The 269,596-nt window shown below is 49.9% G+C and overlaps 1 protein-coding gene across 1 annotated transcript; it reads right to left on the bottom strand.

Annotated features, from left to right (window-relative positions):
• Positions 1–40,082: 40,082 nt before the first annotated feature.
• Positions 40,083–249,544, bottom strand: ASTN1 (astrotactin 1). The gene is made up of 22 exons (XM_065409136.1): positions 249,259–249,544; positions 166,116–166,303; positions 156,671–157,064; positions 155,186–155,332; positions 154,477–154,584; positions 149,297–149,446; positions 148,555–148,722; positions 130,800–130,884; positions 94,404–94,478; positions 89,622–89,759; positions 88,289–88,439; positions 84,490–84,656; positions 83,345–83,539; positions 82,295–82,422; positions 76,640–76,744; positions 76,197–76,385; positions 50,697–50,965; positions 49,897–50,030; positions 49,038–49,189; positions 47,170–47,305; positions 45,285–45,385; positions 40,083–40,270 (listed from the first exon to the last, which is right to left on the bottom strand). Exons 1-22 carry the CDS (start codon positions 249,542–249,544, stop codon positions 40,083–40,085), a joined length of 3,654 nt encoding a protein of 1,217 aa, XP_065265208.1.
• Positions 249,545–269,596: the final 20,052 nt, after the last annotated feature.

The raw sequence follows: 269,596 nt of genomic DNA, 5'->3' as shown, positions 1-269,596 counted from the left end.
AGCCCCCTTTTAATTCATAACAGATTTTTGGAATCACTTTACAGAGGGATGGAGGCAGGTAATTGAAGAGAAATGGAAAACTGGGGTTGAGGGGAGGAGAGAAAGGGGATATAAAGATGGGGAAAGAGGAGTAGGGAGAGAAAATGTGACTGTCTCAGGGTCTCTCTGTTGTTGGGTTAGGGCTGAGGAAAGATCCAGACAGAGTTTTTACTTTGACAGTGGAAAGTTGGAGGAATGGAGCAAGCTGTGAAGCCAGTCTTGACCAGGCCCTTTTCAATGTGGAAACGCTCCTCCAGCTGAGGAACACGTGGAGGGAGAGTGACTCTGTAGGGAGACTAGGGAATTTCAAAGGCCAGCATGCAGTTTCTGTGATTTTGGCTCTTGCCAGTCTGTCAGGCCTGTCAAAAGGGGACCTTACAGGTAAACCCCCCTGCTCTACTCTGTGGGACCCTACATCAAGTCCCATGTCTTGGTCTCTCTCCCTTCCCTGAGCTGGGAAGGGCAGGATACATGCGCAGCTCCAGGGGATAGGTGGCAGGCGAGTCAGTGTGTCACTTCACTCAACAATAGGGCTGCTCAAAATGTTTCTGTTGAAACTGCTTTTTTGATTAAAAATTGTGGTTTTGACCAAGCAGAATGTTTCGCAAAAAGGGTCTGCTTTCTGTGGAAAATTGTGACTGAAGACCTGAAAACCAAAAAGTTTGCAGTTTTCAGCCAAAATCTGAAAAAAATTTATTTGGAAATCCTGTTATGGTGCCTCATGCCCCCATTCTTCTCCATGGCCAGGCCCCCAGCTGGACTACATATCCCATGATGCACTGTGGTGAGGGACTCTTTGGATATACCACAGTGGCTCAGCAAGAGGGCAGATTGTAGTGCATCATAGGAGAAGGAGTTTAGAACATAAGAACGGGCATACTGGGTCAGACCAATGTCCATCTAGCCCAGTATTCTGTCTTATGACAGTGGCCAATGCCAGATACTCCAGAGGGAATGAACAGAACAGGACAATTATTGAGTGATCCATCCCCTGTCGTTCAGTCCCAGTTTCTAGTAGTCAGAGGCTTAGGACACCCACAGCATGGGATTGCATCCCTGACCATCTTGGCTAATAGTCATTGGTGGACCTATCCTCCAGGAATTTATCTAGTTCTTTTTTGAACCCCCTTATACTTTTGGCCTTCACAACATCCCCTGGCAATGACTTCCATAGGTTGACTGCATTGTGTGAAGAAGTACTTCCTTTTGTTTGTTTTAAACATGCAGCCTATTAATTTCATTGGGTAACCACTGGTTCTTGTGTTATGTGAAGGAGTAAATAACACTTAGGTATATCTCCATATATATATATATTTATCTCATAGAACTGGAAGGGACCCCAAAAGGTCATTGAGTCCAGCCCTCTGCCTTCACTAGGCAGGACCAAGTACTGATTTTGCCCCAGATCCCTAAGTGGCCCCCTCAAGGATTGAACTCACAACCCTACGTTTAGCAGGCCAATGCTCAACCCACTGAGCTATCCCTCCCCCTTTTCCATTGTCTCCACACCAGTCATGGTTTTATAGACTTCTATAATATCCCCCCTTAGTTGTCTCTTTTCCAAGCTGAAGAGCCCTGGACTTTTTAATCTGTCCTCATATCAAAGCTGTTCCATCCCCCTAATCATTTTTGTTGCCCTTCTCTGTACCTTTTTCAATTCTAATATATCTTTCTTGAGATGGGGCGACCACAACTGCACGCAGTATTCAAAGTGTGGTCATACCATAGATTTATATAGTCACATTATGATATTTTCTGTTTTATTATCTATGCCTTTCTTAATGGCTTGTAACGTTCTGTTAGCTTTTTTGACTGCCACTGCACATTGAGCGGATGTTTTCAGATAACTATCTACAGTGACTCCAAGATCTCTTTCTTGAATGATAATTTAGAACCCATCATTTTGTATGTATTGTTAGGATTATGTTCTCCAATGTGCATTACTTTGCATTTATCAACATTGAATTTCAACTGCCATTTTGTTGCCCAGTGACCCAGTTTTGTGAGATCCCTTTATAGCTCTTCGCAGTCTGACTGGGACTTAACTATCTTGAGTAGTTTTGTATCATCTGCAAATGTTGCCACCTCACCGTTTATCCCTTTTTCTAGATCTTTTATGAATATGTTGAACAGCACTGGTCCCAGTACAGATCCCAGAAGGACCCCACTGTTTACTTCTCTTCATTCTGAAAACTGATCATTTATTCCTATCCTTTGTTTCCTATCTTTTAACCAGTTATCAATCCATGAGAGGACCTTCCCTCTTGTCCCATGACTGCTTACTTTGCTTATGAGCCTTTGGTGAGGGACTTTGTCAAAGGCTTTCTGAAAGTCCAACTACACTATATCCACTGGATCACCCTTGTCAATATGTTTGTTGACAGCCCCCACCCCACGCCAACCAAAGAATTCTAATAGATTGGTGAGGCATTATTTCCTTTTACAAAAGCCCTGTTGACTCTTCCGCAACAAATCATGTTCATCTGTGTCTGATAATTCTGTTCTTTGCTATAGTTTCAACCAATTTGTTTAGTACTGAAGTTAGACTTACTGGCCTGGAATTGCCAAGTTCGCCTCTGGAGCCATTTTTAAAAATTGGCATCACATTAACTATGCTCCAGTCATCTGGTACAGAAGCTGATTTAAATGATAGGTTACATATCATAGTTAGCAGTTCTGCAATTTCATATTTGAGCTCCTTCAGAACTCTTGGTGAATACCATCTGGTCCTGGTGACTTATTACTGTTTAATTTATCAATTTGTTCCAAAACCTCCTCTACTGACACCTCAATCTGGGATAGTTCCTCAGATTTGTCACCTAAAAAGAATGGCTCAGGTGTGGGAATCTCCCTCACATCCTCTGCCGTGAAGACCAGGAGCTGAGCCCATAGAAGAGTGTGGGGGCATGAGGCTCCTGAACCACAACTCCCATGAGGCACCACAATGGTATTTCTGAATCATAATTTTTCTGGTTTTTGGCCAACAATTTTAGATTTTTGATGGAAAGTTGAAATTTTCCAAGGAAAGAATTTTTTTTTCAAGCAGCCCTACTCAGCCATATAAGAAGTTGTGCTGATGGGCCCATCTAGATGTCTGATGTCTTCAGAATAAGGGGAAGGGGCTGGAAAGTGGGAAATCCTCTGATAGCTTCCTCTTTGACAACTGCTCAATGTTGAGTCCCCTCTTCAAAACAAGCTGCAAGAGGAGAGAGGGGGAGATACAGCCCTGGTGTAGGTGAGCACAACTCCATTGATATCAATGGAATGACTGCTGCTCGCACCAAGGCTGAGTCTGGCCCAGAATGAGAACCCAAGCTCTTCAAGACTGCAGTACACGCATTCTGCACCCTTCTGGTTTGATGGCAGAGCGCCATATGAGGCTGCCTGCATGTTCCCTCAGCGTTTGAGCTGCCACGTCCCTTTGGTTCATGCGTTGTGATTATGCAAGGCCCCAATTCCAGCAGGAAGCACTGCAGGGAGAACAGAAACCAAGTTCAGATCCTTGCAGTGATATGCCAACAAAGAGGGGCTATTGCAGCTAGATTGCTGTAGGCCCAGTTACCGTGACACAATTCCACTTGCTTTAGCAGCACTTGCCCTGGTGTCACTGAGAGCAGAGTTTAGCATGGTGGTGGTGTTCTTTTGAATCAGCACTAATCTGTAGTGATGGATGAATTTCAGCATCACAGGTTTGGATGAACACCCAGAGAAAGGGATGCCTATCATAACCTCTTTGTTCTGCGGCACTGAGCTGGGAATCTCTTGGGAACAGGCTCTGCTGTGAGATTTCCAGGACAGCGAAACCTTGGTTAACTGAACTCACCAGAGGTCAGTAATGTCCCCCAGTTTTGAAGCTGCTAAGCAGCATTCAGGACCTAGTGCTGCCCAAGCAGAGACATAGCTGATAACAGGCTCTGAGGGCAACTGGAGTGGCCCTGTGTGCAGGCTGGGGACTGCAGAAATGCTGCTCAGGCTCAGGATGTGTGGAGTAAGGGTGACACTCAGTGGGGAGATGGGAGAATTTCAAATATCTGCATCCTACCGCCTCTGCCCTTCCCAGCCTGACTTCAATAGGAGCTACAGGTGCCTCTGAAAACCAGGCCACTAATGTAGGTGGGGAATTTTAGTCTCTCGGGTTTGAAAAGCTTTGCCTTATGGGCTAGCCCCGGGTCCCATCGCTGATGGGACTGTTTGTCACATGCATGCTGTGGGCAGATGCTAACATGTTACACGATAGGCACAGAGAAGAGCATTCTGGCAAAAGGGGATGCCATGGGGTGGGAAAGCTGTGCGGAATGCCAAGCTATGGGCCAGGGTGAGAGCAGCTGAGGACAGATCTGATGGGAATTCCAATAGAGAGTTTGCTTCTCGTGAATCAATAGCTTTTATGTAACAAGAATCTCATTCTTCTGTAGCAACACTGAGCGTTTTGTTGCCTTAGGGTTTCATTCACAACTGAGGCTGCTGCTATTTTTGTTTTTTTGTATTTGATAATTATTTTTTATAAAAATCTATGGAAATAAATAATCTTCTCATCTTCTGCCTCTTCCTCCTCCTCATCACTGCATGTAATCTGAAGACTCAGCATTGCCAACTAGGAATGGGGCACCCAGCCTGATGCTGCAGGGACACACTGTCTATGTGTACTCTAAGAGCTGGGGGAAAGGCTCCTGGCTCTGTGTTGTGTAGGTTGGTAGTCGTTTTAATTTCTTATGCCATGGAGCAGAGATGGGCTCAAGCCACAAAATCTGGACCAAGATCCAGGGTTCAACCCTCTCCCCAGGCTCAAGAGGTTTAGTTTGGCTGATTATATAGAAGATCCCAGAGAGACTTCTCAGAAGGCCATTGTGCTTGGTTGCTGTCTGTCTGTCCCCGGCATAGCATTGCTTATAAGTCAGTATCCACAGCGGCACCTGTCTGGCCACCCTTGCATGAGTGGTTTGGACATTATCATCTACCTTATAGATCCTGGGCCTGATTCTTCTTTCGCGTACACTGGTGTGAATCAGGAGTAACACCATTGAAGTCAATGAAATTACAAACTGGTATGAGATCAGAAGAAAATTGGCTGTCTTAGCTCACTTTAATAGCAAAAGGCAGCATATGCACATCAATATATCATGAATGATCCCATGTCTCTCTATGATTCTTTTCTTAATTAGGATTATTATTTAAAAGCACTGCCTCTCACTGCTTTACTCCAGGAACAATGGATGATCATTCAGAGGTTCCAGTGAACGAATCAAAATCTGCTTTCTAAAAAGTACAGATGGCCCCAATCCAAACCTTTCCAAAGTTCCAGCATGGGGAGGGTTTCAGATCCAGAATTCTGGTTCAGACCCGTCCCTACCAAAAGGAGGTGTGACAAGGTTCAGACAGTGGAGCAAACTGGATGACCATTCAGTTTGCTCCATCATCTGAGCATTTTTGAATAATCTATCACAAAGGTGCGGAGAAAGGACCATGATCTTGAACTGTGACTATTTTCAATTATTGCTGTGGTCAGCACTTGGGTTGTTACATCCTTGGAAGAGAATGCATCTGAATCCAGATATGCTGGGAACCAAATTTATGTGGACATATTAGAGTTGCCCACAGACACTAATTTAGAGATGAGTTTGGATGAGCTGCAGAAACCATCTATCTTACATTTCCATTTAGCCCTGAACCTCTTTTCCACTGACTAGAGCTATGGAGTGGCAGTGGATGCTGTTCACAGAGCTAGATAAGTGTTCCTCAAACCCAGCTGAGCCTTAAAGATCTTGCAGCACTTTATGCACTGCATTTTATCACATCCTCAAAATAGAGGTTTTCCTTAGCTATAGGAAAGGTGTTGGAGATCATCAGTACTATCTGTCTTTCTAAATAGTGATGATCCATATTTAGATCATAGCTGCACGTTTACTCCCATTATTAGTTAACTAATTGCTGATCTTTTGCCTCTCTGAAAATGCTGCTTATCTTAATGGGGAGAGCTCCTCAGCTGCTCTATACTGATATATCTGTCTTTGAGTCAATGGAGCTACATTGAGCATCTGGCCCAGGTTTAATAACTAGGGTTCTCCTTTGACTGGGGAAATAAACAATCACCGTTAACTTCTTGTCTAATAATGGCGGCTTCACATAGATGAGCACAGAAATCTAGTTTAACTTCTCCTCTCGTAAGCTGTTCCTAGAGTCCATTCTTTGTAATATGTGAAGGGGTGGTGTTGGCCCTTTGGTAACTAATTGTCCTTTGAGATGGTCACATGTTCATCATGGCCTTGGCTTTGATACTCATATAAACTGGACTCTTGATCTGTGCCTGCAGTATCCACCTTTCATTGCATTTCATTTTGTCACCAGGGGGATTCTAGGAACTGGCTGAGAGTGCTGGCAAACATACGGCAGATACCACTGCACAGCTACTAATGCCACAGGAAACTTCTGTCCTGCTGCTCATTGGTATGGATGAAATGAGTAAAATTGCTGGCAGAGTGGGGTATACATTATAAAAACACTGTTGTCACAACCAGGACTAACTGGTCCCATTGGCCTTTCTTACACTGGCGAATTTTGCCTAAAATCCCCCACCATGGCTACCCTAAGTTCAACTGCCCCAGTGCTATCTATAATGAGCCCACTAGTGTGGACGAGACAACAGCCACAGCATTTGAAGACCCATGTCGTGTAGATCTGTGATGAGCAGAGATAAACAACATGGTGCAGAATGGTACCCTGCAAAGATTTTTGCAGTTTGTTCACTTCTACAGCTTAGGAGACTAATGGTCTATGAAGAGCCACTCCTGCTGGATCTATTTTTGTCTGAAATCTTGTTTTTAAGTTTTTTGGATTTTTTTTAAGATTTAAAAATAGTGGCTCTTCTCCCCCTCCCACCTCAAGGAAGAAAATGAGTGCAAGCGACTAAGCTCTGCCCCTTGCTGACATCACTGCTATCTGCATACCAACCAGATGCAAATAGCATCCCCCTCTCTTTATTTTTATACACTGCTATGCTCCCGTCATCCTGGTTATAGCTGCTACACTTTTTTGGTTACAGCTGTTCCACTGTCGATTAAAGCTGCTACATTGCTGCCTCCCAGCACAGCGAACGGAGGAGGGGGAAAAATCTCACTGACTAGCAGGAGCTTAGATCACAACTCATGGATTAACATGGCCTGGGGTTTGTGATGTCACTATTTAACAAGACAGGACATTACACCAACTATGGAGGCCAAAAGAGTGTGTCCAAAAGGCACATTTTCCGGAGAGGTAAAAGAGAAAAGAAAAGTTCGTTCCTTTAAAGTTATTAGGAGGACTTAAAAACATAACTGCTGATCATATGAAGGCAGACTCGAAGATTTCCAAGCAGCGTTGCAGGTTACCTTTCAAACCCTGGAGTTCACTGCCACTCCGTCTTATATTGCTTCCCTTACTGCTGCCACGGCTAAACTGATGGTGGGAAATTTTAGTAAATAGTCCTAGCGTATACACAGCTTTTGTGGGCAGCCTGAGCAGGGAGGCCAAGGATTGATTGGGCCCTTGATTGACTGAGGCCGTCCATCCAAAAGTGGCTGAGCAGAGGACTTCAGCCTTCAGATCACCCGGCAGCCCAGGGCACAAGCCTTTGGTCAATCTAGCGTGTCACTATCACTACGAGTAACTCAGAAAACATAACAACTGTGCAGCTCAGCTGGCATTGTAGCTCTGTTCAAAATGCCCATCAGCACTAGCACTGTATGACCAGGTTAATCTCTGCGTCTAACATTCTTGTGTTGCTAAAGTACAGAGCAACCAGCACAAAAAAACCCCTTCCCCTTTCACTTGAAATGCAACATGCCTTGCCCTGTAACCAAACTGAAAGGTCAACAGCTGACTGGTATTCGTCATGACTATAATAAAATAAAAGTCCTTGTAGCTTTGGCAGAGCTACCCAGAAAACGGGGCAAAAATTCATGGAAAACATTTCTTTTTCATTCCCAGCAAAATTTGAAATTTTTTTTGAAATTCAGAATATTCTGACCAGCTCTGTTCCTCAGGCTATGCTGATTATTTTTACATTTTGGCTCAGTCACAGTGCTGTCTTTGAGCCGATTCGGGGAATGGATACCTGTGATGGGAGGGGAGACATGGGCCATGACCACAAAAGCCAGATCTGGATTCAGATCCATATTTTCCCAAAGTGAATCAGAAGTGTTTTGAGCCATTACAGAGATAAGTGCCAGGACTGGAGAGAGATTGAATTTCCCTGAAGCTCCGGCACGTTGGGATTCGTATATCAGAGCTGGAATAGACCTGTTAAATCATCTACTCCTCTGTGGGACTGTTGCCTACATGAATTAGTATGCTGTCCAGTCTAGTTTTAAAAGTCCCAAAGCAATGAGTCTGCCACCACTTCCCTTAGCAATTCCGGCCACAGCTGAATACATCGCACTGTCTGGGTGGCTAACCCTGAGATTCAGCCTAAATTCTGGGGTTTGGTTTGGGACCATCTCTTAATTTTTGCTGGAGAGAAAATCCTGGAGGTAAGAGAGTGATGGGGGGAGTGGGGTAGGTTGTTTCTCCTTGTGTCGGAATCCTGCCCAGCTCAAGCTGGTATTTGTAAGAAATAGGCTGCACCTCAACCACAGATTATTGAACTGGCTGCAGGAACCGCGGGGCGAAATCCTATGGCTTGGGCTAGGAAGGAGGTCAGACTGCATGAGCACAGTAGTCCCTTCTGGCCTGTGAGTCTGGGACTCTACATCCCTGGGGCATTTGGGGTGGAGGTTACTCCCTACAGTGGCTGAAAGAAGCAGAGGTAGGGGCAGAGAACTTTATTGGGTAGGGCTCCCTTCTCCCCAGCAAGGACTGAAGGATTATTTCTGGAACAAAGGGCGCCTTGCTTGGTCTTTCCCACAGAGTCACGGTGAATGGGGTTCAGTTTGTACTTGTGTATTTTGAAATGTACATTTGGTTTTTGCTGATATTCTTAGCTCCTCGTTGTCAGCCCAGTTGTGTACCACCACTACTTGTCTCCAGCCACGCCGGTTCCACAGGGGAATGCTGTATGCAGAACTGCAATGGCAGGGGCAGTATATTCACCATATCAGAAGGGGGAGGGAGAGAGGCGGGTGCTCATTTCCTCAGGTCTGCCTGGACTCACAAAGGCCTCTCTGGCTGACTTGTGCTTTCCATGCCAAGTGAGCACCACCCACTTACATGAGAGAATAGACTTGGAATTGGGATGCCACTGCCACAGATTCCAGGGGATCGCCACAAGACCATGCCCAATTCTGTTCAGCTCTGGAGGCAAGTGTGTTATGGAAATATCCTCTAGGCCGGGGGTCCCTTTAGCTGACCTTCAGCTTCATTGTCCTTTACTCCCAGGCCTCCAAGTCCTCTGAATGACCACAAAATGCCTCCTTTCTCCAGTGTTCCCCTGCAAGGAGTCCAGCAGTTTTGCCAGCCTCTGTCTTGGAAATGAATCTCTCTCACACCATCACTACAGTCTCTGGTATAGCATCCAGAGCACATGGGTATGCATGGATGAAGGGCTGACCTACTGCACATGAAACCAAGCCTGCTGCCCACAGTGCGCTCCACCCAGCTGACAATCCTAGCTCCCATGAAAACACCGCTCAAGCTTGTCAGGTCGAACCCCATGGAAACAGCATGGCTGGGGACACCATGACAGGAACTGATCTCCTGGGCTGAGAAACTGCTAAAGCCAGTTATTTTGTAAGTGTGTAATATGTTAATAAAAAACCCCACAAAAAGTGAAAGACCTGCCTGCTCGGGTTCTTCTTCAGCCCAAACTCAGCATTAGTTCCCTTTTCTCCCCTAGGATCGCTCTCTCTTGCACTCCCATTTCTAGTGTCTAATGGGACTAGACCCAGGGCCCTAACACTTTATGTGCCCACTCCTGTGCTCTGTAGGCTTCACCCTTTATTTTTCATGCAGCACTGTCACAAGTGGGGGGGAGGAGGAGGGGGGCTTTAAGGAGACTCAGACTCCGCTTGCTGTGACAACCAGGTACCCTCCCAGCTGTTTCTAATTGGTTGGGGGTGGGGGGGGTCAGGTGGCCTGGGGAAATGATTGGACCCAGCTGAGAGAGTGAGCAGGTTTGCACAAAGGCTGAGAGTGCTCCTCTGTAGAAAGGCCTGTGTTAAGGCTACTTCCCCACTCTGAACTTTAGGGTACAAATGTGGGGGCCTGCATGAAACTTCTAAGCTTAACTACCAGCTTAGATCTGGTCTGCTGCCACCACTCCCAAAGTGCTAATTCCCTTCCCTGGGTAGCCTTGGGAGACTCTTTACCAATTCCCTGGTGAATATAGATCCAAACCCCTTGGATCTTAGAACAAGGAGAAATTAACCATCCCCCCTCCTTTCTCCCACCAACTCCTGGTGGATCCAGATCCAACCCCCTTGGATCTAAAAACAAGGAAAAAATCAATCAGGTATTAAGAAAAAGGCTTTTAATTAAAGAAAAGAAAGGTAAAAGAAAACCCTCTGGGAGAGATTAGCATACCAGCTACTCTCACAGACAACAGATTCCAAACACAGAGGATGTTCCCCTGGGCAAACCCTTAGTTACACAAAAAAATACCCCAAATACCCAATTTGACTATTCCTCTAATTGCACAAGACAGGTTACAAAGAAATAAACATAAACCTATTTATTTCCTTCACTAATACTCACTACTTAATAAGAGGCTGAATTCTGGAGCTTCCCCACTCCAGTCCAAAGTGAAACTCCCCAGACAAAGGGAACTTTCCTCCTTCCCTTTGAACCATCTTGTCCTCCCATTGGTTCCTCTGGTCAGGTGTCAGCTAGGCTAGGTGAACTTCTTAACCCTTTACAGGTAAAAGAGGCATTAACCCTTAACTATCTGTTTATGACAGCCCGGCTGCAGGGTGCTTTTGTTTTGTTTTGTTTTGTTTTGTTTGTTTAGCCCACGAAAGCTTATGCTCTAATAAATTTGTTAGTCTCTAAGGTGCCACAAGTACTCCTGTTCTTTTTGCGGATACAGACTAACACGGCTGCTACTCTGAAACCATTTATTTTGGGACTGTCCTCTATGAGTGCAAGCAGTAGGGGTAAGAGACTCCTTGAACAGCCTAACCCCTGATCATCTGACCTTGGGGGCAGGCTGGAATTGAGGATCCAGCGTAGAGGAAGGCACTCTAGGGCTAGCCTGGGGAGGCAATGCTGTGAAGCATGGGAGAGCAGTCTGCTGAGCCCCAGAGGCGTGGAGTCTGTGGAGCAGCAAGCACTGAAAGGAGCTGTGGGAAAGGCCTAGGACCAAGCTAAGGTAGGCACTGATAGCTGGAGCTTGTTGCTGTCTAGTGGGGCCATGGAGTAGAACTCAGAAGAGAAGGAGGGTCTGAGTTCCCCTACTGGCTACTGAGGGAGGTGGTGTGAACCCCTGAGGCAAGGGGTAAGGCCTAGGGGAAGCCCTGAGATCTGGGGGGTGTAATGACCCCGGGCCTGGTGCCAGAAGGCTGGAGACCTGATGGAAGGATGTTGTACTATTGCTTTCTGTCCCCCTGCAAAGGTGGGGGATGACTATAAGTGACCTGGCCAGAGCACTACAGAACTGGAGTGACTGTTGGTAGGGGGCACTAGATGGGCAGAGCCTGCCATGCCATGCCCAGCCGTGAAGGGGTGCACCAGCAGCGAGGCCACTGCTTTGCAGTCCCTAAACTCAAAGGGCTGCACTGCCCAGTTATTGAGCAGCCACAGCACTGCTTGGCAAAGTGTGAGAACTGCCCAATGCATGCTAGCCTGTCCTCTGGGTCACGCTGTCTCCCTGCCTTCCCTAACTGCTGCTGCTGCTCTCTGTACACACCACCCATAGGGTTGCCCTCTGAAAGGCTCCCCCATCCCAGTCAGTGCCCAAGGCCTCTGGGCCTACAGGTTAATGCAATCCCGCTTGTTCCTCGGTCTCAAAATGTCCACAAGCCCCTTGCTCACAGTCCCTCTGTCAGACAGGGCTATGCCCAGCTCCATAGCAGCTGGCGCAGAGCAATTCCCCTTCTCGCAGCTCAATTTAAATGGCCCCCCTGTCAACCTGCTGTAGTGTCAATTTATTGAAATGCTAAAAGAGTGCTAGTCCTTATGCTCTAGGCACCCTTGACCTAACTGAAAAATACACCACTAGTGTATTGATGTCAATGGGCTTTAGGCACCCAACTACTTTTGAGGATCTGGGCCTTAAGGCCTAGCTCTGCTCTTGCTTGGATGTAAGGCCCTGATTCAGCCAGGCAATAATTAAGCACAGAGGTAACTCAAATGATGACTAGTCCCTTGAAGGCAGCCTATGCTACTTGACTTCAATGCTTGCAAGCTTATCTGAAGGCTTAAAAGCCCGGCTGATCTGGACTCTGAATGAGTCAGAACTCTATTGAAATCACTAGAATCCAGTGTCTCTACATGGAATCCCCACTAGTGTGGTTTTTGTTAGGGGCCTTATCCAAATGACAGTCTTGTGCATGGTTATTACTGTGTCTGCTTGGTGCATTCAAATCTGCTAGTGCTGTCAATCATTCTCCCTTGGCTGTCACTGCTCAGCATTGCTGCTGGTGGTCTCTCCTGGAACAGCACTGGGCTTAACTGGGCCTTTGCAGGGCATCGCTGCCTGATAAAGGTGCAGACGTGTGCTCCTTTCTCAAGGAATGAGGCCAAGGAGGGTTTGCCTGAATGAGGGGGCAGAGTCCATGCTGCTCCTTTGGAGAGGCACCATGTGGAAGGTACAGTCTGAGAGGGAAGCCCCTGGAGTCTGGGCTGCTGGAGGGGCCAAAACAGCCTTTGGTGTAAGCCCTGGAGGTTGCTCTAATTGATGACAATGCCCCCATAGCTGCTTGTTTGACTGAGCTGTAGTCTGCACTCTCTATAGGGCTGAACACATTGGTGACTACTCCGCCCAACCCAGCCTACCCTTCCTGCCCCACATGTACCTTCTATGTGGCAGCTTAGGGTGGCTTTTATTGGTCCTATTCTGTTCTTGCACTGAGGGATTCTCCTAGAGCTCATCATGGCTCTTTATAGTCCCTGCATCGTAGCATATAGGGGCTTGGGTGGGGCGCCCGTGAATTGCAGGATTGGACCCCCCTAGCTGGGAGGGGAGAGCTAGGGAGAAGGAATAAAATGACGCACTGAGAAGATACAGGGCAATGAGAGAGAGAGTCTGTAATATGGGCCTGGACCTCCTGTTCAAGTCAATGGCACCAACAGTACAGGCTGGGCCTGGGAGCCGTGTGCGAGCCCAGATGAGGATAAGGTGCCTGACCTGCCCACGCCTTGGATTCCATTTACCCAGACTCCCCTCGCCCACCCCAACACTCTCTACTGAGAGTGTGGGGGAGGGCACAGCCTTAGGGTAGGCCTCGCTGCTTCCTTTGAGTCCCTTCTAATCCTACCGGCTACCCGCCGTTCCTCTATCCCGCTCTGAGCGGAGCAGACCTGACCCAAACAAGCCTTAGCTGGGCCAGGCAGCCTGCAAGCATTCCCGCTGCCACGGAAGCACATAGTTAAGGCCCAGGACGGGCCTATTCCCTGCATGTTTCCACAGGCTGTGAATGACTGTTGAACTTCCCTTCCTCTGGACGGCTACAGCCAACCAGGGGCTATGGGCCCAGAGGGGAAGGCTGGTCCCTCTTTGGCACACAGGCCTAAGCTTATCAAGGACACCATTGATTTGAGGTGCCGCAACTTCTGAGGGTCTCCGCTGAGCCACCTCAAAGGCTGAGCATCCACTCTGCAAATCAGGCCCCTTTCAGGAGTTTCAAGTTGGGACCTCAAAATCACTGGGAACTTTTCACGATGTAGGTCATTCCTCCTTGTTAGCAACAAGCGGTGGGGCCCTTGGTGGGGTTTTCCTAATCTCTGGCAGTTGGGGGCACTGAGTGAAATGAGATGGGGGGGCGGGGGGAGGGGAAGGGGTCCTAGTTCCATTATTCCTGTGTCACACTTGGTTTGCGCCAAAAGGGTGCTAGGCACTTTGCTAGGCCAAGGGCCCGTTCCATAGTTATTGACCACATTGGGCTATGGGTGGTGGTGAGGAACATTGGGAGGTACCAGCCCAGCCGCTAGTGCACGCAGTTGCAGTCACTTGTCATCTTCCCCAAAGCAAATGGGATTGTTCTGCATGGCCTCCCTGGGAGGTCAGGCCTTGGACTGGGGCCACCACTCCTCCCTAGCTAAAGCCAAGAGAGGTTTAGTTGTGCCAGGCACAGCCCTTAACCACAGACTCAGAATACTGACCAAGCAACCTTCCCATGGACAACACAGCTGTGCCCCCTGGCTTTCCCCTTCCTGGTCTTCTCCTCCTCCCCCCCCTCCCCCTTTCTTCTGCATGTGGGATACCTTTTCTTCAGTGCCTGTTTTTTCCCCTCAGACTCATTTTTAAATGTATTTCACTCTATTTATCCCCCCCCCCTTAAATCCTTCTGTCCCAGGGGTACTGGCCCTTTAAGGGGAGATGGGTCCCAGCCTCACCTGCAGCACAATTTAACTTCCCTCTGGAGGGACCCAGGAATGTCATGGGACAGGCAGGTCATATGGGGGACAGATAGGAGAAGCCAGTGGAGAGCCAGAAATGAAAGTGAAGGGGGGGGGGGGGCGCTGAGTCTATTGCTTGATAGGGAGCAGAAGGGCAGTGGGCACAGCCTCCACAAAGACTTTTCCTGGCTCCAGGGACAGGGCCCGGGTTGGGGGGTGAGAGCCAGTTCCAACCAACCAGGCTGGAGTGCAGGAAAGAAGGTGGCTGGTGGAAGAGCCATAGGCAGTTTTTCCTGTTGAAAGGTATGGGAACAAACCAACCCCTAAGAAGGAGTGTTGCTACTGATCACATGAAAGCCTTTGTGGGTGAATGAAGAGTCCAAGAGGGGAAACTGAGGCAGGAGTGAGCATGAGCCTAGATTGGACAGTTAGCCCTCTCTGCAAATTCTCACCTTTAGTGTTTCTCTTCTCTCCTTGCCCTTTTCTTTCCTTTAGTGTGAAATCCCCTCCCCACTTTACAGGAATTGAGAGCAGAGCTCCTTTACTCTCAGGGCCGGCTTTATGGAAATTGGTGCCATGGGCAAACTTGTATTTTGACCCCCCCACCGCCCCAATCAACCATGGTCCCCACGGGCTCCCTGGCCTTCCCATCATCTCTGGGCCCCACTGCCTCCACAAGTGTTTAATTTGTATTGAAAGAGATGACAGAGCTTAGCCCTGGCACAAATTAAGCACTGGCAGGGCAGCCTGATACTGGCGGGTGCTGGCCGGGTGCCCAGCTCTGAAGGCAATACCACCGCCAGCAGCAGCGCAGAAGTAAGAGTGGCCTGGTATATGGTATATTGCCACCCTCACTTCTGGGCTGCTGCTGTGGCTCATGGTGTCTGGTGCTCGGCATGTGGCTCAAGGCTTCGTGCTGTCACATGGGCTGCATCATGCCAGAGCCCACGGCCCTCCTGCAGCCCTTGGGCCACTCCTGGCTCACCGGGGCGCCATTTCTGATTTTGGGGGATGGGGGAAAACTTTAACCATGATTCTAGGGACTACTTAGGCACCTGAAAATCTAGTGGGTGGTTTTGTTTGTTTGTTTGTTTGTTTTCAGATAATAACTTAGGAATTAGCTGACAGGAGCACTGTATCTAATGGTTCTATAAAGAGAGAAAAAAATTATAGAAATTCCAATTAAAGCCATGTTTAAAGTTTATATGTAAATTTAGAACAATCGGGAGATAATACAGCAAGATATTCCAAATTCCAAGCCTTGAGGTATCAGTTCTGGAGCGCGAACAGATTTCAGAAACATACGTTTGATACTTTGTACACTATCTTTAGTAGAGATAAATAAAATCTGCTTACTTTCTCTAACATGCACTTTCTGTGTTACTGCCATTATCTTCTCTATTTTAATCAATTGTTTTCAGGCCACTAAAAACGTACTTAATTTTAACTTACATGATTAAGGTTTCTTTTCTTTTATTAAGAAAGGGAATTTTTTAAAATTATTTTGGCATTTATGTTTACCGATCACAATCATGTACGTGACTCACTAACATTTGACTCCATCATTGCTATTGGTATAATAGTTGGAACTGCATTTATTTCCATGCCAATTTTGTTACTTTACAGATATAACTAAGAATTAGGGCTGTCAATTAATCGCAGTTAACTCACGCGATTAACTCAAAAAAAATTAATCACAATTAAAAAAAAATAATAATCGTGATTAATCATAGTTTTAATCACACTGCTAAACAATAGAATACCAATTGAAATTTATTCACTATTTTTGGATGTTTTTCTACATTTTCAAATATATTGATTTAAATTACAACACAGAATACAAAGTATACAGTGCTCACTTTATATTTTTATTACAAATATTTGCACTGTAAAAATGATAAAAAAAAGAAATATTTTTCAATTCACCTCATACAAGTACCATAATTCAATCTCTTTATCGTGAAAGTGCAACTTAAAAATGTAGGTTGTTGTTGTTGTTACATAACTGCACTCAAACAAAACAATGTAAAACTTTAGGGCCTACAAGTACACTCAGTCCTACTTCTTATTCAGCCAATCGCGCAGACAAAAAAGTTTGTTTACATTTATGGGAGATAATGCTGCCCACTTTTTGTTTACAATGTCACCTGTAAGTGAGAACAGCCGTTTGCATGTCACTGTTGTATCCGGCGTCGCAAGATATTTACATGCCAGATGCGCTAAAGATTCATATGTCCCTTCATGCTTCAACCACCATTCCAGAAGACATGCTCCTCAAAGAATTAAATTTAAGCAGAGGAGAGAAAGGACAGTTACCTGTTCCGTAACTGGCGTTCTTCGAGATGTGTTGCTCAGGTGTATTCCACTAGAGGTGTGCGTGCTCGCCACGTGCACCAGTGCCAGAAGTTTTTCCCTTAGCAGTACCCGTAGTGGGGGAGCACCACTGCGACCCCTGGAGTGGCGCCGGTATATCACGCCATAAGGGGAGCTACGGGCTCCCCCCACCCTCAGTTCCTTCTTGCCAGACAACTCTGACAGAGAGGAAGGAGGGCGGGACGTGGAATACACCTGAGCAACACATCTCGAAGAATGCCAGTTACGGAACAGGTAATTGTCCTTTCTTTTTCGAGTGATTGCTCATGTGTATTCCACTATAGGTGAGTTCAAGCTATCCCTGATGGAGGTGGGTAGGAGTTTGGGAGACGATCGCATAGTGCGATGAGAAGGTATGGACAGAGGACCATGTAGCAGCCCTGCAGATGCCCTGAATAGGGACATGAGCCACATAGGCAGCCGACGAGGCCTGAGCTCTCGTCGAATGAGCCTTCACTATAGGAGGCGGGGGAACCCCTGCCAGGTCGTAACAAGTGCGTATGCACGTGGTGATCCAGCAGGAGATCCGCTGGGTGGAAACCGGTCGCCCCCTCATGCGCTCGGCCGATGCAATAAACAGCTGGGGGGATTTCCTAAATGGCCTGGTTCTGTCTAGGTAAAAAGCCAGTGCTCTACGCACATCTAACATGTGCAGGCGTCATTCCTCGTTGGAGGAATGAGGCTTAGGACAGAGGACCGGGAGGAAAATGTCCTGATCTATGTGAAAAGCCGAGACAACCTTCAGCAGAAAAGCCGGGTGCGGGCGGAGCTGGACCTAATCCCTATGAAAGACCGTGTAGGGGGGCTCGGAGGTCAGGGCCCTGAGCTCCGAGACCCGGCGGGCTGAGGTGATGGCCACCAGGAACGCCACTTTCCACGACAAGTGGGACCCAGAACACGTGGCCAAGGGCTCGAAGGGCGGCCCTGTGAGGCGGGAGAGCACAAGGTTCAGGTCCCAGAACGGGACCGGGGGTCTAGCATACGGGAAGGTCCGATCCAGCCCTTTTAGGAACCAGGATGTCATGTGGCCGGCTGGTGGATGGGGCATCGCTCCGCACCGAGGACGGGCCCTGGCGCTGGGTCGGGTCGGCACGCCGGTGCCGGGGTCGATGCCGACTCCATAAATAGGGCCCAGAGTCGGATCTCGTGTTCGCATTTAGTCCGGGGTTTAAAGGACTTATGTGAGCCTCGCCCAGACAGCGAAGACACTCGGAGTGTGGATCGCTTCTGGGCATGGAATTGCGACAGGAGTCGCAGGACTTGAAGCTTGGGGCTCGGGGCATGCCCCAGGCCAGGCTACTGACTACAGAACTAGTAACGATCGAGGTACTACCAAGGATAGAATCTACAGCAATTGCTGGAGCAGAAGTTCCGACTACCTTCACTGGTGGCAAGAAGGAACTGAGGGTGGGGGGAGCATGCAGCCCCCTTTATGGCACGATATACAGGCGCCACTCCAGGGGTTGCAGCGGTGCTCCCCCACTACGGATACTGCTAAGGGAAAAACTTCCGGCACCGGTGCACGTGGAGAGCATGCACACCTCTAGTGGAATACACATGAGCAATCACTCGAAGAAGAAATAAAATTATGAAATGGACAGACCAATCAGAAAACTAAAATAACACACTCTATTCCTTAACAATTTTGAAAGAATAAACTTACAGAGAATATATGTGCATTGCAGGAAGTACTAAGAAGTAATAACAATACTACAAGTATGTATTGGGGGTGAGCAGTGTGAAAGAGATACTGTGTGTGTGTTGGAGCCATGTGAGAGAGAAACTGTGTGTGTGCGTGTACCTAAGTGACATTTAGCAATGGTATTTGGCCACAGTGGGCTGAATCCATCTCTGCTGTACACCTAGTAAAGTAAATGGATTCACCCCAGGAGCAAATTAGGCCCCATGATGCTAAGTGCATTAGAAATAGGCTTGTCACAAACCTGAGCTTTCCGGGGCAAGTCCTGTGTTTTATATTATGTCTGTACAGCACCTTGAGCCTTTGGCTGCACCTGCAATACAAATATTAAAAGCCCTGTTTAGCCCCTCCACCCATAAAGCTTAAAAGCAGGAAAATGAGAAGTTAAGAGGAAAGACTTGTGCGTTCCTTTTCACAGTGCCTCCAGCCCTACTCATAATGCCCTCAATGCACCATAAGGCTTTCATGTCCATCTCTACCAGGTACCTAAAAGTACTATGAAACCCAGTTTCGTTAAACTCGCACTATAACAGAAAACCTGAACACTATTCTGTATCAGTGCTATCGACAGCTCAGCACAGCTGCCTGTCACGCATTCAGTGCCTGTGGGCTGGTATTTTGCTGTAACACTGCTGAGGTCATTTAAGGTTTGGCATTTGAGTGTCCGCTGAAGATGGGGTGCATAGGACTTTAAGGTTTCTGTTGGAGATGGCAGTGAAAGCTACTGCTGCACCATAATTAATTAGGCTAGGCCAGGGCAAATGAAACAAAGCTGCCAACACAGGTGATGAGTGTGTGGGATGGTGAGTGGGTGTCAGTGTGAACTTGCAGTTCTGGTTAATAAACCATAAAGATCTAAATAGTTCAAGGGATAGTGCCAAATAACGGATCCCCAGATCCAAAGGGATTTAGATGCCTACCTCAAGTGAAATCATTGGGTGTTAGGTGCCCAAGCATCTCTTAGGATTTGGGCCTTAGACCCAAACTTCAGGCTTTGTATTAAAACAAAAATAAGGGTTTACAAAATGGGCAGAAATGTTTTCATGTACTCTAAAAAAGTGCCAATCAATGAAAATGTCTTTTCAACAATGTTCCCTGCCCCTGCTGAAGCACTCACTGCAAGACGAAAACATCCTGCTGCTGCACAAGAGATGATCTGTTTTGCTAGCTGAGTGTAGCACAAAGTCGAACAGGAAGATAGCAAAAAACAAATGAGATTTTAAAAGCTCTGGCAACACTAATAATCTAGAGGTGTCGGCTGTACCACATGTGCTACATGAGAAAGGTGTGCAAGCTAGTGGGGCTGGGATGCTATTCTCCAGTAGACACACACAACAGGTGTGAATAAATGCGTCCTCACCACAGTTTAAAGGTGTGTGATTTAGGCACTCATTGGTATTGGATAAATGCCTGTTAGTATTAGTTTTATACCAGGATTTAACAAGGACGTCAAAAGGATATGTTGTTTTCACAATCTGCTGAATTTTATATCGGCTAATTTCAGGTTTTTGCAAGCCCAGATTTAGCAAAACAATTCAGAGCATGCTGAGGTGCTTTTCTTGGCCTTCAGCATATGCTTAAGTTGCTGTGCGTTGGTCACAAAGCTAAGTGATTGGGCAACAAAATGGCAAATGAAATTTAATGTGGATAAATGTAAAGTAATGCACATTGGAAAAAATAACCCCAACTATACATACAATATGATGGGGGGGCTAATTTAGCTACAACTAATCAGGAAAGAGATCTTGGAGTCATCGTGGATAGTTCTCTGAAGACGTCCACGCAGTGTGCAGTGGTGGTCAAAAAAGCAAACAGGATGTTAGGAATCGTTAAAGGGATAGAGAATAAGACTGATAATATCTTATTGCCCTTATATAAATCCACAGTACGCCCACATCTTGAATACTGCGTACAGATGTGGTCTCTGCATCTCAAAAAAGATATACTGGCATTAGAAAAGGTTCAGAGGAGGGCAACTACAATGATTAGGGGTTTGGAACGGGTCCCATATGAGGAGAGATTAAAGAGGCTAGGACTTTTCAGCTTGGAAAAGAGGAGACTAAGGGGGGATATGATAGAGATATATAAAATCATGAGTGATGTGGAGAAAGTGAATAAGGAAAAGTTATTTACTTGTTCCCATAATATAAGAACTAGAGGCCACCAAATGAAATAAATGGGCAGCAGGTTTAAAACAAGTTCTTCTTCACACAGTGCACAGTCAACCTGTGGAACTCCTTGCCTGAGGAGGTTGTGAAGGCTAGGACTATAACAGAGTTTAAAAGAGAACTAGATAAATTCATGGAGGTTAAGTCCATCAATGGCTATTAGCCAGGATGGGTAAGGAATGGTGTCCCTACCCTCTGTCAGAGGGTGGAGATAGATGGCAGGAGAGAGATCACTTGATCATTACCTGTTAGGTTCACTCCCTCTGGGCACCTGGCATTGGCCACTGTTGGCAGACAGGATACTGGGCTGGATGGACCTTTGGTCTGACCCAGTATGGCCATTCTTATGTTATGTTCTTACATGCATTGCTGAATGAGGACCCCGGGCACTGCATTCTGAGGAAGTCTGGCTCTAGGGTGGAGTGTGATTGGTGGTGGGTCTGATTGGTCTTGCGTACCCCTAAGATTCACCTCACTTAAAAACTATTTGCTTACAAATTCAAACATAAATATAAAAGTGTCACAGAATGCTGTTACTGAAAAAAAATTGCTTACTTTTAAAGCCCTGTGTGGATTCAAAATGTGTGCCCGCATCCAAGCTGCAGAAATGGTCCATTGATAGTCGCATCCATAGCTGCAGATGTGGGTATCTGCAGATATAAAGCGGGTATCTGCGGCTTTGCAGGGCTCTACTTACGTTATCATTTTTACTATTATAAAATTATAAAAGATCGTTTGGAATATAAATATTGTACTTACATTTCAGTGTATAGTATATAACGTGGTATAAACAAGTCATTGTATGAAATTTTAGTTTGTACTTTGTATAGTGCTTTTTATGTCGCCTGTTGTAAAACTTGGCAAATATCTAGATGACCTGTGGAAGACCTCTGCATACCCCCAGGGGTACACATACCCCTGGTTGAGAACCACTGCTTTAAGAGACAGTTGCACAAGCGCCACATTGCGCAAGCGACTCAGTAAGGCCCACCAGGACGTTCCTGGGCCAGTATCTTTCCAGGGAAAATGGATTGAGAGTATAAAATAGGGGGCAGTGGCATCATGAAATCACCTCTCTCCTCCCCCACTTATGCTGAAGGCAACAAGAATGCTGAGCAGACAAGGCCCTTGAACTGAGGAGATTGGTCCCAGGCTGGGACCGAAATTCAGTCTGTGTATTAAGAACTGTAATCTGCCTACAACATCCATTGTGGTGAGAAACTATTTGATTCAACTCTTTCTTAGACTAAAAGTTTAGGATTTAGAATTTGTTTACTTTTTATTTTCTTAGGTAACTATCACTAACCTTTATACCTACACTTATAAGCTATTGTTCTGTAGTTAATGAACTTATCATAATGTTGTTTCCTTACCAGTGAGTTTGTCTAAACTGCTTGGAGAACCTGCTCAGATTACAAAGGCTGGTGCATGTCCACTTTCCTGTGGTGACGTGTCGAACTAATTAATGAGCTTGGTCAATTAATGAGATGGTCTTGAGCAGTGTAAGACGGTGTGGGGGTGCAAGGCTGGGGCTTGAGGGATATGCTGGTGTTACTATGTATAATTCAGGAGTGGCTTGGAGTGCATTTTTAAGTTAGCTGGGTGTGCCTCTGCATGCTGGTGTCTGAGTGATACCAATGTCTGGAGGGGTTTGCTGCTTGTCCCTGACAAAGTAATGTGAGAGACAACCTAGGCTGCAGAGTTAAGGGGACACAGTGGTCCCACAGTTCCAGGTTATACCCTGGGGATCCTGTCACAGCATCCCAAGCCCCTGCTTCCCCTACACTCACATCATGGCACATGGGCCCCTCTTAGCTGTGGAGGTGCGGGCAAGATTTGCCCCAAGCGAGCTGTTGCCAAGCATGTCTGGGGCTGTGCTAGGAGAAAGGCAGCCCAGTGGTGCCCACCCCCACCCCCACCCTGGCCAAATGGCTGTGGGTGAGTAAAATGAGCGTAGCCATAACTGCTATGACTCAATGGATCTGCTAATAGGACCCTTTGCTGGTATTTCTCTAAGGAAATCTGTCCATGCCCCACTGAAGGAGTAACAAAAGCAGCCTCACCCCTGCTTAGCACTACTGACAAACACACTGCAAATTCCTCCAATAGGCAAATACATTTCATTTACACTGCGGGGGGGCGGGGATGAATGTATACAACTGCCCTTTGCTTTGTGATGTACAGCTGTTAATACATGATTGCTTACTAATTAGTGACAGTGAGTGTCTTGTAATTAGTGACTAGTCTCTGCTCAGGGCAAGTCTACACTACAAAACTAAGGTCTGGTCTACGCTACGATTTTAGGTCGAATTTAGCAGTGTTACCTCAATTTAAGCCTGGACCCGTCCACACGACGAAGCCCTTTTTTTCGACTTAAAGGGCTCTATAAATCAATTTCTTTACTCCACCTCCGACGAGGGGATTAGTGATTGCCGGGTTGAATTTGGGGTAGTGTGGATGGAATTCGACGGTATTGGCCTCCGGGAGCTATCCCAGAGTGCTCCATTGTGACCGCTCTGGACAGCGCTCTCAACTCAGATGCACTGGCCAGGTAGACAGGAAAAGGCCCGCAAACTTTTTGAATCTCATTTCCTGTTTGGCCAGCGTGGCAAGGTACAGGTGAGTGCAGATCTCATCAGCAGAGGTGACCATGATGGAGTTCCAGGATCGCAAAAGAGCTCCAGCATGGACCGAACGGAAGGTACGGGATCTGCTCGCCCTATGGGGAGACGAATCCGTGCTAGCTGAACTCAGTTCCAGTAAACGAAATGCCAAAACATTAGAAAAAGTCTCAAAGGGCATGATGGACAGAGGCCATAACAGGGACGCACAGCAGTGCTGCATAAAAATTAAGGAGCTACAGCAAGCCTACCACAAAACCAGAGAGGCAAATGGAAGGTCCGGGGCAGAGCCGCAGACATGCTGCTTCTACACTGAGCTGCATGCCATGCTAGGGGGTGCAGCCACCACTACCCCAACCCTGTGCTTTGACTCCGTCAATGGAGAATCACGCAACACGGAAGCAGGTTTTGGGAATGAGGAAGATGATAGCTCACAGCAAGGAAGCGGAGAAACCGGTTTCCCCAACAGCCAAGATACGTTTTTCACCCTTGACCTGGAGCCAGTAACCCCCAAACCCACTCAAGGCATGCTCCTGGACCCTGAGGATGGACAAGACACCTCTGGTGAGTGTACCTTTGTAAATATTACACATGGTTTAAAAGCAAGCGTGTTTAATGATTAATTTGCCCTGACATTCGCGGCCAGTACAGCTACTGGAAAAGTCTGTTAACGTGTATGGGGATGGAGCGGAAATCCTCCAGGGACATCTCCATAAAGCTCTCCTGGATGTACTCCCAAAGCCTTTGCAAAAGGTTTCTGGGGAGGGCTGCCTTATTCCGTCCGCCATGGTAGGACACTTTACCACCCCAGGCCAATAGCACGTAGTCTGGAATCACTGCATAACAAAGCATGGCAGCGTATGGTCCCAGTGTTTGCTGGCATTCAAACAACATCCGTTCCTTATCTCTCTGTGTTATCCTCAGGAGAGTGATATCATTCATGGTCACCTGGTTGAAATAGGGTGCTCTTATTAAGGGGACATTCAGAGGTGCCCGTTCCTGCTCGGCTGTTTGGCTGTGGCTGAACAGAAATGTTCCCCGCTGTTAGCCACGCGGTGGGGTGAAGGGATCATCCCAGAGAATTGGGCGTGTGTATGGGGGGGGGGTTATTTGGGTTTGTGCTGCACGCTAACCCACAAACCGCAGCCCCTCCTTTTAAATTGCTAACCCATTTTAAATGGCCAACCCAACGGCCGCTTGGTATGGGAAATGAGGGTGCTGCTGTTTGAAACCATTCCCACACGTTATGAAGGTTAAAGAAGTCAAAAGACTGTGGCTTACCATGGCTGCCTGCAAGCCGAATTCTGTTGCCTGGCACTGCGTGAGTGATCTCTCACACCAAGCCAGCAGGCCCTCAATATAAGAGGCAAAATGCGACCTTGTAACGAAAGCACATGTGCTGTGTAATGTGAACAGCAAGGTGTAACGGGAAAGAGTGATCCTATTGTTCTCTAAAATGTGTCTTTAACTACCAGTCTCCCTTTTCCTCCACCAGCTGCAAATGTTTCTCCTTCGCAGAGGCTAGCGAAGATTAGAAGGTGAAAAAAACGCACTCGGGATGAGATGTTCTCTGAGCTGCTGCTGTCCTCCCACACTGACAGAGGACAGCAGAATGCGTGGAGGCAAACAATGTCAGAGTGCAGGAAAGCATAATGTGAACGCGAGGAGAGGTGGCGGGCTGAAGAGAGTAAGTGGCGGGCTGAAGATGATAGGTGGCGTCAGCTTGCTGACAGAAGGCAAGAGTCGATGCTCCGGCTGCTGAAGCATCAAACTGATGATATGCTCCAGCATATGGTTGAGCTGCAGGAAAGGCAGCAGGAGCATAGACCGCCACTACAGCCCCTGTGTAACCAACAGCCCTCCTCCCCAAGTTCCATAGCCTCCTCACCCAGACGCCCAAGAACGTGGTGTGGGGGCCTCTGGCCACCCAGCCACTCCACGCCAGAGGATTGCCCAAGCAACAGAAGGCTGGCCTTCAATAAGTTTTAAAGTTTTAAAGTGCAGTGTGTCTTTGTCCTTCCCTCCTCCCCCACCCCACCTGGCGCTTCCCTCCTCCCCCACCCCTCCTGGGCTACCTTGGCAGTTATCCCCCTATTTGTGTGATGAATTCATAAAGAATGCATGAATGTGAAGTAACAATGACTTTATTGCCTCTGCAAGCATTGATCGAAGGGGGGAGGGGAGGGTGGCAAGCTTACAGGGAAGTAGAGTGAACCAAGGGGGGAGGGGCTTCATCAAGGAGAAACAAACAGAACTTTCACACTGAGCCTGGCCAGTCATGAAACTGGTTTTCAAAGCTTCTCTGATGTGCACCGCGCCCTGCTGTGCTCTTCTAACCGCCCTGGTGTCTGGCTGCGCGTAATCAGCGGCCAGGCGATTTGCCTCAACCTCCCACCCCGCCATAAATGTCTCCCCCTTACTCTCTCAGATATTGTGGAGCGCACAGCAAGCAGTAATAACAATGGGAATATTGGTTTTGCTGAGGTCTATCCGAGTCAGTAAACTGCGCCAGCGCGCTTTTAAACGTCCAAATGCACATTCTACCACCATTCTGCACTTGCTCAGCCTATAGTTGAACAGCTCCTGACTACTGTCCAGGCTGCCTGTGTATGGCTTCATGAGCCATGGCATTAAGGGGTAGGCTGGGTCCCCAAGGATAACTATAGGCATTTCAACATCCCCAACGGTTATTTTCTGGTCTGGGAAGAAAGTCCCTTCCTGCAGCTTTTGAAACAGACCAAAGTTCCTGAAGACGCGAGCGTCATGTACCTTTCCCGGCCATCCCACGTTGATGTTGGTGAAACGTCCCTTGTGATTCACCAGTGCTTGCAGCACCATTGAAAAGTACCCCTTTCGGTTTATGTACTCGCTGGCTTGGTGCTCCGGTGCCAAGATAGGGATATGGGTTCCATCTATCGCCCCACCACAGTTAGGGAATCCCATTGCAGCAAAGCCATCCACTATGACCTGCACATTTCCCAGAATCACTACCCTTGATATCAGCAGTTCTTTGATTGCGTTGGCTACTTGGATCACAGCAGCCCCCACAGTAGATTTGCCCACTCCAAATTGTTGCCCGACTGATGGGTAGCTGTCTGGCATTGCAAACTTCCACAGGGCTATCGCCACTCGCTTCTCAACTGTGAAGGCTGCTCTCATCTTGGTATTCTGGCGCTTCAGGGCAGGGGAAAGCAAGTCACAAAGTTCCATGAAAGTGCCTTTACGCATGCGAAAGTTTCGCAGCCACTGGAATCGTCCCAGACCTGCAACACTATGCGGTCCCACCAGTCTGTGCTTGTTTCCCGGGCCCAGAATCGACGTTCCACGGCATGAACCTGCCCCATTAACACCATGATGTGCACATTGCCGGGGCCCGTACTTTGTGAGAAGTCTATGTCCATGTCTATTTCCTCATCACTCTCGTCACCGCGCTGCTGTTGCCTCCTCACCTGGTTTTGCTTTGGCAGGTTCTGGTTCTGCATATATGCCAGGATAATGCACATGGTGCTTATAGTGCTCATAATTGCCACGGTGATCTGAGCTGGCTCCATGATCCCAGTGCTATGGCATCTGGGCTGAAAAAAGGCGCGAAACGATTGTCTGCCATTGCTTTCAAGGGAGGGAGGGAGGGAGTGGGGGCCTGAGGACATGCACCCAGAATCACCTGCGACACTGTTTTTGCCCCATCAGGCATTGGGATCTCAACCCAGAATTCCAATGGGCGGCAGAGACTGCGGGAATTGTGGGATAGCTACCCACAGTGCAACGCTCCAGAAGTCGACGCTAGCCTCGGTACTGTGGACGCAGTCCGCCGACTTAATGCACTTAGAGCATTTTGTGTGGGGACACACACAATCGACTGTATAAAAATGATTTCTAAAAAAACGACTTCTATAAATTCAGCCTAATTTCGTCGTGTAGACATACCCTAAATCGCCCTACGTTATGTCAACTTACAGCCACTGCAGTAATTAAACTGCTTCTGCATGTCCACCCTATGCACCTTGTATCAGCAGTGCACGTCCTCAACAGAAATGCTTGCACCAATTTAACTGGCAGTGTGGGGCATTGTGGGATGGCATCTGAAAGGCAGCAACAGTCGAGTAGTGTGGGCCAGGCCTTAGAGAAGCAGTGGATGGCTGGCCATTGGATAGAAATTGCATTGCAGGTTCAATGCAAACTCCTGGCTGACTGGGGTGGTGGAGGCACGGGGCTGAGAAAACCCTCAGCCTTGCAGCTAGCAGAAATGCTCTCCTATAATGCAAGGAATTTTGCATTTTAAGAGTAGGCCATACCTAACGGTGCTACTACTGTATTTAATATACGTATCCTGAAGATGGTATCAAGTATCAGGGGGTAGCTGTTAGTCTGTATCTACAAAAACAACACGGAGTCTGGTGGCACCTTAAAGACTAACAGATTTATTTGGGCATAAGCTTTCGTGGGTAAAAACCTCACTTCTTCAGATGCATAGAGTGAAAGTTACAGATGCAGGCATTATATACTGACACATGGAGAGCAGGGAACTCCCTTCACTCGTCCTTTGGGTGATTTTTCCATCACACGCCCCCAAAAGCTTTGCTCTTTTGAAGGTGGTGTTGGGAGGGAGAGGAGGGAGAAGGTAGGTGAGATGACCTCCTGAGGTCCCTTCCAGTTCTATGGTTGTAAGGTGTCTGGAACTGGTGGTATGGGCCCGCTGTGTGTAAACCTTGCCAAGTGTGGCCCATAGCGGAATAGCATGTGCATGTGCAATCTAGTGCCAGCTGCATGCTTCCCCCCCCCCCATTTCAAGCACACAGACCATCTCTGCTCCTATACGTAGTTGTATGGGCCACCTCTCCCTATGGCTTATTGTGCAACATCCCCGTGGCAGCGACAGTAATCCCTTACGTGGAACATTAGCACAAGGAAGGTACTTTAATGCAATTGAGCACCTGGAAAAAAGGCGGGACAGCCCCATGGGGTATGATCCTGTGATCATTGCAGTTAATGGGCACTTAGACCCCATTTTTAGGCTCCACTAAACTTGCATCTAATCCTGTAAGTGCCTAAACTCATTTGGTGCCTACGTTTTTAGAGTAAAAACTCCCTTGGCGCCTATGTTTCTGCCTCAGAGCATGTGTGCTGCCACCTCGTTCTTGGCATTTGGATGCCTGTCTCCCCTCCAGGTACCTGTTAAGCCCCAGACCAATTCTCAAACCAGGAGGGAGAGAGGCAGCTAAACAGTTACCACGAGTGTGGGGCCCAAGCCAGTAAATGTGCTCAGAGACTGCCTACTGGAGCAGATTCCATTCAAACTCTGGCTGGTGACAGTAGGGCTCCTGCCCACCGCATCACTTTTAGCCCAATGCTATCACGTTCAGCTCGGGCACAGCAGAGCCAGGTTCACTTCTCCCCTCTGCTTAATGGAGAAGGGAGATTTGAACAGGAGTCTCCGGATGATACATAATGAAAGAGTGATTAGAGTAGGGGGACTGGCCCCTGCATCTCCCACCGCCCAAGTGGGTACTTAAACCACCAGGCTACAGCATCATTCTCCTTCGGGCCTGATGACTCCAAGTATTTATCCAAAGGAGCACAACATCAAAAGGAAAGATGGAGGGAGCTCCACTACACAATACCCTATTGCCCATTAGTTAGAGCCCTCTCCTGAGCAGTAGGATTTGAGCAGGGGGCTCCCCTCTCCCTGTGAGGCAGAGGGGTGAGTTGAACCTGGGTCGCCCATGTCTGTGTGCTAAGCACGGGGCTAAAAGTTATAAGGTTGGTGGTACCACCACATCCCACTCCTGCCACCATCTTGTGTGGGGTGAGACAAGTGCCTAACTCATTCTTGCAAGTAACCTTAGGTGCCTAAGCCACCTGAGTCCAGGCAATGGGTTCCTGGTTGTCAATCACTAGCAGAGACGGGCTCGTCCCTGCAGCCCAGACTTGGGCACCAAACTCCATGAGAGGGGCAGGGCTTAGGACACAGCCCACTTGTTGGTGTCTCCCATTGGTTAGTTTAGGCAGCTCCCCACCTTGCCTGCTGGCTTCTGGCATTGTATTCTAAGGCACCCCATTCTCTCCCCATTTGTTTTATAGGGAGATAGGTCCCAAACTCAGGCTTTGTGGATCACAGTGTTGTTCCTGTGATTTTTTTTTCCAGGCACCTGAAAGTTAGGCATTGCAACTCTCAGGGTCTGGTCCCTGAGGCCCTTGGTAAATCCTGGCCCACATGGTTAACACCTTTGTGGTCTAGGTTGGGTACCAGTGGTATGGACTGTGGCTGTGGGATAAGTAGTGTTGGCTATTTCCAGAGGAAGAAAACTGACTTCAGACTTTTAAGGAAGGCTAGGTCAGAAGTAATATTGTTTGAGCACTTGGTCAAAAGCAGAACGCTGGGGCGTAACCCTACGACAGCGATGCAAGGAGGCAAGCTAGACCCAGGAAGTGTTACGTAGGGCTGTTGTAACTCTGCTTAACGGTCTGTGAAGCAAGGATTTAAATGACTTTCCCTGATGTGTAATAAATAGGATGCATTTCCTTGTTATAAACCTGACAGTCACCAATGCTAGTTTACAGTTTTCCAGGATGGGAAATCACACACCCGCCAGAAATATTTGCACACTTGTACCACATGCCCAGGGTCAAATTCACAGCTGATGCAAATTGGCAGTGATGTTGACAGAGCTCTAGTGATTTACACCATCTGAGAGGCTAGTGACCAATTCTTTACCCACACACGTACTGTTCCTTTTTCATGCCATGCCAGGAATTCACCTAGAATTCAACTACTGCAGGGCAAATGGGTAGCTAATATCTGTGTGCGCTGCAGTGACTTTGCCTTGATGGGAGTATTGGTCTTGCTTTGTTTATTGAGTGGTTAAGGAGTTGCTTAATCTGGTGGACAGCTGGGCTCATGGCAACTTATGTGAGGCGGGAATGGAGTTCAAAGGCAAGGAAGTTACAGTCTGAACACTTCATCTTGTGCCAAAAGTGACATCAATGGGACCAAAACTATAAACAAACATTCCAATTTGCCAAACCCACAACTTACTAACAGTCTGTTTAATAGTCACTTAAATTTTCATCTGGATTTTTACAGTGTTACAATTATTTTTTTAAAACCTTTTTAAATAATACTGTAATTCCTTATGGTTTTGCCATGTCTCCCCCCCCACACCCCACTTTCAATCTACAGTAGTAAAACATCACAGAGTTCTAATAGAACATCAAGAAACAAGAATTGTAGTAATTAAAAAAAACAAAACAGCCCAACCATCTTCATGTTAAATAATTGCACGACAAGTAAAAGATATTAATGCTATTACAGCAGTACAGCTACAGCCAAGAAAATAATTCGGAGGTTTGTCTCAAGTGAATCATCCGCCATTAATGCAGGAGGAAAACAAGGAAGGGGGAGAGTGTGGCCACAGACATAGAAAAGCATTCAGTTGGTTGGCAGCATGGTCAAGGCCATCTTTTAAAGGGTTAATACTTTGTTAATGCCATTTGTCATTTTCCGCGCATCTGTCATGGCCATTGACAAAACCCAGTTGCATCTAAGAATTTCCCCCATGAGCAAATGTGGTATGTGACTGTGGCCCAAATTCACAAAGGTATTTAGGCACCTGATGCCCAGCGATTTCAAGGGGAGCTAAGCAACTAAGTACTTTTTGTGAATCTGGAACCTGGACCTTTTGGGGCCAGACTTCCAGCTGGTTTACAGCAATGGCCCAGAAGCCAATGGTCTCCATGGAAATCAATGGGTGATTTGGTCAGCAGGTCACGTGCAATTGCAACGCAGCTGGGCTGCAATGCAGCTGCTTGTGTTTGGTGCCAGGACACTATAATAAACAGCCAGGTCTAGTTTAAAATGTTCCGTGGCTTAAAGCATCTGTTGAACTGTTAATTCAGGATTAGCCGCCATAAAGTACAACCAGGGTCACGATCCCTCCCACCAAGGAAACCAGACCCCATGAGAATAAAGAAACTGGCGTTAAAACCTGTGCGTTAGGGGACCTCGGCAAAAGACAGCACTGAGCAGCAGTCTGTCCTCCTCCTCCAGCTGCTCACGTCAGCTTGTGTTCTCACTTGTGCAGGGCTGGGAAGAGGGGGACTTGTCACTGGGCTCCAAGGCCGCCTCACCTTATCCTGCGCCAGCAAGAGGCACTGTTGCATCCCTTGATGCGTCTCACCTGGAAGGGCCATGCATGGCAATGGTGCTAGAGAAATAATGATAGTAAGCGGGTGACACTCCTGCTTCTGTGCAGCACCACAGGCAGGCAGCAGAGTCTACTGGGTAGGGCCCTGGACTGGGAGTCGAGCGAGCTGGGTTCTAGATGTGGCTCTGCCACTGTCCTACTCTCCGCCGTTGGGCAAGTAAGTCAAGTCCCCTCTCACCCTTTGTCTACTTAGATTGTAAGCGCCTGCTCTGCATGTGTTCAGCACCCAGCAAAACGGGGACTCTGGCTCAGTTGGAGCAGCCAGGTATTAGTGTAATATCAATAAATGTTCCCCATGTGGCCTATCCTGTCATTCAAATAACTAAAACAGCAGCAGGTACTCGTGCTGTCCCAACACCTGGAAGCTGGGCTTACCGTGGTGTTGCAGGGTGGTATGTGATGCTCAGTGAGCAACAATCTCCTGTGAGGTCAACCATAGACCCCAACGCCTCAGTCCTTTTAAAAAGTGACCTAGACAAAGTGCTGGAGCGTACAAGGGACACCAGGGCCAGAGATAATCCTATGTTGGCCAGGGCTTGGACTGGCTAACCAATTAGGGCTTTGCCATGTATAGTCACTGTGATAGGACCAGGGGCTTCTTGGGAAGGCAGGGCTGCCTGGTGGGGGGCTCTGTGATGCAAGTAGTTCAAAATGCGAAGAGCAGAAACAATCTGGAAATGGCTGTGAAGCCCAGTCACAAGTGGGACAAATCAGCTACCCCGGCAGGTGTGAGTGCCCAGTGTCTGGCAGATGCAGGGGTTTCTTGGCAGAATCCCTCTCTCTAGGCTGACAAAGCCTCCTACACTGCTGCACCTGGGAAGTGATAAAAAGGGGATGAGGCTGCTAGAGAGGAAAAGTCTCTCTCTTATAAAAATGCCACGTATGCAGTACTGCTTGGTGAGCAACAAACTCACTTCTGGGCCAAAGCCGTATGTGTTCAAGTGTCCTTCAGAGACGATCTGGCATTTGCTGAAAAGAGTAAGAGGATAAACCCAGGTGTCTTGGCCAAGATTCCGCCTCACTGAACCCAGCTTAAATATCCAGGGCTGTGTATGAATTATGGCTGAGTGCGTCAAGGTTACTGCACTCCTGGCAGCTAGCTTATCATTGCTTTGTACAGTGTCTTGAGATCCCTTGAGTGGGATGCACTGGCCCAGAGAGGCAGGGAGACAAATAACTAAGCATGATTGCGATACGGACCAAGGTTAGTGTAAGGTTTTTATAACACCTGGGACTCTGCAAGTGGTGATGATTTTATAACAGAAACCAGCCCTTGGGTCTGGGGCATAAGCCACCTCGGAGCTGCTAAAATCTCTCTCCCGTTTCCCCAGCAGGGCAAGCGCATCATGGGAGGCATTTAAAGCACCAGTGAGTGTCTACTGCTGGGGGCAGAAGGGTATAAGACCTTTGTGACAGAGCATGAAAAGTGCAATCTGGGATCCGTATGGATTCCATTGCTTTGTTGCATATTGCAGACTTTCTTTTGCAGGGAGACACTCGTTGGCTGCATTTAGTACCTCACTGTTACTCTTCCAGGTAATGGTCTAACTATGGTACTGGCAGCTCTTCTCGACTCACCAGTCTAAGTCAGCTCTCCTGAGGTCAAGTTTGTCCACACAATATGTTATAATGCAGAGGGAGTTTTATCTTGCATCTGCCTGTCTGAAAAAGGTCAGGAGAACTGACATATCTAATGTGCAAAATTCTCAGGGCATGGTGGTTGCTGATATGCAAATACTGTTAGGTAACGCTGTGGGCATTAACTCCACACTAGATACAAAACAAACAGATTTGTGTCCTTGGCACTTAGTGGGAGAAAAGAAGATTGGCAGGAAACCATAATGTGTAGGCTTAGATGGCTTCTGCCAGCATTAAAATATTAAAAGGAGATTCTACTTTGAAAGCTGCTATAAATATTCCATCATGGGCCCCATGTTCATCTCGCAGTTGTTCCAAATCAAAAGTTTTCAGCTGGCAAGGTCAAAGATGTTTCTCTACCTGCCACCTCTGTAGCCTCACCTCACTCTGGGACTGGAGAGTCTTTCTCCCTCTCCGATCATCACTGGTAATAAAGATCCCTTCTGCCAATGAACTGGAATTGAACTAAGCCCCATCTCCCCTAGTGCTAATGGGAGTTTAAAACAGGGAAGCTGTGACTAAGTAGGAGTGAAGATCCTTGCTGCCATGGCATGAATTCTTGTGCAGCAAGGGCTGTACAAACACAGCGCTCCTGTCAGTCCCCTCAGGGGTTAGCTCCTTTTCCTTTTTCCCTGGCAGTGCTCCACCCCTGCCTTGCCCTGAGGCCACACCCCCACTCCATCCCTTCCCCCAAGGCCCCACCTTCACTCTGCCTCTTCCCGCCCCCCAATCACTCTCCACCCTCACCCAAGCCCTTCCCTGAGCTGCCAAGCAGGGGCAGGGAACAGCTGTGGCTGGTGGGTGCTGAGCACCCACAGGGTCGGTGCCGATGCCTCACGCTGCAGTAACCTCAACAAACACGCTTGTGAGCTGTGGCAAGAAAGAGCAATCAAACTAGGGAAGAACAGCCCTATTCTGGGGGTGTGGGTGGGGGGCGCTCTTAAAAGAGCCAGATTCAACCCAGGTGCTCTAATGAAGTCACTTTTCAAATGCTTCACCTTTCATGAAAGAATAAGCCAAAGATCAGGTTTTTAGATGGGATCTCCCAAGGGTTGGAGACTGCATCTCTTCAGTAGGTAGCTAAAGGTCTGTGAAGCTGCTCCTAGGTGTGTGTTCATGGTTCATTCCACACTCCGGGTGGAGTTTCACTTTCTGCTAAGTGGAGAGGGATCTGAAGATAAGGAGACAACCTCTGCTGCAAAGTGGAAACAATCCCACGTTCCTCTCACCCTCCTTTCCCCAAATCCTACTGGTCAAGCTGAGTGGCACCTTTAAAGCTGATAGTGGGCCATGGGCTGAGGTTTGGTACCAGGGTAAATGCTCCCCAAGCATCTACATTTTAGCCAGAGCTCTGCCCAAACTCATCACTGCTTAGCAGCTGTTATTTTGGCAAAAAAGGACACAAATGCGGTGCAGTGAAAAGTACATTGCTACTGCCCTGTTAACCTCAGTGACCACCCCGACATGCCATTTGGAGCTGACTACAACCGGAAGGAACTTGCAGGATCCCAGCACAGAGCCAAGATCAGGGACTCTGGAGAACGAGCAAGGAATGAAGGGGGTGGGGGGAGGGTGCTACAAGCCCTCCCTACCCTGTGATGGTTCGAAGATTATTGCTGCTGCAGTCCAGAGCCTGTGCTTTACAACTGCAGCGATTTTTTTGTTATCAGATCTAATCACAGAGCTGGATCCTTATGGGGAAGAGCTAAATCTGACGCTGATGCCCTCTTTCTGCTTTTCCAGACCTGATGTTAATTGAGAGGCTGGGTTTATTAATTCCAAATAGGAGATTCCTCTCCCTGCCTGGCTTCTGTTGTTCTGCTTTTGTTCTCTTTGAGGGTTACGCTGCATGGGGAATGTGGGTGGGAGTCATGGGCTGGAACCTTTAAAAGTGTAACTTTCATTCTGGAGTATGTGTTCACCTACACAGTCCAAGGAAACTCTTGGTAAAATGAGCAAAACAAACAAAAACTGGGTCTCACGAGACCTCCAACTAGAAAGGCTGTTGGCCGTGTTGAAGAGTCTAATACTGGGTAAGTCCTGCAGAGAGCAGTAGCTTCCCTCCCTGGTTTAAGCTTTGTCTTGGGAGATTTCACTGACCTCCTGCAGATCCATTTATAAAACTCCCACAACTGCTCTTTTCTCCCGCTTGCCTCTTAGGGGCCTAAGAGTGGTTCCTCAACCCCTCAGTTGTCTTTGTCTCCATAGTCATTAGAGAGGACGCTTAGCGCTTGCTCTTCGCATGTCTTCTTGAGGTCCCGGCTCAGCTCTGACCAGTTAAGTCCGTATGGCTTGATCTCGCTGTAGCGGCAGGCGAAATACATGAGCGACGTGCGCTGGAGGTTGATCTTGGGCTCCTGAAGGAGGCTGTTGCACCAGCCGCTGAGGTCCCCAAGCTGGGAGAGAATGAGGCCGGCCTTCCTGCAGACAGGGCAGAGGAGAAGCCAGAGAGGTGGTGGGACAAGAGGTAAGATGGGGGTGGGGAAAGGGAGAGAAGGTGTAAAAAGAGAGAAGCAGGGAAGGTTAAACAGACCATGAAAAGGCCCTGGAGAACAAGGATAACAGTCCTGTGGCAGATAAAGTAACTGGGTCCCCCTAACTCTCCATGCCACCTGAATGCAATGTCTCCCTGCCGAAGGGGGCAGGGCGGACCAGCGTCAATGCTGAGGATGAAAAGCAAAGCTGGCACCAACCCCACACCCAGCTACCATGCTTCTGTCCCCATCTCAGCCCCCTAGTCACTCACAGCTTTTGTTTCTCTGAGGGTGGGGGTTAAGCTCATGTAGGACGAGAGGCCCACCCTGCTCAATCGAGGGAGGGGCCCCAGAGCCCAGAAAACAACTGAGTCTGTAGGACCACACACGATAAGCCGGGAGTGGAGATCAAAAGTTTAGACCGAGGGCTCTGGATGGGGACACTGAGCAGAGAACACAGGACAGCGCCCACAACTCCATGAAGGAGTCCGGGGAGCTGCGGGCACCACCCAAAGGAGGAAAAGTGCAGCCAGAACCTAGGCAGGAGGCTGTGGAGGAACCAGAAGAGGAGCTGCAACCTGGTGCACTGCAGGTAGGTGTGTGCCAGGATCTCCCACTCGCCCGTGGGAGATCCTGGCGGGCAGGGGGTTGGTGAACCAGGCCAGCCCGCTGTCCCCATTCCGGAGCTGCCAACTACTATCCCTGGTGGGCTAAGAGCAAGGTGGAATCAAGGCTGTCCCACCACGGTGCTCTCCCTTGCAAGGTGGCAGAACGTCCCACCACTTGCTCCTTGCAGGCTTAAGATGATTGCTACTGACATGGGTGGTTTTAAGGCAGCTACCTGGAGGTACCAGGCTGCAGAAGCCTGTTCCCAATCCCCGACAGGCCCAGACTAGCAAGGTGATGCCTCCCGGGAGGCGATGAGCACTTGGCTAGCAATGCAGGAGCTCAGCTCTCCCCAGCAGGCTGAGCATCATACAGTATGAGGCCGAGTCACTAAGGCCCAGATCCAAAGCCTACAGAACTTGAGAGACTCCCATTAACTTCAGTGGGCTTTGGACCAGGCACTAAACACCCACTGTTGGTCTGCTGGGAGGCAATCTGTCCCTCCGTGCTGGTTCGTCTCTAGACCAGGTGGCTGGCTAACAGCACTCTGTGCACCTTCACGGGGCGGGAGGGAATGGCCACGGTTCTAACCCAAACCTCTTGCTTACAAACCAGCGTTGCCAAGAAGTGACAAGTGCATTCTGACAAAGCATGCCCAGGAACAGCATAGGAGGATGGAAGGTGCTGACTCCTGACAGCTCACTCAGGAGTCCAAGTGGCCTGGGTTTGTATTCAGGACACCCAAGGAGTACCAGAGAGCAGTCAAATGAACACTCTGTTGGCTAAATGATGTCATCTGCAAATGATTTCTCCTGTCCCCACCAGCCTGCATGCTTCACTCTAGCAGAGGATCAACCAAGAGGTCCGGCTTCTGAGCTCTGTCATCACCAGAGACCTCTGCAGCTGCCTCAGCGTTCCTTTCCAACAGCATGAGCTGCAAACACTTCATCAGAAATTGTCATTTCATGTCAAATATTCAAACATTTCCAGGGGATGACGTTAACCTGTCTGCATTGTCGCCCTCTCCTCTTTGAAATTCAAACCAACCAAAAGATTCAGTGCTGATCACTGCCAGCCCTGGAGACTGAACTTCTCCCATATACTGTGCACCACGCCATGACGGTTTACCTCCACCATGACCGAAAGGGGCTGCCTCTAGGGACGACAGGGGAGTTCCCCTCTCCACGTTCCAGTCAGCCCTTGGCCCCTCTGCCGAGAATGCCCAAGGGGAGGATAATCAGGACCAGTTCTGGTACTGGCTCTGTGACAAGGTCGCCTGTCCGGGGTTAGTCTAGTTCCCAGCAATTGGCTGCCCCCACAGAAGCCACCATTGGAGCGGAATGATGTTTGGTCACTACCTCCTGGTGCTCAGTTTCAAGAAAGGAGACAGAGGAAGAGCAGCATGAAACCTGCAGCGGTCAGTATGTGTATGTCAAATACCAGCCCTCCCCCAGCAGGGCCTATGCCCAAAGATGGCAACGTACATACCTCTTGGAATGCCCACTTCTACAAGAACCTGGACCTTGAAAAGAAGCTGCAACCCCTGCCCAGAACACCTAACCACTCAGCCGCCCCCCCCCCCCCAGGCCTCGGGAACCCCATGCCATACCTTTAAATGTCTTGGGGGGGCCTTCTTAGTAGCTGTCTTCCCCCTCCATACAGCTTTGAGAGAGCTGCCAGGTGGGGAGGGGGGGTGTCTTTGAATCTTTTCTGGTGGGGCCAGAATGGCCCAGACCCCACGCACTTGGCAAGCACAGAGAGGAAACCGCCCCAATGCTCATCCGGGATAAGGAAGGCTTAATAGTCTTTTTAGCACTGGGGAGTTAAGGTGGCCTTGGAGGTTCCCTAGCAACTGTACACAAGAGGAGACACCCACTAATACTTGAATGCAACCATGGAGATTACTGAGTACTGCCTGCCCCTGCGGAGTCTCACAGCTTTTGCAGCAGGACGGAGGCTCTTTCCCAGCTTCTCGATGCTGTGTCTGTCTGGGCTCTGGGTCATTCTGTCCTCACCAGGAGATGTGCTGAGGATACAGGAGGCAGAGGCCCTCCCTGGGAATTTGCTGGAGAGCCACACAAGGACAGAGAGGGACCACTCAGTGCCCCCTGGCAACTGGGGAGGAGGGGATGAGAAAAGCTTCCCAGGCCCAGGGATACCCCGGCTGATATCCTCCAAAGCCCGGCAGATGCAAGCCCCAGTCCCACTTGAAGACACCTGAAGGTAAGATGTGGGGGAGGGTGGAGCTGGAGCTTGGGGTGAGGGAGAAGGTGGCTGTGTGAGTGCTGTGGTTCCCAGGCCCACCTGCCTCTCCTAGACCAGGGCTGGTGGTTGTAGGTTTGTCTGGGACTTAAAGCCACCATGATTTTGGCTGGGTCTGAGCGTTAGTTCACCCATTCCATGGTTGTGCCTGAAGGTGAAAAGCTCGTAATCCCATTGCCTCCTGTCTGAGTTACCCCTTCCCCCTCTTCAAGCTGCCTGCAGACACAGGCTGGGAAATCACTCCGCCAAAGCACACGCTGGAAGACATTGAGCCAGCTTCAGCCCGGGGTGATACTGGCTTCTGCTGCTCTCACCCAGCATACAGGACTCCTCAACAGGTGAATGGTTGCCATGGGACAAGGTGCCCACAAGCAGATTCACAGATGACCAGTGAAAGGGTGAGGGCTGGGCAGTCGGGGGATGCGCTGTGAATACTTGGAGCTACTGTTCAGAGTACCCAGGAGGGGGCACAGAGAAAGGAGGTTAAGAGTCTGTGGAAACAGCAACTAAAGACAGCCTTGCATTCACCTGACCACAGTGTTCTAGTCTCTGATCTCTAGCGCAGTGTTTTTCAACCTTTTTTTGGGCAAAGGCACACTTGTTTCATGAAAAAAATCACGAGGCACACCACCATTAGAAAATGTTAAAAAATTTAACTCTGTGCCTATATTGACTATATATAAAGTAATTCTCTTGAATAGGAATCAAATAAACACAAAGAAAGTATTTTATAATTACTTTATTATGAAATAGTAAGTAAACAGAAATATGAAAAATTATAAAATACTTTATTCAGTGCGCAACCTGGGCCTGTTTGGCTGAACACAAAGCTGATATTCTGAGCTATTTATAGTCCTTAACATCAGTGGTGGGATTCAAAAATTTTAGTAACCAGTTCCGACATTCAAGCATGGTTTAATATTTTTTTCCCACGGCACACCAGGCAACATCTCGCGGCACACTAGTGTGCCGCGGAACAGTGGTTGAAAAACACTGCTCTAGCGGGTGTTCGCTGTGGGATAGAAGGGGTCTGGCCCATCCCTGCACTGTCTCCTTTCTCTGAGAATCATTCACCCAAACGTTATCTCCTGGACTCAGTAGTCTCAAGGATTGGACTCTATGGTACCTGTCAAAGTCCCTCTTCTCGTGGGTTTTTTATTGATCTTCCTTCTCCGGTCTCAGGAAGTCACATCAACAAGGGTTGAGTTGGCCAGAGAGGGCTGGGATAGTGGATCTCACCCTCTGTTTCTGTATCCTCTACAACCACATCCTATGCAGCCCTAGACCCAGTCTGAAGCTCTCCTTCCTGCGGGGGAGGGGGAAGTGCAAATGCCAAGTGCCCTCCCCCACATCCGAGTCCTCCCTGGGGCACAGCAGCAGTGCAGCTTGTAACTGCAGTGAGGCCTGGATCTCATTTTGGGCCTGTATGTGCCACAGTAATACAATCTGCCAAATCTAACCTTCTTAATGGTAATAAGTCTCAGGGGTGTGTTGGTCAGGCAGAGCTGCTACGCTAGCCGGCACAGCTATCAGGCTTACCTGGGTCCTAATTCATCTTCACACCGCCAGGTGAACTCCCCGAAGCTCTCGTAGTGCTGGTTGTAGTGGTAGAGGACCCGGTGCAGGCTGGGCGAGCCCAGGTCCAGCAGAGTGTTGTAAGCTGTCTGCTGCTCCTTGCCGCTGGTGTAGCCATTGAAGAGATTGTAGATCTTGTCTGCTATTTCTGAGTAGGATGGCAGAGAGGGCTGTCAGTGCGTTTGTCAGACAGAAAGGAAATGTAGCCTCAAACCAGGTCAGTTATCAAGTAAAGAGCCCCGGGGCAAAATCCTGAACCAACTGCAGTCCAGAGCAAACTCTTACTGACGTCAATAAGGCCAGGATTCCCCCCGGGTGTCCTGGAATTTACACCGTGTCACCAGGTCATATTCTAGAAGGAGGGACAGTGGAACATACAGGATTTCCCAGACTGGATTAGATCTTTGGTCCCTCTAGTCCAATGGCATGTCTCGGACAGTGGCCAATACCAGCTGCTGTAGAGGAAGGTGCAAGGAACCCTGCAACAGGCACTTATGAGATAACCTGTGCCCAGGTGAAGATCAATACTGGATTTACAATGGCGCCAGTGGCGCCGGGCCCATGGTTGAAAGGGGCCCCAGCGCACTCTTCTCCACCCCGCTCTCTCCTGTGGGGTCAGAGAAGCTTGACGCTGGGAGCTGCTGCGGCTCCGTGGCAGCCTCTGCTGGCAGCCTGGCTCCTGCCCCGCCCCTTTCCCCAACATGCTACGTTCCCTCTCCCCTCCCTGCCGCCGATCAGCTGGATCAGCCTTGCTGGGGGGAGGGGGGAGCCGCAGCACGTCGCTCTGGGGAGGAAGAGGAGAAGAAGAGGCGGGAGCCAGGCCTCTCCCCCGCCTCTTTCCCCAGCGTGCTATGTTCCCTCAGCCCCCTCCCTGCCTGCCGCCGGTCAGCTAGATCAGCTCCTTGCCAGCAGGAGGGGGGAGAGGAGGAGGAGCGAGCCGCAGCATGCCGCTCCGGAGAGGAAGAGGAGAAGAGGCGGAGGTGAGGCCTTGGGGAAGGGGCTGGAATTGGGGCATATACCCCCTCCAGCCCCCTGCGTGAGCACCCCCCCCGACCCCAGCCCACCCCCCAGCCCTCTGCCCACCCTAACCCCTGCACCGCCCCAGCCCCCTGCATCCCCTCACCCCCCCAGTCCCCTGCCCTGACTTCTGCACACCCCCCACACCCACCCCCTGCACTGCCTCACACACATCCAGCCCCGTCCTGACCCCTGCACTCCCCTCACACCTCCTCAGCTCCCTGCTCTGACTCCTGCACCCCCCCACACCTCCCCAGCCCTGACTCCTGCATCCCCCCTCATGCCCCCCAGCCCCCTGCCCTGACTCCTGCACCCCCTCACACCTCCCTGGTCCCCTGCACCCCCTCACACACTCCCAGCCCCCTTCCCTGAACCCTGCACCCCCCACACCTCCCCAGCCCCCTGCCCTGACTCCTGCACCCCTCCACATCCCCACCCCCATCCTGAGAACCAAACAGGAGCTGCCCCAGGTAAGCACTCCACACCCCAACCTCCTGCCCCAACGCTGAGCCTCCTCCCTCGCCCTAGCTCCTGGCCAGACCCCACACCCGAACATTTTTTTATAATATTTGGAAAGATCATTAAGTGGTCTGTCGAGACCCTCCGTGATTTTCAAGTGGTCTGTGGAAAAATAAGTTAGACTACAAGAACAATCAAGGTACCTCACTTTATTTTCATTTACTTGCTATTACTTATGGGAGGAGGATGAAGAAAAAAAGAATGAAAAACGGGGGCAGGGGGAGATAAGAGAGAATGTTCTTTTTCTTGACTGGGTCCCGAGGAGGAGCCCCAAAAATGAAGCTGAGCACAGGGCTGGGGGGCCCCACTAACTCTAAATCCACCACTGGCTGTCACATCACCTGGGCTGGGGATACTGTCAGGGCCGGTGTAACCACTAGGTGAACTAGACAACCGCCTAGGGTGCCAAGATTTGGGGGTGCCAAAAAGCGGTGTCCAAAAATTTTTTTTTACACTACAGTGGAGTCACATCTTACACGGGGGTTAGGTTCTAAAGTCACCGCATAAGAGGAAAATCGCATATAGTGAAAATTACCATAAAGTACAGTATACACTAGAACAGGGGTCCTCAACCTGCAGCACGCATGCCAAAGGTGGCACGCAAGCCGGTTTTTTTTTTTAATGGCAGGCTGCGGGTCCTGGCTGCCGCTGAACCTGCTGCCGACCTGAGGTTCTGTTCACTCAGCTGGCAGTGGGCTGAGCAGGGCCGGCTCCTGCCAGCCGGGGTCCCAGCCGCCAGCCCCACTCAGCCCGCTCAGCCTGCTGGGGTCCCAGCCAGCTCCGCTCAGCCTCCTGCCGGCCTGGCTGAACAGTCTGGGGTTCCGTTCACCCAGGGTTCCGTCCGCTGGCCTGGGGTTCCGTTCACCCAGGGTTCCGTCCGCCGGCCTGGGGTTCCGTTCACCCAGGCCGGCAGGAAGCTGAGCGGAGCTGGCGGCAGGGACCCCAGCTGGTAGCGGGCTGAGGTCCCAGCTGCCGGCCCCGCTCAGCCCGCTGCCAGTCTGGGGTTCTGGCTGCCAGCCCCTTGCCAGTCGGGGTCCCGGCCACCGGCCCCGCTTAGCCTCCTGTTGGCCTGGGGTTCCGTTCACCCAGGCCGCCAGGAGGCTGAGCGGATCCGGCGGCCGGGACCCCGTCTGGCAGCGGGCTGAGGTCCCAGCCACCGGCCCTGCTCAGCCCGCTGACGATCTGGGGTTCCGGCTGCCGGCCCCTTGCCAGCCAGGGTCTCGGCCACCGGCCCTGCTCAGCTTCCTGCTGGCCTGGGTGAACACCAGGAGGGTGAGTGGAGTTGCCGGCTGGGACCCTGGCTGGCAGCTGAGTGAACGGAACCACAGGCCAGCCGCAGGCTCAGTGGTGGCCAGGACCTGCAGCCTGCCATTAAAAAAAAAAAAATCTGCTTGCTTGCCACCTTTGGCATGCGTGCCGTAGGTTGAGGACCCCTGTTCTAGTGTAGACAGTATATACTATGTATACTGTGTGTACTGTACTTTATGGTAATTTTCACTATACGCGATTTTCCTCTTACGCGCTGACCTTAGAACCTAACACCCGCGTAAGATGTGACTCCACTGTATTCATTTTTGAAAATTTATAATAAACAATGGGTGTGTGTGTGTGTGTGTGTGTGTGTGTGTGTGTGTGTGTGTGTGTGTGTGTGTGTGTGTGTGTGTGTGTGTGTGTGTGTGTGCGTGCGCGCGCAGGGTGGATACTGTGTCAGCAGATCCCCACAGTCTCCAACCTACCTGGGCAGTACAGCAGACATGGCCCTGCCCACTAGCTCCTCTCCACTCCCTAGCCCACCCACCACTTGCCCCCCACCCTTAAGGCTTAGCCCTCTTACTTTTAAAAATGATTGCTTGCCCCTCCCCCCCCTCAGGCTTTTCTGGCAGCCCTGTTGCCAGGTATCCAGTTTTAGACTCGAAACTCCAGTAGAAAATGGGACCTGAGTGGTTAGCAGTGCTGACTGGAAACTAAATGTCCGGTTACAGGAGTAACCACATTAGCCTCCGCTCCTCCCACTCCCAACACCCACCCCAGAGGGCTGGAAGAGAACTTCTCCTGCTGCTGTGGGAGGAGGGGCAGCTCAGTGCAGAGAGAGACAAAGAGAATGGGCTAGAACCAGGTAGGTACCCGCTCTATGTGGGCAGAAGTGGGGAGGGGGATCCTGTTTACCCCCTCCCCAGCCCTGCTGCGCTTGCAGTTTACCCTGACCCCTCCCATGCTCCAGAGACCAACCCTAGCTCCTGCCCCACTGTGCTTTTACCCCCGGCCCCTTTTACAATTATTCCCCGGGGGGCCCACAAATGTTTGGCGCCGGGCCCACAAAAAGTTAATCCGGCCCTGGTGAAGATGCCTCCTAACCCCCATCACTAAGGCTGGCTTATGCCCTGAAGCAGGAGGGTTTCTATTCCTGTCGAAGCTCATGGACTCTATTTTTTTGTACTAGCCACAGACATGGCCAACCCTTTGGGGACTTTTCTAACACTTCGCCATCAGCCTGAACAACCAATGGCAAGGCAAGTTTCCATCCACTCACCCTCCCATCAGCCTCGATCCTAACCTGGAGGGACTCCAGCTACAGTTCCTGCAACCATTCACACCCTGGTCTCTCTAGTGAATCAGGCTTCCAATTACTGCTGGCTCTGGGGCTTGGTTTTCGGGCGAGATACCCCACACTGAGAACCGTAAATGGACGATACTGTCTATTGGGGCAGCAAATTATTCCTATAGTAATGGGAACGGGGCCGAGATCTGATGCTTGGGAGAGGCCACCTAACCGACAGCCATCATGTGGGAACCACTTGATTACTGCTGAGTGGGATCTGAACTGGTTTATTCAGAAGAGTAGGGCTGTCTCCCCCATCACCAGTCATCCCATCCCATACTCAGAACAATGCATCCCATTACCTCCCATCCAAGCAGAATGAGATGTTATTTTTAAACAAACACACTCATTCCACCTGCACAATCTAGATGTATTGACCTGATTCCCACTGCCTCTAACAACGTTCTGTCCCGGCATGAACAACAGAGAAGCAGCCGTGCATCCTCAGGCAATAATTACATCAAGAGCCTCCAAAGTCCCCATAACCTTTGAGATCAGATGCATGGAGCCCCAAGAGGGTGCTTCGTTCTCATCACGCTTTATCGTCATTATTTACTAATGCAGTGCTGTAGGTAGGCATAGACAAAGATGACGACAGAGGCCCAGAACCTCAGAGATGTTTAGGTGCCTAGTTCCCATTGAGGATCTGGGCCAAAGTTCCTACCCCAAGGGTCTTGCAGTCTGAACCAGACAGATAACTAGGGACAGGCTGGATCTGAGAAGCTTCGATCCGGATCCAAACACCACCAGTGTTTATAGGGGTGTTCAATTCTGGAGTTTCAGGTACGGCCATTACAGAGACGCCAAAACCAACCAGGATCTGGATTCCACCCAACTTCAGGGCCGTTCATACCCATGGTTTGGCTTGGGCATATCTCTTCAACTAGCCCAACAAAAGAAGAGTGGGGGTTCGCCTGCTCTGTGTTCTGCTTAACCATGCTCTGACAATCCACTGCAGTGAAGTCCAGCATGTCAGACCAGGGCTTTGCCGGGGGGAGGGCACCCCCTTAAGCACCCCCACTGTTACCTTGAGCCTTCACATCATCTACCACTGGGCATGGGGTCTTGACCGTCACATCACTTGACCTGGAGCGTCTCCCCGTGTTATCAACTCCCCAAAGCGTGAACCTGGGGGAGAGGGGAGATGTTATCACAGCACGGAGATGACGGACAGACTGGGGAATCTGGAGCTCACACATGCAAGTGCACACAGCAGACCCCCATCAGGAGGAATGTATGCAACTAATTGCCTAGGAGATAAGGGGCTGTCCTACCATGCACATCACTTTGCTCTGCTTGACACAGGTGCCCCAAACTGGCCTGTGCTGCTTTTCCATGCAGACCCAGTGGGAGGTGAGAACTCAATACAAGAGGCTTGGCATCCCCTTTGCAGCACAGTGACCTCAGGCTAGTGCAGGCAGCTCTCTGCTGGGGCTGGTACTCGGGGCACTGACAGCCCTGCCAATTCACAGAGCCCTGGCGCATGATGCAGAGCAGAGCCCCGGCCAGCAGCAGGGAAGAGCCTGCTGTCTCCATCCTGATGCCATCGGAGGTGCTCACTGTGCGTAAACTCCACCCTGGGCCCAGCCTTGGAGCAGGTGACAAGGAAAGAACAGAATTATAGCAGCCTTGGTGCGACCGCATCATGAGCCTCCTCCATTGCAGCCAGGGGAGTGGGGCTGTAGGTAAGTCAGGCATCAGTCCAGGCGCTCAGTGAGAGTCTACATCCCATGTGGACTGGAGTCATACTGTGGGCCTGGCAGAAGGTGAGGCTGGACAATACCATCAAGCAGGTGTAAGAAGGGCAGGAGGTAAGGATCTTTCCAACACTGCCACGCGTGCTCTGCGTGGCTGCTGCTGGGCTTCACATCTCTGAATCTACAGATCCATGGAGCACGGCGTTGCCATCAGCAGCTGGGTCATGACTGCAAATGCAAAATAACCCTCCAGTGCAGGTGAGGGGGATACCCACATGCTGCTGTGCCCGGATTCCCCTCTCCACTGACACCCCCAGGGGATGCACCCTTCGCAGCCTATGTAGGCCCAGCTCCTGGCGTACACCAGGGGCTCCTTGCCCCTCACAACCTCTCTGTGTGCCACACTCCACCCCAATCTATTTCAGAGACTCCTTCATCCATGGGGCTCTGGGTGCCCCTCATTACCTCCTCCCATACCAGGGTTCCCCATTCTTCCTCTGCCCATGCCAGCTGCTCTGTATGCCCCACATCCCTAATCACGCCAATCTCCCCCACCCCGTTTGCCAGAGGCTTTGTCTGCCCCTTCCCCCATGTGAGGGGCTCTGTTCCCTCCCACTCCCCTTCCTCCACCGTTATTCCTTCTGTCTGGGAGAAGAATCATTCAGGGTGTAAGCATGTTAAACCCTAGTGGGAGGTAGGCACAGATGAGATGGGGTATCGTTAGGCTGGAAGACATTAACAGGTGCCATCAAACAGTTCTTTGGTCTTCAGACAACTGCAGAGGTGCATGAAGCTGTGGCTGTGCTGAACAGCTGATGGGGCTCCATCCATTTGTCCCCATTTTGGTTTCCCCATTTTCCCCAAAATCAATAGAGTTCTGGCCCTTGAAGTCTCGAACTTTTTCCGGACTCGATCAAATGCGGCATTCAAGAATTATCATGTCACCGACAGGGAAATGCTGTCCAGCTGAGTGGACAGCCCTGGCAAGCTTAGCCAACACGGTGGTGATGATAATTTAATATTTGTGCATAGTTCCAGGAGCACATCCAGCATCAACCAATAGGGGGGTGCTTGCCACGCAAGAGAATGGAGAATGAATGCTCCCTTTCTCCATGCCCCCCAAAAAGATGAGGAGAAAGCTTGGGAGTAGCCAATCAGAAGCGGCAGTGTTACTCACGAGGTCGGGCGTAGCCAATTAGAGGCAGCGTCACTCACGTGTAGGTGGTGTCAGGCTCCAGGCAGCGAATGATCAAGGAGATGGTGGTGGACAGCTTGTCGGGTACTTGTGCCGGCATCGCGCAGGGGGATTTGGCTCCGGAGATGATGTCATCCACCAAACTCAGCACCGTCTCTAGGGAAAGAGGGGAAAAGGAGATTTTAGGCAATTATCTTCCCATGCCCCAGAACCTAAGCAGGGGATGATGGGTGAGGAGAGGCTACAATGGGTCACAAGACAGGCCAACTGAGCCCAATACCTAGTGACGGATCAGACATTTCCTGGAGGGTCAGGAGCAACGAGGAAAGGACCTTGTAACAGGCTGACTATTGGTGATTTGGAGTGATGCATCGTGCACTGCCTCCCGTGTGAGATTAGCCAATTGGGAGCTATGGAAGGGGAGAAAATGCATTGGTGGGAAGGGTAGGAAAAATGTTTATGTTGCTCTTGTGTCCTGCCTTGACCCTGAGCTGCAGCACACGATCAAGGTTCTTAGGCCGGTGACCTCTCTGCTAGGGGGCAAGTGGAAGTTCTATGGAGCTTTTTCAGGTGAGGAAAAGCCTTAGTGTCCCCGTTGCAGACACAGAAATACAAATAGCGTCACAATCACTGAGTCTCCAGCCTAAGAAGTGAGGATGGAGACTGGTGTGATTGTGAATGAAGGTTACTTGCCTGCAACCGGCTGTTCTTTGAGATGCGTGGTGGTCCCTGTCTGTATTCCACACGTGGGTGGGGATGCATGCCTTGTGCCCAAGGCTGGAAATGCTAACAAGTGGTGTCCATTGGCCCACACAGTTCTCCTCGTCCACCAGACTGAGGGAATAAGAGCCAGAGCGGGTTGACGCCTCTCCGGTTCCTGTTCTTACCACGAATCCAGTAGGATCGGAAGCAGAGGGGAAGGAGGGCGGGCAGTGGAATATAGACAGGGACCACACATTTCAAAGAACCTCCAGTTACGGCTAAGTAATCTCCACTTCTTCTTCGAGCGCTGGTTCCTGTGTGTATCCCATGCGTGGGCGGTGGGCAAGTGTATTCTGTCAGGAGGAGGGTGCGAAGATGCTGGTAAGACAGATGTGTTGAAGCACTGCAGTTCCCACGGCTGCATCCGCAGCCGAGGCCCAAACTGGTGTGTTCGGTTTTGGGAATGTGTGACTGGAACTCCAGTCTGCCGCTCTGCATGTGTCCAGTAATGGTACTTCCTGGAAGGATGCTGGAGAGGCAGCGTGTGCTCTGGTGGAGTGATATGTGCTAATTGGGAGCACACCATGATGCACCCAGGAATCCATTTAGAGATTTCCTGAGAGGATATAGCTCGTCCCAGTGACCTTTGCACTATGGCAAGAAATAGCCTAGGTGATTTTCTGATAGATTTGGTTCTCTGCAGGTAGAACGTTAAGGAACATCTGAGGTCGAGGGAATGAAGTCTCCTCTCCTGAGCAGAGGCACAGGGTTTCGGAATGAAAACAGATACATGGAGTTCAGAAATAACCTTGGGGAGGAATTTAGGGTGCAGGCTTTCAGACCAAGAAGAGACGGATTTCGGAATGCTGCAAGTAAGTGAAAATAGGCAGCTATGACCCCAATCCAGCAAAGTATTTAAGCATGGGCTTAAAGTTCAGCCTGGGCTTAAGTACTTTGCTGGATGGAGGCCCACCCCTCACCATTGAAAGCATTCTGCTCTTGATTTCATCCTTTGCTACCAAGCCAATGCTGCAAAAGGCAGAGCTGTGATGAGTGTGTTCCTCATCCAGCCAGGAATGAACATTATTGGCTGCCAGTGCCACCCCGCCCCCAGAGCAAAGGAGGAGCCCGAGCCGAGCCCAGTTCTGGCTGCTGCAGGAGCAGCACCCTCCGTCACTGCCCTCACCGGTCTCCACTTTGGAATGATCCATTCGGTCGGTGATCTTCTCCTGACGGATGAGGTAATCGACGATCTGCACTCCGATTGGCGGCTCTGAGTGCTCCCATTCCAACACCACCAAGGTGCTGCTCGGCTCGTGCACCGTGGAGAGCCGCAGCCTGAGGAAGAGGGAAAACTAAGGAGGGTCAGACCCTGTGAATAGGCAGCTCCTGCCCACCCCTAACAGTGCCGTTCCTTTCTTCCCAACCCTCTTCAGTGTGGGGCTGGCTCCACCCATTGCTCCCTCTGAGCTACTGGAGACTCACTGTCCTCACGGGCTGGGTTATGCCCTGTGCCTCCCAGGAAGCAGGGCTGTGAAGACATGATCCGTAGGGTGTGGGGCAAAGGTGACCGGTGGGAGCCTTGCATGGCTGCCTGCAGCCCAGAATAGCCAGTGCACAGAGGTCAGGGCCAGCTGCTTCCCCTCCTCATCCAGCCCATCCTGTGCCTAAGTTGCTCCTGCACTGGGGAGGAAAGCTGCAGCACCAGTCAAGCCTGGTGTAGTTTTCATTTGTGCAGACGTCCCACTGATTTCTGAGACCGCCCAGCCCTGCCTGGGGAAGGCAGCTGGTTTCAAGCGAGTGCTGCTGAAACCTTTATGCCACACTCAACTCCCCCGCATGCCAGAAGGTCGTCACTCGGGGTCAGGGATCAAGGCCTTCTACAGGGTGGAGCGGGGGAAGCTCGAGCTGCTGCCACCACCCCGGCTTCCAGCTACACGCTGGTTCTGGGCCTCTGGCTCCGGCACCCTGCACCAGCACCGAAGTCCCCTTCAAGAGGAATAATCTCTGCGGAGGGGGGCGAAATCAGCGTGGGAGAGACGTACACCGGGTGTGGGAGGGGTGCGCAGGTTGGGAGCCCGTCGGCGCCAAAAGCACTCGAGTCGCACCGGCACCAGTCTTCAATGACATCCCCACTCCCGGAACACCACAGGGTGCTCATGGTGGCCTCCTGCAACAGCTGAGATAGAGAAGGAGGGTTAGGGCCAGGCAAGCAGGAACGGCACCCCACCCTCATCACCCGCTGTGCCGCTGGCATCTGAAACCCTGTAACTTTCTGTGCATGCCGCTCCCCACACAGCCCTGAGCGCACTGCCAGCAGCTGGGAGCTCTGAGACCTCCTGGCAAAGAGGGGACACAGAGAGAAGTCAAAAGGGATGGGGGCCATTAATGGGGTGGGGCAGAGGCGTTCAGCCTTCACCCATCTGCAGCTGGTTTCAAGTGGCAATTGCTGAGCCAGGCCTGGGTCTGTTTACTCCCACGCATGCTGAATGGTGGCTGGTGCTCTGACCTGATAAGCTGGATGGCAGCGTGCCAAGTGCCTGGTCACTATGGTGACCTCACACAGCCCCGCCAAGGCAGATGCCTGTCTCTGGGACGCTCTCTGGCAGTTCCTCACCACGTGCTACACCCCTTTAAGCTGTACCTACGTGCTCCACGTGGCAAACACCAGGCTGGCTCAATAAGGAGAGGTGGAAAGGCAAGCAGCAATGCTGCCAGCCGGCCACGCCACACAAGGGCTGTCTGTCATTCCAGGCCTGCCAGAGCCATTCGCTGCTAATAACCTCAGCTCAGCCAATCACAACCCTGCCACATTCTACCCCTCTCTCAGCAACCGGCTCCTCACCCTCTGGGTTTGGTTGTTGGTGACCAGCTCATAAATGGGCGCTGCTTTGGTGACCTCCAGCAGAATTGGCTCGGCTGGCGTGTCTGGGCTCGAAGTCACATGGCAAAGCGGGCATGAGGAGGGGCAGCGGCCTCTGCTCTGGCAATCCATGCGGACTCCAGCTGCCATCCGCTTGGTGCCCGACTCCGACAGACTGGCGATGTATTCGGGGAAGGTGAGAACCTTGGGGTCCCGCTCTCGCTCCTCGGACTCGTCAGAGGGGGAATTGCCTGTGAAATGAGAGAAAGAGGGGGGATGGGAAATCAGGCCAACCCATAATGCCCTCACCTGTTCTCCCTCTACAGCCCATGGCTCTTCCAGTACCATAGATGGCCACACTTCACTTCATAGTCACGAAATACTGACTGGTGATTAAACCAGGGACCAGGCATCATGACCTCTGAGTTCCTTTCCCTGCTCTGTCACTGGCAAGTGACCTAAACGTCTCTGTGCTTCCATTTCCCCACATCCTGGCCTCCGGCTGGGGGTTTGCTTCTCCGGCTGCCCCTCCATGCCGCTCACGCGCAGAGCCCGAGTCCCCAGGCTATTTGCAAGAGGACTGAATTCCATCTGCAGTGACTGAAATCTCCACTGGAGGGAGCCTCTCTCCTGCAGATGGGGCAGGGGGGCATAGTGAGAGTAAAGGTTTATTCTGGCTTCCACTTGGACCTGCTTTCACATCTGGAGAACTTCCTTAAAAATCCTCCTTTTGGGGTGAAACGTTCCATGCTTGGTCTCAAGCCCAGGAGTAATTCTTGTTAAGTTTAAGGGAAATCCTTTTAGCCCTTTGTGGGTAAGAGCAGAGTGAAAAGAATAGATGTTTTTCAATTTAAAACATTACAATTTTTTTTGGAGGGGGGGAGCATTATAAATTCAAAGCAAGCATTTCATCAGCTCTCATTCCACCCACTAGAGGGCAGTGTAGCACAGAGTCTCCACATCATGCATTTCACTTTAGGCTTTTATGTAAGACAACTAGGAAGACCTGATCCAAAGCCCACTGAATTTAAAGAAAAGGAACTTTGGATCAGGCCCCTCCTTTGGAAATTCTTGCATGAACCTCTCTGTACCTCAGTTCCCCCATCTGTAAAATGGGGGATAATGACGCTGACCAACCTTTGTAAAGCACTTTGGAATCTAGGAGTGGAAAACATCACAAAGCATTATTATTATTAATAGGCTTGGCAGGATTCATAGTTTCAAAGATGCTACAGCCAGAGGGGACCGCTGTGATCCTACAGGAGGTCAGAGTAAATAACACAGACTTCCCAGAATTCATTCATGTTTGAACCAGAGCATGTCTTTTGGGAGAAGGAGGGGTGGGGGGAATCCAACCTTGATTGAAAAATTGCCAGTGATGGACAAATCCACCACAACCCTTGGTAAGCTGTTCTAGTGGCTAATTACCCTAATTGTAAAAAACGGGCACCGACTTTTCAGCCTGAATTCTTCTAGCTTGAACTTCCAGCCATTGGATCTCATTATACCTTTGTCTTCTAGCCTGAAGAGCCCATGATCAATTTTTTACATGTTTATCTATTTCAGTTTTCACAGTTGTGCAAAATTATGAGTTTTAAGCATTTTTTCTATTTGTATTAATTTAAATGTTCACAGTTGCAAGCAATTATGGGGGGGTTAGATAATATTTATTTAATGACAGACGTTGCGATTCAAAAAGTTACAGCTTTACAACTGTTAAAAAACACAAATTGTCAACATCAAATGTCAAAATATACAAAGTAACTATCCTTCAAACAAACTCTAGTAAGTACTTACGTTGCCTATTTGTAAATTTCTATCATCATTGATGGAGATGTTTTTTCATCCGGTTGTGTTTATATGGTGAAATCAACATTTACTGAAAAAATCTAATCCTGCCGAGCCTAATTATTAAGTAGTTAACATTGTATGCAAGTCCCGTTTTTATTAATAGACAAAAAGGAGCACTGCAATAGTTATAAGAACCATTTTATTTTCCTCCCCAAAAGCCTCTCTCCTTGTTCTCTCTCGGAAATCTAGTTTTGACACTTGTTGGAAAGGTGGATAAAAATCACTTATTCAAAATAAATAAATATATAAATAAAAATCAGATTTTTTTATTTTAAATTTAAAAAATGATTTAAAGTTAAGATTATTTAATTTAAATATTTTTTTAAAAAATAAACCTATTTAAAACTAAATTTGAAATTGACAATCTATTTTAAGGCTTAAACTTGCTATAATGTATTAAAACCATTCAAATTAACAAATAATATTAAGCAATCTGTATTTGCTACCGAAGTTTAAAGAAAGTCAAATCACTGAACTGGTAGCTGTCACTGGCTAAGCACCTGGAACCAGCTTGCTGAAGGGCTAAACCAGCTTTTGATAGCAGTAGCCTCTTCTGCAGCGAGAATATTTTCTTCATTTCAACTTATTCAACTGGTTCAGTTCAATGACTAATTCAGTCAAAGTTGAGAAACTGACTGGCAGTTGAAAAATCAGGAAAGCTTGTTTTCTATATCCAAGCAATAACTAAAAACAAAGTACAAGAAGATGAGATTTACTCATTCTAAAATCTTGCAGACCATTCCTTCTCAATCATTAGTTCAATCATGATCTGAAGCAGAAGGGAAAGCGGGAGGGTAGTGGAATACAGACAGACCACACATCTTGAAGAGCATCTAATTATAGGTAAGTAACCTCCTCTTCTTCTTTGTGAGCTGGTCCCTATGTGTACTCCAAATGTGGGTGACTGGTAAGCAGTCGTCAGGGGGGTGCAAGGATGCAGGCGATATAGATTACTGTAATGCTGCCGTTCCAAAGGCTGCATTTTCAGAAGTGGCTTGGACTTTGTGAAGGGATGGATGCAACTCCAAGTTGGCACCTTACAAATGTACACTAGGCAGCCACCAAAGGTTTGGGAAATAGATGAGGATGGTGTCAATGATGGCTGGCAACTCTTGAACGTCCTGTCAAAAGTGACCTTTAGCCGGTGGATGAGATTGGGTGGCGGACGTTGAGGTGGATGGAGCTGCATACCTTGGTCTTTGCAGTGTCTGATAATTACGTGGTGGATCATATGGTCGTTAGTGGTAGAAAGGTTGTAGAAGAGGCATTGATATATACACCTGTTTATGATGTTTCTTCTTTGGGGCCAGAGTATAAATGCCTATGGAGTGGAGGGTTGACCTGGAGTCATAACTAGTGCAAAGAATTGACTGTCTTTTCAATAAAGAGATTAGCTGGGTCAAAGGGTAAATGCTTGATGTTGTTCTGAACCTTGAACCCTGAAGAGAGAAGCCATGATTCACTCCACAATACTACTGTGGTTGCTCTAGATGTGGTATCGGCCACGTCAACCGCAGCGTGGAGTCAAGTTGTTGCCATGAGTCTACCCTTGTCAACAAAGGTTTGGGAATTGGGCCCTTTCCTCCTGAAGACGTGTATCTTTAAACTCCAAGAATATGAAGTAGTTCATAAAATCATACTTAGCTAGTAGGGCCTGGAAGTTAATGATTCTAAACTGGACGCTGGTGGATATGACCGCTTTTCTCCCCAGAAGTTCAAGGTGTTTAGTGCCCTTGTCCGCAGATGTGGTCTTGGAGTGTGGTTGCCCAGATCTTTCTACAACTGCTTGTGCTACTAGGAAGTTGGGGGCAGGATGGGTGAACAAAAATTCTGCCCCTTTTCAGGGACAAAGTATCATCTCTCAGCTACTTTGGGGATACAGATGCATGACGCAAGCATGTGCCATACCACCCTGGCTGGTTCCATGAAAGCCTGGCAGAGCTACCTGATTGGGTCCACTGGGCTGTAGGATGTCCAAGAGTGTATGCTGCATGCCATTAACTTCCTCAAATGGGATCTGAGGTTCAGATGTCACCATCTGCAAGAGTTCTTGTATTGTCTCTGGTCATCAGGTGGGGATGGCAAAGATGGGGCAATTGCCCATTGGGTGAGGATGATGATACACACGAGTAACGCTGGTACCAGTGGATCTGGCTCTCGACATCTTTCTCCTCTGTATACTCCGGCAGAGCCTGTTGCTGTTGTCTGGGGGAAGAGGGCTTGTGAGACTCTCACACAGATCCAGGGTGCCATGCATATCCCATGGACCCCAACAGGGCCAGTATATTTTGAAGGCTGGCTGGGGGGACCCCAAGGCATCAGGTACCAATAGTCTCTGGGAGGGTAGTTTTGTCTGGTTGGAGGATGAGTCCAGAAAAGTCTAGAAGCCCTGTCCAGGCTAACCTTTGTTTATGGAGGCGATGGTTCATCCTGAACATTAGATTGAGGAAAAGATAGAATCTAGTTCCATGGCAGTACTGTCGCTGCTTGCTTGTGGATGGAGTAGGGAAGCAGCTCTCTCTCCCTGAGGTGGAGTCCACTTCTGGTGTTGAAACATTCCTCAGAAGGACTGGACCTGAAAGCAGAGGAGATTGTGGGTACAGAAGAGTGAAGATATCCTCCAGGAAGGTATAAGTCTCAATCTACCCTGGTCCTGGTAATCGGTATTGTTGGATCTGATGTATCCATGGGCTTAGTGGTTAGCAGGTACTTACAGGATCGGGCTCGTACCGTTTAAGGGAGAAGAGTTCTGCCTGGAGCTCTTTGTCGGTGCTGGCAGATACTGATTCTTCAGTTTACTAACTGGTACCGGAGTTGATACCTTTGGTTTCTTGCTCCGGAGTGCCTTACCCTCGTGATTGGGTGGCTTGCGTGGGCCTAGGTCTTTAGGACTGGAGTATGAGGACTCACCTGATTTGGAAGGAGTCGGGGAGGGACCCTTTCTCTTGGGAGCAAATCCGGAAGGGGATCTGTTCTTGTGTCTGTGAGAGCATCCCCATCTCTCATGAGAACCCAAGACAACGGGTCTTTGGCTTTATTAGATCTGGCCTCTGCCCTGAAGCTAGTGCTCGGAGGAGCGCTGCTCAAGGGCCTGGATACGACTGGGGTCTCCTAGCTTTGTCCATCAGGTACTTCCTCAGATAGAGCTGTTGTCCCTCTCAGGTCCAGGGAGGGAAGCAGAAGCAGATATTTCACTTGGAGGAGATACGAGCCTCCTCAGAGCAGTAAAGATAGTGCTGGTGGTCACTGCTGACCGAGATGGAGGGAGGACAGGAGACAGTTCTTAAATCCAGAACTCTGGGCACAGTCCCCCCGAGGGGGGAAACAGAGAGAGTCTCAGGGCAGGGAAAAACTAGTCTACACTAACTATAGAGAGATTACTAAAAACACTAAGAACTATTTACAATTATGTTTACAGATAAGAGAGACAATGCAAAGATAGCTACAGACACAGAGGATTCTGAATCAAGTCATGTGGTGATAAGAAAAAACTGGGGAGACAGTCAGCTCACACCTCTCCTTATCCCCTCCTCAGTGCTGACCACGAGGAGCTCCAGGGCAGAGGCGTGGACTAACGGACATTACTTGCATGATTTTCCAGTCTCAGGTGCATGGGGTGGATGCGTGCCCACGGGTGGAATACACATAGGGACTAGCACTCAGACAGAACCACATCAATTCAATTCACTAACTACCGATAATACTTCCTTCCTAATACTTCACTTGGTTTTAAATACAAAATATATTTTGATAATTACTTTTCTCTTATGTATCCAGCACACTTTAAGGTAGGTTTATTTAACCAATAACAAACTAATTTTAAATGCTGTTTTTGTGCATTTTTAATTGAAATCCAATTTCCAGCCAAATGAGTCTTGACACAAATATAAAGTAAAAAATTAAGTAAATAAGCAATGTGTCATTCACCATTTTCCAACATAAAAAAATAGGTAAAAAAAACAAGAATCCGAATGAATAAATGTGTATAGATATAGTGTATTCTCCTGGTTAGCAAAGACCCCATTTGATGAAAAGGCTGTATTTCATTGTGACTAAACATCTTTTAATGGTTACCAACTAAAAAGTATAAATGCAAAACAAGATTAAAATTGCTGATTTAAATCAAGGGTTCCTGCTTGTTGATTTAAATCATGATTAAAATTGCTGACTGACATCACTTTGATTTGTATGAGACCGCTTTGGTGAGGGGAGCAGAATTGCTTCTTAACGCAGTGTTTTGCAGAGTCCCTATGATATCAAAGTAGCTCGAGATACTCTGAATGGTCTCTGCTTGCTATTAACCAGGTACACCTATACCTACAGTGTTGCAATATATTCAACAGCTAAAACAACCTACAGCAAAGAGACCACTAGGTGGTGCGGTGACGCCATGAATTGTTCCAGGCCTGGGAATAGCATATGACAGCAATGATTTAAAAGACCTATTTAAAATCAATTCCACTCCTGCAGCAATGTGCAGTATAGTTCCTCCAAAAGCTCCTGGATCAAACAGCAGAAATGAGCTGCAGGCTGATATGAGGCAATGGGCTCATGTCCTCGGAAGCTGGACAATCTCCACTAACGAGTGAATTAAGTGAAGTGTCTTTCTTTTCAAGGAAAGTTTCTATCGAATAACACTGCATGGGGCGAAACAGCCCAATATACCCAGGGGGAAATCTTCAAATGAAACTTCTCGATTGAAAAGAAAGGCAGCATTTTCTTGCTGCTGCTGCGCTCTGAAAATATGAGGCCAGATTGTCAAAAGACCTCCCCACCCAGCAGCTCCTGCTGTCTGTGTGCGCGTGTTCTCTATGCAAGCTGCTGGGTGCTGAGACGCCTGAAAATCCTACCTGGAAGGGAGATCCGTATTAGATGCTGAGCAGACATAGTAAGTGTCCTTCAAGATCAGGTGTAGAAAGTCCTAATCTGGAACAGGGAACTGAGAAGAGCGTGGGCTCCATCAAAGAGGTACCCAGACACCAGACAGCTCTCCCTATCACCCCGAAGAGCAAGAATGTGCTGAACTAATGTACCTTCTCCAGCACCCGATCGGGCCCTCCTTCAACTCCTACTGACTTCACGGGTGGGGGTGCGCTTGGATCTGAGGAGACGACTAGGCCCCGATGCCTATTAACTCCTGTTCTTCCTGGCTTTCCCTCACCTCTGCCTCTCCTTTGTGCTGGAGCTGGGAGCGAGCTGCAAAAGGATCTAGGCAGGCTTGAGAATGGTCTAGAGCATTGCAAGGGCAGGTGGCTGCTGTTCTGGGCAATTGCAGGCACTACTGAGCCCACTGTCCTGGTTCACCACACATACATGGGGGTGGGTGGGTGGATGAGAGAGAGAGAGAGAGAGAGGAGAAGAGCCACGACACACGAGAAGGAGAGGAAGAAAGGCTCTCCAGCCTCCTTGGCTTCTACCCAGCAAAGACAGCAGCTGTGCCCAGCTTCCTGCAAAGCCAAACAAATCCTGGCAGTGTGTTCATAGCAGTGTGCTTCGGGATTGGCAGAGCGCACCTGGCTTCTACCTGCCGAGTGAGAACAAGACACGGAGAGAGGTGGAACTAAGTATCCCAGCGGGATTCAAGATGCTCTAATCTCTGTTAGCAGTGGGGGAGAGAGTAGTGCGTGCGAAGGGCTGGCTGGGGAGCAGCTATCTGCTTGTTCTGGGACTGGATCCAGATTTTGTGTACATATATGACTCTGAACAACATCATCAGTGTAAAGAGGGTAGAGACAAGCCAGGTTTGCAACGCCCAGAGCGGCATAGGACAAGAGAGGGTTGGGACCTGACTGCTTCTGCCTACATCTGGAGGCAGCGTGTGAATTTAGCACTGAAATCCAGCAAGGTCACTGGCAACAGGAGCTGGGGCTTTTTGGCAGATGTGGGACATAATGGAGGGCACATAAAAGTCTAGAGGAAGAGCCCATCTCCTTCTTTTCCCACCAGTTGGGCTTAGCAGTTGGATCCCACAATACCTTTGCCTTACAAACATTCTTCTAGCTCTGTCTAAAAGCTGTTCATCCTGCTGCTGTGCTGGGCAATGTCTGTAATCTATAAACGATGCTCTCTAAAGGCATCTCACCTCTAGTTCCTTGAGCTCTTGGCCTTCCCTTCACTTCAAACAGCCACATCGCTTCTCTCAATCCTGTCCCTTTGGGATTTTGAATAACTCACCGAGTTGCCCTTTTGCATCTCTTCCTTTCCAAAGGACATAACATCCTAGTCAATACCCAAGACCCTGGAGTCCTTGACACATTCTCTTTGCCCTTTGCAGTAGCTTCTCAATTTCTACGATGACCTTCTCCTAATACAATGACCACAGTGGAGCACAGTATTCCACCCACAATCGGGCAGTCAGCGGTCCGGATTCACATAGGACTGTCCTGATTTTGAGCAGGCCATCCAGTAACTTTGCTAGCAGGACATCAAAAGTGTCCCTGAAACATCTCTGAGGATCTTGTGTTACAGCATGGCATTGCAAGGTGACGATGCTGGCTTGCGAGATGGAGATATTTTGTAAACTGATGGCCCCGATGCAATAGTAACAGAGTCACAACAGTGGAGCAGGGTGAATTTGCCCTTGGGGATGATCATGTTATTATTTATTTCCATTTAAAATAATGCAAAAGTTCCCATGCACAGGCTCTGAGCTCCCAGCCCATAACTTACAAACACCAGCTATGCAGGTCAGGAAAGTCTTCTGTTCTACCAGGGAACAAGACCATCATCAACTAGTAACTAAATAAGTGGCAACACAAGATGTTGTAAGAGTCATTTCCTTCAATCTGTCAGGTATGATTTTAGGTATTTCCACCATCAAAACCAACACCAGCCTATCTAGCAGAACTGGAACATAAAGGGGTTGGGGATATGGAGCGTTTGACTCCTAAGCTGATGGTCAGAAACCACCTCAGGTCTGCAGTGCCCAGAAGTTGTTCCCCTCCGATAGCCATTTGACAGCCTGTGTAAAAGGAATGGTGGTTCCCATCTTTGCAAGCTGAGATGGGGCCAGCCCCAGTTACCTGAGGGACAGCCTCGCCCTCCATGACTGTCACCTGTCATGACAGTCGCATCACACTGGAACAGCAGAGCTTGAGAGCGACTCACCTGTGTGCAGGAGCAGGGGCTTTCACAATGACGACCCCACAGATATGGGGCTCATTCCTGGGAAAGGTCAAGACGGCTGGATGGCTGAGAGTCTTGTTGCCTTCAGAGAAAAAGGCAAGGCCCAGCATTTTGAGACAGCCTTCTCTCAACCTTCCCATCAACAGGAGACAGCCTTCCCATCAACGGGAGACAAGAGAGCTTGTCACCTCACAGGACGGAGCAGAATTTTCAAAAGAACTCAGCTCCTCTTTGGGCCTCAAAATAAGTGGTTAGATCTTCAAAAGAGCTCATGCCGTTGGATGCTGGGAGCTTCTGAAAACCCACCCGCCAATGGCACAGCGGGAGCTGCCAACTGCTGGGCGCTTTGGATAAGCTCACTCTTATTACGGCCTAAACGAGAGCTGAGCTCATGAAAACCTGGCTCTGCGCACTGTGGACAGGCCCTGAATTCACACAGAGAGAGAAGAAAAAAATGGGGAACAACAGAAGACAGACTCTCCAGTTCAAGCTGGAAGAGCCGCGGAGGGTTAGCAGATGTCTCATTCCAGCCTCCTGCTGGTTGGTTTGGGAATTAGCTCTTTCAGCGGTGCGCCGTCGCTAGTGGTGTGTCGCCAACCGTTACACTCTCGGTCTCCATCGTCCTCACAGTCGGACCCACGTCACTCCCGGACCACGGCATCTGCTTCTGGACACTGCCCTCCGGCTGTGCCTGCTCCGCTGGCTCTCCCCCCACTTCCGGGGGACCGGCAGCTTCTGGCTCTATCACTCGCCTCAATGGCTCACTGCAGTCCTCAGTCTAGCCTCTTCCTCCAAGGGCAAACTGCAGTCCGGCTTAGCCACTCTCATCACTGGCAAATGGGGGGGGGAGAGAGGGAGGGCCCAGGCCTGCCCGCTACTCTGGGCCCCAACCCAGGGACCCTCTAGCAGCAGCCACTTACTGCCCTCCTCAAACTCTCCCTTACTGCCTACTTCCCTGGGCCACTTCCCTGTAGTCCCAGCACCTTCTCTGCGCCGTTGTGTCAGGGCCCCAGTCTGGCAGTCGTCAGCCTAGAGCTCTCCCAGCCTCTGCTGACCCAGCCCAACACTGCTCTGTCTTAGGTACTTCTCTAAGACAGGGGTGGGCAAACTATGGCCTGGGAGCCACATCCGTCCCTTCAGACATTTTAATCTGGTCCTCGAGCTCCTGCTAGGGACCAGGGTCCAGGGCTTTCCCTGCTCCGGCGCTCCAGCCGGGGAGTGGGGTCAGGGGCTTGTCCCACGCCGCGTGTGCTGTGGTTTCACACAACTCCTGGAAGCAGCGGCATGTCCACCCTCTGGCTCCTACACACAGGGGCAGCCAGGGGGCTCCGCATGCTGCCCCCGCCCCAAGCATTGCCTTTGCAGCTCCAATTGGCTGGGAACCGCTGCCTGGCCGCGCCTCTGCATAGGAGCTGGAAGGGGGACATGCTGCTACTTCCGGGAGCTGCTTGAGGTAAGCACCACCTGGAGCCTGTACCCCTGACCCCCTGACCCAGACCTGATCCCCCTCCCGCCCTCCAAATCCCTTGGTCCCAGCCCAGAGCACCCTCCTTCAACCCCAACCCCTCATCCCCAGCCCCCACCCAGAGCCCACACCCCCAGCTGGAGCCACACGCCCCGTGCACCCCAACCTCCTGCCCCAGCCTCCTCCTGCACCCTGAACTCCTCATTTCTGGCCCCACCCCCAAGCCCACACCCCCAACTGGAGCCCTCACCCCCTCCCACACCCCAACCCCCAATTTCATGAGCATTCATGGCCCACCATACAATTTTCATACCCAGATGTGGCCCTCGGGTCAAAAAGTTTCCCCACCCTTACTCTAAGAGCCAGTTGTTCTCCCTTTGCCCTCCAGGGAGAGACTGCCTTCCTCTCTGCCCTACAGCCGTCTTATAAGGCCCAGCCTGGCCCTGATAGGCTGCTTTCAAGCCTCCACTTGATTGGCTCCCAATAAGCCCTTCCATGATTGGCTGGGGCTCTGCACAGCCTCTTTGGCTTGCTTTAACCCTTTCCATACCAGAGTGGGGCAACTGCCCCACTACAAGCCCATACTCTTGGGGGGTCTGACTAGGATGGGGGGCTTGGTCAGCCTCAGGAGGAGACAAGTCTTGCGTTGCTCAACGGTGATGGTTTTAGAAGCTGCCCTGATTATCTGGCTGCTGTCCCAGCCCCCTGAGTTAAAGCACCGCTTCCTCCCCATACGCTCAGTGCGCTGGGGGTCCAAAGCAGAGGGACATGGGGAGAGGGCAGGTGATTAATGGAAGCTATTATGGACGATGCCTCTTTGTACAGGCTGGAGGGGCATGGAGAAGGCAACGTGAGCAGTGGCTAGAGCCTCCCAGTCTGGAGAAGGTGGCATCCTTCCCCCTTCTTTCACTTGGCCCAGGAAACTCTTAGGCCCCTCTCCAGCCTGTATTCATCTCACTCTGCAGCAAAGGCCCGTGCAAGCCCCTATGGCCTAGAGGTGAAATCCTTTCCACAGGACACCACATTTCCGCTCAACAATCCCTAGGTGGAGCTGAGCCCTAACTGCGCCCCTAAGGCTCTTCCTGGCACCTTTGTGCCTCTGATCCTGGAGCATCTGGGACAACGACCACGAATTAAACAACGATTACGAGGCGCAATCGGGAGATCCGCGGCCTAGGAGCTGCCCGGTGGGGAAGCAGCCAGGAGGGTGGGTGGGAAATGGGAATGGTAATGAGGCTCTGACTTCACACGCAAAGTGTTGAGGCTGCTATGCGCCATCCCCAGCTCCAACAGCGGCAGCAGCCTCCGCCACCGGCACGAACACTTGGTATTACATTTATAACAGAAACTAATTAAAAGATAACAAGAGAACATATGCTCTGGATCGCAAGAATTTAAGTGTTTAAAAAACCCACGATCTCCGGCTATCACAGGGGAAGTGTCAGTATTGTTTCGAAAGGCCCACAGACTATTTCAAAACGTGTCTCTCCAGCCATTAGGGACTAGCTGTCGTAGGCCAGGTGATCGGTACAAATGGGGAGGGTGGGATGCATGCGATGACCCAGGAATGCTCCATCTCTAGGTGGGTTGGGACAGGATCTCAAATGAGTATTTTGCTGCATGTGAAGTATGTTTTCTCAGTCCCTGCAAACATCAGCAGGTGGCTTGCAGGCCTATGGATCTTTAGAATGATACCATGCTTTCTTTTCCAGACTAGGCCAGAACTATTTTGCAGCAGGCCTCGCAAGGTCTCTTACTACTTAGCAGTCACTGCAAATGGACGGCATATGTACATGGATCCAATCAGCTCTTTGCAAACAGCCTCTCAGCTCTCATGAACTTTGCAATGAACAATCTGTGCAAATAAAAAGGGACATGAGACAAACCAAGGCAGAGTCGAGTAAGTCTGCAGTAGTGTAAAAACTTTCAGCCAGGTTGTGCATAGCTCTGCGGGAAGGGTGTGAGGACTCCTAATCCACCTACCATCACCCTGCATTGGCAAGAAGTGCAATCTGGATCCTTGCATGCCCGGCCCAAAAGAACCAGGGACTCTAGTGTAATTGCTCAAGCATTTGCACATGCACTCAGCAGGTTCTGCAGTAGGAGAGCGTGGGTCTTTGTCCCCCTCTAGTGCTTGGTCCACATAAGAGGTTAATAGATCAGCTATAACTTCTAGCTAGAAGACTTAAGCCCAGCTCCTCAAAAGTATCTAGGTACCTAATTCCCATTGATTTCAATGAGAGCTGAGAAACAGCTGAGACATGTTTATCTTGGAATGCAAATCACCAATGCAAAGTTCTAATTGCTGCAGGTTAACTGCATGTTTTGCATTTTGCCACGAGTCTCCGGGATCCAGGCGGAGAGAGAAACATTTCCCTGGCCAGTGTAACCCACTGGTGAGTGTTACTGGTCTCCATCTGTATCAGTCCACAAAGGACACAAGTTGTTTACAGGCCCCGCTAGGGAGACTTGGTTCTGTAGCTCAAGCTATAGCAGCTCACATATTTTGCTCTGAAAGTCTCCAGGTCAGTCCCTGGTGTGCTGGCCAAGACAGCGGCTGTCACACCAGCATGGCCAGGAGTGGCTATGCAGCCACGTGTTCAGGATTTAGTAAAGCTGGTGATATTCAAATCCCCAGGCATCTCTCCTGACCATTCGGTTTGCCAGAGCCGGATGGACTGACATGGCAGTGGCTCTCTCTGTGAAACTCCAGCGCACCCAGCAGGAAAAGGGGAATAGGTGGGTAGTTCTTGAACTTCCAGGGCTTCTCCTGGCATCTACTGAGGTGTCCCTTTTTTCTCCCACATGGACAGTATGGATTTTCCCTGATTCTTTCATGTAACTGGCAGAGGACGTGGGAGGTGCTTCCGATGAAAGAGGGACCCATTAAAAACCCACCTGGCTGGCATGAGAAAGGGAACTTTGATCTGCCGGCCTGTCTCGTTGTCATTTGCTTTGAACAGAGAGGCTGACAGATCCTTCCCACTTCAAAGGAAAGCGCATTGATGTCACTTAGCTGGAGCTACCGGAATGCCCACTCCACAGGAAGCACTCGGCATGGGACAGTCATTTTCTCGGACATGAAAAGGTAGGATTCACGTGTCATTTCTCTGCCCTCCAGCTGGCAACCACCCGACACTGGAAAATGACGCTGTGGCCAAACTGTGCGCTGGGCCACACCAGCACCAAGCCTGAGTAAGGCTCCTGAAGTCAACGGAGAGCAGAACGTGGCCCTACGAGACATAAGGATTAAACCGATCCCCCCATCTTAAATTGGAGGAGATGCTCCTGCCTCCTTCAGCTTCAGCCGGCGAGGACGTCACGGCAAGAGATGTTGCAGTGCTGTGGCACTGAGCTGCCAGGGGTTGATATTACATGGCAGCATCCCGGGGGCACTGAGGACGAGGTCAGCAGGAGGTCAGATCCTCTGCTGGGGTAAATTAGCACAGCTCCACTGATGTCAGTGGGGTCGTGCTCATTTGCACTAGCCCCTGGGGTTTAGCATGGAATCATGCCTCATCGACGACTCCGGATGCAGGAGTTCCTATAGGACAACCACGTAGGGTGGGAGGGGATCTTTAGCTCACCAATAGTAGTTAGGCGAAGGATGTTCATTGTTCAGGGCTTTGTTTTTGCTGTAGCTGGAGATCATATGAAAGCAGTTCTAGTTACAGTAGAACCCCTATTTTACAAACTAACCTGGGATTGAGGAGTTCATAAAACTGAAAAGATCATAATAATGAGCATCTCAAAAGGACGGGAGGTCCAGTGCCTAAGTTGCAGAACAGTGCACTGCATCGCTATCTTCATGTCCTTCACACCACTGCAAAGTGACTTCCAATGCACTGAAGGCACTGGAATGTGAAGAGATGGAGACTTGTTCTTCATCTCGTGTGATTTGTTTTCCCCCGGCCAAGAAAAAATGGTTTGTATAACTGGTCGTTCGTAAGATTGATGCTCATGAAATCGAGGTTCTACTGTGTTGCTACTATTACTTGTCCCTAGGGATTATGTACTTAATTTCTCTCTCGGACCTCTACAGTACTGCTGATCTGGGCAGGAAGCAGCATGAGAGAAGGAAGAGGAAGTAGGAAGAGTTACTCAGGACTGAGTTGTTCAAAGTCAGCGTTTGCTCTAGGCACAGAGCCGAGGGCTAAGTCTGATGAGGAATCTTTGGACTCCATCAGCACAGACTGCACATTCACCCCAGAGGCCACTTCCCTGGAACTTCAGCCCACAGTGTGATGCGTGCAATTGACAATCATTACAAGGGGGGTCAGAGAAGAACCAGCACCTCAGTTAATAAGTCAGTTTGTCTCCATCTTCTACGCTCAATAGAACTTACTGTTTAAACATTTTGCCGAGAAATAGGACAGTGCTAACCTCACTCAGAAACCCCTGCAAACAAAACAAGCCTGTTAAACCAAAAAGGAGAAAGGGCACTTCTTAGCTTCCCCATTGTGCTGGAAATGGACCACTTTGGGTCAGCTTTGCAGGCGCAGGAGGAAAGCAGCAGCCACAGAGAATGGTTTGTCTCTTGCAATTTTTCAATCAATATCTGGACATTCACCAACTAAAAGCTAAGAGGAGAAAGTGGCAGGTGTTGGAACAGGAGGGAAGCTGAAAGGAGATACTGTACAGGAAGGAAGGAAGAAGACTGCGAGACCTGCAGAAAGGAAGAGACCACGGTGAAACGGCCCAGACTGGAGGGAAAAAAAGGAGGAAATAGAGAAAAGAAAAGTCGCTGTGCTCAGAGAGATCCTGCCGCTGAACTACAGTGGACTTAATACTAAAGAGGGTGGTGTGATGTTCCCCTCTGGTGTTATCTGGACCAGTGATCTGCTAGGTCACTCCAATCCTTGACTCTGGGAGCCAGCCTTACCCTGCCCTGCTGTGAGGACCACCCCCCCCCCCCCCCCCCCGGGCTGTTCACACACAGCCTCTGGCATGTAAGCTGCGTCCAGCTACTTGCAAGTGAATGACACTAGCCAATATCTCCAGTCCCAGACACAACCCTGGGAACCTCCATCTTGCAGTGTCCAGTTATGCCCGCTGGATGCTGCAAGCTTATATAAGGCCTGGTCTACACTACGAGTTTAGGTCGACTTTAGCTGCGTTAAGTCGACTTAAGCCTGGACACGTTTACACGACGAAGCCCTTTCTTTCGACTTAAAGGGCCCTTTAAACCGGTTTCTTTACACCACCTCGACGAGGGGATTAGCGATAAAATCGGCCTTATGGGGGTCGGAATTGGGTAGTGAGGACGGAATTCGACATTAGTGGCCTCCGGGAGCTATCCCACAGTGCTTCATTGTGACCGCTCTGGACAGCACTCTCATCTCAGATGCACTGGCCAGGTAGACAGGAAAAGCCCCGCGAACGTTTGAATTTCATTTCCTGTTTGCTCAGCGTGGAGAGCACAGGTGAACATGCAGAGCTCATCAGCACAGGTAACCGTGATGGAGTCCCAGTCCCAGTCTCAGGATCGCAAAAGAGCTCCAGCCTGGACCGAACGGGAGGTACGGGATCTGATCGCCATCTGGGGAGATGAAGCAGTGCTGGCCGAACTCCGAAACAGTAAAAGAAATGGCAAAACATTAGAAAAGATCTCCAAGGCCATGAAGGACAGAGGCCATAACAGGGACGCACAGCAGTGCCGCATGAAAATTAAGGAGCTAAGGCAAGCCTACCACAAAGCCAGAGACGCAAACGGAAGGTCCGGGGCTGAGCCGCAAACATGCCGCTACTACGAGGAGCTGCATGCCATTCTAGGGGGTGCAGCCACCAGTAGCCCAAGCGTGTGCTATCAGTCCCTCTCTGGAGACAGGGAAGCGGGTTCGGCGGACGAGGAAGATGAGGATGGAGAGAACATCATAGATAGCTCACAGCAGCAAGGAAGCGGAGAAACCGGTTTCCCCAACAGCCAGGATATGTTTGTCACCCTGGACCTGGAACCAGTAACCCCCGAACTCACCCAAGACCCTGTGGGCACACAGGGGACCTCTGGTGAGTGTACCTTTGTAAATATTACACATGGTTTAAAAACAAGCGTGTTTAATGATTAATAATTAATTTTCCCTGGCAATCGCGGCCAGTACAGCTACTGGAAAAGTCTGTTAACGTGTATGGGGATGGAGCGGAAATCCTCCAGGGACATCTCCAGAAAGCTCTCCTTCATGTACTCCCAAAGCCTTTGCAAAAGGTTTCTGGGGAGGGCTGCCTTATCCCGTCCGCCATGGTAGGACACTTTACCACGCCAGGCCAGTAGCACATAGTCTGGAATCATTGCATAACAAAGCATGGCAGCGTATGGTCCCGGTGTTTGCTGGCATGCAGACAACATCCATTCCTTATCGCTCTTTGTTATCCTCAGGAGAGTGATATCATTCACGGTCACCTGGTTGAAATGGGGCGATTTTATTAAGGGGACATTCAGAGGTGCCCCTTCCTGCTCTGCTGAACAGAAATATTCCCCGCTGTTAACCACGCGGTGGGGGGGAGGGGTGAAGTGACCAACCCAGAGAATTGGGTGTGTGGGGGAGGGGAGTTAGTTGGGTTTGTGCTGCATGTTAAACCTTAAACCTCAGCCCCTCCTTTTACATTGCAAACCCATTTTAAATGGCCAACCCAACGGGTGCTTGGTATGGTTAATGAGAGCAGTACTGTTTTAAACCATCCCCACTTGTTAACAAGGTTAAAAAAGCCCAAAGACTGTGTCTTACCATGGCTGCCTGCAAGCTGAAATCTGTGGCCTGGCACTGCGTGAGTGATCTCTCACACCAAACCGGCAGTCCCTCAATATAAGAGGAAAAATGCGACCTTGTAACGAAAGCACATGTGCTGTGTGATGTGAACAGCAAAATCTAACGTGAAAGAGTGTACCCATTGTTCTCAAAAATGTATCTTTTTTAAACAACTCTCCCTTCTCCTCCACCAGCTGCAAATGTTTCACCTTCACAGAGGCTAGTGAATATTCGAAGAAGGAAGCGAAGGACACGTGACGAAATGTTCACTGAACTACAGACTGCCTCCCACGCTGACAGAGCACAGCAGAATGCGTGGAGGCAGTCAATGACTGATTTTAAAAAAGCCCAATATGAGCGAGAGGAGAGGTGGCGGGCTGAAGAGCAGAGTTTGCGTGCTGAAACGCGGGCTGAAGAGGAGAAGTGGCATCAGCTTGTACTCAGAAAGCAAGAGTCGATGCTCCGGCTGCTGGAGCATCAAAGTGATATGCTCCTGCGTATGGTTGAGCTGCAGGAAAGGCAGCAGGAGCAGAGACCGCCGCTACAGCCCCTCTGTAACCAACAGCAGGAGCAGAGACCGCCGCTACAGCCCCTCTGTAACCAACAGCAGGAGCAGAGACCGCCGCTACAGCCCCTCTGTAACCAACAGCAGGAGCAGAGACCGCCGCTACAGCCCCTCTGTAACCACCAGCCCTCCTCCCCAAGTCCCATTGCCTCCTCACCCAGACGCCCAAGAACACGGTGGGGGGGCCTCCGGCCACCCAATCACTCCACCCTAGATGATTTCCACAGCAATAAGTTTTAAAGTTTTAAAGTGCAGTGTGTCCTTTTCCTTCCCTCCTCCCCCACCCATCCCGGGCTACCTTTGCAATTATCCCCCTAGTTGTGTGCTCAATTAATAAAGAATGCATGAATGTGAAGTAACAATGACTTTATTGCCTCTGCAAGTGGTGCTTGAAGAGGGGAGGGTAGGGGAGGTTGGGGTGCTTGGTTTACAGGGTAGTAGAGTTAACCGGGTGCGTGGGGGGGGCTGCGATTTCATCAAGGAGAAACAAACAGAAGTTTCACACCAAATCCTGCCCAGTCACAAAACTAGTTTTCAAAGCCTCTCTGATGCGCACCGCGCCCTGCTGTGCTGCTCTAACCGACCTGGTGTCTGGCTGCGCGTAATCAGCGGCCAGGCGATTTGCCTCTACCTCCCACCCCGCCATAAATGTCTCCCCCTTACTCTCACAGATATTGTGGAGTGCACAGCAAGTAGCAATAACAATGGGGATATTCTTTTCGCTGAGGTCACAGCGAGTCAGTAAGCTGCGCCAGCGCGCTTTTAAACGCCCAAATGCACATTCCACCACCATTCGGCACTTGCTCAGCCTGTAGTTGAACAGGTCCTGACTCCTGTCCAGGCTGCCTGTGTATGGCTTCATGAGCCATGGCATTAAGGGGTAGGCTGGGTCCCCAAGGATCACGATAGGCATTTCAACATCCCCAATGGTTATTTTCTGGTCCGGGAAGAAAGTCCCTTCCTCCAGCTTTCGAAACAGAAGAGAGTGCCTGAAGACGCGAGCATCATGTACCCTTCCCGGCCAGCCCACGTTGATGTCGGTGAAACGTCCCTTGTGATCCACCAGGGCTTGCAGCAGCATTGAAAAGTACCCCTTGCGGTTTATGTACTCGGTGGCTTGGTGCGCCGGTGCCAAGATAGGGATATGGGTTCCGTCTATCGCCCCACCACAGTTTGGGAATCCCATTGCAGCAAAGACATCCACTATGTCCTGCACGTTTCCCAGAGTCACTACCCTTGATATCACCAGGCCTCTCATTGCCCTGGCAACTTGGATCACAGCAGCCCCCACAGTAGATTTGCCCACTCCAAATTGATTCCCGACTGACCGGTAGCTGTCTGGCGTTGCAAGCTTCCACAGGGCTATTGCCACTCGCTTCTCAACTGTGAGGGCTGCTCTCATCTTGGTATTCTGGCGCTTCAGGGCAGGGGAAAGCAAGTCACAAAGTTCCATGAAAGTGCCCTTACGCATGCGAAAGTTTCGCAGCCACTGGGAATCATCCCAGACCTGCAACACGATGCGGTCCCACCAGTCTGTGCTTGTTTCCCGGGCCCAGAATCGGCGTTCCATGGCATGAACCTGCCCCAGTAACACCATGATTTCCACATTGCTGGGGCCTGTGCCTTGTGAGAGGTCCATGTCAATTTCCTCATCACTATCGTCGCCGCGCTGCAATCGCCTCCTCCTCCTCAGCTGGTCCTCCTGGTTTTGCTTTGGCATGTCCAGGCTCTGCATATACTCCAGGACAATGCGCGTGGTGTTCATAGTGCTCATAATTACCGCGGTGATCTGAGCGGGCTCCATGATCCCAGTGCTAGCTATGGCGTCTGGTCTGAAAAAAGGCGCGAAACTAGTATCTAAAGACCAGGGGAAGAAGGGAGGGAGGGAGGGAGGGAGGGGCGGGCGACTGACGACATGGCGTACAGGTACAGGGAATTAAAATCAAGAAAGGTGGCTGTGCATCAGGGAGAAATACAAACAACTGTCACACAGAATGCCCCCCCCCCCCCAGAGATTGAACTCCTAAGCCTGGGTTTAGCGGGCCGTTGATTTGACGGAGGGAGGGGGGAAGGAAATGAATAAAACACAAATCTATTTTTTACATCTTAAGACGACAGTGCAGCATGACTGATACCCCTCGGCATTTTCTGGGTGCTTGGCAGCCAATACTTGGCAGCAAATAGTATACTACGACTGGTAACCATCATTGTCCAACAAGGACGGTTAAAGGCAAGGGGTTGCTGCTGTGTAGCAATGTAGCCCCACGTGTGCCAGCCACATGTCTGCCAGCACCCAGATTGCCCTCGGCCTTTTCTGGGTGCTTAGCAGACAATACTTGGCAGCAAATAGTATACTACGACTGGTAACCATCATTGTCCAACGAGGACGGTTAAAGGCAAGGGGTTGCGGCTGTACAGTAGCCAGAAGGATCGGTAAAGGCGCTCAGGCTACAATAATCTATGAGCATTTCAGGCAACCTCTAAATTTACTTGCTTTCAGACCTGAGGAAAGCTCTTCTTTCAGATCTGCTGAGCACCCAGATTGCCCTCGGCCTCTTCTGGATGCTCAGCAGACAATACTGACAGGACGGTTACCAGTCGTAATAAACCATCTACTGCCAAAAGGCAAGGGGCTGGTGCAATGCAACCCTACGGCTGCCAGCCCCACAGCTACCAGCATCCCGAGTGCCGATGAAGGCTACTACTCATGCTGCACCGTCTACCGCCAAAAGGCAGTAATCTGCTGCTGCTGTTTAGCAATGCAGTCCCACGTTTGCCGGCACCCGGAAGACATATGGTGACGGTGAGCTGAGCTGAGCGGGCTCCATGCTTGGCGTGGTATGTTGTCTGCACAGGTAACCCAGGTAAAAAGGCGCGAATCTATTGTCTGCCGTTGCTGTGACGGCGGGGGAGGTGCGTGACGCAATGTACCCAGAACCCCCCGCGGCACTGCTTTGCATCATTCGGGCATTGCGATCTCAACCCATAATTCCAATGGGCGCCGGAGACTCCGGGAACTGTGGGATAGGTACCCATAGGCACCCATAGTGCTATGCGCCGGAAGTCGACGCTAGCCTCGGTACTGTGGACGCGGTCCGCCGACTTCATGCACTTAGAGCATTTTATGTGGGGACACACACAGTCGGCTGCATAAAACCGGTTTCTATAAAACCGGCTTCTATAAATCCGACCTAATTTTGTAGTGTAGACAAGCCCTCAGTTCGTCAATTTAACAAAGAAATTGATATGTACCAGGCTTGTTCTCCCAAGGGGATTCTCTGAAAACACTGCAAACCAAATGCACTGCTTCAGGTAGAATAAACAAACAGATTTATTAACTATAAAGGTAGATTTAAGTGATTATAAGTCAAAGTATAACAAGTCAGATTTGGTTAAATGAAATAAAAGCAAAACGCATTCTAAGCTGATCTTAACACTTTCAATGTCTTTAAAAACTTCGATGCTTCTGACCACAGGCTGGCTTTTCAGTCAGGCGCTCCCCTTTGATCAGCGTTTCAGTCGCTTGGTGGTAGTGGTGTCTGTAGATGTAGGTGGGAGAGAGAGCATGGCAAAATGTCTCTCTCCCTTTTATCATGTCCTTTCTTTCCTCTTGGCTTTGCCCTCCCCCTCCCCCCCCCCCCCCCCCCGAGTCAGGTGAGCATTACCTCATTGCAGTCCCAAACTGCCCAAAGGAAGGGGGTGACTCCCTCGAGGGTCTAATAGATTCTTTTGTTGCTGCCTAAGCCAGTGTCCTTTGTTCCTGTGAGGCTGGGCTGGGTTTGTCCCATCCATGTCCGGACGAGGTGTGAACTGCCTCTCTGTTCTTGGAGAGTTTTTGCATGGGCTTGCTTTAAGTCATGAGGATACATTTTCAGCCTCATAACTATCTACCTGAAAATATAACCTATAACCTTACTGTAACAATTACTATAACATCACTATAACAACCATGCTCAGTGCATTATGAGCCTTCCGAAGACACCCAACATGACAAACTTTGCATTGGATACCATACAATCATTTTATAAAGATGAACACGGGGGTGTAGGGTGTCCCCCGAGGTACAGAGTGTCACAGGTGGCTTTGGGCAAACCCCTGCTTCAATAGCCGTACGAATGCAAGTGATCCATCCAGAGTCAGAGAAAGGTGAATTTCCTAAATCAGACCCATGCATAGAAGCCGAGTTTCCATCATGCCAGGACGGAGCAAGTCCCATTATTTATTTTAGAGCCAGGAGTTTGAATCTCCAAACTTAGAGATGAAAACAATCTATTAGATTGTCTAGTTCACTTCTTGCAAGTGCATTGTTGTTCCTTACAGTACAGGTCAGGCAGATTCCTGCTGGCTGTAAATAGCACTCCCATAACCTGTAACATTCACCTGAATGGGACATAAGAACAGCCATACTGGGTCAGACCAATGGTCCATCTAGCCTGGTATCCTGTCTTCTGACAGTGGCCAGTGCCAGGTGCTTCAGAGGGAATGAACAGAACAGGCAATCATCAAGTGATCCATCCCATGTTGTCCACTCCCAGCTTCTGGCAAAGAGAGGGTAGGGATACCATACTGGCTAATAGCCATTGATGGACCTATCCTCCATGAATGTATCTAGTTCTTTTTTCAACCCTGTTATACCTTTGGCCTTCAAAACATCCCCTGACAAAAAGTTCCACAGGTTGACTGTGCGTTGTGTGAAGTAGTACTTCCTTTTGTTTGTTTTAAACCCGCTGCCTATTAATTTCATTGGGTGACTCCTAGATTTTGTGTTAGGTGGAGGAGTAAATAACATTCCTATACACCTTCTCCACACCAGTCAACCTTTCATAGACTTCTATCATATTCCCCCCCATTAGTCATCTCTTTTCCAAGCTGAAAAGTCCAGTCCTTTTCATCTCTACTCATATGGAAGCTATGGCCTTCTCTGTACCTTTTCCAGTTCCAATATATCTTTTTTTGAGATGGGGCATCCAGACCTGCACACAGTATTCAAGATGTGGGCGTACCAGAGATTTATATAGAGGCAATATGATATTTTCTGTCTTGTTATTTATTCCTTTCCTAATGGTTCCTAACATTCTGTTCATTTTTTTTGACTGCTGCTGCACATTGAGCAGATGTTTTCAGAGAACTATCCACAATGACTCCAAGATCTCTTTCTTGGGTGGTAAGAGCTAATTTAGACCCCATCATTTTGTATGTATAATTGGAATTATGTTTTCCAATGTCCATTACTTTGCGTTTATCAACACTGAATTTTGTCTGCCATTTTGTAGCCCAGTCACCCAGCTTTGAGAGATCCCTTTATAACTCTTCACGGTCTTTGAACTTAACTATCTTGAGTAATTTTGTATCATCTGAAAAATTTGCCACCTCACTATTTACCCCTTTTTCAAGATCATTTATGAACATGTCGAACAGCACTGGTCCCAATACAGACCCCTGGGACACTACTATTTACCTCTCTCCATTCTGAAAACTGACCATATATTCCTACCCTTTGTTTCCTGTCTTTTCATCAGTTATTGATCCATGAGAGACCTTCCCTCTTATCCCATGTCTGCTTACTTTGCTTAAGAGCCTTTGGTGCGGGACCTTGTCAAAGGCTTTCTGAAAGTCTAAGTACACTATATCCACTGGATCACCCTTGTCCATGTGTTTATTGACCCCCTCCAAGAATTCTAACAGATTGGTGAGGCATGATTTCCCTTTATAAAAACCATATTGACTCTTTTCCAACATATCGTGTTCATCTGTGTGTCTGATAATTCTGTTCTTTAGTACAGTTTCAACCAATTTCCCTGGTACTGAAATTAGGCTTACTGGCCTGTAATCCCTGGGATCGCCTCTGGAGCCTTTTTTAAGAACTAGTTTCACATTAGCTATCCTCCAGTCATCTGGTACAAAGTTGATTTAAATGCAAGGTTACATACCACAGTTGTTAGTTCTGCAATTTCATATTTGAGCTCCTTCGGGAATCTTGTGAGAATACCATCTGGTCCTGGTGACTTAATATTGTTTAATTATCAATTTGTTCCAAAACATCTTCTAATGACACCTCAATCTGGGACAGTTCCTCAGATTTGTCACCTTAAAGGAATGGCTCAGGTTTGGGAATCTCCCTCAGCAAAAAATATAGTTTCTCCGCAGTGGCCTTATCATCCTTGAGTGCTCCTTTAGCACCTCAATCATCCAGTGGTCCCAATTGATTGTCTGGTAGGCTTCCTGCTTCTGATGTACTTGAAATTTTTTTTTGCTGTTAGCTTGAGAGTCTTTGGCTAGTTGCTCTTCAAATTCTTTTTTGGCTTTCCTAATTATACACTTGACTTGCCAGAGTTTATGCTCCTTTTTACTTTCCTCAATAGGATTTAACTTCCAATTTTTAAAGGATGCCTTTTTGTTTCTAACTGCTTCTTTTACTTCGTTGTTTAGCCACGGTGGCACTTTTTTGGTCCTCTTACTAGGTTTTTTTAATTTGGACAAAATTCCTTCCTACTGCACCTTTGAAAACATCAAGGCAAATCAAAGAAATCACTTGTATTTTGACCTTAATCACCAGCAGCCACAGCATTCAGTAGAAAACATCAGCATGGACGTGTTTTCCGAAAAGTAAGATTTGATCCACAGAGTACCAAGTGATCAGTACTGTATGAGGAGTGACTGCTAAAAGTAAATGCCATGCAGAACTGGAATAAAGCTACCAGAGCTTTGGGGGGGTGTGGAGAATCTTGCACAATGTCACAGCTGGTTTTGCTCCCACAGTATTACACTGTTCACTGTGAAACAGCATGTCTGAGGGAGGCAGTTAATGAGAGCAAAAGAAAAATAGACACGTAGGTGCCCAATTCCCATTGACTTTCAGTGGCAGGTGGGTGCTGAAGTACGCTTTGCACCACTGGAAATCTTGCCCCCACATGGCATGCATACACATGTGCAGGGAGACCCTGTACTTACACACAGCACAGTGGCGTGTGCAGTTACCCTTTCCGCCTCCGTGGTGTGTGCCTGGAATTTCCTGTTCGCACAGATTCACATTTTATTTCACAGGTTGAAAGCACCTAGATTCTCTGTCTCCACATCAAGCTTCTCTAACCAAGCTGACTAGCTTCACCCAGGAAGAACATGCCTCCCTCAATTGTCTGATTCCTGATGACTCCTATACAGAGACCAATTCACAATTGGGTATAGAAGTAAAAGAAAGCTAAGGTTCGGGGGGGGGGAGGGGAAAAACACTGGAGAGAAGGAAACTCCAGACTCAAGACCCAGGTAGAAGAGTGCCGATGTGGAAGAGACAAAGATTAAAGACGTATATGAGCTAAGAGTAGAATCAGGCAGGAAGGCTTGGTGGCATGAATGCATTAGCCTTTCATCTCTCTGGGCGCTTGGCTTTTTATCGTCCCTAATGACCTCATCCAATCCCTACTGAAGCCAGCAGGAGTCTTTCCATTGACTTCAATGGGTGCTGGATCAGGGCTAAACAACAAACAAAATGAGTTGGCGTCTTAGCTTGAGCAGTTTGTCCATATCACAACACCAGCACATGACTGGCTGTAGGAGTCCACATTGGGGGGATAGAGAACAGCCGGTATAAAGATGGGAACACACTCCTTCGGTGCAGTCAGGCACACCTGGCCTGGAAAAGGGCTCCCTTACCTTGACTCCACACAGCTGGGATCTGCCGATATGCTCTCTGGAAGGATGTGTGTGTGTTCTTGATCACTGGCTAGGCCTCTTACCTTTGCTTATGTCTTCGTACTCCAGCCAGAGCTGCCGCTGGACCTGCTTATTGGGATACCAGATGGAGCAGGATTCCTCAAAGCCATAGACTGCCTCCTGGATGTAGTGGTTGCCAAACTGGTCTAGCAGGGCCACGAAATCGCCTCGGGAGGTGGCTCCATCGAGAGAGTGGAGGGCATTGCTGAAAGCTGCAGAGGAACGGACACAGCAAGCAATGAGAAGTAGAAGGCACGAGTGAACATGAGAAGGGGTGGTGCCAGAGCGCCCAACAAACCCCACCCCAGCAGGGCCTTACTCCCTCTTATGGCCCTGCATGGCCGAGAAAGGGCTGTGACAATCCAGCCTTTGGTTTTCAAGGAGAATAGGGTCAAAACCTCACTCAACCCAAAGGCTATTCTACCACCATCCTCCTCATCCCGGCTTGCAGCCCGGCGGTACTTACACTGGGAGATGGTCAGCTGGTTGAGCCGGACGTGGTACATGACGGAACGCACCTTCCAGTGCTGCAGCAATGGGTATCCAGACACCTCGCTGAAATTCACCATCCCTGAGGAAGACGGGAGAGAAACCCCCTCAGCGCTGGGGAGCGGCGAGCTGCCCAATGGGCAGTCTGCCCCACACCGGGAGTGTGGTTCAGGGACGGGAGGGTGTGCGAGACCATCTCCAGCGTACACAGAGGGGAAATAGGGGTGCTGTGTCTTAGGGAGGGAGGCTGGGATGTCCAGAAGAGTTCCGCATGGGCCGAACTCTGCTTTCGCTGAAGTCAGTGGGGCTTTTACCACTGCCGTCAACGCGAGCAGAATTAGACCAACACTGAGGCCTTCTGAAAACCCCACTTAAATACTAAACCTCCTCATCCAAGGCTCTTAGCTCACACTTCAGCCACCAATCTCGAAGTGCTTTCCAAAGGCAGGGCAATCCATTCTCCTCACTTTACAGGTGGGGAAGCTGAGCCACAGGGAGGGGACAGGACTTGCCAAAGGCCACCTACAAGGCAGTAGCAGAGCCAGGAATAGAACCTGAGTCCCAATCCAGTGCTCTATCCTCTAGGCCACACTGCTTCCCTTAGCACAAGCCAAGCAATACATTTCCCTTATGAGCAGGTTACGCCGTATTTGTATCCTCTCAGGTTGATTGCGCCTTCCTCTGAAGCATCTGGTGCTAGCTGCTATTGGAGGTGGGATACTGGGCTGAACGGATCACAGGTCTGATGCAGTGCGGCTGTTGCTATGATCTCTTGCACTTTAAAATGGAGGGGCTCACATCCCTGCATTCTGATTCAAAGAGCAGGCACCAAAGCTCCAAGATGCTGTGACAAGTCGTGACAAATGAATGTGTGTAATGGTCTCAGCCTCCAGTACAGACTGCTTAGCTGACTGCAACAAAAGGACAGGGTGGATTTTCTTCTGAAGGCTTTGATACAGGCTAAAGTATCCAGCTGCAAATGAACTCTCATTTTTCTTACAGGGTATAACAAGCAAGGCCGTGGTTGGGAGTTCAGATCCCAGGGTTTGGCCCAGAGTTTGGAAAGTGGTCTGGAATCCTTTTGGATGGAAGATACTTGATTAGTATTTATGTTATAGTAGGACCTAGCGCCCCCAACTGAGATCAGAGCCTCATTGACTTAGGTGTTCCATAGATATGTTGTAAGAGACATTGCCTGCCCTGAGGAGTTCACAGGGAAAGGACTATGGTCTCTATTTTACAGATTTGGAGCGGAGGTAGAGGGAGGCTGAATGAAGTGATAGCATCAGGAATTGAATCCAGCTCTCCCAACTCCCCATTTTAACCATAAGACACCGTCCCTGTTTTCTAGTCACCTATAAGCTTTGTAACTGCAAGTCATTATCATTATCAGTGTTTCCTGTGAGGGGGTACTCACTTCCTGGGCTTCGCAAACCCGGCTCGAAGCTAATGCCCTAGGTAGCGTCTGGCTTCTGCTGCCTGATCTGCTGTAAAGGGACAGTTCTGCCCAATTAAATCTTGCCTTGGGTGGCAGAATGAGCTGGGACTGCACTGGAGGAAACAACTGGGTGGGGTAAGAGTCTAATTATGCTAAAAGATGGTTTGCGGGTCAGCGACTCTCCAGCAATTAAAAATACAACTTTAAAGGAATGTGTTTGGGTTTGTTTCCTCGCTCCATCCCCAGCTCGGCTTCTGAAGATAACAAGGCCTTTTGTGGGTTTTTCCTGGAAGGCCGGTCCCAAAGGCATGTCCCGGTGTGTTCATTACTCCACTAATTAGACTTTTTTTTAATGAGCCATCTCTGAATGCAGCACGCTGGGCATTGCCGTATGCGCTGCCTTTAATGCACCTCGCGGCGTGATTGCCGCCGTATTCCATGCCAGGAGGAATGGACACGGACGATAAGAAAGCCAGTGGGACCCCTTAGGCTGGCAAGTACCGGGTGCGGGGAAAAAGAGGAGTGAGGCACTGGTGGGGGGGTGTGGGGGGTGGGCAGTGAACCCTTCTTTTAACTTGCTGAAGTGCTGAACCCCAGAGGCTACTAGGAAAGGCAATGGCATTTGGGGGTGCCAGCACCTCAGAAAATCAAGCCTCACACCTCTGCTAGATTAAATTTTCCACACAGAGGATAAATATCACCTGGACATTACCCGCCTGTCTCTCCTCTACTTTACCCCGTGACCCCTCCACATCCAAACCGGTGCATAGCGGGCAGGGAAAGCTCACGGCAACCCTTTTACATGAGGGGTGAGTTTATAAAACGTTCAGTTCCTATGTATTATTAATGGAGGTGGCTGCACTTCTCACTTGAGAAGGCGAGCGGTAAAACACGGGAAAGGAAAACGGCTGGGCTTTTTAACTCCCGGCTCGGCTGGCAACAGCAAAACTCACTCGGAGTTTCCTGACTGTGTTTCATAATGCCCAGTGCTAGGAACAGGGCAGCAGCGGTGAAATCAATTCAGCAGGAAGCACAGCCGCGGGATGATCAGCGCCCCAGCCAGAGACCGCAGGGAATAACAGGATCGTGGGGGCTAAGGAAGGGGGTGCCATTTACGCCATAAAAAATACAATTTCCTGGGGGCAACAGAGTCAACTACCGTGGCTAGCCTTAAAAAAAAGAAAAAGAAAAAGAAAAAGGAGCTGGAGAATGTTAGAACCAACAGTAACATCTGCAATTACGCATGGTCTCTAATGAGGGTCGCTGACTCTAGCTGTCCAAGGTGAGCAGCTGTCTGAGTGGACCAAGAAGGAACTTTTTTCCCTAATGGTGAAGATCTCCAGCTTTCAGCTGGTGCTGCCAAGCACAGCCCCTGCTGCTGGGATGCAGACTCTTTGGTACCGCCAAGAGACTCCATTTTCGAGCCGTATGCTCAGGAACACTCATCCACCATTCCTGCTGCCTGCCTCTACAGTCTCATTTAATAGGCGCCAGTAAACAATGTCAAAACATGAACAAAGCCTTCATATAAACTCTCACCCATTTCAATCAAGTTAAAAGATGTTCTGCCTTCCAACTGGCTCTTTCTGATCTGCGGCTGGGCTGGGCTTCTCAAAGGAAACGCAGGCACCCAAACCCAAATGAGGCAGCTGACTTCCTTAGGTGCCCTGGAAAACTCCAGCCATAGCTCTTACCTCCCAGAGTTACAGTGAGATTCCTAACTCTGGATTTCAATCCACCAGCTCCTTCCAAATTCCTTGGAGTGCTCCTGGTGGGACTCATGCATGTTCCTTCAGAGCGTGGGCGACATGTTCAATAGTGCCCCATCCAAAACTGGAGAAGAGCTAATTACCAGGGTGAGTGGTGACAGGGAACAAATGCACAATTACCTCTGGATTTGAGGTGCTGCTGCCGGGATATGTTTGGTGGGCCTCTGGCTAGCACCTAATGGATGTCTGCACCCACTCAAATGAATATATTAAAACCATATGACCACGCGACATATCTAGCAGGGTTGACTCATTAGACAGCACAAACTGGGATAACGTGGGGTATGGAAGGTCAGAACTGAGGGGAGGCAGCAGAGCTGGGGAGGGAGCCCAGAACTGGAAAAACAAAAGGTTCTTCTGGCCAAGGTTTAGGTGGCGTGGCAGGGCTGTGTATGCAGTTCAGGGCTGGAATAGCAGGTAGTTCAGTGGGGCAGGAGCAGGGCCGGCTCCAGCGTTTTTGCCACCCCAAGCGGCGGGAAAAAAAAACAAAACGCCGCGATCAGCGGCACTTTGGCGGCAGCTCTACCGCCGCCGCTTCATTCTTTGGCAGCAATTCGGCGGCAGGTCCTTCCCTCCGAGAGGGACCGAGGGACCCGCCGCCGAATTGCCACCGAAGAGCCGGACGTGCCGCCCCTTTCCGTTGCCCGCCCCAAGCACCTGCTTGCTGCGCTGGTGCCTGGAGCCGGCCCTGGGCAGGAGTGAGAAAGCACCCACCGGCTGAGCAGCGGCTATGGATTTCTTATAAATGTCGTGCTTCCTGAACACCCTTTCTTGGCATGTTGCATTTTCTGGTAGTTTCAAAACAGTCATAGTTAGCTTTAAATCTCCAGCAACATATGGGTCACATGACAGTAGGCAGCACTTCATCTAACCGTCACTTCTGGTGACTAACGTCATAAATCCAGGGCTGCCAATTTTACACACAAGACTGGTCATTAGTTAAGCACCATGTGCCTGGGGCAAGACATTCTGCTCCAAAAAGACAGGCCTCCACCCTTCCAACTAAAGAAGAACTGCCCTTAGCTATCAGGACTTATTCTTTATAGGCTGAGGACAGTAGTGGGCGATATAGTCACCCTACATTCCATGGGTCCAACCAGCGTAGGGGACTGATGACAGATGGACCAGTCAATCCATTACACTACCCAAAAAGGATACACTATGTCCTAACACCCACTTGGTTAGCAACCTTGCTCCGTTTATTGCTTATGAAATATGAGATAATAGCACCGAGAGGGTGGTGAACAAGCAAACCAAGGAACAAACTATCCCATGTCAAGGGTTCTTCCAAGGCTCTAAACAGCTGTATTGTGCAAGGAGAGTAAAGCCGCATTTTCCAAGCGCTAATAAATGGAAAGGGAGACATTCCTGGGCCTTGAAATTCCTCTTACTTCAGTGCTCGCTGTTACTGACAACTTGAATGTGTGGTTCTCCTCTGAAAAGTGGTTATGCAAAACTGGTCCCTTCTTACTCAGCACCTCTGTCCCCCCGTGTGTATTCAGAATGATGCTGGGATCTGCTGACTTCAGTGAAAAATACAAGGTTTTACTGCTTTTTACCACTGTCAGCTGTGAAGCGCCAGCCCAGCTCTGGAGAATGAATTGGATTATTTTCCAGCTTGTGCCTCATCAACAGAATTGTTAACTAAGTTCCAATTACAAAACTGCTTGTGTAATGGCGTGGCCTTGGTTACACCTGTGTAACCACCCCGGAGCCAGCAGGGCTGAAAAGGGAAGCGCAGTTTGAGGTCAGTAGTGTAAGTGAGGGCAGCATTTGACCTGAGGGGGTCTTTATTACTGTGTGGATATACAGGTCAGACAGAATGAGGCTTGACTCAGTGTTGGAGATCTATGGGACTCCCCTTGGGGAAGTGGACTAGAACTCAAAAGACCTGGGTTCTAGTCCTGGTTTGGCCACTGAGCTCTTGGGCAGCCTGAGGAAAATCACTTTACCTCTTTGTGCCGTAGCTTCCCCAGTGTCTATTTACACTGTAAGCTCTTTGGGGCAATGTGTTTGTTGGGGGCCCTGATCCTGACTAGGACAGTAGGTGACACTTCAATGTGAACAATGGCTAACAATGAGTGCCTCCTAGCACTCAGGGAGCTATCCTGCCATGCCAGGCAGCTGGATGGGACCTTTGGCTAGTCAGCCAGTGATCATGTGGTGATCCCCCAGAAGGTAGCTGAGGTAAAGGGCATGTGGCAAGGGCGCCCACAGGTCAGTAGGAGCAGCCAAGGTATCTAAGGCCTCCCAGGCTTGGGCCTTGTCTGACTTTTGATGGGCCGGGGAGGCCTTTCTTTGCTGAAGCCAGGCAGTGAAAGGTTCCCTCCTTCTGCCCTGTTTTCCAGGCGCTAAGAACTCTCTCCAGGCTTCCACAAACAGAGTCTGGGAGAAGAGGAGCCAAAGCATGGCTGGAATCACTCACCAGTCAGAAAGCCTGGATCGGGCGTGGGCTCAGAGATCTGCTCCTGGCACTGGTTCTCCAGCGGGACAGTGGCCACCACCAGGCCATCTGGAAGCTGCTGCTCCAAGCCCCGGGCGAAGTTGTTCTGCCTGCAAATTGCAGAGAGTTAACACTTGTGTGCGTGTCTGTAATTAAAGTGGCCGGATCAGCAGCCCTGGAGAACGAGGTCTAGCAATACAGGCACAGGTTTTAAGGCCGGGGGGACGTTTGTGCTCATCTAGCCTGCTCTCCCACACAGCACAGACCACAGCGTTTCAGTGATCCCCACATCAAACCCCGAACTTCTGGCATGGTTAGAGCTTCTCTTTTATCAAGACACGCAATTTTGATTAAAGACCTGAAGTGACAGAAATCCACCACCTCCAGTAGTTAAAAACATGCACCTTATCCACCCTGAATTTGTCTAGCTGCAGGTTCCAGCCACTGGCTCTCATTATGCCTTTGTCTGCTGCATTAAAGGGCCCTCTGCCATCAGAAAGAGAACAAGCGTTGCACGATCAGTGGAAGCTCAACCTCCCCACCACACACTGCATTGTCAATGCACCTCCGCTTAACCTACTGTCCAGTCTCCTGTGTCTATTTAAACCCTAGCTTCCTGCAAAACACTGGCTGGTGGGTTTGTGATCTTGGCCTCAAAAGGTATTAGCTGTTAGGTGCCTAAAGACCTCTGAGGACCTGGGACTTGGCCATTAAGAACTGGATTGTGGCCAACAACTCACTGCAAAACAGAAGAGCCATCAGATAGGATGGGCTTTCAACCACACCCAACCCGGGTTGCGTTTAAAGCAGCAACTGTAAACAGCAAAGATGAACAGCAAAGCAAACCCATGAGCCCTCAGTTAGCTCCTTTTCCTGTATCCCCCATTTCCTTGAAAAAACCCTTTCCTGTACAGAAACAAGCAGCTATGGACCTGGGACTGTTACAGATCGTGACTTCCTAGGGGCGTGGCAGGTTCCAGACAAGCACAGTGATAGTGCCTGCCTGATGAAAGGCGAGGACACGGTATTCACCTGAAGGTCCCTTTCAGCACTTGTCCAGCTGCAACCTCCCTGGAGTGGTTGTTGTACCCGTAGAATATTTCCCCAAACAGAGTCTGATTCATGGGCAGCTCCCGGCTCTCCCCGCAGTCACCTCCCTTTGGACAGGACTCCGAGATCAGCTGGCATGACCGCCCATCCACTCCAAGTTTGTAATCCTCAATGCACCTGCCATGGGGGGGAAACCCAGCACAAGCCATTACACCTGGGGACTGAGCCAATACATCCAGTGGTGGAGGAGGGGAGGGACCTCAACGCAAGGAAAGAAGGCCCCTCTCTACAGCCAACTGGAACAACCCCAGTGGAGCATAGGAGCCATTGAGTTATAACCACTAGTGGTGGACGGCTCCCAAAACAGATAGACTCGCCTGATCATCTTCAAGGCATGAATGGAAGACTGTTCGCTCCAGTGCCTTGTTCGGTCCGGTTCTAAATGTCTCAGGTGATAGCACTTCCACTGTTCTCATTGACAGACCATTCCATGACCCGACAGCTCAGACTGTCAGGAAAGTATTCCCAGTACCCAGCCTGTGCTCCATTTCCTCCCAAGTACTGGGCGGATCTGTCTCCTTAGCAAACACAGAGCCGTTCCGTTTGCTTACCAAGAGGTTACAGCACAGACAATCCCAAAGGGAAATACTGCTCTGATTTCATAGCTGGTGGCGTACACTCAAACTCGCACCTGGCTGCCCTCCTGACAAAGGAATATCCAGTGCCCTGAGGAAGGGGGGGGGGGGCGGTTTCTCTCGCTAACATACATGCCCATCTGGGAAGGAGGAGGCAGGGCGCTCTGGTGCATCTCCACAATGCGGGATCTCTTCCTCGTGTTGTGCAGCTGTCTGTGTAAGAGGTAAGACCCGCCCCCGCCCAACCTGCATGTGCATGCACACACATACACGCGTGCACACACGTACACACATGCACACACATGCAGTTGGGCAACACTAGAAAAGCTGGGTGCCCAAGGGGCTGCATTGCATGGCTATCCCTGACCCAGCTCAAGACACCACGCAGTACATTCCTTTCCTGCCCTGGGTGCTAATATGGACATGTAAGGTTCCCCCATATCCCTGCCCAACTGTCTCCTAGATGAGGTTGGAATGGGCCGGGTCACTCACCCACAGAACATGAGGATATTGTACAGAGAGGGATCTTCCAGCAGAGGCACCATCTGCTGGAGACACAGCTGCTCGCAGCCACCATTGAACCCATCCGAACAGTCCACCCCAACGTGGCGGTCATAGCAGCCGGTGCCATCCTTCATAGGGCTGAGACCTGCTGGGCACTGGCATGACAGAATGACAGAGATTAACCAGGTTCTAAATACAGGGACCAAAACGAGCTTTTGCTCAGTTGTTAGCATATAGTCAGGAAACGGCATCTGAACTCTATGCCTGATGTTCTCACTTCCACTGGCTGTATTGTAAGAAGGCAGCATTAAGCTTACAATAACAAACCTGTTTGCAGCTCCCATCTGTGCATCACTTGCTGCCAATTTTCATCAAAAGACTCAGTTGGACGCCACACATTTGGACTGGAACCGTGGGGAGGGGGCGGCAGGCCAGGACCGAGCTGCATTGGCAGAGCTGTGTAGAGCTCCAGGATTAGAATAGCAGGGGGGCTGCAGGCCAGGACCGAGCTGCATTGGCAGAGCTGTGTAGAGCTCCAGGATTAGAATACCAGGGGGGCGGCAGGCCAGGGCCGAGCTGCATTGGCAGAGCTGTGTAGAGGTAGGTCCAGGATTGGAAGCGCAGGAGGGGCCGTGAGTCAAGGCTGAGGTGCATTGACAGAGCCGCGTAGGGGCCCAGGACTGGAATAGCGGGGGTGGGGGGCAGCAGGCTGCATTGGCAGAGCTGTGTAGAGCTCCAGGATTAGAATAGCAGGGAAGCTGCAGACTGGGATTGAGGTGAATTGGCCAAGTTATGTAGCAGTCCAGCACCGGGGATGCAGCAGGACAGGACTTGGGGGAAGAGCAGATCCACGTGGGGGAAGAATGAAGGGAGTGGCGAGGGGCGCTGCCTATCATGCGTGAGGTGCACAAAACGAACTGGACGACTTGTGGGCTGAGCCATCCCAGGGGTTTGCAGTCTGTGCACTGCAGCACTTGGGCTAACGTAACTTCAAGAAGGAGAAAGGGCTTCACCCAACGGAGAGCGCACCTGAAAGTTCTCCCCAAGCGTGGAAGCCCCTTAAAGACTCCTTGAAGCAAAGAACGAAGTGCTAGAGGCCTCTCCACCAGCACACCCCCCCCCCCCACACACACACACTTTTCTCCCCTCCCCCTCGCCGGGATTCTGCCAGCAAGGCACAGCAGCCACAGGGCAATGAGCTCACAGCAGGCTGCCACTTCTACATGTTTTTCCCTTCCTCTGACCCTGACTGAAGATCACACAACAGGATGCACATTGTTCGCTGACACTCACGCTGCAATTTCCAAAACAAATGGCACCCTGCAGGCTTGCTAGACTTCCCTCCTGGCCCAATCCCGCCTCCCCTCTGCACCAGCTGGAGCGCTGGGACGTGAGGGCACTTCAGGCAGTTTTATGAAGCCATGTCTCGCTGTGCGAACCCAGCTGTTCAGGATGACGGCAAACAGGCAAATGGCACAACTGGGGATCCAGCCCAGCACCCATCCTCCCCTGCTCTCTGGCTCTGCAGCTGTTCAGCCAGATGTGCTCTCTAGTGGTGTGGGGAACTGGATGCTCCTGATTGATTTGACTCCTTGGTAACCAGCAAGGCCTGATAGAAGCAGGTTAGAGAGGGAAGAGTTTTTACTGGTTTTAATTCACTTCGGTCAGGCTTTGAATCAACTCGTTCTGAAGCTGGTCCAATACAATGAAGACGCCTGTTCCTATTTCACACGGCGCAACATTCTGAAAGCGCCTCTTGGTTACAAGCGCCTCTTGCCCCATAGAAACTATTTCCTGTCACCAGAAATTCAGCATTACGAGGCTCTCTACAGCTCCCTGAGCGGATCACCAGAATGTGGGGCAGAGGGGAACAGTCGCCTGGGTGGCCACTAGGTGACCTCACCAGGTCTCTTCCCAGAGCAAAGTGCACTTGTCTTCTGTGCAGTCGCTATCCTGCTCACTAGCATGCGTCCTGCCTCTTCAGGGTGAAGGATTAAAGCTGAGAATCAGGAGACTCCTTCACTCAAGGAATGAGGTAAACAAATGTGTCTGCAGTGTCTCCCGCTTCTCTCTCACACCTCTCGCTCGCTCTCTGCCCTGCAGGGGTTATGCTGCTGCTGTCAGAAGTTTACACGGTCTTGGGGTGAGAAGCGTTCCACCTCCAGAGCCCATTAGCACACCCGTCTCCCAGTGGGGTAGCCAGGTTCAAGTGCAGGGGGAGCAAACATAAAAAAGGCGCCCCCCCTTGGCTCCTCCTCCAGCTGCTCCGCACCCCCCCCCCCCGGCTGGCTCCTCCAGACGCGCCACGCTGCGCTCCCCCCCCCCCTTGGCTCCTCCAGCCACGCTGCGGCCATGCTGCGCCCCCCCTCGGAGGGCCTCGGTCCGGGGGGCATTGGGCGCGGGGAAGGGGTGGCGGGCAGGCACTGCTCGCTTCTCCCGGGGGCTAAGGGGAGCAGAGCAGTGGGGCGGGCAGCAGCTGGCGAGATCCCCTCTCCCCGGCAGCTTCCTGCTTCCCTCGGCCTGGGCAGCCCGCAGCTTCCTGCTTCCCTCGGCCCGGGCAGCCCAGCATTAGCAATAATGCTGGGCTGCCCGGACCAAGGGAAGCAGGAAGCTGCCGGGGAGAGGGGATCTTGCCAGCTGCGGAGCGCTCGGCTGCCAAGCCCTGAGCCGCCGCAGGAGGCGGCCGCAGCGATGTTGGGGCCGCGCTGAGCGTGGGGCGCGATGGCCGAGGAGCCGGCCCCTTCGCTCCTCCGGCCACACCCGCCGCCCCCCCTAATGGCTCCTCCGGAGTCCGGCCGTGCTCCCCGCCCCCCCCTTGCTTGCAGGAGCCCAGCGCCGGCCCGGCAGGCGCCGCTTTTGAAAAATGTGCTGAGGGGAAGCGGCTGCTTCCCTTGAACCCCCCTAGCTACGCTCCTGCCGTCTCCGGCACAGAGCGTCTCCTGGAGCACTGCAGGTGCGGCACGACTGGGGAAGAGTGTGAATGATGAGACATGCTCAGCAGCTTCACAGCTGGCCTCTGGAGCGGGCGGATGGCTCGCTGGGAGCACACGTACTCCCTGAATCCCTATGGTCTTGTGTCCCATCCCTGGACTAATCTTCCCCCACCCCAGCAATGGAGCCTGCTCTCTTGGTTGGGAAACACTGACCTAAATGATCTGAATCATTGCAACACGTGCAGCAATTGGGACCAACCGCTTTTCGCTAAGCCAGGCCTGCAGATGACATCTCCCGACAGCCATGCCCCAAGAACGCCAGAACGGCAATACGTGGCAAGGGACAATCTGCAGCAGCTGGTACAATGGTGCCAACCAGCAGCTCCTCTTAGCTGAGACCCGGGTTAAGGAAGAGAATGACCAAGTTCCAGGACTCAGAAACAAGCCAACACACCTGAGTCTATGGGACTCTGAGGCTTCTATAGGGGAAGGAGGGGCGGGAACATCTGCGTATAGAGAGGGCTGATGCTCCCTAGGTGACTTTTATCCTTGTTAATTTGGTGGTGTTAGCAAAACTCATGGCTCAGAGCCCCCTCGGGGCTGCCTCATTGTCTTCGGCTGCAGAAATGTGGGTAGGTAGAAGCTGGGAGAAGCTATCGATGAATAAGTTAGATGCTGTTGGGAGAGCTACAGTAAAGCTGTAGAGAACCTCCTGAAAAGCAGGACCTTGTTAAGTGACGTGTTTGATTCCTCCCAAGGCATTATGGGACGCTCTTAGCTGCTCTCTCACACATTTCTTATCACATACAACAGACAAGACAAGTTTTGGGCTCTGACCCCCAGGACGCACGCACCACACAACCGGAGGAGTCCAATTTGCGGTCCGAGATGCAGCGGAAATTCTTGCTGCAGCCCCCGTTGTCCTTGGAGCAGTCCCGAACCGGTCCAAAGGAGTCTAAGAGAACCTCCAGGCTATCAAAGGAGGAGGAAGTCATCAGTTCTTCCCTGCAAGGAGGAGGGGAAAGGGACAATACGAAATTCAGCTCCTAGAGCATAAATATATATTTAACTCCATTTCAATCTAAAGTGCTAGTGAGTACAGTCATATTCACACATCCACCAATACACATTTGCACCTACAGTGGTACCCAGTTGAGTGGCCATATTTTTGTACAAAACTGTACTGATCCCAAGTGCATATTAGACTAAACACACACACTGGTTGGCTGGACACCTCACTATCCATTTGTACATGGACAGTGCATGCTGTGCGCACAGTGGTAATAACTTTATGTGCAAATGCTGGCAGAGGCCCACCTGCTATTGTGGAAATGTGACTCAGAGGATCCCCACCACTCAGTAGTGAGGACTCTAAGTCTGGATGTAGCTGGTTAGCTTTAGTCCTGTGAGCTGACACTGGTAAGACCCAACAGGTACTCTCTGAATGACTTAATCTACTGGGAACAGCTGAGATGTTTTTGAAGGCATGGCTCTAAGCAGGCTGAGGACCATGGCACGCAGAAGGCACAAGGTGAATGTTGTACTAAACTCTGCCCAGGAAATGTGCACCTGAAGGGTCGCCCAGTGTACACAGTGAGATTTTCATGCAAAGCCCATTGGAGTCAGAGGAGAAACTCTCATGGGACTTCACTGGGCAGTGGGTCAGGCTCTATATCAGGGGTCGGCAACCTTTCAGAAGTGGTGTGCCGAGTCTTCATTTATTCACTCTAATTTAAGGTTTTGCGTGCCAGTAATATATTTTAACGTTTTTAGAAGGTCTCTTTCTATAAGTCTATCATATATAACTAAACTATTGTTGTATGTAAAGTAAATAAGGTTTTTAAAATGTTTAAGAAGCTTCATTTAAAATTAAATTAAAATGCAGAGCCCCCCGGACCCAGGCAGTGTGAGTGCCACTGAAAATCTGCTCACGTGCCGAAGGCGGCACGCGTGCCATAGGTTGCCTACCCCTGCTCTATATCCTGATGTCCCATCTACATCTGAATGAACATCCACCAGAAAGACACCAAATGCCACAGCACTGAAGGACCGTAACAATACACAAGCTGGGGTTAGCTCTATGGTTCCTCCAACTTCAGAGCCTGCCTTGTGAGTGCGATCCTCCTCCCCCAATACTGGAGTGGCCCTCTGGACTTCCCGTGCCTCCAGCTCCACGAACACACTCACCTGACCTCCACCGCATCCTCCATCACCGTCATATCCGTTTTGCACTTGGCTGAGGGGTTGATGGCCAGTTCGGCCGGCGGGATCACAAAGCTCTTACTCAGTGGCAGCCACATCCCTTCCCCCAGGGTGTAGGTGAACCTGCCGGACAGGATTAGAACCGTTCACTAGGGAAGGAAAACAGCGCCCACCTGAGTGCGAGCCACACAGGGGACAAGGGGAGGGGCACATGTAGGAAGCGAGGTCTGACTGCCACAGCAACTGGATAGGGAGGATGGCACAGGGCCCGTGCCTCCCCCACCCCTTGGAAGAGAATGGTGGATAAGTGTCCCGTGAAGAGCCCCTCCATGCCCATGCCCAGGTCATTATACAACCAAAGCACAGAGAGCTCCTGAGCCAGCACATGGGAGGGAAGGAGATGCTGAGGTACTCAGATGGCTTTGGGTGTCTATTCACGGCCCCCATTCCTATAGAATCCAGCCCCTCACAATCCTTCATGTATTTGTCCTCAGACCCCCCTCAGGAGATAGGGAAGTGCTACCATCTCCACTTGATGGGTGGGAAACTCAGGCACAAGGTTGATTAAGTACTTGCCCCAGGTCGCCTAGGAAGTCTGTGGTTGATTCAGGAATCGAACCCAGGTCTTTGGAGCACCTGTCATATGCCCTACTCAATCATCCTTCCTAGCCCCCAAGCCAGCCTAGATGCCTTCAGTAAAGTTTTGCTACGGAGTCTGACTGTAGCACCTGCAAAGTGCAGGGGGCAGCATGGCTATAGAGGGAGAAAGGTTCCATGGGGCAGGGAATGGGAGAAGGAGTAGAAGACAAATGGGGCCGTGGGTAAGGGAGGAAGACTGGCCTTGCAGTTTGGGCAATGCATGGGGACACGGAGGATGTGGGACCATTTCCTGGCTCTGCCAGATTTCTTGGGTGACTCTGGTTGAACCACTAAGGCTGGGAGTTAGAGGACACCACTTTCCGCTGAAGCTGGGAGACTGGCTCCTTTGAAAACCCCAGCTTTACTCTCTGTGTGTCCCAACTCCCCATTGGTACAATGGGGCTTCTTTTAACTGGCTAGGTGGTAAGTCATGTTTTCGGGGGCTGGAACGGCTGTGTTTGCACAGCACCAGGCATGCGGGGGGCCTGGCCTCCACACACTGCTGAAATGTAGAGAGCGTAGTGGGGGACTGCAAATCGCCCCCAGTGCGAGCATGGGGAAGGGACAGGCAGCCTGGCACAGCCCCCCTCAGAGCAGGAACACAGCAGCTGCAGCGCTCCCTGGAGGAGAGGCGCCCCCTGTCACTGGGAGTGGGAAGCACACTCAAAGCTACCGCCCTGCCTCCCAGCATAGCAGCCGCGGCTCCTAGGCAGATGAGTCCCTCTTCCTGACAACTACCGCAGTCAAGGTAGTCAGGGCACAGGCAGGGAGCTGAGCGATGCAGCGAGAGGTTATTCATTTATTCATTCACTCGTTTGCAAGCTCTGCGTTTGTCTGGGTGGGTGTCAGAGCAGGGCCTTCCAGCAGGCTCCCCACTCAGAGGCAGTAGAAATGGGCAGGCATGAACAAGGAATATGAACACTGGCCCCACGTGAGCAACATGCTAGTCACTGCGGTGCAAAGGGGAAGAGGTCTCTTTCCTCTCTCCCCCTCCCTGCCAGCACTCAGATGCTGCTTTCATTCACTACAGACATACCAGCCTTCTCCAAAGGAGGCGCTCTCTGTCTCTGGGCTAGAACCTCCGATCCCAGGGCCTAGGCCAAACTCCAACTGATGGGATAAGCTGCCCCAGGATGCCCATCACTGCCCGCTGTAGGATTCGGCCTGTGACAAAGTTGGTGCTGGCCCTGTCAGAGTGGCATCCTGAGTGGCAATTTGTATGTTTCCCCAGGAGGAGGCAGTGGGACTGTGCGCAGCCAATCAGGGGCCTTCATCAGGAGCCACTGAGCTAGTCGCGGCTCCAGCCGCCACAGAGAAATAGCCTCGTCGCTTTCTTTCTTTCCCCATTGACTGATGTTAAAGGTGCTGCATTACCAGGCCTGGAAGCTGACATCCTCTGCTCTTCCCAGGACAAGTGGAGCCCTGGCAGTGCGCCCCACCCCCATCCCACGAACATGACTCCAATCTGCCCCGGCTAGATCACCTCTAGGCTGAGCAGCAGGTTCAGCCTGCACAGCCCATTCTGCCCATAGCCTCTCTACTGCACTGCCCGCAAGTGGCTGGGTGGAGTTAGTAGCACCTGGAAAATCAGAGGGCGGTTAACTCACCCACAAGTGGGAGATGATGGGGGAGAGCATCCGAGCTTGCCAGGTAACCAGAATTCAGGGAAGCTGCAGACCCACTGAGAATAAAAGCCAGACTCCAGCAGGCAGGAGAATCCCACTAGCCAAGAGCAGCCCGCGTGCACCGGCAGAGCACAGAGAATGCTGTAACCCTGTTTCCAGCCCCACACAGGGTGACGCAGGGTGGGGAGAGGCGGGGACGCAGCACTGTGAGCAGGAACTGGAGCTCGGTGTGTATACCATGCCTCCCCGATGCCCATGGTGGAAACAAACCGCCGCACTCCATGCCTGCTCCCAGTAGCAAGCCAGCAATGCAACAGCACAGGGAGTTGCCGAGAGCACCGTAGCCCGGATCGATGAATATTCAGGGAGTTCGGAGGCATCATGCTGGGTCCTTGGGGACCTAAGTGCTCAACTAATGAGGTCCCAGTAGTCTCAGGCACCTCTGATTCTGCCAGAGTGCACGCACACGATATAATTGCCTTGCACCATCGCTGCTGCTCCAAGCACACCAGCCTACAGGCTGGCTCATCAGTACACACTAGCTCAGAGTTTATAAACCTCTCTCCCCCTCTGAAGAGACGCATGAGAAAGAAAGGGGTGGGGAGAGGAGGAGCAGAAAAGGAGAAATTGAGCCAATGGGTTTTTTTTTAATTCCAGGTGCTTTACAAATTTCTGTATTATTATTCCCTTCTCGCCAATGGGGAAACTGAGGCACACTGCAGATAAGTGATTTGCCAGCAGTCATAGAGTGATTCTGTAGCTGAGTTGGAAATAGAACCTAAGTCTCCTGACACCCAGTCATCAGAAATGCTGCCACTTCCAAGTGCTCAGGACCTTGGTTTTCCACTTCACCCAATACAGGAAGCTAGGCATTCCCCACCTTCTTTGCCTCTTCCCCCTTCCTGTCTTCCCTCTCCCATCCCCGGAAGCACTCACTGATTCATTAACTCATTGATGCCTCCAGAAAGGGTTGGAGGGGGCGGGGAAGAGAAATGAGGCTCTCTTTGAGACCATGCAGAACCTAGGGGCCTGGTCTGTAGTAGGACACAAGCTGAGGTCTTCACTCAGTCCTCAGCCCAAATCCTGAGGCATTAGCAGAGGTGAAAGTAAGCCGGTACAGCGTACCGGCAAGAGCCAATACACCGTGCCGGACCGCACCGGCTTCCGCGGCGGGCATTTAAAGAGCTCTGGGCTCCCCGCCGCAGCAGGGAGCCCAGAGCCCTTTAAATCCCGCCCGCAACTCCGGCGGCCGGGCTGGGGCTGGGATTTAAAGGGCTCAGAGCTCCCACGGCTGCGGGCAGCCCAGAGCCCTTTAAATCCCGCCCGCAGCTCCGGCGGCTGGGCTGGGGCTGGGATTTAAAGGGCTCAGAGCTCCCGGCTGCGGGGAGCCCAGAGCCCTTTGAATCCCGCCCGCAGCTCCAGCGGCTGGGCTGGGGACGGATTTAAAGGGCTCAGAGCTCCCCGCAGCGGCAGGAGCTCCGGACCCTTTAAATCCCGGCCCCAGCCCGGCAAGGCTCGGGGTTCCCCGCAGCCGCGGGAGCTCCGGGCCCTTTAATTTGCTCCGGAGCCCCAGGGGCTCCCAGCCACCTCTGAGCTGGGAGCCCCAGGTTGATTTAAAGGCCCTGGGGTTCCCAGCCACAGCCGGTGCCCCAGGACCTTTAAATCCGGAGAGGCCCCGCCTCTTCCGGTTGATGCCACGCCTCTTCCGGATGAGGCCAAGCCCCCTCTCAGGACTCCGGCAGTACTGGTTAGTCCTGTAAATTACTTTCACCCCGGGCATTAGTGAGGCTCTACTCAACTTCTGTTAGAGCTTTGCCTGAGTAAAATCTAAACCAGGTAACAGCCTCGAGGTCTGGCCCTTACTCCGCTGTAAATGGAGAGTGGAAATGACTCGTTCCCATCGAGAGCGCCATGTCACACCTCCAGTGGGCAGAGAGGGGAAACCGGGCTAAGGGCGGGGAAAATGGGAAGGTGGGAGATCGTGGGGACAGGAGAATCAACACCGGTGCAAACACACAGTGGGGAAGCAGGAGGAAGAATGCACCAGAGCCGCCACCAGGCAAAGGGGGGCATGGAAAGGACAGCAAATGTGGCCGGGAATAGCACAGGAGCAGCCATGCAGCTTTGCGCGCGCGCACACACACACACACACACACACACACACTCTCTCTCTCTCAAAGCCCAGCTGCCTTCACAGCCAGCGGATATGTGCAGGTAGCCCGGTAATAACTCGCTTCTTCCATTGCGTTAGTGCTTGTACTGAAGGAGACCCATCAACCGGTTACCCCAGGTCACCGCTCAACCCAGATGTGGCCGATCAGATCCCTCTGTTCGACACCCACACAAGATGTCCCGTGACCCACGGGAACTGGGGAATGTATTTCTTGACGGCCGATTGAGGCCCATTGTTCTGTTTGTGCCCAGGGGGCACGGGGTGGGGCTGGCTGGCTGGCGGCAGGGGGCTAAGGTAACCGGGGAGGCTGGCAGGGCAGCCAAGCCTTACCTAAAGATCTTATCAGAAGGCTGCTCTCCCAGCACCAAGTCAAATCCACGCTGGAATATTGTATATGGCCACGGCCTGGAAGGAAAAAAGAAAATGATGTTTGTATTGCACCACACGTACCAGATTTGGGGCCTGGGTCTGATCTCACATACACCCGTGAATATCAGAAGTGACCCCACTGGAGAGTCACACCGGGATTATGCTGGTGTGAGACCAGAGTTACACTCTCTATACATCCAGGGATTACTTCGGTGGTCAGTGGAATGCAGTCGTTTCTAGAGTTGCTGTTTAGCAGTGCAAAGTAACACTAGGCAACAATTTAGGACAGGAAGCAGGGCCAGTGTTAGACTTGCTGCAGGGCAGAAACTAAGGAGTGGGCCCCACCCTGCTGAAGCTGAAGCCAGAGCCGCCTGGCATCCCTGTGTTCCCCACCCCGAACGTTCCTCTGTGCTCCTTAGGGGGGCATGCCCCACAGATTGAAAACCTCTGCTTTCGTGTGATTTATTTCCACTTTTAGCGATTAAATGACTAATATTCGCATTACAGTTACCCACAGTGACTCTACAGAGATGATGTAACTTAGCTTTGTGGGGGGGCCCGTGGCGTGGGGCCCTGCGCAATTGCCCTGCTTGCCACCACCCAACACCAGCCCTGACAGGAAGTGAAGAAGACTAGCTCAGTTCATTGAATCTGAAGGAGGAATTCAGTGAGGCAGGAGGTAATGACCTAAACAGGGCATGGGCCAGGACAATGGAGCAAACACTCCCACTTCCGAAGGGCATCCGGAGATTTCTCGAATCCCTGCCCTCTGTCGCACTGCCCCCTACCACCGTCCTGGGGCATTGGTTTGGCACCAACACTCAGGGAGGGTCCCACCTACTGCATCAGCAACACGGTGTCCTGCGGGATTCTAGGTTTCCTTTGGCTGTATCCCATCCCAGTACTGACCAGTGCGGATCCTGTTCTGATTTTGCAAGCAGCGCTGAGCAGACAAACCCCTGCCCCTGCCTGGAGCCCTGCTGACTTTGTTTAATTACCTTAGCTGCCCTCTTCTTCTTGAATTTAGCAAGCACATATGTAAGCTTTAGCACCATGTAGCAAACTCCTGAAGAAACTAACCTCATCATATCCCCTCATAGTGTCTCCTCTGATGTAACACATGGTCGCCTCCCAGAGGAGAGAAAGCATGTAAGCAATGGAGGAAGGTGCTCCAGTTACAGCGTAAGTGGCTTTAATTGAATCTCCTGCTCAGTTTGTCAGACATGTCCGCCAACTGCACTGTGCAGCTTGTTTTCCCAGAGGCTGCAGACGTCTAGGAAAGCTTTGGGGAAAATGGAGCTGTATTCCGCCGCCTGTTTTTAGAGAGGCTGGAGGAGTGAACGTTTTCCCCATGAACACTGTCTATGCAACTATGCAAGAAAGCCAGGTCTGAATCTGGCCACAGGACTCAAATGCTGGGTCTGTCAAACTCTGGATAAGCCATAAAAGCAACATAAAAATCAGACAGTTCAGTAAAGAATGATTACTTACCCTACAGTAAGTGTGGTCCTTCCCAATGCTGTAGACAGCTGAGATCCCTTTGTAGGCACACATATGCCTCATGCACGTAAAATCGGAATTATTTGACTAGCACATGTCCTGCATCTCCTCCTGCTCCCACATAAGGGCATAAAAGGCAGAGTGGCCCTGCCTCAGTACCCTTGCAATTCAAACCCCTGGCGGGAGAGGACTCCGAAAGCAGTGACGGAGGGCAGGTCGTGGTAGCCACGCTGAATACACATCTCAAAGAACCACAGTTACTGTAGGATAAGGAACCATTCTTCTTCCATTATGTGTCAGTGGGGATCCTGCTGCGGACGACAGGCGAGCAGCATCCCACCTGGATGGGGGGGACTGAGGAGTACCAGCTGCATTGGTCAAACAGTGATGGAGATACTGGTCTCCCAAACCTGACCTCTGACATAGTTGCTAACTCCAAGGTACAGCACTGGACAAAAGTCAATGGGTTACTCTATGTCGCCACCCTGCAGATTTCTGACATCAGCACATTCCCGAAGCAGAAGACTGATACTAGAGCTCTGGTGGAGTGAGACTTGGTGTTCAGTGGGAGAGCCACATCAGTCAGCTGGTAACACAATGAGATGCAATGGACAACACAGTTTAATATCCTCGGTGAATGGATGGCCTGATCTCTAGAATACCTGGCTATGGCTACACATAGATGGGGAGATAGCTTGAACAGTTTGGTCATGTCAATGTAATAAAGCAAAGCCCTGGACACACCCAGCGTGTATAGTTTCTTTTCTCCTAGAACCAGCTGTGGTTTCAGGAAAAAGACAGGCCAGCTTATCAACTGGTTCAGATGAAATTCTGCATTTACCTTAAGAATGGACTTCAGGTGAGGTCACTGTATCATCTTGCTCGTATGGAATGTCATAGGGGACATTCAGCTCATAAGAATGGCCAGTGACCAGTGCCAGATGCTTCAAAGGAAAAGAACAGAACAGGGCAATTTTGAGTGATCCATCTCCTGTTGTTCAGTGCCAGCTTTTGACAGGTGGAGATTTAGGGACTCCCAGGGCATGGAGTTGCATCCATGACCATCCTGGCTAATAGCCATTGATGGACCTGTCCTCCTTGAACTTATCTAATTCTTTTTTTAATCCAGTTATAGTCTTGGCTTTCACAACATCCCCTGGCACCAAGTTCCACAGGCTGACTCAGCGTTGTGTGAATAAGTGTTTCCTTTTGTTTGTTGTAAACCTGCAGCCTATTAATTTCATTGGGTGACCCCTGGTTCTTGTGTTATGTGAAGAGGTAAATAACACTTCCCTATTCACTTTCTTCACACCGTTCATGATTTTACAGACCTCGACCATATCCCCCCCTTAGTTGTCTCTTTTCCAAGCTGAACAGTCCCAGTCTTGGACAGCTTAGTGGATTTTAACACAGCTGAACACAAAGCCAACCTGTTTTAAGTGCAATAAGTAGTTAGGGATCTTCAATATCATGGCTTAAACCAAGTTCAGACCATGCCGGATGGCCCATATCGAGAACCTCTTCCATTTAGAGGAATGCATCCTCCTGGTAGACATTTGCCTGCTGTGAACCAGGATTTCCTGGACCTGTAGAGAGCAGCCCTACTGAACCAGCCAAGAGCAGTGCTTTCAGGTGCTGCAACTCCAGGTTTGAATGGAGCATCGGGCTGTAGTGCTGTGAGATCAGATGGAGGTGTCTGGGAGCTGGAGCAGAGACTGAACCAACGTCTGTAACAGCTTTGTCAGACAGAACTGCCTCAGCCAGCATAAGGCTACAAGACTGATGATGGCCCTGTCTCCAGATCTTGACGATCACCACTGGAAGCAACAGAAAGGCATACAGCAGACCTCTGCTCTACTGTAGAGGGAAAGAATCCAATAACAATCCTGGGTTCTGTCCTGCCCTGGAGCAAAAGTTCTTAGATTTGGTGCTGTCCTTGATGGCAAACAACTCTATTGTGGGGGGTCCACAATGGCAGGATATCAGTCCTATCACAAATCTGTGCAAGGACTATGCAGGGTTGGTCTGCTCAGGAAATCTGCCAGGTTGTTGCTGACTCCTGGTGAAGGGCCATCGGAGTTATCCCATTCTGATCATACCATGTTGGCTGTGACATTTGCACTATCAAGTTCCAGAGGACAGGCAGGAATGCCACACAGATAGTATGATGGCTCTGGGCTCCAGGACATTCATACCTACCTCCCTGTCGTCTAGGGACTAGGCCCCTTGTGTCTGTAGATGGTCCAAATGAGCTCCCCAGCCTGTCCCTGACACATACGTGATCAGGGTCTTTGTTGAAGCAAGGACTGAGGAAGACACCCCTCTCCACACTTCTGTGAGATCCAACCTCCAATCCAGCTTTGCAATGACACATGAGGCACTGAAACCTTCTTGTCTATTCATCGTCTTGCTGCGGGAACAAACCGACCTGAGCCAGAGTTGGAGGGACTGAAAAGTCTGGCAAGTGGCACCACATGTGTGAATGCCAATATGTGGCCTAATGCTGCAAGTCATACACACCTGTACATCACACCTACTCCACTCCTATGCCCTTGCATGAAAACTTGGAGCATGCAGGACACCAAGAGACAGAACTATTCAAACATATCTGATCTCCCGCGCATCAGGTGCATGCACACCTAAAATGGGATCCACGCTGATGCATACTTGAAAGAGAACACCAGTTAAAATATGTTGCCATCCATCTTAGTTGGAGAGACACTGTCGGGTCAAAATCCCAAACAGCCCCATGCAGTAGTGGGCTGAGTTGACAGAGGCATCAGTATCAAGGGATTTCATAGTTTACAGCTGTGGAATGACTGCACCTGGAATACTGCATCCATTTCTGGGCAGGAAGATATTGACACGTTGGAAGGAATTTAGAGAACAGCAGGAAAAAATAATAAGGGACGGGAGGGACTGATTAGGAGGAACGATTAAAAAAGAGTTAGTCAGGTGTAGCTTGGCTAAATGACAATAAGGGAAAACATGATAGCAGCACACAGACTGAGAGCAGGTGTAACACAAGCATGAAGCAGAATTATTTAGGGTAGCTGAAGCAGCTAAAAGAAGCACACAAAAAGGGAAAATCTAGCCTGAACATAAAGAAATAGGCTCTTTTAGACTCTGAAATAGTCTCCCAAGGGAAGTAGCAGAAGAACTCTCGTTTGGGGTATTAAAAGTGGCTTGATCAAAAATGTGCCACAAAGAGCATTCTGGCCTTGGCAGAAAGATGGGCTCAATCTCCAACTTGCTTGGTAAAGAATGTGGCTTGATGGTCAAATGCTCAGGGTGGTGACGTGTCACTAATGACACATGGCACCGCCACCAGTACCAAGGACAAGATGGAGTGCCTGGCCAACCCACTGCTCCCAGACCTGCAGAACACTATGGATGGTTTCCAGTATCACCAACCTGAACAGAGGGAGCACGGTCAACTCCTGTTGCAGGGTGCTCCATGGATGCCCACCTATCTTCTCCACTTCCCACAAAATAAACCCAGCCTCCGGAACACTTGTCTCGCCAGCACTGAAGAGACTCAGCAGCATGGTGATGACCCCTTCTGGTGGTAGATTTCTCCATGGTGGTATATCTGCCTTTAAAGATGCTGGTAGAAGAAGCTCAAGTTGACTTCAATGGCCTTTGGAGAGATACCAGAGTGGTCACCCGCCTTGCCCACTCCCCTGAGAACACCATCCAGTGAGAGAGGTGAACTCAGACCTGGAGAGAGATATTGATGTCTCTCTGAATGCAGCCCAGAGTGACAAAGGCAAGAGAATATTTTCCAATTGGTGCTAAATTATTGCTATGCAGAAGACAATCCTAGCAATTCTCTCTGCAGGTAATTACAGCTCTATTACACAAGCACCTTAATTTCTAATCTGAAGTTATTTTAGCAACAACAAAAAATTTCTGATTGCAGGATTGTACGTCTGCCTAGTTTCTCTAACAGGATTCAATATGATTTTTGTCAAGTCGGTGAGAACTGGAGGATGCCATTCATCCCACAGATTGGACTGGCTCGAATAAAGCAAGCTTTAGAACTAAACACGTACATCCTTGCATGTCTCATAGACACCTTGAATACACTGCTGTCTCTGAGCCTTTCAATACTCCTGCAGATGCGCTTTATTCTGGTCTCTTAGGAGTGCATCAGATGGCGAACAAAAGGGGAGACACAGTATTGTTCCATACAGACACAGGCAGGGAAATCATTATAAGAATTGCTTTTTCCCCCCTCAGTGAATTGAGTGCTGGTGAAAGGTGCCGGATCGACAGCCTTGGAGCCTGGACTCCTCTGTTTAGCCACAGACCAGGATCAGCTTGGTCAGATGCACTGCACAGCCCCATGCTGCACAGCCAATGGACCCTGATGATGGGGAGAACTGGAAGGCTTAGTTTATCATCAGTAAATGCTGGTAAATGTCTATTTCACCGTGTCCCTCCTCTTCTCCTCCTTGCAGGGAAGAACTGATGACTTCCTCCTCCTTTGATAGCCTGGAGATTCTCTTAGATTCCTTGGACCGGTTCGGGACTGCTCCAAGGACAACGGGGGCTGCAGCAAGAATTTCTGCTGCAGCTCGGACCGCAAATTGGACTCCTCCAAAACCTGTCTTGTCTGCTGTATGTGACAAGAAATGTGCGGGAGAGCAGCTAAGAGCTTTCCATAATACCTTGGGAGGAAACCAACACATCACTGAACAAGGTGCTGCTTTTCGGAAGGTTCTGATAAGCAGGCAAAGAGGCTGCATTAAAGCTTTACTGTAGCTCTACACACACACAAACCAACAAAAAAATTCCCATTGATAATAATCAAAATTTACAGATAGGAAAATGCTGCTGGAGAACTTATTAGAGTTTGATTTAAGGATATTTACTTTGTATATTTTGATATGTGATGCTGACAACTTGTGTTTTAACGGTTATAAAGCTTTCACTTCTTGAATCTCAACATCGTCTCTCCTTAAATAACTATGGCCTGACAAGCCCTATAATTTCTGGCAACTGAGAAAATTGAAATGGATGCAAAAAGGAAAATGCGTAAACCCCAAACATCTTGTGCAACTGTGAAAATGTTTTAAATCTATGAAAACTGAAAAAAGTGCTGAAAATAAACCAATATTATCCATTAAAATTATTTTTTTAAAGAAACAGAATTCTGCCAAGCCTAAGTAGGGGCAACTCAAGAAGTACAAAGGTAATTCACTGTCCAGGGGCTCATTGAGTATTTCAGTGCAGAATTTCCCAACCAAGGCTGAATAACGTGGTTGTTCATGTGACACTGGTAAATATTTTTCTAATGCCCATTGTCCAAGCAAGCAATTGCTGGAGTTTCCAGAGGGATCCCGTGGGATGGTGAATGGGGTCCACACGCCTGCAACTGGGAGGGGAGGAGAAGGTCCAAGTGATTCTCTCTCACCATTAAGATGGGGCCAACCCTGCAACCAAAAGTTTTAGCACCCTCCAGTGCAGTTAATAATTTGAAATAACTAGGCGGGCTGGAATTTTTGAAGGAGCCTATTGAGTGAGTGCTCAACTCCCATGGAATTTCAGTGGGTTATGGGCATCATACCCCCGTAGGCTCCTGTGAAAATGTCAACCCTAGCGAATACATTAATCAACAAACCATCCTTATTCTTGATTGCTCTTAGCCTTCCACACAGCTCGTGCTGTCTCACTTGGAAACATGCCCATCAGCTCCATGCTCCCACAGACTGAGAGGGCTGCCAAGTGATGTTCTACCCGCTGACATGGCATTTTATATAAGGGAAGGTCAGGGTAAGTCAAGGGCCAAGCCGGGGGCCAGATCCTCAGCCATGCCAGCGTTTGACACCTCTGAGATCAATGGAGCCACTCCCAGAAGAGCCCACGGCACAACTGAGCGCCAAATGGGCATCCTGCTCATTACATCACTTGTAAAGCTCCTGGTGATTCAGTGGGGTGGGATCAGGGGGTTGTTTACGTGGTTTGCCATCCCTGCTCCTGCACTTGTCCCTAGTGCAGCTGTGATGCGTTATACAAGACGATGCTCTTGAGTACCAAGGGGAGGAGTCCAGATCAGGTACTGCCTGCTCTAGGCAGCTTGCACAGCAGCGCGTCTCTCCAAGAAGGCTGCTGCTAGACACAGGAGAGCATCAAGTGGTGGCACTGTGGCCTGGCAGAGGGCTTGGGAGGTGCTGCAAGGAAAACGCCGACTTGGAACATGAGGAGTAGAGGGAGGTGGGGTTAAGGAGGATAGAGAAGCCTGTCTTGGGTACTTAGCAGCAGCTGGAGGGGCACCCCACAGGTTCTAAAGCGGCGTCCTCGTCAATGCTGCCTGGACTATGCCACACATGTTCAATACGGCTCCTTCCTGGCTGGGTTTTGTTTTTCTTTTGGCTTCAGAAACAAGTAATGGAGGGGACTTCATCTCTCTGTGCCTCTCTCACCTTTTCAGTCATTGTCTTTTCCCCCTGTAGTTTTGCTGCTTTGTTTTCGTTCCCTCTTTCTCTTCCCTTTAGTGTCTCGCTCTTTCCCTCTTTCATGATTGCTGCCGGCTCCTCGCTGCTATATTTTTGTTGCTCTTGGCAAGTGTTTCAGTTGCTCGGTCTTTAGAGCTCACAAAAGAAACAAGGGCTGATCAGAAACAGTTCAGTGTCTGATCAAACTGGATTAACTGTGCTCGAAATGACCTCATCTTTCGCTATCAATCACTGCATTCGGGTGCAAACTTGAAAGTGAGGGACTAGCAGGGCTGCCATGAAGCAAAGTATGCCAGCTATTGGGCAAGCTGCTGCTTCAAAGCTCTGCCAATGCACCTCAATTCTGCTCGTCAGCACTCCCTGCAAATGCAGTCTCGACTGCCATTCACGTCTAGCTATAGAGACAATGGCTCAAAATCAGGGCTTGCTGGGAACCTCCCAAACCGACTGCACTTGCAAAAAAAAATCCTGGTCTCCACCCCTATGCAATGCCTGGTGCCGTAACCTGCTGTCCCACCTCAGTGCACATTTTCTATGCTCGGTTGTTCCAAGGAACATTTTTTATCTGCAGTAACCTTTACCCTTCATTCTTTAAGTCCTGGCTTCTTCTCTCCTACCAGCCCAAGAGTCTGGATGGGGTGAAGGGGTTACAGCATGGACAGGGGAATGAGTTCAAGGAACATGCTAGTGACAATGAAGCATCTACAGTATTGTAGCTACCCACAGGGAACCTGGAGGGAAGACTGTGGGTTTCCAGGAGGGGAGGACCCAGGCAGTCAGTCTGTTTGCGGGTGGCTAGGAATATTAAGCTGCAGTTGGATAAGCTCTGCGTTAAGCTCTGCAAATAGCTGGTTTAATACAGAGCCTGGTCAGTTTACTCAGAATGGAGTCCTCTCAGGCTGTCACCCAGCAAGTGGCACAAGGCAGGCATAAGAGCTGAACTGTGTACATACCTCCCAACATTTCAAGTGCTAGCATGGGACACCACACCATTGAGGTTTGACCCATCCACTCCTCCACTAACGGAGACAAAGGGACAGCTGGGCCAAACCTGAGTGGCGCTGCAACCCCATGAGCCACGTCACAACGCCACTGGGTTTTGGGTGGGGTCCATTAAATGGGGGGGCGTGGGCCCCTTTCGCCACACCCCCCCAGGTGGCTCTGACTGCAGGAAATGTTCCACTACACCCAAAACAGGGGGGTTGGTGGCGTCAAAGCAGGACAGTCCCGTGAACCCCGGGACTGTCGGGAGGTCTGCGTGTATACACCTACCTCCCCTTAATTTTCCAGTCAGAAGCGAAGCACAATGAGTAGTCCAGGTACAAACTATCTCCCCATCATTCTGTTCGGGCTGAAAAGGAAGGCGCTTTATGGGAACCTTCTGAGAGTCATCCACAGAACACACCTTATTTAACCCCCCAAGATGAAGAAAGGATTTGGGGCCTGCTCTCTAGCCTGGAGTAGAAATTGAACTTCTCTTTTCCTCCGTTTATAAGATGGGGTGACCCATGCAGCAGAAGAGGCTCCTGCCAAAAATCTCTCAGAAGCTGCCTTGAGGTTTTGGCACAAATTTCCCTGCCGACATGGGAGCACACGGGGCGAATTAGCACGAGTCAAAAAAAGTGGAACCTCGATTTCATGAAAACATTTCAAAATCAATGTCCCGCAATGTCAAGATTTCAATATTTTACACAAAATGAAAACATCCAACAGTTTCAAATCGAAAAATGTCTGAGGGGAAATAAAAAAATCTGTTTTAGTCAAAATGTCAACATCAGCCCAGAGAAGGACGGACAAGAGCAGCCATTTTGAGTTGATTTCTCAGCGGGCAGGGGAAGGTGCATTATCCTGGGCTAGGCTACCCACCACACCGAATCCACACCAAACCAAGAAAAAATACCCCCCAACGCACAGCAGAAGTGCTGAGGGGAAAGAAGGAGGACATGAAGGAGATGGCGATGGGCGGGAAAATGGCTGCTGCTCCTCAGTAGGCTGAGGTAGCAGAGAGCACGAGAGCATTTCGCTGTGGTTATGGGAACGTCAGATTTGGCTTCCTGCAGTCACTGTGAGGGAGACAGGGAGACTCGCAGCGCGGGGCTCAGGAGCCCTGCATAGCTACCTGTGGAGGAGGCACCTGGAGGTGTCGGAGGGTGCAGCAAGGGTCCCGAGGAGCCATCAGCCCTGTCCCCTGTGCCATGCGTATTGAAAAGTTCAGCCGAGGAGCTCCAGTGGCAGAAACCCCAGCCCCAAATCCCTGTTTCACCTGACCCCAAAGAGCTGTCAATCTACACTGACAATCCATTTTCTTGGCTAATTTAAAATGAGGGTCGTGGAGGAGACAGTGACTCACCAATTCAAACTCATTCTAGTGTGACGTCCCACCCACTGAAATGCAATCCAAGGAACTCCACTTGGGCCTGACCCAACATCCACTGAAGTTAACTGAGTCTTTCCATCGGCCCTTGATCTCTGAGTGCTGTACCCTGGGCCAAAGATAACCGGTAAGAAGGAACCAGCACCCCAAAGTGCTGAAGCCCCCTCCTTGGCCCAGAACTCACATCCCCAGCCAGTGGGCAGGAAGGAATGCAGTGTGCTGTGATTTGGGGAGTAGTGGCTGCACCTCAGCTAGCACCAGGAAGAGAGAGGAAAGGGCGACATGAGCAAACATTTGGAAGACCAGCTTCAAGTGGGGTTCAATAGATCCACCAATTTCCCACCGGCCCGTTGGTGCTCACAGCTCCCATTAGATCAGCCTTTGTATTCCTTCTAAGGCCTCTGCCTCTCCGGTGCTGTTTCTACTTGGGCCGACCTTTTACTATCTGTGGCTTGGCTTTTTGCTTCACTTCTTTTTCTCCCCCATCCCCCTGCTATCCTTCCCAGCCAGCTTTTTATTAAAAATGCTAACGCAGACACTTTCTCCCTGGGATGCCCGTGGATCAGAAAGGAGAACGGGGGGGGAGGGGGGCGAGGGGGGGAATGGAAGGACAGAGAGAGGAGGAGGCAGCCGGGCGGTTTGGTGCACAGCGGATCTGAAAGTCGGAGAAGCTTTTCATCTGGCTGTCCTTCAATCTCACAAAGCCGAGGCGCGCAGCGGGGGATGGAAAGAGGCAGATTACAAAAAAAAAGAAGAAGAATTTAAGCAGGGAAAGCGCTGCCCTTGTAACTTCATCCGGATGCCTGCGTCCCCAGCCCCTCTTCCGTTTGCAGCCTTGCCAGGGCTTCGCTTGGTTTGGAAGTTGTGTGTTGGGATGTGGGAGGAAGCGAGAGGGGAGGGGATGTGGACGGAAGAAAGGAAGGAGGAAGAGGATCGGGAAAGGAAGGGGAAAGGGGAAGGGGAGGAATCAGGGAGGGGCACACGTGCAGCTTGTTATGCCAGTTAAGTCATTGAAACTGAGCACTGGGAGTGTTGCAGATCCTCAGGAGGGCGGGAGAGCGAGGGGCAGGTACTGGGGCCAGGGAGTTGAAAAGGATGGGCTGATTCTGGGAGATCTGTGGCTTTTCTCCAACCTCGTGGTTTCCTGCCTCTCCCACTTGGCTCAGGTCTGTCCTTAGTCAGCACCCCCTCCCGAGCCCCATCCACATCACCCAAGGGAATTCATCCAGGGAGCAGGATTCTCCCAGAGGTGACGCTCAGGCATCTCAGGGTGTTCCCGGCAGGACAGAGACGGGAAACAGCTTCACTAGCTAATTGCCTCCCCCTACCAGACAGCTGCGCCAATCCCTCATGCTCACGCCCCCTATGGCTGCTGCGCCACTGCTCTGGAAGTGGTTCTAGCTGCTGTCCTGGCTCCCAGGGCCAGCCTGTGATAAATGAGATCTGCACACACAGATCTGCAGAGGGAGGCTGGGCTAGCCTGGGCACAGTGTCGAAGACACTCGCCAGCAGGGCCCTTCCCAAAAGAGGCATTAGATGCTTCCTGTTGAGACACGACGGACGTGACTCCTCTGGCCACTCCTGCAACCCCCAGAAGCGCAATCCCTCCAGTGCCTAGTGCACTTCCTCTCCGTAACAGGGGAGGCCAGGCAAGGCTCAGCGAACTCAGAAATGCCTCCCTTGTCTGCTTCTGCAGCCAGTGCCATGTATTATGCCTGCCAGCCTCGCCCAGTGCTGGTGCAGATGTTGTCTGCTATGCCTCCCGGCCAGGCACTGAAAGTACAAGCTGTGCCCATCTGCTTTACACAGCTCATACACCAATGGCACTTGCCCACCTCCCAGGCCTGGATGCTGACATCTGCAGCACCGGTCTGTCTTGCCCAAACACCACAGTCCACCTTGCCCACCTGCCTTGCTTAGCATTGGCATACAATGCTCCTGGTCCTGGGGAAGTTACTCTCCAGTAATTCTGTTTGTTGTAGCCCTCTCTCCTTCCGTCCTGCACAGCCACAACAATTACAGCTAGCTGTGTGGCTCAGCCTACCAGAGCACGGAGGAGAACTCTCTCTCAACCAAGTCTAGCATACAAGTGCCAATCCACCTATTCCCTTTCCAATCAGAGATTTCCAGAGCAAAGTAACAGATATTAATATTAGAGGGAAAAAGTCCAAGCAGCACTCCCTGAGGAGAGAAAGGACAGATGCAGGACGGGAGAGGAGAGGACAATGACAAACAGAATTACCAGGCTGTCACTTTTCCTTCTTGTATGTCCCTCTTCTCCCGTGCTGCCTAGCAATAGACATTACAGACCGTGGCTGTCACAAGCAATGAGCCAGCCTTATTTTATCAGGGGGCTTGGAGCACCCAGCAGTCAACAAATGTCAGCAGACAAGGACAGAGCCAACTGGTAGCATCATGTGAAAATGTGAGATGACCAGGTAGCCCCTTGCAGAAAGAAAGGCTGCCATACCACCAACAGGATACCACTCAATAATTTTGGATGTAACCAGGCTAACAGGCAAAAGTCTTCAATCCACTGTGGTTTTGTTGACCTTCTGTTCCCGTTGCAGCCTTCAAAACACACGAACTGTTGACTTTTCTAAAGCTACCAGTGGGGAGAGACACAAAGCAGCAGAGCTTGCTTGACAGCCAGAGAGAGACACTGTCTCAGTGGAAGGAAGACGGAGTGAGAGCACATCACAACTCAACCTAGGCAAAGCAATAGGTTCGTTACAAATTCATTCCTGGAATAAACTCAGGGAGAGCTGAGGAACTGGCCTGTCTTAAAAAAGACAAACACAATTGTAGGTTAGGAGAGAGAATCAGTGAATTGAGGTTCCTCTACATTAGAGAAGGGGGAGAGGGAAATAATTCCCTGCCCCGATCCCACAAGAATGCAAGTGTTCCCAGAGTGCCGGGCTCAAAGGTTCATGAGCCAGAACAGGGGAGCTTTGCTGATTGGTTGAAGGCAAATCATTCCATAGGTTAGTCCACTGACTAACAAATCACCAGAATAACATCGGAGTGCGAGACGCTGCCAGAGACCAGAGTAACTTGCCAAATTAAGCTACATGCGTGGAAGCCTCACTTTGCACTGGTGGAGTGCGTCTACATTAGTGAAGTGACAGTGGTACATATTTATTAGAACGCAGACAAACCCAAAGCCATTCAGGTATTTCAAATCTACTTCGGTCCATGCACGGATGTCACTGGGGAAAGGTACAGAACCCAGCTGCCAGGTGGGACCATTGACCGTTATGTTACAGACCTACATAATAAAAAAGAAGATGTGTGAATGTGAACAGTTAATAGATGGGCTAATTAGACCCAGATTTATCTGTGATAGACCTTAGAACTAAATCAAACCAAAAAGTTACTGCATGAAGATGACTTGTCTTGGAAGGAGCAGGACTAATGAAAACTGTGCTTCCCAAACGAAAGTGTTGACACGCAGTGGAAGAACTGAAGTGCATCTAATTAAAAATGCATATCAAGACGTAAAGACAGATTGCAAGGATAAACAAACAGCAGAAAACAGATGTGTGCTTGGGTTGAAGAACAAGGTGCAAAAGCACATGATCAAATGGTTGTGCAGTTTACAGTATCTGCTCAACATGATGAAAAAGATATTCTTTAAAAGAACTTGATCATGTTAAGGAGATTGGGGCAGCATTAATGGTATACCCTTCACATTGATATGGATCCCACTTAATATCCCATTGCCACTGAGCAATAAAGTTCAAAGCTGAACTTCATTAGATGTTAAAATTAGATGTGACTATAGACACCAACTTATTGAGTCAATGCTATGGTCATCACAATAAAAAAAAATCAAACCAGTTAGACATATATAAATCCAAAAGATTAGAATAGGGTCCAAACGCAAGCACTGCCCTATGAGAATGATTGAGGAGGTCAAATCTAGTCTTCAAAATGCAAGATTATTTTCAGTTTGGGATGCAAGATATGGGATCTAGCAAGCCCCACTAAGTACAGAAAGTTCAAAATTCTGTATCTTTAACATCCCTTTTGGTAGCTATGTACCAAAGCACCGTGGTCCCAGATCTGCGAGGATCTGTATGGAGTGGAAGCAATTGTTGATGATCAGCTGATTTGGGGTGAAAGTGAGCAACAGCACAATGATAGCCTGTATTTCTGCAAAGCGCGTCAAAGAAAAGAGCTTAATCTGAAAAGCAACAAATGCCAGATCAGGTTGAATGAGATTAGTAACATAGGCCAGATATTCAGTGACAAAGGAGTTCCGTTGAACCCAAGAAAAGTGGAGGCAGTTGTACAAATGGACAGACCCAAAAATGCATCCTTGTTTAGCGATTTCAAGGGCATGTTAACATCCCTTAGCAAATTCATCCCCAAATTGTCACATATAGTTGTGAGAGGAGCACTTACTGATTATATGTATTGTGATAGCACCAAGGAATCCCAGTCGCAGACACCACTCTGCTAAGCACTGTACAGATACAGAACAAAAAGCTGGTCCTTGCCTCCAAGATCTTGTCACACAAGTAAGGCTGCTTGAAGACAGTATAGTAGCAATGGCATGATTTGCAAGAGAAAAACTTTAGGGGAATTACTTTTTAAATGGAAGCTTCTGTATGTCAGGTTAACAAGACCCGGAGATCTCAGTCAACGCAAGCTCATGTGTTGGCTGTCTTTCTGAAAGATGATCCCATAGTAGAACATGCCTCCAAAACCACAACAGAGCGATGCTACGCTTGAAAAAAAAAGCTGAGGGTTGTGAGTTGTTTCACGTTTATAAGCAGACATTGGATGAGGTAGAAACTGACCATAAAGCACACAGTAAACACAAACATACACATAAAGCACTGCAGGAACTACTGAGCAGGGCAGCACCTAGACTTCTGAAACGATCATGAAACTGCAAAAGCACTTATTAAATGTGACGTTCAGCCCTAGTAACTTCTTAGAAAGGACAGGCTTTCAAGAGCCCCTATAAACTATGAAAGCCAGGAGCTGCAGGAAGAAGAGTTGGAATTAAATACCATACAACTACCAACTTCCAAATAAAATTTGATGAGTTCAAGGAATAAACACAAAATGACACCAGTCTTACAACAGCTTGAGAGAGTAATTCTAGATGGATGGCTGATGGAAAAAGACCAGATACTTCCAAGCATACATCTTATTGGGACTTAGAGATGAGTGGAGGGATTTTCAAATTCACCTAACTGATTTAGGGGTACAAATCCCATTGAAAGACAAAGGGAAATGTTGGGATTCTGCACAAAGGGTACAATGCCATAATACCACACAGTATAATGTTGGAAATACTAAGCGTAATCTACCGTGCCCATATAGGTATTGACAGGTGTAAGAACAGAGCCCAAGAGGTCCTATTGTGGCCAGGCATGAATGCTGCCATTGACGGTATCCAAGTGCAAAATCTGCAAGAAATGCAAGAAGCAGAACACAAACAAACCACTGAAGCCAGATGAGATTCCTGATGGCCATGGGGCTCGGGATGGTGCAGATCTATGTGAATTAAACAGGACAGAGTCTCGCTCATTAGCAGACTACTCGTCTTTTTTAAAGAATTGAGCTGTTGCACAACACATCGAGTAGGCATATAACACCACACCGTAAAGTGCAGTTTGCTCACCATGGGATTCCAGAAGCCCTGGAGCACCCATGGAAAAAAAAATAGCGAGGGGATGGCCAAGGGGGACACGTGACCTCCCCTTTTGATCGTGCCCCCCCAGTATGGGGAGGCACCAGTTGACTATGGGGCGCCCTGGGGGGAAGGAACAGAATGGGGCGGGAAGAGGCGGGGCTGGGGTGAGGCTTGGGGGAAGGGGTGGAGAGGTGGCGGTGCCTGAGACGGAGCAGGGGTCAAGCAACCCGCGGAAATCAGGAAATCAGTGCCTATGTCCAGATGGGTTCGCTACGCATAACAGACCACTCAGCTATTCTCTTTGATGCGTTAGTTCAAGCACATCATGTCAAACCTTTTTCATGTACAGAGGCAGCAGATAGTGAAAACAGCAAAACACTTGGCAAATAAAAGCCCTGGGAATTCAAAACATCCACAGTTAGCACTGTTGCAACATGCCTCACAATACTTCATTAGTATCACCCGTTTGGAGAGTGACGGACAGAAGGCTCTTCTGGGTGTTCCAGGGAGATGGAGCTGAATCTCAGGAACAACTTTTAGCCCCGATGGGAGGGGCTGATTCTGACCGTGTTTCACTTCAGTGCCTCAGAGTTTGGTAGGGAGGATGAAATTTGCCTGCTAGCGCTCAGTAGAATTCTCTCCTCTCAAAACACAGAGCTCTGAATTGGCTTTGGGGTCTCTGCAGCATCAGATTTTTCCTTTCTACCCTTCCTCTTCCCCGGTCATCTATAGTTTTATCCAGTTACCAAATTTCTTCGTCTTTTCTTTCCTCTGATGTACAGCAGCGGTTAAGGCAAGAAGAGGTTAGTGAAATGACAGAAGTAGAATTGAGAATGGGGGCTTGAGGTTGCAGTTGCAGTCCTACTTCCAGGCCAGAAGACAAAAGAAAAAGAGAAAGCAAATGACTGTTTTATACACACGCGTGGCACATGCCCTGATGGACTGATCATTTGGCTCTTTGCTTCTGATAAGTGGAGCCATCACACGGCTGGTCATTGCTGTTGCTGGACAGATTGTGAGAGGAAAGTTGGATGGCAATGGACTTTTCCAACTTGGTACAGAATCTTGCTAAGTCCCACACCTCATATATAAGTCACTGGACGTACTGGCATGGAGGACGTCTACCACCAATGCCTAGGTGTTTTTCAATGGCTCGCATGCTGAGGCTGGGTGTATGGGAGAGCTCGAGTTTTGACCGATGTATTAAGGATCAAATTTTAAGAATGGGTCCCTGCCAGAAGGTTGTCTCCTTGGTATGAGTGGATGGGAAGCTGCCACCTTGAGTAATTACGGTGCCTCACCTGGAAGAGTGTCTGACCATGTGCTATTTGCACCACTAGATCTCAGCACAATCTAAACCAGGGTCACATACCCAGCAAAGAACAAGCTCCCCCTTAGGAGGGTCTAGAGTGAATCCCTTCCTATTCTCCACATTAAACACCACATCTCTGTTTAGCCACACTCCCTTCCCCGTGCTCCTGCAGCTGCTCTGCTTTCAGTTTAATTGCTAAATTAGTTTTAAAATGAAAGAATCAGAGACAAGTTTGGAGATAGCTTCGGCAGCCCTCTCCCTGGGCCCCAGTTCAAAGGAATCTTTGCTCAGGGCCAGGGAAGAGAACAGCAGACTTAATACGCTCTCTCTGCAATCCTCTGGCGCGTAACGGCACAGCAGGGGTTGCTGGGAAACGAAGTCTTTGATGATCTTCTCTTCCTGCTGTGAAGACTAATGACTTTAAAGAGGGCACCCTGCCAAGGATGGGGCTTCCATGGAAAATCTTACAGCAGTGTAATTAGACAAGAGGAGCAAAGTTTTGTTAACTTACCAAAAAAACCAAAACGCTCCTCACCCTAAAAAAACCTCAACTACCCTTGTAGGGCAAACAATTATTAAAGAGGGTCTGCGGCAGAGCTGCCAAGGAGACATTCCTGCAAGTCTGGAGCAGCCAGTGTTCCAGAGCTTTGTGCTCTGCATTTCCAACAGCTCGGTGCAATGTCCTTGCAGACAGGAGACTGGACTCAGGAAAGCAGGCTTCTCTTCCTGGCTCTGCCACTCCCTGCTGCGTGACCTTGGGCAAGTCACTTCACCTCTTTGTGCTTCTGTTTCCCCTCCCACCCTTTGTCCACTTGGTCTATTTTGGAAGGTCTGCCAGGCAGGACGGTCTCTAATTATGTGTCTGCACCGTGTCTATCACAACAGGGCTACTGGAACACAAGTAATTAATAACTAATGAAAAGTTATCGGTCCCTCCTCTTTAAGCTGCCCCATGCTTAAAATGATGGATGTTAAATTCAGGACCAATTAAGGGAGACTACAAAGTCCACCTGGGAATTTACTGCTGCCCTCAGAAGAAGGGTGTAGAAGCAAACACTGGCAACATAGTAAGAAGAGCAGGCACAATGGTATGACCAATGATAATGTTTGTGGGTATTGCATGCACACACTCAGCTAAGGACAATCAGCTTTCATGCCTCGTTACTGCTTCTCCTACCCTTGGTGGACATAGAGAACCATTGATCACTGGTCTCTTTATAACAACCTTTTTTATATTTGAAGATTTATCAGGCCCCCCCCTTCAGCCATCTCTTCTCTACACCAAACATGCCCAATTCCTTCCTCATTGCCTCACAGGGCATGTTTTCTAATCTTCTTCTCAGAGAGATTTAGAACTCATTGTTCTGGGTGCAGAGCAGAGCTATTGGACTGATATCCCCACTCACATTTCCAGAGAAGGGAAGGGACCCTTGAATTCTGGGAAGAGGAGTGACTCCCCCAGCCCTTGTCTCACCCAAAGGGAAGCAGCATGTTCAGGGCCCTTGTCCCACCATGTTCCCCTTTTTTACCTGCTCCCTTTCTTGGAGGCCCTCTGGAGGGCCCTATGGAACTCCCTCTGGGGCCTGTCAGAACTGCTCCTAGATGAGTGTCGTGAGGAGGTCCTGGCTCCTTCCTTATGCCAACCCAGGGAGGGAGGGGAACAGAGAACCACACTGAAAACTGAACCCTGTCTCTCACTTACAGAGGTGTCTCAGCACATGAGCGCTTGGCATTAGGATCTGGATTATGCACCTCGGAACAAAGATAATTTGAGTCAAACAAGATGGACCAAACTTTGGAAATGGAAAATTGTAACCCAGCTGGAGATGGTTAGATTCAAGCTTCTTCGTGCCCAAAATGAGCCAATAACATTCAGTCTCTATCTACCCAACCTGAAGTAATTCAGTTTGCCTCGGGCTCTTTCAAACCGAATCCAAGCCAGTTTGCTTCGGTTCTGACTCCGTCATATTCAAATCGCTTGGTTCTGGATTTGTTTGGGAGAACTCTGGGATTCCTGCCTAGCTCTGAGCTCCAGGATCCTTTCAACTGGACCCCACTCAACTAGTCCCTTTGTCACCTGCAGCACCTCTGTGAGAATAAAAAGCAGCAGCATGATGCAGGGAGGGAAGGGAAATCCCAGCCAGACAGTTGCAGGAGGAGGGCGTGTGAAGGTAACAGTGTCTCTCCGGGACAGTGACAAGCCACAGCGAGGAAGCGGGAGGAGGGGGGCTAATGGGAGGATAATCACATTTGCAGGTGGAACGACAATGACAAGGTCTGAGCATGGAAAGCGCAATCCGCAGGAGGAGGGGAGGGGAAGGGATGACAGAACAGACTGTCTTTGGCAGACCCTGCCCAGAGGCTTTGTGGGCAGCTACAGTTCCCTGGGGACTTGTCCACGGCTCCAAGGGGGGTGGATAAGTAGGCACAATGAGGTGGAAGTGAGCCAAGAGGAATGCACGGTGAAACCTAGCCAGCTGGTAATGACAGGCGGAGCATCTTGTCCCCGCTACATTGCTAATCTGAATCCCATCCAGCTCAGTAACGGTCCAAAGTCGCTGTCCTCAAAGGGCTGCTTGGTGGCCCACGTGGGATTGGTTTGGTGGCCCTAGCCCAGTTCCCCAGTCTGTGCGTCACAAACATCACAGCTGCAACAGACGGTATCAGGCCTCCTCCCTGGCAGTCCCCTTGGAGCGGCACAAAGCAGGAAGTCTCCAGCGGCGGCTGGAGAGCAGAGCTCAGTGGGAGTCAGCGGTGGGATGCCTGCCTGACAGGACATCCAGTGCCAGGTCTGTCATTACAGGGAGGCCATAAGGGATGCCGTGTCCCCTCATAACTGCCAGCCTACCCAGGCAGCTTTGCCCAGGCTCCTGGCACTTATCCACAGCCTGCAGCTGTCTCCGGTCTGTCTCTCTCATCAGCGCCCAGCTCGGACCAGCAGACTTGGCCCTACCCCACATCCCAGTGAGCCAGACCATGGATCAAGAAATCCCTAAACAGAAGGGACAAGACAGATGGGGGAAGCTCGATGAGGAGGGAAGGCACCTCCAGGTATGAGGGGAATGGAGGGGGGAGAGGAACCCCAATTGGAGAAAGGTGTAAGGAGACACCTCCCAAAGATGTAAGTTGCGTTAAGGAGACACACACATGTCCCATTAGGCAGAGGAGGAAAAAGGAAAGAGCCACAATGGTAGGAGGAAGGTGGAGGGATGGGAGAGCTCCCACAGGAAGGAGAGTGGAAAACCCAAAGGGAGGCAATTCACATGGAGAGAGTCTGTTATCGGGGGGGAGCTTCACACAGGAAGAGGGAGAAGGAGGAAGAGGTGGAGAAGAATTGGTAGAGGAAGTAGAAGTGGGTGGCAACCTGGGCAGCAGTGACCATGAGATGATTGAGTTCAGGATCCTCACAAAAGGAAGAAAGGAGAGTAGCAAAATACAGACCCAGGACTTCAGAAAAGCAGACTGACTCCCTTAGGGAACTGATGGGCAGGATCCCCTGGGAGGCTAATATGAGGGGGAAAGGAGTCCAGGAAAGCTGGCTGTATTTTAAAGAAGACTTATTGAGGGCACAGGAACAAACCATCCCAATATGCAGAAAGAATAGCAAATATGGCAGGCGACCAGCTTAGCTTAACAGTGAAATCTTCGGTGTGCTTAAACACAAAAAGGAAGCTTACAAGAAGTGGAAACTTGGTCAGATGACTAGGGAGGAGTTAAAAATATTGCTCAAGCATGCAGGGGTGTAATCAGGAAGGCAAAAACACAACTGGAGTTGCAGCTAGCAAGGGATGTGAAGGGTAACAAGAAGGGTTTCTACAAGTATGTTAGCAACAAGAAAAAGGTCAGGGAAAGCGTGGGACCCTTAATGAATGGGGGAGGCAACCTAGTGACAGATGATGTGGAAAAAGCTGAAGTACTCAATGCTTTTTTTGCCTCCGTCTTCACAGACAAGGTCAGCTCCCACACTGCTGTCCTGGGCAACACAGTATGGGGAGGAGGTGAGCAGCCCTCAGTGGTGAAAGAACAGGTTAAGGACTATTTTAAAAAGCTGGACATGCGCAATTCCATGGGTCCAGATCTAACGCATCCGAGGGGGCTGAGGGAATTGGCTGATGTGACTGCAGAGCCACTGGCCATTATCTTTGAAAACTCGCGGCGATCGGGGGAGGTCCCAGACGATTGGAAAAAGGCAAAATATAGTGCCCATCTTTAAAAAAGGGAAGAAGGAGAACCCGGGGAACTACAGACTGGTCAGCCTCACCTCAGTCCCTGGAAAAATCATGTAGCAGGTCCTAAAGGAAACCATTTTAAAGCACTTGGAGGAGAGGAAGGTGATCAGGAACGGTCAACATGGATTCACCAAGGGCAAGTAATGCCTCACCAACCTGATTGCCTTCTATGATGAGATAACGGGCTCTGTGGATATGGGGAAAGCAGTGGACGTGATATATCTTGACTTTAGCAAAGCTTTTCATACAGTCTCCCACAGTATTCTTGCCAGCAAGTTAAAAAAGTATGGATTGGATGAATGGACTATAAGGTGGATAGAAAGCTGGCTAGATCATCCAGCTCAACGGGTAGTGACCAATGGCTCGATGTCTAGTTGGCAGCCGGTATCAAACGGAGTGCCCCAGGGATTGGTCCTGGGGCCGGTTTTGTTCAACATCTTTATTAATGATCTGGATGATGGGATAGATTGCGCCCTCAGCAAGTTCACGGATGACACACCGGAGGGTAGGGATAGGATCCAGAGTGACCTAGACAAATTGGTGGATTGGGCCAAAAGAAATCTGATGAGGTTCAACAAGGACAAGTGCAGAGTCCAGCACTTAGGACGGAAGAATCCCATGCACTGCTACAGGCTGGGGACCAACTGGCTTAGCAGCAGTTCTGCAGAAAAGGACCTGGGGATTACAGTGGATGAGAAGCTGGATATGAGTCTTCTTGTTGTCAAGAAGGCTAATGGCATACTGGGCTGCATTAGTAGGAGCATTGCCAGCAGATCGAGGGAAGTGATTATTCCCCTCTATTCGGCACTGGTGAGAGGCCACATCTGGAGTATTGAGTCCAGTTTTGGGCCCCCCACTACAGAAAGGATGTGGACAAATTGGAGAGAGTCCAGCGGAGGGCAACGAAAATGATCAGGGGGCTGGGGCAGAGGACTTACGAGGAGAGGCTGAGGGAACTGGGCTTGTTTAGTCTGCAGAAAAGAAGAGTGAGGGGGGTTCCAAAGAGGATGGAGCTTGGCTGTTCTCAGTGGTGGCAGATGACAGAACAAGGAGTGATGGTCTCAAGTTGCAGTGGGGGAGGTCTAGGTTGGATATTAGGAAACACTATTTCACTAGGAGGGTGGTGAAGCACTGGAATGGGTTACCTAGGGAGGTGGTGGAATCTCCATCCTTAGAGGTTTTAAGTCCTGGCTTGACAAAGCCCTGTCTGAGATGATTTAGTTGGTATTGGTCCTACTTTGAGCAGGGGATTGGACTAGATGACCTCCTGAGATCTCTTCCAACCCTAATCTTCTATGATTCTAAGACAGAGGCGGGCAAACTTTTTGGCCTGAGGGCCACATCAGGTTTCCAAAATTGTATGGAGGGCCAGCTAGGGGAGGCTGTGCCTCCCCAAACAGCCAGGCATGGCCCGGCCAACGCCCCCTATCCGACCCTCCCTGCTTCTCGCCCCCGACGGCCCCCCGGGACTCCTGCCCCATCCAACCCCACTGTTCCCTGTCCCCTGACAGCCCCCCCAGGACTCCTGCCCCATCCACCCCCCCCCACCGCTCCCTGTCCCCTGACCGCCCCCAGACCCCTTGCCCCTAACTGCCCCCCGCCGCCCGATCCAACCCCTCCTCTCATTCCTGACTGCTCCCCCCGGGACCTCTGCCCCATCCAACCACCCCTCTCCTTCCTGACTGCCCCCCTGGGACTCCTGCCCCCATTCAACCCCCCCCATTTCATGCCCTCTGACCGTCCCAACCCCTATCCACACCCCCGCCCCCTGATGACTATCCCGAACTCCCCTGCCCCCTTAACCACGCTGTCTGGAGCGCCAGTGGCTGGCAGAGCTACAACCGCACTGTCCAGAGCACCAGGACAGACAGCCACGCCACCACACAGCACAGACCACTGGGTCAGGCCACGGCTCTGCAGCTGCGCTGCCCCAGGAGCTTGCAGCCCTGCCACCCAGAACGTTGTGCCGGCGGTGTAGTGAGCTGAGGCTGCGGGGGAGGAGGAGGAGCTGAGGGCTCAGGGCCGGGCAGGATGGTCACTTGGGCCGCATGTGGCCCGCGGGCCGTAGTTTGCTCACCTCTGTTCTAAGAGAAGATACCCAGTGGGTCAGGGTCAATGCAGGGATTGCAGAGCTGGAGAGAAGAGAGAGGGAGGTGTCAGAGTGGCCGGGCAGCTGGATGAGCAGTAAGTGGGGGGAAGAGAGAAGTGGGCTCCGATGTCAGCAGACATTCCTGGCATTGAACTGTTGCCGAGTCCTCTGCCCACTCCAGACGCTTTCACAAGCCATCATTCCCAGCTCTCTTTCTGTTTTGATCCTCACTTTCCAGGTTTCTTATCTCACCCTGTCTGAGTCTGACATTTGCTCTGAGACCGTGGGATTTTTCAGGGAGTTCCCGAGGTCAGAGAGAAACGCTTCTGAAAGGGAATGTAGAGGTGGTGGAGAATTCTTGGCTTTCCATGTTCCATCTTCAGAAGTCCCTACCAGTTCTTCTAAGACCATGCTTATCCTGGGATTTTTTGCACCAGTACGGCTACCACAGTGCAAGCATCAATGTACACGCACTATGCTGGCGAAGATGGGACTTGCATCAGAGCAGGATGTCTATGTTAGAAGTGTGCATTAATGTAACTATATTACGGTAGCTACACAGGCACAAAATTCTGCCACCCATTCTACGACAGTCCAATTTATAAATGGTTTAATGAAGGGTTCATAAAAGATTCCTAGGGTTACCGACATGAGCAGCATGGACTATAGATGATTAAAAACAGAGCAGAAGGTGTTAAAAATGGTGAGAAAGCATGGTTATAAACAACCTATTGACCTGTTGGATTCTACAGCAGCATTTATCAACCATTTATACACTACTTACAAAAGAAATCTTAATATAACGTGTGACACACTTCCCTAGTCTAGACAAGTCCTATGGCCAGCAACACAGACCTGTTTCAAACGGCTTGCTTTCTGCATTGCTCCCCACCCTTTGATGTTCTGAGGCTTCATGAAGAGGTTAACCAGTACTCTTCTCCTTTTATCTTCTTATGGCATGTCACCATGGAAAAGAATAGGCTAAGACCAGACTAGATGTCTTTCTAAGAGAGATGCTCTAGCTCAGACAGAAGCTGTGAGCTTGACTCAGGAATTACTGGGTTAGATTCTCTGGCCCTTGTTATGCAGGAGATCAGACTAGATGATCCTAATGTGTCCTCCTAGTCTTAAAATCCATCCATAGGAACAATATGAGAAATATGGCCTAGATGCTTTTAATCATAGAATTGTAGGACTGGATGGAGCCTTGAGAAGTCATCTAGTCCAGTCCCCTACATTCACAGCAGGACTAAGTATTACCTAAACCATCTCAGACAGGTGTTTGTCTAACCTACTCTTAAAAAATCTCTAATGATGGACATTCCACAACCTACAGTAACTCCTCGCTTAACGTTGTTGTTATGTTCCTGAAAAATGCGACTTTAAGTGAAACGATGTTAAGCAAATCCAATTTCCCCATAAGAATTAATGTAAATGGGGGGGGTTAGGTTCCAGGGAAATTTTTTTCACCAGACAAAAAATTATATATCTATATCTATAGATCTATATCTACACACACACACACACACACACACAATATGTACACAGCAATGATGACTGTGAAGCTTGGTTGAGGTGATGAAGTTAGAGGGTGGAAGAGGGTGGGATATTTCCCGGGGAATGCCTTACTGCTAAATGATGAACTAGCATTTGGCTGAGCCCTCAAGGGTTAACACGTTGTTGTTAATGTAGCCTCACACTCTACAAGGCAGCAGGAATGGAGGGAGGGGAGACAGCATGGCAGACAGAGACAGAGACACACTCCCTGTGTGTGGGGGAGAGAGAGAGAGAGATGCGCATTGCCCCTTTAAGTACGCTGACACCACTCTAAATACATTGCCTTTAAAAAATCAGGAAGTTGAGGCAGCAGCTGCGGCCAGCAAGCTCTCTCTGTCCTGAGCCCTGTCCTGTCCCACCCTGCTCTATATGGAGAAGGGGTAAGTGGGGGACAGGAGTAAGGGGGAGGGGGACACCCTGACATTAGCCCCTCTCCTCCCCCCTCCCCTGCACAGCAAACAGGAGGCTCCCGGGAGCAGCTCCAAGGCACAGGGCAGTAGCAGCACACAGCAGTGGGAGGAGGGACAGCTGAACTGCCAGCAATTGGTAGTCTGCTGGGCAGCTGCCGGTCCACCCTGGTTCCAAGCCCCCACCAGCTAGCTCCAATGGGCTGCTCTTTCTGCAAGCAGTGGACAAAGCAGGCGGCTGCCAAACAACGTTATAAGGGAGCATTGCACAACTTTAAACGAGCGTGTTCCCTAATTGATCAGCAATGTAACAACGAAACAACATTAACCGGGATGACATTAAGTGAGGAGTTACTGTACCTAGGCAATTTATTCCAGTGCTTAACCACCCTGACAGTTAGGAAGTTTTTCCTAATGTCCAACCTAAACCTCCCTTGCTGCAATTTAAGCCCATTGCTTCTTGTCCTATCCTCAGAGGTTAAGGAGAACAATTTTTCTCCTTCCTACTTGTAACAACCTTTTATGTACTTGAAAACTGTTATCATGTCCCTCCTGAGTCATCTCATCTCCAGACTAAACAAACTCAGGTTTTTCAGTCTTCCCTTATAGGTCATGTTTTCTAGACCTTTAATCATTTTTGTTGCTCTTCTCTGTACTTTCTCCAATTTGTCCACATCTTTCCTGAAATATGGACACAGTACTCCAGTTGAAGAAAAATCAGCGCAGCGTAGAGTGGAAGAATTACTTCTTGCTTACAACATTCCTGCTAATACATCCCAGAATGATGTTCCCTTTTTCTGCAACAGTGTTACACTGTTGACTCATATTTAATTTGTGATACAGTATGACCCCAGATTCCTTTCCGCAGTACTCCTTCCTAGGCAGTCATTTCCCATTTTTGTATGTGTGCAACTGATTGTTCCTTACTCAGTGGAGTATTTTTGCATTTGTCCTTATTGAATTTCATCCTGCTTTGTTCAGCTCATTTCTCTAGTTTGTCCAGATCATTTTGAATTTTAATCCTATCCTCCAAAGTACTTGCAACCCCTCCCAGCTTGGTATCATCCACAAACTTTATAAGTGTACTCTCTATGCCATTATCTAAATCATTAATGAAGGTATTGAACAGAACCGGACCCAGAAGTGACCCTACTCAATATGCCTTTCCAGCATGACTGTGAACACCTGATAACTACTCTCTGGGAATGGTTTTCCAACAAGTTATGGACCCACCTCATAGTAGCTCCATCTAGGTTGTATTTCTCTAGTTTGTTTATGAGAAGGTCATGCAAGACAGTATCAAAACCCTTACTCAGGTTAAGATATACCGTATCTATCGCTTCCCCCTATCCACAAGGCTTGTTACCCTGTCAAAGAAAGCTATTAGGTTGGTTTGACACAATTTGTTCTTGACAAATCCATGTTGACTGTTACTTATCACCCTATTCTCTTTTAGGTGTTTGCAAATTGACTGCTTAATTATTTGCTCCATTATCTTTCTGGGTACTGAAGTTAAGCTGACTGGTTTGTAACTCCCTGGATTGTCCTTATTCCCCTTGTTATAGATTGGCACTATATTTGCCCTTTTCCAGTCCTCTGAAATCTCTCTAGTCTTCCATGACTTTTCTAAGACCATCACTGATGGCTCAGATAAGAACGGCCATACGGAGTCAGACGAAAGATCCACCTAGCCCGGTATCCTGTCTTCTGACAGTGGCCAATGCCAGGTACCCCAGAGGGAATGAACAGAACAGGTAATCATCAAATGATCCATCCCCTGTTGTCCATTCCCAGCTTCTGCCCATCCTGGCTAGTAGCCATTGATGAGCTATCTCCTCAGTCAGCTCCTTGAGTATTCTAGGATGTATTTCATCAGGCTCTGGTGACTTAATCTATCTCTATGCCAGGCCTGCACAACACGCGGCCCGCGTGGGCCCACTGTGCGGCCCGCGGGCAAGCGGTGGGGGGCGGTTTCCGGGTTCACCCCCTGCCCGGGGGGCCCGACCTCACAGCCCCGCGCGCCGCGCTCTGACCCCCCCCCCCGGCAGGGGGCGAACCCGGCAGCCGCGCTTCTGACTGTCAGGGCAGTCAGAGCGCGGCGCGCGGGGGGGGGCGACCTCAGCCCCGCGCGCCGCGCTCTGACTGCCCTGACAGTCAGAAGCGCGGCTGCCGGGTTCGCCGCGCTTCTGACTGTCAGGGCAGTCAGAGCGCGGCGCGCGGGGCTGAGGTCCCCCCCCCCCCGCCGGCAGGGGGCGAACCCGGCAGTCGCGCTTCTGACTGTCAGGGTAGTCAGAGCGCGGCGCGCGGGGGGGGGGGGCGACCTCAGCCCCGCGCGCCGCGCTCTGACTGCCCTGACAGTCAGAAGCGCGGCTGCCGGATTCGCCCCCTGCCCCGCGCTTCTGACTGTCAGGGCAGTCAGAGCGCGGCGCGCGGGGCTGAGGTCGCCCCCCCTCCCCCCCCCGCCGGCAGGGGGCGAACCCGGTAGCCGCGCTTCTGACTGTCAGGGCAGTCAGAGCGCGGCGCGCGGGGCTGTGAGGTCGGCCCCCCGGGCAGGGGGTGAACTCGGAAACTGCCCCCCACCGCGGGCTGTGAGGTCAGCCCCCCCCCCTGCACACGCGTCGCCAGGGCCGGCTCCAGGCACCAGGCAACCAAGCTGGTGCTTGGGGCGGCACCTGGAGGGGGGCGGCGCGGCGCTCGGGCCGCCGGGGAGAGCGGGACCACAGCCGGGCTCACCGCCCTCCCCCCGGCGCTCTGGCCGCCCTCCCCCCGCGCCCTCCCCCCGGCTGCCGCCCTGTGCTCTGGCCGCCGGGGGGAGAGCCGGGGCTCGCCGCCCTCTCGCCGCCCTGCCCCCGGCGCTCTGGCCGCGGGGGGGGGGAGAGCCGAGCCCCAGCCGGGGCTCGCCGCCCTCTCGCCGCCCTGCCCCCGGCGCTCTGGCCGCCGGGGGGAGAGCCGAGCCCCAGCCGGGGCTCGCCGCCCTGCCCCCGGCGCTCTGGCCGCGGGGGGGGGAGAGCCGAGCCCCGGCCGGGGCTCACCGCCCTCTCGCCGCCCTGCCCCCGGCGCTCTGGTCACCGGGGGGAGAGCCGAGCCCCAGCCGGGGCTCGCCGCCCTGCCCCCGGCGCTCTGGCCGCCGGGGGGAGAGCCGAGCCCCCGCTGGGGCTCGCCGTCCTGCCCCCGGCGCTCTGGCCGCCAGGGGGGGGGCGGGGGAAGAGCCGAGCCCCCGCCGGGGCTCGCCGCCCTGCGCTCTGGCCGCCGGGGGGAGAGCCGAGCCCCAGCCGGGGCTCGCCGCCCTCTCGCCGCCCTGCCCCCGACGCTCTGGCCGCCGGGGGGGGGGGAGAGCCGAGCCCCCACCGGGGCTCGCCGCCCTCCTCCCAGGGCTCCGGCCGCCCTCCCCTCCGGCGCCCTGCCCCCGGCCGCCGGGGGGAGAGCGGAGCCCCCGCCGGGGCTCCGGCCACCCTCCCCCCCGGGCTCCGGCCGCCCTCCCCCCCCCGGGCTCCGCCCCCCCCCGTGGGCGGGGGGCCGCCGGAGGCTTTTTTGCCTGGGGCGGCAAAAAAGCCAGAGCCGGCCCTGCGCGTCGCCATCTCCCGCGCCTCCTGCCTGGCGTCCAGCGTCACTTCCGGGGCTGCTGAGGCGGGAAGCGCTGGCTGGGCACGAGGCAGACCTGGTAAGTCCGAGCGAGGGGGGAGGCATCTGGCCTGGGCTCTAGCCGCAGCTCACGGGGGCTGGGGTCAGGGGGATGTCCGGGTCAGGGGGATGTCCAGCTCAGAGGGGCTGGGCTCAGAGCTAGGGGTCAGGGCTGCGGGGGGATGGGGTTGGGGGGGGGTGTCTGGCTCAGAGGGGCTGTGCTCGGAGCTGGGGGTCAGGGCTGCTGGGGGATGGGGTCGGGGGGTGCTTAGCTCAGAGGGGCTGGGCTCGGAGCTAGGGGTCAGGGCCGGGGGGGGGGCTGGGTTCAGGGGGTGTCCGGCTCAGAGGGGCTGTGCTCGGAGCTGGGGGTCAGGGCTGCTGGGGGATGGGGTCGGGGGCTGCTCAGCTCACAGGGGCTGTGCTCGGAGCTGGGGGTCAGGGCTGGGGGGGGATGCCCAGCTCAGAGAGCCTTACCATGCTGCTAACCCCCGCCTCCCCCGCCTCCCAGAGCCTCAGCGCGCCGCGTCCAGGAGCGGCCCTGGACAGCGCTGCAGCAGCCTGGCTCCAGCGGGACGTGAGCTCCCGCTGCTCGGCTGCAGCTCGCAGCCCCGCCCTCTTACCACACGGCTCTGAGCGGGAGGAGCTCAGGCCTCTCTGGAGCAGCGCCGCTGCAGCGCTGTCCAGGGCTGCTCCTGGACGCGGCGCTAGGATGACCAGCCGTCCCGATTTTATCGGGACTGTCCTGATATTTGCTTGTTTGTCCCGCGTCCTGAACGATGTTCGGTCGGGACACTGGACAAACAAACAATTTTGCCCTCTGCTCCGGCGCACAGGCGGAGCCCGGAGGGGCTCTCACCCCCCCCCCGCCCCACTCCGCCTCCTCCTTCCCCCATTGGATCTCTCCCCAAATCCCTGCCCCCAGCCCCGCCCCGCCCCCTCACTGCCCCATTGGATCCCGAGCCGGGCCTGGGGAGGAGATGCCCCTGTGCAGCAGCCTGGGCACACGGGCCATGGCCGGCCGGGGCCGGGAGCGCTGCAGTGCAGCACGGCGGCTGCTCCAGCCCTGCAGCCCACGGGGCAGCACGGTGCGTCCGGGGGCAGCGCGGAGTGGGCAGGGCCCGGGTGGGCGGCGCGGCCCGGGGGTGTGGGCCACCCATCAGAGACACGCGGCGGAGAGGGGCTGCCGGGGCGAGATTTGTCCCAGGCGGGGCGGCCGGCGTACAGGGGCGAGGAGCCGGTCAGGGTCCCCCAAACCGATAAACTTCCCCGCCGCTGCCGGGGAGCCCCGCACCTCTCCCGCTCGGCTGCGCTCCAGCGGGCCGGGGAGCCAGAGGCTCCGCGGGGAAGGCAGCTAATGCCCCCGGACCCTCCAACGGCTGGATGAGCTAATTCCCGAGAAGACCAGCAGGAGGCGCCGCCGGGGTGAGTCCTGCTTGCTTACACGGGGGCTGGGCGGCGCTGGGGGGGGGGAGATGGGGTTCGGCGGGGCTGGGGTGGCGCGGGGGGGGGGGCGTTTCAGTACGGCCGGGGGGTTTCGGCCCTCGGCTATTTTCTTTGGAGTAATATGGCCCTCGCCGCTTTACGAGTTGTGCAGGCCTGCTCTATGCAGAATCCATCAAGCATTCTGGGCCCCACACAAAGCCATGCAATTATCTCCCCATGCTGGGGCATTTCAGAATAGCTTGAAAATGGGAAGGCATCGGCTTCTGAAGGTTTGTGCCTGTATTTATGCAAATATATGGAAATGCATGCAAATCTGCAATCCTTTAAAGCCAAAAGGATTTGGGAAGGTATGGAGGAGGGAGAGATTCTCAGGCAACAATGGCAGAAAGATAATACAAATTGACATGACCCTGGAGATAGCTGCATGGCATCACGAGCAAACGAAAAAAGCCAGTGTGACCACTGCATGGGGAGGAGATGGCTAATAGTGGGGCACAGTGAAGGCAAGTGCAACTCCCTCTTTTCTATTAAAACAGGAGGAAGAGCTCATCCTGCTGCTGAGGAGGGAGTGTTGATCCCACAGGGCTACTACTCTTGTCTGGCAGGTGGAGAATCTGGAGTGGGAGGCGCAGGTCCTTGGTCAGTGGCTTAACCAGGACCAGCACTGCACAGGGAGAAAAAAATGACCCAGCTGGGAGTCCCCTATTCCAGTGTTTTTCAAAGTTTGGGTCACGACCCAGTACTGGGTCGTGGCATGTAAGGCACTGGGTCACCTTGCTCAGCACCCAGGGACCCTAACAGCTCAGGTCAGCACTGCCGACCGGGACGTTAAATGTCCCATCGGGGGTGCTGCCCAGCTAAGGCAGGCTAGTGCCTACCTGTTCCGACACTGCGCTGCGCCCTGGAAGAGGCCAGCAGCAGGTCCAGCTTCTACGCAGGGGGGCTACGGGGCTCTGCGCGCTGCCCTGCCCCAAGCACTGGCTCCGCGGGAGCTGAGGGGGGAGTGCCTGTGGGCGAGAGCCATGCAGAGCTGCTTGCGCGCCTCTGCCTAGGAGCCGGACCTGCTGCAGGCCGCTTCCGGACGCCGTGCTGTCCGCGGTGCCAGGACAGGCGGGGAAGCCTGCCTCTGCATCCGGCTGCACCACTGACTGGGAGCCACCGGATGTAAGTCCACGCCCCAACCCCGTGCCCCAATCCCCTGCCTCAGCCCTGAGCCCCCCCAAACCCAGAACCCCTTTCTGCACCCCAAACCCCTCATCCCCGGCCCCACCACAGAGCCTGCACCCCCAGCCCAGAGCCCTGACCCCCTCACGCACCCCAACCCCCTGCCCCAGCACAGAGCCCCCTCCCACACCCTGAACCCCATTCCTGGCCCTACCCCGCAGCCCTCACCCCTGCACCCCAACCCTCTGCCCCAGCCCTGAGCCCCTCCCACACTCCATACCCCTGCTCTGTTGGGTCACAGTCATCAACTATTTTCTTCAACTGGGTCCCCAGAAAAAAAGTTTGAAAACCACTGCCCTATTCTTCTCCTTTAAGGGAAAATCCATCTCCCAGCTGGCCGGGGAAGGACACACATGCACACGCATTTAGCCAGTTAGACCTGCTTGGGGACCTGAACTCCTTTTGGATAGATTTCTTCACTTGTCCCCTTTGCTCGGCCCTGTCATCACAAGGCCACACAATGGCAATACCTCCGACAACAGCTCACACGTTTTTGTGGTGGGCCTTACATGATGGTGGCTCTCTTTAGTAACAGATTCCAAGGCCAGAAGGAACCATCTGATCTGATCTTGAGTATAGCGCAAGCCAGACAACTTCCCAAATAATGCCTAGAGCAGATCTTTTAAAAAAAAACCATCCAATCTGAATTTAACAATTGTCAGTGATGGAGAATCCACCCCGACCCTTGATAAATTGTTCCAATGGTTAATTACTCTGACCGTTAAAAATGTACACCTTATTTCCAGTCTGAATTTGTCTAGCTTCAACTTCCAGCCACTGGATCATGTTAGACTTTTCTCTGAACCCTCTCTAATGTATCAATGTCCTTCTTGAATTGTGGATACCAGAACTGGACACAGTGTTCCAGCAGCACTCGCACCAGTGCCAATACAGAGGCAAAATAACCTCTGTGATCCTACTCTAGATTCACCTGTTTATGCATCCAAGGATGGCATTAGCCCTTTTGACCCCAGCTTTACACTGGGAGCTCATGTTCAGCTGATTATCCACCAAGACAGGTTTTGAGAGTCACTGCTTCCCAGGATAGAGTCCCCTATGGGTTCCTAGGGTTCCTGGTGAGTATGGCCTACATTCTTTGTTTCCAGATGTATACATTTGCATTTAGCCAATTTAAAATGCATATTGTTTAAAGGCCTAACATTTTGTTTGGACAGAAAGAAAAGAACCGAGACGTACAGGGCCAGAGCTTCAGCTGTTTGACTGTGATGATCCACACCAACTGAGGATCTGGATCTTAGACTCCAAAACTGGGGAGGGCGAGGGAGTTCCATTGAACATTTAGACACAAACGAACATGTTTGGAAAATTTTGACTTTAATTGAAACCCGATTTTTTGTTTGGCTGAAAACCAAAACACTTTCGCCGTTTAGCCGCTAAGTACTAAGACCTGCAGCAACCTGTCTGTCTTATTCTTTTCCCCACAACACAGTGATCAGGTATCTAATTCGACAAATTTCCAGCACACTTAAGCAGCTCTCATAATACACTGGAAATTCTGCTGTCCAGCACTGCTCTGAGATGCCCACATCAGCAACTCTGAAAATCGGGCTCCCGCCGCTCCGATGTAATGCAATGTAGGCAATCAGCCCCATCTCGCTTTCAGCGTTGCCACTTCACTTTCTTCATGCAGCTCTGCACTGCAAGTTATTTTCCCTCAAATTCATTAGCTTGCATTTTCCCGGACTGCATCTCATTATGTTATTTCTTAGCTGTGATTCTAATCTCTCTGGGTCCCTCTATATTCATTATCTCTTCCCCCTGGTGTTCAAAAAACACCTCTTGGTTTCGTAGCATCTGCCAATAGAATAAATGTGCTTTTTCATCCCCTTTTCCAGAGCGCTGAACTAAGGAGGGGAGGATGGTCTCGTAGCCATGGCAGTGAAGAGGGATGCTGAAGAGCTGCCTCCCTTGGTAACCCTGGACTACTCCATGACACTGTAACAAACCCATGGTCTCCTAGGACTGCACAGATATCCCAATGCCGCTCAGCATGGCTCCCTAGAACTTTGCGGCAGCAGGGACAGAACTCGGAACCTCCAGCTGCACAGGGACCGGCCACTTGAGCTCAAAGGAGAATCTCCACAGTCGGTACCCCTTCTATCTTCTCCCTAGGCTGCAGCCATCCACTAGAGGGCAATGGAGTCACACACATTAACCGTTAGCGCCACCAGTAGAATCAGCCACTGTTAATTAATCGACAGGGCAAATCCCGAAGGGAGGAGATGGGGGTGCTCAGCAGCTCTCTGGGTTTGGCCAAGGCTAGCAGCGCAGAGCCGTCACCCGCTGCTCTGTTCTGATCCCATTTAGCAGAGAACAGTGGTTCCCATACTCATGAGCAAGATTACAATAATGCTCACCGGCCTGCCAGGGTGATAGGAGGTTACAGTATAAAGCACACTGCTGTCCTTGGATCAAATTTGTTGTTGATTATTACTGTTAATTGAAAATGTTAATTAAGTCGAGACAGAACCACCTCCCTTGCAACAAGCCACTGGACCCCACTCCCAAATTCTGTGCATTGCCATTCCCCTGACCCTCTCTTTGAGGGGTGTTCAGTTCCCATGACAGTACTCAAGGGTCCCACAGTTTCACAGCCAAAGAATCCACCCACTGCCACAGAAATATTGTCAGCATTCATTTAATAAAACATGTTTTTAGCACTTGTGTTTGCCAGCGTAACATTCCAAATGTGAGCGGAGTGCAGAGTGATAGAATGTGGTCGGCAGATACTGGGGTTTAGAAAGGTGGTGACCAATTCTATTAATCTCACTGGGCTGTCTGATCTGAAACCTAACAATGATCGTTTCAGTGTCAATATTGTTCACTGCTGATCGTTTGTGCAAAAATACCCAGCTAACCTGCTTCTCTCCCAACCCCCAACAGCCTCCCACCCCTTCCCTGGACGCCAGCTGTGCCCTAGCCAGCTGACAACTTCCACAGTGCAGCTCTACACCAGCAGCACAAAGCTCTGTTGCATGCTGAAAATTAACGGGTGCCATGAAACACATTGGTCCAGATCATCAGCTGGTCTAAACAGGCACCTGCTGAGGATTCAGCCCAGTGAATGTAAAACACAAATGAACAGCAAGAGTTCTGTGCAGACTGGGTTATTCCTTTTCATATTTAATTAAATATAAACCTCTCACTTTTTTTTATTTACCTTATTGCAATATTTCTATTCTGTTGCACTCCAGAACCCCAAGGCCTTTGCCACAGAGCTGAGATCCAGCTTGCTGCAGACTATACAGACCTTGACATAACGCTTCTCCAAGCCAAATCCCATTCATCCTTCCAGGAAGATGTCATGCGACAGACACTACAGCAAATGCTTTGCTGAACCCCAGATACTCTACAAGACGTAGAGCTGTGTTCCCACTGTCCGCTAATTGTCTGACTCACTCAGAAAAACCCACCTTGTTTGTCTGGCAGGTTTTGTCCTTTATAAAGCCCATCCTGCCTATTTCTCATGGTTGTTACCCTGTAAATGCACCTTCCAAGAGTCTGGACCAAAAGAAAGTAACCATGGAACATGCTGACCAAATAAGTCTCTTTATCCACCTCTAGTGGCCGGATCCTACTGAGCAGTGTATGAGTCTACTACTGCACCCAAGCCTGCTGGTCCTTTACCTCAAGCAGTAGAGACTCTTGCTTTTAGATCCAGGGGCACGTGGCTCAATCCCACTGTAGCGGGGTGGTCCCCCGCTCCTGCCCTGAAGGGCTTAAAACAGCCAGGGAGCAGGGCTGGGGCAAAGGAAAAGCTACAAGGCTAATTGGGGAAGCAGCCACAGCTGGGCCACACCCCAATCAGGCCACAGCTGGCCTGTATAAGAAGGCTGGGAGCCAGGAGCCCAAACAGTCTCTCTCTGCCTTCAGAGGGAGAAGGGCCTGGCTGCAGCGAGTTAGAGATAGAGTACCTGAGTGGAGCAGGGCTGGGGAAAGGCTGAAGAGCTGGGGAGCTCCAGCCTGGAAAGCCCCAGGCTGTGGCCTAGTATTAGGCCAAGGAGTACTGGGGGTTGCAGAGGGCAGCCCAGGGACAGGCCAAGGCAGCAGGTCCAAACCCAACCTTGCCAGTGATGAGTAGGCTGATACTGCAGTCTGCCCCAGGATGTGGGGCTAGACGATGACTGGCAGTGGCTTTATTCTGAGGTGAGGTAGGGATAGTGGGTGGGGGTTCCCCAGGGAGGGGAGACCCTAGTACTGAGGGGTGTACTGCCAGGGGGCAGCACCCCAGATACAAAGGCACTGGGGTCTGGGAGGGACATGGGGGCCAGAGGACAGGCGGACCACTGGCCTGCAGAGGGCGCTCCAGGATGCTGGAAGAGCTAATTCCCAGAAGTCACCAGCAGGAGGCGCTGCAGGGGTGAGTCTGCTCCTCTACACCCACTGACTACCCATCCATGGGGTTGCCCCAACAGGGAACGTTCATAAAGTCAGTACAATGTCTTGCTATTTGTGGTCATCAAACTTACCCCTGGTTCGTGCCCCACTCGTTCCGGATGCAGAGATGCTTGTGCACCGGGTCCTTCATGTAACCCTCATAGCAAAGGCACTCACCTAGGAATGGAGAGAGGTAAAATAAGAGAATGAATTGTACTGGCCACTGCTGGAGACAGGCTACTAGACTAGATGGACCAAGGTCTGATCCTGTGCTCCGAATGAACCCTGCTAATGGGAGTCTGTGGGCTCCATGGGGGCTCACAACAGGCAGGGTTATTACATCAGGAAATCCCACCTCCAGGTGCCAGAGGCTGAAGTGCACAGATTGTGTAACTGCATTAACTCCATCCCTCCCAGAGATCTACAGGTGGTGCCGTGGCAGAGGTGAGCCCTCACACCAAATACTGTCTCCTCTTCTCCTCCCTCCAGACCTTGCTACAACTGTCAGCGGCAGCCTCTGACCCCTGGTCTAAAGGCTGGGAGCTGGTGGTTGTACAAAACCAGCAAATGCTCAGAATAGAGTTCAGAGCACAGCCAGTGACAGGGGCCACCACACCACCCCCTTCCCTGTCCTCGATGGCCTCTTTGGGGCATTCCCCAGGGCCATAATTAGGGAGCAGCCCTTGCACTTCCTTGAGTATGGTGAGTATAATTCTCACCATTTATTACATGGACTGTGAAGGGGGGGAAAGCTCCTTTTTTCACACACACACACATACATACATACACACACACACACTGTGAAGCCACGTAAGAGTAGGCCGAATCTGGCTCTTGGTTAGTTAATATTTATAAAGTGCTTTAGGTCCCAGTCCAGCACAGCTCTTAAACACATGCTTAACTTTAAGGGCTTCACTGGGAATATTTAAGTGCTGAAAGCTAAGGACGTGTATAAATGCTTTGCTAGAGCAGGGTCTTAAAGAAGAAAATGTTAAACATCATTATTATGTGTTATAAACTCAGTGCACTGTCATGCAACAATGTAAATAGGGTGAATTTCAGCACCCAAGCATCAGGAAAATTCAAAATTAACATTCCCAGAGCACAATTATCTTGGTCAAATTACAACAACATATGTACCACTGTGGTTTGGATTACTGTTTAGGCTAGTGCATTTATACCTTACAAAATATATTTTATGTGGCCATGTTACAGTAGCTGTGGGAATATTTGACCAATACTTTCAAATTTAGGCATCTAAAGTTAGACACCTAAACCCGTATTTAGACACCCAAATAAGCAGGCTGACTTAGAAAGGTGTTGCGCATCTGCAGCAACCATTGGCTTCCAGGGGATCTGGGGCTGCTCAGTTTCTCTGAAAAACAAGCTACTATTTAGAGCTCAGATTTTTAAAGGTATTTAGGTGAAATCAGTGGATGTGAGGCATCTAAATACTTCTGAAGAGTTGGGTGTAGTTGCCTGAATATGGATTAATGAGCCTATCTTTAGGAAGCCAAGTTAGTCATTAATATTTGAATTTCCTGACTCAGACACATTTAAATACTCAACTTTAATGCTACTATTTTGTTCCCTGCAGAATGGCCTTGCTTTTATTTTAAATAAAAATGAAGCATATGAATGGTATCACAGTAAAGCAAAGCGCAGACAACCTGAAATTCCATATTGCTCATGCGCTTTCCAGTATTTCCATATTGCTCATGCGCTTTCCAGTATTTCTTGCCTCTGATCAGACCAGAAGCACTACAAGGACAGGCTCTATCACATGCTATTTCAGCACTTCCACCTCCTAGATGAAATTCACCCCATGCAGGAGTCCAGGGTGATGCCCACCATCATGGTTGTACCTGGGGTTTGAACCAGAACCTCCAGAGCTAAAGCATAAGCTAAAAAAAGCCCTGCAGTTAGAAGCTCCTACAGCAAACAGTGGGTTACACCAACAAAAGAACTATGCACTAGACCACTTAAGACCATGATGAGCTTCATGCTGGCTGACTGTAAGGGGAATTTCATCCCCTTTACATGACAGAACCCAGCATAGCAGAGGCCTCACCAAAAAGATTTCTCTCAGTTTGGGGCAAAGATTTTGCCTGGCTACTCTAGCCCAATCCGTTTGCAGCTTGCTGCTCTAAAAAAGCCAGCTTCCGTGCTAACAGATACCCTGTGTGCAGCATCACTGGAACAGGTGGGACTGCATAGAGGACAGGGCAGCATAGGGTCCAAAGACTATAGCCCATCGGGACAGCCTCCTGCTCTTAAAGGGCAACACGCCTTTAAAACACAGATGAAAGAACCCTGAATTTTTAAAACCCGACCCCAAGGGGGCTGATGCCTCCCTACGCAGGGGCTGCATCTGCTGTGACAGATGGTTGTGAACACATGGAATGCTGATTCTGGAGCAAGCACAGACTCCCAGCAGGGGAGCGAGTGGTTATTACAGAAGACGACACAGACTGTGCGCAGGTACATGCTGGCCAGAGGGAAGATATTGACCCAGCTTCTGCAATGACTTAAGCCCGTGCAACCCTGTCGGTGTGGTGCTGGGTGGGCAGCAGTGCCGAATGTGCCCTGTGGCACAGAGAAAGGATCATGTGGCTGAGACACTGTACTGCAACTCAGGAGACTGGCTCTGCCGCAGACTCTCCGTGCGACCTTGGAACTGTGAAATGGGGAGATCAGGCTTCTTTTCTTGGATCTATTTAAACAGTAAGACTGGTGGGATCAGGACTGGCTCCCATTATGTGTTTGTACAGCTCCTGGCACAATGGGGCCCTGATCTCGGTTAGGACCTCTTGTCCCACGATAAGACAAAATCATCATAGAAGGAAGGTGAATTCTGCCCACTGATACTCCTGACTGCAGCAGCTCAAGTGGACAGGAGAGCAGAATGTGGGTCATTGTTTGGAATGGGTTAATAAGCAGGCTGTGGGTAGCATAGGTGATCAGATATCAATACTGCAGGTGGCAGAACTGATACTGGAAAATGGAGACCTTCATCTCTACACCACTCCTGGTCAGCAGGCACCAGAAATCCGCGCTAGCTGATGACTCTTCAGCTGCCTACATAAAACAAGCTGGTGGTTACAATCCAGTTCCTAGCCAATGCTCAACCGGTTCTACCTGGGCCCCTCTCAGGGAGGCCGAGGCATGGAGACTGCACTGCCATCCGCCCTGGCCGGGAGCAAGTCACAGTGCTGGGGAGCTAATGCTGCCACTGCCCATCTGTTCCCATGGCTAAATCTGCAGGGGAATCAGTTTGGCAGCTCGCCCCAGCACTACATCGACTCAGAACTGAAGGAAGAGATGTGGCTGGATGGAGTGATCCTGGAACACACCCAGGGCAGGTAGCTCAGAGTGTCCCCGAGTCTTCTCTCGGAGATTTTACAGCAGTACTCATACCGGTCACGCATGCACAGAGCCTGCCCCCCCGCTCTGAGTGTACCTTAATAGTACGCGTGCACGACCGGTCTCCTCAGTTCCTTCTCTCCAACGTAGGCTACCCCAACTCTGAAGTAGAGGGGAGGAGGGTGGGTAGCGGAGCACCCACAGGGACACTCATCTCAAAGAACGTCAGTTACTGCACAGGGTGAGTAACCTCCTCTTCTTCTTCCAGAGGTGTCCCTGTGGGTGTTCCACTCCAGGTGACTGAAAAGCAGTGTACCTCAAGGAGGTAGGGACTTCGGATTTGGTAAGAATGTGGTAGATAATACAGCTCTGCCTAATCGTGTGTCAGAGAGAGGGTCTTGAGTAAGGGCATAATGCTTAACAAATGCGTGTTCAGAAGACCAAGTGGCTGCTTTGCAGATGTCAGCCAGAGGAACTTTGCGTAAGAAAGCCACGGAGGTAGTCACAGATCTAGTGGAGTGAGTTCCGATGCCGGCAGGAGGCGTAATTTTCTTTATCTGGTAGCACAGTCGGATACACTCAGAAATCCAGTTTGAAAGTCTCTGGGTAGAGCTAGGTGTCCCTTTGGAGCGCTCTGCAATGGAGACAAAGAGTCTGGAAGGGCTTGGTTCTATCCTAAGGGCTTGGTTCTATCTAGCTAGAAGGACAAAAGCCCTGCGTACATCTAATGTATGCATTGTGGATTCAAGAGTTTGCATGTGGTTTAGGAAAGAAGATTGGTAGGTGTATCGGCTCATTGATGTGGAATAATGAATGCACCTTTGGAAGAAGGGTAACCTTGTCCTTGGAAAAATAGTGTATAAGGTAGGTCTGCCATGAGAGCAGCTATTTCTCCTGCCCGTCTGGCGGAGGTGATTGCCACTAAGATTGCTGTTTTCATAGAGAGGTGTAAGAGGGAGCAAGTGGCTAGGGGCTCGAATGGTTGTTGAGTTAAGCATGATAATACTAAGTGAAGGTCCCACAGAGGGGTAGGAGGTTTAATGTCCGGGTATAAGGATTGTAGCCCTTTAAGAAAACACTTGGTGATTGGATGAGCAAAAACAGAGGTATCATCGATCTTGTCATGAAAAGTTGTAATAGCAGCTAAGTGGACTTTGATGGTGCTGAAAGAAAGGCCTGATTGCTTACGGTCTAACAGGTAGTCAAGTATGAGCAGAAGAGGTACAGAAGTAGGAGGATGTTGTTTAGTTGAGCACCATTGTATGAATCGCTTCCACTTTCGGAGATAAGTGATTCAAGTAGATTGCGTTCTGCTATGTAGGAGCACTCTTTGAACCTGCTCAGAGCATGCTAGTTCATTTTGGGAGAACCATGTAGGAACCAAGCTTTGAGATGAAGCATGGACAGGTTGGGATGAAGAAATCGGCCGTGTTGCTGCGATAGGAGGTTCGGAGTGAGGGGCAATGAAATTGGTGGGCGAAGTGACATTCTGGTGAGGAACGGAAACCACAGTTGTCTGGGCCATGACAGGGCAATCAGAATTACCGTGGCACGATCTGTTCGTATCTTTGTCAGAACTCTGTGGAGCACAGGTATCGGGAGAAATGCATATAGTAAGTCCCAGTCCCATGAGATCATGAATGCATCTCCCAGGGAATGTTTGCCCAGTCCCGCTCTGGAGCAAAATTCGGGACATTTCATGTTTTTCACAGTTGCGAAAAGGTCTATGGTTGGTATCCCCAAATGTGGAATACGTTGCGGATGACTGTGTTGTTTATCTCCCATTTGTGATCCCAGGGAAAGCGTCTGCTTAATTCGTCCGCTGTGGTATTCATAGCTCCAGGAAGATAGGTGGCTGATATCTGGATGTTGTTTGCAAGGCACCAATTCCAGAGCTTTATAGCCTCTGTGCAAAGTGAGTGAGAGTGAGCTCCTCCCTGCCTGTTCACATAGAACATGCAGGCGATGTTGTCTGTCATTATCTGTACATTTTGGTTCCGGATCAATGGGAGGAAGTGACAGCAGGCATTGCGTATGGCTCGAAGTTCTAGGACGTTTGTGTAGGGAGGCTTCGGTTGAAGACCATAACCCCTGAGCTGTGTGGTTGGATGTGTGCACCCCACCCTGTGAGGGATGCATCAGTAGTCATTATGAGGGATGGAGCATCCTGTAGAATGGGGACTCCAGAGCAGAGGTTGGAGGGAACTGTCCACCATAGGAGAGAGTCTTTGACTCTGAAGGGTATGGATAGAGGCTTGTTTAGAGCATGTACATTCGGTCTGTAAACCGTGGCCAACCAAGCTTGGAAGCACCTCATGTATAGTCGTGCATTTTTGACCATGAAAGTGCACAAGGCCATGTGACCTAATAGTTGTAGACAGTCTTGAGCAGTGACCTGAGGACTGTTGCGAAGTTTCGTGGCCAGTAGTTTTATGGTGTTGAAGCGGTCAGGAGAGATGCTATGAACGTCTGGGAATCGAGGTGAGTTCCTATGAACTCCAGGTGCTGGGTAGGAGATAATGTGGATTTGGTTTTGTTTATTTGTAGGCCGAGGGAGAGGAAGCAAGTGACGGTGAGCTGCGTGAATCGAAGCGCTTCGTCGAGCGTTGCGGCTTTGAGGAGACAATCGTCGAGGTAAGGAAATATTATGACCCCTTGTCTCCTGAGGTAGGCTGTGACTATGGCTAGGAGCTTGGAAAAAACTCAGGGGGGCGGTGGATAGGCCAAAGGGTAGTACCCCGTATTGAAGATGTGTCAAGCTGAGGGTAAAATGAAGGAAACGTCTGTGGGCTGGATGTATAGTCACATGAAAATAGGTGTCTTGTAGGTCGAGGGCTGAAAACCAATCGCCCTGCTCCAGCGCTGGGATTATGGTGGTGAGGGTAACCATTTTGAACTTTTCCTTTTGATAAATGTGTTGAGCCTCCTGACAATCGGTCACCATCCCCCGGTTTTCTTTTCTGTTAAGAAATAATGGGAATAAAACCCTTTTCCTCTGTGTTGTTCGCAGGGCTTTGGAGCTGTGCTCCGGCTCCACTCCAGCTCCAGGCAAAAACCTGCAGCTCCACTGCTCCGGAGCTGCTCTGCGCTCCAGTTCTGGGCTCCGCTCCAAAGCCCTGGTTGTTCGGGCACGAGTTCCACTGGTCCTAATAGAAGGAGCTGTTGTGCTTCTTGGAGGAGCAGTTGCTTGTGAGAGGGGTCCCTGAAGAGGGATGGGGAGAGTGGGTGGGTGGAGGCAAGGATATGAAAGGGATGGAATAGCCAATTGTGACGACCTCAATAACCCACTTGTCGGTGGTAATGTTTTGCCATTGGTGGGAGAATGGCCGTAGGCGGTGTCCAAAAATAGGGACATGGGGTGTAAGCGCTGAAGTGGGAACGTTGTTTTCTATACCCTCGACCAAGGCTTCAAATCTGCTTATTAGTGGGAGGGGGTTGAGAAGCTACCGAAGAATTGGGGCGGCGACGCTGGTCAGTGGCGTAGCCAGGTTTTAACATCAGGGGAAGTGAACACAAAAAAAGGCGCCACCCGCCGCCATATCAAATTACTAGTTACATACTTTTAAATTTGTTATACATATTTATTTTGTACTTAAAATAAAAACACAAGAATGATATTGTTTTATAAGTACGTGTGTTATTTTGCATTTAAAATATAAAAAAAGTTTTACAGTATTGTATATAAAATCAAAACATAATAAAAACACGTGTTATTTACTTATTTTATATTTCAAAGATAAGATCAAAACAATATGATAATCTATGAAGCACTACAACAGCCTCTTTCGTCTAAGCTTCATTCTAGCAAAGTTATCTATTACTTTATTAAAAATAACAGGAGTACTTGTGGCACCTTAGAGACTAACAAATTTATTAGAGCATAAGCTTTCGTGGGCTACAACCCACTTCTTCGGATGCCCACGAAAGCTTATGCTCTAATAAATTTGTTAGTCTCTAAGGTGCCACAAGTACTCCTGTTATTTTTGCGGATACAGACTAACACGGCTGCTACTCTGAAACCTATTACTTTATTATAATCTACTTCAGTAGCCAATTGTCTTTCAATGGAGAGCAAAGCTAACCCAGACAATCTATCTTGTAGCAACTTGTAGCAAGAAGAAAAAGATTCCTGAACTTGTGTGTGGCAAAGGGAAGGAGAATGCTTCTAACCTTTTATCTAGCGAGTCTATGGGTTTGCCTGAAAGGAGATTGTGTAGGAATCCGCCTGATGGGCCAAAGGTGATCCTGGATGTAAGTAAGACCCAGAAAAAGTCTGTTGCTGCTCAGGAAAGTGTTCCTTTAGAGCAAGCCCTAGGTAAAGAGGGTAAGGGAAGAATTTCTGTGAAGGGTGAATTGTTGCTTAGAGAAGCTCCTAAGGGAAGGAATCCTCATGGTGATCTGTACAAGGCGTTTGCTGCAACTGAAGGGTGTGAAAGTGATTTAATCAGGGAAGTTTCAGTTCCTAACAGCCAGAAATTTTCTGTTGTGAATGGATCCACTGACTTTCCTTTTGAAAGATCCAGTGTGGGTAGCTTTAAGAAGGTCTCAGATGGAGTAAAAGCTGTTAAGAAAGTTGAGCAGCCCTATACCCAAGTGGCTGTGTGTGGCCAGCTTGTTGGGAAGACAATGGTGTTGGAACAGGAATGTCTCCATGCTAATTCTTTAAGTGAGCAGTCTGTGCTTCAGGGTCTGAGGACAGATTTGGTTTACTGGGGTTTCAAAGCAGAACAGTTTTATGGCCGAATGCTTGAGGATGCAGGGGAGAGCAAGCAAACTCTCACCCTCAGACTCTTTGGATTTGTGTGGTATCTCTTTAAGACAGAGTCTAGCCTTGGAAATGATAGCAGTTAAGGATATGAAAACTGGTGGACTGGCTCCTGTCTGGCTGGGAGAGGAAGGACTTGCTAATAGCTGTTAGCCCAGAGAGCCCACCCAATCAGCCAGTGAATTCTGTTAAGCAAGAGAAATCAGGGTTTGATCCTGCAGGATAAGGAGGAAAGAGAACTGAATTTTGCAAAGGGAAGCCACAGGTTAACCCTAAAATTCCCAAACTACAATGGTATTGAGCCAAAGGTGTGGCACGACAAACATGGAGTGTCTAAGGGAATTGCTTGTGTGACTTGTGGTTAGCCAGTGGGGTGAGACCAACGTCTTCACTGTCTGGCTGGTTTGGTTTGCCTTAAAGGTGGAAAAAACCCAGCCTTGGGCTGTAACTACCCTGTTTTAGCAATTTGTCCTGAATTGGCACTCTCAGTTGGGTCCCGCCAGAACAGCATCGTCACAACCCCCCCTTAATGCAGTCCCAATGCTGCCTCCCCAAGGGACCTGAGCCCCCAGGATCCCAATGAAAAGGGCGGGGGGGGGGAGGGGCTGGTTTGCTTTCTGAAAGGCAAATTCTGCACGAAAAAAGCAAGTCCTACTGATGTGTCATTGAATGAAGGAGAAGCCCAGAGCACTAGCTCCGCACTTGGGCACACCTGGAGTGTCAGTGATCAGGCTTGCTGGCCTGGCCCCCAGCCCCCATGCTCAGCTCATGCTGCCTCGCACTCCTCAGGCCGGGGTCACCACCCAGATGGAGGCAGGGGCAGCGCAGCATCTCGCTGTGAGGGGGCCATTGCTCGCACGCCCCCGGTGGGACAGCCCCTCTCATCTCTCCTGAGGGGGCTGCTCTGCAATCTGTGGCCCCTGGAAGCAGGCAGCACAGAGGAGCAAGGGGGGCACAGTCCCCCGCATGAGAGAGACAATCGGACAGAGGTGGGCAGGGTCTGTTGGGGGTTTGCATGGGGAAGAGGGGGTGGGGGGTTGCACTGGGAGACTCCAATGCAGCACCTAGCCATGCTGGCTCTGTGCATCATGAGGCCACTCGGGAAAAGGAGGCAGCAAGAAAGAGAGGCCGAGGAGGAGGTGCCCTTCCCCTCCCAGCTGGGTCGGTGAGTCCCTGATCTCACAGAGTCTCAGCGCTGCAGGCACCCAGCCCCCAGGTACTGGGCTGCACTGCAAGCTAGAGGGGCTGATACAGAGAAGTCAGGACCAGTCAGAGCACTTCCCATGTCATTAAAAACTCACTCCTGGAAAGCTGGGTGAGGTAATATGGGAGGGGGGTAATATATATCAAGGTGGGTGAGGTAAAATATTTTTTATTGGGCCAGCTTCTGTTGGTGAGAGACACAAGCTTTTGAGCTTTCACAGAACTCTTCTTCAGGAAGAAGAAAGATCTTCGTGAAAGCTCCAAAGCTTGTCTCTCTCTCACCAACAAAAGTTGCTCCAATAAAAGATATTACCTCCCCACCTTGTGGCTCTAATTTCCTGGGAACAACAGGGCTACACTACACCAACGCAACATACAAAAATGCAAGATTCACATGAACAGCAGAGAGTGACCATCACACCAGGACACTATTTTCACGATTCATCTTAGCATAATGTCATCATCACACCAAGGAAGTAGCACCAGCACAATGAGATAAATATAGCCACATGTGCATGCCAAAAATTCACAGTACAAGCACACTGGGATCCACACAGCAGGATAGTAGTGTCAGTTTAGCTCTCAGTCTCTGAGTCCATCCTCACTAAACTGAGTCCAACGGTTCAGCTAAACACAAGGGCACCTGCAAATAGCTGTACTAACAGCAGGATCTACACTGGCCCAACAGGAGTTGCAGGGCACTAATTCCCAGTCCCAGTGCAAGATGCATCCGAAGAAGTGAGGTTTTTACCCACGAAAGCTTATGCCCAAATAAATCTGTTAGTCTTTAAGGTACCATCAGACTCCTTGTTGTTTTTGTGGATACAGACTAACACGGCTACCCCCTGATACTTGACACCAGTCATTGTGTACAGCAAGTGAATGACAATTAGTAATTTAATGACCACCATCACCAGAGAATTACTCAACCCTGGGACTCAGCAATACCCCCCCCTCCTCCCAACATGATCACAAGACAAGCCCTTCCCTTAGGAGACAATTCAGGTTTCCCCTGATAGGAGAGGGAAAATCAGGCTACCTCTCCCTGCCCCCCAACATGGTGCCTGGATTTGTGTTTGCCAGAGCACATGGACTACTAAACACATATAATGTTTTCACCCCTCAGCTCACAGAGAGCACAGCAGATGGTTCCAGCCGTCCCTTGGGAGACAATTCCATCCACGTCCCCAAGGCAGAGGTTGTAGCTATGAAGATTTCCCCTGATAGTTTTCCTCTCCTACCCCCCCCCACCCCTATCCCTTCCCCACTGCCTCTTCCCTTCCACCCCATACCCCCTAAGAGGTAGTCACCCAGATGCCAGGGAGGGGGAACCAAGCACACTACATGGCCACTGTCTCTGAGAGGCAGGCATCTCTGCCTGGGCAGGGAGGGCAAGCAGGGACACCACACCCCACAGGAGACGCGCCTCCCCCCCGCCATGCCTGTCCTGGTCCAGCTGCCCGGCAGGGGCTGGTACTCTCAGTCTCTCTGCTGCAGGGGTGCAGGGGATGTTTTTGGAGATGCCTCTGGCTGAGCCCCCTGCTCCCTACCATGCAGACGGCCATCCCACCAGCAGCCAGGTGCTGGCTCTCACAGACACCTGGGGGGTTTCCAGTCCCCCCCACCCTCACCACAAGAAAGACCCCCCTTTGAAATACACTTACGAGCTGCTGCTACTGGCTGCCTTTAGTTGGGTGAGACGTTAGGAGCTGCTGCTGCAGAGCCAGAGAAAGCACGCCTGCCACAGTGCCACAAGGAGCAGGTAGGAGAAGGAGGTGGGGCTGCACCTCACCGGTGGGGTCTCCCAGCTCAACCCCTGCTCCAGGAGCAGTTCCCCTCGCTGATTGGCTGGTGGCCAAAAACCAGCTAAACAGCACTCCCCTAGCTACCCTACTGCCCCCGCCCCGGCCGAACAGCTGATGGCTTGTGGGCCCCCAAGGGCCCCATAAACAGTTGACTGGTGGGTGGGGTGGGTGCCCCTGCCCCCTATGGGGGGGGCATGCCCCGACCAACCCCCTTCTTCCCCAAGGCCCCAGCCTCTCCTCCTCCCCAGGAGCCCAGCTTGCTGGAGCTCAGTTCTTTCCCCCTCCCCTCCCTGCCTCCCCGCCTCCCCGATTAGCAGTCTGTCTCCCTCCTGTTGGGAGACAGCCGGCGTGGCAGGGAGGGGGCAGGGTATGCAATGCAGCATGCTGGGGGAAGCCGGCAAAGCCTGCCTGCAGGATCCCAGCTTGCTGGAGCTCAGTACTTAATCTTCCCCTACCTGGGCAATCAGCTTCTCCCTCCTGCTGGGGGAGACAGCTGATCAGCCGGGGTATGCTAAGCGCCTCTCCTCCGGCTCCTCCCACTGAGCCCGTCTTGCCGGAGCTCAGTTCACCCTCCCCTCCCTGACGCGCGATCAGCTGTGTCTCCCTCCTGCTGGGAGACACAGCTGATGGGCGTGGCAGTGAGAGGGGGCGGGATATGCAGCAGCACGCTGGGGGAAGCCGGGCTTCAGAGCGGCGCCGCTGGCGCCATGGTAACCCCGCCTAACTAAGGCGCGGGCTTTTGAAAAATTTGGTGAGGGGAAGCAGCTGCTTTCCCTGCACCCCTCCAGCTACGCTACTGACGCTGGTATCTGAGTCTCTGGCGTTGCTGTTGTTGTTGTTGCTCATGTGACCTATGGAATTGCTGGGTGCATGCGGGGTAGCGTGGGCGCTGGTAAGGTTGATATCTATATTGTCACCTTCTGGCCATAGGGGTTTGAATTCCTAGGGACCGGAGAGTTGCCCCTGAGTCCTTCATTGAGTGAAGTACGTCATTCATCGTGAAGGCCAAGAGTTTGTCGTCGTCGAAGGGAAGATCTTCAATGGTACTCTGGATCTCTCAAGGAAAGGAGGAGGAGGAGAGCCACGAACCTCAGCACATGACAACTGCTGTAGCAGTAGATCTTGCTGCAGTATTGGCTGCATCGAGGGCTGCTTGAAGAGCAGTACATGAGATGATTTGTCCCTCGGAAACTAGAGCCGTAAATTGTTGGGGTTTTTTCTTCCGGAATGTCATCAATAAAGTCCATGAATTTGTTGTAATTTCTGTGGTCATATTTTGCCAGAATGGCAGTATAATTAGCAATGCAAAATTGTAACGTAGAAGATGCGTATACTTTATGTCCGAGCAGATCTAATCGCTTACTGTCCTTGTCGGATGGGGTGGAGCGGGGAAACTGGTGCTTGGTCTTTTGGTTGACTGTGTCTACTACCAGCAAGTTTGGCGCTGGGTGAGTGAAAAGGAATTCAGAGCCCTTGGAAGAGATGAAGTACTTGCAGTCCGCTTGCTCACAAATTGGTAGGCTTGCAACGGGAGTCTGACAGATGGCCTTAACAGGCTCCAAAAGGGCTGCGTTGATCGGTAATGCACTCCTAGAGGAAGAAGAGGGTTGCAGGATGTCCGTTAACTCATGCTGCTGTTCAGGAACCTCCTCCAAGCTAATGCTTAACTCACTTGCAACTCTTGAAAATATCTTGAAATTTTGAGAAGTCGTCTGAAGATGACGGGGGAGGAGGCAGTAGGGCTTCATCAGGCGTAACAAGTGGGTCTACTGGGTTAGAGGCAGGTCATGATGGTGCTGCCTGGACCCTTACATCAGTGGCAGGTTCGTCAGCCGGCGGTGGCGGGCAGGTGTCACGCCTGGCTGTGGTGGTATAGCGAGTGGGGTCTCAAGGATAAGATGCCCCTGGAGCCCAATATTGCCACTGTGGTGGGAAGGGCATGGGTGGTGCCATCCAGGGGTTCACACACGGGGCAGGATCCTGAGAGTATGACAAGGTGATTTTTCTATGACCTCTATTGATTGGGGTCTGAGGATGGGAGATTTGATATGGTGAAAACTCCCCCTACAGACCAGCTTCCTCATCACTGGAGGAAGGCTGTGCGGACCCTGACTGAGCATTTGGAGAGAAGTAGGCATTAAGCAGAGGTGACACCAGCAGGTCCCTTAACTGTGCAAACTGCGGTGCTGGAGCTCCTCTGTGAGGTGAGTGCTGTGCAAGAGGAATCTGCTGTGAAGAAAGGTTCCTCTGCACCAGTGTCTTGAGCATTGTTTCGTTGCCAGTCAGCTCAGCGGGAGACAGAGCCAGGAGAGCAAGAATAGCCTGCGGGAGGTCAAGCATGTCAGCATGTGTCGGCACCACTTCCGCAGCTGCAGGCGGGTTTCGCACGGCACCGGAGCAGCCCGGCGCATCAAAAGTGCTCAGACGGGGAAGCGCCGGGAGGGAGGCTGTAGACCTGCCCGGAGAAGTCTTGTCCCGCGAAGAACTCTTTGCGTGTGAGAGCGGGTGCTGGTTTTTTTCAGTCTTCTTGTCTTTCTTTGAGGCGGGGGGGCTGTGGCATGCAGCTGAGTCGGCGCCCGGGTCTGAAGCGGAACCTAGAGATTTCTGAAGGAGGAGGAGTTTTAATCTCAGCTCCCTGTCCTTGCGTGCCCTGGATTTAAGTTTGCTGCAGTGGGCACATTTTGGGGGGATGTGGGAGTCCCCCAAACATTTTATACATTTTGAATGGCAATCTGAAAGAGGGATGGCATCATTGCAATTAGAGCAGCTCTTAAGCCTGGAGAGCCAGGCATGTCGGAAGCGGCTGCCTCTGACAGGAACGAAGAAAAAAATATATATTTTTTGTAGTTTTAGAGAGAAAAGACAGGAAAATGTTATCGAATTTCTACTGGTAACAAACTAACGAACAGGGAAGGTATATGAATGAAGGAAGAGAAAAGTCTCTAACGAGTCTGCTGAGCTCCGTCTCAGGCTGGGGACGGTAGAGAAGGAACTGAGGAGACCGGTCGCGCACGCGTACTATTAAGGTACTCTCAGAGCGGGGGGGCAGGCTCTGCGCGTGCGCGACCGGTACGAGTACTGCTGCAAAAATCTCCAAGTGAAGGTGGAGGGACACACCAACACCTGGAGTGGAGCACCCACAGGGACACCTCTCGAAGAAGAACAGAGGGGAAAGTGTTCAGCTGCTGTCAATGGGCCCAGTGCAGCTGAAGTCAGCGTAAAGCCGTTTACACTGATCTGGCCCATGATAACATTCCTGCCAAAACATTCAGGTCAGTGACCAAGGAGATGCAGATCACCTCACGTCACAGATCAAAAACTATAGTCACTCAAGTTACCCCAGTGTAAATCTGCAGCAACTCTGCTGGAGACGGTAGCAATACTCCAGATTTACACCCACATCCAGACCCTGAGATCTGAGTTTGGCCTCTAATTGCTGTAAAATGCTGTTCCATTTCTATCTGACAAGGAAAGGAAGGCAGTGACATGTAAATCAGATGACACCCAACGGAAAACGAACAGAGAAGCATGTTTGGGAATGAATCCAGCCGAGGCACAAGGGGAAAGGAGACACATGCCAGTAATCCGATTGGGATTGATCATTTCACTAGAGGAAAAGGCAAGGAACAGAGGCAATTGCAGGGACAGCAGGGAGGCCTGCTTCCCCGAGACAACGCTGGAAGCTGCAAAGCCAGGTGAGCTTAGCTTTTTATGGGCAGACATCTGACAGAGTAGTGCCATGGGGCAGCATGTGCGCTTGGGCAACACAGCGTGCAGTAAAACAGAGGGTTTAAAAAAAAGACGACGACCCTGTTGGATATTGATGCTCAGTAACGGCAACAGACTCCCACGCTCATTACGTGCAGGTAAAACGTGATGGGGGGGTGGGAGGGATTGATGTTTTCACTGCAATGAAGGTGGAAGGATGGCGTCCCTCACCAGGGGAGAGCACTCTCCCAAAACCAGTGGCAAGAATAAACACCTTGGTGCACCTACAGCCTGGGCAACACTTAAAAACTTAGGTCGACACAGCTATGGCACTCAGCGGTGTGAAAAATCCACAGCCCAGAGCAATGTAGCGATGCCAGCCTAACCCAGGTGTAGACACAGCTGGGTCAATGGAAGAATGTGTCCACTGACCTAGCTACCATTGCTCAGGGAGGTGAAGTTCCTGCAGCAACGGAAACCACCCTCTGGTTCTGTAGCCGGCCTCCCCACTACAGGGTTACAGCAGCATAGTTCTGGTGCCACACCTGGGCTGCTATAGCCTTCACAGTGTAGACAAGCCCCATCTCCTTGCCACCACACTTAACTTGATGATACCACGTATTGTCCCTGCTTTATGTCTCTCTGCTGCCTGCTCCCCCTTTGAAGTACATGATTTAGAATTCCAGTTGCAACACAACACCAATTTCTTCACATGTACCAATTTCAGACATATGTGCATCCAGGATTTCAGCTCAAGTCTGTCTATATCTAAGAACTACAGAAATTATTAGGTATTTGCTCTGGACAGAGACCAGTTGTGTCCCACACGAAGTCAGCTTACAAATATCTCTGCAATTTACATCATAAGAAAGTAAGATACTGGGTCAGACCCATGGTCCATCTAGCCTAATATCCTGTCTTCCAACAGTGGCCAATGCCAGGTGCCCCAGAGGGAATGAATAGAACAGGTAATCATCAAGTGATCCATCCCCTGTTGCCCATTCCCAGCTTCTGGCAAACAGAGGCTAGGGACACATCACAGTGTGTGGATTACATGTGTTTTTGTGATGCCTGGCATGATGACATGTGTGTTATAAATGGGATGGATAGATGGCCGGAGAGATCCTCAGGTAGTGTAAATGGGCAGATCTCCGCTGAGTTCAATCCACTTCCAGGAAGTTCAATGGAGCTGACTTCCAGGCAGCGACGCTGATTTACATCAGCGGAGGATCTGGCCCATAAGCTGATAAATCAACAGCAAAGCAATGTCAAGGTGCTGAATTTCAACATATTACATTAAGGACAGGATTTTCCAAGTGCTCAGGGCTGACCTCCCACTACTCTCATTGGCTTCAGCGGGAAAACTCCCATCAGTGGGAGCAGAGTTAGGCCAACACCGCATGCTTGTGAAAATCTCATCCTAGAAAAGCTCCTCTGGCTTTGGTTACCCCTCCCCCTCTGCCCTCACTGGGCCGGGTTCCCTGTCCCTGGACTGGCAAGGCATGAATGGCCTTGGTAGGTGGATTCAGCCTGGGGGAAGTCAAGCAGAGCTTCTGTCGCTGCCCCTCCTGGGGATTTGTCAGAGGCAGCAGTACAGCCTGCGGATGTGGCCCCCCCAGGAGCCTCGCTGGCAGAGGCGGCTGTGTTGATTCACTGCTTCCCCTCATCTCCCCAGCTGCAGGTTTTTACGTCCCAATGTCAGTGGACAATTTACACACCAGCCACTCCCGGTGCCATTGGCAGATGTAGAGAGAGGGGGAAGGAATGAGTACCACCGCAGCAGGATCACAGACATGAGCCATGGAGCAGCAGCCCGGCGGAGGAGCAAACTCCAGCTCATGCCCACAAACCCACTGTGCAAGGGATAAAGAACCCACCGCTAGCACACAACTAGGGCCAGGGCCCTGCTCCCCTTTGGATTCAGTTTAAACATTCAGTAACCTCATCTCAGGGACTGCCTTCTCTACCCATGACCCTATACTTAGTCCAGCCCGGCAGGATGGACTAGATGACCTCTTGAGGTCCCTTCCAGCCCTACCTTTCTACGATTAGACTCTTTGGCATCTGCACTGAGCACAGTGTTGGTTCCACACAGCAGGTCTCAGTACAGGCAGCCACAGAGGCCCTGGGTTCCCCTGCGCAGCGGTAGTTTGGTCAGTATCCCCGTATCCCTGCAATGGCATTGTGCCCACTGGCAGACAGTAAATGATGCGTGCTGGTTATTTCACCCCGTTTTTGCAGGTGGGACCACTGCACTTCCACCACGTCCACACCCAAATTCTTCCATGTCCTTCTTTAGACCCCCTGAGATTAGAGCTCTGCATGGCCAAATTACAGCTATAGGTGAAAGGAAACGGAGGAGGATCGAGGGCAAGCTATAGCCCCTGAGTGACCGTTGCCATTCAATCCTTATCTCACCCTGTAGATCAGTCCTGCAGTTCTTATATTTCTCCATGGGGGGCAGCAAGACAATAGCGAGCAGAGTTTCAAAGCGTTACATGGGGCTTTAGCCATACAGCTGCCATTACGTGGCATGAAAAACTCATCTGGGGAATGCATGGATTTCCCTCAGATCGCAGTTACCCCTGGGTCTGTGCCGTCTCAGCACCTTCTTCACAAGCACTTTGGGGAAGGGGACGGAAAGAAGGGATTCTCTTGCAGTGAATAATCAATTATGGGGAGGAGGGAAAATCAGGGATGTAATTTAAATATGCAAATCACTGAACTCTTTTCTGACCTGGGCCACCAAGACCCAGCAAAGTCTCCAGGTATGTGCCAAAAATGTTAGCCACAAAACAAACAGGCTAACTGGACTATGGGGCTGGCACAGGATGCTTATCACACAGGCCACCAGCCTATAAATGACTGAGTCAGCCCGTGCAGCCAATCTCCAGACCGGCTAGTAAATCCAGGGGGTGCAGCCGAACCCAGAGAGATCAGCGAGCAGGAGTCTGTGCCGCTGGTGAGGGAAGTTACCCTGGCGTCCCCGCCGACCCTGCCTACCGGTTTCTGGATCACACTGGTGTTCACACGGGTCAAGAAGTCGTCGGGCACAGAGGTCCAGTGCCCAGGGCCCGCTGGAGTTCTGTTGGGAGAACAGGACGACCTGGGCAGGGTTTAGCCAGTCGCTGGCATCCAGTTGGCTGCCTTCCAGCAGGATAAAGCGGCTCCCTGCAAGAGAAACACAGGTTGGAAGGCCTGGGACACAGAGCTCCCCTCAAACCAGTTTCAGCCCCCAAGCTTCCCGCAAGCCAGTTATAGGCATCCCACAGGCCAGTTTCAATTATAACTGGAATAACCCTTCCCCACACAAGCAGCCCTGTGCTCTGGGGATGATGTCCCAGAACAGGGGCTTCCCTGGCCTTGCCCTTCCCCCTGTGGCGGCCCATGATTTCAGATGGGGTTCCCAAAGAGCAGGCTCTCCTCGGCCATCAGCTTCATGATGAGTCCTGAGGGTTGCCAACCCTCCAGGATTGTCCTGGAGTCTCCAGGAATTAAAGATTAATCTTTAAATTAAAGATTATGTCATATGATGAAATCTCCAGGAATTCATCCAACCAAAGTTGGCAACCCTAGTCCTGACATGACGACGTTTGGCATCACGATGCACCATCCACCCGTCGCGACGCCGAGGGTTGGGCTGGGCAGCTCCATACCCAGCCGGATCGGCATTTCCCCTGGCCGACTCTCCCTGCCTGAGGGTCAAAGGGCAGAGCTGTGCAGGCGGAGGGGGGGGCACTCTCACCATCGGCAATGAGGTGCTCCGGGACGTGCAGGGTGATCTTGACGATGAGCGGGCAGCTCATGTGGGATGAGCACACCAGGCTGATCACACAGCTGGTGATGCTGATCAGGGTCAGCGTGGTCTTGTTGACGGGACTTCTCGGCGAGCCCACTGGAACAGCACCGAACAAAGAGACCGACGGCAGAGACGTCAGAGCCACAGCAGCAGTCACTTATGCTATCACCTCTAGAACACAATCCAAAGAGCCCCCTATGTCCCCCACTCCCACCTCCTGATCAAACAGAGCAGAGAATACCCTGAAGGGTTCGTCTTCCCAGGGAAACCCTCACCTCTCAACCACCCTCACTCCTTGGAGGATCAAAGGGATCACAATCCTCAGAGTTTGCATTAGTCCCTGTCTTGTTTGGGGTGGTGAGGGAGGGCAGCTTTGCTGATTTCAAAGTGGCTGTGCCCTGAAACTGCTTCCACAAGCAGAAAGTTCTTGGTTATTAGCCCATACGTCTGCAGACTCAAGTTCCCACGGGAATGAACGGCATTCCACGGAGCGTTTAACTCCGGGCTTGGAAAGCTGGTCGATCTGTCCCTATCTCAAACATACACTCAGAAGCAACAGCCGCTGTCCGCCCCCACGGTGTCGGGCATCCTGCAGTTTCTGACCTACTGTCTCTCTGACAGTTGGCACAATGCCCTGGCAGGGGAAGAGGCAACTCTGGGCTGCGAGAAAGCTAGCACAATCAAACCTGAAGCTTTAACAGCCTGAGGCTTCACAGTTCTCAGAACCTTTCAGAGCTGTGCGAGCGGTCCTAAGGGCTGCAGGCACATAGGGCTCAAAAGATGCTGTTTTGCTAAGAGTCACAGGACCTATGTTGCTAGAGGAACCAGCTGGTTTGGCTTCACAAAACAGAATTCTGTCTTAGGCTCCTATAGCGCCTCTCACGCCAACGTACTTCACAAACTACACCATATACCACTATTTCATCCCTGAAATGCAGCCACTTCTGGGAGGTAGCATAGCAGTAAGGTGGACAACCAGCACACTGCCCTACAGTGAGGGGAGGAGATGTTTTGGGAGATCAGTCTTTCCCTCCCCCACAAACTCTTCTGAAAAGCACACTGATCCAAATTCTGCTCTCATCCTCATGACCGGAAATCCAGAGCAACTCCAATGAAGTCGTTCAATGGAGCCACTTTGGATTTATACACGTCAAAGAGCAGAATTTGGCCCATTATGTTGTTATGGAGGATCATTCTTCACTTCGTCAACTGTCTGTATTTTACTGCACACATAACAGTTCAGTTTCTTTCACAACATTGCTGGGTGCATCAATGCATTCTAAAAGACCACTGTAAATGCCTTCATTTTCCAGCAGGTCAGAGATACATGGCCGAGTATTCAGTAAAAAGAAGAGAAATAGAGTATTCAATTTGTTTTTCTTTCTGGTAATTTTCTTCGATTCAGTTCGCCATGAATAGGCGCCACGAGATCTTTAACATCCAAGGCTTTTAATCTCTCATCTGAAGGACTCACGCACTGAGAAAACTTGTGCTGAGTTCACTTGTCTCAGAAAGGTGAAAAATTGAGTCAGCCTGCGCGAGGCCCTTTATCAAAGGGACCTGCCTCAAATGATTCCTGCTCTGAATTTGACCTGCTGCATTTTTAAATTGCTGCAATCCGGTGGTGAATATGGTGAAGCTGAACAGGCACATGCCAGGGTATGCTATGTGGCCTCCATGCCCATCACCAAGCTATCTTATGGAAATTTCAGTCTAGAACTTTTCCTAGGGGGAAAGAGAAATCAGTCAATTAACGGATTCTAGACGGGGATTTGCTTGCAATGGAAGTGAAGTCTTAGGTTCATCCAATGAGTGGACTGAAAGGCTGAGTGCTCATTTCACAAGTTCAGTTGTCCCAAGAAGAAAATAAAAGAAGAGAGAAATGCCTTGACTTTAAAAACAGCGATATTTGCCTGTATATTCAGTGAAAGGAAGACAAGGAGAAAAATACCCATCAACAAACAGCCCTCCTGCATTCCTAGACTTTAGTACATTCTCTCATCAAGAAGTTCTGGAGACCCAAACAGAGTCTCAACCCAAAACTTGTGAATCCTGACCATCCCCTTCCTGGCTTGTGAAACAGTCAGAAGCAACCGGCACCGGTCCTGACTGAAACCGCCAACGCCTCACGCAGAAAAGGAATTTTCCTTTCCTCCTTCAAACGTGCAGTAGCTCAACCAATGCTGAAAAATCCACCATGGACACTTCAGTCCTAGTCAACTACCGCCCAGTATCAGACCTCCCGTTCCTGAGCAAGCTCACAGAGAAGGTAGCAGAAGGCTGACTACTAGGTAATCTAATATTCTAGACCCAGCACAATCTGGATTCAGGCCAGGACATGGAACTGAAGCCACTTTAGCAGCACTGATGGAAAATCTCCTGCTGTCAATGGATAGAGGGCAGACATCCACTCTCATCCTCCTGGGACCTCTCCGCAGCATTTGACATGTGGACCACGAGATTCTGCTGTCCCGCCTGAGAGGTGTGGCAGGGTTCCAGAGAAATGCACTAGGATGCTCTGGGTCCTTCCTGGAGGGAGGCACCCAGCGAGATGTGATGGGGAACTGCTCCTTGTGATACTTCTGAGCCTGAGTCTGTTTAAGCCTGGGGTGTCACCCCTGAGCCAGACAGTGAGAAGAGTCATCAGAGGCAATTACCTGCAGGTCCTGGGATAGGCTCCATGCCATTCAACAAGGTTTCAGCCAATCCACAAGCAAGGACCCACCCAGGTGTCCCCAAGGCAAGTATACAGGCTCCTAAAGGAAGCAGGTTCTCCAGTCTGCTTGACGTCACTACCTGGCCAGAAGCATTCCCACCGCTGGTAGTTTCAACAGACTGTCCCTGCTTCAGCGCTTGGCTCCTGCTCTACCCATGCCTGTTTCCATGCCCCTACTCCAGCCTGCATCTGCTCCTGCCTCAGCCAGCCGCCTGGAGACTCTGGCATGCCTCCACCACCAGACCCCTCGCTTGTTAAGTTCCATCAGGACCCGTTCTCTCTCTGGGCCTTTACATGCAACCACTAGGTGAACGGGTCAGATGATATGGACGCAAGTGCCGGCAATATGCAGACACACAGCTCTACTTACCCTTCGCCACACACGACCACACCGCTACCACCAATATAGCCCAGTGCTTGGATGAGATCAGCTCGTAAGTGAAGAACAGCTGGCTGAAGATGCACCAGAGCAAGCCAGTGGTGGGAAGAGGAGAGCAGTATGAAGAGTTCACAGCCATAGTGCTGTCTCCTTTGGTTCAAGGTACACATCCACAATTGGTCAGTTCAGTTCCTAGACTCGGAGTGCTCCTGGATTCCTCGCTGATGCTAAGCAATCACACAACAGCATCCATGAGTAATGCTTCCTTCATTTCCAGTTGGCTAGGAGACTCCATCCCATCTGGCAGACAATGACATGCTATTCACACCTTAATTACCTCTTGGCATGACTACAGCAATGTGATATACTTGGGCAGAAAGCCTGCGGCACTTTAAGGAAACTCCACCTAGTAAAGACACCTTAGCGCATCTCCTCAGAAACACAAGCAACACAGAAACCACGAGCACATCAAACCTGTCCTCTACTCTCTACACTGGTTTCCCAGAAAATAGCAAGTCAAGCTCAAGGTCCCTGTCCTTATCTCCAAGGCACTCCATGATCTGGGCATAGGACAGCTAAATGATTGTCTAAAGCTCAGGGATGCTGACTGTGGTCTACAACTCTATTCCTCAGGCATGCCGGAACTCCCTGCAAGAAGGGTAAAGCATGTCTGTGTAGCAGACAGAAATGTCTTGGGCACCAGTCTAAGACTGCGGAATGAACCTCCCCAGGAACTACAGACCGTCACAAAGCTCCCCACCTTCCACTCCAAGTCTTCGACCTGCCTTCTCTACAACAAACACGGAGAAATGTGTATAAAAAACCCCCAAAAGCAACAACCTCACCAAACCAAGAAGTGTCCACTGCACACCTCTTCCACTGGGGAGGGGATGAGAGAACAAACAACACATGACAGACGTTAGTCACGTTGTTTGCTGCAATCTAAGAACCTATGCAAAGAATAAAAGGCTGAGTGCTCATTTTAAAAGTTCAGGTGTCCCAAGGAGAGAACAGCAGGACAGGCTGTGAGCATCACTGCGAAGGCTACAAAGGGTGCATTGGGGGGCGGGGAAGAGAATCTACAGTTCCCGAGAGAGAAGCTGATGGTAAGAGAAAACTAGTCCTTCATTTTAGCTAGGGACAACGTTATCGGTTAACAGCTCAGCCTCGTTTTACTTTGATATAGAAAAACATTTGGTTTTTATAATCATTTCTCTTCCTTCTTTTAAGCCAGGCACAGCTGCCTTCTCTATGTTTATATACAGCACATCGCTGGTGAGGTACAGTGTATTTATAGAATCTTTCCATCTGGTTTCCCCTTTGTGCTGGAGACGGTTTTATTAAAATAACAGCAGTAAGACACCGAACAGGGAGGCACAGGGGCTAACAAGCCAGGCTTTGAAGCCCGTTACTCATTAATATACAACAAATCCTGAGAGATGCCAGCAGCAAAATTTGAATGTATTTCATCCTCAGTTGAAAAGATCTCCCAAACAGCTCCACGCGGCCAGCGGACTGGCTAGGGATTAGAAATCAGCACTTCCTGATTCTAGTTTGATTTTCAGTTCTGACCGCCATCACACCAATGGAAAATCATGCCCATAGCCAATGTTCATGTAGAACCTACAACGTTGCACTTTTGCGGCACACAGCCATTTGAAGAAGCTTGATGAGACAAAACAGAATTCGGACATCCCCACAAGGAGGATGCCCCCCCAGTCTGGGTTACATATCTGGAAGGAAATGGAATTATAAGACTATTGGTATAGGGGTATTGCAACCAGACAGCTGGACTGACAGCCTAATCCTGGCCCTGATGAAGTCAACAAGAGCTTTGCTACTGACTTCAATAGGATCAGGGTTTGGCCCTGAGCACTTACCTAACTCTCCATTTCTTCTCATCTTCACATTGGATATAATCCTGCTATGTGAAAACACCCCTAGACACAACCCGGGTCTAGCCCCTGCAGGAACATCTGCTTTGGATTCTCAACCTCCATTCTCCCCCCACCTACACACACACACACATACCTCTGCTGCGCCGCCTGCTCCGGGATGGGTCTGTATAAAACGTTAGCTGGGGGTCGTTGTCAGCCTCTGTCCCAGAATCTCCTTCAGGGTTCAGAAACGCTGAGCCAGCTACAATTAACAGATGACAGAATCACTTCCAACAATTGCACGTTTTCCCCCCACCTCTGCCCCCCGTCATATCCGCCTGCCGTCTCTCGTTGCTGTTGTTACTTGCACTGCAGAAATGCCAGAGATCAGGGCCTCATTGCGCCAGGTGCTGTACAAACGCACACTAGGAGTCAGCTCTTGCCCTGAAGAGCTTACCATCTAAATAGACAAGGGGTGGGAGGGGAAACAGAGGCACAGACACCTGCCCAGGTGACCCAACCTCAGGATCTTTTGAGCTCTGCCCACCGCTATCACCAATGCTGGCTCTTAAGTGGTCAGAGGATGTTGCTATAGGTAACACAAAGTGCTCCCTTCCCCTACAGAGGAAAATCATGAACTCTACCTTGGGGACCTGCCCTGTTTTCAGTCCCCTGCTGTAGATGAACAACGCTGCTATTTGTACTGGTAGAGCCTACTGCTGCTGGAAACTGGGGGACTGTGGCTTTGCCTGCACGTGCCGGATGGGGTGGGAAGGCAAAATCCTCGATCCGACAAGGCCTGAGCTCCGCTGGTGAACAGAACTCCCCACAGCCTCCCCCAGCCCTAGGGAATCACAGGGTACCTCGTGCTTTGTTATTGATCCGCTTCCGCTGGCTACTGGAGGTGTGAGACAACAGGGTAGCCTGCTGGTGGTTGGAGTCCACGGGGCTGGTAGCGATGATGTTATCCTTGTACTTGTTCATCAAGGACAGCTTGGCATTGTCGCTTCCTGAGCAGGAAGAATTTAAGGCAAAAACTTTCAGAGAAAAGACAAAAAAAGGAGGGAGAGAGAAAGAGAGAGAATTCATTTCTCAGGATCCAATTCCTTTCCCAGCATCTGGGTGAGAACACTAGTGACACCTTGGATGGTGGCCTGGCCAGTGAAATTGACCAGGGTCCCTATGGGGGACAAGGGAGCAGGGGCTGAAACTGAGGTTTCTTCCACTCCAAAGGTGCATGGGCAGACAAAACTGGTTCAAACCAGGCTCTGGAGAGCCCTCTCTGTTCCGACCAGCAGCATGCCCACCTATTGCAGCTCCACAGCCCTGCCAATGCATTGCTACCAGGGTGAGATCCAACAAGCAGGGAGAAACTCCTTATCTGGCCTGTAGCGTGGAGGAAGGGAAGAAATCACTTGGGAAGAGCCAGGGATGACAAGGAGGAAGGTTAAAGCTCGCCCCATTGAGAAAAACTACATCTTAGGCTGGGTGTTGGAGAAGCCCCAATTCATTCAGCATCATCTTGATGAGTTCTACAGGGCTCAGGTTGAGATTTTCAAAGCTGCATAAGAGATTTTCACTGCACAAACTGGGCAGGCAAATCCCTTAGGCAGATTTGGAAATCTCACCCTTGGACTTCCCAGGAATACAGTTTAGATTCCACCTACACAACTTGTAGCCACTTTGCAACCTGATCAGGGGACAACTATGTTGTCACTAGGTCTTGTGATCCAAGAGAAGTCCCATTGGCATCAAGGTGGTGTTGACACTGAAGACTGCTGATGACAATGTAAACATCAACGTTAACTATCTCATTGCTGATCATTTTTGTAAATGGACCCAGTGGTCCTGGGACTGTGGCAGGAGCTTGGGGATGAGGACAGAGCTGGGACAGAATACCACCACATTTTTCCCCTTCCATCTGACCCCTTACTGAAACCTCTGTTCAGGGAGAAGGAAGGTGCAGGCACAGAGATTCTTGTGCTGGAATCAAGGTTCTGCATTTCATCACCACCTCTTATCTCTCCTATATCACATGCAGTGGAAGATGCGCTGCTAGATTTGGCTGCATGGAGGCCCCAAGCCGTGGCTACAAGAATACCCAGGGGAACATACTCACTGCTGTCCCATGCGTAAGGGAACCCCAAAAGAGGTTGCCCCACACGGCTCTGGGATCAAATCAAACTTGCACGGGAAAGGGGTGCAGAGGAGTATTCTGTGTATATGTATTCCACTGTAGCCCAATGCCAGCAATACACACAGGGAGAGGACTCGGTTTCAGTACTCAGCTGAGCCCATGCAAATAGGAACAGCAAAGCACACGGAGGGTAAACCATTCGTCCCCCAACCTGGTGTGAGATCCATGCCAGACTTCTCATTGCAGCCCTGCAGCGAATCCAACGTCCTGGTGACCTGGCTAGCGAAGTCCTCCCCGCCGTTCATGCACTCGCGCTGCAGGTGGTGACGCAGGTCAGTGATGTCGTACTCATAGCCGTCCAGGATGGGGGTCTCGCGGATGCTCAGCGTGCCGCTGGAGTTGTGGCCTTGCACGCGGGCGTTGCGCAGGCTCTCCCGTCCGTGACCCCCAATCAGGACCGAGGGGATGTAGTGGATTTCGTTGGCCGCCTCCGCGCTGGCACTCTTCTGGGGCTGTGGCACCCGGCGCCGCTTGCACCAACGCCGGCGGGTGTAGAGGATCATCACCAGGCACAGGATGGAGAGCAGCAGGGCAATCATGCCCCCCTAGGGAAGGGAACAGAAGCAGGGTTCAGAGCCACGGCTGGAGGCAGCAGAAATGCAGCCAGCCTCCAGGAGGCAGAGCTACATGGACAGGGAGATCAGCGGCTTCTGTTCCAGCTGGATGGCCAGCGCGGCAGGGAATGCATTGCCCAGGGGGAGCGGCAAAGGGGATTGGATGACTTTCACCTCTCGCCCACTAGTCTGACTCCAGGCCGAGCTGAAAGTCACGCCTGCTGCTGACACTTTTACACTTAAAAGGGCAGGTGTAAAAAATTTAATCCCCAGCTTTCTTACAAGCCCTGCAACAAGCCCTGCAGCCGCCAGGAGCTGTCACGTTTCCAAACACAGCGTAACGGTGCCGTAAAAATGCCAAATTCCTTCCCCAGCAGGCAGCCCTCCAATTACAAACATTGGGTGCTGGGCTCGGGACTCTGCCCCACCGGGCCCTAGACGCTGTCCTGCTGCACCTTCCTCTCAAGGGTGCAGGGATGGAGCACAGGGAAATCCTACTATGCCACACTCCCAAGCGACCTCAGCAGATCGCCTTTCATGATCAGACCGGGATCTCCAAGCACTTCACAAAGGGAGGGTAAAGCAGATGGGGAAAACTGAGCCTACCTGCACTGGCAGTGCCCATTTAAAACATAGGCCAGTTCCTTAGATGGTCTAAATCATCATAGCTCCATTCAATGGGGCAATGACAATATACACCAGCTGAAGATCTGCCCTTGGGGCCAAAATCATGCCTGGTATAATCAGGAGCAGAATCCACTGGGAGTTCCCTTCAATGGTAATTGTGCCTTCTTAGGCCAGGGCACAACTGAGCTCTACATTTCCACGGAAACCCCACTGTTCCTGGCACAGGCAACAGTCTGAATAATGCATGTGATAATGGCAGCCACTATTGTTTTAGTCTCCTTCAAGCACGCCGGTGTAATGGAAACGGGACTGGAGAAGATGGAAGAGGCAGAGCACCGTCAGGAAATCAGTGGTGTGGGATACACCTCCCTAATAAGTAACAATCGTATGCAGCAGTTCTACCGTGCAGCTCAGCCGGGCACTTTCCAGAGGTTGGTCTATCCACTGGAGAGCTGGGGAACTGGCAGCAGGAAGAGGTGCAGAAACGTTCCTTTTGCTAGAGGGTTTAGCTCTGTTTGCTGTTACTTTGAACCTAAGGCTAGAGGGGTTCCTCTGGGCTCTTTGAATCTGATTACCCTGTAAAGTTATTTTCCATCCTGATTTTATAGAGATGATATTTACCTTTCTTTCTTTAATTAAAAGCCTTCTTTTTAAGAACCTGATTGATTTTTCCTTGTTTTAAGATCCAAGGGGATTCTGGACTCACCAGGAATTGGTGGGGGGAAGGAGGGGGAATGGTTAATTTCTCCTTGTTTTAAGATCCAAGGGTTTGGATCGGTGTTCACCAGGAAATTCAGGACTTCACCAGGTGGAGAAGTCTCTCAAGGCTACCCAGGGAAGGGTTATAGTACTTGGGAGGGAGATATTCTGGGGGGGGAGGTAGACAGAGTTTCCCAAATGACTCATAAATAATTTGGGTGGTGGCAGCAAAACCAGATCTAAGCTGGTAGTTAAGCTTAGAGGTTCTCATGCAGGTCCCCACATCTGTACCCTAGAGTTCAGAGTGGGGAAGAAACCTTGACAACAACGTTCCAAAAAACAAAACACAACAATAATCTTCCACCCAGCTTTAAGCTGGGCACACTCCCTCCTCCGTGAGGTGTTGCCCCTTCCCATTGTCTGGGCAGCTGGAGGAGAGGCAGGGTCTGGCCTGTCGCCTTTGCCTTCTCCCAAAGGAAAAGCAAACCTTTCAGCTGGGACTTCTTACCCAGCCCTAACTCTCTTCCTCAGGGACCACGGCAGGAGACCCTCGCTCCCTCTCATTTCAGTCCTTAGCTCCCCTTCTAGCTCTGTCATCACTGAAATTCCCCCTGACCCTTTTTAGCCCAGGCACCCGGCCCCATCTCCTTAACTGGCTCAGGTGGGAGCACCGGCTCTGGCACAGAGGCGCTGGACCCATGTTAATCACAGGGGCCAGCCACCCTGTGACATAGACACAGGATGTATGAGTGTAGGAAACGGGGGGGGGGGGGAGACAGGGCCGACAGCACAAGATCATGATCCTTTCAGACATTAACACATTACACTGCCTGCCATCCCAGCAAGACAACCCTCTACTTGAGCTAAAGGGGAACTCCCTTAACTACTGGTAGTAGTAGGGCCCTTAATCTTTCTGTGGAGAAGGTCAATGGGAGCAGAGCTGGGACTGGTTAAAGATTTCCTCCAGGCCCCACTGGAATGGACCTTGAATTTCTTTCACTTGACTTAGCTGTTTGGGTGAGGTGAGGAAACATCGGGTAGTAGAGTGAGCTGGAATCCTGGGTTCTGCTCCCAGCTCCGTCACTAACTCAGTGTCTGATCTTGGGCAAGCCGCTTCACTTCGCTGTACTTCTTTTTCCCCCCTCATCTATAAAACGAGGGTAGTGCATACCTGCTATGTATAATGTGCTGACTTGGAGTGAATGAATTCCCATGTGAACTGGAAGGTATCTTTTAGACAAAACCATTTGTGAGGGGGATTTGTGGTGGGGGATAATGTGAATGTCCATTTGGGGTCCTTTGCTCTATGGCGCTGTAAATTTTTGTGCAGCACCTAGAGTGCTGTGTAGGTGCTTCGTAAATGTGAATAAATACATCTAATCCCATTTATCCTCAGAGATGCCAGAGTAATTGTGCGCGGGTGGGGGGTTGTTTTCTTGGCTCATTTGAAATGGAAAGAATTCTTGGCAAAAGAAAATAAAGAAAAGTCTGTGCATCACAACCCTGCATCAGCCAGGAGAGCCTGCGATCATCAAAATACAGAAAGTAGCATATAAATCACAAACCCCAAGAGCCTGGCTTCGCCTCATGGGGAGCTTCCATTCAAACGCAAGGGTAAGTTACTGAAAAAGAACCAAAACTGAAACAGTCCTTAAATCATGTTGATGTATTTTAGTATTAACTCACTTTGGGTTTGGTTTTTTTTTAAGGAAACAGAATGTTCATGAAAAAGTCCAGCTGTTGGCCCGGGGGAGTGAAATCCTGTATTTATAATCCACAGGACTGGTACTGAACAGACAGCTGATAGTTCAAACTCACCCACTCAATGGATCAATTTTAACACTGCCCAGGACAGATACGACTGCAGTCTGTAGGTGCTGGTTAGACACTATGGCCTCAATTCAGCCAAGCCCTTCCACTTGACTTTATGCATGTGCTGAAGTCCAGCCCCCTTCAACAAAACACTTCAGCCCGTGCTTAGTTCCCATTGACTTCAAGTGAACCTAAAACATACGCTTAAAGTTAAGTGCAAGCTTTAAATGTTTTGCTGAATCAGGACGGTAGGGCCAAGCGGAGCCAACTTTGAAGCAGTTACCTGAAAGCGAGAGAAACCAATCTTCTTTATATATTTCTTTTCATGTAGTCTTTGAAAGCAGAGATCAGATTTATTGTAGGCAAACGCCCCTACTGGCAACTTTTTCAGTGCCCAGGTGGGGGAGGTGATATCTTTTATTGTACCAATACATCTGTCGGTGAAAGAGACAAGCTTTCGAGCTCACACTGAGCTCTTCCTCAAGTCATGTTTCCGGCTGATGTGAGCACTAGCACTCTTAATCTTTGGAGACTGTCCCAGGGGCTCTTAGAGAAATGAAGTGTGTGACTTAACAAAAGACAAGAAAAGACTGGATTGCTATTGACATTACAATAGAGCCTAGAGGGGCCAACTGAGATCAGGGTCCCATTGCACTGTGTACTGTACACACAGCAAGTGAAGCCGTGTCTGCATGGGGCAATTTTTACTGGCAGAATTTTCCCAGTTTAATCATACTGGTATAACCATAGTGACAGAATCCTGCCGGTCAATCTCCCTGTATAGACAAGCCCTTCAAGCCAGTCCCTGCCCCAAAATGCTCACAGTCTACCCAGATAAGCCAGACAAAGGGTCCATTGCTGCTGCAGCCCACAGATAAAGCTGGAGAGAGATGAGCTCAATTTTGCTGACTGTGCCGGTCCTCTAAACCTTGCATGCCAAGAGCAAAAAATAAATAAATGGGAGCCAGCTAGCAGCTCCATGTCCATTCTTGGCCATTTTCCCTCTCCTCCTTTTTATGCAATAGGTGATCTTGATAAAATAAAATAATAACCATCATTTGCTCCATTAGGACAAAACATTAAGGGAATTATTGAATGAGCAACAGACGAAGCAGCTGGCAGAGTTCTCTAATGGCCATGATGTGTTAACCCTCTTTCATTCTCAGGATAATGGAAAAGTACTGACCCCTCCCTTCCTTCCAAAAAGAAAAATATCTGCAGATTAAGCAGAGGAGCAGCCACTTAGAGGGCACTGCGGTTAGCTGGGACGTATCAGTCTCTCTGGGTTCCGTTTACTAGCCCCATATAGCCCTCACCATGTCACGTCATCACAGGGGTGGGCAACTGATCCCAGCAGAAGAGACATGGTACAGTGGTGCTTAAATGTGGCATCTGATTCCTGAGTGGTCAGTGTGGTTCTGAGTTACTCATTAGCACGGACATAACTGGGACTCGCATTATGACACTTTTATGCTGCACTGGCCCATTAAGTCTGGGGATCTGGCCATTGGAGAATATACCCAGTGGGGAGGGGGAGCACAGAGCTGGCATAATGGATCTATGCCACCCCCTTGCAGGCCCTGGATCTATGCCACCCCCTTGCAGGGAGCATGGGAGAGACAAGGGGGCATAGCTGTAATGCCACTGCACGCTGGCTGTTCTCAGCTGCTGGAACTGTAATATGTTTAGTTGCATTATATCGTTAGGCCACTAGGTGCCCCTCTGTGTTAGAGTTCAAACAGCATGTGGTCCCTGGTAAACAAGGGAGACAACGCTGGCACTCAAGTTATGTAGAAGCCTGTTTGTTTATAACTGCCGTCGCAGTTGTTTCCTTAAATTAACACTTCCTGTTCAAGAAAGAGCATAACCTCATCTGACATGACATGAGCAGCCCGTTGGGTTCCCTAACTTATGCCTGACAATTGGTAGAATCCTGGCTGGTTCAGAATTCAGGGAGAGAAAGCAACATTTGCTGCTCCCCGACTTTCTGCACCAGTTGGAATTGAGAATCAGGACCCTGCACTCCTTTTCAGGTGGGTACAGGAATCCAGTTCCGGTTCCATTTCCTACCAGCGAATCCAGATTCCATTCCAGGTGGGCATGGGAATCTAGTTCTAGTTTCATCTCTTCTCGGTGGCTATATCCAGACAGCAGAACAATGGTTGCTATAGAAATTCCTAAAATACGCAAAGCCTGAAGCGCTACTCAAATGCTGGCAATTTTAAAACACCCAGCCACAGGTCATAGAATCATAGAAGATTAGAGTTGGAAGAGATCTCAGGAGGTCATCTAGTCCAACCCCCTGCTCAGAGTATTCTCACAAGCAGCTCAAAGAAATGGACTCAGCCGCCCAGCACCACCACTCTTTGCAACACAGCTGAATTGAGAGGAAAAACACTCAACATTCAGTTTTAGCACACCACATTATTCTGGTTCCCCTGGCACAAGACCCTTCCCTAGGGTGTAAAGATGTTTCCAGGATGAAATTAATTTGGGGGCAGGGACAAGGGGAAAATAAATATTTAATTTCACATGTTGGTGTAATCATCATCATCTGGCTTTCTTTCTGTTCATTTGGTAATAATCATTTCCTGGGCTCTTACACTCTTCAGTTTTCCACCCCAGAATTTATTTCACCCCAGATACAACTATGACCCGTAAGATGACGTAGCCTCAAGTGGTCATTAGTTAATTCAAACCACACCAACAGGAGAAATGAAATATTCTCAAAACATGCAAGGCCACTTCAGACTGGTTTTCCTGCAGAATCCCACCCAATCAAGGTCTAGCGTAGACACAAGGTTCCAAGCATTACATCATCAGAGCAAGCTCTCATTGGCTGATCCTGAGGGGGTGAACACTGTTACTAAGCAACTGCTCATCATTAGCTTTTCAAAACAAACCCTTCTAAGGTTCACTCCATACCGGATTGGGAGGTCCTGTGCCGAGTATGACAGTCCACGTGACACTAAGCTGAGAGCCCACCAGACTCATAGCACCTGTGACATAATTTATCCACAGGTGAGAAACTAGGACATTAGTTCCTCACTGTACTCCATCTGGTGGCTTTAACAATGGCCTCAGTGTAGAGGCTCTGGAATTTCCAGTCCAATTACGGACCAAATGATTCCCACAGAGAACCCCTGCATTGTGCCAGGTACTGATATACACTGTCTGGCTGTTGAACTAAAGTCTAATTAACCAAAATATCCTGTGAATGCAAGTCCACTTGCAGTACAGAACATACACCAAGCCTGTAGTGTGTATATGTGTACAAATATACATGCATGCACACGCATACACCACTCCGGGATCTTCTCATTCTCCAGCAGCAGAGACCCCAATCCAGCAAAGGATTTAAGCACTTAACTTCAAACATGTAAATAGTCCCTAACTTCAATGGGACTACTCCGGTGCTTAAAGTTAAGCATGTGCTTCAGTGCCTCTCTGGATCAGAACCTCGGCATGCAGCCTGCTGCACAGGCCATTCATTGCATTACTGAGATGGCAACCCACAGCCTGGTCTGTTCGAAGGCACAGACTGGCTCCCCCACTGAGCTGAAAAGCCCCATTTGGCCCAAGATTTTAGGGATCTCCAAGACCTGTGGACACAAACGGGGCCGTGCTGCATTCCATTCCAGAGAGGCACGTGAGGAAAGGGAGCAAAGTGAAATACAGGGGCAAAGCCTGATGGCTAGGAGGCGAGTCACCAGGATCTGGAGTTCTCTGCCATCTGGGGGCCAGATCAACAGCTGGTTTCAACTCGTTTATCTCCGCTAAAGTCCACAACTAGAGTGAAAGCATGGTCCAGTGGAGAGGGCACTGGTCTGGGATTAAGGAAACCTGGATTGAATCCCCAGATCACCCATATATTTCCTCTGCTATCACGCTGCCTAGGAAGGCAGTGTAGTAACATGATGTACATTACTAAGGAGACAGTGTAGCCTAGTGGCTACACTGGAGTGGGACTCAAAAGACCTAGGTTCTAGTCCCAGGTCTGTCACTGACTGGCTAGTTGACCTTGACCAAGTCACATCACCGTCCTGTGCCTCAGTTTCCAGTGCTTTGAGATGGACCAATGAAAAGTGCTACGTAAGAGCTAGCTAGTATCACCACCTTGGGCAATCACGTAACCTACCCTGTCAGCTCCCCAGTTGTAAAACCGGGATAAGCCTGTCGTGAATTGCTCAGATAGTACAGTGATGAGGGCCACGTAAGTAACTAGGTAAACAGACCAGAGTTCCCCTGATGTACATCAGCTGAGGCTCCAGCCCCTGTGTCGGGGATAATTTTCAACAGTTAACACACGGCTTTCTCGGCAAAAACGGACTAAATGTTTCCAGTTTGATTTTGCCATTTATTAATTTTTCTCCACTAATCAAGCACAAAAGATGGAGGAGACACTTGGCCTCGGGCTGCAATCTGGAAGAGATATTGACGTTCTCATTAGGGCAGGCTTCATTAAACAGCCTGTAGCAAGCATCAGCAGCCCATTGTCTCCAGCTAATTATCTTCTGCTGGCAAAGGAATTGGTACGATTCTTCCCATCGTTAAAAAAATAATCCATCGCACAAACACTGATCTATACTTTTTCTTTTTCCCCTTTGGCTTCCATTGAATTCTCTTTCCTGAGCTTCTGTGGGGAAGAGGACATGAAGGCATCAGAGGGGGTGGGGGACATGCAATCTGCAATATGCTCAAGGGGCTCACACTTGTTTTATTCCAAGCCCTGTGCACTCACACATGCTAAATCAAAGCCATCAGGCTGTGGTTCCTCTGCTGGTGTCAAGAAAGCAGGGGTGACAAAGCACCAGAGGGATAAAAGGGAGGGGGGGATACCATGCACAGGAAACAGATGTCAGGGACCACAGGCACTGTGGGGAACAAAATGGGAGGACTGTTGCATTTCTCTGATTTATGCAGGGTTTGGCCCATTGGATCAGATCACTGGTCCACATACACAAGTCTGCTTCATACTTTGTGGCTCCAATCCTGGGCTATGGCCAAGCTAAGCCCAGTGAGACTGGTGAGTGATAGCTTTTTGCCTCCTGGATTCTGAAGCACCAGGGCAGTCCTTGGCACAAGCTAGAGCAGCCCCAAGGGCTAAGCTCACATACACCACCTGCAATGGTTTCCTATGGAGTCATCCAATTGCTTAGCATAGCTGGAGTGCAATGTGCTCTGGCCACGCCTCCTCTCCCCTGCCCCACCCCCTGCACAGATGGCCACACCCCTACACAGAGGCCTCAAAGAGGACAGCATAGAGATGCTCAGCTGGCCCTCCACCTCCAGGCAATCTCCATTACAGCAAGGCTATTCCTTGGGTGGGTGCGTGGGGGGAGAGATCCGTCGACTTTGCAGCTCTTGCAGGCTCGCAGAGCTGACGTAAATGAGCCAGAGGAAACACCAGATAGAGCTGGCTGGGAAATAGTTTTCCCATTCCATGAAGAGTTGAGGTATTGAAAAATGTTCCTCTCCCAAACTGGGATGAAAAGTCAAAACCTCAAAAAATTCTGCCAACTGAAAATCCAAAATATTTCCGGTTCCGGCCGCATTGAAACGTTTTGTTTCAATTTCAACCTTTTTCCCCCCCCCCCACTTTTCTTTTAAACCTTTGTTTAAGTCTCAGTTTACCAAGCATGTCATTCTACCACGCGCCTGGTGGCTGGGGAGTGGCAGCGTCTCGATAGTCATTACTGGTAACCAGCACCACAACCACTGCATCCACCCTCCAAGGACAGCTCAGCACACAGGCATTTCATGGAAAGGGGGGGAGGAAATTTTCAAACATTCAAACAGGCTCTCAACATTCCCACTGAAAGTCAATGGAAGTTGGGTGCCTGTCAGGTGCCTCCCGCAGAGCGGAGAATGACACCACGCCTTTGAAGGCGAGCCGGCACGTACCATGACGGAGATGTGGAGGATCCTTAGCTCCTCTTCCGCTGACTCAGTCTGGGGCTCTTCGGTGGGGTCAGCACCAGGCAGGCTGGGGGTGCCGTCTTGGTGGTGGATGTGGAAGAGCAACGTGCCGTTCTCCAGCCACTGCTGCCTCCAACGCACCAGGGGAATGTCCTCTGTGTTCCCCGAGATCTCTGGAAAAGGAAACAAGGCTGATGCGTGAACACAGCTACAGTACAGAAAACCCACTGGAAATCCAGTCTACCTCTTTCTAGGGAATCAGTACAGTGCAAGTGACCTACTCCTGGCTGGGTGTATGTCAAGCAGGCTGCAGATTGCAGCCATCTCTCATCTCAGGATCACCACTGTCTGTTTCACTGCACGCTATCAATGGCCTTTATAATCCCAGAGGGTAAATACATGGCAGCTTCCCTCTTCCAAAACTGGGGTGTGCATTAGCTGCCAACTGCAGGTGGATTTACCAAGGGTAACTGCTGAGAAGCCAGTCAGTAACTGCTAGCCAGGTCCATGGCAATTACCACATAAGCCCTATGACCTCACCACGGAGGCTTGCAAAGGACTTAAGAGTGTGATTAAATCCCTGAATGTCAATGGGGAGATGCAACAACAACTCATGTAGGGGTCAAAAGGCAAAATCTGGAGGTTTGTGTTACTTTTATTTTAACATAAAATGGGTCCCTCCCTCCCCCCTTTTTAATTAAATTTTGGGTGAACTCAGAATGTTATTGCCCACAGAAGGGAGGATCTGATGGGAGGGGACAGACAGGGCACAACACTAGGGACAGATTTTTAAAGTATTTAGGAGCTATTGATTTCAATGGGAATTGGGTGTCTAAATATCTTTTAAAACCTGGACCTTAGTCTCTTCCCCTTGTACATCTATGCAGGAGCAGGGCAGAATAAGGACCCAGTGTTCACTCGGGCAGTAGCCAGCGGCACTCCATGGCAGCATGCAAGTCTGCAGGTGTGTACCCCAGACATCTCCACCACACTCATACCCTCAGCAACTGCTGCCCATGGCTCCTTTTTTAGAGCATGCCAGAGTGGCTCTTTGCAGGCAGGATGGCTAACAGCCCCCTCACTCCGCTGCTACTCCTATGCTCCCCCATTCTACCCCCAACACTACATCAAGTATCGCAGATGATGTAAAGTGGCACAGTTCCATAGATCAGAACTCACTATGACTTAAATGGGCCACACTGACGTACCACGTTGGAGATCTGGCCCTTATATCTGCCTTTTCTCCTAAGGCTAGTCTGGGACACCTTCAACTCTGCTTTGGCAGCAGCACCTAGGGGTTTCCATCAGCTTCATTTTGCAGGAGCACCATCCAGCCTGCTCCCAAGGCTGTGCTGCCATCACACATGCACCCAGAACTAACCTGCTAGAGAATGCACCTAAACCTCACTGTGCAGACCAATATGAGCAATCAAACAATGACATTCACAGCCCTCGTGATACATCCTGCAGGACACACAAGCCTATGACTAGGAACTAGCAACCGCGAGCCCAGCGGCCCAGCCTTCTTTGTCATATGGCTCAGTCAGTCCACAGACCTAGCTGCTGCATGGGGTGGGGGCTCTCGGGTGTGGGCACAAACCAGTGAATGTCAGTCACTTCACCTCTTCCGTCTATCCACATATACCCAGCAAAAATGGCAGCTTATAGCGCAAAGGACATATAGCGCACCTCATTGTGGCAGCATAAAGTAATTGCTGGTCAAGATGTGCACCCCTGCCAATTCCAAGGTAAGTATCAGAGCTGCTCGAACGCTCAGCTGCTCTACCATCTAACAGAGGCTGACAAAGAGGCTAGATGGCCTCATTTTACCCACAGCTAACAGCGACTCTCCTTTACCTCCAAAGGGCTGTTACAGGAGCCGAAGGTTGTGATTTCTATTCCCTGTGCTGCTCGTGTGTGCTTTAGCTGGGGACTGTGCTTTCCGCATGCATGCAGCCATCGCAGGATGGATGAGTTTTAATCACGATTTAAATTAGCAAGCAGGAAACTACGATTTAACTCATTGATTTTAATCTTGTTTTCCATTTGTACTTTGTAATTATTTTCTGAGAGAAACGTTTTTTCATTGGTTGGTAAAATCAACATGTTTTAATGGTTACAACCAAATATAGCCTTTGCACTAAATGTGGTGCTTATTTTTGCTAACCAGGGGGATACACTATGTCTATACACATTTTCTTATGCAGGTACATAGTATGACAAAGTTCCTCCTCTATCTCGGTGGGTCCTGCGCTTATTGGCGGATTTTCTTGCCTCAGAGATTCACCATGTGGGTTGGGGAACAGCCCAGAGACCTTCCCCTCTGGGAGAGCCCACAGTCCAGGTCAATTGGGAGGTTTGGGGGGAACCCGGGCCCGCCCTCTACTCCGGGTTCCAGCCCAGGGCCCTGTGGACTGCAGCTGTCTATAGTGCCTCCTGTAACAGCTGCATGACAGCTACAACTCCCTGGGCTACTTCCCCATGGCCTCCTCCAAACACCTTCCTTATTCTCACCACAGGACCTTCCTCCTGGTGTCTGATAACGCTTGTGCTCCTCAGTCCTCCAGCAGCACACCCATTCACTCTCAGCTCCTTGCGCCTCTTGCTCCCAGCTCCTCACACACCCAGCACAAACTGAAGTGAGCTCCTTTTTAAAACCCACGTGCCCTGATTAGCCTGCCTTAATTGATTCTAGCAGCTTCTTCTTAATTGGCTCCAGGTGTCCTAATTAGCCAGCCTGCCTTAACTGGTTCTAGCAGGTTCCTGATTACTCTAGTGCAGCCCCTGCTCTGGTCACTCAGGGAACAGAAAACTACTCATCCAGTGACCAGTATATTTGCCCTCTACCAGACTCCTGTACCCCACTGGTCTGGGTCTGTCACATATCCCTCCCCCCTGCTCAACGCCAAGGGGTTGGGCAGCTTGGGACGCCAGACAGTGCACACGTGACAAGCCATCGGCATTGCCATGACAGCTCCCTGCTCTGTGTTGCACACGGAACTGGAAAGGTTGGAGGGATAAGAACCATCTGGTCACCCTTGTGTTCTTCTCCTTGTTCCACTGCATCCATTGAAGAGGGGCATGGTCGGTTACGAGGACAAATCTGCGCCCGAGCAGGTAGTAGCGCAATGTTTCCATGGCCCATTTTACAGCGAGGCATTCTCTCTCCACCACTGCATATTTTTGTTCCCTTCGAAGGAGATTCCGACTGAGGTATAGAATTGGGTGTTCCTCCTCCCCGACCCTCTGTGATAGAACGGCCCCCAACCCTACTTCCGATGCATCCGTCTGCAGGATAAACTCCTTGGTGAAATCAGGGGCTATCAGTACGGGGTTACTGCAGAGGGCAGTCCGTAGGTCTGTGAATGCTTCCTCTGCTGCGTCAGACCATCTCACCAGATCAGGTCCACGGGCTTTCACTAGGTCTGTCAGGGGGCTTGCCCTTGTGGAAAAGTGGGGGATAAATCGTCGGTAATACCCCACCACACCTAGGAACGCCCGGACTTGTTTCTTGCGACTTGGTCGGGGCCAATTTTGGATGGCCTCTAACTTGTTCACTTGGGGTTTTACCAGACCTTTTCCCACAATGTAGCCAAGATATTTGGCCTCTGTAAACCCTACAGCGCACTTGGCAGGGTTTGCTGTAAGGCCAGCTCGTCTGAAGGTATCGAGGACTGCCTCCACCTTCTCCAGGTGGGTTTCCCAGTCTGGGGTATGAATGACCACATCGTCCAAGTAGGCAGCAGCATAACTGTTATGCGGGCGTAGTAGCTTGTCCATGAGGCGCTGGAAGGTAGCTGGGGCCCCATGTAGTCCAAAAGGGAGGACAGTATATTGAAAAAGACCCTCTGGTGTAGAGAACGCAGTCTTTTCCTTTGCGTCTTCTGCAAGGGGAATCTGCCAGTACCCCTTTGTCAAGTCTAGGGTAGTCAAGTACCGGGCATTACCCAGACGGTCCACTAGCTCATCTATGCGAGGTATGGGGTACGCGTCGAACTGGGATACTTCGTTTAGTCGCCAGAAGTCGTTGCAAAATCTTGTGATGCCATCAGGTTTGGGCACCAGCACGATTGGGCTGGACCACTGACTGTGGGATTCTTCGATGATCCCCAACTCCAGCATTTTTTTTACTTCTGCTTTTATTTCCTCCCTTTTTGCCGCTGGCACCCGATAGGGCCTCATTGTTACTCTGGCCCCAGGGTTCGTGACGATGTGGTGATATGTCTCGGTTGTTCGACCCGGTTTTGTCGAGAACACATCTTGGTTCCGGAAGATCATCTCAGACACCTCATTCTTCTGGTCTGGTGTTAAATCGGGAGACACTCTCACCTGTTTGGAAGGCTTGTTTTCCTGGGTTAGGTCTTTTTGGACCGTTGTGCATGCCTCTTGTGCATGCCAGGGTTTCAGAAGGTTAACGTGATAAATCTGTTCTTGTTTTCTGCGTCCTGGCTGCCGCACCTTGTAGGTTACTTCCCCCACGGGTTCAACCACCTCATAGGGCTCCTGCCATTGGGCCAGAAGCTTGCTTTCTGCCGTGGGTACCAACACCATAACCCGATCCCCTGGTTGGAACTGTCGCACTTTTGCCTGGCGATTGTAATGGGTTCGCTGGGCCTCCTGTGCCTTCTCCAAATGTTCCCGTACAATAGGGGTAACCCGGGCTATCCGGTCTCGCATCTGCATTACATGCTCTATTATATTTCTCCCCTCATTGGGTTCCTCTTCCCAGATCTCTTTGGCGATATCTAGTATGCCACAGGGGTGACGCCCGTATAATAACTCGAAGGGGGAAAACCCAATTGAGGCCTGTGGTACCTCCCGGATAGCGAACATAAGGTAGGGTAGTAGGGTGTCCCAATCCTTCCCATCCCAACTTACCACCTTCCTTATCATAGCCTTGAGGGTTCGGTTAAACCTTTCTACCAACCCATCAGTCTGCGGATGGTAGACCGAAGTTCTCAGGGTATGTATATGGAGCAGCGTACAGAGGTCCTTCATTAGCTTCGACATAAATGGGGTTCCTTGGTCAGTTAATATCTCCTTCGGTAGCCCCATTCGGGCAAAGATCCCCACCAGCTCTTTGGCTATAGTTTTAGAGGCCGTGTTCCGCAGGGGGACGGCTTCTGGGTAGCGAGTAGCACAGTCCAAAACAACAAGTATATATTGGTGGCCCCGAGCCGTCTTCTCCAGGGGTCCCACTAGGTCCATGGCTATTCGCTCGAAGGGGACCTCTATGATGGGAAGGGGTACTAAAGGTGCCCTCAAGTGGGGACGGGGACTGTGCAGCTGACACTCCGGGCAGGAGGCACAGTACCTCCGCACTTCTTCATGTACTCCGGGCCAGAAGAACCGTCGTAGGACTCGTGCCAGGGTCTTCTCTACCCCCAAATGCCCCCCAAAAAGATGACTATGAGCCAGACTTAATACAGCGTTCTGGTGTTTTTGAGGTACTAGGATCTGCTGTACCTTCTGCCCCTGTACTGGTGCAACCCGGTATAAGAGATCCTTCTTCATTATGAAGTAGGGTCCTGGTCCCTGGGGTTTTTCCTTCCACGGGGACCCCATCTATTTCAGTCACCTCCTTCCTAATGTTGTCATACCTTGGGTCTTCTGCCTGGTCCCGTCCAAAATTTCGTCTCCCGGGGCTAATCTGCCCAAGATCTAGGGGCCCAGTCTCTGTTGCCTCTACTGGTTCAGAAGCATTAGGGTGGGGGTCAGACTCAGGTGCTTCTCCCTCCTGCGTGGCCTCCTTTTCAGCTGCGCGGGTCCGCCTACCTACAAGAGCGACCCTCTGGCTTTGGGTCAGTATTCGGGTTCCCAAGGCCTTAGCTGCCCTTCTTTCCCTTTTTGTCTTTCTACCCTGTCTGGGAGTGGAGAACAAATCTGGGGATATTTCAGAGAAGATTGGGGGTTGACAGTCTGCTGTGGATGCCTCACCAATTTTAGGGTCCCCATCTTTCTCCAATCCCCCTACCGGGAGTAAGTTTCCAAACCCTGGGAAGTCCCTCCCTATGAGCACCGGGTATGGGAGTTTAGGGACTACACCTGCTGCTACCTCAGTAGTGTTCCCTTGGATCTCGATTTTTACTGGGATGGTGGGGTAGTAACTAACTGTCCCATGGACACATGTTATCCCCGTACGTTTAGCCTGCAGCAGCTGACTACGCTTCACGAGCTTCCCTGAGATAAGCGTGATAGCACTCCCCGAATCAACCAGTGCTGTGGTCCCTACCCCATTTAGTTTCACTGGTCTGGTATACATATGTGGGGTTAGTGAGACCCCCACAAGGTGGATTAGGGAGCATGGATCTGCCCAGTTCCCCAGGTTTCACTGCATAGGCTCCTCAGCATTGGGACACTGTGCAGCTATGTGTCCCCACTCCCCGCAGGCATAACATCTGTATGGAGCCCTAGGCGTTCCCCGGTCTCTTGGTTTGGGCAGTCTAACATCACGATTCTCTTCTCCCTCATGCTCCGACTCTTTGTGGCCTCTGATGGGCCTTCAGCCTCTCTCTGTTTCCACCTGGGCCCTCCTGGTGGCCCAGTCACCCGAACTTTAGGGCTTGGTGCTGCTAGTTTAACCCGGGGTGCCTCTTCCTTAACTGGTCGGGTCAGCTCCCTCGCTGTCCTTCGCCTCTCTACCAGGGCGACAACCTCATCATAGGTGGAGGGTTCGTTCTGGCTACTAATTCTAAACACTTGAAGGACACGGGGCCAGATTTTGAAAGGTATATAGGCACTGAAATCTAAAGTAATTCAGGCAAAAACTTTTCTCGACAACAGAAACTGAAAGTACTTACATTTGGGAAAATGTAAATACCAGCATTCACTCCATTGCAAAGACTGAAAATAATAGAGCTACTTGATACTGTGTGTGACATTTATAAAGCTTGAGTTGACAAAAAAAGTTAAAAGATGTTTTCCCCTGATTCTGCATATAATTTAAAAAGCAGCACCCTTTATCTCATTAAAATTTGAGGAGGGCTCATTGATTCAGCATTGTTTTAATCGTTTAAATGATTTTAATAGAACCTAGTAAGTTTCAGCCTTAACGAAGGTTGTCATGATTCCAAATTTAACGGGTAAAATAAATGAAAATTTACATTTTAAAAATCCAATTTAAATAAAAACTTTGATTTTTTAAATTTTGTTTAAATGAGATTTTTTCCACCCTGAGTCATAGCATTTCCACTCTCTCTCTTTCTCTCTCTCTCTCTTATCTGCTTCAAACAGAGCCATGCCAAAGGTAAAATACTCAGGAAGGCGAAATATTACATGCTAGGAGACTCCTCTCCATTCTGACCCAACAACTTAAGCCAGTGCCTGTCCACGTTACTGATTTATCTTTCCTATCAAGCACATGTCAGGATTATCCTATGTGCAGGGATATCCTACGTGATCCTGCTCTTGGTAAACACCTACCCCCTGTAGAAAGAAAATACTTTGCTCCTTTTCAGCAAGGGTTTCCTCATCTGCTGGCTGTGTCTCCTCCTCACAAGTCCTGGGGTTTAAAAGGTGCTCAAAGAGTTTCTCAACCTGTCCCGAATTCCACTGTGCCTCCACGTGAAAAACAGTGTGTGTGGGGGGGGGGGGGGGGGGGAATGTGCACTAAATTTTTTCAGTGTTCTCACAAGGTTCATCTTGGATTTGGTTCCAACTTTTTGGAGTATCCAAACCAGTTTATCTGCTCAGATTAAGAAGAGTTTTAATATGCTATGGACACCACTGACCCATGCCCCACCACTCCTGTCTGGCCTTATTCAAATATTATCTTCCTTCTATTCCTTCATCCACTGCTTTGTGCAACCAGCTGCCAGTCTGGGATGAATTGAACTCCTAAACCATGCCTCCATGTACCACTGGAAAGGGGAGAGTTGATAACAGGAGTGTAGGATACTAAGTATCATGGGCCAGACCCTTAGCTGGTGTTAAATGGGTGGAACTGCACCTGCTCATGCCAGCTGAGGATCTGGCCCCACAAAGCCTTGCAACGGGATGGCAGAGTCAAGGCGTGGTAGGAAAGCAGTCGAAAAAACTACAGAAAGGGGCAAAAGTAATTTCAAGATCAAAGTTTGAAAGATATTGATGACAGGCCTGCTGCCTGCGTGACTTTCATTAGGCCTTGGAAGTGAAGCAATTAGCACTGGTATTAACTTTTAACACCTATGTTAAAAAATAGCCTGTCTGAGTCAAGGGTTAACAACAGTAGGGAAGACCACTAATTATCCTGTGAAGCGTTAGCCTGGTATCAAATGTGACCTGAGTCCTTAACACGTACAGGAACACCAGCCTCTAAACACCCCAGCTTGTCCTATAAACATAATGGCAGCAGCTGATTACTGCCCGGACTACATGTGAAGGGAGAAACAAGAAGGGAGAGAAAGGAGGCAGGGCAAATGGAGTGGGAAGGGGAGAGAGGAGGAAGAAAGGCAAATTGAGGAGAGGAGCCAGGAGAAAGGGATGGGGAGAGGAAGATCCAAGCTGAAGTCATGGGAGCCCCTTTGATTTATACCAGCTGAGAATCCGGCTCACCTAGCTCATTATCGCTCAGTTACACTAGCGACCTCCGCACATCAAATAAAATGGGATAATATTTAAACTCTAAAATATGTATGAACAGATCACATTATCCATCGTAATGAGCAGGAGTTGTTCTAGAGAGACAGCTAGCTCCTGAGAAGAGTCCTGTTCTGAGGCTGTAAGTCCCCCAGGGACAATCCTCCTAGCACAGGGGCGGGCAAACTTTTCGGCCTGAGGGCTGCATCGGGTTTCGTAAATTGTATGGAGGGCCAGTTAGGGGAGGGGGTCGTGGCCCAGCCCCCACCTCCTATCTGTCCCCCACCCCCCCGGGACTCCTGCCCCATCCAACCCCCCCGTTCCCTGATGGCCCCTCTGGGACCCCTGCCCCATCCAACCACCCCTTCTTCCTGTCCCCTGACCGCCCCCGGAACCCCTGCCCCTGCCCTGCCTGCCCCCTGCCAACCCATCCAACCCACCCTCCTTCCTGACTGCCCCCCCGGGACCCCTGCCCCCATTCAAGGCCCTGTTTCCCCCCCCCCAACCACCATCCACACCCCCATCCCCTGACCACCACCCCAAACTCCCCTGTCCTCTATTCAACTCCCCCTGCTCCCTGCCCCCTTACCGCGCTGCCTGGAGCACCTGTGGCTGGCAGCGCTACAGCCGCGCCGCCCGGCTGGAGTTGGGCCACGCTGCTGCCACCACCATGCAACACAGAGCACTGGGTCAGGCCGGGCTCTGCAGCTGCGCTACCCCAGGAGCTCACAGCCCCGCCGCCCAGAGTATTGCGCTGGCAGCGGAGAGAGCGAGCTGAGGCTGCAGGGGAGGGGGGACAGCAGAGGAGAGGCCAGGGGCTAGCCTCCCGGGCCAGGAGTTCGGGGGCCGGGCAGGATGGTCTCGAGGGCCGAATGTGGCCTGCAGGCCGTAGTTTGCCCACCCCTGTCCTAGCATCTGAAGTCACAACGTCCTCACATCAGCTTCTGCCGCACATCCCTATGGCACTGAATGGAGAAGCCACCATACAACACACTTGGAGCCAGCTGCAGGGGCTGCTGCATGAACAACTCCCATTAACGTCATTGGTTCCTAAGAGCAAAGGCTTCAAGATCAGGCCCTTGGGGTTCCTCTATGACCCTGTGCGGAAGCAGTGTTAATGAGGCCTCTCTCGGTGGCTAAGTATTCCTTGGAGCTTGTTACTTTCTTTGGCATTCTTTTCTCCTTCTAGTTTATGCACCCAGCACTGAGAAGATATTTTTCTGTTGCACTGGCACACTCCTGGTCCTACTGAAGTCAAAGGGAATGTAACATTGACCGCTGTGACAGCAGAATTTGGCCCTAACCAAGGTAGGGGGCTTTTTGTGCGCATGTCACAGCAGCCTCAGAGAGATGTTGAATCTGCAGGGAAGCGGACAGAGAAGTTTTTCTGAACACTGTTCTCTTCCTTCCCTATTTGAGCCTCCCTAGGAGATGAACAGGATTCCACAAAGCTAAGCCTGCAGCACATAATGGCTGTGAGGAGATTAGGAGCAAGGACTGTGCCATTTTGCCATGTCAGATAAAGCACATACCTTCAAGGACCTGCCCTACTATGGGACATTAGGAAAAACTTTCTAACTCTAAGGATAGTTAAGCACTGGAACAGATTATCTAGGGAGGTTGTGGAATCCCCACCATTGGTGGTTTTTAAGAGGAGGTGAGACACATCCACCAGGGATGGTCTAGGTATAGTTAATACGACTGTAATGTTTCCACTAGCACTGCTGCAAGCCTTCCCAAGCTTCCAATCTCTGCAATTTGTTCCTTGAGGAATCACACTTTCACCTTTTCTTCTTTTACCAGTTGAGCTGGTTTAAAAACAGCACTAATTTTTAAGCAAAAAAATTTAATCAACAACTGTTTTTCCATCAACGTTTTGAAAATCCAAAAAAAAAATGCCCATGAGTCCTAATCAATAGATGTCTCAGATCATTCAAAGATAGATCTGGGATAAATGTTGTCATAATGATAGTCATCTCCATAAATCTCTGTATATTCATTTTACACTGTGCAGGGAGCACTTCAACTAGGTCTTTTATTTGCATTAGCTCAGCAATCAAACCTGCCTTAAACTGACCTAACTTTTGAATCAAAAATTTGACTAAGTGCAATGTTCAGTGTCCCTCTCTTGCTCTATGCCTAAATCTTATGTCCTTTAAAGGGTCGCATCCCAGACCAAGATATCATTCATTATAACTTCAGTGCATTGTAATCCTTCAAAACTCTGTATAATTAATCTTTGAAATTCCATATAAGCAGAATACCAAAATGCATTAACTTTTAAATGCTGCATTAGGCATCACCAACTTAAAACCTGACTCAGTTAAATTTACTTGTCAAACTGCATGTCCCGGACCTGATACCAAAATATTTTTTGCTTCTGAGATTCTACCAGCCACATATCTATCACTGGATAATATTCATGTTTTATGTGGCATGCCTCTGTTTAAATCATGTGTCAGTGCATATTCATGCTTTATTTGTTTTTTTTTCTTTCTATCACAAGCAGAAAATTAACCCAGTCTGTAAAGTGTAAGGCTTTTTCAAAACATCCAGCTTTTCCATATTATGTTCAATGGTTTCTTTATCTTTTGGTGAAAATGGAATCTTTCTTGATGGATTACTGAAGTTGCACAGTTGTTGAAGGGGTCAGTGAAGCTGTTGATTGTGATGTTCTCCGTCCAGACATCCTGGTCAAGATTTTCAGAAGGGCCCAGTGATTTTGAGTGCCTCCGTTTTTGGTTGACCAACTTCAGACAACATACAAGGGCAAAAGTGCCAAGCACTTGTCCTTTGAAATCAGACCCCTTTAAGGTCTCTTGAGCTGGTTACCCCAAATCACTAGGCATTTTTGAAAATCTTGGTTAGAGAAGCGAGACTTTTGTAATCTTTTGTAAAACTTTTGTAATCAGGACTGGCTTAGCCCCAGGCTCCACCGTCCAAGGGCAAGTCACCCTGTTACACCCACCCTCCAAAAATCAGGTGGATTTTCGAAGTGTCAAACTGGGTACCCAAAAAATCACTTTTAAAAAATCTTGGCCTTTCATGCTGGTAACATACCTATTCTTACTGCAGCTTCCCCAACCCCAAACACACATGCATCACAGTAATGTCAGTGTCCTGATACAGAGCATTCTGATGGGAATCCAACTTTTCTCAACCCAATTATGCTCTGAAAAGTTCCTCAATTCTGTCTTTCGTTATCCAAAGGAGATCTTAGCCAAGGAGAGTTCTCTCCTTTTCCGACTACGTTTCACGGATCACAGCAGGAAATGTTTTGGCAAATTTTTAAACTAAAAATGGACCTGCCCTAAAATCCACCCCACCCCACCCCACCCCAAGCTGGATCCAAACACTTCCAAATTTGAGGGAAGTTCTGAGCTGGATCAGAACTTGTTGGCTCAGGCCCTTCGCTAATTTAAAAGAAAAAGACCAACAGAATAGTGAGAGTCGGAACTATGAAATGGACCTTTCACCTCACCAATGACCCACTGTGCTTTACACTGCAAACCTTCGCAAGGGTATTTCACCCCTTTTGTTCCTATCCTCTCCTTGCCCTCTACATTTTTCTTCTCTATTTTCAGACCTCAGGAGGACTTTCCCCAATCTCCACGTTGCTGCAAGATCCCATCACACAGCAAGATTCTTTAGCCAAGGAGGGATGGCTGGAAACACCACTGGAGCTCAACAACTCAGACTCCTCACTTGGGCTACTGCAGGATGATCCCATGGGCTCCTGCTCTTCCCGTCGCTAGGATAGAGTATGCTGCCTCTGCATTACCCCAGACGCTGCCAGCCAAGGAAATGAGAAATGGCGGCTCTCTTTTGCCTTTAAGACATTATTTTGCCTTCCACCCCATGCTACCTGTCCCTTTTCCACCCCCAAATCATTTGAAAGTCATAGAAACACAGGGGTGGGAACACAATGGCCACCGCTGGCTTCCTTTTACACATCAGCCAGAGATTTTCACAGTGAGGCAAATGGCGATTTATAACCGCTAAAGGCTGACAGTCAAGGTAACGGCCAGCTATCTAAACCATCTGCCAGGCACTTAGCAAGACATCCGAGTGGATCACAAAGGCTAAGTCAGTCAGGGATGGTGGTGGGATAGGAAGGAGGAGGGAAAATGCATTATAGAGATGAGATGGACTACACTTCAAGGGTAAACTTCAGCCCATTCCTGCAGACTAATTTGTTTAAGTGCTCATTATGATGGGGGCCAAGAGGGCAAGAGAATGAGAGATTATTTTAGCATTCCCATCCTTACTGCATTCAATGAGGATGGTTGATTGTTCGTCTACCCACAGGCAAGAATGCTCTCTGCACTAGAAGTTCACCTTGGGCTTATCATTTGCCCATGTGTTGGGAAAAAAACCCTAGATTAGAGAGTAAATATGATGCAGCTATCTTCTGCTCCGCACAGAAATAACTAAACAGCACGGGGAGCACATGTTCTGGTGAAATAACGAGGATCCAGAGGTGCATTTTAGGTACCAGTATTTGACAGTAACAGGCAGATGAAAATTAAGGTTAGAGTTTAGTACTCAGATGTTTCCAGCAAAAGCCAGGGATTTATCATCACCATCCACCTTCAAAACACACTCCTCATTTTCAGCTGCTGGAAACGTGCCACTTCTCTATTGAGAAAAGAAGCAGAATGGACAGTTGAGGAGACGTTCACTGGCCACACTGTGACAAAGCCAGGAAGATACGGTGGCTTGGGACACTGGGATATATTTTATTATTATTGATCTTATGGTAGAAACCCAGGGTGAATAAAAATCAATGGTTTTTTAAAAAAAAAAAATCAAAAAAATTAGATTTTTTTATTTAAATCGGACTTTTTTGATAAAATGCTTTTTGAGGAAAAAACCTATCTAAAGATTGTTTTAATTAAGATACATTATAGCTCAAAGATATCTCATCATGGAATAGGGATTATAAATTCTAATTCTATAGTATGAGACAATATATTCATGTAATGTTTAAGAAAAATTTTGTAAATGAATTCCAATCGTTCATGGACCTAATCTGATGGGGTTCCACAGGCTTCTGTATAGATTATTTAGGTTAATCTTTCTATCTACCCAATGGGACTTAGGGCTCAGTCTAGATCAGGGATAGGCAACCTTTCAGAAGTGGTGTGCCGAGTCTTCATTTATACACTCTAATTTAAGGCTTCGCGTGCCAGTAATACATTTTAACATTTTTTAGAAGGTCTCGCTATAAGTCTATATATTATATAACCAAACTACTGTTATATGTAAAGTAAACAAGGTTTTCAAAATGTTTCAGAAGCTTTATTTAAAATTAAATTAAAATGCAGATCTTATCAGTTTAGTGTGATCCTTGCCCTTGCTTTTCCTTGCTGAGTTTTCCAATGTCTGGCAGGTATTTGGATACTTTAAGCTGCACACAGGCATCTCAGGGATCAGTTGTTAACCGGTTGGCAGGAGGTCAGCGGCTGGAACCCCAGATCGGCAGCTGAGGTGAGTGGAGCTGGCGGCTGGTAGGGCTGAGCAGGGCCGGAGGCCTGGACCCTGTCTGGCAGGGGGCCTGTGCTGGAACTCCAACCAGAAGCAAGGGGAGTGGGGCTGCGGCACTGGGCCCGCCGCCGCTCTGGGGTTCCGGCCGCCGGCTCCTGCCAGCCGGGGTCTCAGTCTGCTGCCAGCCTGGGGTTCCTTCACCCAAGCCAGCAGCAGGTGCTGAGTGGGACCGGCGGCAGGACCCCGGCTGGCAAGGGGCCAGCAGCGGGAACCCCAGAGTGGCGGCAGGCCGAGCGGCTCAGTCTGCCCCCACTCTGGGGTTTCGGCCGCCAGCTCCTGCAGCCGGGGTCACAGCCCGCTGCCAGCCTGGGGTTCTTTCACCCAGGCCAGCAGCGGGCACTGAGTGGGACCCGCGGCAGGACCCTGGCTGGCAGGAGCAGGCGGCGGAAACCCCAGAGCAGCGGCGGGCTGAGCGGCTCAGCCCGCCGCCGCGTGCCATCAAAAATCGGCTTGCGTGCCACCGGTCGAGAAGATACCATCAGAGATGCTTAGTTTTGCAGTTCTCAAACTGTAGATTTGTGTCTCCAGAGGTAACATGCTTGTTAACAGCAAAAATGTTTTTAAATAAATCAATAAATAATATATAGAGGTGAGAAATAACAGACCTCAACTCTATTGTCCCTCTTCAAATTTGTGTACACAGAGTCAATCCCTTACCTCTCTCTAAAAGTGCAAAGTTTCAAAAAGTTCAATGAATAGAAGATTGTTGGGGGTGGAGTAGGTCTGGACAAGGAGAAGAAGTCCAGAAATAAATGTGAGAAGCAAGGGACATATGCTTGTTTTCTTAAAATATAATATATGTGCTGTTGAAGAAAAAATCCAGAATACTTAACGCTGTTTTAGTTAAATAAAACAATTTAAATGTCTGTCTGGTGATGTTCTCCTCCTAATACAGCATGCAAGAAAATCCTCCAAATATTAACGATTAACCTGTTGAACTGGAGATTGTTCACCTCCCAATGACTTCATAAATATCTGCTTCAATTACCTTTGGTAAATTAAATAACCAAACAATCAATCATTTTCTAATAGAGCTGTAAAACTAATCTGAAAAGTTTTCAAAATAAATCACTGTTTAAAAATGTATAGTGTGTACCTTCTAAAAATGAAACCTACATCTATCTCTGAGTTGTGAAGAATATGTATTAAGGTTATAACAACCAACAAGAATGCACTTTTATGTAGAAAACCATGATTAAATCGAGACTTCCTGACTAGTGATTTAAATCAAATTGATTTAAATCAAATCCACCCTGTAGAAACCCCAATTAAGATTGGGACCTCATTGTGCCAGGCGCTGTATAAACACAGGGTAAGAATCAGTCCCTGCCCTAACAAACTTGCAATCTAAATAGATGAGACAGGGTGGGTGAGGAAACTGAAGCAAAGAGGGGTGAAGTGAAGTGACCTTCCCCAAGGTTACACAGCAGATCAGTTGCAGAGTTGGGGAGGAGAAGCAGGGCTTGTGAACAGTAGGTCAGGATCTTCTATTCTCCCTGTTTTATAGTACAAGAAGAAGGGGAAGTTCAATGGAACAGAAAGGTTCCAAATACAAAGGTGTAAAATTCAAAACTGATAAAAGGAAATACTTTCCCTGGCCACCCACACAATTAGCTTGTGGAACTCATTGCCACAGGATACCAGTGAGGCCAAGAACTTAGCAGAAATCAAATAGGGATTAGACATTTATATGGAAAATTAAAATATCCAGAGTTATCATAGTAAATTCTTTAAAAATAACCAACGAGTTTGGGAAGAGATATAAACCCTCCTGCTTCAGCGCAACAGCTGGCTCCTAAATATTAGGAGTCAGGAGGAATCTTTGCCCAAGGACAGGTGTGACACTTTTCAGGGTTACCCAAGGCATCCAGGGTGAATCACTACCACCTACTTACAGCGTGAAACAACTTTGTCCATGCCTCCCAGGGAGAGTCCTCCCAACTCAGCCAGCCACTGGCAGCACAAGCGCTCAGCTCTGGGCTCCCCAGACCCCATTCTCTTCCCCTGCAGGCTAGCAATTTACACACCCCACTTTGAGGTACTCAAGTGCCCAGTCCCTTGTCTTCTGGACACCTGCAAATGTACACCGATCCGATGCCTCCAGGGAAGCAGTGCAACCCGCGTTTACCTCCATTCAACACTCTCTTTAGCACAGGCACTTAGATATGTCTACAGTAAAATCAAACTGAAGTTTATTTAACAGAGCTTGATATAAAGATTCAAAATAAAGGCAAATAAAAAGTATTTGAAACCATAAAGTTACAGGTAAAAGAAAAACAAAAACCCAATCCATTGCCTGTACTTATAAACAAGCTACTTTCCTAACTAATGAGGTATTTCTCACCCAACGGTCAGCCCTTGCAGGGCTTGTCCAGTCAAGTCATGAGACACTCCCATTGGCAGAACGTCATCTCCATAACAGATAACCTTTGTGCCCTCCTTCCTTCCCTGATGCAGTCTCACATCTTCATTTTTGTCAAATCAAATCTGTATCTTCCCCAGACTGTGAACAATGGGGGGGGGGGGATGACAGATGTCAATCATGTCAATCATTCCCAAATGTTGATCAAGCCAGCTCTGAGACTCGCTCCACCTCAGGTGACACCTTTCACTTCCAAAATTCTCCATGTTACATAACTCGAAGAATGTTCCCCATACAAACATCCTGCAATGTTGCCACATGAGCCCCTTCAGGGAACTATAGAGAAGCTGGCCAGACACAGGTAGAATACACCCACTTGGGCATGTCTGTGTCACAGCAGGTTATCCCATAACTGCCTGCTACAGGGTTTCTTGCACCTTCCTCTAAGATAGCTAGTGCTGGCCACTGCCAGAGACAGGCTACAGCCCTAGATGGACCCATGCTCTGATCCACACTGGCAACTCCTATGTCCCTATGAAAATGGAGCTCCAAATTGGTTTTATTTTGAAGTTGGTAGGAGGATATTAAAGATAATGGAGAGTGAAAAAGAAAGAGGTGGGGGGGGAGAAAAGAGTTGACTGTGTGCCTTTATCATTTATCTCTCTTGAAGGAAGAACTTATCAAAAGGGCAGAGACCAGCAGTGTTCAAAGATTGATCAGTGTAAAGGACTTTTAGGTCTAATCAGGCTTGTCTCAGATTTACAGGAATTGAATAAAGACATAAATCTGTCACTGCCTCGTGAAAATCGAGGTAATTAAATCTGCAGGTGAATAGAATTGTCAAATTGATGATCTATATAAATCAGCAGAGTCACCGGAGGCACCAAGTTCGCTGCAGATGGAGGAAGCTCCCTTGGAGAAGTATCTCCTGCCCACAATTAGCGATGGGAGGCTGCTAGCATGTGGAAAGCATCACGTTGGGAGAAATCCATTTCACCTTCAAGAATCTGCCCGCCTTTTCGCTCCTCACAGTCCTGATTACAGCAGCGAAGGAGGACACCGCAAACTTCAAGGAGTTTGCAGAAGGAGGCGGCTGACGTGTGCTCACATGGTTACGGCCTGGTTCCAAGATCCGGGCACAGAGTCCCTTCTCCCCCATGGAGATTGCAAGTTTCAGCACGTTCAACAGACCCCGGAGCCCCTCACTTAGCTCCTAATCCTAGCAGGCCTTGGCTCCCTGACAACTCCCCTCAGATGGTCTGTTGGAGAGGAGTGGGGGCAGCTTTAAGGTGCTTACAACCCAGGGCTAAAGTAATGGAGTATGAGGGCAACATACTCTGGGGAGAAAGGCAAACCTTGCCTCTTCCCTTAGCGAGAATCCAGGGAACAACAGAATGGTCCTGTCACCTCCTTTCCCCTCCTGGCTTTCCTTCATGGAGGGGGTGGGTGGGGCATGAAGATCATTCCCCTACCCAAAGGCCTCTGCGTTAAGAAAAAAAATTGAGCCACTGATGTCACACAGCTCCATGTCACACTAGCAAACTGGAGAGCAGAATCAGGGACCTCAGAAAGATCCGTGCCTTGAAATCAGTCCACCAAGCCACACATGCTGAGTCACTTGTTCCTTCCATTGGCCTGTGCCTGGACATCTGACCAGCAAACCAGAAGTGTTGAGTTTGTAGCTTCAGAAAGACCTCTCTCTTCACATCCTGAGCCTCTAACCCTTTGTGAGTCTTAACATCAGCCCAGCATGATAAAGTTGCTAAGCTAGTGACCTCACAGACGCAGCTGCCTTGACATCACACAAGCTATCTGCAGCTGCTGATGCAGAGATATCACAGAGGCCTGTGCCTTTACATCAGCCCAGCAAGCTAGAGGGTTTGATCCAGGAACATCACCGAGACTCCTATCTTGACATAAGCTGAGTTTGGGCTATCTTATGCCCAAACACTGCAGCAGAGTGGATGTGGTGGGCAAACTATCCATGCCCCAGAAGGCCGCTCCATTGAACTGCTAACTGCTAACTTTCCACGGGCTAACTGCACTTGCAAGACCCCCAAACACAGCTGTTGGGGCAGCTGGTCAACAGAAGGTCCCAGGATCTTGTAGCAGACAAGCTGACCACCTCACAAAGATTCCAGGAGTAGAAGGGGAGGGCGGTAGGCCACCGGGCACCCCAGGCCAGAAGACACCTAGAGGAACAGGAATCCCAGCACCTGAGGGAGGAACCATTATAGGGTGAAGAAGTAGGTGAGTCTGGGGGTAATGCTAAAGGAGGGATATGCATGGAGTAGACGAGAATAATGAAACTTTCCAGATACAGCACTGAAGTGTTTGTAAACTGCAGGGGGATCACATTATCTATCTAAACTGTTCCCACAGGAAGTCCGTCCCCCCCCCCCCCATAAATCATGGAAACATTTCCAGCGGTCTTAAGTTTTCTAAAATCTGTTTTAGCAGAACTACACTTTGGCTAAATTTAACCTGCTAACATTCCTTTTACATTTTTGGCCTGTGTGTAGAAAGAGACAAAGCTTCTTCTAGGGACTGTTCCAATGCCTAATGAAGGCAATGGAAAAAACTCCCATTACTTCAATGGGAGTAATTACCCATGGCCCAGTCCCCTCCCACAAAACTCCGGTGACTTCAGCAGGATCGGGATTGGGCCCCAGATTGCCCTCTGAGAAAGCTAGCCTCTGAAATTTCAACAGGCAAACTCTGCAGGTGGCTTCTAGGAGCACACTTCTGAAGTGCCAAACACAGGCGTAGGTAGACTTTTCACAGAGTTCTTTATTTGACTTGATCCTCTGCTGAATTTTTTTTTTATTTTATTTTAACCTTTTTTATTTTTGGAAACAGGCTTTTGAAGCCCAAACTCCCCCGAGCTTGATCCGTTTGTAAGAAGGACCGAAAGTACAGCATAGAGATTTAAAGAAAAACAAAGCAGAGGTTCACAGCTGGTGTCAGGTGAATTCTCCGCAATTTCTCATTATGTCCCAAGTCGTCGAAATGGGAGGACATTGTTTTCATGGTTTGTTTGTAGGCAGCTTAAGCTAAAGCCAGAAACAATGACCAACAGTAATAATGTCTTATATTTATATAGTGCTTCTCAGCCAGAAGGATCTCAAAGGGCTTTATAAATTTGTATTCAAATGCAAACTCCTGCCAGCATCTGATCTCATCTACACAGGGTGATTGTATGGCCTTCTTTCCCACTCTGAGGCCTGGTCTACACTACAAAGTTACGTCAACGTAAGCCCCCTTGTGTTGACCTAATGGTGCATGCATCTACAGTTAAATCTGTCTCCCACCCATGCAAGCATCCTGTTACAGTGACACAGTAACACCACTTCCCTGAGCAGCGCTGATCCCTGGTCGACATACTGAGCTCGACGCAGCGCAAGTGTAGACAGAGTTACTCATGTTGACTCTAGCAGCTGTCCTCACAATGGCGACACTGACTGCTCCATTCATAATTGTGAACTCCACTGCCCGGGGTCACAGAAACTGGAAACCCACCCCCCACCTCTTTAAAGCCCTGCGAATTTCTGAAATGCCTTTTCCTGATTATCCAGCTGCGTGAGCACACCTAGCAGTTCTCCACTGTGGTGTGCAACTGCCCAGCTGACCATGCCGGCGACACACTCCATCTGCATGCCAGCTTGGAACAGAGAGGAGATATTGGATATCCTGGGCCAGTGGCGAGAAGAGTCTGTGCAAACACAGCTGTAGACCACCCGTAGAAACGTGGATGTCCATGAGCAGATTGCTCGGGGGATGAACGAGAAGGGCCATGTGAAAGTGAAGAACTGCATCAGGCATATCAGAAAGCCAATGAGGCAAACAGTCAATCCAGTGCCAAGCCGCAGACCTGCCTGCCATACATGGAGGAGACTCCATTACCACTGTGGATACCTCTGAGGAGCCTGAGTCAAAGGCCCCTGCCTTGCACAGCGAGGAGCAGGAGGAGGATGGGGGACTTGCAACCAGGGGAGGTCCAGCTATGCCACAAGCCAGGACCTGTTTGAGACTCCACCACAGTTCAGTCAGTCGAGCACAGGTGAGCCTGATGCTGGGGAAGGAACCTCGGTAAGCGTGTAATAGTATTTCCTGTTACAATGATGTACTGATGGCACCCCCAACGCAACAGGAAACAGCTATCAACTTGTCATTAATTTACTCGTACTAGAAGAGGTAGGAGTACAACGAGAGGCAGAGTTGTATGCTTTTCATCCCCCTGTTCAGTTAGGCAGGGAGGCCATGAGGAACAGTTTGTTTATGTACCCAGGGATTTCCCCGATGAAACTTCCATGGAGGTCCTCTGCAATCCTCTCCTGAAGGTCTCTAGGGATTGCTGCCTTATTTCTTCCTTTGCAGTAGGACACTTTCCCATACCAGTCCCCAGTAACTTTGACAGGCACCATTGCAGGACACAGGCTACAAGCATACGGGCCTGGGTATCTTTGGGACGCCAGCAGCAGCTGTGCACTCTGTGCCTCTCAGGAGCGAGATATCAGCTAAAATCAGCCCTGCCTGTGGAAAACGGTGCCAGCATTCAGTGTCACTGCCCTATACTCATTGTTTCACGCAGCCGAGCAATTCCCCACTCACTCCCCTCACCTCCTGATGAGCCGTACTCACCATGGCTGGTGCTGTGAGGGGCGCCATAGCCGAAGTGTCAATAAGCGTATCTTGTTTAAAACTTCAGTGGAGCCAGGGAAGGGGGTTCTGAATCTTAAGTTTCACTTTTCGGTGTGACTATCCTGACAATGGTACCTCTGTATTTTATCTGCAGCTGCTGCTGGAGCAGCCTTGAGGGGCTCTCCTACCACACCCGCGGCAGAATGCCTGAGCCAGAAGAGGAGAAAGAAGAGGACTCGGGATGTTCAGTGAGATCCTGCAAGCTAGTGCTGCATCAGATCATGAACACAGGGCCTGGAGGGTGAACACTGCAGACAGCCTAGAGGGTGGACAGGAGAAAGGCCCAGGAGTCCCAGCAGAAAAAAGGAGAGGGAGATGGACCAGGACATAATGGGGCTTCTCCAGCAGCAAACACAGATGCTGCAGATTCTTGTGGACCTACAGGTTCAACAATCCCAGGTTCGCCTCCCTTTGCCGTCCATGGAAAACTCCATTGCAGCACCTCCCTACATCCCCCTCCTCAACATTCCACATGGCATCAGGGGCCACATCTCCACCCCTACCACTCTAATCCAGATGCCATTAAGGACAACCACAGCTTCATATACCTGTGAAAGCCATGGTTGCGCTATATATAGGAATAGTGACATGAATGTTCTTTCCCCTTGTTAAGTTCTGTTTCATTAATTTATTACATTTTAATGTATTTTTGCACTGGTTTTGTTACTGAATAAAATTCTATTATTTGGAAAATAATTCAGCTTTATTAGTTCGCAACATATGCTGCAGAGTGCCTAGCAGTTCTGAAAGCACCCACTTACTGTACTGTACAGTGACACACAACTCATAGGATCAGTGACACGCACAGTGTAATCATCACAAACGTACTTGAGCACCACAAAATTAATAGGTGCACTGACAGTGCTGTTATTGATAGATGTATACCAAGCACCACACAATCCCTAACAGGCCCCAAAACTGTAGGGCCAGGCTGAGCACAGTACTCCACAATGCATTACTGTGGCTCACTATTAAAGTCCTCTTTCAAAGCCTCCCTGATCTGTATAGCAACGTGTTGAACTCTTCTAATAGCCCTTGTGTCTGGCTGTTCAAACTCAGCAGACAGCTGCTCCATCCCCACCCTGGCAGCAACTTTTCCTCCTTCTGCTTCACAGATATTATGCACGACACAGCAGGCAGCTGTAACCATTGGCATTTTTTCCCACTGGGATCCAATCTTATGAGTAAACAACATCAGTGTCCCTTCAATCTACCAAAAGCGCATTCAACTGTCATTCTGCACCTGCTGAGCCAGTAGTTGAATCCTTCCTTATTGCTGTCAAGGTGGTAAGCGTATGGCTTAATAAGCAAGCAGTAGGTTCATCCCCCAGGATCACTATTGGCATTTCAACATTGCCAATGGTAATCCACCAGTCAGGAAAGAAAGTCCCTGCTCGTAGCTTTCCAAGATACAAGGTGGGTGAGGTAATATCTTTTATTGGACCAATTTCTCTTGGTGAGAGAGACAAGCTAAATGCAAGGTGGAACAGATTGTTTAGAATAAATTTACTTAATTTATTACATTTTAATCTGAATACCTTTCCCAGACCTGAAGAAAAGCTCTGTGTGGCTCCAAAGTTGGTCTCTCTCACCAACAGAAGTTGATCCAATAAAAGATACTACCTCACTCACCTTGTCTCGCTAATATCCTAGGACCGACACGGCTACATCAACACTGCATGTCGCTTTCTGAAGAGTCTTAGTTCTTAAGTGTGCAAGCGTCATGCACCTTCCCTGATCAATCAAGGTTGAAGTCAGTGAAGTGCTGCGAAGTTGACCCTTTGCACTCAGTCACTCCTGCACACTGCATCGTGCATCAACACAAGCACTCCTGGTGAGTACAAGCAGCACCAAGACAAGAAGCCAAGTATGCACATGCATAAGTGACATAGTTACTGCAGCAGCTTTATACCGATATAACTTGTGTTGACTGACGTTTGTAGTGTAGACGTGGCCCAACTCTTCTCAGAGCACAGCAATGGGTCGCCCAGTCCAGAATCCTGTTTCTAACAGAAGCCAGTGTCAGCAGAATCAGATATAGGCATGATTTGGCATAATCCTCCTATTTGTGCGATGCTATGCCATGGGGGCACATTTCTTCCGCCCTCAGCGGAAGATTGTGTTCCATTGGGTAGTATGTGGATAAACAGTCCGTCTAATTCAATCCTGCCTAGTGCACCCACAGATGTGATTCTTAGCCACATGTGTCTCATCCTTTTTTTTTTAAAGAATACACATCAGGTCTGACCCAGAGCCCAGTGAAGTCAACAGGAATCACCTCACTGACACCAGCAGGAGGAGGAGGACCTCAGGCATTTGCCTCTACAGTATCATCAGACAGCAAGTTCCACAGGCTGGGGACACAATCATGGCATTAGGCGTAGGTGCAGACAGGAGCTGGTGGCACGGAGCCACATGCTGTCCTCACACAGAAGATCCCAAGAGAGAGGATCCCTCTTTCCATGAGTTAGCACCCACGACATTAAAGGCACATCTTCATCTCGAGGAGGGGGGCAATTTTGGCCAACACAGAGCGGCGAGAGCCTGCCACTGGTGAACACTATGGCCTGTATCTGCAAATCTCGGTGCAGATTTCCTGCCCCCCCCACATCCAAACCCCACCAGGATCACAGCTTCCTTTATTATTATTTGTATTGTCAGAGCATCATATGTGCTGGGGCCCCACCGTGGTGGGCAGATACACAGAGTAAGGCTTGGTCTACACTTACCCCCCAATTCGAACTAAGGTACTCAACTTCAGCTACGTGAATAACGTAGCTGAATTTCGAAGTACCTTAGTTCAAACTTACCTCGGTCCACACGCGGCAGGCAGGCTCCCCCGTCGACGCCGCGGTTCCCCCGTCGACGCCGCGGTACTCCTCTCGTCTAGCTGGAGTACCGCAGTCGACGGCGATCACTTCCTGGTTCGACTTATCGCGTCCAGACAAGACGCGATAAGTCGAACCCAGAACTTCGATTCCCAGCCGCCGAACTAGCGGCTGGGTGTAGACATACCCTAAGAGACGATCCCTGCCCCAAAGAGATTACAATCTAAATGCACCGTTGTACGCCGGGGGGGGGGGAGGGAGCAAAGCCCAGAGGTGATTTGCCTGAGATTGCACAGGACGTGTTCAGCTTCAAGAGTTAAACCCTGATCTCCTGCCTTAACTCCAAGACCATCCTTCTCTTTGGAGCTGTGACCCCCATCTCCAACGAGACCCTGGCCCCCATGGCTTAACTAGCAGTAAAGTCTCATGCTACTTTCCACTGGGAAATCCATACCCTGCAGCCTTTCATCTCTGGGTGTGAGTCAAACCCACCACCCTACATCAACAGCGAGCAAAGGTTTTTGTCACCCTATGGCTGGTTGGCAGCCTGTGTGAAAGGAGTTTGATGGTCTCAGCCCAGCTCCTCGTGGATAAATGCCACTACCACCTCGCAGGAACTAGCTGGCACCCTTGTTAACAGGCTAAGCAAAACAAGGATGGATTGATTTTAATCTATACACTATGTACCCATCAATAGTCTCTGGGTATGCTGACAATCGCTTATCAGCATCGTAAAAGATCATTAAACGTGAAAGGTCAATTTAAGGCGGAACTCCAACCAGCCCACAGGAGATACACACCCACTTACCAAGGGAAAAACTGAGGGTCAAGTCCCGCTCCCCACTGAAGTCAAGGACAGCTTTGCCATGGATTTCAATGGGACCCACATCTGGCCCTCAGCAAACAGGTTGGTCATACAGAGTTCTACATCTGGATAACTGCTATGATGGTGCACAAAGGGAAAGGTGATGTCTCAAGTAGCCAGGCCCCAAGCTACACGGGGCTTTCTAGATTCAAAGAAACACCCTGAATTGAACCCGGAAACACACTGGTAGCCAGCACAATCTACAGAGCACAGCTGTTATGTGCTTTGTACATGGAACATCGCCAAACGCACAGGCAGCTACAGTCAAGGCTCCAAGTGGTCCAAGCAGACTGTCACAATCCATTCTAAAGGGTGGCAAAGGCATGGAGATCGGTGGCTAGGTTTGCATCTCAGAAGCCTCGGCAGAATAAATCTGCTTCCATGCCTTATGCCCGCAGACAGCCTTCTAATTCACGGCTGGTTAACAACTATTACTATTATGTATCTGCAGCATCAACCTACTTAGCTTTCAGCAGTTTCTCCTCTAACTAGGGTTCCAAATTACCTCTGCCCACAGGGAGCTCATTGCAAACTGGAGCCTATCTACTTCCCCCCTGTCTGAGCATAGGGGGGACACAGCTATTGTTACAGAACCTGAACTCCAAATCTCCATGATTGCAGCTGTTGGGATTTTTTCTTGTAACCACAGCATTTGAATAACGTTCTGAACTGATGGATATTTGTTTACAACCTGAACTCTCGCTCTCCACGAAGTCTACAGTCTGGGAATTAACATATTAGTGATGAGTGAACTTCTAAAGCTTCACGGGTCTAGGGAAGCACTCCGAAGCTCAGACCTTTATCCAAATGATCTAAAAATTCTGCAGACTGTCAAACCAGTCTGCAGACCTTGTGAAAAGAGGATCTCATGGATCTATAACTTATGCTTCTAGTAATACAGATACCTGAACTCACAAGCCTCAGGAAAGGTTAGGCTAAGTTTTGAGAAAAGGGTCAGGCCAGTTTTTGTTTCATCCAAACGGCCATCCCAGCTTCCCCTTCCCTGTCTCAAACTTTCTTCTCTCTCTTGAAATGAAAGCAATTCAAAACACAGGCAGAGAACATCCCCAGAGCAGAAGAGAAAGAAGGAGGGTTAAATCCTCATGCCACACAGAACCAATCTTTCCCATTGCACTGAGGCAAGTGAAGGCTCTAAGCCAGCTGACAAGGAGAACAGGTAACCCAAGGAGCTGAAGCAAGAGTGAATGAAGCTAATGCATTTGGATCTCTCAGACACTGCTTATCCCTCATCTTGTCTGATGGGACAAGCTCTGTGTGGCAGTTGGAAACTAACCCTGCAGTGCAGTCACTGGCTTCCTTGACATCTGCAAGACACTGCTGGCCTGCCCTAAAAAAAGGCTGCAAAACTGACTCTTTCAACACCAAAGCTCTCTAAACCTTCCTCCGGTTGTAAATCTTGAGAGGAAGGATGGTCTTGTAGTGAACCCACAGGACTGGCTGTGAGAGGACCTCGGCTCTATTGGTGACTCTGCCACTGCATTCCGACGTAACCTTTGGCAAATCACTTTGCCGATCTGTACCTCAGTTTCCCCATCTATAAATAACAGGGATAATGATCCTTCCTCACAAGGGTACTGCAAGGATCAAGTAAAGCACTTGGCGATCTTTAGTTGAAAAATATGATAAAAGGGCAAGATATTACTGATCTCTGTCCAGTCAGAACCCTTCGTGTGCGTGTTTATACTGGCAGTACATGTGCAAAGAACGTTCAGCCAAAAATGACACCCAATCTACTTTAAGGAGGTACACAAAATTAACGGGAGGGAATACATTAAAATGATGATTTTACAAAGTTTCTTTGAGTGAATTTGGTGAAGGTTGAGAAGCGACAGACTGACAGCTCTGGAGCCCACAGCCCTCTGTTTATTCACTGATCTGATATTGCATGGACTTTCCTTTAAGCCACCCCCAGTGACTGTCTCTAATGAGAGAGAGCACTTTTCCTCCATAAAAATCTCAAAGCACTTCACAAACAAGGTTGGGGTCATTAGCCCCATTTTACAGATGACGAAACTGAGGCACAGAGAGGCAAAAATGACTTGCCCAAGGTGGTGGCAGGAACAGAATTCAGGTGTCCCAGGTCCCTGTGCAGTGCCCTAGCCATGGGGCCACACTGCCACCCAATCTAAGAGTGTCCATCAATCTAGCTGTGTCTTGATACTAATCTGCAGGCAAGGGCGGTTTAAGGCAGTATCCTTAGGCCATTATGGACCACAGGGATTCACAAAGTGGGACCTACTAGTAGTAACTGCTGGGGTCAAACATGGTAAATATGGAGCAGGGGGCAGCACTGGCATGGCAAGGAGCCAAGAGCATTGTTACAAGGGAATGCAAGCTGCGAGGGGCCCTTGGATCCAGTCCTATTTATCTCAATCCACCCCTGCTTGGTGGAGCCATCTCTCTGGGTCAGAGGGAATGACCTCTCTGACCCAGAGAGATGGCTCCACCAAGCAGGGGTGGATTGAGATTAAATAGGACTGGACATTCCCGAGCCTCTCTGGCTGAGAATTCGAACGAGAGAGTCAGCGCTGCCTGGAATAGGATTTTGGATTTTGCCCTATGAGGGCACCAACTCACTCCACATTCACTCAAACAGGTACCAAATGGTGGTAACTTTTGGCCACTATCAGTCCAGGCTGGCTTCATCCCAGTGACCTGGGGAGAAAAAGCACTAAACCCCTTTGCCCATGCCTTGAGCCATCTGGCCACCTGCTCAATGATTCATAATAAATCAACACCCTTGTTTCCGTACCACCTTGCTACCCAGCTGGCTCACCTCACATGGCCATCAGGTGGCAGCAGCAGCACATCTTGCACTCTAAGGATCAAGCCCGGTCCTTGTGCCACGGAGCCACCCGTTGTGTTGGCGGGTGGGGGCTGTGGAGCTGTGTCAGATGGGCACGGTGACAATGAGCCACCTACCAACACAGGGCAGGATGCCTCAGCGTGGGCAGGGAGGGGCACATTGCTGGGGGCACTTCAGTACCATCACACATGCTGCGTACCAGTAAGCTATGGTCCCTACCAGATAGGCTCCCCTGCCAGGACTAAGTAGGTATCCTGCCCCGCTGCTGCATGGGTATGCTAAAAAAGGCTCCCTATGGCCTCCAGCCCCACAGCACGTCTTCTCAACAGAAGGAGGACTTGATCCTAAATTGAGAGAGGTGCCACTAGAACAGCAGACTAACCAAGGTGCAACAACAGATGGCTGCTAACGGCTGTTCCCAGCATGCCGTGGGCAATAGGGCTGTGCCAGGAAGAGGCACTGTTTGCGTGGTTTGCATTTGCTTGTGCTCAAGTGTTTTCCTCTTGGCATGGGGTCTGTAGGCACATTGGCATACGGGTTTGCCGGCTGTTGGCCTCTATTCGCGACCTTTGGCTTTCACAATCAACCGACATGTCCTATTTTGGGTTGCACTTCTGTGCAGAGAGCTGGGCGTGGTAAACTCCAGCTCCCCCAGAGACAAGGGCATGCCATGGCATATCTCAAGCTTGGCAGAGCTCAGCCGTGAATCTCCTTGTCCTGGAGCCAAGCTATCGAATGTCCCTGTGTCATGTGCCCCATTCCACCTCCCTGCTCTGCAGAGGGAAGCTAATTGGCATTCACGTGAACGCCACAGTCCCTGGCAGCCCTGCAGAGCTGTCCCATTCTGTCGCGCGAGGTGTGAGAGCACAGAGAATGACATCTCCAATCTGCACTGATTCCATGCAACATCATGTGAGCCGTCCACCTTTCCATCTCCCATAGGCAAAGGATCTGCTCAGCCCAAACCTTTCATCATCTCTTCATTAAGCGAGAGAATTCAGTGCTCCTGACAGCGAGGAACTGAGAGCGCTGACTACAGCCAAGAACCGTGGCTTAGTGTTTTGCCAGCTTCCCACGCAGCTCTGCCGATGCACCCCACGCAGCTATCACTGTCCTCGTTCCCATCATCAGCTCTGCCAATGCACCTCACTTCTCACCTGCAGCATCCTCTGCTAGCCCAACACTATGCCCCCCACCAGCTTATGCTCCTCCACTCTAACCTGCATCATCTCCTGCTGTTCCATCTCCACCACACCCCAGCTCTGCTGCTCACCACAACACTTCCCTTGTATTGCAGCCCTGAGCATTAACTTCTGGCCACGGCAAATGGTGGCTTTCTGATGCGGACAAATCGTGCAGCAGATAACAGTCTATGACTCAACATGCTCTTCTACTGCTCTTTGTAGGCTCGACACTGTGGCATTCTTGTCTAGTGCCTCAGCAGGCTACAGATGATGGCTCTGCTAAAGAGCCCTAACCCCACATAACCTTCCCCTTGCTTCTGAAACCCAGGGTAACGCCCCACCATCTCAGCCCATGAACAGGGCACAGGGCATGTTTCTGACATGCCTGGCTAATAGCTCAATCTTCTGTCTGTCCCAAGAGCGCTCTTTGGCCCTGTCTTCACTGACCACAGAGACTCTTAAGGACTCCAATTGTTTGACACGGTCGGTTGTCTGCTCATCCTTGCAAGAGCTTAATGTAGCCATGCAGAAGGATGGACTTCAGCAGGACTCGTTGGGAGCCCACACACAGCTCTCCTTGCAGCTGTGACCCCTCAGGCTCCTGGCCCCTGTATCTCACAGCGCTCAATGCTGTTGCTCAGAGCAGAGACTTCACACTTCATTATGAGATGGAATTGGGAGGACTGGCGGAACCGATGCACTGCTGAAATGCTTATGGCTCCCCTTCCATATGGCAAAGAAAGCAAGGTAGATCGAACTAGTTCAGCCAGACCTGAACCAACAACTTTGTCCCATGCACCGCAGCCAACCATTAGAACCAAGTGCCTTGGGCAGCTGTTATGGACGGAAGTTGGCGTACTGGCCAACCAAGCTCAAAACCATGCCAAGCCGTGGTTTGCTGCAGTGCTTTCCTCACTACGTGACATCAGATATCACACTGTGTTCTTAGAGCTGCTGGAGGCAGGGAAAACCTGGGGAACTGTCTGAGACACATGCCGTCTAAGGAGGACTATCTCAGATCACGGGCAGGGACAGTACCACCTCCATAGCCACCCATGCAACTATTGCAGGGCAAAGGCCTTGTACAAGACTCAGCATCCTGGAGTGACCCCTCACAGCATACCGGGGCATTGCAGCCATTCTGTCTCAGCATCCCCATCACGCTCTTTGGCCTACTCCAGAGGCAGCAGTGAGTGGGCCCTCCAGCTAAGCTAATTTAAAGCATTCAGCGCCTTCCACCGTAACAGAGTCCCTCTGTCCAAGTCCAAAACCAAAATCAGGAGTCTTCAGCCCCTCTGAGCTCAGCCTTCAGCCCCTTCCCTTACAGACGAGGCCCCAGCAGCAAAGTCTGGTCTCACTGTCAAGTCCCGGGCTCCAATCAACCCAACCATCTGGGTCAGGCCTACCCTCTTACCAAAAGCCACTGGCAGGCCATAGCCCTCAACCAGTTCCTAGCTGAAGGCCAGCTTCTTGCCTCACATTGGAGCAACCCAGCTGTTCTCCTTCCCAGCCAGCCCTCAGCCGCTGGGTTTTCCTCAAGTCCCACACCCTACACAGTGTAGCGGGGCAGTGCTCATTGCACAGAGTAGATCTCTTAGCCCTTTAAGGGGCAATCACACAGGCCTCTTTTGAGGTGCTCCTGTCCATCTAGTTGAAAGCTGTGGCCACCAGACCCTTGTCACAGTTGACCAGTGCAAGTCTGGAAACAACACTGTTAGCCAAAGTCCTTCTTCCTCCTGACTGCCCCCCAGGCTAACCCTGCCAGGGATTGGCAGCCTGCCAAGGGTAGAGCTTGGCAAACTAGGTAAAGCAATTAATGCACTGGCAGAATTTAACCCTTTCTTCTCACTGGCTAAGTGCAAACAGATCATGAGTTCCACCAATCTGTCAGCTGCTTGAAATGATGCTCTGCCAGGCACCCACATTTCAGCCCATGGATCGCTCACAAGCTGTGCACTATGAGTATTGCTCTGAGTATTCAGTGTTAACGATGCAAGGTGTTTAAACAGGTCACGCAGGGCCTGGCCCGAAGACTACTGAAGACACTGGCAGTCTTGCTGCTGACTTCAATGAGCAATTGATCAAGCATAAGGTGCATTTCTGTCCCCTGGCTGAAGGAGTGTAACTTGTACAATCAGATTTCCAGAGCAAACACTTTGGATTACATTCTTTCCAGAAATATTTCCCAACATCTGCTTAAAGTTCACTTTCTGGGAACGTTCCTCTCATTATGGTTATTCACTAGGATCTCAGCACAAAGGGAGGGCAGCCAGCGTGAATACAGCCTGCACACAGTCATTCAGACGGATTTGGTCGCTTTTGGGGGTTTGCTCAGCTCTATCCCAGAGGATCGTTGCAAGGAATGAGCACAAATCATGGAGTAGCTCTGGTTTCCACTGCAGAGATTAGTTCTTAATTTACATTATTCAGCACAGGAGTCCTTCTACAAAGTGTTCTGTATCCCAGAGGTCTCTGGGGCTATTGCACAGGGCCAGGAGGATGTCTCAAAAATCCAGGGGACTCAAAGATCCTGTAAGCAGCTCCATCTGGGGAGAGCCCATTACAATCTGCCTGCACGGGGCAGCTTGTAGGGTCAGTGCTCTAGTAGAACAGTGCTCTTGGTGGTAGCCGGACAAGCGGTAACCCTTATAGGTACCATGGTTTTCACACTGCCATTTGATATGTACATGGCACTGGAAGGGCTAATCAGTGAGCCAGCAGGGTGGGCAGGGCGAGGCCTTGAGAGACTGAGTCAGGGAAGAGGAAACAAAAGAAGAGGGAATGGAAAAGAATCATACTGGGAAATGGAGATAGAGAGAGAATTAGAGGGAGGAGAAGGCAAAGGGGAAGGCAAGGGAGATGAAGGGGTGAAGGAAAAATTAAGCGTGGGGTTTTCTTGTGATGCAGTTATTTCCAGCAAAACTCTGGGGCCAGATCCTCAGCAGGTGTCAACCAGCAATTGCAGTCAAGGCCTGCCCCCAGCCACCAGGAGAAGGCTTTCCAGATGTCATGTGACCTGGTGCCAAACGGCAACCCTGCCCCTTTCAAATTTGTTGTTGTTTTTTTAACAAGTAGCCCATGATTTAAGGTGCCAAGGGTCACCAAGGAGCTGGGCTCACCTCCTGTTAATACTAAATGAGACACTAAGTGTCTTTTGGGCAGTGAATCCAAACCCCCAAGAGGAGTCACACCAGATCAAGAAGCTCCTGCCTTTTAAAGGGCCAGTTGCCCTTTCTTAAAAGATTTCATTTCCTATGAATAATATATACCCTAGCAAGGATGCATGTACATCCCCATTACCAAACATCTATTCTCAGGTACAGATTTATTTTGTTTATTTGTTTTTACAATTTTTAGAATTAAAAATTAAACAGAGTTCTGCATTGCAGTGTCTGACTTACATAATATTTTCTTCATTTTAAAGATTTGGTACATTTTTAATATAATTGTACGCAACAGAAGCACTGTCTATATTTACCTGTATCTATATCTAGAAACAGATACAGAACTAGACACAGAACGAAGGAAAAAAGTACATAACCTTCATGTGAAATTTCTGTCTGTATTTATATCATTTGCATCATTCCAGGGAAAGGGGTAGATGTGCTTATTTTGTCAGCCCAGTGCTGCAGCCTGCTGTCAGTTTTCGATTCCCGATGGGTCCTAAAGCCAGCTTTGTATTCACTACTGCAACTATGCTGAAAAAACATGGAAAATTTTAAATTATCTAGGAATATGTGGGAGCTGCTAGATCTAAGCTCCTACCAGATGACTTGACTGGCATGTTGACATCTCTTATTTTTTACCCCCCTCATTTGTATCTGAAGAGTTTTGAAAATAACATTTTAAAAAAATGTAATAACAGCATTAGAGCAAAGCCTGGAGAAATGCTTTAAATTATTTGAAACACCCCATCCTTCCAGTATATTTCACCACAGAGTGACTCTCAGTCCGATCAGAGTGAAACAACCCTCCTGCAACAAGGATCTTCTCCCTAGGACCATGTGCTCCCCACTAACTCCAGTCCTCTCCTCATACCTGAGCCGCCTCCTCCCATGGAGGCCCTGATCCTGCAAACACATCTATGTGTGTGTTTAGCAACCAACAGAAGACATGTGAGTCACCCCACTGACATCCGTCACTGCGGGGGGTCAGGCTTGTAAGCATTCAAGGCCCCGAGTGGTGGCCTATGCCAGAGTCGGGTCATGTGACCGTAGCCAGAAGACAGCATCTTCTGCCTGATGCCTGGATATGCAATGAGAGAGACCTACAGGAGGCTCTGCTGTGGTGGAGCCTGGATAGTGGGGGCGCTGGGGCAGCTCCCCAGGATTCAGGTGCAGCCCCTAGCAAAGAAGGCTGTGGAGAACCCCACACCAAAGGCAGGAGTTTGAGCCCGGCGCAGGGCCAAAAGCCTACTAGGCACAGCCCTGAGAAAGAATGCTGTCCAGAGCCCTGCACCAAGGGCAGAAGGCATGGCTTGAGCCTCGGAGGGCCAACAGAGACTGAACAACAATAGCAGTGAAGCCGCGGCAGCACAGGTGGGTGCATGGGCTGTACAACCCCGCACAAGGTCCTGGATATAGATTCGAGGGCCTAGCCCATGCTGCTGCAGCTTCATTACTACTGTTATTTGAGCTAGCTAGATCAAAGCTAGCTTGGGTATGCCTATATATGCTGCAGTCGCAGTGTAGACACACCCTAAGAAAGAGCAGAGCAATTGCTTACTACGTTCCAATCAAAGGGCCAACATTCACACTTGTATCAGTCCATGGAAGACAATGAGGCTGCACAGGTGCAAGTGAGGACAGAATTGGTGGTGACGCTGGAAGGAACCCCTACTTGACTCTCAGATCCCTGAATGAGGGCTGGGAAATCAGCTTTTTCTTGTGAACTCAGCACATTTGAGCTGGAATCATTGAGAAACAAATACAGAGGCCCATGATGCTATTTTTTTTCCAGGGTATAACAGCACCTTAAGAGCGAGGGAGCAGTTCAGCCAATAGCTGGGGATGGTGAGCTTGCTGGTGTGGTCACTTGAACCTCCCAATATATTTCACATGGAACCATCAAATGGTGACAGCTTTTGGTCACTAGCACTCTGAGCAACATCTGAACCAGTCATCTAGGACTAAAAAGCTCCATTACACTCTTAACTGTATCACTAGCATTTACCCCTGGCAAACAGAAACAGCCAACATTTCAGAGACTTCTTCAAGACGTGCTTGAAGTAGATCGTTGAGGGAAGAACCTTCAAGATTTGCTTGACTATTAACTAGCCTGCCTTAATCTAAGCAACCTGTGGCCTGTCCTGAGGTGAATTCTCCAGGCATTTTCTCCTGGAAAAAGTAGTCGTTCCTCCTTCACAACTTGTTGCATTGTGCTGCTAGAGCATGACGACCACATCCTACCCAACAGTCAGCTATGAGCGGTCACTGCTAGGCCAAATTCTAGGCCCAACTATACCTGCCCGGACCAGCTCAAGTCAACAGCATTGCACGGGAGTAAGAAAGGGCAGCTTGGCTCAGAGGGTCTGGCTCTCCACTGTTGTGTGTAGTGGGTATGATTACTAATTTGACAGAGTAATCAACAGTGCCAGATCAGAGAATTTTGGGACCCCTGTGCACTATGGAAATTGCCTTCCCTCCCGCCACCACCATCTTCTTTAAGCTGGACAGGGCATGTGAAATACAGCCTGTAAATAGGAGAACATTTCCATTTTTATTAGAGCTAGAGCTTTCTCGGAAGCACCACGGATACTGAAAAAGTGTTGTGTTCTCACGCTAACTTGTACAGAACAGTACAGTATTTCCAGTATTGCTGATTTGGGCTGGCTGAGGTAAATTTTGGGGTGGGGAGGGTGCACACGGGTTAATCTGGGCCTGCCATTCAACACGCAATGGACCAAGAGTAGGCCAAAGTTAAAACACAACGGACGAACCTACAGCAATGTGCGACACGGTAGTTTAGCAGATCACATGTTGTCTATAGCCTCAGCGAGATTACCTGCAGGGGAGGGTGAAGCAGTGCAAAAGAGGTTTAAAATCAGTGAAGGTCCCCCATAAAGTAAGACAGGGCAGAGGCACTGGATTGGGTTTGGTCTTTATGGGCCCCAGCAGATATTCTGGAAACTTTGGATGCATTTTATTTATTATGATTTTACCTATATGACATCCTAATGCTGAGTGGTGCTAATGGTTGGCACGGGGTACGTCTGGGATCCAATGACAATCACAGACCTCGTTAAAGCCAGAGAGTGGGCCAAGCTTTCCGGCTCAAAAGGAGTAACCAAGCCCCTTTATGTAGTAAAAACATGTGAAGACAACAGTAGTAACCGCCAAGACAAGTCCTCATGGCAAGTCAGAGCTAACCCAGGGAGATTAACAGGGCTTTTCCTGGCTGCAAACAGGCGGGTCTGGTTACTGGCTGGGTGTCTTGGAGGCAGAGAAGCCAGCAGAGTCTTGAGTGCGACCCTGAAAGGAAGCACAACGACAAGCCTTCTTGGGGACAGCTCAGTGGAGTTTCAGACATGAAGATTTCTGAACAAGGAAACTGCCTTGTCCCTACTGTGTCCGGGGAAACGGGACTGGGTGTACATTTTCAGTTAACAGGATTACACTGAGAATATACCTGATGCAGATTGTGCTCTCTCTTCCTAACGAAAACAACCCTGCAAGGCCCCAGACTTTGGCTAATCACTCGGGCCTAAGGGGCACTACTACTAATAACCATACATATGCCAGCCTCAGGGAACCAGTCTCACTTTAGCATAGCTGGCAGTCTGTGCTGGGCAAACGGCCTGGACTGGAATGACAAGCGGGTTCCGCAACTCAGAACTGCAGCACCTTGGCAGATCAGGGGTGGCCGGGTAGCATGTGATAGGCCTGGTTCTAAATGGTATTATCAGTAGAACTGGTGTAAAAAAAAATTTTTTTTGAAGGCTATTTCATTCCATTTTGTTTTTCAAACAAATTTTCTGCTGAATTTTTCATTTCCAAAAATCATATTTTTCAAAACCAAATATTTGTTTTACTTTGAAATTGAAAATAATCTTTGGTTTGGAAAAATCCTACCCCCTGGCTTGCTAAATTGCCCCAAGCCAAATTTGCAAAGAGAAAACTGAACCCTCAAATTTAAAACAAAAAATAAATTAAATGACAAAATGTTTTTAAAGTTACCAAAGAAAAACAGAATTTGCCAGAAAATCAAAATGTTTTTATAAAAATTTCCATTAAAAAGGTAAAATTTCACTAACAATTTTTCAAATGAAAATTTTTGACCAGTTCCAGTTATTAGCTCTTCTCTTCCATCAATCAGCACCCAAAAGATTTTAAAAGGGACACTAAGGGACAGAAAACTGCCTTATTAGAGGATGTTCCCACCATCCGTGCATCTCCTACAGATGGAACTAATAGAGCTGCATGGCTAATCAATATACATTACCTGTGCCGAGGTCACTTCCAATTAGGAGTGCTTTACCAAAGAGGAATAGTAGTATACTACAGCAGCAAAACACTCCTAGCATGGACTCAGTTTATACCAGCAAAACCATTTTACTGGTATAGGTTATTCTACTTCACGCCCCGCCCTCTGAGCGAAACAAGCTGTACCAGTTAAAACACAGCTTTCATGGCATAACTGCATCTACGCTACGGGCTTCTGTTGGAACAGTGCTGTTAGTCAGGGATTACCCCTCTTCACGCCCCTGACCAACCCAGCTGCGCCAGCCGAAGTGTACACCTGCCCTGAGTTTTGGCGGGTCTCAGGACAGGTATTCAAAAGCCAGCACAGAAAACCTAAACTGCTGTGTGTTCTTGTTCTTTATTATAGTCACAAGGTGGTAGTTTTAATTTTTCTCCCCACAAAACAAAGAAAATTGCCATGCAGTGAGAAATCATCAATAATTTATTCATACTCTTATTAACACTAAGAAGTGTTTTATTGGACTATGTGTGTTTATACTGCAACTTCCAAGTCAATCTGAAAAGCTGTCAGGAACATATGATGCCTATTATATATTCACTGTGTACATTCACAAGGCAAACAATATCTTTGTGTCAATAAATTATTTCAATAACTTAAATAAGAATTTCAGCACCAAACTCCTACTGCTTAATGACTCTTGCACTCTGCCCATCTTATAATTTTTTCATTCTTACCATCTCATTTCTCCCTACATGTCTTTTATTGTTTCCTTTTCTCCTGTACCTCTGTATTTTAGCTGCTGCTTTTATATTCTCTTTTATTAATCCTAATATAGCCCATGCCCACAGTACCTTTCATCCAAAGGCATTTAGGCATCTTTCCCTCAGCAATGCCCTGCAGCTGCAGCTGGGGTTGAACGCAGCAACCATTTAACAACGCAGAGCAACACTATGTACCTATTTAGGGCAGAAAATTAGGACGAATATCGTATCCAATTAAAACTCCAGGACAGGATAGGGAGAAGGTAATTACTCAAACTGTCATTTGGTCAGGACAGCTGGACACTCTTACAAAAGATTCCATGAGATGTTTAGCAATTACAAGAGGCCACACAAACAGCTTTCTGCATCGCTCTCAATATGGCACATTATGCTATGCTACAGAATCAATTCAGAAAAGGAAGCAGCGCCACCTACTGAAACACCAATAGCACTTCCTGCAACATCTGGATTTTCCTTGGGCACCTTCCATCAAAGCGCTTACCACCCTGGGCCCTGCTCAACTGCCAAGGGCACAATTGCAGCCCACGCTAGCACAATCCACCATGTCAGTAATTTTTCATTTGTTTTCCTCTCCGCTATTTGTAAAACGCTGCTAAACTTCCTTTCCTTCGCACCGTGACACTTTTCCAGTGAGCAGGCAAGTGGACTGCACTGGGTTTCTAATGGCACAGTAGCTAACATTCACCCCCTTTTGTTTACTTTTCCCCCATCCCTCCATTGCACTGTTTCTGCGATCAGTGCGGACAGATGCTGCTGCATAGCCAGCAGGGGGTGATCACATGTAATTATGTGCGTCTCGCCAAAAAGAGGTTTTCTAAAATTTCTCAGCCAAATGTGCATTTTAAACTGAGTTGAAAAGTGAACTGATGAGTTATGAACATACACACACACACACACAAAACAGTCCTTTACGGCCAGATTCTTTATCCCTCACTCACACTGAGTAAATACCTTCCTGCCCAACTAATCCCATTGACCCACAGGGTTATCAGCAGCATTAGAACACTTTAGACCTTGGATTTGATCTGACTTTAAACAGACTGACAGGATCCATTTAATGAATTCATTCCTAAATGTCTCTTTAAATGCTTATGATGAACTCCCTCCTCCACGAACAGCAGGACTGTACCTGAACTATTATTCAGAGCACAGTAGCAGCTACAGGTGCCACTGTGGTAGACACCGTACATGCACATAGTAAGAGACAGTCCTTGCCCCGAACAGCTGGAGCAGGGCAGTCCGCAGATCCATTACAATGGCTCTCTCGCAGCTCCTTGGAGACAGATACCAGACCTGTCAATCACAGAAGGCTGGGAGCAGCCACTCCTTTGACGTCTTTGCCAGTTCGAGATACTTCCAATGCTCCTTTGTAGAGCTCGGTGCTTTCAACTTGAATTCACAGATTAAATAGATGAAAATTCCCATGAACTCTTCCTACTGCTGAGCAACTTCAAATTCCATCCCAGCCACCAGAGAATATTATATATAACCATGGCCTCAAAGAGTAAAAAATGACCAGGTGGCCCCATCACTTCTCCCTTTGTATGTTGCAAATTATCCCCCAGGCCAGGAGGCTTCCATGACTCCAAATAAATTTGTACAAATATTTGAGGGGAAAAGACAGCTTCTACCTTAGAAAGCTTTGGAAATGCACTGATTTAGCCATCTAATAACTGAAGCCTTGGCAGTGGGTTTTGTTGTTGTTTTGTTTTCCCCCCTTTCTTCTTATTTCTGATCAATGTTACAGACCAGGAAAAGAGAGAGGTCTCCTGAACTGGATACTGCATTCAATGTTAATTTTTAAAGCTCTCTTGAAATCAAGTGTGACAGACGTTAAGGGCAGAAACGAGAGAATAATAACGTCTTGCAACCAGGTTTATTTTTGGAACAAAGGCTGTGTTAATTCTTAGAACAACTTTGCCCTCTTGAGAGGTGCAGGATGGCCGCACTCCAATAAGACCTAATCTCTGAAAAAGCTCCTCACTGAAGTGATTGCAACCTTTAGAGAGAGAAATTCTAAGGGCACTCCTGACAAGGGATCAAAACCATGCCTAGTCAAGGCATTTAATACAAGATTTAGGTCCCAAGAGGGACTTCTCCTCATTAGAGAAGAAATGAGAAATGAGGCAACTCTAATGAGATGTCTTAGGCTGGGATGAGCTGGAAATGTTTACTACTGCTTGGATTTTAGAGGTTGTAGTCCATATTAAGACTTTACTATAAGAACTCAAAAAATATACATATATTTTGCCCTTGCCTTGACTGGATCCATCCATGCTAATGACTTAACACTATGTCTTGTATATAGACCAGGCCCTTGATGCCATTTGTGGAATACTTTCAAGGCTAAAAGCATGTTGTAAACACATGAACATATTCTATTTTAACTGGTACCTTTCAAGTATCATGTAGCTTAATTTAATTTTTCTGAGCTTATGTGCAGAATTTTGGTTCTTGAGAACAGATCTTTCTTGTAGAAGAGGAAGCACTAAGTGGAGATGGCCACCTGAATTGCGTACGAACCAGGACCTCCTCGGACAATGTGGAGTCACCTAGCTCACTTCTGGGGGGGGGGGGGGGTGTTAAGCTGTGCTGGAGAACATGGTGAACAGAAAAACAGTGCACAGTTGTAGCTACGGCCAATTAATCTCTTCATCTGGAAGAGAACTTTGGTACCTTCCTTGAATCCCGGATGCAAATAATCCATTGACGGGAAGGCAACCTGGGTACAACTCACCATTCAAAGACCTTGGGCTATAGACTCCAGTCTACCCTTTTTCTTCTTAATCAAACTGCTGTGGTGTTTATTTCCTCTTAATGAATATTGCTTGATAATATCTATCTATCTATCTTCTCTTCTTCTTTGCCCAGAAACAGAGAAGATTAGATGCTTGCAGTACGTCCTTCCTTGCTAATAAAAGCCACTGCTGAAGTCATGTAAGACATTACTGGCCTATTGGAACTAGAGTTATAGCTCTTCAGATATGTCTGTTTGCTCTGAGCTTGAGCAGTTTAGTATTATGTTGGAGGTTTGTTCTTCCATTGATCTTGGATGAAACTGTTCCTTGAAGAGCTTCCCTGCTCTTGGAGCTGACATAGCTTTTCTTCACTAACCCTTTCCAATTCTAACATACCACAAGGAAGAGCCAAGATGATGGGTCCCGGAAAATGATAAATTTCTGGGGAGAAATTAAGAAGCTCCTAGATAGGACACATGTGGAACCTCCCTTCCAGCAGGATATTGCTGCAGGAGACAAACGTTCTGATCAATGTGACTGGAGAATGAATGACACCATTCCATGTGGCCACCGGCTTCTGAATCCTATCTTCTGACAGAAATAACCTTCTGTGAAGGCTGATATCTATGGCTCCTCCCAAAAGTATGAAAGACTGTGGAGTCATTCAGCTCCTGGTGCTGGTGACGAATCCATGTTATTCTGGAATCTGGGATGCTTGATGGCTGCTTCATGAACCTATTCCAGGAAATTTATTCTGTGGAGAGGTGACCCCTGTGGTAAAAATCTGTAGTGTCCTTCCCTGATGCCTTTTACCTTCTTTCTCAATTTCTAGGGTTGTTGGGGGACGGGGGGAAAGAGGAAATAACATCTCAGGACTGAGACACTGAGCGTGCCCTGACCTCAAAGGCTTTTCCATCCTTATTGGCCAGGAGGAGAGGGGTTGCCATGTCCTGAGATAACAGGATATCTCTGACAAGGGAATCTGCAAGGAGGAGAACCATACCTTGCTGCTGGACTATAGAAACAAGTGAAACACTTGAGAAGTTCATCTTTTCAGATGATCCCTACATGAGCTCCTTGAACTTCAGACACTCCATAAGCCACTGCACTCAAGGGAGGGGCAGGGGAAGTTTTCACCTGAAGCAGCCATTTTGTCTCCGTGAATCCCACTGAGAGCAAGGCAAGGTTTCATAAGGGCGGAGTCACACCTCGACAAAGAGGTTGCTGCTTTGTCACATCGGTGTTTGCAAAGCCCGATGAGCTGCAGCAACTTCTGAACTCATGCTAAAAACATTGCACAGGGCGGATATTGTTTGCTGCTTGAAGTGGATTTGAGTACAACAGGGAACTGTTGTAGCTTCAAAGAAAGCTAGAGAGAATGCAGCATTCACATAAACAACAGCTACTGGAAGGAAACCTCCCTTTCGTCTCTCATCTGGCAGGAATTGTTTTTCAAGCAAGGTAGGGGAAAGAAGGCGGGGGAGGGAGGAGGGATATTCCTAGATCACATGACAGATGCTTTGGACAACCTGACCTTGAGACAACTTTGTGAGGCTATGTCTACACTAGCACTTTTGTCCGTCAGGGGTGTGAAAAAAACACCCCTGACTGAGTTCTCTGCCGCTAGCATATAGCAGCTACACAGGAGATCTTACAGCAGTACAGCTGTGCCACTGTAAGGTCTATAGTATAGACATAGCCTGAGAGAGACAGAAAAGGAGATCTGATCTGTGTGATCATAGAAATAATGTTTTCCCATCCTACCTGATTTAATCAGCACTGTCTCAACACAACTGAAGGGAACATAAATGCCTACCATTAACGGAAGGGAGTAAACACCAAAGCGGTGGTACCAAGAGGGCAGAACTGGGACTAATCAAATTAAATGTAGATCATCCTGCAGCAGAAGCTGCCTGACAGTCAGGCTTTGGCTACACTTGCAGATGTACAGTGCTGTGAGTTAAACCTGACTTTGTGCAGCTGAGTAGGGAAAGCGCTGCAGTCTGTCCACACTGACAGCTGCCCAGCGCACTGTCGTGGCCACATTTGCGGCAATTGCAGCACTATTGGGAGCAGTGCATTATGGGCAGCTATCCCACAGAGCATCTTTTCCCATTCTGGCGCCGTGGGTTGTGGGAAGGGGGCGTGGGTGCGGGGCATTCTGGGTCCTGTCCCAACGCCCCGTGATGCATCGCTTAGCATCCCAGAAATCCCTTTGTTTCTGTTCACCTTTGGCGCCATCTTTCAACGGTTTCTGTGCAGCGCAATCTGTGTGTGGGAAATGGAGCCCGAACTGCTGAGGCGTATGCTGACTTATCTCGCCAGCACGTCACATTTGGTTGTTGAACTATTCCTTAAGATCCAAAGTGAGAGTGAGGAGTCCGACGATGCTATCGAGCCGCGTAACGCGTACGACACGAAATTGCTTGTGGCATTCACGGACATGCTCAGCACTGTGGAACGCCGCTTTTGGGCTCGGGAAACAAGCACCGAGTGGTGGGATCACATCGTCATGGAAGTCTGGGATGATGAGCAGTGGCTGCAGAACTTTCGGATGAGAAAAGCCACTTTCATGGGACTGTGTGAGGAGCTTGCCCCCACCCTGCGGCGCAAGGACACGAGATTGAGAGCTGCACTGCCAGTGGAGAAGCGGGTGGCTATTGCAATCTGGAAGCTGGCAACTCCAGACAGCTACCGGTCGGTCGCAAACCAGTTTGGAGTGGGAAAGTCGACCGCTGGAATTGTGTTGATGCAAGTTTGCAAGGCCATTAATCGCATCCTACTCAGAAGAACCGTGACTCTGGGTAACGTGCAGGAAATAGTGGATGGCTTTGCACAAATGGGGTTCCCTAACTGTGGAGGGGCGATAGATGGGACGCACATTCCTATTCTGGCACCACCCCACCTAAGATCCGAGTACGTTAATCGGAGGGGGTATTTCTCTATGGTTCTCCAGGTGCTTGTGGATCACTGTGGGCGTTTCATTGACATTAACACAGGCTGGCCTGGAAAGGTGCATGACGCACGCATCTTTCGGAACACTTGGCTGTTCAGGAAGATGCAGGCTGGGACTTTTTTCCCAGAGCGGAAGATCACGGTAGGGGAAGTTGAAATGCCCATTGTGATCCTTGGAGATCCCGCTTACTCGTTAATGCCGTGGCTCATGAAACCCTACGCAGGGAGCCTTGACAGCAGCAAGGAACGGTTCAACTACAGGCTGAGCCTGTGCCGAATGACTGTGGAGTGTGCCTTTGGCCGTTTAAAGGGCCGCTGGCGATCTCTGTATGGGAAGCTGGACTTGGCCGAAAACAGCATCCCCATGGTTATATCCGCGTGCTGTACCCTCCATAATATTTGTGAAGGGAAGGGTGAAAGCTTCACTCAGGCATGGATCTCCGAGGTTCAACACCTGGAGGCTGAATTTGCACAGCCAGAGAGCAGGGCTATTACAGGGGCCCAGCACGGGGCTGCAAGGATTAGAAATGCCTTGAGGGAGCAATTTGAGGCTGAAAACCAGCAGTGATATCTGGTGCCCTGCACGGGAGTGAAGTGCAGTAGTTCCAATCTTTAGGAATCAGTGTCTGCTAAGCAGACAAGCAGACTTGCAGTGCCTGTTTATTTCCTGGGCTAAGGAGTCTTTTACTTTATGCAATAATAAAGAATGTTTTCAAAGCCAAAGAATCCATTTATTGAAAAGAAAAAAAAATTATTTATTGAAAAGAAACAAGGGGGGGGAGTGGGGAACGGTACAATCACAGATTCGCGTATGTCCTGTCTGGTGTGCTGTGCAGTGAGTGCTGCACTTCAGGATAGCTATACTGCATGGTGATGGGGGTTGAGTGCAGAGGGTAAGGGTCGTGGTTTTCAGGGCTGGGTGGTGAAGATACTGGTGTTGGAGGCAGCGGGTGGCGTGAAGAACACGAAAGTTGGGGAAAGTGGGTTGGAGGTGACAGTGGGGCACAATGGAAAGAGTTTTGGGACAAGGGCTGTAGGGGGTGGTGGCGTTTGCGTTTGCGGTACTGCTCCTCTTTCTGCATGGCTACCAGCTCCTGGATAGCGTCTGCTTGGTGCTCCAGGATGCTTATGAGCCGATCCGTGCTTTGCTGCCGGTGCTCCGTGCTTTGCCACCAGTGCACTGCGTTTTCCTGGCGGATCCTGCTTTCTCTCTCCCTCCAGTTCTGTGCTTTCTCATTCTCTTTAATAGATTGCCGCATCACTTCTTGCAGCATGTCTTCTTTGCTTTTTCGCGGTCTCTTCCTGAGTCTTTGCAGTCTCTAAGCAGGCGATAAGAGGGACGGCTGAGGTCTCAAGGTTGATGCAGCTGTATAGGCAAAATGCAACATTTAACAGAGGCAGCATTGTTTATACCAGACAGAGTAATGATTCCCCCCGCACTTAAGGAGTAGAAAACACACAGGGTCTTACACAATAGCATACTTTTCCCGTCCGAAACAGAGCACACATATCCCACGGGAGCCTCAAAATGGTGAGTAAGGGGGACTGATTGTTTCAGGGCTGCACTGTCCTCTGGGTTTCTGTGCCTTGGGGAGAGCCAACAGCTTCAGGGGGCACCTACACTGAACACTGTCCCAACATTTTCCACAGGAGTTCGTCCTGGACGATATCTCGCTGCTGAGGGTGACCTGGGAAGCAAGGGAGGGTCTTCTACTGCAATGCGGCTTCTGCCCTGGCCCATATGCAGCTTGCCTGTGTGCAGCAATGGTCCCCCCGCCCCTCGCGGCACAGTGGCGCGGACACGTTAGCTTGGCTGGGACAAGGACCACGGTGGCTCTCCTGATAAACCTGCGCAAGCGCATTGCACACGTTCTGGATGAGACATTCGAGGAGATTACCGAGGCCGATTACCGCGATGTGATAAACCACATCAATGCACTATTCCGCATCTAGGCATGCATGCCTAACCCTCCTCTCCCAAAGAGCCCGCACCGAAAAAATTCCTTCCCGAAAAAAAAAACCGCTTACCGGGAACCTGCTCTTCTGTTTGTCCTCCACCAAGTACCGTCCGCTGCGACTGGCTACCTTCCTCCTGGCTCGAGAAGAGCTCCTGGCTGCATGGCTCCAGGGATTCCAGGGTGTCTCCATCCGGCCCACCACCATCACTCCCATTTTCCTCCTCCTCCTCCTCTTCCTCCTCGCCCCCCCCACACTGGCTCTGAAGTGTCCATGGTGGTGCTCGGAGTGGAGGTGGGGTTAACCCCAAGTATCGCATCCAGCTCTTTGTAGAATCGGCAGGTCGCAGGGGGAGCACCCGAGCGGCCGTTTTCGTCGCGGGCTTTGCGGTAGGCACTCCGCAGCTCCTTCACTTTAATCCTGCACTGCAGGGCGTCCCGGTCGTGGCCCCTTTCCATCATGTCCGTTGATACCTTCCCGAAGGTATCGTAATTCCTAAGGCTGGAGCGCAGCTGGGACTGGACAGCTTCCTCCCCCCAAACACTGATGAGGTCCAGCAACTCGCCATTGCTCCATGCTGGGGCTCACTTGGCGCGTGGAGGCATGGTCACCTGGAAAGATTCGCTGATAGCACTCCACGCCACGCTGGGCTGAGCAAACAGGAAGGGGATTTTTAAAATTCCTGGGGAATGTAAAGGGTGGGTCACATGGTTGGTTACCTGAGGCCAGGGCAGTAGAGTTTGAACTGATGACCAGAGTGGCTAGAACAGGCATTGTGGGATACTGCCGAATAATTCTGGAGACCATTCACAGCGCATTGGGCGGCCACACTGGCACTGCAGCGCTGCAGCGGCAGCGCAATACTCGCTATTCCTCTCGGAGAGGTGGAGTACATGCAGCGCTGCAACCACGGAGATACAGCGCTGCAAATGTCTTGCCAGTGTGGACGGGGAGTGAGTTACAGCACTGGGGGCGGCTTTACAGCGCTGTAACTCGCAAGTGTAGCCAAGGCCTGAGATTCATTAGACTGTGGAATAGTCCCTCGGGAGGAGTGGTGGGAGTCCCATTGCTTGGGACTTACCCACATTACAAGTATACCTAGAGTTGGGTTCCCAAGCTAGCTTGGATACAGTCCACAGCCAACATTCCATCTCCACAACAAATTGCTGTTGTGCGGTGATCAAGTCAGCAAACAACTATTGTATGTGCATCCCCCAAACTCTTTGCATTTATAGTGTGGATGGGCCCTAAAACTCCACTAGACAGAGCATTGGAAAGTCTACAATAGGTAATAATTCTGCCCTTGCAGAGGATGAGCTGGGGAACCTAACAGGGCTTTCTCCCTGCTAGTTTCAATTTCTGTGAATTAAGGGCTGCTGCTCCCTTTTATGGAAACACAAAAGATCTCCCGGGATTCCTTCCCTTTCTCCTAATGGCCCAGGGCCTTTTAACCATGAATAAGAGAAACCCCTAGCCCAGCCTGGCCCTACCAACCATAAGAGAGCAATACTGCCTCTTATTTACACATCCCTCGTACAGCTCCGACAGCTCTACCATTCCCTGTCATGCCCTCCTTCTCCCTTTTAAAAGCCTGCATTTGTCATTCCTTACCTTCCACCTCTTTTTCTCTCTCTCCTTTTTCTTCTACCCATTATTCCTGCCCCCTGCACATTCTCCACCTCTCCAGCCTGCTGTTCCTTCTCTTTCACTTCCATTCCTGGGAGGTGCCCAGGTAACTTGTGTCTGGCTCCAAACTGAAACTGACGCATAGTGTGACCAAGCTGAAGCCCCCCCAGCAGATGGCTGGGGCAGGATCCCCGCCTCCCGATGCCCTGGCTGTCAGTTACCTGACAGCAGCTTTCTGCATTTCAGGAGGCAAAGGGACAAGTACAGAGGTGATGCAAAGAGTGGTGTAAACTTGCAACCTACCTGCACCCTTGTGAGACGAAGAACGGGGGGGTCTGGTATTAAGAAGCTAGACGTTAAAGAAGGGCTGACCTACTTTTCTTACATCCTCTTGGAATTGGTTACCTTTGCTATCCACCTCCCAAATCTCTATGTAACACCAGGCTGGACTCCCGTAAGATTCGGTGGGACTAATTCAGAGGTGATGTGTAAGTTAATCAATAAGAGGGTGTGAACCTAAACCTAAAGGAGTCTGAAGCATAAGGGTCAAATGCTATCGGAACAGAATCACTGTTGCTAGAAACCTGGCAACAGAACCTGAGCATTCACTCCCTGACCTCTGAAAATCCTCTGTTAACAGGAAAGCTAAATGGGGAAAATGAACTGATTATAGATAAGACAGCACAATAAAGGGCACAAATTTGGGGGTATTTTCACACCTTCTGTGTGTGTGAAACTGTGGTTTGGACATCCAGAAATTGACTATTCAACCAATCTTTAAATCCTAAATATTCAAAGTTTTTATGAGTCAATGTGAATTATCAAAAAAGGTCGTTTGCTGAAAAACCTGAAACTGCTGTGATTGGGGTTTTTTTTGCTAAGCAAATCATATGAGTGAAAATAGGTCCCTTTTTAAATGAAAACTCCAGTTTTCACATTTTTAATCTCACAATGTGAAATTTCATTCGGATGGACCAAAACATGGGAGAGTTAAATCATTTTGCCTATTTCAATGCAAAACCAGTCATTTCACAAAAAGAGCAAGATGTAAGAAGGTCATGATGTCACCCAAAAACAAAAGTTACTGAACATTCTGAAGAAAGTTCATGAACGTTCCCCCCTCCCTCCAAGGTTTTGATAAGGTTACCCATCACCATGGCCTCTGATCTTCTGCACACCAGTCATATCACCTAGGGAACTAGAGAGCCTTCGGTCAGATTTTCAAGGGTTCCAAAAGTGAGCAGCTCCTATTAAAACAAAAAAACCCAAGGAGAATCCTCACCCAACCCCCTTCCAACTGAGCACAATGGCAAGCTGTTGCAGGCTGAGCACATGTGAAAATCTGGCCTGAGTTGAGGATGCTGAGTCCTTCTGAAAACTCTGGCCGCTTGGCTAAGGGAATCGACATCAGAACCGAGAGCCCTTGTTCTGAAGGAGCTGTTTAGGCTAGAGATTTGGCCTGACTACAGCCATCGGTGTATCTACACTGGACACACCACTGGTTGGAATCAGGGTGCAGCTAAGGTGTAAACGTCACTGACTCCCGTTTCCTTCGGTCGCCATGAAATGAGGTTTGGGGTTATTTTTAAAAAGTTTAAGGTTTCCATTGGGTTCTAGACAGACAACCCTGGAGACTGGAACAACTAATACCAATTCAGCCAGGGTGTCGTGCACACCTATCCAACAGGAACTGGACTAAGCCCATCCAACAGCTCTCAGAGAGTAGCAGCTTCTAGCCTCTGTTGACATAGACTGGATTTGAACCAGGGACCTATGGTGAAGAAGTTCCATCATTCAGCATCGGTTCACTGGGTCACCCAGTCCCACCAGCCCTTGCACGTATTTACCCCTGGGAGGGACAAACACAACAGAGGCAACAGCAGTGCCCGCTTCCCCACACTAAAGTCATGCTTGTGCCATGATGTTCCTCTCCAGTTGTCACAGAGAAGGTCAGACTTCAGGCAGAAGCAGCAGATGGACTCTTCTAAACCCAGGCCAATCAGGAGCTTGTTTTCATGCAAATGTTCCAAGTAATTAAAGTGAAGAAGACAGACTGTGAGAGTCTCCCTCCTAACAGGTGGGTCAGTATGAGGAATCTTGAGAAGAAACTGCAGAGAGATGCCACTAGGTCTGACAAAGCGCGACAGCTATAACCTTGGTGCTAAGCATTGATTAGCACAGGGATGGAATTAATACACTAAAACGCACTAGGAAGGGAAAGAACTAGCAGCTTGAACAAAGCAAGCCTGCGAGTCAGCATGCCCAAAGTGCCACCCCATCCCAGCATGCACTGGGTTCCATGGAACACCTGGGATGAACCTTAGTTCAGTTCTTTCAAAGTCATTGGGTCAGATCTTCCATGGTGCTGGGCACCTGCCATTCCCATTGAGGTTAACGGGAGCTGAGGTTGTTCAGTACATCTTAAGATTTGGGGCTCACTGTAGAACACAAAGGGGATCCTAACTGGGCATTGCAGAGAGGCTATGACAGAGGATGGGAGAGATAAGCTCACACAGCATCATGAATCTGAAGTAGCCAAGCACAGCCAGCATCAAGCAACAAGCTGGACAAGAGAGCTCCCCCCCTTGGTGTGGCTCAGAGCAGCTAATTCTGATTAAGCCCTGAGATTCCTTTGTGCATTCAGATATGGAGAGGAGCTGCTAAAGCAGCTGTCTCCAAACTGTGATCCATGGACCACCACTGGCAGCAAAGCACTTGCTAGTGATCTGCAGGGAGCTGGCTGGTCACATGATGCTGGGTCCTTCTTTATCTTCAGCTGCTAAAGTGCATTGAAAGAAACTAATTATAACTGAAATACTTCCCTAATGTTACTTTTCCATAAAACCAATTGCTGTAGTTATTCAGTGGTACAGAACCACAGAAATGCAGGGCTGGATAGGACGTCAAGAGGTCATCTAGTCCATTCCCCAGCAATGAGGCAGGACCAGGTATACCTAGACCATCCCTAGCAGGAGTTTTTCTAAAAACCTCCAAGGATGGGGATCCTACAACATCCCTAGGTAACCTGTTCCAGTGCTTAACTATCATTAAAATTACAAAGTTATTCCTTTCAGAGTGGTAGCCATGTTAGTCTGTATCAGCAAAAAGAATGAGGCGTACTTGTGGCACCTTAGAAACTAACAAATTTATTTGAGCATAAGCTTTCATGGGCTAAAACCCACTTTATCGGATGCATGCAGTGGAAAATACAGTAGGAAAACATATATACACAGAGGACATGAAAAAATGGGTGTTGCCATACTAACTATAACGAGAGTAATCAATTAAGGTGGGCTATTATCAGCAGGAAAAAAAAAACTTTTGTAGTGATAATTAGGATGGCCCATTTCCAACAGTTGACAAGAAGGTGTGAGTAACAGTGGGGAGGGGGGGAAATAGCATGGGGAAATAGGTTTTACTTTGTATAATGACCCATCCACTCCCAGTCTGTATTCGAGCCTAATTTAATGGTGTCCAGTTTGCAAATTAATTCCAATTCTGCAGTTTCTCGTTGGAGTCTGTTTTTGAAGTTTGTTTGTTGGAGTATTGCGACTTTCACTATCCTCTTTATGATGATTGGTAGACTTACGTCCCCCCTCAGCCTTCTCTTCTCTAGACTAAACATGCCCAATTCTTTCAACCTTTCTTCATAGATCCTATTTTCTTAGCTTCTTATTTTTGTGATCTCCTCTGAACTCTCTCCAGTTCGTCCACATCTTTCTTAAAGTGCAGCAGCCAGAACTGGACACAAAACTCCAGCTGAGGCCTCACCAGAGTGGAGCAATTACCTCCTGTATCTTACAGACAACACTTCTATATGCTTTGCAGTGGGAGGGGAGATGCCAATGCTCCATGAGCATAAGCCAACCTCTATCTACTGGGAGTTAGAAGGAAACTTCCCTTAGGGCAAATTACCTATTGCAGGGTCCTTTCTCTGAAATGCCAAAGGTGCTGGCCACTGACAGGACACTGCTCTATGTGGACCACAGGTCTGAAGCATCCCTGGGTCTGATCCAGGATGGTAATCTCTGTGTCCACAAAACAATTTATCTATTAAGATGTGCCCCACACTACAGAAAACTGTGAGCCCTCCGTAGCTGCAGCCCCAACAGCCGCGTGCAAACACTGTAGATGGTTGGCTTTTTTGGGTTTTTGTTTGGAGACATCATAACATGAAACATGATCCCCTTCCACTTTCTGGGTCAGCAGTCCCACCTCCTGAGCCCTGCTGTCACTGCCTGGCAACTTGGAAGCTGGTTACTAGGGGAACATGCTACAGGAGAAGGAATCAAGTTTAATGTACAGCCTTTCCCTGAGTCGAATAGCAAGAAAGGTTTAGTTTTTGGAAATGACTGAAGGCAGCGGAGGAGGGGAGATTGGTCCGTGAATGCCCCTAAGAGCACCCTTTGGGAAGGGTTTAGCCTTACAGCATGGGAGGCCTGGGGGACCCACAGACCCTCTGCCTGATGCCCCCTTCCCACTCTAAATTTAATGTAGGGCCATGAGGTTTGCAGCCTTCCGAGTGCTTGGACTGGCACTCTGCTAGCTGTGCCTAGGGTTAGGTGGAGCTAGCAGAGTGAAAATCAGTGCACTTCCTCTGGCTTGCTCTGGGGAAAGACCAGTCTGCCAAGCCTCTTCTCTGTATGGGGGAGTGAGGAGTCAACGCTTTCTCCCCCTTCCCCTCCTTGGCCACGGCAGGGGACAGTAGGCACAGGAAAGTGGATAGGGAGGGACGGCTGCAGGGATGGGGACTCCAGGAAGACACTCAGCATAGCCACCCCAGAATCCTCAAGCCAGCTGTTCCATGGTGGTCTGACCGCGGACCACGTGTTCTGGGCTATCGTTTGTGTTGTCACTGATACAGCAGGGCTGGGCAACCTAGCAACACCTACGCCACATAGATCCATGCCCATTGATGTCAGTGGGAGTTTTCCCATTGTCTAGGTGGGTCGATCCCTTTCTCTGTCCCACATTCCTACCTCCCACCCTTGTGCTTGATCTCCACTGATGGGGGCGTCTCCTCCTGCCCGAGACAGAAGGGCTGGATTAGCCCTTGGAGGTGATTTAAACACAAACAGGTGTCAAAACAAGTTCTGCAAAATCCCTCCACTGTATTCCCATGAGCAGCTCCGGAGACTGAAACGCCTCAAGCATTCTCCATCTCCCAGCACTGCAGTTAGCAGGTTACTTTCATGTTTCACTATTCTACCTGCTCAGAGAAAATGGGAGCAGACAGGCAGAGCAGAAGGACCTGCAAGGACTGTCTATACACCCACATACCAAACACACAGCTGGCACATCTAATTTTAGGCCTAGCAGCCTTGGCAATCTCCCAACCCCCTTTAAACCAATAGAAGCAGCAAAACTGAGCTCTGACATTGAGCCTCTGACCTTAAGTCATTTTTAATATCGCAGAGATCTCTAAACATCGAGAGTTCAGATTTTCTAAAGAGCGGCTTTTCTTCTGCAGGAGCAATTTGTGCCCATAACGTTGCACCCACCCTGAATTTGAGGTCACGTATCGGGATTTATTGTAAGAGGCAAAAGTACTCAGAGTCACACCAAATTTATTTTGCAGGCACAAAATTACTAGCTCAAACAGCCAACAATTGCTCCCACAAATGGCAGGCAGAGCCTTTCCCCAAAATTTACGCCTGGATGGTTAGAGAGAGATGGTCTGAGCACAGATCTGGAAACTAGGCATCCTTCCATCTGAATTCTGGTTCTGACACCAGTTCATCACTGAACCCTTCTGTGCCACAGCTTTTCTAGCTGTAAAATGGGCATGAAAATGAACCCCTGCCTCACACAGCTGCTGTGAAGATTAGCTAATGTCTGGAAAGTGCTTCGAGTATGAAACACAGGGTGGAAACAGCAAATACAGTATTACTCTTGCATATTAGATTTGCAAGCACGCGTCACGGGGTTGGATACAAGACTCACGAGGTGAGATTCTATGGCATGTGTTATGCAGGAGCTCAGACCAGATGAACACACTGCTCCCTTTTGGCCTTAAAAATCTATTAAATATTTCACCGACTCCTATCAATTAGACCCAGAAAAGACCTATTAGTTCATCCTGCCATCCCCCCTGGGGCCAATGCAAGTTTGCTCTCTACAGCACATTCTTCACAGCTTTACTCAGTCATCTTTGAAACTATGCAAGCGACAGGGCCCTCCACCTCTTCCTCTGGGACACTCCACCATACCATCCATCCTGGCATTTTTCCTCCCCTTCCATTTGCCTTTGATCCACTCCACCCAGAGAGGGCTGCAAAGACAATTGGCAGAGAAGACAAAACCCGTACCAAGGCTGGTGTGATTGGTGGAGCAAGTCTGAGAGGTCAGAGATTAGGCAAGGACTGCATGATGAAGGGCCTTAAAAGCAATAGCAAGAAGTCTGCCTTGCACATCAGATTCAATGTGGAACCAGTGCCGATGATTTGGACAGCAGCACTTTGGATGCACTGGAGGGGGCGAAGTTAGCAACAATAAATGTTGTGGAAGTCTATTAATCTACTTCGGAAGTGTAGCGGGGTGGTGACCCGCTCCAGCCCTGATAGGGTTGGAACCAGCCCTGGGAGAGGGCTGGCAGGCTGTGAAAGAAAGACCTGGGCTGATTGGGGAAGCAGCCGCAGCTGGGCCACGCCCTAATCAGGGCCCAGCTGGCCCTATAAAGGCTGGGAGCCAGGAGTAAGGACACAGTCTCTCTCTAGCTGTAGAGGGAGATGGGCCTGGCTGCAGGGAGCTAGAGACAGGGTACCTGAGTGGAGCAGGGCTGGGGAAAGGCAGAGGAGCCGGGAAGCTCCAGCCTGGAAAGCCCCAGACTGCGGCCTAGCATAAGGCCAACAGGTACTGAGGGTTGCAGAGGGCAGCCCAGGGGTAGGCAAAGGCAGCAGGTCCAAACCCAACCTTGCCAGTGATGAGTAGGCTGATACTGCAGTCTGCCCCAGGGCATGGGGGCTAGACGAGGACTGACAGTAGCCTTATACTGAGGCGAGGTGGGGATAGAGGGTGGGGGTTTCCCGAGGAGGGGAGACCCCGAGAGAAAGGGGTTACCGCCAGGGGGCAGCACCCCAGCTAACAGGGCACCGGAGTCCAGGGAGGGACACGGGGGCCAGAGGACAGGCGGATCACCGGCCTGCAGAGGGCGCTCCGGAGCTGGAACAAGCTAATTCCCTGAGGACGACCAGCAGGAGGCGCCACAGAGGTGAGTCCACTCCTCTACAGGAAGGATAAAGAGATGAGCTGACCCTATCAGGATCCAAACCTGGGGCTCAAGCAAATCTAGAAGCCAGGGCTCGGGAAACACACCCACTCACTTCCCATTGCTGAATGGGAAACTTCCCCTGCTGAGTGAGGTCTCAGGCGGGAATCTGGGTTATTTAAACAAAACACAAGTGTTGAGTCCTTGTGTTCTGAAGAAAGCACTGCGTCAGGTGACTCATGGCCAGATCCTCAGCTGGTGTAAATGTAGCTGTGCCAATTTACACCAGCTGAGAATCTGGTTCCCTAAGTCTGTACACAAACAGCTTGAAACATAGAGAGGCTCAAATTTCCCCACCTCATCTCAGCTGGCTGTGAAGTCTGAAAGCCTGCCTGTCACTCTCAGGCCCCGCCGACTCTACAATCAGGGGACCCAGATATGACTGTTCTAGTTCCAGCACAGCTACCCGGGGTGTACAGCAGATGAGATTTAACCATGCATGTCTCACAGCTTAGGTCTTGAGCAGTCCAAGATCTAAGCTGTTGTGTAGACGGGAGCCACCTGCAACCATTCCAAAGCCATTAGCCACTTTTGGCCTTTGAGGTGTCACAAGCTGGGCACTCCAAAAGGGAGGCACCCAAAAAAATCACTCGGCACCTGTGAAAATTTAGACTGACAGCTTTTAACGGGGTCCCCCGAGCGATTACAGCTGTAACGTAGCCAGGGCCTCATTGCCACTGAGATTCACTCCATTTGCCCAGAGCTTCCACAAATTTCAACTATTCCCCTACCCTAAAACTTGCCCAAGATTTGATAACTTGACCTGGGTTAGGCAACTAGCATGCTAAGCCCACTGCCAATAACACAGGTCAATACTGTCTCATTGTTTCCTTGTACTCCCCCCGTCTGTCTGTCTGCATCCATCCGTTGTCTCTTGTTTTACATTAAGAGTGTCAGCTCTTTGGGGCAGGGACAACATCCACCATACCAGAGTCCTGCTCCTAGGTGCGATGGTAATTCAAGTAATTAATTGTAATAACCAAGTAGCAAGTCAGATACATCTTCTGGCAAGTGACCGACCGTGTGATTTGTCAAGGATTGATTAGCTATTTCCAACCTGATGCTTAGGCTGCTATGCCATCCCCTCTGGTAGCGATGCCTTTATGTAGAGTCACTCAGCCAGTTTTCAGTCCACGTGAGAGTGCCCAGATCAAAGCCTAGTTCAATTAATTTCTCTAATAAGATTTTGTGAGCCATTATTTCAGGAGCTTTTCTATAGTCCAGAATTCCATTAGTCGTGCTCATTTAGTAATTCAATCCATCAAAAAAAAAATCAAGTTACTCTGGCATAATTCAGCTCTGTTAGTTTCAAGTTACGTAAAGATTTCTTCTTAATATTTGTTCCATTATTTTGCTATCATGTAACTACACCTTTTTGTAGGTACAACAAAGTTAGCATAAAAGTTATGCCATGGTCTTGCCGGTAAGGCACTGGGCCAACGGAGAGCGGGGGTCAATTTCATATGTGTCACAGACTCCCTCCCTTTGGGACCTTGGGCAAGTCACGTAACTTGGGGTTTTCAAAAGCACTCAGCACGACCTTTTGAAGGCAACAGAAGCAGAGTTAGGCCCACATGCCGCACTTTGGAAAAATCCCCCCTTAATTTCTGTGTGTCACTTCGCCATCTGTAAAATGATCCTTCCTTTCTCCCTCCTTTTGTCTGCTTTGTCTATGTAGGCTGTAAAAACTCTTTGGGGTAGGGACAGGCTCTTACCTTATGTCTATACAACACCTGGAACAATGTGGACAGGATCCTGGTTGGGGCCTCTAAGCACTATACAAATAATTAAACAGTAATAAAAGAGTGACTTTCCACTCAGGCCAGCTTCATCCAGATGTTGCTCCATGCAGAAGACACCTGCCGTTTGGTCCACCAGGTTAAAGTGCTGTCTACAGATCCTTACGTCTACACTGCAATGTAAGCATAGGGTTCGAACTCAGGCTCAAACCTAGCCCCCTTCTGTCTACACACAAATCTCATTAACCCAGGGCTCAGACCCAGGGTCACAGGACCTCGTGGGGTGGTGGGTCTGAGCCTGAGTTCAAGCCCTATTGCTTTGCAGTATAGACACATCCCCACTAAACTCATGCTCTGGGAGCCTACCAGAAGTATCTCACAATCTTATAGGCCAACTTTCTTTGTCCTCTGGACATTCAAGTTCCGTGGACAGTCAAGTTTTCCCACACTGAACCATGAACAAAGAGCTAGAGTGGCCACATTTTGGGAGGGTGTTAGGAAGTCTGGGTTATGGGTTACAAATGAGTGTAGATGTTCAAGCCCTATGTTAACAAACCCAAGGTCCACTAAATGGAGTTCTACTAACCCAGGGCTTACACTGCAGTGTAGACATACCCCTAGGTCCCAGTAATGTGCAGGATGCATGTACGCATGAGGCCAAATTCAGATATGGTGTATGTGAATGTAACTCCATCAGACTCAGTGAATGAACAAATCTACAGGAGCATCTGGTCATCTTTTCACAGACCCAGGATGAGTTAAGAAGAGAGTTTCCAATGTAATTCCCATCACATCTGTGGCTTTAGCACTATCCATTGTATTTTTCTACCTGTGGTCAATCTTCATATGCTATACAAAACATCCGGGGCCAAACTCAACCATGGAGTGTTCAACTCCAGAGAAGTCAATAGAAACGCACCAATTTGCACCAGGGCTGAATTTGGCCTGTGGAGTTTAGTTTTAAGTTGATTGCTCCAAGTGCAGTACTGTGCCTATATATTAGCATGCAGAGGAAAACAAACTGCTGAACTGGTAGCACAGCTTTCTGGGACAGTGCTGTGCTCCTGGTCCTGCAGAAAGAAATACAGAGAGTCCTCTAGGAGCACTGGTCCTGAAAGAGGCCTCATGACACGCTCAGGGCTAGAGTCTTCATTGTCCTGCACTTTGCACAGTAATTTGCACCTTGCAAAGTCATGTAAATCACTCCTGGGTCAGAATGGCAACACCTTAGGGTATGTCTACACTCCGAGCTGGGAGGTGTAAGTCCCAGCTCGAGCAGATAACCCTATGCTAGCGCCGATTGCGCCAGCGTGCTAGGAAAAGACCGTAGCTGCCATGGCATGAATGGAGGGATGGGCTAGATGCCCCGGGCACATGCCTAGCATCTCTGACAGGACCATACTCAGGCCGGCCAGCCCCTTCCGCTGCTCACGTCACTGCGGCTACACTCTGTTTCTAGCGCACTCACTCAATCAGAGCTAGCGCAGGGATAACTCCTCACGCCGGAAGTCACACCCCGGCTTGACAGGCAGACATGCCCTTATACCCACTATGCGCTCAGCTGGCACCAGTGTTGGGATGCTGCAAGGTGCAGGGCCATGGCGAAGGGGAAACGGCACTGCCTCATGCTGAGCAATGTTGTCGCAGGTTTCCTTGTGCTCCCCCGGCGGTGTGTGAGTATCCACCTGATCAGTGCTCTAATCTCAAGGGGACGTGAGGGGAGGGATGGGTGGGGCCCCTTACTATTTTAGGGGCTACCCCAATTCTGACGTATTCAAAGGTGCCAGGGGGCAGTGTTTCAGCCACCTTGCTTCTCCCTGTGCAGCCAGCAGCAGGGCCAGGAGCTGCAGGGAGAGCAGCAGCAGGTGAAAGGGGGAGCTGTGGCACCATGAGGGGACAGTCCGCAGAGAGAGGGGGAGGCTGCCAGAGCGAGCCGGGGCCCCGCTGCTCCACGGCGGAAGTTGCCCTCGGCTGCCCAGGCTCAGCGCTTCACTGGACCACTTTAAAATGGATCGGGATCGAGAGAAGGCTGGGATGGGGAAGCACCACCTCCCCCCGGCCGTCGACAGAGCGTGCCGAGTTAAAGGAGGTGACAGGGGAGGTAGAGTGGAAAGGGGAAGTGGATGTGAGCCGACGTCTGTCACATCTCGCCGCCTCACGGAGAAGCGGAGCGCTATGCAGCCTGAAAGGAGACCCAGAGAGTGTAAATGCCTTCGCGTCCTGTCAGGCCGATTAGCAGCGAGGAGCAGGGCCAACGGGTTCGTAAAACGACAGCCTAGCGAGCCAGCTGTTCGCCAGGCAATCACGGGGGAGCCGGAGCTGTCCTCCCCAAGCCACTGCAGTGAGTGCTTCCCGGAGACTCAATCCCTCCCTTCCGACGTGGACTCTCGGGGCGAGAACAGCCCCAGCTGCTGCAATCCGTGGGGGGAAGGAGTGCCACTCCAACGGGAGCTACGAGGGAGGGGAGAGGAGAAGGGGAATCTCCTGCAGCTTCCCAACTAGGCCTTTGGAAAAAGCAGCACCTGCCCCCGGAGAAGACATCTCAGGTTTTACAGCAAGCCCAGGACACATGGGGCAGGACTTGGCTTGTCAGTGCCATGTACCTGCTCACAGAGGCTAAAATTCACTCCAGTGCAGAGGTCTACACAGCAACGAGCCCCTTTTCAACCCTATTTTGAGCTCTGAAGAGGGACTAAGGTTGTGCCCAGACCTGGTGCTGCCCATGGAGTGAATTTCAGTCTCAGTGCAGGCGTGACTGAGAGCACTGACAGCGTGAAGTCTCAGTACCCCGAGCAGCACAGCTCTGAGGGACCTGAGACGTAACCGCCGAGAAGATAACGAGAAGTAGCTGCCTCCTCCCCTGCGTTTCACAAGAACAAACCCAAACAAGCAGGTGAACAATCGGCACCAGCAAAAACAGCAACCAGGTAAAATGGGCTCAGACAACAAAGCAGCCACAGGACAGGATGGGAGGGGACTACAGAATGCAAACCACAAAACAGACACAACCTCACAGATCAGGCAGATAGGGCTGGAACGGATCCCCACTTCTACTGTTTCCGCTGCCACCGGCATCCCCTGCCCAGTGTGGGAGGCCTCCACATCAAAGGTGGAGCACATGCCCCCAATCTCCAGAGAACTCGAGCAGGGCCATGGCATCAGACCCTGGGCACTGGCTTTGCAAGTGGCAATTTAACCTTGGAATGGGGAGTTACTCAATGCTGTCTGGGTTGTTTTCCCAGATACCGCTTCCCCAGATGCCATTTTTAGCCCAGAAATACAACCAAACTGCCCCAAAGATCCCTCTGCAGCCAACAGTCACCTATCGTGGAGAGGATATTCCCAACCCTCCTCACATTGCCCAGACCCAAATCCCACTCCAGAAACGGACAGAGCTGAGAGTACTTGAGAGAACGATTGGAGCTCTTATTTGTAACGATCAAAGAAACTGACCACATTCATATTATTCATGTTTGGTTTTCCAGTAACACCTAGAGACCACAAATGAGACTGGGGCCTCATTGTGCTAGGCCCTGTATAAACACCTAGTGAGAGACAGGCCCTGCCCCAAAGATCTTACAATCTGAATAGACAAGACAGACCAAGGGAGGACCTCACACCACAGATCAATGGGAGAACCCAGGAGAAAACTCACATCTCCTGATTCCCAGCCAAGTGTCCTTATCACTGGACCACACTGCCTCTTTATACACCATGCTTTTGTACTTTACTAAGAAAAGAAGCCCACCAGGGGGCAGTCTACACTTAATTACACCAGCTGAGAATCCGGCCCCACTTATTCAAGACATGGGAGATGACAGTGGCTGTGATGAAGCTAAAACAGCTCTCACCTCTTAAAATAGACTTCAAATATTACATTTCCAGCATACCAGCAAGATGGAGAAGTCCCAGGCCAGCTACCACATCTAGCAGTAGGTCTCCTAGGTTAGCACAGTGTCAGCACTCCCTTGTTTCATTAGCAGGTGTTCACGTGTCCTAGAAGGCCGATTATTATCCCAGGTCCCTGGGAGAAACAGGTGGCTCTGTAGCATTTGAACGAGATTTGAAAAACCAAATCAGGTAACGGCACTCTCTGTGTTCCTGGTGCCCTGACTCCCAGTGCTGAGTCCCAGTCTTGTAGAAACACAGATCTGCTTTTCAAGTGGGTTTCCACAGGAACTCAAATACTAATCAGCAGCAGGAAACTCACCCTGGAACACAGATCTTCTTCCTCTGACCCCCTCTCCACCTCAGAGATCATTACGAAACGGGCACTTTCACCCAGCCCAATGCAGAATTCAAACCCTCTTCTGAATCTCAATTCCCCAGCAACACCGATTGGTCCTACAGGGTGGCCTGCAGTATGTGAAATGAGGAATTGTCTCAGTTGGAGTTCCTAATGGACTGTGTCCCACATCATGAAAGCTACCACAGTTCATGTCAATCACAACAGTGGTTTTCACTGTGAGGGAATATTTCCATTAGGAACTTGACTGAGATCTTCAAATTTGTCATTTCACACGAGTCCCCTTTTAGGCAGTCTCATCAGGATGCACCAACTCAAAGTGGCACCAGATCCTGTCAGACCAACAGATGCAAAACCTGCAGACATATCTCCACTGCTACAGTGATCCTCCCCACAACACAACTTTTCAAGATCCATGGGTCCTACACATGCCTCTCACAACACGAGTTGTACCTCATCCAGTGCACTAAACGCCCCCATTGCAACTACATGGGGTAAACCAGACAATCACTATGCTCTTAAATGAACTCACACAGGAAAATGCTAGACAAAAACACCATCACCTGGGGGTGAACACTTTTCACAAAGCGATCACTCTGTGTCTGACCTATCAGTCCTCCTCCTCAAAGGAAACCTGCACAATACTTTCAAAAGACAAGCCTGGGAGCTTAAACTCATAACTTTGCTAGACACTAAAAATCATGGTCTTAATAAAGACACTGGATTTATGGCTTATTACAACAATCTGTAACCCACTAACCCCTCTTTTTGTTCTAGGACTGCAGAGGTGCTAGTAGGCCACTTCACCTTGAATGGTCCCTTAAAATGTGTGTTAACTACTTATGCTAAATGATTTGATCTTGTATTTAGCTGTAACACTCTGCATACCTTTCCCAGACCTGAAGAAGAGTTCTGTGTAGCCTGAAAGCTTGTCTCTTTCACCAACAGAAGTTGGCCCAATAAAAAGATATTACCTCGCCCACCTTGTCTTTCCAGTATCCTGGGACCAACGTGACTACACCACCACTGCATACCAACCTTCTTGTGATACACACTCAGCCTACACTATAGAATTACTTCGGCATAACTATGTCATTCAGGGGTGTGAATAATCCACACCCCTGAGCTACGTAGTTATACCGACCTAAGCGCTGGTGCAGACAGCACTATGTTGGCGGGAGAGCTCTCTCTTGTCGGTTGAGCGCATCTTCACTGAAGCGCTACAGCGCACTGATGCAGTTTTAAGTGTAGACCTGCCCTGAGTCCAATTTTCACCATTACTGAATTCCCTGTTTTGGGCGTGTGGGGTGTAGGAATATGAACAGGAGTATACAAGAGCACGTTTGTGTGTGCACACCCGCACATGAGGGCACATGTATGCATGAGACAGTGGGTCACATCCTCAGCTACTGCAAATCAGTGACCGACTAGCTTGCAGAACTCATGGCCAGACCAACCACTGAGGCCCAGAGCTTCACAGAATTCCGAAAATGATCAGACTTTGTGGGTGATATTTTCCAAGGCACCAACGGCCTTGATTTCCAGTGGGAGATGGGGGCCCGGTTATCATTTGTGCCTCTCAAAAATTCCCCCTACACAGATAATGAGAACATCTAAAGTTATACTGAAGTGGATAAAAACAACATGCCTAAGGGATGTACGCCCTCCTGATTCAGGGTGTGAACCTGCGACTGACTGATGGGAAGTAGGAAAGAATTTCCTTTATGGGCAGTGTGACACTGCTTCTCATATTTTTCATAGTAATATTATGATAGCGTCATAATCATAATAGGGGGTAGGCGTGTTAGTCTGTATCCACAAAAACAATGAGGAGTCCGGTGGCACCTTAAAGACTAACAGATTTATTTGGGCATAAACTTTCGTGGGTAAAAAAACCCACTTCTTCAGATGCATGGAGTGAAAATACATGCTTTAAGGTGCCACCGGACTCCTCATAATCATAATGTATTTTATGCAAGATAGGTCATGTGAGATATCATTGGAAAGGTTATAATTTACTGAATAGGATTATCCTATTTGTATGCATGTACCATGTCTGTATCTAAAGTTAGGAATATTGACTATACATCTGTACTACAAAAGTGTTTGCGCCTGGGGAACGCCCACCAGACAGAATGCAATCAGGCTAGCTGGGAACAAGTCAATGGACCATTAGGGACAACAATAGGTCTTTGAAGATGCTAATCTCCCACCTTCCTGAGAAGCTTTCCTGGGATGCTATAAACAGCCTCTGACTCATGGCTGCTTTGACACTGCAAGGTCATGTGATCAAGACACCTGGTACTGGACTCCAATGATAGAACACCAGTATTTTTCCACTAGGGGGGAACACACTGGAAAACAAAGGATTCCCGCCATATGTAAAACCTATTTAAGGCAGGGGAGTGATATAATCAGGGTTAGTTCTTCACTGAATCCCCGCTCAGGATTACTGCTGAAAACATCTAAGAAACAAAGACAAAGGGGGGCAAAAGGACTGAACCCAGGCTAGAGGGTGTCTGGCCTGTGAAAGAAATACCTTGAGTTTTAAGCTGCAAGCAAGAGCAGCTTGCCTTCAAGAACCTCTGCAATCTGCCTGAAACAACATGTAGGGTGAGAATTCGCTAGTTATAACCAGTTTCTTTAGTATATTAAGCTTAGCTTGCGTGTTTGTTTCATTTGCTAGGTAATCTGCTTTGATCTGTTTGCTATCCCTTATAATCACTTAAAAATCCATCTTTTGTAGATAATAAACTTGTTTTTTTCTAAAACTAGTTTGTGAAATTCATAAGGGGGGGGCAAAAGCTGTGCATATCTTCCTCCACATTGAGGGAGGGGGCAAATTTAAATGAACGTACACTGTATAGTTCTCTGTGCTGCGCAAGACGGTGTAATTTTGGGTTTTGCGCTCCAGAGGGGGGGTGCACTTGAGTATCTGGGCAGTTCCTTAGCTGAAGCCTTCCCATGCAGGGGCTAGTCAGAAAGCCTGTTTGCATGTTACAACAACTGATTGTGTGCCTACCTGTGTGTGTATGCTGGTAAAGTGCAGTCTGAAGCCTGAGGGAGGACTGGACTGGCTTGCCTCACTAGAACAGTGTAAAGGGAACCCAGGTTGGTGGGACAGGCGGGCTCAGTGGTACCCCAGTTCCAAGTGGCACCCTGGGGGGAAGCCGTCACAGGCAATTTATTCCATAATTGTCCAAGCATACGGTAGTGGCTACCATCTGGGACAGGAGGTTGGACTAGAAGGACAACTGGTCTGGTCTGTGGTAGCAAGTCTTAAATTCCTATGCGAGCATGCACGTGTAATTGTGCATATGTACTCTGGGGAGGGTACATGACAGCACACGTGTTTGTGTGTGCGTGTATTCATGGATCGTGCATTGCAGAGGCCGTGCGCGCATCCAAGAGGCACTGGATGCGTATGCGTGGCTGCAGGCATGCATGTTTATTCAGGAGGGACTGTGTGTCAGTGAATGGCTGTGTGCGCTCTTGCCTGAGATAGAGAGAGGGATGGGGAATGCACGACACGAGACCCCGTGAGATGAGAACTCACTCCTTTGTTAACAATGGGAGCTACAGGAAAATAAATGAACTATGAGTCTGCACAGCACCACCCCAGCCCAAAGCCCCACTCGGCTTAGAAAGAACCTAACCTGCAGCAAGTGGCTCGCCTGGGGAGACAGGGATGTGTGGCACAGCCCCCTCCCTGCCACCGTCAATCAGCATCACTTCTGATGGGGGGGTGACATCCCTCACCATTCCCAGTTCGGCGGCAGAGGTACCCTACACCAAGGCAGCACGGAGACACGCAGGGCGCAGACACGTGGCTGATCCCAGAGCTCATCCTGCAGGAGCAAGAGAGAAAAGGGACAGCATATTCCCCTTCCATCCTACCTCCCCGCATCACTGAGATCTTCAAACGCTCGGGGTACGTGCATGAGCGGAGCGCACGGCCCCCCAGGAGCTGGGATCTGTGTGCCACTCAGGAGGACGTCTCCCAGTGAGCGAGGAGTGAAGACAACAGGCTGGAAAGGAACTCCTGGGCGGTGGCCTGACCACAGGCCCTCAGAGGAGCACCGTGAAGTAGTCCCTCCACGCTGGTGCCCCTTGCAGCACCATTTAAAATGAATGGGAGGTCTCTACTCAGAGTCCAACACTGGAATAGTAGGGAATGCTGCAGGTCAGGGCTGAAACCTGGGCAGAGCTGTGAGAGAGCCCGGGATAGCCATAGCTCTGGGCTGAGGTGCACTCCTAAAAGCTGCACACTGCCACGTAGCCCAAGGAGGCACAGATTCTGCAGCAGCACAGCAGCAAGCTACCAGCCACCAGAGAATGGAGATATATCGGGGATAATATAAGCAGTAAATGCACATAACCCTACTTGCCTGCCCTTATGCCCTCCTGGGCAGAGAACCAGAGACACTTGCTTCTGCAATTCCCCAGCAATAAAACCCTGCTGCTGACTGGCTTGCTCACACTCTGCAGTTACATGGCCAGGGCAAAGGGAAGCTGCACTATGCAACTGGGGGGAGGGATAGCTCAGTGGTTTGCGCATTGGCCTGCTAAACCCAGGGTTGTGAGTTCAATCCTTAGGGGGCCACTTAGGGATCTAGGGCAAAATCAGTACTTGGTCCTGCTAGTGAAGGGAGGGGGCTGGACTTGATGACCTTTCAGGGTCCCTTCCAGTTCTATGAGAGAGGTATATCTCCATATATGAAATATGACTCTTCCAGCCACACCTGGCCCTGGGGCTGCTGGGCCAGAGCCAGCAATAGAAATCCCTCCATTTCACAGGCACTACATTCACTCCTTTACCAAAAAAGCTGTAAAGGAAGCCACTGACATACCTAAGGGCTCCACCACAGAACAAGCATCCTTCTGCCCACCAGGAAAGAAAAATAACAAGACTACAGCCGCCACCACCACCTAGGGCCTCTCATCCAGCAATCGCCAGCTCTCACAGGAACGATCTGGCAGCCAGCAATTTCTGGCTTTGGAGTATTTTCCAATTGCACTTTATCAGTACATTTGAGGCCATATTCTGCTCCTTCGCTGCAGGAGGGGAAGGCTGTGCTTGCTGTTACAGCACAAGATTGATGTTTAGGGGAACTGGGCTCAAGTCCTGGCTTTGCTTCTCAGGCCAGTTACAACCTCCAGTTTTCCCTAAGCTCAGTTTCTGGGTGTCCAACTTGAGATGCCTTAAGAGAGGCTGATTTTCAGAAAGTGCTGAGCACCTGTAATCTGGAAATCAGGTCCCTTTAGGATCTCTCGCCCTGGGACAACCAAAATCAAAAGGCCCTTCTGAAAATCTTAGCCTGTGTGTCTCCATTGCCCATCTGTAAAGGAGGGGCAATAGCCCTTCCTATGTCTGGTTTAACTTACTATAAGCGCTTTGGGGCAGGGACTGCCTCTCATTCTGCGTGCGTGTACAGCACCAAACACAATGGGGCCCTTGGCGAGGGGCTCTACGTGCTACTGTAATAGAAACAGCGAAGAAGAATTGCATTGTTAGAGCCTACGGTAGTTCAACTGACCCCGTGTAGCTTGTAATCCCTCATTCTTAATGTAAACGTTGAATGCTGCTACTCTGAATTGACACCACCCTAGCGAGGAGCAGGGTTTGGGCCACATGCTAGCAGCACTGAGAACACATTCAAAGGGGTCTTTCACTCGAGAACTTTCAAAGGGGCGGTCTCCTGGGCAGATGTTAAAGTTCCCAGAAGAGTAGGAAGTTGCATTGGGGTTAACAATGGGTCCTAGACGTAAATTCCTAGTGCAGACAAGACCTTAAGCAGCAGCTTCCTCTGACAAGGTCATCCAAAGGGATCCAAACTGTATCTCCATGTATATGTGCGTGCGTAATGTGTGTGGATTTATTTTCCTGCCCGCTGTCACTTCGACGGATGATCCGGGGCCAGGTTAATCTGCCCTGTCACCTTCCTGCACTGACACTGTGGATCTGCAGACAGCCTCTGTTGTCTCTGTCAGCTGCGCTCAGCTCAGCGTTGTGCTGCCAGCAGGGCTTCACCACCCCATGGTGCCGGGTTCAAAGGGGCCAGGCCCCCAGGTGGAGCACGCAGGCTTGGAGACACAGCTAACGAGGAAGCCCAGTTCGTTAGGGCAGTCAGTCAAAGTCGGGGATAATTAAAATCAGGGGTTAGTGGCACCTAAATGCACAGAGGAGCCGAGAGTCGAGCTGCTGCTAAAGCATTTCCCACCGCGAGGCAAAACGAGACAAGGTTGTTGTCATTAACTTAGGCTGGCGCAGTCCCTTTCCGAGCTGGCTCTGGTGAGTGGTTCAAACCCCCGGGCAAGGATCAGACACTCTGGTTTCCTACCACTGTTTGCCATGCTGGACTCCAAATCTGGGTTTATGGGAAACAGCTTATTGTCACTTCAATTACTTCATTCCATACAGGCTAAAACCCTGCCGTTGTGCTATGCCCACAAGTGGGCAGAAGGCAGCGATACACACGGTCACGCCTCCCAATGCCCCCCTCCGGCAGCATCCCCATAGGCATTCTCTACCCTGCCCCTCGGCACAGCTCTTGAGTGGTGTTAATGCTTATCACCTCCAGAGCGCACTGGTCGGAATCAAGAGGCAAGTGCCCAATGGAGCACACAGCTGTCATCCGGTCTCACAATCTCCGTTAGTTTTACTGACCACAGTGCATTGGAGGGGGAGGGCAGTGCGTGGCAGGAAGTGCCACCTCCGAGTGCACAGCTCCAAGGTTCTTGAGGCAGCCTTGCTGGTCTGCATGACCCACCGATGAGAAGGTTAGTGCCTGCAACTTCCCAGTCCATCATTAAGCTGATTATCTTAACAGAGTGTTAAAGTCAAAGCCCAGGAGTGACAACTACAATACTAACTCTTTCAGTGACATTCCGAGGGACAGCTGGGGCGGGACTGGAGTCTGAAGACCCCGAGAACCAGCACACATACTGAAGTTCAGCCATCGCCAGCAAAAAAAACACCCCGAACTATTCATACGCATGAGTCTTCAAATCTGCCAACCTTCCAACCTTTCCCACCGGAATACGAACAAAATCACTCTACAAACACTGACTGAATTCAGCCTCTCAGTGACCTGGTGGAGCAGGGAAGGAGAATGCCCATTTTACAGACAGGGAGCTGAAGCACTGAAGATTAAGGGACTTGCTGAAGGCCACAAAGGAAGTCAGCTGCAAAGCTGAGAACAGCCCAAGCATCCTGTCCGCCACTCCTCTACACTTACCACGACAGCACTAAACCGAGTGTAACACCTGCCTCCAAAGGGCAGAAAGCAGGCTGAAGACGTGAGGTGTTCAGATCCAGTGGCCAGGTGTATGATGCTTTACTCCTACGTCTGAGAAATCCTCACTATCACCCTCCCAGCCATATGCAATACAGGGTATTTGGAGCTAAGGATGCTGCCAGGAGATGGGCCTAAACCAAAACCCCGGACCCAAACACACTTGAACTTTGGAAAAGTTCCACAGCTGGCATAAACTGGCACCAGTCCATTAATGTCAAAAGAAACTCTGCCAGTTTACATCAGCGAAGGACCTGGGTCCCAAGGCCACTCAGAGGTGACCAGTGATTTGGAGGGGGAGCATCTTAATTTCTGGTTGCCCAACTTGAGACAGCTTAGATGGGCCTGGTTTCCAGGAAGCGATAAGCATCCCTGCTCTGAAAATTAGGTCTAATTTCTGCAGGTGTGTCAGCTGGCGGCTGTCAGCTGACTTGGGCTCGGGCTGCGGGGCTGTAAAAGTGTGGTATAGACGTTTGGGCTCAGGCTGGAGCCCAGGCTCTGGGATCCCAAGAGGGGGGAGGGTGCCAGAAGTCGGGCTCCAGCCTGAGTAAAACGGCTACACTGTAATTTGACAGCCCAAGCCCTGCAAGCCCGAGTCAGCAGACACAGGCCAGCCACGGGTGTTTAATTGCAGTGTAGACTCCTAGTCCCTTGGCTTAAATGTACAGCCAAACTGAATAGCGATGGGGCCTGAGCTAATCACAATAAAACGCATCAGGTTGCAATGGAGAGGGTTGAAGTACTAGTACGCGGGAAGTAGCACAACCAACCTTCACTAAAGCCAACCACGCCCGTAGGCCGCTGAATTATTTAAAGGGATTTAAGATAGCAGGCTCCTGTCTGCCCCTGCAGAGGAGGGATGGTGTCTGCTGCCAGGGAACGAGGAGGGGTAATAAATAAGTCAGGGTAAACTCCAGAAATGCCAGACTGGTTCTCCCAAAAAGCCTAATACTGCAACTGCCTTGGTTAGAAATGAAACCGGGCAAGAAGGCAACCAGACGCCAGGGAAGACATTACAGGGATTAATAATGGAGAAGTTTAAATGGGTGGAAGACTAGATTCCCTCAGCAATTTCATGCAAAATTAATTTAATTACAGGGCCCAAGATCCTGAAACGGACTCTGTTGTAGTCATATTGGGGCGGGGGCTGGGAGGGAAGGCAGAGATGGCTACCTTCTCTCTCCTCTCCCAGCCCGCCGATGGGGCTAAGCACACGGGAAGCCGGTGGTCTCCAGCCAGTCACTGACTAGCAAGGTTAGATGCTATCAAAGGTTCCTGAACTCACTGACCGAGACGCAGAAGTTGTTTATCTCCTCTCCACACTCCACCCTCCCCCGGCCAGCCCTGGGCGATTTCCCATCCCCACTGCTCCTCCTTCTCCCACTCTGCCCAATCTCCCTACTGCTACCCCCTACCAGCTGGTGCCCCCGTTAGCCTCCTTTCCACCTTCTCCACATAACAGCTCCTTCCCATCCCCAAACCACTGCTGCCCTCTCCTACCGCAGCCCCCGCTGCCCCTCCCACCTCCACTCCCAACCCCTTCCCCCGCTGCCACCCCTACCCTCTACTCCCAACCCCTTCCCCTCACATTCCCCACAGGCACCACCACTCCCAACCCCCTCCCCGCCACACCCTTCATACCAGCGCTTCCCCCATTTCAGCCACAGCCCTCAGCTCCCATTCTGGCCCCCTCCACCCCCAGCAGGAGGAGCACCCCACCCCAGCCACCGACTGGTGGCCAGAATGCACGGCTGCTCCATCTCACCCCTGAGTGCTGCGCTTCGTTTTTGCATAGAGGGCAGAGCACCTCACACTGCCATTATTAATAGTGATTTACTAAGCTCCATCCATGTGCTCGGGGCCTGCACAGCCTCTGAGAAGGGCACAGACACGGCCCTAAGAGCTTCCAGTCTAAATGCACATACTGTCTTAGGAGACTGGCATGCGTGTCCTTGGCAGAGTGCGCTCAGAAAGCAGGGGCATTCCAGCGAGGGCAAATGGAGGTCTCCAAACAGCCCAGCTCAGAATGGTTATGAGATGGGCCCAAATCCTGCATCCAGGCACAGAGAGTTCAGATCCCCTAACTCTTTAACGGGATGAGCCGAACCCCCAGATCCAAAACATCCCCGCACTTTGAAGGAGTCCGGATCCAAATCTGCAGGCAGAGGCTGTTCCACACACGTCGCAGCCCTAGGCCGCTTTCCCCGACAGCACACAAAGCGGGAAATAAACAATTCCAACCCCACTGATCATCAAATGAGCAAGAGCACCCCCAATGCCTCTGCTGTGTTCTTCCATCTAAAGGAGCTTCCAATGGGGTCTCGTCAACTTGCTTTAGACAACTGGGACTGTGCCCAGGCGCTCACAAACACAGAGAGCTGTAACCATGGAGACGCTGGAAATGCAGCTGACGCTGGAGAGCCACGGAAATGACCACATAGGAAAATGACACTGACACTGGCTGGGAAGCTCCTTCAGTCATTAAGCTTTCTGGCGAGGCCAGCTGGGAATTCAGCTCCATAAATACTTCCTCTCCCACACCAACAAACAGCCTTTACTGCCCCCTTTATTCCCATGCCTGGATTCCAGTTTCCCGGTGCAATATGGGGTGCCTCACTTCCTACAGGATGCCTAACCCGATGGAGTCTCAACCAAGACTGGGATCTCCAGCTGCTGCTGCATTGCAAAGGCAAGGCCTGGATGGGTTGGTGACAGTGGGCATTGAACCGGCAACCTCCTGATCTTAAAGGACAAGCTTCCGCTACCTGAGGCAAAAGAGCCAACTCTGTTGGCCAAAGCTGTGGCAGGCTCATCAATCTCTACCTGTGGTCCAGCCACCCCTGAGGGGGACAGAGCACCACGCCCACTAGACCAGGTTATACAAATAATATATTGCTATGATGAGGTGTGTATTACAATAGCATTTCCATTCACTAGACAAGATCACGGCCCCATTGTGCTGTACATACTGTGATAGACCCAGGCCAGTTGGATACAGCAGAATGGCAGAAGGCAGATATACTGGCCACTGGATTAACAGTTTTCTGTTCCCTGACTGACCAGAGCAGGGGCTGCTCCAGGCAAATGAGAACACCTGACTCCAATTAACCTGCAAAGAGTCAGGTGAGGCCATTAAGCTAATGTGACCACCTGACTCTAATTAAGGCCCCGCTGATACTATAAAAAGGGCTCACTCCAGTCAGGCAGAGGAGAGCCAGGGGAGAGGAAGTGTGGCTGAAGGACTGGTTAATGAAGACACCCTCAAGTTATTGATAAGGGAGCCTTAAGGTAAGGGAGAAGCAGGAGAGCTGTGGGGAAGTGGCCCAGGGAAATGTAGCAACTTTGGCAGTGAAAGGTTGGCTGCCAACAGCTGCTACCATTAGGGTCCCTGGGCCGGAACCCAGAGTAGAGGACGGGCCCGGGTTCCCCCCAACCCACCACTACAGGAACACCTCCTGGGAGGGGACGTCAGGCCCCTGTCAGGACAGGAGGCTAAACTGTTCTAAAACAAGCCCTAGGGACAACAGAGACTGTGGGAATTCTCTCACCAACCTCCTTGCTGGCTTATGATGAAAAGGGCTCAGTAGACTGTAACCCTGGCCCTAGAGAGAGAGGGTCACAGAGAGCCACTGAGGCTAGCATATACCGCCTAGAAGCGCAGGATCCACAGGGACAAGGTCAGAGCTCTGCCACAATACACAGTACGAGACTCCCTGTGAGTTCCTCACGGCAGGGGTTATGTCTGCACCAGAGCTGGACGTGTCATTTCCACCTCAAGGAGACATACCTGCGCTACCTCGGATCGAGCTAGCGAGCAAAACCAGCCGCGTAGCTGCAGCGCAAACAGCAGGAGGAGCTGGCCACTGGAGTACATACCTAGGAGCTCAGACAGGCTCATTCCCAGCACGGCCAGCCCCTCCCGCTGGTCATGCTGCCGCAGCTACACTGCACACTAGCTCAATCGGAGCTAGAGCTGGTGTGTGTGTCGATGTACACACAGTCTAAACAGATAAGCCAGACAAAAGTTAGGAAATAAAAAGAACTGTCCCCATTTATTGATGGAAAACTGAGGCACAAACAATTCGCTCACGTTGACAGAAGAAATGTGTGGCACAGCCAGGAATTGAACACAGGACCCCTCAATCCCAGCCCCCAACACTCCTTCAAAACAGTTTTCAAAGGGTGCCTAAAACATTTGTATTATAGTTTGAAACTCTCACCAAGACTGTGGGTGCCCAGAGCTGGCCCCTGTAACAGCTCATAATAGCCCAGCTGAGCAGCCTTGCACACCTAGGCTACATGGTCATCTTCCTGTGATGTACGCTTCTAAATGCATCTTTTATTGCACAGACAGCTAGAGGGTAGTGACGGCGCGCAGAATAAATTGGGGAAAGAAACAGCTGTCAACAAGACTGAGTGACAATTTCCCATGCTCTGGCTGCAGAATGGATTTTGATTGAACTGTAGCACACGCCCAACCATCCACTCGCCACTATTATTATTACTTCTATTACAGTAGCTCTGAGGCCCTAACAGAGCTCAGACTCCTGCCGAGCTGGGTGCATACAGTAAGAGAGTGCCTGCCCCCAAAAGCTTCCCACCTACATAGAGAAGAGTGAAAAGAGGGGGCGAAAGGAAATATCGTCACCCCCATTTTACAGTAGGCAATCCAAGGCACAGAGACTGAGTGCTTGCCCAAGTCAAACAGGGAGTCTGGGGCATAGCTGGGAAATGAACTCAGAGCTCCCGAATCCTAGTCTAATGCAGTAACCACACAGCTATCCTCTTCCTGCAGGGTCTACATCATCCAGGGATGAACAGAACAAGAGGGTGGAGCAGTGTCACACGTGTTAGTTAAGTGACCTTCAAAGTTCTGCAGGACATAGCAGGCCACGCAGCTCACTCGGTTCTGCAGACTGGCCTGGTGTGGTGCACCGAACGCAGGCTAGGAGTCCAGGAGGCTGTTCAGGCGTCGCTTTATGGTCTGCACCTCTAACATCATTCATCAACTCACACGGATAAGCAGTGAGCGGGGTTCTAAATGTCCCTGGTGTCACTGTCAGAGCTGCAATGACTACTCCCTCCACTCACCGTATTTATTTATAAGCCTGGATGGGTAGGACCCTCTCACCACACAGCTGAGCACGCACAATTTCTGACTCTTCTCCGGAATGCTGTGGCCGCCCTCCCAGTTCTTTCCCGCATAAAGGCCTCTCTCCTTTCTCTTCCTAGCCCCTCTCTCCTCTGTTAAATACCCAAGACTTTTCCATTCTTTTGTTGCAAACTCATCAGTTTCAAAGGCAGTTGGCTTTCAAGTTCTTGGGCTTGTTTGAACCTGAAGCTCAAAGCTAACCTCAAGGGCTGCGAATCCAGGCAGATGAGAATCACACACACACACGCCACCAGCTGTCACCTGAACCCCAGCAAATCAACTCTGAAAAATTTCACACACACATCAACTCAGGACAGCCTTCATCTGACAAACCACAGGCTTTTCCCCAAGATCAAGTTAGTAAACAGAATTATTCTACAAGAACAAATTTATGTTCCAGTAAAATACAGTACAGCGCATACATGTGTATATATATAAATATATGTACACACATATGCCCTCTCTGTGCTGGTTCATAATGAGGCTACACAAAATTCAGTTTTTTAATAATTTTGATGGATAATATCAGTTTATTTTAAGCCTTTTTTTTAAGATTTACTCAAGATTTATCTAGTTTATTTTCCCAGTTGCACAAAATTATGGGGGAGCCAGTCAATTATTTAATGAGAGTAGATGCTGAGCTTCAAAAAGTTAAAGCTTTATAAACCCTTTAAACACAAATTGTCAAAATATACAAAGTAAATATCCTGAAATCAACAAATCCTACCTGGTTGTACTACTCATTTGCTAGTCCATTTGTAACAAGCCTAACTCAAAAGTCTAAATCACTGGATTCTGACTCTGAATTCTCAAGCAGCATTTTTCCTACTTTGCCTATCTGTAAATTTTGGTTATTATTGATGAAAATATTTTCCATCAGTTTGTGTGTCTAGGATGAAATCAACGTTTACCAACATGCACCATAAAAATCAAATCCTTCCAAGTCTCTTCACAACATACATCCCTCTGGTTTCAATCTGCCAATTTTCTCCAACATTAAATTTTCTAAAACAAACCATAACCCTCCAGATACACCAAAGCTCATTGTTAAGTATAAAGCAGAATACATGGGATCACAAATATTCAAGTCAATGGTGTTACTCTATGATCACTGCCCAAATAGACTTTAAGACCAGAAGGGGCCATCGTGATCATTTAATCTGACCTCCTGCACATCACAGGCCACAGAACCCCACCCACCCACTCCTATAATAGACCCCTAACCTCTGGCTGAGTTACTGAACTCCTCAAACCATGGTTTAAAGACTTCAAGTTACTGAGAATCCACCATTTACTTTAGTTCAAACCAGCAAGTGACTCGTGCTCCATGCTGCAGGGGAAGGTGAAAACCTCTCAGGGTCTCTGCCAGTCTGACACAGGGAGGGTGGGGGAGAGAAACTCCTTCCAACTCCAAATATGGCAATCAGTTAGACTGGGGTGGCCAACCTGAGCCTGAGAAGGAGCCAGAATTTACCAATGTGCACTGCCAAAGAGCCACAGTAATACGTCAGCAGCCCCCCCCATAAGCTCCCCGCCGCCCCCAGTGTCTCCCACCCACCAGCAGCACCACCAATCAGCACCTAACCCTCCATCCCTGCGCCTCCTGCCCGCTGCAATCAGCTGTTTTGTGGTGTGCAGGAGGCTGGGGGGGGGGTGGGGGCGGATGAGGAGGAAAAAGGGCACGGCAGACTCAGGGGAAGGGGCTTTGGGGGAAGGAGTGGAGTGGGGCCGGGGCCTGGGGCAGAGCCATAGGTTGGCCACCCTTGAGTTAGACCCTGAACATGTGGGGAAGACCCACCAGCCAGACACCTGGGAAAGAATTCACTGTAGTAACTCAGCGCCCTCCCCATCTAGTGCCCCATCTCCAGCTGTTAGAGATATTTGCTACTAGCAATTACAGATGGGCCATGCCATTGTAGGCAGTCTCATCATACCATACCCTCCATAAACTTATCAAGCTCAGTCTTGAAGCCAGGTAGGTTGTTTGCCCCACTGCTCCCCTTGGAAGGTTGTTCCAGAACTTCACTCCTCTGATGGTTAGAAACCATCTAATTTCAAGCCTAAACTTGTTGATGGCCAGTTTATGTCCATTTGTTCTTGTGCCAACATAGGCCCTTAACTTAAATAACTCCTCTCACTCCTAATGTTTATCCCTCTGATGTATTTATAGAGAGCAATCATATCTCCCCTCAGCCTTCGTTTGGTTAGGCTAAACAAGCCACGCTCTTTGAGTCTCCTTTCATAAGTAGGTTTTCCATTCCTCGGATCATCCTACTAGCCCTTCTCTACACCTGTCCCAGTTTGAATTCATCTTTCTTAAACGAGGGGGACTAGAATTGTACACAGTACTCCAGATGAGGTCTCACCCGTACCTTGTATAATGGCAATAACACTTCCCTGTCTCTACTGGAAATACCTCGCCTGATGCATCCTAGGATTGAATTAACCTTTTTCATGGCCACACCACGCTGGCAGCTCATAGTCATCCTGTGATCAACCAATACACCCAGGTCTTTCTTCTCCTCTGTCACTTCCAACTGATACATCCCCCAGCTTATAGCAGACATTGTTGTTAGTTCCAGTGATAAATGAAGGGGGAGGGGGTAGCTCCCTTTTATGGATACCCAGCCAGCCAGTTAGCTATGAAGTCCCTCTTGGTGGTTGCTTGCTTTACCTGTAAAGGGTTAAAAAGTCCCCCAGGTAAAGAAAAGGGAGTGGGCACCTGCCTAAAAGAGCCAATGGGAAGGCTAAACCTTTTTAAATTTGGGGAAAAAGCTTTCCCTTTGGGTTCTGTGTTGTTCTCCAGAGAGAGGGGAACAGAGCAAAGTCAGGGCTATGCTGTAAAAAGCTTTTTGCCAAGTATGGAAATCATCAGATTATACCTAGAACGACCCAAATATGTAAGCAGATTAGGAAATGTCTAGAAAGACGCGATTAGGTTTATTTCTTTTATTTTCTGTAAGGCTTGGGGACTCCTCTGTGCTAACCCCAGATGCTTTTGTTTGCTTGTAATCTTTAAGCTGAACCCCCAAGAATGCTTAATTTTTGGAATTGCTCGTTTAAAATCTAGCAAAAGCCTAAATTCCAAATGTATTTTCTTTCTTTTTTGTTTTTAATAAAATTTACCTTTTTTAAGAACAGGATTGGATTTTTGGTGTCCTGAGAGGTTTGTGCATACATTGTTAAATTAGCTGGTGGCAACAGCTAATTTCCTTTGTTTTCTTTCTCAGCTCTTCCCTGGAGGGGGTGTGTGAAAGGACTTGAGGGTACCCCACAGGAAGGAATTCCCAAGTGTGCCTTCCTGGGATCCGAAAAAGGGGTTTGCATTTGGGTGGTGGCAGCGTTTACCAAGCCAAGGTCAGAGAAAAGCTGTAACCTAGGGAGTTTAATACAAGCCTGCAGTGGCCAGTAATAATTTTTAAAATCCTTGCGGGCCACCACCTTCTGCACTCGAAGTGCCAGAGTGGGGAATCAGCCTTGACAGTTCCTAAGTACATGGCCTTGCATTTTTAAATTTCATGCCATTTCTATTACTCCACTTTTCAAGGTTGTCCAGATCTTCTTGTATGATATTCCAGTCCTCCTCAATATTGGCAATCCCTCCCAAATTTGTGTCATCTGCAAATTTTATTAGCACACTCCCATTTTTTGTGTCAAGGTCCTGAATGAAAATGTTAAATAAGATTGGTCCCCAGACCAATCCCTGAGGAACTCCACTAGTAACCTCCCTCCAGCCTCACAGTTCATCCTTCAATATGACCCATTATGACTCCAATCTAAAGCATGGGATAACAGATTACACATACAGTGTCCCCTGAAGGTCACCAAACCTAGATGGGCAGTGAGTTAACACCAAAAGAGCCCTCAGCAAGAATGCTGCCCTTGCCCTCCCAAGAGAGAACTGTTAATATCAGTGCCTTGGATGATCGTAACAGCACAGTACAGCAAGAGAGAGGCCATCTGTGAAATACCCATGACCTAAGCCCCTGAAGGCTGTATGGGTCAGAACCAACACCCAGCGCAGAGCACAGGAGTAATGTGTTCTCTGCACCAAGCCTAGCTTAACAAACAGGCCAGCTCGGTCTGCACTAGCCTCAAAGCCCAGATGGTTTTGAGGGGGATCCCTGTGTTAAGCATCCGAAGAAGTGGGTTGTAGCCCACGAAAGCTTATGCTCTAATAAATTTGTTAGTCTCTAAGGTGCCACAAGTACTCCTGTTATTTTTGTGTTAAGCATGTTGCAGTGACCCCACCTCAAGGTGACACAGGCGTCGCTTACTGCCCTGATGGTCAAACAAGGATGCAACATCCTTGCCAAGCACAGCTAGTATAAAGCACTCCAGGCAACTGCTATCCCCTGGGAATCCAGTAACAGCCAGGGAGCCAGCAAGACCCTGGGATTGTGTAGCTTATAGGTATAGGTATTTGCTAGGTGAGGCACAGGTAGAAGGCCTCAAGGCCTGTAAGACAACAGCTTAGCCAAACTAATTAAGGTATAAGGCCCCAAAAGCCTTAGCATAAGTAGTTAACCAAGAGTTGCCCTACAGGGGTTCTCAACTTGTGAGTCAGGACCCAAAACTGGGTTGCCAGCATGTTTCAAAGGATTGCATACCAGCTCCTATCCCACAGGGCTGGCTGGGCTCGCCTCCCTGTTCCAGGCACTGAAACCTCTGGGGTCCCAGCATCACTCAGGTTTGGCCCAGCTGCCATGACGACGGGAGTCCAGGTAGACCGGATTTCAGTGAGTAGAACTGCAACCCCATGAGCCAGGTCACAACTCCACTCACACACATTTGGTCCAGTCATGGGGACAGGGCCTAACCTGAGTGACACTGCAACCCTGGAGGTTGTAACGCCCAGAGCGGAGAGCCAAGCCCAGCCAGCCCCACAGCAGAGGAGCTGCAGGAGCCGCCTCTGTGGGGTGAGTGCCGGGCAGGACCCAATCTGGACCCAAGCCACCCCAGGGCCTCCACCCCCAGACTATTTACTGGGTCGTGACAGGCCATAAACATTTACAAATGGGTCCTGAGCCAAAAAAGGTTGAGAACCACTGCCCTAGAGCATAAGATATCAAAAGACAGATGCTGTAACGACTAAACTGCTGGTAGGTAATCACAAGATGCTAGTTTATAGCAGCTGACTGACCACAAGAATGCCATGGTAACTAACTGACATATATACCAATAAGCTTGAGGCAAAAGGATTAATAACCTATGGGAGAAGGCACCCCAACATTAGTAGGGCAAGGACATACAAATAAGGAAAGGGACTGAAACCCCAACTGAATATCGTTAGACATAGTAGCATCAGCGTAACATATTATAAAAGTTACATCCCAGCCTGTGTGCTTAGAGAGAAAGAGATGTAGCTCTTGGGAGATGCCAGGATGACGACCACTGGTGATGGTGATGTTGGCAAGGCAGAAGATAACTAACTCATCAGGTTGTTTTGCAAGGGATGGTGTAAGTATATGGATGCTCAGCTCATTCTGTATCATCTCTACCTGCCTTATTGGGGTGGAGTGTTTGTGAATTTGCTAACTTTATTAATAAAATTATTATAAATATATTGAGAGTCTTGCAACTGTGCGCATCGGGGCTCCCAACTAAATAGTAATTCTGATAATACTGGGCCTGAATTCTGTGGGGGACATGAATTCTACGTGCAGATTTCTTTGCTTCCCAACAGAAAAATTACTTTCTAACAGGGAAGCAAAGGGAAGCTGCAAGAGCAGTCACGCACCTCTCCCCAGCAGTGCAAGCGCATTGTTTTGGGCACCTGGAGCAGCTGGCGGAGAGGTAAATCACTGGTTCTTAGCACAGTGCCCTATCTACTGGGCCATACTGCCTCTAATACTGCCTCTCACTCTGCTTCTTCCCAGCAATCTTCCACCCACTCACAAGGGAGATTCAAAAGAGTGATAACTGTACGTAGACAGGGTCAGTGTCAAGAGATGGTTTTCTTCTTGAGCAAGTACCAGCCAATCCCTCCTCTGGGAGAAGCTGGCATCATTCGGGCATTGACAATCCACTCCAACTGCCGCCCCAACATCTATCTCCCTGTTGACTTTGGTCACCAGACAAGCAAGACGTGGATAAAATCACGTGTTGTAACATACAGAGTGTCCAGCACACCAATGAGCACCAGCAACTGACACTCAAGCAGAGATTTGGGGCCTGATCCTCAGTTGGTGCAAGTCAGCATACTGACTTCAAAGGACCAACAGCAACTTATGCCAGCTGAGATTCTGTCCCTCTGTATCTGTCCCCTCAAGAAACAACTTCACTGCATCTGGGGCAGCCAGCTCTGTCTGGATTGAAGTGATCTCACCAGCAAACAATGCCTCACAGCAAGAAACACTTGACTGTCGTTGGCTTCATCCAAGCCCCATTCACCATATTATTCCCCACCCAGAACAGTTCCAATGACAGGGATTTCATGATGATTGTGGCAAAAGCCCCCAGCCTCCATATGTCATATGTTGCAGTCATCCCAGTTTTGAATATGAACCCAGCCACCAATGATGCAGCCAACTCCCGCCCTGCTTCACTGCTCACAAGATTATCTTCACACTATTGTGCATGTGGTACCAAAGGTTAATATTTTTTCCCCTTCTGATTACTGGTGCAAGACCAGGGCTTGGAGAAGTCCATGGCTCCTAAAGTCCTTCTGTCCTCCGAAGTGTTCCTAACCCTAGAGCCCATGACATACTTGACCTTAAAATCACATCAATCTGATTACCATCTTCCTTCCCACCCCACTTCAACATGATCTTAGCAGCCAGCCTCTAAGAGTTCAGCATATTTGAAAGCTTGGATGGGGTCAACCACCCCTTGGTCTAGAAGTGCATTTTTGGCACTTGGCAGAAGATAGAATAAGGCAAGTAGCAAAGCTCAGGCTAGTGTCATGTTCAATCCTGGTACATTATAAGAAGAGCTGTCAACATTCCAGTAGGAAAGAGTGAAAGCTCATGTAAACACAACCCAATAAGTCACATTACCAGAGAGGTACCACTCTTCCTACATCACACTCACGACCCCGAATAGGTATGTTTCAGGCCAAGAATGGTGCCATTGCCATTTAGCTGCCCAGTCTACTCAACCAAGGTGAGATTTACTAATCCTATCCCATGATTCAGAAAGGCCTCAATTTTAAGGCCTGAAGACATCACTGTGATCATCCAGCGGAACCTCATGCATACACAGGCCATTGAGTTTCACCCAGTTCTTGCTGTTAACTCCTGAGCACAAATCTACAGTAGACAGACCCTTGCAAACACTATCTTCTCAGGCCCTTTTCTGCCACTTACTGATACCCCAGAAGGGAACTGGTGGAATGGGGGGTAGCCTACCCCCAAGAAACTTAGGCCAGAATGTTCAAAAGTAGGCCTTGATTTTGAGGGACACCATTTTGGGGTAATCAATTTGAAACAGCTGAAAGGAGGCTGATTTTCCAAGGGGCCGAGCCTTGACTCACCCCTATGAAGCCACCAGGAGGCAACATTGCCATTACTCTGCAGACACAATAATGGGGGTGGTGGTGATTTATTGAGCACTGCTAACGTGCTCAGCACTGTACAGACACAGCAGAAAACACAGAGCTTACTGTCTAAAACAAACACAGGGCAGCACAGAGCAGTGTCTACGAAGCAACCCATGCCTGGATGGGTCAAACTGCCGGAGGGGCCGGAGTTACATCGGGATGATCTCCTCCTTCTAGCCAAGAGGCATTGCAGCATGGAAGAGGAAACCACATGAAGAAAAAGCTCCTTCTGGCCTCTGCCTTCAAGGCCCTCCACCATTGAGCCCCACCCTAACTTTCAAATCTAGGGCCAGCACCTCACCATGTCGCGCCATTGCCTTCTAACCCAACGCTCACCATCTGGGGATCTGATTTCTTAGGGCAACGCTGACCCCTCCCTCCCCAATCACTCTGCCAACGCCAGCCTCGACTGCCCACTCGCTTGATTTCCTCACAGACGCCCCCACGCTTTCTCTCATGCCTCCCTCCACACATGGGAACGAACGCCCTGCAGGCCACAATTCGCAAAGCCTCCCCCTTACTCTCTCTTCAATCCCTCTTTAAAACCTACCTCTGCTTGGATGCCTTGGCAAGGCCAGTGACTACGTGTGGCTACTGAGACCCCTGGGAGTCCTGTCATAGGCAGATGCACCTCTCTCTTCTGTTACTTTGCTCTCCCAGCCCTGTTCATTCATCTGCCATCTATTGTCAGAATTGGAGTCTGCAAGTTCTCTGGGGCAGTGACTGCATATCCCGTGCCTTGCTCAGAAGGGCCCTGATCCCTGACGGGAGTCCTTCAGGCCTACAGTAAACAAACACCAAGGCACAATGGCTACACATCAACCTGTTCGTGTGGCTCCCGATTTCACAAAGGCTCCTAGGTGCTGGAACTGAAGTGGTTTCCATCACATACAGGGTTTACAGTTTGGTTCAGTGGCTCTCAGCACCCACACTACATAAATTGTTCCAGAGCCCCTGCAGAGGTTTGGCATATGCACTAAACACCCTGCAGGACTACGGTCGATTTCAAGATTCCGCGGGACACACACACACCCCCTCCCAGGATAGAGAATGGCAGATCCCGATGAACCTGCGTGTCAGTATGTGCGAACGGGAGGCCGGAGGAGAAGCCATAAGGTGCTGACAACAACTGCCCATAGCAGTTTCCCCTGGTGTAACCTCACTGAGTTACACCAAGGGTGGACTTGGCCCCATGTGATTGCTTGCCCAGCTAGCACAGGCGGTGGCTGCTGCTGCAAGTTGCCATGGCAACCCCATTAGGTCTTTCTGCAGCCGGCAGCAGCATTGCACGGAGGTGCCCAGTGCACAGCTGCTGGTTTCTGTGCTTGGGCCGTGCACACAAGATCCTGCGTGGTAGATTCCAGCCTATAGGAAAGGCTTTTGGGTGTTGAAACGGGGGCGGGGTGGCCACATTGACATTTGACATCCCGCTCTCCCAGGCTTCCTGTGCATACAGCATTTCCAGCACAATGCACTGGGCATGCTCACCGTGTGCATGACACAGATCCAGCCTCCCCCAGCCCCTGGCACACACATTCCATAGCTCCAAATGCATCACCTGCATAGTAACACATCTTTACAAAGGCACCATTGAGCAACCTCAGCGGCCTAACGCTGTATTCAGAAACATTATACAAAACAGGAATTACCCCGGTGCTTCCATTTCAGCACCAGATGGGCCAGAACTCCACTAATGAGTGCTGTGGGGCTGCACTGTATCCCCACATAACAGGCATCTCCCCAGACCTCAAGGATTACGAATTGCCACTCACATTCATCCCATCTCCATCATCAAAGAACACTGCAACCAGTGTCAAATCTACAGGAGTGTATTCTTCTGCCCACCAACCCCTCCCACCCATTCTCTTCCCCCTACATGGCTTCAGCAGCTGGGCTGGATGGAGGAGTTCTGCATGCAAGAAATGGATCTCCTAGGTGTGGAGAGAAAGACTGTAATGAGAAGGACACAGCCAAGCTGGATCAATATACTAATCCTGCATGCAGCATGTGTGTGGCCATATTTTTTCTGGACTGGGGAAGGCTATTAAAGAGGATAGAGAACTCTGGAGTGGCAGACAAAACATATGCAAAAATGTACATCCATGCACCTCTGTTTTGGAAGGTGATAGATACATGGGGGAGGGGCGATACACACCATGCTGTAGCATCATTGGACATAAGGAAGGGGAGCTGTGGGTGGCTGCTTGGACGCAGGTGTCAGAAAGATGATGCCGCTGTTTTGCAGGCTGGGTGTATTTTGCATGCAGGAGGCAAGGTGCGAGTGGGAGCATGTGACAAAGCTGATACTGAAGTTTTGATGGATGGGTGAGTTTTGCAGGCAGGAGGCAAGGGACATGTAGATGTCTGGAATCTGATGCCTGTAATAAAGATGATACCATAGTTGTACTGGGTGGGTGAGTTTTACATGCAGGAGGTGATGGGATTGGGGCATTCTGGAGGGGTTTCATAAAGCGAATGAAACAGATTACATGGACAGGCAAATTCGGCCTGGCATGCAGGAAGTAAAGTGTAAGTGGTTGCATTAGCATGGCAGGAAGCACACATAGGATATTCAAAGCCAAGGCCTAAGTCATATCTCCCACCAGCATAAATCAGGAGTAAATCCATTGGAGTCAATGGAGATACAGGTTATACACCAGTGTATAAACAAGACCAGCATTAGGCCCCTGGAAATCAATAGATATTGACAGATGAATTCCGCTTGTAGTAGGTAAAGTGCATAGAACTCTTTGGCCAGAGCACGGATATGGAATAGAGAGCATGCAACCGTGTGGATGGATATGGGAGTCTTGCATGAGGGCTGCGCATGTGCATACACAGTATTTGGGTGCAAAGAGAACACAGAGACAAAAACCTTGATGGGAAATGAGGTGCCTGTGGATACTTTTCCACCATGTTACAAGAGGAATGAATCTGGTTAGTTGAATATATAATAGAAACCACTCTAACCTGAATGTAGCTACCTGGAGGAAGAGGAGTGTTATTCAGAGGGCACAATAGCCTGCATGGTACAATGTGGAGGAGTAGCAGTGTGGGTGAAGCTTTTGGCTGAATTAATATGAATGACACATGCAAGAGGTCACATGGATGTGGCCATTTGGGGGTGCAGGCTGGATGCATGGCTGCATGCCAGAAGGGATGTCCATGTGGGGCTGCAGGATGCATGGCTGCTGGATACAAGAGGATGTGCACGTGGCTGTGGGGGTGCAGCCTGCTGGCTAGGGGTGCATGACAGCTTTGTGCAGGAAAGGCCGTGCATGTGGCCCTCTGGAGGCACAGGATGCATGGGTGCTGCCCATGTGGCTATTTGGGGGTGCTGCCTGCTGTCCAGACCAGGTGCATGGCTGCTGCGTGCAGGAGGGGCTGTGCATGTGGCCATGTGGGGGTGCATGGCTGCTGCGTGCAGCAGGGGCCCTGCCTGTCACTATCTGGGGGTGCAGGGTGCGTGGCTGCTGCATGCAGGAGGGGCCCTGCCTGTCGCTATGGGGGGGGGGGGCCGCTGGCAGCCCCAGTACTCACCCAGCACAAAGTAGGGCAGCTCGGTGTTCTCCAAATCATCCACCACCACCATCTCCCCGGGGAAGTCGTTGCGCACCGAGAAGAGCAGCTTGGGCTCCGAGGCCGAGGGGCTGTGCATGATGCTCAGGTCGTTCTCCCGCAGGAAGGGCAGCGCCGACACCGTGATGCTCTTGAGCTTGCACTCCAGCTCCTTGGACGGGTCCCCGTCCGCCTCCGCGGCCCCGGCAGCGGCAGCCGGGAGCCAGCAGCAGCAGGCAAGCAGGGCGCAGAGCCGGGCTAAAGCCATCTTGAGCCCGATCCGCCTTCCCTTCCTTCCCAGCGCTGAGAGGGGGCGGGGGGAAGAGCCCTGCTCGGCGGGGCTGAGATGCAGCTTGCAGGGCAAGGCTCCGGCTCGGATGCACCCCCCGCCGCTGGGTTCCTTTGTTCGCAGGCTGCATGCACGGGGAGGAGTGCGGTGGATTTCACAGAAGCAGCTGTGCCTCCGAGCCGGCTGCCAGCGCTGCTGCCTTTCTCCTCCTGTGCATCCTCTCCCCAGCGCTCGCTCACGCGCTGCTATCCACCTGCTTTGCAATGTTGGCGGTTGCTTTCATTCCCCCCCCCCCCCCAATTACACTTTGCAAATGCAAAGATCTGACCCCCACCCCTGCACTCTCCAGAGGGGGCAACCGAGCAGTGCCTTAAAGCACAGCCTCAGAGCTGAGAGCAGAGGCTTTTAATTCTGGATTATGATATCCAGTGCAAAAATTTCCAGCGTCTCTGCTTTTCTCTCACCCTCTCCTAATTTGCTAGATCACCTGCACACACACCCAGTCACACACACCCAGAAGTGCAGCTCCAGGTTGGTTTCTGGTTGAGGGGTATAAAAATAATGTTTGCAACCATAACAACAAATGCGGTGGCAGTTTCACTGAAGCAGGGCAGGAGACTGGCAGAGTGCACGCCAAATGTGGGAAGTTTCTGCCCATCAGCCCATCTCCAGATCATTGCAGTTCACATCTCAAAAGGAATATTGCCAGCTGCCTTACACGCTTTGCAATCAGCAGAGTCGGGCAGGGCAATGCAGAGTTTGGCTCAACATGGTGTGAAAGAATCATATGGGTGAAATAAGTCAGCCCCAGCCACACCAAGGGTAGAATGCCATAATAAGCTGTTAACTAATCTTTACAAAAGCTCTGTAAAGCATTTCGGGGCTGATCCAACTCCCACTCAAATCAATGGACAGATTCCCATTCCCTTCAATGGAAACTGGAGCGGGCCCTTATTTCCTCTAGAGCTTGGGATGCTAACCCTATTTTAGCAATCAGCTGTTAAAAGAATACTCTTAAGCAAGGGATATTTTTGGTATGCAACTGTGTTTTGTAGTGCGTGTATTCAAACTGCAGGCATCCAGATAGATATTCCCTGATGCCTTAACTAAGCAGCATACCTCTCAAAGTCGACTGTCCCTCATTACATCCTTACCAGGGAGCTGTTCCTCATCTTAGAACCAGGGTAACATTTTCAAAAGCACCTCCATGACTAGGGAGCCTAAAACCCATTTTCAAAAGTGACTTATGCCCAGATCCTCAAAGGTATTTACGGCATCTAACTGCCATCAATTTCAAGAAGTGAGACATCTAAACACTTTTGAGGACCTGGGCCATTGGCTATTAGGGATAGATTTTTAAAAGTATGTAGGCACCTTAAAATAGGCACCTAGTGGGATTTTCAGAGACACCTAAGCCAGTTGGCACCTAATTATGCAGGAGGTCAGAGTAGATGATCACAGTGGTCCCTTCTGGCCTTGGAATCTATGGAAGTTAGGAGCCTAAATACCTCTGAGGACCTGAGCCTAAGTCACTTTTGAAAATGGGGCTTAGCTTCTAATGTCACTTAGGAGCATTTGAAACTGTTACCCCTAAACATTCCTCTGTTCCACACGGATCAGATCTGGTGGCCATTATCCTCTGCTTGCAAACGATTTACATCACAAACAAAGAATCACAAAAGGAAGTTACTAGCAATGCTATGTTTGAACATTTCTTTATATGGGCGGGGAGGAGGGGGGAGTGTAAAGGGATACTGCCACCTCAAAGTCCGATCAGTTTTTAAAAATGAGTTCACAGTAGTTTCAGAAGGTTCACCTGCTTCCAAGTCTCCAACATTGGTGGTTTAACAACCAGATGTTCTATTGTTAAGCGTTTGTTCTCTCCCTGGGGCTGTGTGGAAGACAGTAGGGAAATGAAAACTAACAATAGAGGGGGAATGGTGAAACTGACCATCAGATTTCCCACCATTGCTAAAACTGGCTAAGCAGTGCAATATACCCAGGCATGAAGCCTTCAGCACTTTGGAAACTCCAGATAGTACCAATCGCTGCCGCCCATCTCTTCAGCAGCACCGCCTATTGCAAGCACATCAGACCTGTCCTCTGCTCTCTACACTGGCTTCCCAGAGAAGAGTGAGTCAAGCTCAAGGTCTTAGTGATTAATTTTTGATTATGTGTATTACTGTAGGATGTCAGAGCCTCATGGCCCAGGACCTCGTTGTACTATGTGCTGTACAAACAGAACAAAAAGACAGTCCCCGCCTCCAAAGAACTCACAGTCTAGGTACTTTATCTTCCAGGTGCTCAGTGGCTTGGGCCCATCATATCTAAAAGAGCCTAAAGCTCCAGGATGAAGACAGCTCCACTCCTCTGACACCAGGGAACTCTCTACCACTAAGGTAAAGCTCAGCTGTGCAGGAGACAGATCTTTCTTGGGGGCTGGTCTGAGACCCTGGAAGGAATGCCCCCAGCAGTTACGGACCATCACAGACCTCCTCACCATCCGCTCCTAGTGCAAGTCTCACTTCTTCAACCTGCCTCCTCTGGTATGATCACAGAGCAGTCAGTGTACGCTTAAATAGAATGAACCACACATGACAGATGTTAGTCATGGCGCTTCACGCCCAGCTGGAAGGCACTCAGATACAATGGTGAGGAACAGAGCTTAATTTGCTATGAAAGAGGTGCTGGGGCTTAAGCAATTAAGTGCCGGGCTCAAGCACTTGTATTACACCTCTATCCCGATATAACGCTGTCCTCGGGAGCCAAAAAATCTTACCATGTTATAGGTGAAACCGCGTTATATTGAACTTGCTTTAATCCGCCGGAGCGTGCAGCCCCCCCCCCCCCCCGGAGCACTGCTTTACCGCGTTATAGCTGAATTCGTGTTATATCGGGTTGTGTTATATCGGGGTAGAGGTGTACTTTCATAACTGATGCAGCAAGCCCAGAGGTGCCAGGCTCAGTCCTGGCACAAATTAAGCACTAGTGGTGAGGGCGGTATGAGAAGAGAAGAGAAAGCACTGCCCTCGTGTAGATTGGGCTCCAAAAAGTTTGCTAATGTTTTAAAAACTTTGCCATCTAATCCTGCTCAGAGCAGATCTACCCAGTTTAAAACACTTGGAGCTGCCAATGCCTGCTCTTAACTAGTTTTCCCACAGCTGCTATCTACAGTGGAGCTAAACTTGCAGTAGCAAAGGTGGGTAACTTTAGGGAAAAGATAGCAGACAATGCCAAACTTCTGCCAAGCACACAAAGTGAACAACTGAATATAACATTCTTCTCTAATCTCTTTCATTATTTATAATAATCCTACCCATAACAATACAGCAGCGGGGAAAAGATTTCCAGAGAGAAATGTGATGTTAGGCACCATCAACCTAAAAAACCTGGGCTCAAAGGGAAAACTCACATTGCCTTCAATGGGACTAGCATTTCACCCCCACATCTCGGTCTGAAATTGATTGATATCAGAGCTAGTCACATGTTTTGGTTTTAATTTTGATGAAATTTCAAAATAATAAAAAAATAAACAGGGACATTGCTGATGAATTTTTTGCAACATTCCACCCACCCTTTGTTTTTCAACTGGCTATAAAGCTGGTCAATTATTTTTTTAATTGTTCAAAATTTTGAATTTAGAAAAAAGGAAACATTTTGGGAAAATGGTTGTGATTTTTCTCCCCTTTTTTTGGAACTAGCTCTAGTAGAAACAACATCTGCGCTGACTATAACTGTGTGAGATTGGAGAGGGGGGAAATTCTATTTTTTTCAATTTCTTATTGCACATTTGACTGTGTTTTGTGCATAGTCACCTTCCCTGTTTCCCCTCTATATTCCGTTACGTCTCGATCCTGCAAACTCTTACACGCGTGCGTAACATGAACCAGGTGAGTGGTCCCATCCCATTGACGGGAATGTAAATGAAGTAAGGCCTGGTTTACACTTGAAAGATATAATTATGTTGGCTAGGGCTATGATTTGTTTTTGTTTTGTTTTTTTTGTAGCAAAATCATACAAGCCCTAGTGTAGAGGCATTTATTCTGGTATAAAGGCACCTTATGCCCATATGGTTATTCCCTTTTCCACATGGGACTAGTATGCCGGTATAAAGCAAGTTTATACTGATGTAACTGCATCCACACCAGGGGATTCCTATCACTTTAACTGTGCTGGTAAAGTTAAAATAGTACAACTTTCTAGTGTAGACAAGGCCTAAGTACATGAGTGCTTGTAGGATCAAGACCAAAGATTCCTCCATTGTTTGTGTGGTTCTTCTACACAGCAAGAGGGAAGAGAAAACCATTCTTTCAAAAGAGGAATGTGATTCTAAAACCACAAAAATTGGCAGGCGGTTGAGGGGGACATGTGGCCTATGAAATTGCATTTAACTCACGTTTTAAAATGGATTAAATTTCAAGTTGGTGGCGTCCCTTTAATATGTAACAACACAGCTAAAGACTAGAGCAGTACCCTTTGTATAATGACATGAATAATAAATACAAATGAATAAAACAATGAACATAACAGCAAATCCTGCATCCGTTATGCCTGTGTAACTCCCAGTGCTGACTGCTAGAAACTTTAGACATTTGGCATCTGCCTTGCCAACCTCATTAATCATTTAAGTGAAATCAACGGTATATATTTACAAGGATTAATTTTTTAAACAATAACCAAAACAAGCCTTTGCATCTGTAACTTTTGTGCATGTGATGCTAACACAACCATAACTGGGCGGGGTTAAAGAATTGTAATTGGGAAAATTTAGCCTATTGTCTTAATCATAGGTTCCAAGGCAAGCTGGGACCACTGCGATCATCTAGTATGGCCTCCTGTATAACACAGGCCAGAGGACTTCCCCAAAATGGTTCCTAGAGCAGATCTTTTTGAAACCATCCAATCTTAATTTAAAAGTTGTCAGTGATGGAGAATCCACCACCACAGCCCTTGGTAAATTGTTCTGATGGTTAATTAGCCTCACTGTTAAAATGTTACCTTATTTCCAGTTGGGATTTTTCAGTGATGTTGTTGATTGCTTTTGTTTGACGTGGCCTATTTATTTATTTATCGGGGGCTAGGAAGTTAGTGGGGGTTACTAAGGGGTAAATGAGAGCACAGTGTGGGGAGGGATAGCTCAGTGGTTTGAGCATTGGCCTGCTAAACCCAGGCTTGTGAGCTCAATCCTTGAGGGTGCAATTTAGGGATCTGGGGCAAAAATCTGTCTGGGGATTGGTCCTGCTTTGAGCAGCGGGCTGGACTAGATGACCTCCTGAGGTCCCTTCCAACCCTGATATTCTATGGTATAAAAGGAGCCAGATCCTCAGCTGGCATAAATTGCTAGGGCTCCCCAGGGAGCAATTTCCCCCAGCTGAGGATGAGACCCAGAGCAATTATGTTTAAGTATGGACAAGAGCAAGCAAGTTCGGTTTGTTCATTGCAACAGGAGAATATTGTGTGCAATTCTGGTCTCCCGTGTTTCAGAAAGATGAATTCAAACTGGAACAGGTGCAGAGAAGGGCTACTAGGATGATCTGAGGAATAGAAAACCTACCTTATGAGAGCAGACTCAAAGAGCTTGGCTAGTTTAGCCAAACCAGAAGAAGGCTGAGGGGAGAGATGATTGCTGTCTAAAAATACATCAGAGGGACAAATACCAGGGAGGGAAGAGGAGTTATTTAAGTTAAACGCCAATGGCCAGCAACAAGTTTAGGCTTGAAATTAGATGGTTTCTAACCATCAGAGGAATGAAGTTCTGGAACAACCTTCCAAGGGGAGCAGTGGGGCAAAAAACCTAACTGGCTTCAAGACTGAGTTTAATAAGCGTATGGAGAGGATGGTATGATGAGACTGCCTATAATGGCATGGCCCATCTGTGACTGCTAGCAGCAAATATCCCCACTGGCCAGTGATGGGGCACTAGATGGGGAGGGCTCTGAGTAACTACAGTGAATTCTTTCCCAGGTGTGTGACTGGTGGGTCTTGCCATCATGCTCAGGGTCTAGCTGATTGCCATATTTGGGGTTGGGAAGGAATTCCCCCCCCCCCCCCGATCAGATTGGCAGAGAGGCAGAGACCCTGGGGTATTTTTTGCCTTCCTCCGCAGCATGGGTCACGGGTCACGGGTCACTTCCTGGTTTGAACTAGAGTAAATAGTGGATTCTCTGTAATTTGAAGTCTTTCAATCATGGTTTGAGAACTTCAGTAACTCAGCCAGAGGTTCTGGGTCTATTACAGGAGAGGGTGGATGAGGTTCTGTGGCCTGCAATGTGCAGGAAGTTAGACTAGATGATCACAATGGTCCCTTCTGGCCTTAAAGTCTGTGAGATTGAAGGCTGGAATTGTCCCTTTGGGAGCATATGTTTCTCCATTACCATAGTTTTGTGAACCAATTCGCTATTCATATGGCACAATGTATTCTCCAGGGAGCTTCTAAAGTGACTCTTGCCACCAAGATGCTGCACCACAAGTAAAAGCTGTCAAATAAATAGCCGTGTCTCTGTCCCAAAGGTGCTTCTCCACTAGAAACTAAACCAGTCGCAGGACAGAACAAGCACGTTGTGGCCTCTGGTCATTCTGGCTGGGAGATCTCTGTACACAATAACAATAATTTGTTCTTATGTCATGTTTCATTGAGAGATCTTAGAGTCTTTACAGGGTAAGGTGAGTAGCATTATCAGATGGGGAAACCGAGGCACAGAGCGGGGACATGATTTGCCCACATTCATACAGTAGGCCAGTGGCACAGCCAGAAATAGAAATCAAGTCTCCTGAGTCCCAGGCCAATGTCCACTCATTGAGACATGACGACTCCCCTCGCAGTGTGGAGATACCACCAATAAGGTAATCCAGGTAGGGAACTTCACTAAAGAAGGATGTAAAGAAGGGGACATGGGAGATGGGAGGCAGGAGATTGTTCCAATAAGGCATGTTATGAAAGAAGGTGTGAAGCCAGGACCAATTGAAGGACACCCAAGAAGAAGGATGTTCACTCATCCCATATGATTTCAAATGTCCTGTTCTATTATTTTCCTTGTGTCCCTCCATCAATATCCCATAGTCATGGCATGCTGAACAGGATGAATGGTTGGTCTTGACATTATCCTGTGACTCGTTATTTGCATCGTGCTATGGCACTATGCACCATGTAGCCAACCACTTAACAGGACAATGTGCAGAGCCCCTGCTCAAGAGCTCACAGTCTGGGATTTTCAAAGGAGACAGAGGTGCCCAGTTCCCATTAATGTTAATGAAGGCAATGGAGCTGCCTCCTTCAGGCTAACAGCCAGTCACTCTCTGGAAAATGGAAGATGCTCAATTAGTAAGCAGCCGCCCACCTTCTGTAGCCTGTTGCCAGCTCTGCCATGTGCTTTATTTGGCAGCCAAACGAGGGGAAACACCTGTCTGGAGTCAGTGCTATGCAACAGCAGTGCAATTAGCATTATTTAAAGATGGCTTTGGCCACAACCAACAATAAAGGATCCAGCAAAATGGACAATGTTTCTTTCTAGCCTTCTTCTCTAGATACATAGAATATCTGGGTTGGAGGTCATCCACGCCAACCCCCTGCTCAAAGAAGGACCAATACCCCAGTTCCCTAAATGGCCCCTTCAAGGATTGAACTCACAACCCTGGGTTTAAGCAGTACAATGCTGAAACCACTGAGCTATAACTCAATTTCATCTATATAAGCTGCTGTCAGGAGAGCTAGAGTGACTTTCACCTTGTTTCAGTTGGCAGATTATTGGCTCAGTTGCATTTGCTCTAAGAATGTGGTTCAAGCTTTGTCTGTTCTGTGCTACAGTTTTGCTATGAGGAAGCTGGTATAGCCTTGGGCATGCTAGCAAGAAGGGATTTCATCAAATCACAGTTCAGTGAGCAGCCTTGTCTGTGGGATCCTGGGTTAGTGGATGCATTGATTCACTTCTAGGGATTTGGTAGGGTCTCCTCTCACTGGGCGGCTTTGCTATACAATAGAAATAACCCATGGCTTCCAGGCAGACAATGGTGGGAAGGATCAGGGGTGAGGAGATAAGCATGCTGCCTAGAAGTGTTAGACATTTGTTGCTCCGTTGGCCTCTATAGCAAGAGTACAAGAAGAACAAGGAGACATTCAGTTACAGGGAGAGGCAGCACATTTTACACTGGTAAAAGGAAATACTATGTCACAAAATTCAAAATTATCCAGTGGAACCCATTGCCGCAAGATATTACTGAGACCAAAAATGAAGCAGGACTCTAAAAGGACTGGATGTTTATACGAATAACAGATTTATAATAGTAAGGATTAAAAAAAACCAAGAGCCTTGAAAAGGATAGAAACCCACCGGCCCCACAGAATAAGTCAACCTCTAGCTGTTGTGGTGAGGAGGAAACTTTCCCTGGGGGCAGCATATCCCAGAACTGTCTGCTGCAGGGTTCTTCTGAAGCAGCTGGTGTTGTCCAGTGTTGGAGAGAGGACACCGGACTAGAGGGACCAGGGGTCTGACCTGGTCTGGCAATTCCAGTGAGCAATGGCTCATGGAATCCATTTACTCAGCCTTTCCTAAGCAGACCTAGATGCAAATGGGGGAGGCAATGCACATTGGCCTCATAGGAATTTGACCTGCACTGCATAAGGATCCAATTAGCTTCTATTCCAGCCAGTATAGGTTCATATATTGTCCTCACCACCCTAGTACCTGAGCATCTTCCAGCCATGCATTAAGCAACATGACTAACACCAGTCATGTGTGATTTGTTCTCTTTCTCAGCCCCTCCCCAGGGGGAGAATTGTGCATGTGGTGGAGTGAGATTTTAGCATATAGTCTACTGTATGTTTATTAGAGAAAGCAGGCCAAAGAAGCCCCACTTGGAGCGAGAGGAAGGGAGATTTGTGATGGCCCTTAGCTCCTAGGAAATTCATTCCCACTCTCAGACCAGCCCCTAAGAAAGCTCTGCCTTCTCTGCACAGAGGAGCTTTATCCTTATGGCAGAAAGTTCCACTGGGCCTGAGCAGCAGCGTTGTTGACCACGGTCCTTCTCCCGGGTCTCTAGCTAATCGTTTCGATATTCTGGGCCCAGGCCATTGACTGCCCTAAAGAGACGGGCCGAGCCCTTGAACTTGACTTGATGTTTTATGAGAGAGCAGTGGACAGGGAGTTTTGGCTTCTTGAGGGCAACAGGATCTGTCCCAATGTCAGTTCAGGGGCAGAAAGTGGAATGGAAGCCTGGAGAGCGGGGAGAACTGCAAACTAAGTTTCATACAGAACATCTGGCTCCCGTGAGCCCTTTGGCTAATCCCAATGTCTAATTCCCTGACGTTCCCTAAATCTCTGAATCCTTCCTGCTTCCAGTCACTTCACAACATAATCTCTGAAAGTCTGCTTGCGAAATGGAACACACTCCATCCCCACCTCCCTTCCTGTCAGTCCTGGGCTGTGCTTGTGCTAGGCAGGAAGGGGAGAGGGACGGCTCCCCAGATCTGTACAAACAGACATAGTCCTGTCCTCTCTGCAACAGGCCCATGCCTACCCCCCACTCCCTTTGGCTCTGTTCCACTTTATCTGCCACTGTGCTGAGGCTACCCCCTGGAAAGTTTCCATTTCTTTGCATTTCCACTGGAGAAATAAATCCCCCATGGTCAAAGTCTTGCTCTTCCTCCCTCCCTCCATCCATCTTCCCCCCTTCACTTTCCACCCTGCCTGTTTCCCCACCCCTCTCCCCTCGCTGAGTTCCCAGCAGCAGGACCTTTTTCACAGAAACAAGGCAGGGCTCTCTTTAGCTCATGTTTTGCATTTTGTTCTTCAAAAGACATTTAGGAGCCTGATCCTGACAAGTGCTGAGCGGGTGGCCTCAGGGGCAGCTGGGGTGGGATGTCTAGCAACTCTCAGGATCAGCAGGGGGGCTGGAACAATTAGTATAGTGGGGGTGCTGATGAGAGCCATTGAACCAAACTGTAAACCCTGTGTATGCTGGAAACCACTTCAAGCCAGGGAGTGCGGTAGCATCCCCCCGTTCCAGCACCTATAAGGATCAGTCCAATATTTGAGAAACTCAGCGCAGTTTCTTCCTCCCACCCCACTTCCCCAAGCTTAATTTGGTAGCCTGTCGTGAGGGGGTGTCGGTATGTCCCTCTGTCTGTTGCCATCTGGAATTGGGAATCTAATCTGGAGCAGTAGCCTCCTTCCCTCCCCCCCACCCCCAGCTCCTCCTCGCTTCCTGTCTGCAAGGCTGTGTCTAGCTGCTGTATCACTGCTCCCCCCGCGCCCCGTCCTCGGCGCCGGGCTCCTTTCCAAGGCTCAATCCCTTTCAACCTTTCAGGAGCCGGACTAGGTGGGGATGCAGCAGCCAGCCACAGCCCCCACCCTCCCCCCGGGGCCAGGCGAGCTCGCCCCCCTCTGAGCCCCAGCGCCAGGCATCTGGGCACCAGTGGCTCGGATTTAAGGAGCAGCCCCCCGCCCCGTGTCCAGCCTTCCCCCAGCAGAGCCCCAGGTCAGCGCTGCAGCCCAGCAGGGCTCGCCCAGCCTGTCCCTGGCCACTGGCCCTGAACCGGGGGGGCCCAGAGCCGCCCCCCCCCCCCGGCGGCCGGGCCAATCCGGGAGCGCAGGCACTATGGCCGAGGCTCCCATTGGCTGCCCGCCTGCATGCGGGCGGGCGGGGGAGTGTGCGGGGCGGGCGGCGCGGTTATCTCGGGGCCCCTCCAGCGCCGGAGCAGCGCGCAGGTGACAGTGGCGAGGTGGGCGCCAGCAGCAGCGCAGGGCTGCGCTCGCCCGCGCACGGTGCACGCAGTCCCGAGAGAGGCGCCGCCTGCAGCAGCCCCCGGCCTGGCCCGGCGGATCTGCCCCCGCCCTAGAGAGGCCAGCATGGCACGTGGCGAGCGCCACCCTGGCAGTGCCCGCGCCTCGCCGGGCGCTGGGCGAGCGCGCTAGAGCTGGAGCCTGGAGTTCGCCTGTGCGCAGCAGCGTGGGACCCGGCCTCCTAATGTGCAAGGGCTGGTGCATCAGCCATGGTGGGGACTGAGCCGCTGGACGGGCAGAGCAGCGGAGCCGCGCAGCAGCGAGGGCCGGGAAGGGTGCGATAAGGGGGGTGTCTCCGCGCCCCGCCGGGCCCCCGAAATACGAGCGAGCCCCGCCAGCAAGACTTTGGAAAGTTGCCACCGAGGATGATGGGCAGCGTCCTCCCCGAAGGGCAGGCTCCTGCGAGGAGCCAAGGGAGCGCAGGTAACGGAGGATCTTTGCCTGGACCGCTCTGAAAACTCCCCCCGGGGGTGCTAAGGGAGTTGGCTGCAGGCCTGCCCGGCTGGAAGGGCTTCGGGACAGCGCCGCGGGGCTTTCCCGTACCGGATCCTAGCGGAGTGCTCGCACCGGAGTTACCACTCCGGCTTCACAGCGGCTGGCGTCCCTGGTTTGCCTTCTTGACCCACATTCCTATTGCCTGGGGTAAGTCTTGAAAGTTCCTCTCCCTCGCAGCAGCAGCTGTAACGGGGCTGTTCTCATTGCAGGCACCGCTCGCTCTTTTCCTACCTGATGGAAGCAGGATTGGTTATGCTTATGTCGAGTATGCGGAGCTGCCTTGTATACAGTGTATTCACCTAGGCACATATAGATACGTGACTTACCATGTAGAGATGCCACACACAGGGGGAAAATGTGCTAATGCTGAGCTCTGTTAAGCATTGGGATAGTCTCCTAAGGGAAGAAGAGGCAGATCCCTGGCTTGAGTTGTTTAAAACTGGACTAGCAATGGCATTGGAAAATATGCTGCTGAACAGTCCTGAAACAGCCAGCGAATGGGCAAGATGACCTAATTCCATCTCTACTGTCTATATGAATATGCCTTTATTCACCATCTGTATATATCACATTATATGTCACCAGCAGATTAGATTTGCCTTGTTCTAGCCACTAAAACATTAAATGCTCCCACCCTACAACTGCATGAACTTGTGAGCTGCTTCTCCCACCCTCCAGCTCACTTTTCAGCAGACAATACTGTATCCATTGCTTACTTACCTAGAGCAGGGGCTCGCAACCCAGCGGTCATGACCATCGCTGCCCTTTCCCCATTGCTAATTAACAGCATGGCCCTGGCTAGATCCCAGGTAGATGGGAGAGAGGTGCCAGTATGGGAAAGGTTGAGAACCGCTGACCTACAGTATGTACATGCAGTCCAAACAGAAACTAGAAAATGGATTAACCTGCCAGAAAAGAGTTCTGTGATCTGACCATAGAGGTACGTACTGTGCTTGGGCTTCTGACACTTGGAGTGGTGCACAGGGGGGGAGGTTATAACAGGGATTAATGCATTTGGCAGCTAAGGAATGGCTGTTGTACCTTAGATACTACAGGGATTGGTGCCCTACGAATACCCACATTAGATAAAGCAGGTCTTAAACTGTGTGCACATGTGCTGTACAATCTGCGGTGTGTATTCCGTCTGATAACTTAACGTGAACATGTCTGGCTGTCTCTTTTAACAGAGAGAGATAAGCAACCACCTAATTCAAGCATACTGCATCAAGTGGGGGTTCTGGAGACACTGTGGCTCAGGAGAGCAGAGCATGACAGAACCCTGCAATGGGGTTTCCTTGTAGTACGTAGTTGCCTATTTTGTTCTTTTTTAAAAAATCTGCTGTTTCTCTGTGTTCCCAACATGGCATCTTAGCAGTGAGAGACTGTCACCTGGATAATAACACAGGGGTGTCCCGAAGCCACAGTTGTGCTGCAGATGACTGTTCATTAGTGCAGTCAGAAATCCTATGTTGTTATGTGTGCTGTACAGGGATTGGGTGGGTGGGTGTGAGGAAATCAGCGTGTGTGTTTATGTGCGTGTGTAAGGGGGGTGATATGTGCACACACTGTTGCCAGGAAGTGTTTGAGTATGAGCAGTCAGTGTAACATGTTCTGTTCGGCTGGAGTGCAGCTTGTTCTGAATAGCGGGGTAGTTTGGCACAGACAAGTGGGGGGGAGGGGGAGAACAGGGCGTACTCGGGCGATCCTATTCCACTTGGCATTCAGAATTTCAGCCTCTTGTGTTAGAACTAGCTGCCATCCTCTGGCCCTGCATTTAAGACCATCCTATGAATAACCCTCCTCCTGGCTTCAAAACAAGTTGTTTATGGGGCGCTGTCCCTGCGTCATCCAACTCCTTCCTCTCCCTGGGTGCAGAGGACTCATCGGGGAGGGCTCGGGAGACGCTGTAGTGCCCTGTACCTCGCCAGCCTACATAGAGGAGCCCCCAGGGAGAGCGGAGACAGCTGCCTGGGCACTTTCTGCTGTCTGCATGCTTCCCCCCTGCTTTTCCTGTCTGAAATCTTTTGGAGATTCAGTGCTTTCCCCCCCCTAAGCGTTGTTGTTGAACAGCAGGTTGGTGCTGGTGCATTGCTTGAGCTGATAGTTTCAGCCCTGCTGGGATAGGAGGCAGCAGTGCAGAGAGTGGAGCGAAAAAGGCTGGCCTGGAAACTTTCATATTGTCGTAGTAAAAAGGGAACTAACGTAGGAAGTCACCCACCTTCATACCATAGACATTCTGGCTTCACATCACTGCTGGGCCCTGGAAAGGGAACTTGGTCGGGTAGCAATTGTTCCACTGCAGAAATAGTGGCCAGTTGGGAGGACAACAGCAAACTGAGGTACAGATGGGCCTGTGGGTTCAATTCCTGGCTCTGCCAGTCTCCCTTTGTGAAAGGCGGCATGACTCCCATAGGCCCAGATCCTCAAAGATATTTAGGCTCCTAATGTCTATTGGAATCAGTAGAAGATAGGAACATAAATACCTTTTGAGGATCTGGGTCGTGGGCTCTCTATGGCTCTGCTTCCTCATCTGTTCCATGGGGATAATCACACTTCCCTACATCGCAGGGAGGAGTCATTCCTTACCATTCGTTGGGCATTCACATGCGGTGCTGATGAGGGGAACCATCTATAGAGAGGAAGAGGATAGCAACAGTGAAAGGAGCCTGGGAAGGAGGAAAGGTATTTGGGTAGGGGGATAAAGGAAGAGTACTGGGGTACAAAAAGCACATTGGGATGTAGGGGAGGTATAGGGCACAAGGACACGGGAAGGATGGTGGGGATGTAGAAAAGGACCTGGGAAAGATTTCGAGATGTAAGGACAATTCTAGGGTACTTGTACATAGAAGAATGCTGGGATCCAAGAGAAATGCTAGGCTAGTAGGATGCAGAGTCCTGGGAAATTGGGAAGCTGGACTGATCCTAGGATCTAGGATAAGTACTTGGGTATTTGATGGTCTGTAGAAAATATACAGGGATAGACTGGAAAATTACCGGAGTACTGGGCTGTATGCAAAATTCTGGGACAGGAGGATGTAAGAAGCATCACAGTACACATCCCTCTAATGAAACCCTAAATGCAACAGCAATCGCTCTGTCTGCCAGTGATTTCACTACTGAATGATCAAATCCAGTCAGCCCAGCCCCTGACTGACATGCACTGGCCCACACCTGCCGGGGTCCTGGCTGATGTGCATTGGCCAACATGAAAAGAATGGCTTCTTGGTAAATATTTGCTCAGACCGCCCCCACACTCAAATTTGCATAGCACTTCGCATCTCTCCACCTTGGAGCCAGAGCGGCTAATTTCACTGGGACCTGAGTATGCTCATGCTCAGCTTAAACAGCTCTAAAAAATCTCAGCCATGCTGTTGATTTCCCAAAAAGATACTTCTCCCTCCTTGATTTTAACAGCTAAAATACCCAGCTCCCTGAAGCATCTGTTAGTGGAGATTCTGATCTTAAACTCCTGAGCATGCTGTATCTGTGCGGGTCACCTGCTGCACCTCTCGCCTCTTTTTCTAACTGAAACATGCACCATCTGCAGCAGGAAATGTATTCAGGCACATTGTAAGGAGCATTATATTGCCTGCAGCCACACAGCACCTTGTGCTGTGATCCTGTCAGCTCTCACAAGTGTAGTAGAGTCAGGCTGGGCCAGCACTTGGGTGAGAGCAATCCTAGGAAAAGCCCAGGGTGCCGCCTGCTGTGGTTCTGATGAACCAGCAGGTGTCACTCTTCCCTCTCACTCCGAGCTGAACTCATCCAAGCATCCAAAGGGAGAGATGAGGCATAACACTGCAGCCCGAACCAGTGGCGGTGGTGAGGGATCCCCATGCTGCCTTTCAGAGGTGTCACTGATCTCAGTGTCCTGCAATCCAGTCCCACACCCTCAACTCCCCCTGCTATTTCCTTTGTGTGCACTGTATTCTTCCTCTCTGCCCCAAACTGCCTGGCGGGGGGGGGGGGGGGGGATGCTGGGTGCGGCTAGACATCTGCAGTATGCCACTCACTGAGATGATCCCTGCCCACGGGCTACCAGCTAGGTTCACACTGGCTTTATGCCAGCTGCCGCCAGTGTCAGACCTGGCAGGAGGAGCCGAGGGTGGAAAATACACCAAGGGAGAAGGTTGTGGGAGGCGTACAGTTGTGCCAAGCACTGCGGGGACTATTGGTGGCAAGCAGTGGCCCCCAAAAAGAGGAACCGCCCAAAGCCATAGGGCCTGTTTAGGGAGCGCACCAATCAAGTGTTTTCTCTCAACAGCCTCTGCCAGCAGGACACCTACGTAGCCACCATGGGAATTCACACTGGCCTCCCCCAGGGGGAGTCCCATAAGAGTGCAAGCAGTAATCCTGCCAGCTGCCCTCTAAACCACCCTCTTGGCTCTAGGGGGCTCCAATGCAGGGAACTGTGAATCCCCAGCTCTGGGGAATCTGACCCTGTAGATCAGCTTACATGGCCACTAATCAATCAGAAACCCAGGCAGCACAGGTTAAAAGCAGTTTCAGGCCGGCCCCTGCCCCTGAGCCCCCTGCCAGTGACTGGTTTTGCAATCCTGTTTTCCCCTCCCTGTGGCTGTGAGAAAAACCCACACAGACAATGGGAAGCAGATTATACAGGCTTTACTGCACTCTTCTTAAATCCCCATCTCCCGGACTCCCGAGGTTACCTGAACAATCTCATTCATTTAAAACAAATCTATTTCATTAACCCCCACCCCACATTTCTAGCCCTCCTGGTGGCAAGGAAAAGCTTGACAGTGTGAACCCTAAAGGCTCAAAAAGTAGATGCCAAACAAGGAGAATTCAGTCTCTCTTTATATACATAAAATCTCAGTATTTTTAAGCCACTCTCTTGATTTTGGGGGCCATGATTCATGATTTTTGAATGTTGGCTGAGACATCAACCATACCCAAAGCAAACAAAGACAAAGAACGACCCATTTTTCTGTAATTCGAATTAAAGCATCTTCCCACGTCACATGTAGATTCATAGATTATAAGGTTAGAAGGGACTGAATGACTTGTAACAGGAGGAAGTAAAACATATCCAGACGGCGCAATTATATGGCCCCTTTAAGTTTCCACAGTGCATTGGGATGAAAGGCATGGCATGCACATAAGACATTACATTGCTGCGAGGTTCATAGCAGAAGGCCGAGTTCCTGAAGCATGTTGCCTACGTGTGAATGCTGGGATAACTGCATAACCCGCAGAACGCTTACTGGCTCAATGAATTCCCCATTGTGCAAGGCCTGGGCCCATAGTTACCAAGCTTTTGGTTTCCATTAGCTAGTGAGTTCAATGATTCCTTGACACTTCCTTGGGAGATTATGTATATGATACCTGCAGAGCAATAAACTGTGCTGTCTTGCGATTCATTAAGGGGAGGAATATAAGCCCAACAGCAAAAAGGACACAGGGTGGGAAGGAAACCTTGTGCCACATAAAGGAGACAAGCACAGGGAGAGTTCCCTGAACCCAGGCCTGGCATGTCTCAAGGCAGAGTACAAGTGCAGCCTAGAGACATAGGCCAGGGAGCCGCTCCCCTCCACCTGGGACATGCTGGCTGGGGAGAGTTCTTTTCCCTGAGAGGCAATCAGGTGATTGGCCTACTCTGAGATCTGCCCTCATGAGTTCCAGCAGTGCAGCAGCTGTTTGCAGCCGGATCCCATGGGGTGGGGTGGGGAGGTTGATCCCACACATAGGGCTGCTGCCTCTGAGATACAAAAAACCAGGACATCTGCCTGCCTCCCACACCACATACACCCCTGTGTACTGATGGCCCCCCACACAAGGCACCATCTCCCCATCCCAGCCCCAGGAGAGGGCACTAGCCCCTGTGGGCTCCTGGGGCTGCCCTGGGCACCAACCTCACCAAGCAGTATGCAGTGCCAGCTGGATCCACTCTGCTTCTGCCCAGCGTGACCCCTGCAGTCGGTACGTGTGCAGCAGTGACCAGGCACTGCCGGCCCCCCAAGCTCCCTGCCCGGCTCCTGAGCCGCTCCATCCCCAGGGCTCCCAGACACTCTGGAGCCAGAGCTCCCTCTCCCATGAGAGCCAGAGGGGGTGTGATTGGCAAATGCTGGGGCATTTAGTGTCCCGGGAAGACGTACAGATTTCCCAGGACAGCTACCTAGAAAAAGGGCCAATTATGGGAAAACCTGGACAGGCGGCAACTCTAAAGGCGCTGAGCACTCAAGCCCCAGTGCAGCAAGGCTTTTGGGCCCTGATTCAGGAAGTCTCTTGGGCATGTGCTTAAGTCCCATTGACTCCAGCGGCCACCACTCCTGTGTGCTCAAGTGCTGTGCGGGATTGGAGCCAGAGGGCTCAGCACCGGGCAGGATGGAGCCCTTTCTTTGGGGCCCAACTGGGGCTCTGAGTACATGGAAATCTGGCCCCTTAATCCTGCATGTCAGGGTCAGGCACAGGGAGGGAGAAGGAGAGCGATCCAGGGAACCGGGTGGACTGGGAGAGGAGAGCGGAGATGGAGGCAGGGCCTTGAGCAGATAGAGACAGAGCTAGATGGGGCCTGCAGCAGCTGGAGTGATAGAGAAGGAGATCAGCAGCCGGTGGGGGGTGGCTAACAGAGCAGCGGGCAAAGGAGACTGAGCTGCTGAATGGGGGTTTGTGGGGATCAGAGAGGCCAGGGCATTGGGGGCTGGAGTGAGAGCACAGGGACTGGATCAGGGGGATGGGGGGTTGCTGTACTGAGCTCTCCTGCTGTGGGAGTCTTCTGTGGGCTAGCAAGAGGGCGAGCCCAGGCAGGGCCGGCTCTAGGTTTTTTGCCGCCCCAAGCAAAAAAAAATTTGGCTGCCCCCCGTCCCAGCCCTGGGCTCCCCGCCGCACCCCCCTGCTGCCCCAACCCTGGGCTCTCCCCCACCACCCACACCTCCCACCCTGGGGTCTCCCCCCCTACCCACACCCCCCTGCCGCCCCAGCCCTGGGCTCTCACCCCCCCGCCCTGCACCCTCCTTCCGCCGCAGCCCTGGGTCACTGGTAACTAGCTACCAGGGCGGGTCATTCAGCAGGAATTTTAGGTGTGCACAGAACACAGACAGGATTGGTTCCCATATGTTTACAGAACTGCAGTAAAGTGGAACAATTTTCAGCTTGTGTGATTGGAGGATATCTGGATGCATATTATAAGACTGTCCTACATAAATGAGGAAAAGTTGAGGTGCCTTTATTATTCTTTTGTTCCACTCTTTCTTTCTATGGGGAATTTGCCAATGCAATATCACTGTCTTCCTTTTAAACAAACAAACAAACAAACAAAAGGCAATGGCTGTTGAAAATAGCAATTCCAGTCCTAATAACCACTGGGAAGCATTTCTTGCTCAATTTTATCCTACTTTTTCTACAGCAAGTTACAGTGGATCAGTATATTTGATTTGGCAGAAATGAAGTAACAGCTGCCCAAACTGAGCTTGAGCACTCCTGAATTTTGAGGTGTTCAAATCTGGAAGGCAGGTGCTGGGGGGGAGGAGGCTGTGGCTCCGCAGGGGAGCACGGCAGCATGTATGCAGCAGCGTGTCTGGCGCTGCGCGAAGCCAGACACGCTGGTCTGAGTGGCCCAGTAAGGGGGCTGGGGGGTTGGAGAAGGGGTAGGGGGTTCCAGGGGGGCAGTCAAGGGACAGGGAGCAGGGGCGGTTAGATGGGTCAGGGGTTCGGGGGGGGCAGTCAGGGGACAGGCAGCAGTTGGATAGGCATGGGAGTCCCAGGGGTTTGTCAGGGGACAGGTAGGGGATGGGGTCCTAGGGGGGAAGTTGGGGGGGGTCTCAGGAGGGGGCAGTTGGGGACAAGGAGAAGGGAGGCTTAGATAGGGGGTGGAGTCCTGGGGGGCAGTTGGGGCAGGGGTCCCGGGAGGGGATGATCAGGGGACAGGGAGCAGGGGGGTTGGATGGGTTGGGGTTCTGTGGGGGGCAGTCAGAGGGAGTGGATGGTGGCAGGGTGGGGCTACCCTCCCTCCCCATGGAGTGTCCTATTTTTTGAATGTTAAAATATGGTATCCCTACTCACAGTGCAGCTCTCCATTCATAGCAGGCTGCAGCATGAGGTCTCAGCTTCCTCACTCCCTCCCCCTTTCCTGTTGGTAGTGGCCAAGGGAATGCTGGGAAATGTAGTTCTTTCCCTGCTCCAGGGCTGGCTCTATAGGCAGGGAGCTAACCAAGGAACTACAGCTCCCAGGGCCCCCTGTTGGTTCTCAGCTCCCATGCTGGATCCCTGCCGCCCCTGCAAATGGGCTGCCCCAGGCAGGTGCTTGCTTTGCTGGTGCCTAGAGCCGCCCCTGAGCCCAGGGACAGCTCTGCTCACTCAGATTTGTGCAGGACTCTGCACCGAGAACAGGCAAGGTGATGGGAGCAAAGGGGGCAGAACATGGTGTTCTGTGACCCGATTCCTCAAAGCAGACGCTGGGCTGACCCTTCCCTAGGCCTCCTCCCACTTCCGGGCTGCTTTGCAGCAAGGTCTGGTTTTTAAAGTGCAGGAACGTTTGAAAGCGAGGCCCACGGGCTCCTGTGCTTGGGGCACTGTGCCGTGCAAAGGGGAATGAGGGGGCAGGTACCTCTCCCCGTACATGGACAGGGGCTCTGTGCGGTGCTAGTTAAATGCCAGGGGTGGCATAGAGTGTAGGTTAAAAAGGCTGAAGAAGCTATGGGTCTGGGTAGGGCTTGTGTCCCAGAAAACAGAGCGATATGATGTTGTTTCCACAGCCCCTGCGCCTAAAACAAATGTGACCGTGTAATTAAAGACTGTG

This window comes from Emys orbicularis, chromosome 8 (genome assembly GCF_028017835.1).
Source record: "Emys orbicularis isolate rEmyOrb1 chromosome 8, rEmyOrb1.hap1, whole genome shotgun sequence".
In the NCBI taxonomy this organism is placed as follows: Eukaryota; Metazoa; Chordata; order Testudines; family Emydidae; genus Emys; species Emys orbicularis.
The sequence above is the reverse complement of the archived record's forward strand: the minus strand, read 5'-3'. Positions and strand labels throughout refer to the sequence as shown.

Excerpts from the sequence above, each read along its gene's own strand:
- ASTN1 (XM_065409136.1), bottom strand. The coding sequence starts at position 249,544 with ATGGCTTTAGCCCGGCTCTGCGCCCTGCTTGCCTGCTGCTGCTGGCTC. Across the intron at positions 155,333-156,670 it reads TGGCATGGATCTCACACCAG|GAAGCGACAATGCCAAGCTG; the intron begins GTTGGGGGACGA and ends CTTCCTGCTCAG. Across the intron at positions 148,723-149,296 it reads GGAGCACCTCATTGCCGATG|GGAGCCGCTTTATCCTGCTG; the intron begins GTGAGAGTGCCC and ends TTTCTCTTGCAG.